The following is a 288,358-nucleotide window of genomic DNA, read 5'->3' on the forward strand; positions in this document are numbered from 1 at the left end:
TAGTATTTAGTTTTCATTCATTTTTAATTAATATTGTAACGCTTGCTTGGCGGCGAAAAATTAGACACGGAAGTCGTGGTATTTTTCTCCCTTTTTACTCTGCTTACCACCAACAACTCCGCCCCCAAAGAAAAAGAGGCAACGATATAGACCCCAATCACCAACGTCACACAATGATCTTAATTGTGGTTGTCAGCCCAAAATCTTCTAAATATATATTAAATGCATCTTACCAGATATAAAAAGACTACAACATAGTCTGTGGTGATCGTTTGGTGCCCAGATTTCTTGTCGAATTACAGCAATCCATCTCGCTCTCATCTTCGGGTCTCTCAGAATACGGTAGAACTTCAAGTCTCTCCGTCTATCTTCTCTGTTACAGCAACCAACCGCCACACACGCCTTCACCATTTTGATTATTATTATTAACGAGCAGAAAAACACGCCGTAATAGGAGGCATGTACGTAGCGGTAATGTGTAAACATGACGAGCTGACACACAATATGGTGGCTCCGGTCAGGGGGGCGGAGTTGTGACGTCATGTGATTGGGGTCTATACACAGGTGGCAATCTTGTCCATCAATTGGATGACGCGCTGGCACACCGGGTGCACCAATAAGAACCTAGCGTTGATGTGTCAATCACGGTGCCGCCGCCAGACCCCGGTGACGCTACAATATTCTGACAGAAGAGCCAACGACGTCATGCATTAAGAGAGACAATAGCTAATTAATATGCTAACTTGCCACCCTGTGGTCTGGGGTGTGAATTGCGACCTGTCAAAATGACGTACGGACTTCAGTTTTTTCCGTCACTGTTTTAAAAAGGGGTCAACGACGGAAAATATCCGGTTAATGCGACCCCTGCGTTAAAATATTTGACGCAGTTGACGCACATGCCCCGCTCAAAAAGATTAAAAGAAAGCACAGTGTCATGTCAACTGGTTACTTGTGTTTTTTGGTGTTTTGTCGCCCTCTGCTGGCGCTTGGGTGCGACTGATTTTATGGGTTTCAGCACAGTGAGCATTGTGTAATTATTGACATCAACAATGGTGAGCTACTAGTTTATTTTTTGATTGAAAATTTTAGGAATTTTATTAAAACGAAAACATGAAGGGTTTTAATATAAAATTTCTATAACTTGTACTAACATTTATCTTTTAAGAACTACAAGTCTTTCTATCCATGGATTGCTTTGACTGAATGTTAATGTTAATGCCATCTTGTTGATTTATTGCTATAATAAACAAATACAGTACTTATGTACAGTATGTTGAATGTAGTATATATATCCGTCTTGTGTCTTATCTTTCCATTCCAACAATAATTTACAGAAAAATATGGCATATTTTATAGATGGTGTGAATTGCGAATTATTACCAATCATTAATTTTTAAGCTGTGATTAACTCGATTAAAAATTTTAATCGTTTGACAGCCCTACTTTTAATATATTTGATTTGGCCAACTTAAAATGAAAAAGACAAAAATCTCGTTCATGTGATGTGTACTATTTTTTTTGTGAGAGTCCTGCTTTAACCATAGGAAGAGTCCTGCTATGGCCTGGTTAAGGTCCAGTTGTAGTAGAGTTGAGTTAACATAATGAACAACCACAATGGGAGTTATATATATCAGTATATCAAACTCACATCGTTAACACTGTTCAGACAATAGGGACACTCAAGATTCCTACGTCTAGAGTCTACGTGCAGCTACACTGCAAAAACACATCTCCAAACAAGCTAAATTCCCTTGTTTTCAGTGTAAATCTACTAGAAATAAGTGAAATTATCTGCCAGTGCTTCAAGTAAATTTCACTCCGATTTCTTGAAATAGGAAAAATAGCTAGCTGAAAATAAGTTTAAACACTTAAAAAAAAGCTTGCTTGTCAGAAATGTTATTAAAGGGTATGTCATTGTTAAAGGGAAATGTTAATATTCCATCATTTATCCATAAACGCATGCCTTTTGTATTCATATCATGCCACTTTGTGTAATTACAAGAAAATGAGAGAAATTCGGATCGATTGTCAAGCTAAAGATGGAAAAAAGTAAGGAAAACTTGAGAGTTTGATACAGAGACAAACTTGTTACCTCGGCGAAGGACAGCTATGTGAGCAAACTTAAGGTTGTGAACAATGTTGACCCTTACGAGCAAGCCGAACACAAATGGAATAAAGATGTCGACAAGCTTCCACCACTACACGAAATGGACATCATGCTGTATTTAGTGTTTGGTGTAAGTTACTAAATTCATCAGCAATTCCGAAACTGCAAATCGATACAAGGTTACGAACAGTTTTGCTGCGGATCGGTGCAGGACCTGCACATTATGACCGTAGCAAACGGCAACACCATCGTTCTTGCAAAGGTAGGCAATGTGTGTTTACGTTTTCATTGTCATGAACATCTGAATGTGTGCTGTGCTGAGCTGTGATAGTTAAGTGACAGCTCAATGCTGTGTTTTAGAAAACAGATTTGTTGCAGACAATGTAGCCTGTGTACAAATTCTTTGCCACTATCTCACGGCAACATGTTACAGCTTTTTCATTTAGAAACGACAGGAATTATGTCTTATGAAGACAATGCACATGTATGCATGCTAGTTGTTTAGCCGTAGCTATAGTTAACAACAGGCTGACTTAGTGCATAAAGTTACCGAAATTTGCGTAGACAAACAAAACTAACTTACCGGAGTGGAAGTGCATACACTGTAAAATATTAAAAGTTGACTTTACTAAAAAAATATATGCAAACTTGCTGCCTTAAAAAAAATAATTTATGTTGACTTAGATGAATTAGATTTGATTAACTTAATTATTGTGAGTTGGCAGTACTCAAATTAACTTAAAAAAATTGGATTATAGTCACTTGTTTATTTTGAGTTGGCAGTACTCAAACTAACTTAAATAACTGGATTACAGTAACTTGTTTATTTTGAGTGTACAGTACTCCCATCATATTCAGGTCAACTTAATTTTCTTGACCTAAAAGAATTCCACAATAGAAATTACATCTGCACATACTAATTTCATTAAAAACACATTATCTAACAGTAATGACCCCCAAAACACAATAAATGGAAAACACTCATTGGATTAATTCAATGGAATTAAAATTTACTTTAAAATGCTCAAAAGTGCATTTAATGGGAGACACTGGCTCCTGGCAGGCTGAACGGTGTTTGGTTAATGCTCAGTATCAATGAACAATCAGTGGATTAATTATAAACCCACTTTTGCAAACATTTTGCACCTCATACAAAGTATAAGTACCTAAAATAACCTTTTGCTACAGAAATTACTGAATAATACCTGAACTGCATCAATGTCCACTCCTATCCTGTAATTTCCAAAGACTAACAGGCGAGATCCTATTATCATAATTTCAGGACATTAACTCAGCATTGAAGACATGGCGTCAAACTAGTTTCCCATTACAACATGAGCTTGAGCTCTGGTAAAGCTAACAGTTCTGATTTCTCCAACAATATTAGTGATCAAAACTGGAACTACAATCAACATTGTGCCATGGTTTAAACTGCGCAGCAGTGATAAAATAAACAAAAATACAGAACTCTTTTTAAAACACACAACTCAGTTCAAATTCAAATTTCACTTTAACACCTGATACAGTAAACAAGATACTTTGTTTTTTTCACATCACTAAAAGAGTAAATGCAAAACGTGTACTGGAGTTATACACCTGAGAAACCTAAAATCTTACCAAGAATATGTGTCTTATTTTTATTCAAATTCTAATTTCATATTAAGCTTTTTCCTCTTAAAAAAAAAAAAAAAAAAAAAGTAATTTCTATTCAAAAATATGTCATTAGTATATATATATATATATATATATATATATATATATATATATATATATATATATATTTTTTTTTTTTTCAATCAAAGAAAAAGTCATGTCAATCAAAAAAAATTGTTTGAATGCAAAAATAAATTTGTAAGTCAAACAATATGTTTGAAAACTATTTTTCTTTGATTGAAAAAAATTTTTTTTTATTTAATTCTTTTTTTTTTTTTTTAATTGAAACAACTTTTTTGATTGATGTAATTCTGCGTTTGGACCACATTTTGGCTAGGACATTTGTGTCTTTATTATTCAATCAAAAAATAAGTTGCTTCAAACAAAAAATGTATATTTTCAAAAGAAAATCACTTCAATAAAAAAAAAAAAAAAAAAAACAATTGTAGAAAAAAGGTTTGAATGTGAGAAAATATTTGAGACTCAGAAATTTACACTTTATTTTTCATTGAAACTGTTTTCTTTGATTGAAGCAATCCTTTTTGTTTTTGAAAAAAAAAAAAAAAAAACATTTGCAAAAATATTTTTTTGAAAAAATATATATATATATTTTTTAATTTTAATTTTTTAATTGACGTGTCACTTTTTTTTTGAAAAGCAAAAAGTTTTAAACTTTTTTTTTTTTTTTTTAAGGTGGAAAAAGTTTTGAAGGCACTTTTTTTTCGGTTGAATCATTTAGACACGAGATCCAACTTCAACGCTACTTCTGACATGTTTGAGTGGCAGGTGATTACGCCAATGGCATAAAAGCAGGAAGCAAAAATAATGGCCACCAGGGCTCCATCCAGCCATCGGACTCTGCTCGAGTCCAAGCCGAAAATAGGGCACCAGTACGGGGGTGTGACATCGGCATCTCACCGGTGTGCCGGCGATGGTACGGTGCCCTGTTGCGGCACACTGGCGGACCCCGATATCACCACCCCGGCGCGGAGGCCGGCTGTTGAGTAGACGGCCCGCGACTGACACGACACTCATTCAAAGCTGAAGCCACGGGGCTCCCGACGGGGCTCCCGGCGCGGGCTACTGGGCAGGCTAGTGTCGGGCCACTCGTCGGCCACTCCCATACCGGCGCGTCGCGACACTGCGGTTGGACCCCGATTGCCAACCGTCACGTCAGGGCAGTGGGTGAAGTTCCCCTCTTGAATCACATTAAGCAGCAGCGCACCATACCATCGCGGGCACTCCGGTGAGATGCCGATGTCACCCCCACGTACCGGTGCCCTATTTTTGTCTTGGACTCGAGCAGAGTCCGATGGCTCGATGGAGCCCTGGTGGCCATTAGTCATTCTTTTATGCCATTGGCGTAGTCACCTGCCACTCAAACATGTAGCGTTGAAGTCGTATCTTTGTGTCAAAATGATTCAATCGAAAAAAAGTGCCTTCAAAACTTTTTCCACTTCAAAAAGAAAAAAAGAAATGCGTTCAAAACTTTTTCCACTTTAAAAAAAAAGTTTTAAACTTTTTCCTTTAAAAAAAAGTGACACGTCAATAAAAAATATATATATTTAAAAATATATATATTTTCAAAAAAATATATTTTTGCAAAAGGTTCTTTTTCTTTGATTAAAAATAAGTTTTTTTTTGATTAAAGCAACTTTTATTAGGATTGAATGATTTAGACACAAATGTCCTACCCACACTATGGCTCAAACACATTTCACATTTCTTTGCTTTTGTGTGCAGTGAAGGTCGAATAAATACTGCTCTGAAAGTTAGTCTTGATATGGGCAAGTAACCATTTGCCTCAGCTTAAGATGTCCTCGCAAATGGGTAAAGAAGTCTACTTCTGAGCAGGGCTCCACAAAGTTGCACAACTGACGGTCGAATGCAGTTTCTCCACTTTTGCCTGCATCTTTTTGAGAGTGCCATGTCGATAGGTGTACTTTGAGTGCATTAAAAGATTTAAATGTGCAGAGGCAGTCCTTATGAAGACATGGGAGTAGGGATGTCCGAGTGTGGTATCCATGTTTTAAGCGGTAATGCTTAAGCAAGTAGGCTCTTTTCAGCAGAAAATGTGCAGTACTTGCAAGTCCACTGCATTAGAGAATACTGCTTTGGTTGACCTGAAAAGACACGATAATTTCAGCATTGAGAACTTGTTAGAAAAAAAAAAGTTACATTTTTTCTTAACACTCACAAATTAAAATGTCCAATTATTTTTAATCACAAATTAAAATCTGCAATAAATTATTTTAATATTCACAAACTAAAATGTTTAATAATGAGTTATTTTTAAATTAACGTAAATGATTATTTTTGAACATTCAAATTGAGATGTACAATTAATTTCTTAATCCATCTGTAAAAACATTAATGCATGTTTGTTATCCCAACCCATGAAACAAATACAAATATTAAATGATTCATTGATCAGTGTATGAAACATACCTGTAATTGCTGAGACTGAGGTATGTGTGGACTTTTGACCATTTGCTTCAGCCTGATTGGGGGATGGTGAAAAAGAACACAAAATTAAGGCAACAATTTCAAAATATAGGCACATAAATGACCAACCTTAAACACACCAGGTTGTTATAGCGTCGAGTGTGATCTCTGCACTCTTTCTATCTGTATTCCTATATTAGGTTAGACCAAAGTTAAAGTGGTGAAATAACAGGGGGAAATGTGATCTAGTCCTCTGATTTTTGCGATTAATGCATTTTAAAACAATTTCAAATTATCAGTGCAGTTTGATCAAACATGGAGGGGGAGCACTGCACATGAAGAAAAGCAAATGGAAGGGCAGATGACAAACACTCTAAAGCAGGGGTCCCCAAACCTTTTCCTGTGAAGGCCACATGACTTTTCCCTTCTCTGATGAGGGGCCGGGTCAGTTTGTAACAGAAAAAGTGTGACGATTGCAGCAGTGCCTAAATGTAAAAAATTATTGTTTTTCAGAAAGCCATAATTAAATAACCCTTTCTGAATTCTTCTTGGAACAAAGTAAAATAAAAATAATTATAACATAATATAATATCATATAATAATGAATAATAATAACACAATTAATTAAATAGTTAATAACCAAATCACCCTGTCTGGGTTCTTCACAGAAAAAAGCCAGGAAATAATAACACTATTGGGGGGGGGGGGGGGGGGGGGTTCAGGGCTGGCCGGACCAATTGTGGAGGCGGGCTGTATCCGGCCGGCCCGCGGGCCGTAGTTTGGGGACCCCTGCTCCAGCGCAAGAACCGATTACGTTGGCGCACATAAAGTCTGACTGTGCATTTAGCTCTTACCTGAGCCGAAATAGACAGGCTGAAGCTGACTTAATTCTAGCACTAACTCTGTAAATAAATCACTTTATAGACATTTCTAACATTTTTACGTAAGAAAGTAGCCGTTTAGATCTACAACGTGCATATTCGGCGCTACTCAAGCTAGCCGTAGTGATTAAGGCACTTCCTGTTAGTTTCACAAAATAAAACACCCGCTAACGATAGAATTAGTGTTTTTATTTTTAAAACAGGAAGCGAACCTCCCCTCGGTCTAGCTAACTTAAAACCGCTGGGTAACTGTTTTAAATCGGTTTTAAAAACCTCTCCCATCGCCTAAAAACGTTACGAGCCCCGTCTGTCAAGAATTTAAAACGGCGGCATAAAATGGGAGTCTACCATAAACTGTAGTCTACATTTGTTTCTGAAAATGATGAGGTTACTGTCACGGTCATATAGCATGCTTGCTGGCAGTGATATTTGATGTAATTGACACTTCTCCTCCCTGGCAGCACACAGGCTACTACACTACAACAAGACAAATCGACGGTTTACAAAAGAGTAAAATATTTACTTACCAAATCAGTGTGCTGAGGACAAGTAAACCCACAATGGCGAAAATAACTGAGAAAGGTGTTGGAAAGAGCGCGAAAGTGGGCAGGGCAGATCTGCGCATGTCTTATAGAACGCCCAAAGGACACTGGGTACAAGAAATTATTTTTTCTAATTTGACTTAACTGGGATATATCAAGTTAAGCAAGTTCTCCAACCCCAAATTACTACTTACTTATTTAAAAGTAGTGTTCACAACAGGTTGATGAAAACTGAGTTTAGTTCACCTATCACATTTAATTAATTTGAATGTTAGCATTTACAGTGTAGAGCAAACTCTGTGTGTAACTGGAGAATCAAACTTTATGCCACGTTATTTCGAGCTTAGCAACTACCCTCCTTTGCTTTGCCTGGGATGGTGAGGTGGTCTCATCAGTGGCAGTCTTCGCCCTCTTTCTTCGTGTCTTGGGACATTTAGGTGGCTGTGCATGTATGGTGGGCACCGCATCTGCTTTGAGCAGCAATCTTTTAGCAAAACCCGATTTCACTTGTCCATAGTTCGAGAAGCTTTCAGGTGGAAAATGCGCACAATGCAAAACCGTGCCGGAGGCTGAGTCTGGAAAATTAGCCCTCTTTGCACGACAAACTTTACCCATTGTCTGCGTAGTCCAGCTTTTTTTTTCGCGTTCGGGAACTCATGGATACTATATTCCGATAAATAGCTATTTGTACACCACATAGCACAGCAGTTTTGAACCATTTTAGTGATGTTTTGGTCAAACAAACCGGAACGCTACTCTCTCGTCGATAAAAAAACAATGGCACCTGGCGCCGCCCCGACTTTCATTCACTTGTAGTGACGTCGCCGCCCCATTCGGCTGTTTCCGGAACACTTTTGGAAATGTTCGTCATTTTCAATCTATTTTTGATAATTGCTCATTAATGTGATTGATTTTTTGTTAACTTTATCAATATTTGCTATCTTGGTACATAACGGTTCTATTGATGTATCACACCCCCTTTGCGTTTTCATACCCTTTAAATCAAGAATAGATATTTTTCAAGACAATATTCGAAAGCACTTTTTTTCTGGATTTAGGTGAAAATTGACTAAAAAAATAGTCATATTTACTTAAAGTAAGTGGAATAATCTGACACATTCATATGTTATGTCTTTAACACTCAAAACAAGATGGAGAAAAGTATTTGACTAGATTTACGAAAAGTTAAGACGTTCTAAATTTGCAGTGGACAGGTTAAAAAAAAATAAAAAGGAGGGGGGGCAGAGTTTAAATCTCACTCAATTTCACCGCTTATCCATATATTTGCTCATACTCCGACAGCCATTCCATCTTAAAAAAACAGCATTTCTTTTTGACTTTGGCATAATGAGTGTAGTATCGTTGCCCGTCCCTTTCGCCATTATAAGGGGTTAGTATTTGCGTCTCCTACCGCCGCTGCACTGTTGTTAGCTAGCTAACTTGCACGATGTGTATGGGCAGGGCACATATGCACAACACTGTTAATGCTATGATTGGCTGCGCAGCGTAAGTGAAGTGAATTGTATGGGATTATTGGCTAGACCTCCGTTGCAAAATGGTACAGAAAACAAATTTGTTGGTCTAATTAACTAGATTATATCAATTCTAAAATTAAGATACCAATTAATACTGTAGCGCTTGCAAAGATTGGCAACAGAATGCTGCTTCAGTTAATTAGCACAGGAGTCAAGCTCACTTTTCACCAACAATGGGAGCATCGCGTTGGCGTATTGAACCACCAATAGGAGCGTCATGTTGCCGTATCAAACGCACCAATAGGAGTGTTGCGCTAACACATCACTACGCCGCTGACAGTGATGCCATAATACGTTTCTGTTGAATTTTATTTTGTGCTCTGCATAGATTTTCTTGTGCGCTGAGTATATGCAAGCAGTGCGTGATTGCGCACACACTCAGCTTAGAGGGCGCATTGCTTACTGTAAATTGTAAAACCAAACTGAATTTTAAAAAATGGTAAGGTAAGACTTACATCAAATCCAAGTACTGTATTTGTGGAGTTTGTATTATCAATTAGGCATAATATTCATGATGTATTGACGGGAAATTGGGCGCAGGGCCGACATAGGGGGCCTAGCTCCGTCAAAGGAGATGAGTGGAAACACACAAAAGAACTTTTTCCTTTGAAAATTCTTGTGAGTAAAGGCCTAAATCCCTGAATTTTTAAAAATAGATATGGACGTAAAACAGTCTCGATTCTTTGTTAAAACAAAAACAACAAAAAAAACGTGCAGGTAGCATTTATTTTACAAAAAATATATACTATGAGGCTAGTCAGTAAGGAAATTAGCGGCCGCCGTATGTAAACAGAGCTTTTTTTGTTGAAGTCTTTTACTAAATGCTTAAATCCCTGAATTCTATATAGATATGGATGTAAAACAGTCACGATTCTTGGTTAAAAGCAAAAAATAAAAACGCGCAGTTAGCAGTTATTTTACGCAAATATTGTGACGTATAATGCCAACGCTGTAGTGGCTAATTTCTCCCACTGATTTTTTTCACAACGTTTCAAAATGCATGCATGGTACGAAAAAATATAATAATGACCTTGAATCCTCAAAATAAATCACTCCTGAGACAATCCTTCCTGTTTGTATGTGGTACAACTTTTGTACTTTTTCAACCTAAATCCGGCTTTGTATCCCTACATGTGTTGACTAACTGCGATCGACTGCGAGTAACTGAAGCGGACTGTAGGACAGCCCCCTACTTGAAGGTGTTGCGCAGTGGCTGAAGGATATGACCCGTCAATACAATTATGAAGTATATGGATTAGGCTTACTCAGTTTTCCCCACATCATTAAAAAATTGATGACTGAAAATAGAAAAAAAAAATATACGGAAGTCCAGCAAAATGATTCCAAAAAAGTACGTCAGCTGGAGTAATGATGATCGTGCCTTGATTTTCCCCAAAAATTACTCACACGGTGTGAAATACTGTCATGTTCAATTGGACACTTCGTAGAAATTTACAACTTTTCCACCTTTTGCCGTGCAATCGCTGTAGGATTTTATAAGTGACAGAAAAGGCTTGTAACTCCGCTTTCAGCTCAAGTAAGGCAGGATAAGCTCCAGCATTTTGGTGACCCTCACCAGGATAAGCAGTATAGAAGATGGATGGATGGGAAACATAAAGCTCTTATTGCCATGGTAACTCCTGATCACCTATTTTAGTGCTCTGCAATAGCCTGAGGATACATCATGCTATGTTACCACAATAGCTGTGCTCTCCAAAGTGTTTTTAAACTAACATCATTAGACATTCATTCAATCAATTACATACTAGTATAATTATTATGGCTTTGGATTCGTAAAGCCTGCACCCTAGCCAATTGCAGAAAATTCATCCAATAAGACTGCAATGAGCACAATTTTCTGTCTGTTCACCAATTTTTGAAAAGCCTAACCTGCCGATCATGATTTTTTAAAAGGGAACCATGGGTAGAAAGACATGTAGTTCTTAAAAGATAAATCTTTGTACGAGTTTTAATAATTTCATATTAAAACCCCTCTTAATATTTTCATTTTAATAAAATTTGTAAAAATATTTTAACTAGTAGGTCGCCATTGTTGTTGACGTCGCAGGGCGGTGACATTACATGGCCACGCTGCCAGAATCCCACGTGTCACCCTTTAATTATGTAAGGTAGTGATTTAAATACTCCACAAGGTGTCAATGGCGAGTTTTAAATTAATTAGGGATCAAGCCAATGAGTGCGTTTTGTCCCTTGACTGACGCCATAGTTTTCCTTTAATCTGCAGTGGGGTGTAAGGCAGAGAAAAAGGAGAGTGGACACAGATTCGTAGCTCGCATTGCGCCGTTTATTGGCATAAGCTTCGGCAACTCCTTCACAACAAACATAAGTATCATATAGTGAAAATATAACAAAAATAATAGTCATATCTATCAAAATAATAATAATAATAAATAATAACAATGCAAAGAGAACTGGCATTCACAAATTCACAATCAAAATAAGATATGCAAAATACACATAAAAATTACTCACACTTTGGTCAAACTCTATTTAAACATTTTAGCAACTCGTTTAGCTCAACAAATACACTGGATGGCAATATTTAGTCACAAAATACAAACTGTGGTGCTGGGAGCCATTATCAGGAGTCGTGTTTGTTGGGAAGACAACACTCAGATGAATGTAAATCACAATGGACCCGCCCTAAACAAAAAGCTATGGCGTCAGTTGAGGGACAAAACCCACTCATTGGCTTGATCTCCTATTAATTTAAAACTCACCATTGACACCTTGTGGTGTATTTAAATCACTACCTAACATAGTTAGAGTGACAATGTAAAGTACGGCAGCGTGGCCATGTGACGTCACCGCCCTGCGACGTCAACAACAATGGCGAGCTACTAGTTTATTTTTTTTATTTAAATTTTTTTTAAAACGAAAACATTAAGAGGGGTTTTCATATCACGTTATTACAACTCCTACTAAAATGAATCTTTTAAGAACTACGTCTTTCTATTCGTGGTACCCTTTAACGAACAAAAGTTAATATTTCAGTTAATCTCGTTTTATTATAAATTATAACTTCATTTACTAAAAAGAATATAATGAGATTTAAAGAAATGGATAAGACGTTTTTCTGGAGAAGAGAAAATTATATGAGGTCGATAAGTCTTTTCACATCCTACTGCCTTTTACAGCTGGAAGAGTTTGAATGTGAGCCAAATGTGTGCATCCGCCATTCACTAGATGTAAAAGTATTATCTGAATGAATAAACTCACAAAGGAAAGACAATAATGAAGCCATTTAGAAATGCGCCTGTCGAAAGGTGTTTTTTTCGACATGCTGCTTAGAGGCGCTTGTTTGGACAAAGTGAAGTCAACCAATCAGGGCATATGGTATTGTAGCGTCTTATGATTGCGAGATTCAGATTTATTTTTTTATTATTTTTTAAAAATAAAATAAAACGTTTCCGAGGCCCATGTAACATTGCATTTCTTCATTAGTGCTCTTTTGAGCTGCAACTGGAAAGTACATTGCATGTAAGCACAACATGCAATATACACTGGCATTGTGGGGCCTTTTAATGCATCCGGGGGCTCTACGCGATGGCTTAATTGGTGTACAGTGGTACCTCGACATACGATCGCTTCGACAAACGATCTTTTCGACATCCGGCGTAAAATTTGACTCGCTGTTTGTTTCTACATCCGACGACATGCTCGAAATACGACGACATGAGAGCGCTGCAGACGGACGCACGGTGGATTTTCTTGTAAAAGAAATCAACACAGGTTTAAAAAAGGTTGGTACAGGTAGTAAAACAAGGAAAAAGGTGGCGCTTACCAGTGAAATGAAGATGCAAATGATAGAAAAATATGAGCGTGGGCTAGGGATGGGAATTGATAGGATTTTTACGATTCCAATTCCATTATCGATATTGCTTAATGATTCAATTCTTTATCGAGTCTCATATCGATTCTAATTTGGGGAAAAAGAAGAACAAACATTTTGATTGGCGTCTAGTTTGTTTAATCAGAAGATGTTAACTGTGGCAACATGTAACTGTGGCAAATACATAATAATGTGTGACATTTTACTGAAACATTTTTCTAATAGAAAAAAAAAAAACTTTTTAAAAGGACATTAGACCTGATAGCACTCAATAATAATAATAATAATAAAAAAAAAAAAAATTTAAAAGATAAATACTGTCCAATACAACAGAACAGTGCAAATGTGCAAAATTAACAATTCTTTTGCAGAAAAATAAGCATGTCTGCTTTTTCAGGTAGGATATGTAATCTTTCTGGACGTATGGTGTCTCCAGCAGTGGAGAACACCCTCTCAGATGGGGTGGAGATAGCCTGCACTCACAGAAAGTGTTCAGCTAGTCCAGACAGCAGGGGCAGAGTATCTCTTTTGTTGTGCCAAATATTAACAAGTTTATAATTAAGTTGGTGTCATTACATAAGGACGGCTGTCTCTCATACAATATAGGAACTTTAGCACAATCCTCCATTAACTTAGATTTGTTAACTTCCTAGACATAGTTTGGGGTACTCTATCTTTTGATACTGAGTAGAATAAAAGAGGTTTGGGACCGTCCTATCTTGAATTACGGGCGAAAATACGCCGATTGGCTGTAGTCCTGAGGTGCATTTCGGGAAGTAATTTGGAACATCCACTTCTGTAAGTCGTAGCAACACAAAAATACCACCATCGGATGCGGAGGTATATACTTTTGTGTGAAATCAGTAGTCAGATTGACCCTATATCCCACCAAATTCAAATTGTTCCAAAAACCAATGATTGGTGGACTACCGACCCAAATGAGTATTAAAACTGCTAATAAAATCGTTTAGAATTGTTTTAGATGCATATACAGTGCCTTGCAAAAGTATTCGGCCCCCTTGAACCTTGCAACCCTTCGCCACATTTCAGGCTTCAAACATAAAGATATAAAATTTGAATTTTTTGTCAAGAATCAACAACAAGTGGGACACAATCGTGAAGTGGAACAAAATTTATTGGATAATTTAAACTTTTTTAACAAATAAAAAACTGAAAAGTTGGGCGTGCAATATTATTCGGCCCCCTTGTGTTAATACTTTGTAGCGCCACCTTTTGCTCCAATTACAGCTGCAAGTCGCTTGGGGTATGTTTCTATCAGTTTTGCACATCGAGAGACTGACATTCTTGCCCATTCTTCCTTGCAAAACAGCTCGAGCTCAGTGAGGTTGGATGGAGAGTGTTTGTGAACAGCAGTCTTCAGCTCTTTCCACAGATTCTCGATTGGATTCAGGTCTGGACTTTGACTTGGCCATTCTAACACCTGGATATGTTTATTTTTGAACCATTCCATTGTAGATTTGGCTTTATGTTTTGGATCATTGTTCTGTTGGAAGATAAATCTCCGTCCCAGTCTCAGGTCTTGTGCAAATACCAACAGGTTTTCTTCCAGAATGTTCCTGTATTTGGCTGCATCCATCTTCCCGTCAATTTTAACCATCTTCCCTGTCCCTGCTGAAGAAAAGCAGGCCCAAACCATGATGCTGCCACCACCATGTTTGACAGTGGGGATGGTGTGTTCAGGGTGATGAGCTGTGTTGCTTTTACGCCAAACATATCGTTTTGCATTGTGGCCAGAAAGTTCTATTTTGGTTTCATCTGACCAGAGCACCTTCTTCCATATCTTTGGTGTGTCTCCCAGGTGGCTTGTGGCAAACTTTAAACGAGACCTTTTATGGATATCTTAGAGAAATGGCTTTCTTCTTGCCACTCTTCCATAAAGGCCAGATTTGTGCAGTGTACGACTGATTGTTGTCCTATGGACAGACTCTCCCACCTCAGCTGTAGATCTCTGCAGTTCATCCAGAGTGATCATGGGCCTCTTGGCTGCATCTCTGATCAGTTTTCTCCTTGTTTGAGAAGAAAGTTTGGAAGGACGGCCGGGTCTTGGTAGATTTGCAGTGGTCTGATGCTCCTTCCATTTCAATATGATGGCTTGCACAGTGCTCTTTGAGATGTTTAAAGCTTGGGAAATCTTTTTGTATCCAAATCCGGCTTTAAACTTCTCCACAACAGTATCTCGGACCTGCCTGGTGTGTTCCTTGGTTTTCATAATGCTCTCTGCACTTTAAACAGAACCCTGAGACTATCACAGAGCAGGTGCATTTATACAGAGACTTGATTACACACAGGTGGATTCTATTTATCATCATTGGTCATTTAGGACAACACTGGATCATTCAGAGATCCTCACTGAACTTCTGGAGTGAGTTTGCTGCACTGAAAGTACAGGGGCCGAATAATATTGCACGCCCCACTTTTCAGTTTTTTATTTGTTAAAAAAGTTTAAATTATCCAATAAATGTTGTTCCACTTCACGATTGTGTCCCACTTGTTGTTGATCCTTGACAAAAAAATTAAATTTCATATCTTTATGTTTGGAGCCTGTAATGTGGCGAAAGGTTGCAAGATTCAAGGGGGCCGAATACTTTTGCAAGGCACTGTATGTTATATTTTTCTTATAGAGTATTTTACGAGGAATACGATAGACCCATTAATAGACTTTTTTTTGGAAAAAACACCATTTCTTTAAGTAGTCTCATGAATAACGACCTGACCTGTGAAAATTAACGCAAACTTACTTGGCGTTGGCTCTCCAGATTATACTTGGAGAGAGGTCATTCTTTGAATAGTCACGTATGCTTGCTTGCTGAGTCGAGCATGTGTAACATACACAAAGTACGTGATGTATTTCGTGCTGGTCAGAATATATAAGAGAATTGTTAGATAAACTGCAAACGATTCCATGGTATTGAAACGCACGGAACCGGTACTCAATAGGAACAGGTTCTCGATTCCCATCCCTAGCGTGGGGTGCGCTTACGTGAACTGGCTGAACAATACAGCCGTAGAATGTCTACAATCTCCACGGTCCTCCTCCGACCTCCGTTCGCCAGTCTTTATAAAGTTAAGGTGTCAATTATTATTGTGTTAACATTGCCACAGAAATCGCTAGCTTTGTCAGGTTTTAATCATTTATTTTAGATGTTGACCAACACAACACGCCTACTGTCTGACGCAGTTGACGGTGTTCTCAACAAAACATTAAAAGTGAAGGTAAACTCTCAACCGCACCGCTCCCTCTGTCTGTCACGTAAGCGACGCTGTGCGTTCAGGTACAGCACGCAAAACACATCCGCCACATTAGAACGCGATTCGTTACACTATTACAGGAATTATTATTTTATTTTTCCGTTTCTGTTTTAATAATTTGTTTTGCTATGTGTAATTGTCATAGTACCAGCAGTTTTTATTAAGGATTTAATGTGGATTTTTGGCTGTGGAACGAATTAATGGAATTATAATGTATTCTTATGGGAAAATCCTGCTCGACGTATGACCATTTCGACTTGCAAACAAGGTCCTGGAACGAATTAACTCCGTATGTAGTTGTGTTTCAGGACTGGATTCGGATAAGATTAGGAGGAACACAGGAGGTCCAAATGAAGAAAGTCATTAGGGTCAACATCATACTTATTTTAAGGCGTGATGTCACAGCACAAACAGGTTTTGCTTTGTATTAATGGAGAAAATGGTGTAAGTGAGTTAACACAAGGAGTCCATTCCCTGTTTTACTGTGTTATCACAGTAATAATGTTGGTTGAAACCTGAGACTCACGTGAGTCCATTAAAGTTGTCAGACAAGGACTTATGTTACCACAAAAGCTACTTGCCTGTCAATAGACGACCGTGAAATATGGATCGTTTTGTGGAAAAATATTGGGTGTCAGTATGAGAATGTACATAACACTCAATTAAAGCCCCTTTCCTACCAGTTTTATTGGATGGCCTTGATTCCACACATGGATTTGCCATCTCATGCTAGAAAGTGACACCTTGCATGGCGCCAGGATGAGGCGGAGAGACAGGAGACCTCAGCACAAGTCGAGTCCTGCTAGCTCGTGTGTGGGCACATGAGTGGCAACAGATCGATCCATGTGATTAATTAACTTCTAATGAGTTCGGCTGAGCGTTGAGAAACTCTAAAAGTTTGTCACATACCATCGTGTCTTCCTCTGAACCCTCCCGTCTATCGATCCGTCCTGAACACGCTTGACAATCATCTTTTGTTTTTCCGCTTCTTCTGTGTTATAATAAAGATAACTTGAAGTATAAAACTCTCAATTCTGTCGTTGTTATTCAATTTGTATAAAACTCTCAATTCTGTCGTCGTTGTTCAATTTAGAAGAAATGGACAATGCATAGTTCACCCTTCCTACTGTTTTACACCCATAACGTGACGGAGTGAAGAGCAGCCGCTATTGATCTGCTGACCTGATTCTTTGAGTCAGAGAGGCGCGAGTCACGATAGAGTCAGTAATGGTTGGCACATGTGTTCCCACGTGTGATTATCCGACTGTCATTACAGCCTTTCGGAGAATGAGACTGAAGGGAAAAAGGAGTAGATTAATGGTCAAACGAATAGAGAAGTGGAGAAGGATCTGAGTGTCGCTCAACTCAGTAGGTTATATTTGTCTGGCTGGGGAAATTAGTAAATCGCACCGCCATCCATCATTGGCTCACATGCCATTGATCAGCAGGGCACGATCTCTTTTCAACTGAATTATACAACAAAAACACTTACAAATGCACGCATGGACTAATTGTGATATAAAGCGCCTGCGGCATCTTATTCACAATATCTAAGGGCAGTTTCACACTAGCAATGTTTGGTCCATTTTAAACGAGTTCTTTCTCTCAGATAGTCCGCTTCGTTTTGTAAAGCTGAACGCACATCCAAACTCTAGGTCGAACCAAGCAAACAAACTGTGGTCCACTCAAAAATTGGTCTCGGTCCACTTTAAGCGCGCCCTGCTTCACTTGTGAATGCAATCAGAGCAGGGTGTGCTTTTGCTACTTTACGTCACAGCATTGAACTGTGATGCTCCAGGCTGTGACGCTCCTTGGAAGTGGATATACAGTGCGCATGCTATTAAAAATCAACAATGGCAAGAGGACAGACAATTAACCATGGCCAAATGTTGTTGTGATGTGCCAAGCAGTTGATTTGATACACAGAATCGGGTTCCAATGTGGCGGTTGTGTTTTGCATGTTGTTCCTGAACACACTATGTATGAGATCCGGAAGAGTAGGGTGGGACACTTTCACTTTATACAGTGGGGCAAATAAGTATTTAGTCACCCACTAATTGTGCAAGTTCTCCCACTTGAAAATATTAGAGAGGCCTGTTGTTGTTGGCGTCGCCTACGGTGGACAGTATCGTTAAAATTATTGCATTGCTTTTCCCCCTTTTTCCGGCAGGGATGTGTGCGGGGGGTAAGTTCGGTTGGGGCAGTGTGAATGCTTGAACCTTTTCAACAAGTCATTGCAAGTGTTGTTGCAAGTCAGCTCTCCAACCAGACCTGGTCCTCTTGTTCTAATGTGAAAGTGCCCTAAATCATTATGAAAATGATGTGGAAAAAGGACGATATGAGTTCTTATTAAAGTAGCCCAACATATACAGTATATATATTATTACATTGTTAAGCCTCTTAAAATGTGATTCGTTTTTTTGCCCGATACATGACATTTTTGGTGTTATGAACGTGGTGTCGTAAATAACTGATAGTGGAAAACACTCAGGTGGCTTAGAGTTCTGCTCTGAGACCCCCAATTTGGCCTGATTTCAAAATTGTCCAATATGCATGTGTAATACATCATTGGGAATTTTAAAATCTCTATTTTCTGGGGGAAGAAAATTTTTGAACAGGAAGGCATTTTTGACACCTTAAAAGTAGGTCAGATCAGGTGAGTTTAAATACAGTAGATATTTTTGAGACCACTGAAAAAGTTTCACATTAGAAAAAGGTTCTGGACTCCCATAATAAACACTTCAAGTAACATTTTGTAAGAAACTTTCTTTGATCTATGTTAAGGCAGGATAGGCGAAGCCAGTGCGGACCAAAACGTGACCCAGAAGAAGATGACGTGTGAAGTGATATTTATTGAACACAGGCAGGGTGTTTGGTGGCTGTCGGGGGTAATGAGTCAGTGAATTGCTGTGGCAGGTGGCTTCGTTCAGACAGGAGGCCTGGCTGGGTGGGTGTCCTGGAGGCAAAGATAGAATTAGTCAAGCGTTCAACAACGAGTCAAAACTACAGGCTTAGTTTGCCGATGTACCAGTGTTGACAGGCAATCATCTGGCACCTGCTTGATGCCCAGGCCGCTCCGTGAAAGCAGAGGTGAATGCGGATGAGCTGCAGGTGTAGTCTCAGGTGTGCCACACCCAATTACAATAATAAAAGTCAATTTAAAGGGAAGTGTGGACAAGGACCACCACAATCTACTCATACAAAATGATTTCCCCACTTCTTGTCACATCGACCTGTATAAAAAAGACAGTAACTGTCCCTTCAGTGCCATTCCATGCTTCTCGAACAGGTACTCAATCATGTCCTTGGCGTTGTGGAGGTTTTTTCCAGAGTGCACAGCTCTTCTGAGGGCCTTGGAGAGGAAGCCATCACTCTCCCCTTTGCCATGCTCAGAGCCATAGAAGCAACTATGAGCCTTGTGGGGCAGCATTATCAAGACATGAAATGTTGATTTATTTTGATGAATGGAAGCAAAAAAATAATGAATAATGACATAAACAAAAAAAGACCCTCCATAACACACTTAAGAAGTCTGATCAACAAAACCAACCTTGTACTGACTCGCAGCAGCATCACTCCACATTGTCAGTCTTTTCACAGTTATTTTTGTGCTCATACTTGACAGGCTCTGTGTATTAAACTCAATGAACGCTCATGTTTGATGTCATCTGTCATAAAGATGGGGGCCTCCCTGGCCACACTGTCGTCCCCACATCGATAATAGCATCCCTCGGCATCTCAAATTTATGCAGGTCATTCTGCCTCATTTCTCTATTTCACTTTGTTGAGCTATGCGGCATGATGACTTCTGAAAAACAATTGAGGCAGAAATGTGAACGTAAATGTAGAATTTCCAATAAAAATATTGAACGATATGTCCATCCATCTATTTTGTTTAGCCTCGAGGCCTAGGACCTAGGCTTTATAATTTAAGCATCTAATGTATCTAATACATCGATATCTTCCCATAATAAGCAATAAAAATGGCAACAAAGGTTGAAAAGATAATGGATAGGATGCTAGTCAGTTAGCCTGCTATGTCCGTACTTCTCGCTCTAACGTTCGACTGCAACATATGTCTTTTTTCTGGCTCGCGCTAATTTTCCGGGAACTGTGGCGCAATCAGATGCAAGCGGAATTAAAGATACTGATTTTAACTAGATATTATCGTGTACTTACCTTGTTTCGATCCAAAAACTCCATGTAGCACGTATCACCAAGTGTAAAGACACAGCGGTTATTTCGCATGTAGCGTAAACCGAAAATTGCGGACAAAAAGAGTGATTTTCTTTTTCAAATATTTTCTTTTTTAAAAGTTTTTTAAATTTTTATTTTAATTGCTTGGATCGATTATTCATCATCTAAAACATCGAGAAAATGCAACAGTAATATATATATATATATATGTATATATATATATATATATATGTATATTAGGGCTGTCAAAATTATCGCGTTAACGCGCGGTAATTAATTTTTAAAATTAATCACGTATAAATATTTGACGCAATTAACGCATATGTCCCGCTCAGACAGTATTCTGCCTTTTGCTAAGTTTTACAGCAAGGCTTTTTTTGCTATCTAACAGCAAACTCTTGTGGTCGCTTTGCGACATGGTTTATTGTGTTCTTGCCAGTTCAATATGGCTGCACGACGTCTCGGGCTGACGCCTACGTTGTAATATTGTGCTTATATGATCCTTGGACAAGATTTGTCCGTAAGTATGGTTGTTGTAAAGAATGTACATATTATGTTAGTAAGCGAAATGTTATATTTTTTGTATGAGACGCTTTTTGTTTATGTTTAGTGAACTTGTATAGCGTGCTAAGCTAACGTTGTTGCTAATGCAATGCTTGTGTACTTTTTTTTGTAGTTTTACAACGGTCTAAAGAGGACAATGGTTTGAGGCCATTTTATTAATAAATCAGATGAAAAAGGAAGAAGTCTGATTATTAAGGCGTCGTTCACTAGCTGTCTAGCTTTGGAAAAAGTAGACGCTTCGGAGTGAGGACAGCACAGACAGATTTAAATGACAGTAGAGTGAAATGCCCACTACAGTCCTTATGTACCGTAGGTTGAATGTATATATCCATCTTGTGTCTTATCTTTCCATTCCAACAATTTATTTTACAGAATATATATATAATTTACAGAAAAATATGGCATATTTTATAGATGGTTTGAATTGCGATTAATTGTGATTAATTATGATTAATTAATTTTTAAGCTGTAATTAACTCGATTAAAAATTTTAATCGTTTGACAGCCCTAATATATATAAATATATATGTAGTTATGCTGTAGATATCTGTGACCTATTTGCGAACGCAATTTTTTCATTGTGATGTAATTTGTTTAAATGTTAAAAAAACACAAGTTAACAACTTTTTAAAGTCGTTTTTCTTTTTCCAACTAAATAATAGACATACACTAATGATTATAAGCCTAAAATGATAGAACATTAAATAATAAATGTTAAAAAACTTCCCTTGTTTTTATGGCTGGGTTGAAACAAAAGGGGGTGTCACGGATAAAACAAATTAAAAATAGTCTGGGGCCATATTACGCTATGAAACTGCTATGACAACATCTATATTGTTATATAAACAACAATTCATTCATTCATTCATTCATTTTTCTTTTGACTAAAAAAATAGAGTAGTTTATTTAAAAGTCAGTTGCATGGACAGAAACTGCTTTTTCAGCCTTGTAAGTGTTATCCGCCTAATTTCATGACAACATGGTATTGATTCCTTGGACAACAATAAGATATTTAATTTGATGATACTGTATGATTCAATCTGATTCCATGGCCTTTGACAGATTAAATACAATATTCTGTAGATTTTCAACACAAACGGTTCCATTTCTTCTAAAGCAATGAAAAATAGTAGGGTTAGTCAAAAAATGGCTCACAATATTTTTCATATCATCCAATCTCAATTCTTTTCATGATTTTTGTTAGATCTAAATTAGGAATGTTAAATATATTTCTTTAAATTTACCTTTAATGTTGTTTTTTTCAAGTAAAAAAATCTTAAATAGTATTATTATGTGACTTAGAATCATATTTTGAGACGATTCAACTATATACAACAATTTGGTAAAGCGCAGATGACGAGAAATTAATCTTTTAATCTGCCGTTTAGCCCTGCCTGTCATTATAGCGCTCTAGCATCCCAAACTGGATGATAACGTCGGCAGGGTATTTCAACGATTTCATCTGATTTAGAATTCAGCCCAGTGAGGGGGAAGATTCAGAACGAGGAAAATGCCAAAGAGAGCAGCAAAATGTCATGATTGTTTCATTCTCTCTATTACAACGTATTGACAGAATATTCTTTTTACCTAAGTATTTTTCCTCAATTGCTAAATAAATTGTATGGTCATGACAAATATCAGTCTTGTGCTAAATGGAGTATGTAAGATAAAAAATGCATTTATTCAGTATGACAGGACAAAATTACTGCATAATGGTCAAAACTGTCGACTTCTTCCTCTCCTGAATGGTATTTTATGCCACTGGAGTTAGTCCGGCTTTTGTCATTTCCCTGCACCGGCTTCGGAGACGGAGGAAAGAACGTAAACAAAACAGGAGGCGTGACAGCTAACCGACATGCTAACCCGAAGTCTTATTCTCGCCTTTCGAAAACGAAAAATTACACAAAACTACCCCGACTAATGTCACACACGGCAGTGGGGTTGATTATCTTCACCGATCGGCCAGTCCCCGGCGGTGAGCAAGTTTCAGCTCTTCGTTCCCCTGCTGTAGGCAGGGATGCTTGTTGCCGGGGAAGCAGCTGGAGAATGACGGCCGAGCGGCTGTTCCAATCTTTTTCGCTTTTCAAAAACGAAAAATCACACAAAACTACCCCGACTCATCTCACACACAACGGCGAGAGTGACAGCCTTCACCGATTGGCCAGCTCCCGGCGGCGAGCAAGTTTTGGCTTGTCGTTCCCCTGCTGCGGGAAGGAGTGCTCGTTGCTGGGGAAGCAGCTGGAGAATGACCGCCGAGCGGCTGTTTCCAATATTTTTCACCTATCGATAACCAAAACTCACACAAAACTACCCCAAATCATGTCACACACGGCGGCAAGAGTGACAGCCTTCATCGATCGGCCAGCCCCCGGCGACGAGCAAGTCTTGGCCTGTCTTTCCCCTGCTCTTGGAAGGAGTGCCCGTTGCCAAGGATGCAGCTGGAAAATGAGCGCCGGACAAACCGGCCGACGTCAGAGGAGTGCGTGGCTGCCCGAACCCAAGCCATGGATAGTGGTCTATTGGCGGGCACATGAAGAGGACCGGACCGTGGGGTGGAAGTGACCATGGTGTGTGACAAGCTGCACATAAAATGCAAACCACCTCCTCATTAAAACGTGTGCCATGATCCCAGTATTTGACATAATACAAAACACGAAGTTTACTCACTTCCTCGTCAGTCCAATGGTCCCACAGTTGTCAGACTTGATTTAACCATTCTCCGTAGTGAACTTTTTGAAACCCAAAAAGGCTCACACGCCCCTCCCTGGTGTAGTTTTTATACAATAACATCTTCCATTGTAAATTAGAAAAAAGCCAACAGGTCCTTGAAAAATTAAATGTATTTCTTGATAGATGGATAGATAGATAGATAGATAGATAGATAGATAGATAGATAGATAGAGAGAGAGAGAGAGAGAGAGAGAGAGAGAGAGAGAGAGAGAGAGAGAGAGAGAGAGAGAGAGAGAGAGAGAGAGAGAGAGAGAGAGAGAGATTTTGTCATTCTGGTATGCACAAGTGAATACAGAACAAAATATAGTTGCATTTGGGGGATTGCATGGGGGATTTCTTCTGACATGGCTTTTTATTTATAGTGTGTAGTGCTGCAATGACTAATCGATTAACTCGAGTATTCAATTAGAAAAAAAATATTCAAATTAAATTTTGCTGCCTCGAGTATTTGTTTAATTAAAGTGGCGTTGTAATGGTTTGTTTTGAAAGTGTTTGCATTTAGTTTTATTGATTTGGGTGGACACACTACCCTCTTGTCTGTCTCATTTCACACGGCTGAATCTTGCTGCTCCCTGTTAAGACCAACATAAGCTAAGTTTTTATTTGAGTTAATGTTTTTAATACATTTGTAATTTAGTTTAAAGGTATAGTTTGCTGTTTTTTTTTTTGTGGGAATATTGTAAAAAATGTTGGCATTTTATAGCATTTAAACTACTTTTACTATGTCAGTTAGTCAATAGATCTTTTGTTGCACATATAGCCTCATTTATTATTTATTTATTTTATACCGTTTGGGGCTAAGGTCAGGTATTTTAATTTTTTTATGTTCCTTATCCGATTACTCGATTATTCGAACTAACTAGTTCATCGATTAATTGACTACTAAAATAATCGATAGCAGCAGGCCTACTGCAGTGACACCTCCGTGACAAATGTTGCACGGGGGTTTCTTGACCTAAATAATATACAAAGACCAACATGCTGATCCAAACATCTGCTTGTAAATGTTTCGGGGGTAAGGAATATGACCTCCCTAGTAGAAAAAAACACAACTACGCTAAATATAAAATTTCTTTTAGCTGCGGCTGATAAAACCCACTGTAAGCTCCAAAGCAACGTTTTGTTCCAACATTTTCCATTACACAGGCAGCCTTTTATAGCTGATGATACCCAGAGGTCACTTTTCTCTGCATATTCATGCATGTCCTCTTTACAGTAGTAGGATAACGAAAGGATTTGCAGCTGTAAGTTAGATGTTGTGCTCAGGGCCATTAAGCCAGTACATGATACAAATACGACCATGATACAGACTATTACAGGCTAGAAAGTGAATGTGGGAGTTTGAGGAGTAAATATGGCCCTGGAAGACAATGTTACTGTGGGTGTTATATTTTTCCAAGAGAACAGTAGCTTTCTTGACGGGAGTAGAAATTGTTGTCATAACTGGAACTTAATCGATTCATGATCGTTGATAATTCTGACTGTTGTTGATTGTATAATGGGTATCATACTATACATAATTCATCTGTCTGGTTGAATTTGGAGACTATGGCTCGCCCAATTGTCAAACTTGGTACGAGGGTGGTGCACCTTGGGCTGAGGAGGAACAAGTTCATTTTTTTGTGTGATTCGGTCAAGAAATACAACACCTCGACAACATGTCGTTTCCTCCGCCACTTTCAAACAGGAGGGCTATTGGAATTTTTTTTTTTTTCGGCCAGCAGCAGCCACTGTAAGTAATGTAAAAAGACATCAATAGACGCGGCCTTCAACGCACAAAAATATGATATGATCCAAATTAGACAAAAGTCATTGTTACCATTGAATGTGAACCAACAGTCCTCATTCATTGAAAGAAAAAGGTCCCCTTTCATTGAAAGAACAACTTCTTATCTTTAATAATTGATGCTATTGGAAATAAGTAAATTAAATTATCCTCCTTGGGCTTCGGTGCGGGTCACTAACCAGGTGTCGGTGGGTTGGCGCGGTGCCGCCCACTCCGGGTGGGGACCCATGTTGACCTCCAGCAAACCTACCTTTCTCGTAAGCGATCAAATACTGGAGGAAAAACAACAGCTATGGTAAGTAGACCACACTATAAACTGCCTTATTTAGTTTTACTATTGACCGTCTGCTTTTTAATGGGCAGCGCATTTTACTGAGTGACGTCTGATTGAAGCAACTCGTGAAGTTGGGGTACTTATTTTCTGACTTGGCAAGTATGGTCTCCCAGTTCGAGTGGCATTCGAATTATATTTTTCCTGGTCGGAGGTTGGAAAACTCCAACTTCCCACTTTCCTTGAATGCAGCATCAGTCTAGTGGAGTCTTGATTGACGAACGACAACATAGTGAAACATGCATTTAGAGGTTGTGGAAACAGACAAAAGAAATGGGCAAATGAGAGTTTCCACAAATTCCCTATTAGGAGCGAGGAACAATAAAAATTGTGGATACTTGCTGCTGGCTACGACATAAACACACCGGTGGAAAAAATATAATTCCGCTCTGCAGCCTGTTACCTACAGAGCTGCTGGATTACAAATGTTGCTGTTCATACTGCAGTTATTGACATGCAATGGTAAGTTTTATTAACTTCACCCTAATACTATTGATTGCATGGGTCATTGGTGATTTTCATGCGTGCGTATGTTGTTTTTTATTGGCACGCTAGGACGGGCCCATTGACTCGCGCTACCTTAGCCACTGCGGAGCCTTGAAACTAATTAATAACTAACTGCATGGAATTTGTTAAAATCAACTCCACCGAGTTATTAAACTCCTGCTAACTCGAAGATTAAAGTGCGTATGGCACCAAAAAGCATGTTTATTTCATACTTCAGGTGGTGTTTTATGCTCCTTAGGGATGGGAATCGAAATCCGATTCCAATTCGGAACCGGTTCCTAGTGTTTCGAGGCCTCGACATCACAATGAAAAAGCCTTAACGATCCCTTTAACGAGTCCTTAAGACACATATTGCGTCGTGACTGTCTTGTTGTCCAAACGCATCAAACTAGCATGACGCCAAGAACCACTCGCTCCAAAGTTTGGCTACACTTCACCAGGAAAGAGGGTGAAAATGAAAGGTTACGATGGTTTAGCACGAAGCACGAGCATTGCAGCCGTAAACATAACAATGCAAAGCACGTAGGTTCAAACGCTCGAAAGTGTGTCTTCACTTCACGAGGAAAAATTACAACAAAATGACTTGCAATCATTGCAAGGTGGAGATAACTGCATCGGGAGGGAATGTGGAGATAACTGCATCGGGAGGGAATAGACTGCACTGTCCTCACCGAGACAGCTATACAGCTAGCTAAACTCCGAAATGACGATACAGAAGCCGTTGGTATAATTTGCTGACTTTATTCAACCATCACTTGAAGAGCGAAACTGAAAATAAAAATGAAACAAATCAATTTCGTGCCCAATAACAAACAGGTTTGCATCAACGTAAATCAGCGATGATTAGCTCCTAATTCAGTCATAACAAAACAGTAAGCATGCGTTCGCTAGCATTAGCACATCGTTCAAACCACTACACAACTGGATTTAAGTGTCCGATCGCGAGTTGAAACACACAACAACAACACAAGAGATGATACATACAGGCGTTGCCTCTGTAGATATTTTACAAGCATTAACAAAGAACGTAGGGTCGTCGCAGTGCTTCCCTCTCTCACTAACTCGCTTGGATGCGGCATTTCTTCTTCGCTTGTAAGCGTGCTCTTCTTCACGTGAGCGCATTTTTCTTCGCGTGAGGAAGCGCAAGGGCGCCCCACTTGAGCGTGAAAGCACCATAAAAACTAAAAGGCATGCATTTCAACATACTGGTAAATAATACGCTTTAACAGGGGTCCCCAAACTACGGCCCGCGGGCCGAATACAGCCCGCCCCGACATTTGGTCCGGCCCCCTGAACAATACCAGAGAGCATCCCCCCCCCAATAGTGTTATTTATTTTCTGGCCTTTTTCTGTGAAGAACTCAGAGAGGGTTATTTGGTTATTATCTATTTGATTAATAGTGTTATTATTATTAATTATTATTATATTATATTATTATTATTATTTTTATTTTATTTACTTTTGTTCCGTGAAATATCCAGAAAGGGTTATTTGATTGTGGCTTTCTGAAAAACAATATTTTTTTACATTTAGGCACTCCTGCAATCGTCACACTTTTTCTGTTACAAACTGACCCCGGCCCCTCATCAGAGAAGGGAAAAGTTATTGGGCCCTCACTGGAAAAAGTTTGGGGACCCCTGCAAGTTTAACACATATTGCTAACGGCAGACCAACGACCTATATGCCAATATATACCAATATTTTTTATTTCTATTAGAAAAATGTTTCAGTAAAATGTTACACATTCTTGTGCATTTGCCACTTATTGCCACAGTTAATATTGAGGCTTTGGGCCTCTTTTGACCTTGTTGTGAGTTTGTAAGGTTGTGACTTCTGATTAAACAAACTCGATGGCAATCAAAACGTTTGTTCTTCTTTTTCCCCAAATTAGAATCGATAAGAGAATCGATAAAGAATTGAATCGATAAGCAATATCGATAATGGAATCGGAATTGTAAAAATCCTATCAATTCCCATCCCTACTCCTGAATGAAATGATCTGGGCTAGTTTTGTGAGATTTTTCGCTTCGAAGACTTTGAAACATTACTCGGTTCGGGTTAGTATGTCGGCTAGCTGTCACGCCTCTTGGTTTGTTTACATTCTCCAAAGCTGGGGCAGGGAAATGACAAAAGCCCGACTAACTACGGCGGCATAAAATATCGTTCGGGAGATGTGAGAGTAAAGGTGAAGTCAACAGTTCTAATTTCCCATGTCGTACTGAATAAATGCATTTTTATTATTTCATATTCCATTTAGCACAAGACCATGCCATGTATTTACCTATTGGGGAAAATACTTAGATAAAAATAATATCCTGTAAAATTATTGGAGTAAACAGACTGAAACAATGACACTTTGCGTCTCTCTTTGTCGCATTTTCCTCGTTCTGAATCATTCTCCCTCAATGGGCTGAATAGTAAAACAGATGAAACCATTCTCCTGCTGATGTCATCCTCCTGTTGGGGACGCTAGAGCCCTATAATAGTAGGACTAATTTCTCGTCATCTGCGCTTTGCCAAATTATTGTATATAGTCAAATCGTCTAAAAAAAATCTCCTCTCGTACGCACTTTAAGCCTAATGTCAACAATTATGAACTCCGCCTTTAACTCATCAATATCAATCCAAGTCGATTTATATGTTACACCTCTAGTTGGTACCTCGGTGAAGTTGGCCCTCATCAGACTTAAATTGATAGAAGATTTATGTCATTCGTTTGTGTTAAGTTTGTGCTCGTTTGTGCTGAAAAATCTAGTTTGTGCTGCGATCGTTCTTGAGATATTAATATAGATATTAATTCTTTTACAGGTCAACATGAGTTCAACCAGCCCCCATTTTGATTAAAAATGCCTGACAATTGTGTCTTAAACGTAAGCCTAAACCGTTTTGGGTCCATTTTGCGGTAAATAAAGGGTTTGAGATATTGATTTCGAGTGTTGATGCACATTCACTGCAAAATTTGTGCTACATTTGCGCGAGTTGTTGGGACACCCCTCTGTTAGGGAGAGAGTTGGTATGCTCTGTCAGACGCTGGAATTAGGAAACAGGAGGGCTGCGAGTGACGCAATAGCTCGGATATAATATCTCAATATCTATAAAAAGATGGCACCTCAAACACATTTTTTTACTGCACGAATGACGACAAACGTCGCATAAACGAATTACACCATTTTTAGCCATATCAATCAAAATGGGGGGGGGGGGGGGGGCTGGTTGGCCTCAGATTGACCCATTAAAGAATTGTTAATATCTCAAAAAAGACAGCAGCACAAACGAACATTTTTACAGCACAAACCAGCAAAAAGTAGCACAAACAATTGACACCATTTTTAGCCATATTAAACAAAATGGGGGGGGGGGGGGGGGCTGGTTGACCTCGGATTGACCTATAAAAGAATTGTTAATATCTCAAAAACGATAGCAGCACAAACAAAAAATTTCAGCACTAACGAGCACAAACGAATTATGTAATTTTTCTATAAATTTGCATCTGATGGGTGGACAACTTCACGGAGGTCTATTTGAAACCAATGAGGACTAATTATTTAAAGGCCTGCTCTTTACTTTCTGTAATAGATACCAGGAAAATGACAATAAAGCAATTTGGATTGTGATTCTTGGTTATATTGAGAATGGCAACCCATGACTGGTGAACACTTTTTTGATGCAACAACTCAGTAGTAATCCTCTGAGCCCTTTGCATAAACTGTGCTATTAACGAGAAAAGTGAGTAATAAGTGTGACAATGAGGTTCATACATTACCACCCCTCAGGAGAGGATGGGCACTGGCTAAAAGCTCTGAAACGCTTCTCCCTTCACTTCCTTCCTGCTCCCACTCTCATCTTCCCATTTACAAATCCGTAATCTAAAAAATGGGACATTTTATTGAGATCCTCCATCATATACTTTAATCACAGTAATCCCATAGACTCCATGTACTTTCAAGCGTGGTGAACATGTTTAACACACAACCCACAAGCCCTGGAAGAGCACTACATTTCATTCAAACCTTGAATTTTTCTGCTTTGAACATAAAGAAGCCAACCCTTTTCCTTCTGTAGTTCGTTCTTTATCCTGATCATAAACCCTCCATTCCTCTTCTGACTTTACATCCCTGTGGATTCCACTTTCACACACAGCGTCACTCATCCTCAATGCTTGCAGTGCGCCCCCGGGCACCCAGCAGGGACCTGCGAGGGCCTTCGGCTTGGCCTCCCATCTATCATAAATAGCCTGCAGCCATGATAATACACACCTCTTCCATCCAGCACGATGTTCTGACTCCCTGCAATGATCCCATCAATGGGCCTTTTAAGTCCACTTTCCAAGGCTTATATGTGGGGGGTAAACTTGATTATGTATTGGGTGAAGTTATGCAATGCAGTTATCAAATATCTTCAAGAAATTGCTGGACGAAATCGGAGTCTGGAATTTATTTTCTTTCAAGATATTTTCTGGTAATTGTCATTCATGATATCAGTATTATATCATCATCTAATCCATTTTAGTAGCAAGGACTGACAGAGAACTATGACATTTCAGCGCCATTTATGAGGATGGACGTCCAATCCAGTTCAAATGGATTAGACGTACATCCTCAATGGCTGCCAACAGTGTTGTTAATAACGGCGTTACAGTATAACGGGGTTTCTAACAGCGTTATTTTTTTTTCAGTAGTAAGTAGGGTTAGGCATTGTTTGAAATTGAATGATTCCGATTCCATGTTTCGATTCCGGTTCCAAATGATTCTCGATTCCGATTCTTTTAAGATCTTTTAAAATGTATTATTATTATTATTTATATTATTATATTTATTTATATATATATATTGCCCCCCGGCTTGGTGCCTGTACGTTGGGGTTTACCCCCGTAGACGAGAGGGTAGCCTCCCTCCGCCTTCGGGTGGGGGGACGGGTTCTGACTGTTGTTTGCGCTTATGCACCGAACAGCAACTCAGAATACCCACCCTTTTTGGAGTCCTTGGAGGGTGTGCTGGAGAGCGCCCCCTCTGGGGACTCCCTCGTTCTACTGGGGGACTTCAACGCTCACGTGGGCAATGACAGTGAGACCTGGAGGGGCGTGATTGGGAGGAACGGCCCCCCCGATCAGAACCCGAGTGGTGTTCTGTTATTGGACTTCTGTGCTCGTCACGGTTTGTCCATAACGAACACCATGTTCAAACATAGGGGTGTCCACATGTGCACTTGGCACCAGGACACCCTGGGCCGCAGTTCAATGATCGACTTTGTAATCGTGTCATCGGACTTGCGGCCCCATGTTTTGGACACTCGGGCGAAGAGAGGGGCGGAGCTGTCAACTGATCACCACCTGGTGGTGTGTTGGCTCCGATGGCGGGGGAAGTTGCTGGTCAGACCTGGCAGGCCCAAACGTGTTGTGAGAGTCTGCTGGGAACGTCTGGCAGAATCCCCTGTCAGAAAGAGTTTCAACACCCACCTCCGGCAGAACTTCTCCCTTGTCCCGGGGGAGGTGAGGGACATTGAGTCCGAGTGGGCCATGTTCCGCACCTCCATTGTTGAGGTGGCCGATCGGGGCTGTGGCCATAAGGTGGTTGGTGCCTGTCGTGGCGGCAATTCCCGAACCCGCTGGTGGACACCAGCGGTAAGGGATGCCGTCAAGCTGAAGAAGGAGGCCTATCAGGCCTTTTTGGCCTGTGGGACTCCGGAGGCAGCTGACAGGTACCGGCTGGCCAAGCGGACTGCGGCTTCAGCCGTCGCCGAGGCAAAAACTCGGACATGGGAGGAGTTCGGCAAGGCCATGGAAAACGACTTCCGGACGGCTTCGAGGAAATTCTGGTCCACCATCCGGCGTCTGAGGAGAGGAAAGCAGTGCACCATTAACACTGTGTATAGTGAAGATGGTGTACTGCTGACCTCGACTCGGGACGTCGTGAGTAGGTGGGGAGAATACTTTGAAGCCCTCCTCAATTCCACCGACACGCCTTCCTTTGAGGGAGCAGAGTCTGGGGACTCTGAGGTGGGCTCTTCGATTTCTGGGGTTGAAGTCACTGAGGCGGTTGGTAAGCTCCTCGGTGGCAAGGGGTAGATGAGATCCGCCCGCAGTTCCTAAAGGCTCTGGATGTTGTAGGGCTGTCATGGCTGACACGCCTCTACAACATTGCGTGGACATCGGGGACAGTGCCTCTGGATTGGCAGACCGGGGTGGTGGTCCCCTTTTTTAAAAAGGGGGACCGGAGGGTGTGTTCCAATTATAGAGGGATCACACTCCTCAGCCTCCCCGGTAAAGTCTATTCAGGGGTGCTGGAGAGGAGGGTCCGTCGGGAAGTCGAATCTCGGATTCAGGAGGAGCAGTGTGGTTTTCGTCCCGGCCGTGGAACAGTGGACCAGTGGACCAGCTCTACACTTTTGGCAGGGTCCTCGAGGGTGCATGGGAGTTGGCCCAACCAGTCCACATGTGTTTTGTGGATTTGGAGAAGGCGTTCGACCGTGTGCCTAGGGGAGTCCTGTGGAGGGTGCTCCGGGAGTACGGGGTACCGAGCCCCTTGGTAAGGACTGTTCGGTCCCTGTACGACCGGTGTCAGAGTCTGGTCCGCATTGCCGGCAGTAAGTCGAATTCGTTCCCAGTGAGGATTGGACTCCGCCAAGGCTGCCCTCTGTCACCAATTCTGTTCATAATTTTTATGGACAGAATTTCTAGGCGCAGCCGAAGCGTTGAGGGTGTCCGGTTTGGTGGCCTCAGCATTGCATCTCTGCTTTTTGCAGATGATGTGGTGCTGTTGGCTTCATCAAGCCGTGACCTCCAACTCTCACTGTGGCGGTTTGCGGCCGAGTGTGAAGCGGTTGGGATGAAGATCAGCACCTCCAAATCCGAGACCATGGTCCTCAGCCGGAAAAGGGTGGAGTGCCCTCTCCAGGTCGGGGATGAGATCCTGCCCCAGGTGGAGGAGTTCAAGTATCTTGGGGTCTTGTTCACGAGTGAGGGTAGGAGGGAGCGGGAGATTGACAGGCGGATCGGTGCAGTGTCTGCAGTGATGCGGACTCTGCACCGGTCCGTTGTGGTGAAGAAGGAGCTGAGCCAAAAGGCGAAGCTCTCGATTTACCGGTCGATCTACGTTCCTACCCTCACCTATGGTCACGAGCTGTGGGTCGTGACCATAGGGCTTGGTGTCGAGCCGCTACTCCTCCGCGTTGAGAGGAGCCAGTTGAGGTTTGCCTGGTACACCAGACTCAACGCTGTTCCAGCTATTGAGTCTGGCCACCATTCCCACGGATACAATTTCCAGCACGGAGCAAGCCACAGCAAACAGACAGCGGAGTGGACCAATCAGCGACGGGCAGACGTGACGTGACGGAAGGACGAGGGACTTGCGCGCAGAAGTAAACATACGAATAGAGCGGAGTTTATTCAACATGGCTAGCGCGAGACAGACTATTGCCAATGACTCGTGTCGCTGTGTTTTTGGTAATTTAAAACAGAATTTACCGCGGATTGGAACATGTTCTCGGTTATCCCGTTGACCATCTGTGTTGTAGAGACGACTTTCGGCGCGCAAGAGTGACGTTGCTCGTGAAGAACACGTCACGCAAATAAACGAATCTGATTTGTCGATTGATTTTGTACCTGCTCGAAAAGGCCGTTAATGGGATGGTTCCCAGACTATTTCTCTCAGTGTTTGAAAAATACAGGGAGAATAGTCTGGCAGAGCCAGGCAAAGTTGAGGTGGCTCGGGCATCTGGTTCGGATGCCTCCTGGACGACTCCCTGGAGAGGTGTTCCGGGCATGTCCCACTGGCGGGAGGCCCCGGGGTCGACCCAGGACACGCTGGAAAGACTATGTCGCTCGGCTGGCCTGGGAATGCCTTGGAATCCCGCCAGAGGGGCTGGCTGAAGTGGCTGGGGAGAGGGAAGTCTGGGCCTCCCTGCTAAAGCTGCTGCCCCCGCGACCCGACCCCGGACCCCGGAAGCGGAAGATAATGGATGGATGGATGGATATTATTTATATGAATTTAAAATGTATTAATATTATTATTATTATTATTTATTAATACAATTAATATAAAATTTATGAATTATATGAACTTCTCACAGGATTATTTTTAACTTGTATAAAAATATCAGTCTTTGAACTTAAATGTGATGAAGTTTCTTTCCACAGGAGTGCACTTTAACAAAGATGTTAATTTTTCAAAAGCTCACGGAGAAAACATTTACTTACAGTATATTATTTTACCATACATGTACCTAAGCTGGGAACTACAACGAAGCATTAGTATACATTCATCAATTTATTATAATTAGATGTAGATGATGCAAAATAATAAGGTTTCCTTATTTGTAAAACCGGTTCTGTTGTGTTTACAGACACATGCAATGTTTATGTTGTGACAATACCAGTCAGGCCTCTGAGTGGCGCTGTAGGAGTGTGTCCGTAAAATGCGGAGAAGAAGAGATGAGAGCATCTGGCTAGGATCTGGCCCTGGTTAGGATGCTTTGTGATGTGATGCTATGTTTTCACTGCTACGAGTTCATTAGAAAAGTAATTGAATCCTTCTTATGGCTGCTTCTTTCTAAATAAGCGGCACAACAGATTCCAAAACAAAAATCCTTTTAATGCTGTTGATTTTAACGGAGGCGTCCACTACTTTAAGATGGCGGCTGTTTACTAACGCCGGTGAGTCTGTCATTTCGCATCTAGTTCTCTTTATATGTTCTAATGCCGCTGAGTCTGTCATTTTGTAACTAGTTCTATATACATGTGATGTCGACCATAGACCAATGTAATAATACGATTTATTCTCATACTATTCCATCCATCCATCCATCCATCCATCCATCCATCCATCCATCCATCCATCCATCCATCCATCCATCCATCCATCCATCCATCCATCCATCCATCCATCCATCCATCCATCCATCCATCCATCCATCCATCCATCCATCCATCCATCCGGTTGTGCATAATTGGTCGTGCAGCCACCTTTGCATGATATAGTTGTGTTGCAAATGTTGCACTGAGCTGAGTGATGTTTTTTTTTGTTTGTTTTTTTTTTGTAAAGTTAAGACAAACTTTTGAGCGCCGCTGCACTGTGTCCATGGTTGCAATCAAGTTGCAATGCACAAACATGCGCTTCTTGTGGCTTCTTCGTGGTTTTCGGCAGTATTTTTTTTACCGCTTGGCAGTCAGTGCATCGAAACCTGGAATCGAAATTTAAAAATTCGAACGCTTCTGGGAGAACCAGAGTGTTAGAAGCGGTGTTCGGCTTTCCTTACTATGCGGCGAAAGGTCCTACACAATGCTAAGCGCGCTTGCGCACATCGGTTAGAAGCAGCGAGTGCTCACTATTTTTGTTTTTATTTAGTTTTCTAGAACCTTTTCATTGCCTCAGAGATACTTTTTGCATTTATTACCCTCTAATACTTTTAACCATTGTGGTTTTTTGTGTTAGCTTTGAAGCAGCTTTGAAAACCGTCCTTATTTGATATAACTACATTTAAGTATTTTTTATTTAAGGCATTTTTTAGTACGTTCTGCCTGTATGCATCTAAACAAAACAAGTTTAGAGCGCACGGTAGTACTTTGGGTGTCAAATTCGACTAATGTAGGACATTTCGCCGATGTAGGAGATTTTGGCAGAACACCGGATCCCATCGATCCTCGATGCCCAACCCTAGTAGTAAGTAATCGAAGTAATTACTTTCCCATCTTCCCATCTTGCAATGCCATTACCGTTAGGGTGACCATATTTTGATTTCCAAAAAAGAGGACACTCGGCCCGGCCTCAACTTACTTGATTTTACTCGAAGTTGACTCAAAGATGCCTATATCAATTTAATACATTTAAAGTGTGCCTCCTCCACCTGGAAAGAAAAATTCAGTTATATAAAAAAAAAAATAATAATAAATAAATAAAAATATTGCCATATAGTACATATTATATACTAAGGGTGTAACGGTACATGTATTTGTATTGAACCGTTTCGGTACGTGGTGCTCGGTTCGGAACGGTGGCGTACCGAACGAGTTTCTAATGTAATGTAACCCTTACTTTTCGAGGCTGTGAGTCGATCGTGTTAGTTTCTTTGTGTAGATTATATTTACTCCGTCTTCTCTACTATAACGAGGACCAACACGGTAGGACAGTATAACCAGGAAACGTCAACGGCGCGACAATGTGGCCGCCGTGAGAACAAAGTGAAACACGGGCGTTAAAGTCAATCAGCCAATGCACACCAGTCGCAGTGCGGCCGCATGTTAGACGCGTCCCAGAAGCGGCTCAACATGACGCACACGAAAAGAACGGCAGAGTTTATTATTTGACGTGAGACGCGACCCTCCTGCGTCAATACTACTACCGGTAGCTGGGATCGGGCAGACCGGAAGTCACTCATGTAAAAATACGGTGGATCCGGTCGATTTTCAAACTAATATGCAATCGTAACCCACTTTTTGACTCCATCAGATCTCTTGAGTGGTAGATCGGGGCACAGTTGACTTGTCTTTGTTGATTTACTGCTGTCATCTCTGCTATAATAATAACCAACACGGCCCAGAGTTCAATACAAAACCCTCCTACCACAACAAAACATATAGGAACTAATATTCACATAGGAACTAAAGTTATGCAACATAAAATTTACAATATAAATGAATACTACATCACATTTGTAAAATATAAACATAATAAAATAAATAATAGCCCATTTAAATAAAATAAATTGAAATGAGCTAAAGCACCTGTAATTAATAAGAATTATACTCAGATCCTGCTTACACAATTAAATTTGTGAATTTCTGTGTGGCGCTTTAACTTGAGAAAATCCACCAATAAAGCTTTTGAAAACCGTTCATAAGAAAAAAAAATGATTTCATTTGTAAAATACATGTTAAAATCTTTGTCATTGGGATTGCTTTTCTCTTTAGCACAGGACTTCTTTTTTCTTCTTTTTTTTCCAGAAAGAAAGCTGACCAATACACGGGGTCTGAAAGGCAAATTGTTGTTGGATTATCTTTAAATACCTGCTACTTTTTGAGCGGAATTCTAGCTTTGTAAAGGCTAATGTTCCTTTGGTTGAAAGCACAAAGGTGTGTAATAAACAACTAGCACATTTATATTTTGCATTTTGTTTTCTTAATGTACCGAAAATGAACCGAACCGTGACCTCAGAACCGAGGTATGTTCCGAACCGAGATTTTTGTGTACCGCTAAACCCCTATTATATACTATATGGAAATTATTTTGTTTTTTTATTCAACAGGTTATTCTTCCTATAAAAAAATGATCAAACAATAAAAACGCCCAAAGAAAAAAAAAAAAAAGATACAAAAATAATATAATGAAGACCCATGGAAATGTAGTCCAGCCAGTACACACACACAGTATGCTATGTGCCAACTAAACATTTTTATAAATTACTATTACCACAGTTGTAGTTGAAAATTTGTTATTCCCACTCAATTTTTATTCTCATTCAATGTTCTAGATTGCATGCAAACAATACCTGAAGTAAACTGAAACTATTCAACCAGCATGTTTACAAACGCAGCAGTTCAAAACTACATTTCCCATAATGCCTAACGAAGCGTAACTCACTGAGAGGCAAAATCAAACTTTGCTATAAAAGTTTACAGTCATCTACAGCGCAACGATGCCACACCAAACAGAATTTTACAGATCACGCCAGCACAAAGACAGAAGTCAACAGTTACCATTATATACGTATTTATCGTAAACAGTGTTGGGAGTAATGCCGTTATAAATAACGCCGTTACGTAACGGCGTTATTTTTTCAGTAACGGGGTAATCTAACTAATTACTTTTCCCGCCGTTACAACGCCGTTACCGTTACTGACGGTCAAAAGCGGTGCGTTACTTACTCTGAATAAATTGAAGAAACTACCAGCCGTGTCGAGTCGAGACTCTGCTCTGTTGATTTGTCATCCAAGACTTGGGGTGCGTTCAGATTCGAGAATAGCGCATGTACTTCTGACTCCAAGCTGTTTGTCCCTGCTCATTCAATTAGACAATGCTTTCCAAAGTTTGGTAACGTTTCTGTGTTTGCTACACCTGATGCTAGCCTCGTTCCCATCTCCCACTGTCAGCCAGCAATAATTCTGCTTCCATCTTGAGGACGGCAGATGCTTTGAAGGTGACGTGAATTGTCGGAAAACGGGCCTACCTGAATGCAGCCCCTCGAGAGATGCGATGGAAGTGATTGTGATTGGCTGAGGGTTAGAGTCATGTGTCTTGGTGAGCCAATCAGAGGTGATTTCACAAGCAACCCGGAACAGCGCGTGCGGCAAACACACATACGCAAAACAGATGCACAGGGTCAGGATGGCAGAGCATTCAGAAGAAAAATTGTCCTTTAAGAGGTGGAGATATAGACACTATTTCAAGTTTGTCGAAATCAAAGGAAAGAACCTGCATGTAATGTGTAATTCATGTCCTGGGGCAAAGCTTTTGTCGACATCTGTGGTAAGCAATTCAAATCTGTTGAAGCACCTAACAAGTTAACTACCTGTCTGTTCTTCTCTATTCCACTGACTCGAATACTGCTCAGAAAATTTCAAATTCTTTGACATACAACAAGATCTTTTTAAAGTAACGGAAATAGTTACTTTCCCTGGTAACTAGTTACTTTTACTATAGAGTAATTCAGTTACTAACTCAGTTACTTTTTGGAAGAAGTAGTGAGTAATGTAACTAATTACCTTTTTAAAGTAACGTGCCCAACACTGAAAAAAAAACAAAAAAATCCTAACAACTGGGTAGGCCGCAGACGCTCATCGGAACCGTCAATTTCAACACATGCTAATTGTATTGTGTAAATATTCCTCGGTGTCAATTTGGAATTTCCTTTTATTAACATAGATGACGGAACCCTGAGACATAAGAAACACAGTTACTTAGAAAAATAATACTAACATTCAACCAGATACACAAACTAATACCATATACTGCATCTCTAGTACACATACTGTATAACCCAATCTACACCAGAAGACACATGATCGACATTAACAGGAGAGAAACTTACAGAAAGGTGTATGGAGCCACGTCTCTTAGAACTACTCCTTATTGTAGTCTGTGACTGCCTGATCGCTCACCAAACCGTCAACCCAGTAGATGGCGGTATTGCTCCATCATACAAGGGGTAAACTGCCAATAAAAAACAAGAAGAAGAACTACTCCTTCTCCCGCCCCTACTATTAGGAGCCATGTCAACGCAGGCAGGCGCTGCCCCCCAGCAGCTGCAGGGATTTCTCTTCAAATTGGTACCGTGAAAAATCATAAAAACTGGACATTTTCATGAATTCATAAAACCCGGCCGGACGGTAAGAATAACATCTAAAACGAGGACTTGTCCGGTCAAAAGAGGACATTTGGTCACCCTAGTTACCGTTACCAAGGATGTGAAGGGGTGCATTGCTACAGTTTGCTTAAATGAAACGCGAGTTATCTGATTTTGTACCAACTTCCTGGGAGAGGTCAGAGAGGGAGGAAGAAAGGGGTGGTGACGCCGCAAACGCAATGATGATTGGCTCGGTGGCTCAGAGTGTTAGCATAGCATTCGTGTTCTCGTTAGCATTAGCATTTAGCGTCGCGAGTGTCATCTTAATCTTTCGGGCAACTTTTTTTTCCCCATTTTTTTTTACATACAATTCATGGGTGGGTACAATTAATTGAGAATGAACCTTTACCTGCTGAGTGTGAATTATCATCAAGTTTTCGTTGTCCTTGTAGACACCACAATATAATATATATATTGTGGCAGTATGAAATGTTAAGAGTCTTGTTTGCCGTGCTCGGCGGCTCATGTGTCTCTCATCACACGCTAGGAACTCTCCACTCAGCCAGAATGCGCGCGGCTCTTAAAGCCGGTAACACACTAGAAACGTCAACGTCGCGTCAACGATCCCGCCGTGATAACGCACCAGTGACGCTCGGCGTCAATCTCCATAGGACGCGTTTCACGAGCAGCGCGTCTGTGGAGCGGCTCGATCGGTTCATGCGAGGATTGCATGATCGCGCGAGAATAGCGGGTATTTAAAGGAGGTAAAACAAAACAACAACACTTTGCCTTTCAGACCCTGCGTATTGGCCAGCTTTCTTTTTGAAAGAAAGAAGACAAAAGAAGTCATGTGCTAAAGCAAAAAGCAATCCCAATGACAAAGATTTTAACATGTTTTTTACAAATTAAATGCCTCAATCATTTTTTTCCCATATGAACATTTTTCTAAGCTTTATTGATGTTTTTTCTCAAGTTAAAGCACCACGCAGAAATTAATAAATTTAATTGTGTAGCAGGATTTGTGTATTATTTGTATTAATTACAGGTGTTTTAGCTCATTTCAATTTATTTTATTTATATAGTAAGTTACGATTGCATATTATTTTGAAAATCGACCGGATCCACCGTATTTTTACACGAGTGACTTCCGGCCTGCCCGATCCTATCTAGTAGTATTGACGCAGGGGGGCCGCGTCTCGCGTCAAAAAACAAACTCTGCTGTTCTTTTCGCGTGCGTCGCGTTTAGCATTTCTTGGACGCGTCCAACACGCGGCCGCACTGCGACTGGTGTGCATTGCCTGATTGACTTGAACAGCCGCGTTTCACTGCGTTATCGCGGCGGGATCGTTGACGCGACGTTCACGTTTCTGGTGTGTTACCGCCTTAAGTGTCTGTGTCACGTGACTGTGACGTAGCCGGTAACGCGCTCGGCCAAATGGACACACAAGTACGGTGAGTGAATTATGTCAAACAACAAAAGGGTCACCACAATATATTTTTTTTCATTACCAAAAATAGCCCTAAACCTTTCTTGAATGAGTTATCCATGAACCTTGTGTTTGTTTTTTGTTTTTTGTTTTTAAATCAAAACGACTAGAGCAAAGACTGGAGAAGCAGGATATTTGGAGCCTCACCTGCATATTGCATATGCAATGTGTAGAACATGAAAAGTAACGCCATTTACTTTGCTAAGTGACTAATTACACTTATAATGAGGTAACCGAGTTAATAACTTAATTACTTTTCGGGAGAAGTAATTTGTAACTGTAACTAGTTACTTTTTTAATGTAAGACTAACAACACTTGCTGCCAATGACTTAACAGTGCTAAAACATGTTCGCGTTTCAGTTTTAATGATAAAGTCCTCATCCATTTTGACCTATTCCACTTTCCGAAAAAGCAGCTTATGAATGGACGGGAGATCTCATTAAGATCTGCATGTGTGATTTGTAAAAGTGTGCTGAGGTCAGCCAGGCTCAAATTAAGGCTGATAAAAGAAGAAGACAGTTTCATATAGGAAACATTAACCTTTATCGGTAAAACAGTATGTAGTCGCCGTGTGACTCCTATCTATTCATTATATTATGATTCACTGGAATCTGTGTCTGTTTGGCTTTATCCGGAGGCTACGAATCGCATGTTTGTTGAACTTAGTAGGAAGGTGCATTTTGGGCATAGCAAGAACGAATTCCTTTCTTTAAATAAATGGTCAAGAAATGGCTTCAGAATTGTTAAAAATGTGATATAAATCAGACACAATTTTTATTGTCTCAACCATTAGATGTCACTGTTGCCATGGAAAACAACCCTTAGCTTTTTTAAGCAATTGGTCATTGCTGTTTTTGTAGCCAAACGAAAACAAAAATATTTTAGCAACGAACAATTTTTCATGATAATGACGTGACAATGACGAGGTGAAAATGTTGCTTGGGAGACGAGAAGAATGCCAATTTTTGTCTGACGAAACAAATTGTGGCATAATTTCTGTCATATGTTAAGAATGCACTTTCATATTGTACGTGCAGTACGTCAGCTTGAATCATAGCAGTGTTTGGGTCGTGTCACTCATGTGAGATGTGCTGCGCCTCTTCCTCATCTCCTCAACGGAGTTTAGGATGTATTTTAAGCTAGGCTGCACTCCATCTTGCTTGTTTGAAAACACAGATTACTTTTGGAAATACAGTACATTGGAAAAAATATGCAATATTGTTTTAGCCTTTAAAGGTCTGTGCTGAGTGATCATCACACACTAAATGTAACTCATCGCGTTTGTATAGCATTCGCTTTAGCATTAGCATTAAATTTAGCGTGGCAAGCATCCTCTTAAAGGATCAGACAACTTTTTTTTTTTTCATACAGTTCATACAGTTTGTGTCATCTGGGTGGGTTTAATTATAAATAGTATATTCTAGAGTTACTGATCAAAGGGGCCAAGTGGCTATGGGTTTGACTGGTCCATGTTTTAAGAGGATGCACGCCATTCTGAAGCTAATTTTAACGTGAACGCGAACGCTAGGATAATGCTAGGAGTTACATTTAGCATCTAATGATCACTTATCACAGACCTTTAAAGGCTAAAGCAGCATTGCACATTCTCTCTTGCAAAGATTTGAAAACAAATCTTACCATGTTTCCAAACAAATAAGCTGGAGCACAGCCTAGCTTGAGACACATCCTAAACTCGGGCGAGGAAGTGAGGGAGAGGCGCAGCACATCTCACATGACTGACATGGCTGACATACTCGAGTTACAATATGAAAATGTCACGCACTGTGAACATATAATAGAAATGATGTCGCATTTTCGTCTCGTCGTTTCGTCAGACGAAAACTGGCATTCGTCTCGTTATGTTTTAGTCTCCCAAGCCATGTTTTTCGAGAATCATCATGACATCGTCATGAAAAAATTGTTGCTCAACGAAACATTTTCATTATCGTTATTGTTGATGAAAACAACACTGATACTGTGTATTCTACAGCAATAAAAATTGATCTGGATCCTCACAAACATTACTGCCTTAAGAGGAATGGTACTGTTTCTTTGTACATCGCAGTGCATTCAACTTTGAATGTGGACAGATAATTTGTTCACAGATAACATTTTCTATAAGAATCTAGCTCAGTGCATTGTGTGTGTTTGAAATTAAAGACACTCCATCGCCCCTCTCCGGGAAGACTATTTGTCAACCATTTAAACATTTACAAACTGACAAAGTGTCAGGGATCTGCTGTCATGTGTCAGAGGAAAGAAAAGTGTCCTGCAGTCGTTAAATTCATCAACACATAAGGACTGCCCATCTGTTTTCAGCCTCCGTATGTGGGTGGGTGCGCGTTTACCTCTTCAAGGCATCCTCCAAGTCGACGCTGGCAAATTACACAGCCACAGAAAGACAGCGACTGAAGGCTGAAACCATTAATTTCCCTGGAGTGAAGTGTGCACTCGGCCTGGAGGGAAAGACTGACCTTTTGCTGAGAAGACAGGAGCGTCTCAAATAGCCGCACTGGACAAATGGCATATTAGAACACAAGGAGTTGATAGATAGACTAATCACTGTATACATGCCTGTTGGTGACTCATCTATATTCGCAGTTATAGTGTGATTTTGGAGCTGCTACTGTTAGACCTGGTTTAATTAGCATGTTACATTTCGTTAAAACTCACTGTCTTATTAACACCTTTTGTTTTGTTCAATATGAAGCGTCAAGGTTGTCTTTACCACTCCTGGGGATGTGACTGAAGCACAGGAATGTGGCAACAGCATATGGAACCCCTAAAGGTCAAAATTAAATAAAAACAACCACAAACATTATAATGATATTGACATGACACTTCCCCGAGACCCTGCCATACCTCTTCTGGTAAGGGGCCGGCCCACTCCACAACAGCCCGGGCCCCTGGTACGGAGAGCAATTCTCAAACACACACTCTGTGTTCTAACGCCGGATTTAGCTTGAAACAGGACAAAACTTAAGCCTACAAGCAGGCACGAGTGTCTCAAGAGTGATTTGGTCAAGGATTCAAGGTAATTATTATTTTATTATTTTGTTATTGTTCGCACCATACATGCATTTTGAAACATGAATACGTGTGAAAACCTAGCTGCTACGGCCGCCAAATTGGATTTCTCACTAGCGATATTATTCTAAATATTTACGTAAAATGAAGGGTAACTGCCTGTTTTTTTTTACCTCTAACCAAGAATCTTGTAGGAAAGCCCATTGTGTGTGTGATTGCTTTAGTTTAATTGTTGCGATGCTGGTAGGGTTGCCACCTGTCCCTTAAAATAAGGAACGCTCCGAAATTGGGAATTAAATGTTGCGTTCCTTATTGAACTAATATGGAATATAAATGAATAGATACATTTCTATGCATTTTAGGAGTTTTGGGGATGTCCCTTTTTTTTCTCTGCCTGTACAGCTTTGGGCGTGAGGGGGGAGTCCCGTTTTTCTTATTTCTGAAAGGTGGCAACCCTAGATGCTGGCCCTTTAAGAAGAGAGAAGCTCGCCCCAATCCTCCCTTCACAGCAGTGTAGACTGTCCCCAAGCTACCGTCATGCTTACTTACTATCCGAAAGTTGTGTGTAAATGAGAGAAATAAGTATAGTGTTGAAGTGCGCCTTAACAATGTATAAACACGTTTGGTTGATGACAGTTCCTCTGTTTATAATCAGTTGCTTTCGCTACTCACGAGCTAACCGCTAGCCGCCCTGTGCTAATTGCTAACGTTAATCGTTAGCCCCTCTCACAGCATTGTTGAGACTAAAGGTTTATGTTTTCAATTCACTTTTCAATCTAGGTTGTTATTCTAATTTCCTGATTAATGTGTTTGCTGATTATTGTCCATGATGAGCACTTATATGCATTATGTAAGCAGTATATTTCATGTTATATGTCATATTTAATGTTGCTCATGTTCATTTAGGTAGATATGTTTATATCAAGGACGTAGGTTTGCATAGGGATGGTAAGGTGATAACACTAATAACTTTTCAGGATGCTTATTGTTCCCACCAACTTTTAAGCAACCTTATTTGCATTATATAATGAGTTTTGTATATATTACATAGGGAATTTAGATTGTCTTCCCATATGTTGTAAGGATAGAATTGACCCTGACATTACTAAGTGAATTATTTTCATTATGTTGATGTTTGCTAATAAAAACCAGACATTAATTCTGGAAGTTTGTAAAATGCTTCTGTAGTAGTTTTTGAAAACAAAGGTTTGAATCGAACAGTGTATCACCTGAACCAATGCACATACAATTTTGTATCAGTCGATACGGATTTATTTTGCATTGATCATGTAGCCTATCAAGTAATTAGGTTCATATTCATGAGAAATGTGGCCCTTTGCCCCTTTGTTCAATCCGTTTAGTCTTATTAATGTCCCGTCCCTAGCAAAATGTGTAGATGCAAGCTTTGCTGTTATATCGTCCCGACCAATGTTGAGACCGAACCTACGCCCTTGGTTTATACAGCATATGCACGTGTGTATTATACAATTATAATATATTATGAAGTCTATGTAATATTTTAAATATTGCTATTGATCCTGAAAATATAAGTGATTATCTCTGCATTTGGTGATTTTTCTTGCTATGGTGTAACACCTGAGAATTTTATAGCCATTTTAAGTTTTGTTATACTTATATATATATAAAAAAAATAATAATAATCGGGATTTTATTAGGGAACGACTTTGAATGTTTTGATGCCTCTGCTCATGGAGATTCATACATGGCTAAGGTAGGTGCCTGTTTTGGTTTTAGGTCAGTAGCAGCTTTGCTTTTGAAAATATTTGAACTTGAAGTTTTTAAAAATAATGCCCCCTACGAATCGGCCCCTTTTCCCGTGTCATGTCAATAGGTTATGAAGTCTATTAAAAACAACGTTTTGAAATCAATAAATTAGATTTTAGAAGATAAACTGCGTTTTTCACAAAAAATTTATTTCCATAATGTCTTTTTCCACAACTGCCTTTTTATTTCATACAGTGATACCTAAGCTCACGAACGCTTAAGCTCACAAAGTTTTCGCCTCAAGAACATTAAATTCGCGAGTATATAGTCTCTGCTGACGAACTAGTTTTCGGCGGACGAACCAAACCACGCGGTCGAACAGCGCCACGAGAAGCTGACGCACGCTCACGGTGTCCCAGTTCGTCCCCTCCCTTTCGTTGAGTGCGGACGTGGTTTGTGTTTGATAGACATTTTGGACCATATTGAGTGTAATTTTGCTATTATGGGACCGAAAAAGACCCCACCACAAGCTAGTGTTAAGCCTAAGAAGACATTAAAGAAAATTACGATCGAGCAGAAGAAGGAGATCATTGAAAAACACGAACGAGGTGTGCGTTTGTTTGACTTGGCGTCCCAGTACCAGTACGCTAAGTCTAACATTGCTACCATCCTTAAGAACAAGGAAGCTATTAAGGGTGCGTGTGTGGCTAAGGGTGTTTCTGTGTTGTCTAAGCAACTGTCTCAGGCAATAGAAGACGTTACGAGTTACCTACAGTCCTTATGGAAGGTGACTCTCCTTCCAAACAGTAACACCCTCCCTCCTCCCACTCCATCCCATCAAGCCATCAACTACCATCACAAAGGTAAATAAAACGACTTTATTATACAGTGCAGTTTATTTCTTTAATTACAATACAATAGCACATTTATTATACATAAAATAAGGTATATTTTTGTGTAGTTTTAAGGCTTATTTTGTAGAAAAGTATGTTTTATGGGATCCTGGGAACGGATTATTCTCATTTTAATGGTTTCTTATGGGAAATAAATGTTCGGAAGACGAACTTTTCGCTTTACACACACTTTCTGGGAACCAATTATGTTCGTGAGCTGAGGTATCACTGTATTGTCGTTTTTCAGCACAAAGTCTTCTGTCAATCAAATACATAAGGCGGAGTCATTTGAGTGGCTGGATTGTCGAGTCTGGGCGTTAGCATTTCTTAGCGTTGATGAACTGTAAACTTCCAGAAAGCATCTAATCAAAAACCCACTCCTGCTGAAATCAAATCAATCCATCAATCAAAATTTATTTATATAGCCCTTTACAAAACCCGAAAGGCCCTCAAAGTGCTTTACAACAAAACATGGCTCAAGATAAATAAAAGGCAGGAAAATATTATACAATGACATTTTAAAAAATAAAATAAAACAAAGAGCGCATCGCAATAACATTCCAGCAAGTAAAACAATAAAACCGATAAAATCGAAAAAACATTAAAAAAGCCCTTAAGCTAATAAAACCAGGCTATCCTAATCTTTGTAAAAGGCGAGTCTAAAAAGGTGTGTTTTTAGCCGAGACTTAAAAAGACCTACATCCGTGGTGGTGCGAATTTCGGGGGGAAGGCTGTTCCACAGCCTGGGGGCAGCAACCGCAAAGGATCGGTCTCCCCACTGTTTAAGTTTTGACCTTGGAACATCTAAAAGAAGCTGGCCGGTCGAGCGAAGAGTCCTGCCAGAGTTACGAAACGTTAAAATTTCCGATAGATAAGATGGAGCCTGGCCATTAATAGAATTAAAAACAAACAGTAAAAGTTTGAAATCAATTCTAAAATGGACTGGAAGCCAGTGGAGTGATGATAGCATGGGGGTAATATGCTCACGTCTAGGTGTACCTGTTAAAAATCGAGCAGCAGCATTTTGAACAAGTTGCAGCCGAGAGATCAAGGACTTGGGTAGGCCAACATAAAGTGCATTGCAGTAGTCCAGCCTTGAACTTATAAAAGCGTGAATTGCTTTTTCAAGGTCATGGCGACTAAGAAAAGGCTTCACTTTGGCTAAGAGACGAAGCTGGAAAAAACTTGCTCTTACAACGGAACTAATCTGTTTTTCAAAGTTAAGCCTGCTATCGAATATCACTCCGAGATTTTTAACGTGTGTCTTAAAAATGTCAGCCGGAGCGCCAGAGTTGGGCTCAAGGGCTTTCATCATGGAAGGTGTGCCAAAAGTAATAAATTCAGTTTTGCTCTCGTTAAGGTGTAAAAAGTTTTGTGCAAGCCACTGCTTCACATCAGATATGCACCCTATCAATTTAGCAAGAACAGTTTTTTTGTTAGGTCTCAGGGGCAGATAAAGCTGCAGGTCATCAGCATAAAAATGAAAAGCGATATTATGTTTTTTTATAATTGATCCTAAAGGTAGGAGATAAAGCGCAAAAAGAACAGGCCCTAAAATAGAGCCTTGCGGTACCCCGCAAGACAGAGAAGTTTGTGAGGAGGAAAATTCCCCAATCATTACAGAGAACGTTCTATGTTGTAAATAGGATTTAAACCATTTTAAAGCGTTACCACGGATACCTATGAAATGTTCTAAACGAGATACAAGGACTGAATGGTCAACTGTATCGAATGCTGCTGTGAGGTCCAGTAAAACAAGGGTAGCCGGGTTTCCATTATCCACAGAAAGAGCAATGTCGTTATGTACTTTTAACAATCCTCGCTCATGCTGAGGTAAAGGCCTTTCATTACTATCCTCTAGCACTAAAAGTGACGCTACCAAATGCTAGCGCAGCTAGCCAGACCCAGTGATCCAGCCAATCCCTTAACTGACTCTGCCTTATGTATTTGATTGACACCACACGCTTCAATGTGCTGGAAAACCACATTATGAAATAAAAAGGCCATTGTAGAAAACGACATTATGAAAAAAATGACATTGAGAAAGACACTTTTTATCTTGTAAAATCTCATTGTGTTGAAAAACGACATTATGAAATAGAAAGGCCGTTGTGGAAAAAGGCATTATAAAATAAAAAAATTACTACGTGAAAAAACGCTTTTTATCTTGTAAAATCTTTTTCATAATAATATTACCTTATTTTACAATTTAAGGGCCATATCACACAATTTGACTGTGATTTATCATAATGATTTAGATATCAATGTGTTGGTTTTATTCATTTAATTTTGTCCCATTTTTGGGTTCGATAATATCCTTGAAAAAAATGATGTCTAAGAATGTTTGTGTTTTTAGTCATCACGTTAATTGTAAAACTTCAGCTTGCATTGGTATATGAGTTTGGACAATACAATACTAATTAAACATTTGTGGACTTTAATTGCTGATTTTGTGTGTGTTATTTTTGCATAGCTTCATTTTAATAAACTAACATAAAATTATGATGTTCAGCAGTTCATCTATGCTAAACACCTGACTGGTAGGTTTAAATAAGACTATTTTAAAGGCCACAATTAGCCTAAAAGTGCGTATGACACCAAAAAGCGTGTTTATCTTGTATTTCACGTGGTGTTTAATGCTCCTGAATGAAATGGACGTGTGGATGTGTGTGGAAGCGATCGTTTTATATATTCAATTTTTGAATCCCACGCCATGAAAATGAGTTGCTTCTGGCTGCAGTATCGTGTTTAGGACGAATGCGAATGTGACGTCACCCAGGTCAGCGTTTCACAATACAGTATTGCATTATAGCATGCAGATGGATTTACTTGAAATCTTTTTGGTTGACTTGAAATTTCAATTTGACCGTGGTCATTTTAACAAATCTAAAAACTGTCTAGAACTCTTTATTACGGGTTTCTGTGACTGTTTTGCTCGTTGCAACAAATAAATGGTCAAAGCATCCCTGACTACATCCATTTAACATACAGCCCTGGTGCTTGACTGGTACTGACTGTATTAAAAAGCCAACTACATTAGGAGAAAAATAAAAACTCCAGACTAAATACAAGCAAAATGAGGCGTATTGTTCATTAGAGGAACATTAGAGCATTTGCGCTGGTCAACGGCAAGCTTTTAGCCAGTCTGCAGCCCTGCTGCATTATTTGTAAGTGTGAGGATCACAGCAATAATCCCACAATATACATCCGCTACCCACACTCACACAGAAATCAACACCAACCCACAACAGTGACTAATGGCTAACACCCACTTATTCGGTCTAAAGCATACACTAGCCACTTCACTTCAGATAATATGTTGTTCTAATGCACATCTCAAATGGCAAAATATGGTAAACTTAGACATTTAGAAGCTTATTGTGCACAATTAATGAGTTGCACAACACAAGCTGAATTAGCTAGACGTGTCCTTGTTGGTTCCACTGCAGCATTAGCTGTGTATTAGACTTGTAACACCAGTTAAAAAAAAAAAAAAAAATCCATGTGAATTGGATTTATAAGCAACGAATAAATACATAAACCTGCATGAATGTTTTTTGTATGAAATACTTCTCCGTAGGTAATGGACTTCTACCTCAGAATGGAATTTAATTGGATGTGAGCATATTGACCACTGTCTGTGATAGTGTGGTCGAATCACTGAAGGTAAGTGGTCAAAGGCAAGAAGTCTGCCTACCAGCGTACATTTTCAGTTTTATATTTCCATTCTCAGGTCATGGGTGAGTCTGTCATTTTCTACAAAGCAGGTCGGTTCACGTTAGATGTGTCTCCTGGAGTTAGACACTCTCCAGCTGGCTGTCTACATTGCAAAAACTCACCTCCTTAAAACTAGTTAAATTCCCTTGTTTTCAGTGTAAATCTACAGAAATAAGTGAATTTTTTTGTCGGTGCTTCACGTAAATTTTACTCATTTAGATTCTTAAAGCGGAAGTTCAGAATTTTTGACATTATGCTTAATCTTCAAGTTAGCAGGGGTTAAATTACGCGGTGGAGTTGATTTGAACAAAATCCGTACAGTTTGTTAGTTATTTATTAATTTCAGGGCTCCGGAGTGGCTAAGCTAGCGCGAGTCATTTGTCCCTTCTGAGCATGCCAATAAAAAAATATATTAACAGATCTAACATAGTCAAATAAATTCCAAATGCAGATCGTTGTTCAAAATACCCATGCGGCCAAAACAATGTCACACCAAACTACCGTAATTTTTTTTTCTATTTCTATCTTTTATAGATGCGTAATTCAACCACATTAGAGAGTAGTGCCTCGGCCACTCATGCTCATGCTGCATTTGAGGAAGGTGGGAAGTCGGACTTATCCCACTCGGATGTTACCAGTTACGACCTCAGAGCATTCGCAGCGTTTTGTATTTTGGCCATCAAAAGACATGTTGACCTCCAGCAAACATGTCTTCTGGTAAACGATCAAATAGTGAAGGAAAAACGACAGCTAAGGTAAAGACCACACTGTAAACTGCCTTCTTTAATTTTACTATTGATAGTCTGCTTTTCGACGGCAGCACATTTTGTCGAGTGACATCTGAAGCAACTCGTAAATTTGGGGTACTTTTTTATGACTTCGCAACTAGGGCCCCCAACTTCGAGTGGTGTTCCAATGATATTTATACTGGTTGGAGGTTGAAAATCCCCCATTTCCCACCTTCCTTGAATGCAGAATCAGTCTATAGAGTCTTTAGTGCAGAACAGCAACATAGTGAAACATGCATTTAGAGTCTGTGGAATCAGACAGAAGCAATGGGCCAATGAGAGTTTCCACAAAATCCCTATGAAGAACCATGCAAACTGTGTATATTGCTGCAGGCTACGACATAAACACACCAGTGGAAAAAAAATATCACTCGGCTCTGCAGCCTGTTACCTCCAGAGCTACTGGATTACAAATGTTGTTGTTCATACTGCAGTTATTGACATGCATTGGTAAGTTGTAATAACTTCATCCTAACAACGTAGCCAACATTATTGGTTGAATGGTTCATCTGTGATTTTCATGCATATGTTTTTTTTAATTTTTATTTTGGTATGCTAGAAGGGGCTTATCGACTTGTGCTAGCTTAGCCATTCCGGAAGCCTGAAACTAATAAATAACTAACAAACTGCGCGGAATTTTGTTGAAGTCAACTCCACCGACTAATTAAACCACCGCTAACTCAAAGATTAAGCCTGATTTTAAAAATTCTGAATTTCCCCTTTAGGATAAGAAAAATAGCTAGACTGAAAATAAGCTTGGCGGACTTATTTCAAGCAATAAATTAATATATTTAATCTTAAAAAGCTTTAAACACTCATTTTAAGTAACATTTTGTGTATAATAAGCAAAAATAACCTATTCTGATTAGCAAATTAAGGGGAAAAAAAAAAAAAGACTAAATCACATATCAAACAACAAATCAAGGATATTCAATCTTAAAAAAAAAAACATTAAACCCTGCATTAAACTCTAAGCGACATGTTGCTTTAAACAAGCACAAAAAATATAAGCAACAAATCAAGGAAATTAAAGTTAACAAAAAAAAAAAAAAAAAAATAAATCCCTTATTCTAAGCAACAGAACAACTCAGTTCAATCGTGAAATAAACATGAAGTGCTTTAGTTCTAAGATTAAAAACACATTTTTTGTTTCTTGTTTTAACATAAATAATCAATCTGTCCGAAAGTTTGAGATGATCTCTGTCAAAAAAGTGATTTGTCCAAGTTATATTTGTTATATTGTTTGTTATTTTAAGGGGATGTGGGGGGGGGGGGGGGGGTAAATGTGTCAGAGTGTGTTCTCAAATACTAATATTCACTAAACAAGATGGAGAAAATTATTAGACTAGATTTAAGACAAAAATCTTACTAAGACGTTAGAAATTTGCAATGAGTTAGACTATGTCACACTATGGAATTAAAAACAAAACAAAAAACTATCAAATGTATATATCCAGGAAGTTTGATTATAGTCTCTTTAGTTGATCACAAATGCACAGAAACAGACGCTCAAACATATGGAGCTGAAAAACATGACTTCCGTAGGCTTCATCTACTGGTGAAGCTGGACATAACATTTTGTGGCCCATACTTGTATACAAAATGTTAATATTCTGGTCTAAATGACCGAAAATATGAAGTCCACATATGTGTACACCAGGTGTTTTAATAGTTCTTTTTTTTTTTTTTTTTTTTTTTTTGCTAAATTATCAAAAACACTGACTTGCCCTATAAAGGGTTAATATTTGTCAGTTTTTGTTTTAAAGTTTTTACTCCCTATTGTTTTGCCATTGCATTATTTTATCTTGAAGCCATTATACAACCACCCTACCTTGCCTTTGTATTCTTATTCCTGTTTCATTTCAGTCTCTTTGAGGTTTGAGTGATGCCAAAACACATTTGTTGACACGTTTAGTCGCATTCAAATTAATATTCACACAATTCTTACATAATAGCTTGCCATTTTAACAAGCATGAGTGTGCAACAGCACACAGGCTGAATGTTGTGTGAATGTTGTGAAGAGCGCACATGCCCTGTACTGATTAACCTACAGGCAAATACAAGTCTACTATTAATTAATCAGTCCTGATTCGGGGGTGGTGGTGGGGGATCGGGCACTGATGATTGATGCATACTGGCCCATGGTGCGTAGCTACAAAGTTTCAAGATGACTTGTTCACGAATAATGGAGGATTAGTTCTTCAAAACTAGGTACCACAAGAAGAACAACAACAACTACAAGAGAGGCTGCCTTTAGTCTGTAAAAATGGGCCTCTGATTGTATTCGTTATGACTACACAGCAGCAAAAAACTGGCCCTCGCGTATCTATCAATCCTTGACACTGGCGTGAACACATAGATGCTAGGTGGTGCTCAAGCACTGGCCCTTGCCCACTTAACCAAGCAAGTGCCCTTATCAGGGTTATTAAGTCATGATCATTATTTTGTTGTAATGAGTGTGCCCCCCAAGCCATTAGCACCGTGAGAGCGCCCTCTGTCCTCCAAACACAAAAACACACCTCCTGTGTGCCTGACTAACTTCTCTGACGGTGGATTGATGAACATCCAGACTTTTAAAGATGATTTTGTATCCTTTCCCAGCTTGATACAAATAAACAATCCTTGATTGCAGATCTTCAGGCAGCTCTTTTGACCGAGCAATGATGCACATCAGACAATGCTTCTCATCAATACACTTCTTACAAGGTGTGTGTTTTATAGTGGGCAGGGCAGCTTTAAACCACTTATCAGTGATTGGGTACACACCTGACTTAGATTTTATGGTAAAAATCGGTTTCAATTGCTCTTTAAGCATCCTTAGGCAGAGGGTTACAATTATGTCATTGTTTGCATGCTATCTCATTAAAATATGAAAACCTATACATGTTTGGGTGGTTTTAGTTAAAGCAGACACTGTTTTTACAGTTGTGTGATTTCGACAAAGGTCAATCACATTTGATGACGATTTCATGCAGAAATGTGAGAAATTCCAAAAGGTTCAGATACTTTTTCATACCACTGTATATATTAATAACTCACCTGGATGAAGTGAAACTGAGTGTGTGTGTGTGCGTAGTAGAAAGTGAATAAGCTCCAAGAAAACTGTAGCTCCCTTGTTTGAGTATGGGCACACAGATACACTGTTATAACAACGATGCAGGTTTAAAGCAGGCTACAAACATAATTTATTTGTCAAATGTAGGTTGCCAAACATAAAATTAACTTTGTTGTGTGTGTGTTCTGTTGTAATGCCACCAAGCAGGCTCATTCATATTGTCGTTGTTGTTGTTGTTTTTTTATTCTATTTTTATTTTTACCACCTGCAGCGGCAATCATGCCTCGAAACGAAAACTAAGAAAATTAAAGTGTTTTGTTGACCCTTTCTAGTTTGGGAATAGGTTGGTATTTATTTAAATATATAAACATTTATGTAATTACTTAATATCTTTGAAATTTTTTTCTTTCTTTTATAAATTCACATTGGCAGCCGGGCTGGCGGTTACACACACTGCATAAGGTGCCCTTTTTTACCCCCTCTGAGAACCTGGCGCCCAAATTGTCTGTGCACGAAATGATGCTCAAACTACATGAACCAGTCACATTCAATGCCAAAAGCAAAAAATCTTTTGGGGCTGCTTTGTGCAAATTCCTACTTAAAGGTATTACAAAGTACAAACCCTGAAAAATGTTGACATCAGATTGAATTTGAAAATAAAACACTCAAAATTCATTAAAATAAACATCAGTACTTTCATTCCCTTGACATGTCATGCCTCTTTTTCTGTATTGCCACTAGGTTTGCTGCGTGATGTTAAAGTAGTCATGTTAATTAAGCTTTTTTTGGTCACACTACAGCCCCAAATAACCTACTTCATCCTCGCGTATTTGAAGTCAACAACATCTCTTGATAAAAGTGTTTTTCTGTTGCGATCGGCGTTGCCTCGTTCTGATCCGGAGGCGCACAACCAATCATGACATCACTGGTGCATCACAACAAATTAAACCAGCCGTTTTTCCATCTAATGATGTTTATCGCCTGATGTGTAGATGCATGGACTTAATCACATTTCCTTTACTCGGTGTGAGGCTAAGTGTTTATCCCGGAGACTCAATAACACATTTTTGCTAAGTGATGCTGGGGAGTGTACCGCGAATGCAAAGTTATCAACAAAGGACGTTCAATTACATCTCTGAGATAAGGAGGCAGGTTTAACACACTCCGTGAAAATGCTACCCTCCTTTCCGCCAATTAAGGGCTTTTGACAAAATCACTCCTTTCATTATTCATCATAGAGAACGTCAGTTTTGTCAAGTAGGTCTGCTCTCACCCTGATACAAGTGCTTTTCAACACAACAGCCGTGTGAATAGTGAAATGTGTCAGAAGCACAGATAGTGCTGGCACCGGCCTTTGCCAAGTATGTGCCCAGTGTAGATAGCTCACCGAGCTGACTGTAATTAAACTCTACTTTCCCTCTGATCTCCTCCATCTCTTATAATGTACTTCTTACCTTCTCCCTCAATCCCATCTCCCTGCTAAGGATGGATCTTGAATAAATAAGATACGGTCCTGAGTAGAGAGGCTTTAATTGGCCTGTTTTTATGAGACCAGGATGTTCTCCCTGACCTTTTGAGGAGATAGCCTGTAGCCTGAGGGCAGACGCCTGCAGAGAGACAAAGTAAGAGCTGCTACTCATGAGACTACAGACGGTTCTGCACTAGTTGGAACAAGTTCCTCGCTGCGTCAAGACAGGACTGACTACCAAACTTCATATTACTGATGTTAACTCTTTATTGGGCAGGTGACTATTATTATTAATAAAAAAATTTTTAAAAATCAGATCATATTTTGGCTCATTTAGTCCGCAATATTAAAGGGCAGATGAAGAGTTCAATTCTTGAGCATTTTACTCAGTTAAATTGTATTGAATGCATCAAAACTAAGAATAGAATAGAATAGAATAGAATAGAATAGAATAGAATAGAATAGAATAGAATAGAATAGAATAGAATAGAATAGAATAGTCATTATACGGTTGTATAATGAAATTGTGGAGCATCTCCCTTTACAGTGCAGGACAAGTAAAAAATCTCGAAAGTGGCTTGCAAGAATAAAAGAATAAAATCTAAACAAAAATATGTATGAGGTAGTCCTATGTTCAGGCAGTGCAAATAAGTGAAGTGAAGTAGCAGAAGTTGACAGTGAAGGCATTGAATATTGCACAAGTAAAAATCTCGAAAGTGGCTTCCAAGGATAAAAGTATAAACTCTAAACAAATATAAAACATTTATGAGGTAGTCTGATGTTCAGGCATTGCAAATAATTGAAGTGAAGTAGCAGCAGTTGACAGTGAAGGCATTGAATATTGCAGATTAATATTGCACGTAAATAAGTATTGCAGATAGAATATGTGTGAGTAGAAGTTAAGTTGATGAACTTACAAAAAAAAATATATATGAATTGAGTGGGTAGTTTTTCAGTCGCTGCCATAGCAACACCTTTAGCAAAGCCCATCGTTGCCGGCCGCTACCTGATGACGTAATTTAAAGTAGACCTCGCCAGCACTCCAACACGAAGTATAGCGCTACGCTATCCTTGCCATATATTGCAAAGATTTTCTGGGTTTTACTCGCGAGATTCATCATGCCATCTCGATGTGTAGCGATGAAGTGCTCACACGAATGCTCAAGACTATCAATGGCCCAAAAAAACTTGTTCTGCAAGGATTTGAACATCTTAGTGAGAGTCAAGCTGAAAAATGTCTCCTCGATCGTGTCTTTGTTTTCAACATTTCAGCGATGACAGCTTAAAAAGCCTAGGACAGGGGTCGGCAACCCAAAATGTTGAAAGAGCCTTATTGGACCAAAAAACAAATGTGTCTGGAACTGCAAAAAATTAAAAGCCTTACATAAGCCTTATAATGAAGGCAACACATGCTGTATGTATCTGTAATAGCTATATTATCCTACTATCAAAATGCCTAAGTTGGCTAAAAATACATAATAAACCTTCATGGTTTAATGTTTATTTTCCTTGCAGTGCATCCAAGGCATCATGTGATGACTCTGTTGAATGATGCCACCTTAAGTTTAACCTCATTACAATATTAATGAATTGTTTCATTGCTTTTATGAAATTGAAGAAAGTCTGCAAATTAGGTGTTCTGAAGTGTTGATGAATGACTCCTTCATGTACTCACGATCTGTGAACGGTTTTGGATGCTTTATTATCTCCTGGGTTGGAACAAAACTTGCAGCAGTAGTGGAGTTTGGCGATGCAATCCACTTCTTAAATCTATTTTTGCGCTCCTCTAATTTCTTCAGAAGTGATGCAATCGCACTTTTTCTCTCGCTCTCAACTGGGTACTTGGGTGCAAATGTAGCATGCCTTCCCTGGAAATGTCTTTCCACATTACTCTTTTTGTTATTTGACAACTCGCCACGGAGCAAACATTCAGCAAATGATTCGGTCCAAGAAATGTGGAATCCTCTGTTCTCCTCAGCTATTTTTCTCTTTTTCCCTTTGGGATCCATGGCCCATCACGCCTTGCTTATAGAAACGTGTGTCGTTGGCTATGACGCAAATCTTTGTTCACAGAAATGTTGAAATTGTTAGGTTTTGTGTTGGGTTTTTCCTAGTGTGACTTGTCTCTGTGATTACCCATTGATTTCACCTGTGTGTGTGTTCTCCCAGCGTATCCTGCAATCTGCATCCACCTGTGTTACCCAGCTGTTCCTCGTCTCGTTACACCTTGTCTGCGTATATAATGACCCAGTTCCTTGTCACTCCTTGTTGCATCATTGTCTATGTCAATGTCAGCGTCTACGTCCATGTCAAAGCCAAGATCTGCCAAGCCCTCGTGTTCCGTGTAAGTTTTGAAAAGCAGTATTTTGTTAGTGATACTTTTGTTTGCCTCAGTGTTAAGACTTTTTGGATTCCCCGGTCGTTTTGTTGATACTTTGTTTTTTGTTGGCATTGATTAAAACGTTTTTGCACCGTCTACCTGCCTCGCCTCACTTTCCCTGCATTTGGGTCCACACACCTCCTGCCTGCCCACACACCACGTGACAGAAATTTAATATATATTCTACACAGTTTTACAGCATTAGAAAACATTAAGAATGTTTGTGTCATTTTTGTCATATTTTGTCATATCAAAACAAAAAATATATTTTACTAACCCCATCTTTTTCCATTTTCAGACATTTCTGAAAATGCTCTATGGAGCCACGAGGGCAGTGCTAAAGAGCTTAATCGGCCCTCCAAGATCAAAATGGATCGTACGTTTAACGCTGTTAATGGCAGCCAATGATTTAAAAGAGTGCTCTATAAAGGGTTAAGGAGATTATATAAAACCAATGAAAAAAGACAAAAATAAGTGATTAAAAAATTTAGTTTCAGCCTAGACAAACTTCAAATGATCTGTGCTGCTAGGTAATTTTCAGATCGTAATCCATCTCTTTTTGAAGCCTGCAGATGGCAGGTTTAAGGGTCACGCATGACTCATGGAGTGTACCTATTTTTGACAGGGGTGTCATAAATCACTGATTGCTCATTTTTGCCCTTCAGTTGCCCATGGGTTAGCTTCAATAAAATGAAAGCTAAACTATCAAGCGGTGAGTGATATTTAATCCATTGGCTGCCATAGACGTTCATTCCATTTTAAGTATGAGGACTGTAAAATGTAAATTTATTTGCAAAGTAAATGTTCAAATTTGCTCAAGAAAATGAAGATGAACACATTCACGGTAGAAAAAATAGCCGAAAGTCGTTATATTTTTTGTGAGGTGTGAAATTTAAGGTCATAAGTCAAGTCAGAATTATATATCTGTAAAATGCATAAATGAGTGGTCGCACACTACTGTAGAGGCAGGAACATACTAATCACTTTGTTTAGTGTTTCTAAGTCATTTTATATCTTTGAATATGTTAAAGTTGATTGAATATTTTTGTGACAAATTCTTTTTTTTTTTTCCCCCAATACTGTTTTTTTTTTTTTTTTTTTCCCCCAACATTTTAATACAACAGATATTCTTTTAAATTGTGCCACAGAGACACATAAAATCCCCTAAATTTTGGTAAATTTAATCAGGTCACTGATATTCCAGTGTTACACTTCAATGCAAGCAGCGTGAGTCCAACTCTGTCATAAAGGTTGCCATAACGTGTCATACGATTGCCATTTTAGGGTGTCATCTCCATTTTATTTCAGTTTCACTACCTTCCAGTGACCCCGAAAAGGGTACACAAATTGATGCTTTTCATTAGCTGGTAAATAAATGTAATGATTGTAAAAAAAATAAATAAATACAGAATAAAAAAACAACACCTATAATTTCATGTTATAGCTGGACACAAATTATATACAGTGGGGCAAGTAAGTATTTAGTCAACCACCAATTGTGCAAGTTCTCCTACTTGAAAAGATTAGAGAGGCCTGTAATTGTCAACGTGGGTAAACCTCAACCATGAGAGACGGAATGTGGAAAAAAAAAAAACATAAAATCACATTGTTTGATTTTTAAAGAATTTATTTCCAAATAGAGTAGAAAATAAGTATTTGGTCACCTACAAACAAGCAAGATTTCTAACTGTCACAGAGTTCTAACTTCTTCTAACGAGGTCTAACGAGCTCCACTCATTACCTGTATTAATGGCACCTGTTTTAACTCATTATCGGTATAAAAGACACCTGTCCACAATCTCAGTCAGTCACACTCCAAGCTCCACTATGGCCAAGACCAAAGAGCTGTCGAAGGACACCAGAGACAAAATTGTCGACCTGCACCAGGCTGGGAAGACTAAATCTGCAATAGGTAAAACGCTTGGTGTAAAGAAATCAACTGTGGGAGCAATTATTAGAAAATGGAAGACATACAAGACCACTAATAATCTCGCTCGATCTGGGGCTCCATGCAAGATCTCACCCCGTGGCTTCAAAATGATAACGAGAATGGTGAGCAAAAATCCCAGAACCACACGGGGGGACCTAGTGAATGACCTACAGAGAGCTGGGACCACAGTAACAAAGGCTACTATCAGTAACACAATGCGCCACCAGGGACTCAAATCTTGCACTGCCAGATGTGTCCCCCTGCTAAAGAAAGTACACGTCCAGGCCCGTCTGCGTTTCGCTAGAGAGCATTTGGATAATCCAGAAGAGGACTGGGAGAATGTGTTATGGTGAGATTAAACCAAAATAGAACTTTTTGGTAGAAACACAAGTTCTCGTGTTTGGAGGAGAAAGAATACTGAATAGCGTCCGAAGAACACCATAACCACTGTGAAGCATGGGGGTGGAAACATCATGCTTTGGGGCTGTTTTTCTGCAAAGGGACCAGGACGACTGATCTGTGTAAAGGAAAGAATGAATGGGGCCATGTATCGAGAGATTTGGAGTGAAAATCTCCTTCCATGAGCAAGGTCATTGTAAATGAGACTTGGCTGGGTCTTTCAGCATGACAGTGATCCCAAACACACAGCCAGGCCAACAAAGGAGTGGCTTTGTACGAAGCATGTCAAGGTCCTGGAGTGGCCTAGCCAGTCTCCAGATCTCAACCCATAGAAAATCTGTGGAGGGAGTTGAAAGTCCGTGTTGCCCAACGACAGCCCCAAAACATCACTGCTCTAGGAGGAATGGGCCAAAATACCAGCAACAGTGTGTGAAAAGCTTGTGAAGAGTTACAGAAAACGTTTGGCTTCTGTTATTGCCAACAAAGGATACATAACAAAGTATTGAGATGAACTTTTGGTATTGACCGAATACTTATTTTCTACCATGGTTTGCAAATAAATTCTTTAAAAATCATCAATCAAATGTGATTTTTTTTTTTTTTTTCCCATGTCTCTCATGGTTGAGGTTTACCCATGTTGACAATTACAGGCCTCTCTAATATTTTCAAGTGGGAGAACTTGCACAATTAGTTGTTGATTAAATACTTATTTGCCCCACTGTTTATAAATATTTTTTTTTACAATGACAACTCATTCACTGCCAGCCCAGGTATACTTTATGTAAGGTAGGGGAGACTGTCAGACATTTCTTTCATTTGCTCTCCAAAAAAGCTAAACCAACAAACCAGTAAAGTGTACATATTTCCCATTAATTTAGGATGTTTCCTAGAAATGGAAATGATCAGCAATTACTCAGGATGAATGGTATCAACAAGATAACTAGTTAACAAAAAGTAGTATTGGGTCTTTCTTCACCCGTCAAGTGAACCAATGAGGGGTAAACTTATTCAGTTACTCTTTCCATCTTGATATCAAAAATCAAAATAGCAAATATTGTGAAAGTAAGAATTCTAACAGGTAGCTTGACAATGGGACAGTTCAGAATGAATGTCAGAATAGTAACAGCATCGCATCATCGAGTTTGGTCGATTAAACACATTTTTTAAACACCTGAATGCAACTCAAGACCTACTACACCATCGTAAAATATCATCATAAATCATAACATAATGTGAGAAAATTACCCATAGCCATATCTACTGTATGTTTCCTGGATCAATTTCATCTGGATTCTTTCATCTTCAGAACTCTCTTCATCGGGGAAGTGGGACAAGGATATCAATCTCCTCAGAGCTGCTAACTACAATTTTTTTTTTGGTTGTTTTTCTTTTTCGGGTTGGTCTTTTCTTTGCAACTTTGCCTTTTCCCAACCAAATTTTGACTGGGACCATGTGGCACATCTAAGTCAGCTGACCAGGCTTATCCAGGTAGACCATGTGCAGTGGATGGATTAGTATCAGTGAATGAATAGCGTACTTCACAAATGCTATTTTTAGACTGCAAGGCTGCATGATGTGACCATCGTAAACCAGAAGGGGGTCAACTTAGAAGCGCGCTCGCATACAACCCATGCTAGTACTGCTTGTTTTCTTTGGCCTTGGTCTTTATGTAGTAAGCCTGTTCATGCCTACAGGTATGCTTTAGACTAAACAGCTTTAGCTTTTCTGTTGTAAAGAAACAACCTTAGTAAGGGGGAAGTGTAAATAAAATAGTGTAAATAAATTAATAGAATTAAGATTTGTTATTAATGAAAAAGTTAAGAGTGTTCCTTGGCTGTCAATGAGTAGCATTTGCAACACAAAGATAGCAGTATAAATTACCCCCAGAATGGTTAAACGTAAGACAACCAGAGGATATAATATATAAGAAAGACAGGGCATATAGTGGTAAAGGATAGCTTGTTCAAACAGGAGAATGTCATCGTCAGTAGCGTAAGGCAATGCACACAAGAAAAAGGTGTGGATAAAAAATCTACCTCTGGATGAGGTCGGCTCTTTTCCCCATCTTTTTCAGCCCTCGACACTCAAGCCATCTCTTTAACTGAACATTTGTAAGTTCATCCACATCTTTACCAGTGAATTTGGCACCAGGGACATCATTTTCGGACAGAATTGTTAGATTTAGCTCAGTAAACATCTGGTTCGTACACTATTTACATGCATTTAGCATGAGGGACAAATGCGAGTTTGACCCCCCTAGCAACGGTAGCTCACGTCATGAATATTAATGATTTAAGGTGACGTGTTAAGTGGGGAACGCTGTTGTCTGAAGTGAGTAGTTCATCTGCAGTTAGATCATCTGCATGTGTGAGCCATCCAGATCTTCCGTAGTGCTAGGCTGCAGCTCAAGGTTTGGCCTGCCTGACACCATGGAACGTGCAAATGCGTCATCAGAGAAAATTCATAGATCTAAATTCAGATGTGATGTTGTTTAGTGTCACTGCTGACATTATGGAGTTAAGTGAGACATCTCACTTTACCTCACATCATTTGCCTCAATTTACCCCATCGCCACAATTTCCCCTGGCAACAAAGGCTAATCGTTTGCCAAGGAAGCAACCGGAGAATGACCGCCGGACAAGCTGGCCGACGTTGGAGGAGCGTGTAGCTGCCACATGCTCAACACGAATATTGCGTAAATTAACGCCTAACTACACGGCGAAGATGTAAACAGTGAGAGAGTGGCGTGAAGTTGTTGTGCAGCTAACATGGCAGGATGTGTCTCAGGAGAACTTTTCTACATGCCCGTCCGTGATCAAACGAAAGTAAATATTCCTTTATTTTTAACACTAAGTTGCAATTTCTGATGGGGTGCTAAATTTGACAGAACACCGTGCACACAAAGAGGGCAATAAACCGAGTATAGCGCTCTCCCGGCGGGCACGCGAAGGACCGAGGGGTTAGGGGGTTGCGACAAGCCGCCGGTCGTCGGCTGAGTGTCATTCTCGGTGGACAAGGAGCATTGTCAGCAACAAAATGCAAGCCACCTCCTTATTAAAACACGTGCCATGATCCCAGTATTTCACATAATACAAAAGAAGATGTTTACTCACTTCCTCGTAAGTCCAATGGTCCCACAGCACACAGGACTTGTTTTGACCATTCTCCAAAGGTTAACGGGAACATTTTTTAAACCCAAAAGGCTCACACGCCTCTTCCTGGTGCAGCAACAAATCCCTGCAGCACATTTAGCTGGCATGATGCGAAAAATAAACGAATTAATCTGCAAAATCAACTGAATCCTCAGTCCATCTGCATTCTACAAAGCAATTGTAAGATGCTGACCCGGGTGACGTCACACTCGCATTCCTCCTCAAAACAGGAAGTTATTAATTTTCATGGCGCGTGATTAAAAAAAAATTATTGAATTAAACGATCGCTTCCACACACATCCAAGTGGTCCATTTCATTCAGCAGCATAAAATACTGCGTGAAATATGAAATGAACATGCTTTTTGGTGTCTTAGACACTTTAAGTGATCATTCGATCGCTGCCAGCCCCCTAATCAAATTGAATTGGATGTCTATCACTGTCAATGGTAGCCAACGGGTTAAAAAAAAAAAATGACGGAAAACACTCAGGTGACTTGAAGTTCCGCTCTGAGCCCCCCAATTTGACCAAATTTCAAAATTGGCCAATATGCATGTGTCATCATTGGAAAGTTTAAAATCTCTATTTTCTGGGGGAAGAACATTTTTGAACAGGAGGGCATTTAAAAAAAAACAAAAGAAATTAAACAGCAAAACCCTAACTGGAGGCGAGAGCACGAGAGAGCAGAATTGAAGACGCCATGATTTTAACGAGATATTATCGCGTACTTACCTTATTTCGAACCAAAAACTCCATGTAGCATGTATCATCGAGTGTCAAGACACAGATGTGAATGGCCACAGCCGGATTTTTGGGGGACTTTATGGGTGAAACATGGTCATATAACAAGGGTCGTGATGCAGAAGTCGTGGACATCAAGGAGTCGTCGAGATGTTCTTTTTCATATACTGTATTTACCCTTTCAAATTTTCTTTGTTTGGATCTATTATTTATCATCTAGCATATCGGGGAAAAATGCAACAGTAACAAAAAAATAAAATAAAATTAAGCCATAGTTATGAAGTAGATATTCGTGACTTATTTACAGACGCCATCTTTTTCATTGTGACGTAATTTGTTTAAAAGTTTAAAATATGCGAGTGAATAATTTTTTTATGTTTTTTTTTTTTTAAAGGAAATATTAGACATCAGTTAACGATTCTAAGCTAAAAATGACAGACATTTTGATTCAATTACTTAGCTTCTTTTTATGGCTGGGTTAAAACAAAAGCGGTTGTGTGACGTGTGTAAACGGGGGTTTCCAGGGTAAAAGGGACCAATTAAAAATAGTTTGGGGGCTTAATGCGCCATGATTCTGCTATGGCAGCAGTATAGACATATTGTTCCAGCAAACACAACAGTTATTTTGGCTTAAAATACCGTAGTTTCTTTTAAAGAGGAGTGCAAAAGCAGAAACTGCTTTTTCAGTCTTGTCTGTGTTTTCCGCCATATACTAATGTTGCTAGACGTCCAAAGCTTTTTTTACTTTGGCAGCCAAAGAGTTAACACAACCCTTCTAGGAAACAAGACAAACACTATTTGAAAGAAGAGGAACAGTTTTCCAAACCGGATGCAGAGATTAACTTTAATCTTCAAGACAAAACATGTTTTTAGTGGGTTCATCATCATGTAATCACTATTGTTTACTGTCTGTTACAGTCCAATCTTGATTTCCATGGAGCACAATCTTTATGTCTTATCCTCTATGGTAAGCTTCTGCAGAAGGAGCGGGGGATCTTGCAGAGATTGATTTGTGTATTTTTACAGAATCTCAGTATCTCCCGGTTAAGATTGTGCGGGGACCACATCTAAATTCAAACAAAACATTGCATCAGTATGCGTATCTCTGTGCAATACATACATGTCACACATGGCTGATGTAACAGCATGATAGTACTCTATGCATATATCTTGGTACTATAGCCAGATTTTCAATGATGAAACTGTAGAGCAGGGTTGTCAGACTCATCTTTGTCACGGACTACATGTTCCAAGTTTCCTTTGGAGAGCCATTATGTCTGCTAACTAAGGTTCCCATGATTAACTGACTAGTTGACAACAAATTCCATTACACTGATCAACAATAACGTTATTGTCCAAGTTTTGTTCCCTGATTTATGAATATTTTAACGTGCTGAAGGCAAAAACTACATTGGTTTTGCTCCACCAGGTCAATTTTCTGAACTACGCTAATGTACTTAACTCTATGGATGTCTATCATTTAGTTCACAAAAAATTTCTTTTGTAATATATAATTAGTATATTTATAGAAAAAGATTTTTCTCCTCCAAAACCTGCTTTGAATAAGAAATATTAATAAAATTAACTGATGATGTCACCAAAATGAGATTAATTCAGTCAAAATATCAAATATATAAAAATCAAATTAGTGTAAAAATCTCAACTGATTGAGAGAAACCGATGTCATTTTTTGATTCAAATTTTCCTTAATTTAGTTTAAAAAAAACAACCAAAAAAAACAGACGACTTTCAAAACAAGTTTTTTGAAGACCAGTGTTATCAAAGGATTTAAAAATGGCGGCACGGTGGCTGAGTGGTTAGCACATCCGCCTCACAGTTCTGAGATCAAGGGTTCATTCCCGGGCTTCGGCCTTCCTGTGTGGAGTTTGCATGTTCTCCCCGTGCCTGCGTGGGTTTCCTCCGGGAACTCCGGTTTCCTCCCACATCCCAAAAACATGCATGGTAGGCTGATTGAACACTCTAAGGGGTATGACTGGTAGGTATGAGTGTCTGCGTGAATGGTTGTATGTCTCCTTGTGCCCTGCGATTGGCTGGCAACCAGTTCAGGGTGTCCCCTGCCTACTGCCTGTAGTCAGCTGGGATAGGCTCCAGCACCTCCGCGACCCTCGTGAGGAAAAAGCAGCATGGAAAATGAATGACTTTTAAAAATTCATTACTGCCCGTTAACGCGATAAATTTGACAGCACTAGTTTATATATTACAAATAAATGTTTCTTCATTTAAACAGGAATTTAAAAAAATAGTCTGATTTCGATGAAAGGACAGAAGAAATTATATTTTACTTTAGCCACAAACATGATGTCTATGTATATGATGTACTTTCATGGACCACACCAAATGTCACAGAGTCATGGCTCTGACCCCCTGGCCTTGAGTTTGATACCTGTGCTGTCAACAGTATAGATAAAGTCCTGATTGATCAAATGATAAGGTGTTCTTAAAGAGTTTTTCACGACATTATATTACAAATCTGTCAACACGATGACTCTGGACAGCAATTGTTGCAGGAACAATAACAATTTTGATTGTACTGGGACATAAGACTGCATCAGTGCAGTCTTGCGAAGCCCTTGCCAACCCTAATACCACCAGAGAACGGGGGGCTAAGCTCGTAATCCAATCTGATTCAGAACTGCAGCGAGATCTGCCTCCACTCAGTGTGTGAACAAAGAGCAACCTGAAATTCACCAAGAAATCATAAACCACCTTAATGCTGTGTAATTCGATTGGTGGAATTGAGTGAGCTGTTTCTCTCAATGACGACTGCTTTTAACAAACCCATTCAGTCTTTTACCGCAGTTTGGACTTGTTTGTAAGGCTTTAAATATTAAATGAAAAGTATTTTCAAGACGGAGGCTTGCTGATTTGTTGTTGGCGGTGGATTTGCTCTCGAAGAAGTGGAGAAATTACTAGTTCTATTTAGAACTGATGTATAATCACCCTAATTTACCACAGAATAGAATTGAACACATTGGTTTCCACTGACGGCGCTCGTTGTCCAATCCGTTTTGACTGGGAGAGGTTGGCAGCGAAGAGTTGCTGCTCATGTCTAGCGCCATCAATAGCACTGAAAGGAGCTTTTAGAGCCAGTCCTTCCAGTTTACATGAATTTAATGTCTGCCGTTGTCAGTGGCAGAAAATGAGTTACTAGGAAATGTTTTATTTATGTATTTATGTATTTAAAAAAAAAAAAAAAAAAAAAAAAACACTTCTGTAAGTAAATTAAAAAAACTTTTAATTAACTGTTTATTTAATCTTTTAAAAGGGGGAATTTTTTAAACATACTCTTACCATTCGAACTGCTTTGATTGAAAAAATGGCTTCAAAAAAAAAAAGAGAAAAAGCATTTAAATATTAATTTATTTAAATTGTTTATTCATTTTTTAAATTAAAATCCATTTCAAAACCTTTATTGTTATTAATGTTATTTTCTTTATTATTGATCAAATTTAGCGTGTTATTGCCGGCCATAACCAGTGTATTTCTCTTTTTATTCATTTTTAATTAAATCGATTAATTCTATTACATTTTTATTAACATTTTATTATTCTTTTTATTCCTGAAAAACATAATTAACAATGACGATTAAAAATATATATATATCAATAAATGGCAAGGTAAAGCAAACTTATTTTTATTGCACAACACAACACAACCCCAATAGCAGGCGACTGCGCGCAGAAGCAGTCACACCCATGATCGGTTACGCAATGTTCCGGGGCGGACCGTGCAGACCGGACGCCCTCAAAATCTGAAATTTAATGGTCGACTTGTGATGTCACTGTCAGCGCGCACCTGAAAGGCAACTAAACATAAGAGCACGCAAGAATCAAGACACATTAGCGGATGCCAAATCTGTATGGGAAGTGCTTTATTCAAAGTCATAATCGCGTTTTGAAGTCACTGCTTGACTGTTAAAAAAGTTATTCAATTTAACGTTAATTAAATGGCCGGTGTATTCAAGTTATCTGCCGTGTCTGCAAGTTAAGTAATTCCAAAATTTGTTGCATAACAACATATGGGGGGAGAAGGCCTTTACTCTACAGTATGTTGATGTAAATGTTTCAATGTTTGAACTCTATTTTTCAAACTAAGCCCCTCCTCCTTGTGTTTGTGTATTTTTGTCACTGCCTTGATTGCACAGATGGGTGGCCTCACATCATCACCAGATCAACAGCTGACCGACGTGACTTTCAGCGAACAAAGAATCTTGTAATCCTGATACTGAACTCACTTTTTGTTTTGTTTTTCCCCCTAGATCCAGTACTGATTGCCTGCCATAGCGCATGCCTTCCCGTTCACCTGTTCTATTACCAAACTGCCCACTGGATTCTTCAGACACTATCTGCCACTCCCTCTTATCATCAAATGAACTCTTTTTACCACTGCCAGTTTGACTCTGACTCGTTAAAATAGGTCATCTTTAATGTGGAGTTGCTTGTTCCAATTAAAATATTTTTTGAAAAAGCAATGTATTGTTATATTGCATTGATATGTTAGCAGAAATAAAACAATGTGTGTTGTTATTACTGCTTTTCATAGAAAAAATTAATTCTCAATATAAACACAATACAGTATGATATATTGAACAAAATGGACCCCACATGTAATACGGAAAATGGTTTTGATACAAATCTGGCCCTGATTGGGTAACATGTGAGCCACATCCGGGCCATACATTAATGTAGTGACTGCTAATTTGGAACAGTTTTGGACCAAAACTGGTTGCTGATCCGGTAAATGACTCCATACTGAGTTTGGGCCATTGTTCAAAAAGACACTGGGGCAGATCCGTTTTACGAAATTGGGATGAAATTTGCTGGACGTATGACCCATGTCCGCTCCAGGTATACTTTGCTATCTGGGAAGGCAATTCAAAATGCTATACATCACATGAAGATCCACAAACAATCTTTTTAACTCATTTTAGTCTGGATTTTGGCCATCCCGATGGTATTTTAAGCCACCGGAGTTAGTCCGGCTTTTGTCATTTCCCTGCCCAGGCTTCGGAGAGCGTAAACAAACCAGGAGGCGTGACAACTAGCCGCAATGCTAACCCGAACCGAGCTGTGTTTCAAAGTCTTATATTAGCTTGTTTGAAGCGAAAAATGACATAAAACTACCCTGGATCATGTAACATGCGGCAGGGTTGTCGATTGTCTTCGCCGACCGAAACATGAAACATAATTTTTTCTGGCATAGGCACTTTAAGGGCTTCTGTCCAAACAAGACATGGAAAAAGAAAAGATAATCCTTTATTGATCCCTTATATAGGAAATTCAGGCACTGCAACAGTATCAATCAGTATACAACAAAATGTATAACATATCGACAAACTGTATTAAACGTAGGTATATAAGGTATATACAAATCACCTACATCTAAACAAAGTACAAGTGGAATCCAAAATGTGCTATGTCAAAAACAAAAAAAAAACAAAATACCTGTCATTGTCGTTATATTTTATGTACATTTAATTGTGAACACAGACCCCTGCTGTTGCAAAGTCTGATAGCAATGGGCACAAAGGAGCGCCTATAGTGCTCAGCTCTGCATCTAGCTGGTATAAAGCGCTGGCTGAAAGAGCTGCCCATCTGCCACAGCTCGTCATGGAGAGGGTGAGAGGGGTTATCTAAGATGGCTTTGAATTTGATCATCATCCTCCTCTCAGCCACTGTCTCCAGACAGCCCAACTGAAGCCCCACCACAGAGCGGGTTTTCCTCACCAGTTTATTAAATCTGCCCCCCTCACCTACCTTGAGGCTGCTCCAACACACTACAGGGAAAAACAAGGCGCTGGCCGCCGCAGACTGGTAAACTTATGCATGCATTCATTTCCAGTATATTGGACTATTGCAATGGTATATTTACAGGTCTTAGTAAAAAAATCAGTCAGGAAGCTGCATCTTGTACTTACAAATACAAGTAAACTGGGCCATATTACACCGGTTACAAAATCGTCACGTTTCATTCTTCTCTATGGTTCTTCATGTGGTGTAAAGCACTTTGAATTGTGTGGAATTGTGCTAAATGTGTGCTAATGTAAAGTGCTTTGGGCACGGTAACCATGCAGATAAATGCACTATATAAGTACTGTCCATTTACCATTTATACAAATAAATTTGCCTTGCCTTGCCAATACAAATGTAAAAAAATATACTTGAAAATTAAAACATAATAAAATGTCGATAAAACCACAATAAAAAACATTAAAATGATTAAAAAATAATATACTCTGGTCAAGGCCCCCAATTGCACTTCATAGTTAAACCTAAAAAATAATATATATATTTTACAGTCATTTTACAGTATTCAACTGAATCTTCCACTGACATCAATAGACATCTAATTCATTTAAAAAGCATACAACAGGAGAAAAAAAGTCTTAAATGGCATTATTATGTGAATTAGAATCATATTTTGAGACGATTCGACTATATACACCAATTTAGCAAAGCGCAGATGACGAGAAATTAGTCTTTTAATCTGCCGGTTAGCCAAGCCTACCATTATAGGGCTTTAGCGTCCCCAACAGGTGGATGACGTCAGCGGTAGACTGGGCTCATCGGTTTTACTATTCAGCCCATTGAGGGGGAATTATACAGAACGAGGAAAACGCGACGAAGAGAGCCGCAAAATGTCATTGTTTCAGTCTCTCTACGCCAATATTTTTACAGGATATTCTTTTAATCCATGTATTTTTCCCCAATACCTATATCAATGGCTTGAGAAGGACCAGTCAGCCCGTCGAGGGGGAACTATTCACCACGAGGAAAAAGCGACGAAAAGAGCTGCAAAATGTCATTGTTTCTGTCCCTTTATTTCAATATTTTTACAGGATATTCTTTTTATACAAATATTTTCCCCAATTGCTAAATAAATGGCATGGTCATGACAAATAACAGTCTTGTGCTAAATGGAATATGAAATAATAAAAATGCATTTATTCAGGACGACATGGCAAAATTACTCCATAATGGTCAAAACTGTCGACTTCACCTTTACTGTCGCACCTCCGGAACGATATTTTATGACACCTAAATCGGACATATGTCATTTCCCTTCCCCAGCTTCGGAGAATGTAAATAAACCAAAAGGCGTGACAGCTAGCCGACGTGCTAACCCGAACCGAGTGATGTTTCAAAGTCTTCGAAGCTGAAAATCACACATAACTAGCCTCAATTATTTGACATGACAACTGGGTTGTCGATTGTCTTCGCGGATCGGCAAACCGCCCAGCGGAGAGCAATTTGCAGTTCATTCCCCGGAGGAGGGTGGCTGCAGTTGTTGTGCAGCTAACGTCCTGCTAATGTGCATGAGGAGGGCTTTTTACATGCCTATCAATGATCAAACGTAAGTAGTCCTTTATTTAGAGAAAGTTTGTAGTGTTTACTTTGTAATAGCTGTATTCGTATTTGACATAATACAAAAAAAGATGTTTACTCACTTCCTCGTAAGTCCAATGGTCCCACAGTAAATATCCATGGTGAATGGGAACCTTTTGAAACTCCAAAAAGGCGCATACGCCTCTCCCTCATACAGAATGATTTTTCTGCTGCCGTTTGACTGGCGTGATGCGAAAAATAAACGTATTAATCCGCAAAATCAGCTGAATCCTTCGTCCTCATACACAACAGTACGCTGTATAGTGAAGAGGACGTCTTCTACCGTACACGTCACAGCGCCCTCCTCCTCAATGCAAGACCGAAGCCGAAAGTCACTCATTTTCATGGCGCGGGATTCAAAAAACTAAATTAAATATAGCGATCGCTTCCACACACATCCAAGCGGTCCATATCATCCAGGAGCATAAAATACCACGTGTATTATGAAATAAACATGCTTTTTTCATGTCACATGCACTTTAAACTGGTTCAACTAGCTGTGAGTGCTTAAGTTTTAGTGCCATTGACGGCGCAAGATGTTCCATTCATTTTTACTGGGAAAGCGGCGGTGGTCATTGGCTGACAGCCTCTCCCATTCTAAATGGATGTGACGTCTCGCGCCTTCAATGGCAGCCAAGGTGTGCCCAAAGGGATAAGAATTTAATTGTAATCAATAATGGTTATGATTTAAGAAAACGCACCATTGTCAACCTTTATTGGAGATTGTCAACATGACCTAAATAGAATTAAAGATGCCACAATGTGATGTCTGTATTTACCAAATGCACAAATTGTTCTGTTACGTGTACCCAACGCCGGAAGACAAATTACGCCTAATAGCATGGTGAATAATGTACTTTTAAAAGCGAGAGCCACACAGTGTTCAATAGGGGCTCATAAATCCTTCTTCTTTATGAATAAATAATATTGAATGTAAGACTTCCAAGAGCCAAAAGAACATCAAAGATATGTGTGAAAGCGGATTGTTAGATGTGCATAAGGCTTTTGTAAGACATTGTTCAAACAGTCAGGGAACTAAGTTCATGTTAATATTTTTTTTCATGACGTTATATAAGAGACTTCCGAATGAAAATGATCTTTAAAAAAAAAAAAAAAAAAAAAAAAAAAAAGAAAAGTAATGGCTACCACTGATGGCGATAAACGTCCAGTCCATTTGAAGTGGGCGGCAATCATTTGCTTGTTGATGATAAATTAATTTTAAAAAAAAATTAAAAGGAAATGAATAAGTACGGTGAATAAATGAATACATTAAAAATGTCAAATATTGTCTTTTATCAATACAGGTAGTCCCCGGGTTACAAAACAGTTCTGTTCATATGTTGGCAACGTAACCCGAATTTCCGCGTAAGATGGTATTAACCCTTGGAGTACCCCTAAATACCCCCCAAATCTAAAAATAACTATCCAAAAACATGTATTATACGTCATTGTACTGTCCTCGTCAAGACGTTGTAGCTAAGTCCTAGATAGACAGCTACGTAGCTAAGCTCTGAAATGTTGATGTCGGACGTTTGCTGACTTTATTCAGCTGCTTACCAAATCAACACTTGCAGAATGAAATTAAAATAACAATGAAATTATGTCATTATATCATTTCATCTTCAGTAACAGCACTTTAAATTTACGTTTAAATTTAGCTGCTGATACCGCAATAACAATCCACACAAGTGATTAGCATGTATCAGTTAACGTCCACACATCATAAAAAATAATCACATCAACTCGGTCCAAGTATTTGACCACAATTGAAAATGCACAATAAACAGTACAAAAGGTGTTATACAGCATATAGGTGTTGCCTCTGTGGATGCTTCACAAGCAACAAATGTGTGCGTAGGCTTGCAGCTGTGATGTATCCCGTCTCTCGCTCACTCAGCTGCGCAACTTCTTCGTGGGATCGAATGTGCTCTTCCTCGAGTGTGCTCAGATACGTTCTTCTTCGTGTGTACATGCGCTCTTACTCGCGGGTACAATACAAGTACTACCTGCTCTCTGCTTCCTGCGCCAAAATAAAAAACAAAAAACAATATAAGGATGAGACTCCGGCGTCGTAAAGTTGAAATCACGTAAGGTGGGTACGTCGCAACCCGGGACTACATGTATTCACTTTTTTCAAGTAGGAAATGACTATAACGTAGCATTCTGTTCTTTATATAATTTTCATTTATTTCCAGCAAAAAACAAAATAATATTAAAACACAGTACATATTCTTTTTTTTATTATCGCATTTTCCGCACTATAAGTCGCATCTAAAAGCCTTCAATTTTCTCAAAAGCAGACAGTGCGCCTTATAATCTGATGCGTCTTACACTGCACAAATCTGGCCTTTATGGAAGAGTGGCAAGAAGAAAGCCATTTCTCAAAGATATCCATAAAAAGTCTCGTTTAAAGTTTGCCACAAGCCACCTGGGAGACACACCAAACATGTGGAAGAAGGTGCTCTGGTCAGATGTAACCAAAATTGAACTTTTTGGCCACAATGCAAAACGATATGTTTGGCGTAAAAGCAACACAGCTCATCACCCTGAACACACCATCCCCACTGTCAAACATAGTGGTGGCAGCATCATGGTTTGGGCCTGCGTTTCTTCAGCAGGGACAGGGAAGATGGTTAAAATTGACGGGAAGATGGATGCAGCCAAATACAGGAACATTCTGGAAGAAAACCTGTTGGTATCTGCACAAGACCTGAGACTGGGATGGAGATTTATCTTCCAACAGGACAATGATCCAAAACATAAAGCCAAATCTACAATGGAATGGTTCAAAAATAAACGTATCCAGGTGTTAGAATGGCCAAGTCAAAGTCCAGACCTGTATCCAATCGAGAATCTGTGGAAAGAGCTGAAGACTGCTGTTCACAAACACTCTCCATCCAACCTCACTGAGCTCGAGCTGTTTTGCAAGGAAGTATGGGCAAGAATGTCAGTCTCTCGATGTGCAAAACTAATAGAAACATACCCCAAGCGACTTGCAGCTGTAATTGGAGCAAAAGGTGGCGCTACAAAGTATTAACGCAAGGGGGCCGAATAATATTGCACGCCCCACTTTTCAGTTTTTTATTTGTTAAAAAAGTTTAAATTATCCAATAAATTTTGTGCCACTTCACGACTGTGTCCCACTTGTTGTTGATTCTTGACAAAAAATTAAAATTTTATATCTTTATGTTTGAAGCCTGAAATGTGGCGAAAGGTTGCAAGGTTCAAGGGGGCCGAATACTTTTGCAAGGCACTGTATATATAGTATAATGTAAAATATGCAACACCAACAAAACAAAACAAAAAAACTTCAATGTTAATGTTTTAATAATGATGAATCAAATCCATTTTGACCAGTTGAAATGGATTGGACTTCTTCTGGCTTCAAAGGCACTGATCCAAATCTGTCCCATTCCCTTCCAAAGAGATTCAATAAACTTTTTCAACCAGACAATTTTGTTTTTATTTTCCATGTCCGAATGCATTCTGATGCGCCAACAACTGAAGAGCAGAAAGGATGAGAAATGACATGAAAACAAACAAATCAGATCTTTCATTTGGCAGCAAAGAGTTTATGATTCATGCCAATTACAGCTGAATAAACAGATATAATCACATTCTTACGTAATATGTTCATTTAGCTGGTGAAGTCTTTCTCTCCTATTACCTGAATTCCAATGTCTCATTGTTATTATTATGTGTATATGTATTTGTATTGCACACACACGTTTTATTAAAAGAAAAAAAAAAAAGTCAACAAAAGTTAAAAAATAAAAAGGATTATAAAGTCAAAATTCGAATGAGTTCATATTTAAAATTACAACACATGCTTATAATAATGACTGCGTGCACACTTGCAAAAGGCAGCAGGAGACAAGTCGTGCTTGACATCCGCTATCGGCGCCCGTATCGCCTTATAGACAAGAACAAATCCAATCCGCTTGAGACAGATGCACAAAGCCACGTTCATCCACGCATCACTCTTTGCCTTTCTATCTTTTCTCCCTCCTTCGCTCTCTCTCTGCTGCTCCGACATGAAGAAGGAAGCGGGAGAATCAAGGTCAGCCTAGCGGGCACGTGACTTTGCAGGAGAATGAATTTCCAAAGACTTTCTTTCGACTCAGTGACAGACTCAAGGAATATGGCCTTGTCGAAGCAGTTGATGTATGACTGTAGAAGCTACATGCCTTGTTTTCATGGGTCTTCCCTGCACCCCCCTCAGTCCCTTGTGGCACTGGCATCTTTAATCATGCAAGTGACTATTAAACTACTAATTAAATGAAATAACTTCATCAAGACGTTGTGTCCACATAGATCATATTTTGGGACATGTACAATAGGCTGGATAAGCGTCATTTGTTGATTTTTTTTCGTCAGACGTATCGTAATTTTCGGATTATAAGATGCTACTTTTGTTCCTCATTTTGAAACCTGCGTTTAATAGTCCAGTGCGGCTTATATGTTTATTTATTTGGGTTCATAGGTATCACCTTATTTGACAGCGGTGTCATAAGACCGTCATAATAATGACATGTCACTATCATGGGTGTTACTGAATGCTTATGATATATGTCATTAAGTGGTACTATTATGTTACTAATTCCATTTATGTCCAACTCGGAACATCTATTATAAGTATTCATTAATGCTGATGACATTGTCATGTCATAATTACGATTGTTTTATGAGAGTCTTATGGCGCCACTATCAAATAAAGTGTTACCAAATACCACAACTAGCAATCAATGAAAGAGTAAAAGTAACTGAAGAAATGCTTAGCACAGAACATGAACATCTGTAGCGCTACAATGCATGCTAGGAGGCATGTTGGACGACAACAGTGTCGACAGCAGGTGGCAGCAAAGGTTGACTGTCTCCCCCAAGGGAGCAGTGATGGCCAAATGAAGCGTTTTGAAGCAATGAAGTTATGCAGCCAATTAGTTCAAAGCGTCATGGTGGTTCATTTGGTCTTATGACATTCTTATGATGCCGCTGTTAAATAAAATGTGACTGGTTAATGTCTTTTGGTGTAAATATCCCATAATACAATGAGGACAGCTTCGGTTTATAGTCCAGCGCGGCTTGTCTATGATCAAATGTCGTTTTCGTGTTTGGTGGGTGGCGGCTTATAGTTAGGTGTGCCTTATATGCGCGTAACCATAATACTGCTGGTGCTGCTGCTGCCGATGAAGCCTTTTTATTTCGAGCGTGCACAGAAGAAAGAGAAATACATTGTACTTTAAAATAATTATTTCCACTTGAAAGAGAGCGGGAAGAAGAAAAACTTATCTAATCCACCCATTTTCTCATTGTCCAGCATCCTTATTTTGTGGGATACAAAATAAGGAGAGAGAGAGAAGGAAAAAAAAAAGAAAACAACCAAAATCAACTAAACCAATAGACATCCAACTGGACTAAACAAATCCGGAGCTCCTTTGTAATAATTCTTATTATATTCATACACCAATTGAAAAGAACAGCAACACACATTGTTAGCAAGTGTTGTTATACTGTGACCAGACTATATTTTATACAACAATTTAAATTTAGGGATATCTTGACAATGCTTAAAGTGATTGTCTAAATTGTTCCAAAGTTTCAAAGTTCCACATACAAACTAGAGGTGTGCATCGGCACTGCCCTCTCGATTCGATTCGATTACGATTTGGAGGGCCACGATTCGATTCGATTCGATTCGATTAAGAGGGTCACGATTCGATTCGGCAATGCATCGCGATGCATTAAAGCCTGGGATGCATTAAAATTCTAAAGCAAAGCATATTTTTCGTGAATCATGAGGCAACACAAGCGGTCAGACATTAAACAACTTTTTATTGGCTCTAGTGTCACTCCTGGTTGCAGTCAAATGAAAATACTTTCAAATATATATATTAAAAAAAAAACAGATCACAGTATTTAATTAGTGCTTTGAATGAGACCAGGGCTTTCTCTTTTTTTTTTTTTACACACAGTAGCAGCCTTTCACACAGTGCAGCATCTGAACTCCTGTGCAAAATCAGTAATAACAGTCGCTGTATTTCAGTCACAACGACCCATCAATAAAAACATTCAGAAAATATTGTAGTGCAGCAGCATCTTAATCGCAATATCAATCCAGGGATCAGTTCAGTTGCAAACAAAACATCAACTAAATTGCAATGTAGAACAAAAGTAAAATGTAGGCCTAGCCCGCTATATATGTGCAATAGAGGTTAGTTTTTTTTTTTTGTTGGAGTGACGCGAGAAAAAAAAACCCGCAGCAGCAGCAATTTATTTTCATTTCTTCGAGTTGGCAGAAAAAAACGCAAGTTTTCTTAATGTTTAAATAGTCTACATATTTTTATGATCATTATAAAAGCATTTACACAACAAAATAACACTGGGAAAGTTTAATATTAAAAAAAAAAAAACCTTGGGTTTTGCAGACACACAGAGGAGAAGATTCAAAAGGATCACATTTGTGTTGCCTTTGTGTGCATTAATAAAAGTGTCCTTCCTAACAAATTCTCAGTTGGCAGAAAAAAACCCGCAAGTTTTCTTAATGTTTAAATAGTCTACATATTTGTATGATCATTATAAAAGCATTTACACAATGAAATAACACTGGGAAAGTTTAATATGAAAAAAAAAAAGAATCACATTTGTGTTGCCTTTGTGTGCATAAATAAAAGTGTCCTTCCTAACAAATTCTCGGCAGAAAAAACGCAAGTTTTCTAAAACATGCGGGCTACGGCGTTCATATGCCTGCAAAAGCAACTGCACAATAGAGAGAGCCTGCTCTCGGTTTTTATCCCATTTTTTAAAAATGTTTATAATTTATTAGTCCGGCGTGGTGGTGGTGGCCCGACCCGACCCGAACGTGAATGCTTAACATTTTGGGCGCGGGCCCAAAATGTTAATCGGGTTCGGGCACAGGATCTAACCTCTAAGAGATAGGATATAACATAACAATGGCTGATGTGGAGAAAGAGGGAGTGAGAAAGATTATTGATGCACCTAAGACATTGAAAGCAGACATCTGGAGACATTTTGGCTTCTACGAGGTTGGTGGGAAACTTGACCAGAGTTATGCGGTGTGTAAAAAATGAAACATGAGGTTAATAATACAAATGGGGAAACCAAATGTGTTGCATCACCGGAATTGTGCAGGGAATATTTTTTAACGTACTTATATTTTTTAAAATGCGCTGAATCGATTCGGCTTGTTGCCCGCATCGAATCGAATCGTTCATGCCTCGCATCGGGATGCATTGCCGCATTGATTATTGTTGACACCACTAATACAAACACACAAAAACATTTGCGAGTTGTTAGAAATCTGCGTAACACAAAATCTCCAGAACCTTGCACACTATGCGTACTCTCCCAAACCTTGAAAAAGGTTTCTATATTACATGGCAGTAATTTATTATATGCTTTAAATAACATTATAGATGTACGATAGTTGACAAGATCTGATTTTTAATAGTTTTGAGAGAGCAAACAGATGATGGGTGTGATGAAGGAATCCAACCTTAAGTATGATCCGTACCGCTCGTTTCTGCAATGTGACTAATGAATAAGCGGTAGATTTCACCACACTTTGATACAATATGTGAAATATGGGACCACCAGGGAACAGTATAAGGTGCGGAGTGCACTACCATCAAGCCATGATTTCACTTTATTAATTAGTGAGAGGATTTTGGAGATTTTGGTTTTGATATGTCTGATGTGGGCTTTCCATGATGATTTACTGTCTATCAACTCCTAAAAAATGTATTTCATTCATATTACCGATTGGGACCCCATCTATCATTTTCTGTAATTGACATGTTTCTTCTTCCTGCCTTCGACGGGGTGGACGTCTTTCCTCCCTGCTGCTGCTTGCTGTTATCTTCGTCAGCCAGTCCGTCTGCTTTTTTTGCATTTACTCTCTGGATCAACTGCGCCGGTCTCTCATACAAAAATGGATCTGATTAGTTGGTCTATCAGCGCAATTGACAAGATTTTTTCAACAAGGCACGGTGCACCAGGATAGCTGTCTTGCCTGGACGGCACCTTTGCCGCTGGTTACGTGATAGATTCATGGGATCACTCGAAACAGCGTGTCTTACTGTCCTGGCCGTTGAAGATATCGAGGATATTTGGCTGTTTGGCGTGACGGCTGGTGGGGTTCCTTTTGCTTGGCTTAGGAGGTGCCCTGCTCTACCGGAAAGTTTCCAAGACGGCAGCTTTCAAGGAAGTCAACAAATGTACCACTGATCAAACGAAGCGATTCAAGGCATTGGAAGATTGCGTCAAGGCACGGACCGAGAACTGGCTCCGTGGATTCACGGTTCGGTCCGATGAAGGCTGGAGAAAAGTGGACAATTTCTTGCACAGGTGACGGAACTGTCAGGGCAGGTGACTGAACTGTCGAGGAAGACCGCGACTCTTGGCAATGACTTAAGGGACCTGAGATCTCGCCTAAGCCATGAGGAGCGCAAATTTGACTGAAGACCAACAGTATTTCGACATATTAAATTACCTTTTCGGCTTAATTTGATTATAGTTTTCCTTTCCCTTCCCGAACTCCCTTATCTTCCCCACCCCTCACTTCTCCTAAGGAGAGCCACGCAGATGTTCCTATCTTTTGCCCTTGATCTCTTCCCAAGGCCGGTTGCAGGGCTCTGCGACTCTTTTGTCTACAGACAAATACAAATACCGATACACTTGCGCACACACACACTCACACACAGCCCGCACCCCTTCAGTCTGCCACTGCCTTTTTCTCACTATCACTGATTTCCTCCCCCCTCCCTCCAGACATGACTGGTAGTTCACCTTTTTTTTCATACAAAAATCCATGCACGTGACCTGTACGTCGTGTCATACCCATGCTATGTTGTATGATATATGTGTGTCTTATTGTAACTTGCTCTGTAATTTCTGAAGAAGAGAAAGAAGTGGCGGCGTGGAGCAAAGTCTCCTGTGGCCCGATGCTCACTCATCAAACGGAATTTCGTTGCATCTGTTGTCATCTTATGAGAGCTGGTGTCAATGACAAACAAATTTCCAAATCTGTGCATGGAGTCATGAAATATAGTGACTATCAAAATGTTTCAGGACGGAAAGTAGGGTGTAGTTTCAGAAAACTGAGTCTGTGTCAGAGGTCATGGGTGTTCCAACAGTACAATGACCCAATAAATACCTCAAATAGCACCAAGAAATGGTTGGAGGCCAGTGCCCAGCGCTAGAAAAATGAATTGCTTTCTGTTATTTCTTCCAAATGATGTGCAACCAAATAGTAGGGTGAGGGTGCCAACAAATTTGTCCAGCCTATTTTTTGAGTTTCGTCAAAAATTGTGTCAATTTAGACTTTTTTCCTCAGCTGTTTTTTTTTTTTTTTTCCAGTGTACATCCAAGAAATAAACACATTCATACTGAAAATATTTGTAATTGCTTTAGTTTCTGTGAGAAATTTAAAAAATTTATAAGAAAATATTTTTCTGCTTTTGGGGTGTTTACCTTTAAACAAATTTTATAAACGAAGAGAATATTTACTATTAATTCATTGGCATGGCATTTTTAATTCATTGCAAGGCATTGACAACAATAGATATCCAATTTAACCTGGGAAGACAGGCTGTGAGAGCTTATTCTTCTTGTTTTTTTTTTTTAGTATATGTGTGTGTGTGTATATATATATATATATTCCCCCCCCCTTTATTTATTTATTTATTTATTTGTTTGTTTGTTATTTTCATGACTGCGACAGGTAACTTAGGTGTTTAATTCATGAGCCAAAAATCCGCCGTCCGTGTTGTTGCCCTCTGAGCAGAGAAGAACCTAATCAAGGCGGCAAATAAAACGAGGAGAGCAGCAGTGAGAGAGCGTGCTTGGACCTGAGTGAATCAGCATAATTACAGCCTTCATGCAAACAAGTCCACATTGTCTTTATTCCAACGAGTTAATGAGGTTGCAGACTTGGGGGTGGCAATTTCAATTCCATCACGGCTGTTGTGCAAAAATGAGCTGTCACCTGATCTTAATGGCAGCCGGGTTCTGACCCCGGTGCGTAATTAATATCTGATTCTAATGAGCAAAAGGCAGGAAAGGAGAGTGAACTTTTTGTTGTGTGCATTTGGTCAGGATAGAATGAAACCGCCATTAGTGAGAGGTAGAGCCAAGAGAGGTTCAGAATAAGCTTTTGTGATTGCCAGCTACCCTAAGGTAGCAAAAACATGGTAATAACTGAATTAATATTTTCTTAATGAGTTTGTATTGAATTTTGCACAGGAAAAATAACTTAATTTGGCATTATTATACATAGTCTATAACAAGGGCATAGCTTTGGTCTCAACATTGGTAGGGACAATATAACAGCATAACCTAGATGTGCACTTTTTGCTCGGGGTGGGACAGATTTGGTGAACGGGGGGTCAGGGCTACATTTCTCACGAATATGACCCTAATTAAATGATATGCTAAATCGGGGTGCTCATTACGTGGATTACGATCGACTAGTCAATCGCAACGCTAGTGTGGGTAACCTGCGGCACCCCAATATTTTTATTTATTTATTTATTTTTTTTAAATGTACATAGTTAATTATTATTATGTTGTGGGCATGTTGTGTTGTGTTAGCATCATATGAGGTTATGCAGCTTCTTGCTCACCTTTTTCTAGATCTATAGCTTCCATCAGAGTTCACTATATTTCTCACAGTTTAAGTAACGTTAATAGTTACAAGGGCTGCTGCTGGCCGAAAAATACTTCCAATGTCCCCTTCTTTGAAGGTGGCGGAGGAGGCGGCATGTTGTTGAGATGGATTTTTGCCATGGATGTGTATGTGTGTGGGGGGTGGATCAAGTCTTCAGCCAATTAAACGGAAATGGACCGGCTCATTCAGCAAGTGAAAAGAGGTAGTAAATGTACGTAAGTTGAAAATAATTCACTTAATAATGGTAGGCCCAATTCTATCCTTACAACATATGTCAAGGCAACATACGCGGAGATTAAGGGGGGGGGGGCAGGGGTGTGCCCCGCCTGGTGGCCAAAAATTGCATTGCATGTAATTGACTTTCCTATGTATGAATTTAAAATCAAGATTTTAATTCCGTAAAATGCTGTCTATAAAAGTAGAAAAGCAATTAAACAACAAAAATGAATGAAATGAACAAAAAAAAAAATTTTATAATGGGCCAAAATTATTTTTCGAACACATCATGTGACTAGCACTTTAGAGACGGCAATTTGCTTTGCTTAGCCAAAACCACCTGAGGACAGATTCTGGCTGTAATATTCAGTCAAAAAGGATGTGGCGTCTACTTCTCCACTAGGTAAGACAGCGCGCTCACACACGCACGCACACACACACATCGCTGGGATGCCAGAATGTACGAGCATGGGCTAAGCTACTATCCGAGCATATATCTTGTCAATTAATTTTATTGCTGACACTGCGTGTTGGGGTCATCAACATGTTTTGCCCCCCGTGCAACAAAAGTCAAACTCCACCTATGGAAGACAATCTAAATGACCTATATAACCGAACCCATCATATAATGCATACAAGGTTGACCATGACCTGAATTTGAGCATTATGAAATTGGTGGTGTTATGTCCCTACCGTCCCTATTCAAACCTACGCCCTTGGTCTATAGCAAGGACGTAGCTTTGGTCTCAACATTAATAGGGACGATATAAAAGCATAACCTACATGTACACTTTTTGCTGGGGACTGGACATTAATAAGATTAGAAGATTAAAAGATTCTCTGAACGGTGGTTTCTCAAAAATATGAACCTAATTAATTGATAGGCTAAATGTTCAATGTAAAATAAATCTGTATTAATTTATACTAACTTTCATGTGTATTGGTTCAGGTGATAAACCATTCGATTCAAACCTTTGTTTTCAAAAACTACTAAAGAAACATTTTGAAAACTTGAATGAACCTGAATAAATGTCTGGATTTAAAATTAGCAAATTTTAAATTGCAATATTTTAACATAACTAAAATTACATTAACATACACAATAAATACACACTTGCTAACGATCCAGGAATGCAAAAAAAATAAACGTTTGTCTTAAGACCACTCAACATTGTCTGTCTAAATCAATATATTAAATATAACTGAAAAAGCTTCTTAGTCAGTGAAGGAACAGTATCTTTTCTCGTATTTACCGTTTGACTGTTTGTATTACTCTAACACACCCAGTATAAAATAAATAGCATTTACTGTATATCATAGTTTAAGGAAAACAGGCAGAATATATTTGACATAGAGCATAAGCGATCCATGATGCCTTCTAACCACGGAAGCCCAACGAGGGCATCATGCAACTGACTGAGCAAGATTGACGCTGACAACCAGGTGATAGGCAAGACATCTACAAGCCCATGTCTGCAACACCAAATCCCTCAATCAGTTCTTCAGGACAGTCCAGAAAAAATTGCTGGACGTCCTGTCCTATAAGCAACACCGAAACGACTGATAAGACTCCAAGCGCCCCTTTGACGCTGAAGCGTGCAAAATCTCCCACTCCGGTTGCCTCAGCAACTGTGACGCATGAACTAAACGGCCCCAAACTGCAATGGAAGATAATCCTAATCATTGCCCAACCACACCCTTCTTCCTGCCCACAGTCCGCCCCGCAAGGGCCTTCAAAAAGACTGAATGTTTAACTAATCTTTGTCAGTTTTCTCGGGACTCTTTTGTTGACCTGTGATATGGTGCCCTTGGAACCAGTCTGCCTCCTTGCCTGGGCCTGTTGCTGTTTTGCCTTGCTTTTTGATCGCTGTCGACCTGAATAAACTGTCAACTTGTATTTTGAAGCCATTTTCCAGCTTTCAAAAGTCAGTACAAGGGGTTAAGACTAAGGTGAATGCGCGGAGTTTGGCCTTTTGGTCGGGTTGTCGGGTTGTCGGACTCTCACCGGCCCGGGTCGTTGGAGCTGCTCCAGCGCAGGTCTGGCGGTTCGGCAGGCGTGATTCCAGCAATCTGGCTAAAAGGTCACATTTCTTCAGTCAGGGAATAACAAAAATAAATATAAATAGAGCCTTCCTTCAGATAAAAACTGCTTTTGTCCACAAGCAAAGCCAAACTCAACAAAAATTGAAAGCTCCTTTTGGCTGCTTTAAGACCACATTAATAAAATAAAAATGAAAATTAGGGAGAAGGGGGTAAACTGCAGTTCAATACATTTATATTTTTTTAAATTAATGTTAACAGTAGAAAACATATACAGGAGGACACTTCTCTCTAAGCAGCTTCATACTTGAGTTTTTGCCGGTTAGCAAGTTCACGGTTTAATGATATGCTAACTAGGATTCAGGTCGGATTTTCAGTACCAAATAATTGGTGTGTTCCCCACCTCCAAAACATTGACCTCTTTTTACATTACTTACAGTGGCTGCTGCTGGCTGAAAAAAATACTTCTAATATCCCTCTTCCAAGGGGGCTGTGGAGGCAGCATTTTGTAAACAAATTGTCTGTGTTGGGGCTGTGTGCGTTTGCGTGTGCGTTTAAGGGGGGGAAATGGACTGGCACATTCAGCAAGTGAAAAGCGGTAAATGTAAGTCTGAAAAGAATGGTAGGGTCAATTCTATTCTTACAACATATCGGAAAACAATCTAAATTATCTATATAACTGAACTCATTAAATAATTCAAATAAGGTTGCTTAAAGGTTGATGGGGACAATTTGTGCATGTCCCTACAGTCCCTATGCAAACCTACCTCCTTAGTCTATAGTCTAAAATGAGAGGTGGTTTTTATGTTTCACACTTGCTGGTCTTTTACTCCATACACTGCCTGACCCCAAGAAACAGCATCTTTATTGAACAGAAAACACCAGAGCATAACGGCAACCACCACTTTCAATCATGGTTGCCACAACTACCCATTAACCATTGCCGGCGTAACACATAATAAATAACAGTCGCTACGGTATGAATATCCAGCCGAAATGAATTCCTTGGTAATATTTTTGGAAATCCAACATCTTGTTGGGGCGTACTCAAAGCCACAATGTATCATCACAGCACATTTGAATTTGTACATGAAACTATAAAGTTTGAAAGCGAACTGCAACATTGCAACTCGCCTTTTGCTGAAATGACGGCAAACACTATCAGGGATATTCAATGCTAATTTTTGGAGTTTCAAATTAATTTTCCACACTAAATGCAGGTCAATAGAGATCAAAGCCATCCAGGAACAAGCCCAGAAACATACAGCACAACTGTATTAAAATGGCGTCAAATTACGCCCAGCCATTTCGGAGTACAAAGGGAACGAACACACTCACAGACACGCACACACTCTGACAAAGTTCCATTTTTATATAAATACAGATATAGATAAAGAGGCTTACAAATTGTATTTGGACAAGGTTAGGTCAACAATGTCTCCAAACGATTCACTGACTATCAAAATAATTGTTGATTCATTGGATGTAGTTCACTTTGTTTGCCTCATTGTTAAACTATGGTAAACTAAAACCTCCCTTGAGTTTGACTCTCTTTGGACAATGATGGGAAGTTGCAAAACCCAACCTTTATATCATTTTTCCAGGGATACATTGCAGCTTTTGTTACGTAAATTTTTCCTTGCATCACTAAAATTGCCACATGGCAATTGTCAACTCTTGAACTTGAAAGTAATTTTACAAAGAAAGAGAGCGGAGAAGAGAGAAGCAGAGTGTACAATCAGGACAAAAAGTTACATTACAGCATCGTCACGCTTGATAAGAGTGTACAGCAGCTTTTTGGGTCTCTCTCTAGGGACTTTATGACCTTAGACTTATAGCGTTGTATCATTTTAAGATTTTTTTGGGGCACATAACCTTTTTTAGTAACTTTCTTTCATTAACTATGATAGACACTCAATCATGTGGTTTTTTTCATCCTTCTGCCGTGAGTGACAAATGTACGCCAATGATGCTGTCATCTTCACTGGTGCAAACAATATTCAAGACGTAGCTTCTACCCTCATATTAGCTATGGTTCCTATAAATTAGTGACTTTACAAATCTTGCGTACTACTAAACGCAACTAAAACTATTTGTATGTTCACGAAGGAAACTTTGGTCATCAAACATTCAGGTGTATTTTTGGAAGGACAGGAACTACAAATTGTCTCCGAATTCAAGTACCTTGGAATACTTCACTCTTGTACAGTAGGCGGCGGTATGCACCCAATAGTTTCTTGCAATCTGCCATTAAGCTCAATTTTAGCTTGATAAGCTTCTGTTTACAGTTCAGTCAATTTTTTTTTTTTTTTTTTCCAATCTGCAAAGTTTTAAAAATTCAAAAATTTTATAGCTCTTTCCTTGAATATTGACTCAGATCTCTCTATGTATGTATGTATGTATGTATGATGTAAATACATTCTGTCAGATAACGCTCAATTTCTCTCAGAAAATGATTGCAATTACAAATGCTTTGGTAGTAATATCTTCATTTATTTTGCTTGCAATGAAAAAAAAACACAAAAAGAGAATGGAAAAAAAAAAATCATCATTTCATACAAAAATCCAAAATTGGGCGATAACGATGATCTGACGATATAGCGATACAACGGTTATCGATACACTGCTCAGGAAATAATTCTAGGATATTCTACAAATAACTAATAAACAGAAAAACAAGCTTCTGCTGTGAATTGGAATTAGTTTATCCCTAGTAGACCTCCAATCCATTTGAACTCCCACTTCAAACGGGTTGAACGTCTATGACCGTCAGTGGCAGCCAACGCCAGGCAATGAGGTAATTTTGGGCCATTTAAGGTCATTTACCTGTTGATTTTCAGTTACTTCCTGTTGAATTTGAGGTATTTTATGGGTCACTTCCTGTTTATTTCGAGTTACCAGGGAATCCCCCAAATGAATAGATAGTGACTCAAACTCAACAGGAAAATGACCCGTAAATGCCCGAAAATGAACAGCAAGTGACCTGTAAATGCCCTAAAAATCGGACAGAATGACTGTGAATGCTCTGGTTTTGAATGAACGAACGTTCCCAGTCTAAATGGATTGGGCGTCGAGCACCGTCAATGCAGCCTTAGAGTTAACTGAGACACTATTATGGTGGAAGATTTTGGTAGCAACTTGTTGGTTCCTTTTTAATTTTTATTTTTTTAGACATTGACATCTTTTTAAAATGATATCTCGATTCTTGGCAGGAGCATATCGATAACCTTTTGGGATACAAAGTATCACGATTTATCACCATTTCGATATTTCGTCACACCCCTATTCCCCAGAGACAAACATGGCGTAGGTTCCCTGATGTTTTGGGGTTGCTTTGCTACCTCTGGCACTGGACTAATTGACTGTGTGCAGAGCATTATGAAGTCTGAAGACTACCAACACATTTTTCAGCATGATGTAGGGCCCAGTGTGAGAAAGCTGGGTCTCCCTCAGAGGTCATGTGTCTTCCAGCAGGACAATGACCCAAAACACACCTCAAAAAGCACTAGAAAATGGTTTGAGAGAAATCACCGTAGACTTCTAAAGTGGCCAGCAATGAGTCCAGTATGTATACATACATACATACTGTACATAAGAAAGTTGGGTCTCCCTCAGAGGTCATGGGTCTTCCAGCAGAACAATTACCCAATACACACTTCAAAAAGCACTAGAAAATGGTTTGAGAGAAATCACTGGAGACTTCTAAAGTGGCCAGCAATGAGTCCAGTATGTATACATACATACATACATACATACATACATACATACATACATACACACACTGTATATTGAAAATATATATATATTTTAAAAGAAACTAAATGGAGAATACTTAATGTTAGTTATTTGTTAAATTGTAAAATTCCAAAACAAATTGAAGAAAGAAGAATAAATGAATAATAGAATATTTGCTGTTTTAAAAAAATGGTTAAAATTATTAAATAAAGCCAATAAATTTACAAAGGAAGTAATTTTAGCCCCTTCCTCATCCATCAGATAGCAAGAAGAAAAAAATTGTGAAGAGTCGAAGCCCTTTTGAGACCCAATAGTTTGATTTATTTGATTTCTGTCATGAATTAAATAACTCCATCTCTGTCGTTCATTTTCATGGCAAACAATCTCACCTTTTTTTTGCAGAACTGGTCTTCTAGCCTGACAACCCCTCATGTCAAGTTACCTTTCTCCTTTTCACTTGCTTGTGTGTATATTTGCCAAGGACATACTGTGTGAGTGGGCAACTTGGTCCTTGAATTGTGTTTTTTTAACGTAAAATACTGTATATGGCTTATCTCATGCTGCAGTGTAGAGATAACCGCCCATGTGTCCACAAATGTTTTCTTCCATATACCATAGCTGTATTACTATATATTATAGCAACAAATGGCTCAGAACCAATTTTTCCACATATGAAAAACACACATAGTATATTCTGCGTGTACTGCTGAAGACATTTGGTTCCAACATAAAGTAACAGCATTATGCAAACAGGCCTACACACATTATTGCCGTCACATATTGTAGACAAGAAACAACAGACAACTCTGTGAATGGTGACGGCTCATCCTCCACTCCCAGCGGGTTAACGGCACCGGCTTTGGACCACACCTCCTCCGGCCATCTGGCGAGCCGAGTGGCTCGCTGACATATTTCTGATGTTGGCGTTTAGCGTAAACTTGGGGGATTATCTTGCTGTGTGCGCCTCCTTCTCGGCTGAATACCACCTGGCTGTCGCTTCCGTTTCTAATCTTACCATCCATACAGTATAGAAAATGCTTCCAATAGTGGGCCAGATTGCATCATTTTATTCATAAAATGCATAGAAGAACCAAACTGTTATTGAATGAGGGATTTAAACATCCAATGCATACAACAACAAGCTACAACATTATGACTACTAATGAGATCCAATTCAGCTGCATTCTGTGTTTAATATTATGTACTCTTTTGATAGTAATAGACTCAGGCCACGTTTACACCATAAAGATCTTGCGCAAAAATGCAAAAGTATTGTTTTTCTTAACTATGCGTTAACACATGGGTGCAGGAAGTCACTCACAGCAAAGGGTGCTGAGGATCTTTTTTAGTTTTTCCCCATCCAAAAACAGCCGTTTCGGTCCAAATTTGTCAAGCTCGTGCGTTTTCTCCATACAAGTCGTGCACACGCTCGCTGGATAGTTAAGGTACTACTACTACTAGGCTACCATAAGCGGATATTCGGGGGGGGGCAGGGGGTGCGACTTATAGCCCAACAAATACGGTACTAAAATTTAACAGTGACTTTTGTTATAATGTTATGTAGCACTTTTGGCAATTTCTATCATGTCTTTTGATGGCTGCACTTCATGGCACTTCAGCTCTTAACTCAGTTTCACTTGAAGGTAGTTCGTTAGTGTGTCCAATTTATAAATTAAAAAGGTCAACTGATAAAATTAACTTCAACTGGCAATCTTTGAGTTAGGGAACATTTGTTTTGCTAATTCTGAGAAGTGATCAGCAATAGTTGCAGGCAAATTGTGTTTGGCAACAAATTGGCAGAATAAAATTTTGGCTTTCGTCAGAGCATAGCTTTTCATTCTGCAGACTGTTGCTAATCTTACATTAAAAAAGTAATTAATTACCGTTACAAATTACTTCTCCGAAAAAGTAATCGATTTAGTAACTCAGTTACCTGAATGTAAGAGTTATTACTTACTTGGCAAAGTATCTGGTGTTGCCTTGCATGTTTTTTTTTCATGAAAAAAAAAGAAAAACATAATAACCTTTGCTATGTTTGGAAGTCATTTAATGTTGTGAACCAACCGTTAAAGTTGTTAAAATTGCTCCCCTTTTTGCATTAGTTTGTCTTTCTACTTTCGAAATGTGAAAGTTTTAAACCTTTAATCATTTAAAGATAGATTCAAGTCAAGATTTTGCCAATTTAGGAGTATTTTAGATTAAAAAAAAAAAAGTTACTTAGGTTTGCTATAAAGGTTCACTACAATAGAGCCTTTCTGAGAAGTCTACTGCTTTAAGATGGCGGCTGCTTACAAACGCCGCCGAGTCTGTCATTTCGCATCTAGTTCTATATGAATGTGATATCTAGCGTAGCATCAAGTGGGCATAGATTGTGGGCTGTCGGCTACAGTCAGGAAATATTGGAGCCACCTAGCCTAGCATCGCATTTGCAACACCGTCACAACACTCTTCCCTCCTTCCCACTGCCGCTCTTCTCTCCGTGTCTCTGACTTTTCTCACATCATTCAACCAACGTAGTAATGCATAGTAACGCACACCTTTTCGGTGCATTGTCTCGTTGCCGAAATGGTGACAAAATCCGAACGGAGAAAAAAAACGTGATGCACGAAAAACGTACAGATTTTGAACATACGGCGTACACATTTAAAAATCAGTGCTCACTTGTACAAATTACGCTGAAACCGTACAACTTGAGAGGTATGGAATTGTGGCACAAATGTAACGCCATCGTGAACTGTTTGGACGGTGATGACAGGCGAGCCCCCCCCAAATGCCGTTTCCTTGGAAACGATAGGGCCCTCTGGAAAAGTTTTTGCATTGTCACCCCTGTTGCCATGAAAACGGCCCCTTACAATGCATTTTGACTCCCATTTAAAATGGATTGGATGTCTATCGGCATCAGTGTCAGCCAGTGAGATAGAGAGACAATTCAAAGGAAATTGATTTTTTGTTTCTTGTAACATTTTATTTTTTTCTTTAAGTGGTGTGCGATGTTTTATTTAAATATTACGTTATAAAAATGCACCGTACTCAAAGTTCTAATACCTCTTAATGATGTGAAATGACCACTTGATCTTCCTAACCAGGGGTGTGATAAGTCACCACACAACATACACATATGGTGCGTGAATTAAACAAACACGCTGTTCATGATCATTCTCAGTACTAAGGCTGCAACAACCAATCGCTCTAATCAATTTAAATCGAATGATAAATTTGTTGCCAACTAATTTGATAATCGTTTTTACAGGGAGATCTGAGCACTCCTGTTTGGGTCCTTGTTTGTGTGTAATGTGAGGTTGCACGCGCACCAGTGATTAGTGCAAGAGAGAGAGAGAGAGAGAGAGAGAGAGAGAGAGAGAGAGAGAGAGAGAGAGAGAGAGAGAGAGAGAGAGAGAGAGAGAGAGAGAGAGAGAGAGAGACTCATGTTGGGTTGCTGAATCAATACAGTAAAATTGCGAAGTTTCAAGAAGATTGTCTTTTGTGTTGTTAGATTCAGTGTGTCTCCATCTGAGGTCAGTAAATGAATTGTTTGTATTCTTTGTTGAGACGTTGCTACTTAGCACGGAGCACTAAGATAGTTTGTGATTATGCTAATAAGTGTCTGAAGTGTCCATTTATAGTGTGTTTTGGAGAAGCATATGAGCACTTGAGTTATTGTTAGATAGTAAAGTTGTCTCATTTTATTTTATAAAGAAACCACACTCATAAAAGCTAATGTTGTTAGTTTGTTTAAAGAAAATAAATGAAACATTGACACAATTTATATCATTGCTTTGCCCACAATATAAAAAATGTCACTTTTTTTATTTTTATTTGAATGAACAGAAATTTTGTCTGATTTGTGTACTGAGAAATTAATGTTTTGCATTCAGAGCCTTTATTAAAAACTTTAACATGTTTTATGCACTTAAAACACTACAGTTGTAGATTACAGTTACATCAGGGAGTTGTAATAAAATATTATTTTTGAAAGAAATAGTCATCCATTTTGTCTTCATTGTTGCTTACAATATGCCCAAAACCACTTTGAGTTAAACTGTGAAGGTAAATGAAAAAAGTGACTTTAATCAGATGAATCGATTAATCCATTATAAAAAATAATCAGTAGTTGCAGCCCGACTCAGTACTAAAGTGCTCTATCATTTGGAATAGATCCTCTAGCTTTCATCTGAGTCCTTTATACTTTGTATTATTCTAAAGTAAAATTGCTCTTAATTGAGTCATATTTTTAGCTGGATGGTAATTGATTATCATTATCTTAAATCAGATATTTTTCTGCAGGTACTCAGTGTTGAAGCATGCAATTCTTCCTTACGTTTACTCAAGTAATTCTTTTGCAATGTTCCTTTATTTTTGAGTCACGATCAAAAGTGAGAACGGTGCTCTTTGTATTAGATTTGATTGAATTATGCAAGTGGTCATCGTGTGTCTCTGTCCCTGGTGTTGAAAAGTGTTTTCCGGCACCGGTAGGGGGAGATGAAGAGCTAAAGATTGGACAATAAATGATAATAGAGCACACCGAACTCACATCAGCAGACCGATGCCAGCCTGTACGTGCATCCATTAATGGTTCTATAATGTTTCTCATAAGGAAAACAATACATAATACGAAAACACACAATACTGATAACATATTTTACAATATAAAGCTCATAAAATAAAAATTGGCCTGCATGGTCATTTTTTTGTGCTCCTTTCACATGCAGGTGCGTGCCTGCCTTGAGTCCGAACCACATTAATTCGCCTCACGTCACCTTCCCATGCAAGCCACCTACCCAACCATCCACCCACCCACCGGCAAACCAGCCAGCCAAACCCACCCACCCTCTGCACATAAAACATTCATCAGAGCGCATGCAGCACTGCGCGGCAAGACATGTCTGTGTGAATAAGCAATTAAGTGTCACATTCACTCTTAAAATGGTCTCTGCATGAAAAACAATGGGTCTGCTTCCTGTTAGGGATTATAGCTCTAAAAATAACTTTAGGGATTGTGTGAATCCAGGCAGAAAACGCAGTTAAGAAGACAACTTTTTGGAGGTTCGTCTGCAGTGAAAATGGTTTGAGATCATCGGATGGACATTTTAGTAGCGTGATACGGACACATTAAACATTTATCTCGGAATTCTCTCCATCTTCCTCTCTCTCTCTCTCTTATCCGCCTCCTACCTCACAGCCCCGCCCTTCCTCCCCTCCAGCATCACCACCGCGCACATTGGCGCGCACCATCCATGTGCATCCACACACTTTACCCCTTATTTTACTTGGGAATGGACAAGCGGATATCTGCTTTTAAAAACATGGATTCAATCTTGCTTTTTCTTCTCTGATTCTACTTTTCCCCCCTGCCCGCGCTCTCCATATTTCGGTGTCGACGGGTGTCTTGAGCGCGCCGTTCCCAAAACTGGATGTTTATTAGTGACTCTCGCCTGCAAAACGTCCTCATGACTGAGCTCGGCTGCGGGCACAGACCGGGCTGCCCACTCGGGAAGACCCGCGGCTAAAGTTTGCAGGGGTTGCAGACTGGCCTGGATTTGAGTGGATATCTGTCTCCAAACTGCTTGGATTTACGCAGCTATAACGTCCTGTCTTAAACCATGAAGACCACTATTGCCGATGGTGAGTTCAGACAGCAAAGTTTGCATATAATGCAGAAATGATTGATTACTGCGCACCAATCGATCCCTGTCCTTTAACCCTTTGTAGGGCAAGTGACTATTTTTGGCTATTAAAAAAATAAAAAAAATAAAAAATAAAATAAAAAACATAACCCCATAAAGACCTGGCTTTCACATACTCGGGTATCTCATTTTGGGTCATGCTGGCCACAAAATTAATACACGTGATCAACAATGTGATCTCCCTGACTGTATGTGGACGCCAGGAATCAATTATTATTATTATTATTTTAATAATAATCTATTTTTTCCATGGATAAATAGATTGAAAAATGAAAAACAAAATGACCCCAATAATAAGTTTTTTTCTTCTTAGTATTCACTCATTTAACTCGTTTCCTACTATTGACAAGGATGGGCGTCCAATTTATTTAAACGTGGAGGACTGGTTGTGAATGACCATATTTCAGTGCCAATGAAAGTCCAATCTATTCTGTCTAGGTGCTGAAAGCGATCATTCTCTGCCAGCCAGTCAAAATAGATTGGACGTCTAACGCCGTCAATGGCAGCCAATGAGTCAAAAGTGCCTTTTTAAGTTTTTATTTTTTTAAAGATGCTACCTGGAATAATTTGCCGTTTTGTTTTAATTAGAGTTGTGCATTTCTCTTCCTTTGTGACCCTCAATGAATCCATTAATTAAATACATGTTTTTTTGGTCGAATCTGGGCGCGCACCTGGACGTTGTTGTTGCCTCGTCTTCCCCATCTTGCTTCCCTGTGATGAAGTTTGCAGACGGTCCACTTGGCGGCTCAGTAGCACCGTGCACTGCATGAGCTTCAACTCTCCTGTTGATAATTGGTGATTTTTGTGGCATCGTCCCACTGTAGAGTGATGGGAAATTGGTTCTTGCGAGCTTTCGCCAGAGATGGGCTTTGAGTAATTCTAATGAGCAAAGGATTGCTCTTACGACAGGCCAATCCCACCGGAAATGGCCGAGGGTCTCATTTCTTGGCAGGCAGACATTAGGGTCAGGATGCACCTGGCATGTTTGCGTTGTTTTCTTCTGCAAAGGCAGAACTAAATTGTCAGTATGACTACGAAATGGAAAAGTGATTTTTGTTCCATCTGGACAACACGTGGGAAAACAGTTGTTGTTCTCGATATGGATGCCCCAACTTGTGGTGTTTGCTTGCAAGCATAATTTTGAGATACTGAACTGACAATAAGAAGCATTTTGATGGATAATTAGGACAATTCTTCGAAAGTTTACTTAACCCTTTACAGGGCAACTGACTACTTTTGGTCATTAAAAATAAAACAAACAAAAAACTTAAGCATCAAATTTTGGGTAACACAATATTTTATAATTAATCATTATTATTATTATTTTTTTAGTATATATTTGTTTCACACATTTTTAATAAATTATCAAATTGATAACTTGTTCCAACATTCTGAAAATGTATAAAATTTAAAAGAAAAAAAAAACATATACAGTGGTACCTCTACATACGAAGTTAAACCGTTCTAGGACCTTGTTTATAAGTCGAAATGGTCGTATGTCGAGCAGGATTTTCCCATAAAAATACATTATAATTCCATTAATTTGTTCCACAGCCTAAAAACCTATACTAAATCCTTAATAAACACTGCTATTACTATTGCAAATAGCAATTACAAAGAACAAAACAAATAAATTATTAATAAAAATCAGAATAACAATGATAAAATAATAGCAAAAATAATAATATTACAGTACTTGTAATAATGTAACGAATCGGGTTGTAATGTGGCGGACTTTTTTTGCTGTACCTGAACGCACCGCGGGGATGACATGACAGTTAGCAAGAAAGCGCTATTTTACTTTCTGTTTCGATCCCGGGGTCAACAGCAGCGGACACTAGGCGAGTTGGAGGAATAAATGATTAAAAACCTGACGAAATTGGCGATTTCTTTAGCGAAGTTACCAAAAATAAGAATTGTCAACTTAACTTATAAAGACTGGCGAACGGAGGAGGATCGACAATCTACGGCCCTATTGTCGCCCCATTTCATGGATGCACACACCATGCTTATAATTTGCTATTATTCACATCTTCATTTCAATGGTAAGCGTCACCTTTTGTTGTCTTTTTCTCCACCTGCACTAACCTTTTTGGATCCAGTGTTGCTTTCTCTCACAAGAAAATCAGCCGTGCGTCCATCTTCCGGCAAAACAAAGAAACTGCGGCGCTGTCAAAAATCGTCGTTTTTCGAGCATGTCGTCAGATTTAGAAACAAATGACAAGTTAAATTTTATGTCGGATGTCGAAAAGATTGTGTTTTGAACCAATTGTATGTCAAGGTACCACTGTACTCTGGTTATGTCCCCGAAAAAGACACTAGTTGGATTTTTTTTTCATAGTATTTAATTCATTTCCTGCCATTGACAATGATTGATGTCCAATACATTTCAACTGGAAGGACTGGCTGTGCTCTAGGCCTGCACAGTATATCGCTTGAACATCGCCATCAGAATGTACGCATGCGCAATAGTTCCATCACAGGACATGCGATTGTTTTTTTGTTTTTATAATGTAAACTTTTTATTTTATGCTTTGTAAAAGCATCAATTGTGCAGAGACATGGCTTCCTGGATCCCTTTTATATAAAACACTCTTCATCATTCATAGATAAACCCCATTAGCCTTGATTAAATGGTATTGTGGGAATACTAGGGATGTCCCGATTGTATATTTTTGCAGCCGACTCCAAGTCACAAGATTTTGAGAATCTGCCAAGTGCCGATCGGATCGCGAAAAAAAAAAGGTTTGTCTTCTTTTTTCTGCTTTGCCGCATAGGCTGCCGAAAACAGCCTCTCACTTACACAGTAAATGAGTTGCCACAGCACATTGTACCAAGTTTAACGTTAACACATTTGTGCCTTTGATTGTAGACCTGCCGAGGCATCGCTGGCCAGATCAAAGCTACAAACCAGTCAATCATCGTTAACTTTAAGTACCAAATGCCAGCTGTACTGCTGACTAAGAAAAACAGTTGGCACTGCTGAGCATTAGGGAGGGTGAGAGGCGATCCTTTTCGCCCGATTCCGATCCTCTGAAAAAAAGTGCGTTCGGCCCGATTTCCGATCATGTGATCACATCGGGACATCTCTAATGAATACAATCGTCGTGAGTCAACCAAAGTCTTCCCAAATAGAGCTATACAGGTGATGTGATGAAAATTCTTCTAGTTTTAATATCGCAATGTCAGTTTTTTCCAATATCATTCAGCCCTACTGTGCTCATGTTTTAGTGCCGTTGACGGCTTTTGACGTCCAATCCATTTTGACTGTAAAGCCAGATGCCAGCATCTCCTGGTCAAAACGGATTGGTTGTTTAGAGCCGTCAATGGCAGCCAATGAGTTAAATGAGTGCCCCATAACAGGTTATCGTTAACACAGACCAGAAAATTCCACAGACAGGCTCATGAGCATGTGTCACACTGATATAAATAACCTTTACAACGGCTAATGCTTGAACACAAATAGCCTTGCAACAAAGATAGAAACATAATGGAACAATACTCACAGGTAGAATGTCTGACTCCTTGATGGAAACATGACTAATATACTGCATGTTATTTATGGATGAATTGTGAAAAACTATACGGTTTATTCACATACTCTACTTTCTCTAACCTATCAAACGGACTAACAAACTTCCTATTCAGTCAAATTTACAATGGTTGTGTATTCCCTCTGTTGCCATCAAGTGGTTTACAGTGGAATGGTACCCAAGATTTGGAAACTTATGTAGCAAGGTTATTGTATTTATAGTATACCACCCCCAAGAGGCCAATATACTCACACCAGAAAGAGCATCACAATGTCCATTGAAATTAAAGCTAGTTCAATTCTTTAAAATCATTATTGTTATTAAGTATGTTGTAACACACACACGCAACACACACATGCGCACACACATAAACACACAGGCAAGGCTTATGTAACCCACTGCCACTCCTCCTCACGCTGCTCATTACGCCGCTAAAACTGCAGGATTACGGGAAGAAAGCCCCAGATTATGGCAGGTCCATCTTTGCATTTCCCATCGAGCTAAATCAAAGCGGCACATCTACTTGTGTATTCTCTTTGATAAGTCACACCGTGGCATACATATGCATGTGCAGACCCCTTCCTTGGCACCGCCTCCAACAGACCCCCTTTTATCATCGGTTTGCAGGTTGAATTGTACAGTAGCACTGCATGGGGGGAGTACGAGGGTCACAAAAACACTCTAGTACACGAGGATACACTTGTAATCATGACTGTGCCAACGTTTGTGTGTGAATTTCCCCATTTTTGTTGGTTTTGTGTGTAGTATATAATGATGCACTCCCAAAAAGATGACGGTTCTGACATTTATCTGGGAATTTAGACATTTACCACAAAATGATTAAATAAATTAGGTACCATACAGTATTGTTATAAATTCCTTCTTCTTTATTAATTAATATATAGCATAAAAAAAAAAATCAATGATAAAAATTCACCATACAGGTAGTCGCTGGGTTACGAACGAGTTCCTTTCCTACACTGGTAACGTAACCCAAATTTCCACGTAAGTCAGAATTAACCCTTTAAGAATCCCTAAAGACCCCTTAAATGTCAAAATAACTATCCAAAAACATGTATTGTACGTGATATTAATAAAACAAAATAAAAAAATAAGATACTGGACTCACCATTAATGCTAATGGAATGTGAAAAAGGTACACAGAGTATATGCTTTTTTGTTTACAAGTGGATACAGAAGAGGTCTTGTTTCAATGAGGTTTATTGTAGTTTTACTTTTAAACCACTGACACAATGTAGAACACTTTGGCCTGCGAGTGAACAAACAGGTAAGTCGATGTGACCTACGAATGTTATTTACAGCAAGATTTCAGCAACTTAGACGAGGTCGAGCTGCTTATGCTACATCGTTGCTTGCTGCATCAGACTGTACTTCCTTAGTAGAAAACAGATAGCGACCTGATTGGGTGTGCGCTCACTGTAATTAATCTTATACATTTTATCATTTTAGTTTAACTCATAAACAAATTATTACTAGCAATATAGTCCCTAGAATTGTACAATGACGGCAGGTAAACAAAAACAATGCACGCAAAAAAAAAGAAAAAAAAAAGTTTTGCTTTATGTAAATTTTCAAATAACCCTGGTGAGACAACAGCTCCTCTTATTGGTGAGACAAATATTTGCAGGGAAACTTAACCGCTATTGCCCTGAGAAAAATACAGAGCTCAATCATGCACTCTACACTGTTACGCACCTAATTAAAAAAAAAAAAAAAGATTGGGGTCAAAATGGCAGACGAGACTCCGGCGTCGTTAAATCGGAATCATGTAAATTGGGTACGTCGTAACCTGGGAACTACGTTTACTCAACTCTATAATCCAATAATGTCTTTTTAACTGATAACCGATATTGTCCAACTCTGAAAAATCTTGATACCAATATCAAACCGATACCGATAAATGTGGTCGTGGATTTAAAGTATTAATTATTTTTCAATCAGTTTTTTTTCATTTAGTTTTTGCATCATGAATGCAAATGGTCTGCTCACATAACAAATCCCAATCATCTTAGTGTGGAGACATCTAATGGTCAATCAGCATAACTGCTGTGCTTAGCTGTGACCAGCCCTTGTACAAAGGCTTCTACATTCACTTTGAAAGCAACATGCATATTGGCCCAAAACCGATAATGAAATGAATGATGTTGATATTATCCGATATCATTTTAAAATATGTCGGTGACCTGATAATAGTGGACAACTCTACTCAACTCTAATGTACCATTACTTATTAATCCATAATGCAGAACAACTACGAGATGCCCCTATCCACGGTTGTGGTAAATTACCACATATCTCAAACATATGGTGCATAAATGTTAATGAACTTTACTTTTACATTGGGAACAAATCAGCCACTTTCATTTTATTTTTCAAAATATTTTTAATCAAATTAAAACGACCATATTTTCCGCACTATAAGGCGCATCGGAGTATAAGGCGCACCTTCAATGAATGGCCTATTTCATAACTGTTTTCATATATAGGGCACATCGCGTTATAAGGCGCACTAGTAGTAGTAGTAGTAGTAGTGGTTGGGGTTGTGTTATACATGCACTAGATGGTGCTGCGCTAAAGGGAATGTCATGCCATGATTAACCAATATTGATCGATATATAAGGCGCATCGGCTTAGGCTTTAGGTGCACCTTATAGTACGGAAAATTCGAATACAAAAATGTGGCATATTATTATAGTGATAAAATTGGTCGATTTGTGAAATATTTCCTCTTTTTTGCCCAGCACAATTTTAAATATTGTGTTACTACCAAACTCAAACTTATTCTCATGGTTCTCCTAATTTAAGCAAATGTCCCACCTCTTGTGACATTTAATGGTGTATTTGTCAAAAATAGTGCATCTCTTGGTCTGTTTATGTCATTAAAAATGTGATCTTTCAAAATCTCATCAAACCCAGAGTGTCAAAGCATTTGCTCTTGGCTACATTTGCTCGCTGGCAAACAAACAATCCACAAAGCCAAATGAATGGCTAAAAGCATTATAATGGAACTGAACACTTCCATTTTCTACTTATAAGCGGCGAGAAAGTCAGTCTTATTGTTTTTTTTTGTTTTTTTTTAAAATGAGTTAAGTGTTTTTTGTTTTGGCAGTGCCAAAAAATACCCTGCCCTATTTTTAGGAAATAGGCCACAGGATGCGGCTTCTGAGGTGGAGAGATAATTGTCTGGGACTTATCACGCCGCAAAGAAAACGAGGACACGCGCAGAAAGAATAACAATGGCTGATTTGCATAACGGTATTAGGTGGGATCAAACATTGTGCCTTAAACTGACAATGAAATGCGACATCTTCTGCAACCCTGAGCTGAAATGTGAAATTGATCCATCTTTGTGTTTGGGTGGGCGTGCGAAGAAAGAGCAGAAAAAGAGCCTTGTTTAGGTGTTTGTTCATTGGGATGCAGGCCTAGAGCGAGGGAGGAGGTTGAAGTGCTTGAAGGTTGCTTTTTCTCTTAAAAGTTCATGTCTTTCATATGCCAGGTAATGCAGGTGTAAAGTGAGAGAACGGAAAACATTTTCTGTTGATATGAATTTTATGAATAAAGAATGGTTGCCTTAGATTGTAATACAGTGATCCCTCATTTTTAACAGTTAATGGGGACCACTGCACCACTTTTTGTGTTCAATGTATCTATTCAGATCTCCAAAGTATAATTAAATTATAATTAACTCTTATGCATAATATATATATATATATATATATATATATACACACATATATATATATATATATATATATATATATATATATATATATATATATATATATATATATATATATATATATATATATATATATATATATACATATATATCACATTTCTGCAGATATTTAAGTATATCTTTTCATGGGACAACACTGACAAAATGACACTTTGACACAATGAAAAGTAGTCTGTGTGCAGCTTATATAATACAGTTAATTTATTTTCCCCCCAAAAAAACTCCAAATATATCCATTAATATCTAAACCCCCTGGCAACAAAAGTGAGTACACCCCTTAGAAACTACGTACCGAACATCCCTAAATGTCCATATTGAGTACTGCTTGTCATTTTCCCTCCAAAATGTCATGTGACTCGTTACAGGAGTGCTGTCAGCATTGCTGCAGAGATTGAAGAGGTAGGTGTCAGCCTGTTCGTGCTCAGACCATACGCCACACTCTACATCAAATTGGTGTGCATGGATGTCACCCCAGGAGGAAGCCTCTTCTGAAGACGGTATATAAGAAAGCCCACAAACAGTTTGCTGAAGACATGTCAACAAAGCACATAGATTACTGGAACCATGTCCTATGGTCTGATGAGACAAGCGGGCTTTCTTGTGTACCGTCTTCAGAAGAGGCTTCCTCCTGGGGTCGCCTGACGTAAACAGCTTTTCTGGCAAAAATCCTTATGAATAAATGTTTAAATCCCTGAATTCTCTATAGATATGGATTGTTGGTTTAAAGCAAAAAAAACATGCGGATAGCATTTTTTTACCGTAAATATTGCCAACTATGAGGCTAGTCAGTTAGGAAAATTAGTCGCTTCCATGTGTAAACAAAAAAGAAAATTCCTGAGAATACATGCTTCAATCACTGAATTCTTTGTAGGTATGGACGTAAAACTGTCTCGATTCTTTGTAAAAAGAGCAAAAAACCGGGCAGTTACGCATATGTCAAGAATGACGCCAATGCCATAGCGGTTCCCATTCTCCCATTGATTTTTTTCACAACATTTAAAAATGCATGCATGGTACGAAAAATATAATAATTAACTTGAGTCCTCGAACAAATCACTCCTGAGGGAATCCTTCCTGTTTGTATGCGGTACAGCTTTCGTAGTTCTTCAAAAATCCAAGCTTGAATCCAGTTTAGACATGAGCGTGTGCTGTCCTCGCCTGACTATAATAAATGAAGCTCGGCCCCCTCTGATAGGGCGTGACGCAAAGATCAAACAATAGGTAATGAAGTCTATGGCTTGGCTTTATTAAATGCTTCATTGAGTGAGTCCATTCAAATCCGCTCAAGCTGCTCACGTACACACAATGAGTTACCACAGCAACTGTTTAAAAAGTTAAAGGATTATTGACATGTGCGGCGCTTGAAGTCCACTTCTCTGGCAAGCTCAAACATTAAACGTCTGTCAATCATTTTTAACTTTAATAAGCAATTCAAGTGCACTCACAGCCTGACCAACAGAGAGCAGGGAGGGAGCGAGAGTGAGACTACGCGATCGGCTCGGGACAGTTCATCTGTATTTTTTTTTTTTTTTTAATTGAAAAAAAATTGTTTGTTTGCAAAGTTTGAAGCACGAAGTAGCGAGGGATCACTGTATTACTCCCTATTCACACTTCTAGTCTTGGAACAAAAATGACAATGAACTGCAATATTGGAGATCTATGGGATTAATTTACGGAATGAAATGACCTTTGGATGAGTATTTTGGGGAAACAAAAAACAGGAAATTGATTGCCTTCTGTTTCACAAATCATAATGAGTAATTGAAAAATAGAAAACAGGCCTGGACAACCGGCTGTGTGGTAAGGGCCCGGCCGATGCGGATAGTGTAGCGATACCATGTTTAAAAAAAAAAAAAAAGTTTGTCTTTTAATACTAAATTAATTAATACTCAAATGTAAAGTAATGAAAATTATTGCTTGGTCATAGACTGCTTAACTCATCTGACTGACAGCGCAAGACGTCCAATCATTTGACGTGGGAGTGTGGCAGCGAATGAATGGTCTACTAGTGATAAACCCGTTTAAACACACAACGTTTAAACGGACGTACTTTTAAAACTGTCAGGGTCACCAGGATGTTCCCACCTAAAAACTATATGTGTCGATTAAAAAATTAAGTGAACAGTATACAAATAGTATTTAAATGCATACATGTGTATTTGCTGGGGTTCAGTACAATAATTTCACGGCACGACCACTTGCTGTTTTTGTCACATTTTTCCCGCAACTTCCACACCCCGTCTGCCAGTCGCCGTTTAATCTGGCCGGGAGCGACGTCGCTCGGCTTGGTCGCCGCTAGAACTCGGCCCACTCGCTTGGCTCTCAATAGATTCCAATTGTTGCACAAGAAAACACCAAGTCTTAAGCTGAAATTTTCTGGTGTGTTTATTGTTAACACAAGGTTTTGAATTGTAGCATTAGCTAATATTGTATTAGCATGAGAGGTTAGCAAGACACCACTGCAGAAGAACTTCGGGAAGACAAATAACGGTCGTATTTTATTTCCTGGTTAAAAAAATACATATAAGAACTTCGGAAAAAGGCTCGTTTTACGTTTTTCGATTGCCAATGATAAATCGTCAAACAGAAGAAAATGATTTAGTCCATATTTTTTGTTCACACACAAAACAAATATGGAAAAATATGTTTTCAGTTTTTCTTTTAATGAAATTTTAAAGGGGAAAAATGGCTGGAAGGTACACAAACCATTATGTCTGTTGCTCGGAAAGGTTTAATGTTTTTAATTTCAAGGATTTTTGGCCTTATTCTGATTTACTCACCTTAAACTGTTGAAGGTAGCACCAGAAAAATCATTTCTAGGTTTCATGACAACGCTGTGTATCGGAATCAAGGCCAATAGCTTATTACCATTCCATCAAGTAACTAGGGTATTGAATTCATAGATTTCTTCCTCATGCCATAGTCTTTTTGTGAGCAGAGAACAGGTGTCCTGTTTATTTGAGTCACAGTCCCAATTTGTATAACAATACACACATTCTTGAAGAAGCAACATTGGATTTCACATTTTTTGACATCTTTTTATATTGGAAATGGTTTAATTCATTTATTGGCACCTCCCAGTCGAAATAGATTAGACGCCTATTGCCATCCATAGCAGAGTTATACGGCATTTTTGTGTGCATATTTAAGGAAGAGAAGAACATTTTTGTTGGTTATATTCTGTTTTTTATTTGATATTTTTTGCTAAAATTGGTTACATTGTTCAGAATGTAACATTTTTGAAAAGTCAGAAATAATAATTTACAAAATTGACCAAGATCCTCATTTAAACACAGGATATGAGTTGATGGGAAGTTTGCAACACCATCACTACATAGAAAAAAGCCACTGCTCTCCCTATTTGGGAAGTTGGCAAATCAGGCCATTCATTTATTTTTGTTCAGCCTTTTTTATATTTCAAGGTCTATATTTTCATTTAAGAGGAACTTTTGATGCTGAAAATCCTTTTAAATATCTTAAAAATACTTTTCTCTGTCTATTAGACTGTCAAATTAACTACAAACATCCCATAAGAAGCTTTTTTTCCCTAACCTGTCAGCAACTTGCCTCAACATTCTCTGTTCTTTTGCAACACCTAACCACCATTTTGGAGTATTTTTAATTTAATGACTACAAGCCAACGTACAAATTACATACTTTTCTTCCCGCAAATCTTAATGTCTCTAGGTGAAGTTGGACTTGACAGCGCTCAAATGAGTTGGCAACATTCTGTACTGTGTGAAGTCAACCACTACCACGCCCCATCGCACTTTGTTAAACTAAATGAAAAATAATGTCTGTATCAACTCCACAATGTGTGCTTTCCCCTTTAAAACACTTCTTCAAGGGCAAAAAAAAAAAAAAAAAAAACCATTATAAATATTGACTACAACACTATGTTGAAATGAAGTCACATGACCTTTTTAAAGGGGAAGTTTTTTAATTTTCGAGTTAAAATAATATTAACAGATCTAAAATAGTCAAATAAATTCATAATACAGATCAATGTTCCCTCTTATTTTTCATGTGTCTGAACAGACACACAAGCTCCCTGAGCAAACTGAGAACCACTGTGAGCAACATCAGATGTGTACGCTGTGGCCACACACCAGTATCACGCCTGTTCAAAACCTTGGATCATAGCAAGTTAAATGGCTTATTAAAAGAATGAAAATACAGCAGTAATTTGCATTAAATTAGTTCAATTTTAATATAATTGATTTGGCACACTCAAAATGAAAAAGCCTCATTGTTCATGAGATGTGTATTATGTTGTATTTGAGAGTCCTGCTATAACAATGAGAAGAGTCCTGCTTTGGCCTGGAATAGGTCCAATTAAAATAGGCGCTGCCCGTCGAAAAGCAGGCCATCAATGGCAAAACATAAATTACACGATTATAAAAAATACCTCCTCTGTATCTATTTATTATATAACTGATTTAGTTAACAAAACTACCCGTACCAATATATGATTTTTACTGACTTTGCATGAGGATATGCTGCTATCTCTTGGCATGAGGTTATCCGATGACTTGTACAAAACATATTCCTTTATTTATAAAAATAAAGCAAATTATACGAATACATTTATCCGTATCTATTTATTATTAAATTAGATACGTTTTTCAACACAACTTGGTTTTTATATTGACTTTCAGCAAGGATGTAACTAAAGAAGGCAATTTACAGTATGTTCTATTGACCTCAGCCGCCATTTGTCCTCCGCGATTTGATCGCTTACGACAAGGCGGGATTGTTAGAGGTCAAAATGTCTTTTAATGGCAAAAAAAAAAAAAAACGTGTCACGATCAGCAATCTTTATTGTTTACAGTCGCTTGGAATGCTTTGAGGTCACAAATGGTACCATCTGAGTGGGATAAGTCAAACTTTCCACCTTCCTCGAATGCAGGATAAGGTCTCCCAGTTAGAGTGGTGTTCCAATGATATTTTTCCAGGTTGGAGGTTGGAAACTCCGACTTCCTACCTTCTACGAATGCAGCTTCAGTCTGCTGAGTTGACTGAAGGACGTCAACATGGAGAAATGTCCATTTAGAGCAGGGCTCATGAACCTTTTTGGCAGAGAGAGCCATTAACACAACATATTTTTAAAGTAATTCAGTGAGAGCCATACAATATGTTTAAAACTAAAAATACAAGTCATGTATGCATTTTATGTCATTTCAACACTTTGAAGTACAATAAGTCTCAGAATTCTTTTTAATAGTATTGTTATGCTGTTGCTAATCAATGATGAGTATTTCTTACCATTAATGTGACTTCTGGTGCTGCATGGTTTTGCTGATGGCTTTGTAGTCTGGTTGATACTTGGTGGGGTTAAGCTTGCAGGCGTTGAGAAACTTAGGTCTCTTTTCATGTTCATGAAGCGCTATGAATCCTGTTTTTCCCCACCACGCAAGGAGCACCATCAGTGCACACCGAAACAAGTTTATCCATCGGTAGATTTTTTTCTTTAGCAAACTCTGTGAAGGACTTGAATAAATCCTCTCCTCTTATTGTCCCTTTCATAGTCAAAACCTTGCAATCACACTGAACTGGGATATATTGCTTACGTCTGTTGACTCATCTAAAGCGAGAGAAAAAAACGGTGCCGCATTTATGTCCTTCGCTTGCGTTGCCTCAATTTGATTTGATCAGGATGGTACGATCGTGAACAGTTCTTGCCGACAGGGGCATATCTTTTATCCATTTAAATATCTTGCCTTTATCCGAAAAGTCAAATTCCTCTGTCCATTCCTGCTGAAAAGTACGATACTCCTAGTCTTTTTTTTCTTTTAGCCATCTCCTCATAAGGGATTCTAAAATTAGCTTACAACGCAGAAAACAAAATCGAAAACAAGGTAAGTTTACTTCCTGATCTCACGCACATGCGCACATCGGCTGCTATTTTCGACGGAAAAATACGGCAACCCCACTTGAACAGTGTTTTGCCTCATCTGCGTTGCCTATGCAATGGATAGATAGATAGATAGATAGATAGATAGATAGATAGATAGATAGATAGATACATAGATAGATAGATAGATAGATAGATAGATAGATAGATAGATAGATAGATAGATAGATAGATAGATAGATAGATAGATAGATAGATAGATAGATAGATAGATAGATAGATAGATAGATAGATAGATAGACACAACGACATGTATGTTTGCCAATTTCCCACTAAAATTACTGCAAACTGGCTTTCTAGTCGCCGGTTGTATTATATGGACTATGTGTCCCATATAATACAACAGCCAATGGCATGGGACTTGAGGGGGATCTAACGTAGCACATCTAGATTGCTATTTGATGATATCTAGTGCGAAGTGCGTGAGTGTTGTCGGAGCATTAAAAAAGTTAACATACGCCGCAATAGTCACATCTGCTCATTACTGCACAACACCAGCATATGAGCGGTGACCGTTGCCATTTGGCGCAATGCGCAAAGGAGTATAACGAACCTTTATTATTAATTTTCTTAAATAATTAAAGATTTGTCTGCGAGCCAGATGCAACTGTCAAAGGAGCCAGATCATGCTCGCGAGCCAAAGGTTCCCGACACCTGATTTAGAGGTTGTGGAAACAGACAGAGGAAATGGGGAGAGAAAAGTTTCCACAAATGCCCTATGAAGAACGGGAAACAAATATAAACTGTGGTTATTTACTGCTGGCTACGACATTAAAAAATCAGCTGTGAAAAAAAACGATGTGATATCACTCCGCCCTGCTCCCTGCAGAGCTACTGGATTACAAATGTTGCTGTTCATACTACAATTATTGACATGTAATGGTAAGTTTTAATAACTTTATCCTGAAAACACAGCCAACGCTATTGATTGCATGGGTGATTTTCATGTGTGCATATGTTGTTTTTTTATTGGAATGCTAGCACGGGCCTATTGACTCACGCTAGTTTAGTCACTAGGACTCGTCACCAGTCAATTAATACATGACAATGACTAATTAAACCCACGCTAACTTGAAGATTAAGCCTAATGTCAAAAATTCTGAACTTCCCTCTTAAATTTTAAATAATCCGTTAACAAATTCAATACACATATCTGAATGGCATTGTAGTCTCAATAAAACGAGACGACTCGGGGATGAAGATGTTTTGTGCAACACGGGCTCGGTACTATTAAAGTCTCAGTCATAGTGATGGACTGCGGCAGGCGGAGGTGGTTCTAAGATGTTCACTGCATCCTGATGAGTGTAGACCATCAGGGAATTCTGTTAATTGGCTGCACCCTTCATGTAGTGCTGGTGCACTACACACGTGTACACGGTGAGCGGAGGTGTCAAAGTCATTTTTATCGTGAGCCACATCAGCATTATGGTCGCTCTCAGCGGGCCAATTGTGGATGTAAAACTGGCTAAATGTCTTCATTTATCTTCATCCTGGCTCTGTATTTGATTATTTATTTTACTAAAAAACTGACAAATGCAGTAACAGTCAAAAACAAATGAAATAATTGCAAATGAATTTGTTCCTTTGGCTAACAAGTGAAGTTGTTTGTTGACAGTTGTGAAAACTAAATTTGCTGCACTACAGGAGTTTAACAAATGTGAGATTGCATTCTTGGACTTCAGGTTGCTTTTCTCAGTGGAAAATGAAATGGTTTATTGATTGCTTCTCAAGGTTTTCCTTGCAATGAAGATAGCTGTTCGTAGACTGTAAAAAATGTTTGCAGAATTTGAAACGTCAAGTCAAATTCCATTTTTGCTTGAATTTTGAAGTTTTGATGGAAAACCAAAAAAAAAAAAAACCAAAAAAAAAAAACAAACAAACAAAAAAAAAACATGTTAATGCCTTTCACTCAAAATTTTAGTTAAAGGGCGGATGAAGAGTATGTCAGATCTCAGAGTAATTTGATTAATTTATACTTTGGAAGAGGTCGTCAGTACGATTATGTCATTTCTAATGCGTAACTGCAAGTGGAATTTGCATTTTTATTTTTATTTATTTTTTTTTTTTTTAGTTTTTTAGCACTCAATACTGCCTTCCTAAACCCAGAAGTGTGACGTCATATACAGAAGGCAACAGAAGAGGTGGTGGACTTTATACATCGCAGCACCACCAATAGTGATATTTTCAGTGAAAGTACCAGTTCAGGACCGCTTTTTCGTAATGTTAGCGATGAAGAGGGCTTCCAGAAAAGATGATCTAGAATGAATCCTTACATGTTTGAAATTGAGGCGTCATATGAGAACGGTTTACTCGGCACAGTAGACGGTGGTGAAAGGAAGAGTGGTAAAGCCTTTGTCTAGCATTGTGATTTCTCTGCGAACCTTTCTTTCCCCAGTCATTCTGTAATATAATTATCAGTAATTGCAAAAAGTAATTATATAGATCTGGTAATAAATGTATCAAATTCAAATGAAAATAACCTGCTGCTGTCCTATCTACTTACAAAGGGCCAGCAATAAAAAAAAAAAAAATCAGATCGCATTTCAACGAGCAGGCAATAGAATTTGCCCTCCTATATCAACAGAATTGCATTAAATATTAAAATTAGAAAAGCCAGTATAAGGGTGTACTTATGTCTTTGAAAAACCAAGGTTGTATTCTCCTGGGCTATCAAAGCTGTTTTCGCAAAAATTTAGAAAACAAATAAGCACTTGAGGAGCAGGGAAGATGTCCAAATGATGTCCAAATCCTTGCAGAAGAAGGTTTTTGGGGCTACTGATAGAGTCTTGAGCCTTCGTGTGAGTGTTCACCGCTACACATCGAAATGACATGATGAATCTTGTGAGTAAAACCCAGAAAATCTTTGCAATATATGAGGAGGATGGCGTAGTGCTATACTTCCGAATTGGAGTGCTGGCGAAGTCTTCTGTAAATTATGTCATCAGGTAGCGGCCGGCAGTGAGGCGCATTATTGGCGTGCTGTTGCTATGGCAGTAACTCAAAACTCCGTGGTCAATAATTTTTAAATTTTATTTTTCTAATATGAGTTTTGACACAGCAATGATGCATTCAGTACAATGTAACCAAGTAGAACGCTCAAGAATTGAACTCTTCATCTACCCTTTAAGCTGGACTTTTTAAAGTTTTTTAAACTGAAAATTCTAAGTAAATTAGACAGCAAAATTCAAACCCGGGCCACCACGAGGACAGTGGAATATAGAGACAACTGAGATAAACATCTAAAGATGACTGGTCTGTTGCCATCGTGCTCTTTTTAAGGTATCGGAGAAGAGGCCAAGGAATAGTTCACAGAAGTCATGTTCAGTTTACTCCGAGATTTGAGCATGGTGCACATTTTAATCAATAAAAAAGGGTTACAAATATTAAAATTATCAAGTTACTGAAGAGAACAGAAAAAATTGTGTCATGTTTACTTAAAATCTTGTTATTTTTCACAGTGGTAGAGTCAAAGTTAGAATTAGAGTTAAAATCCATTCATTCCACTGTAATGTTCTCTTTATTTTTTTGACATTATGAAGTGGTCCCCAAGCCACATTAAATGATTTGTTAAACCCATAGGGGGAGTTTGACTTTTGGGGCAGGAGGGCACAACATGCTGATGACCCCAAAATGCATTGTCAGCAATAAAATTAACTTGCAAGAATATTTATAATAATTTGACGATGAGCGTTTTTTTTGTTTCCCGTCATTCTTGAAGGGAATTCTAAATCAGGCTGCTTATGCAATACTTTTCGCCAAGATTTTCATCCATTGAATATGGTACGCCCGCCAGTGTCATGCCAGTGTAGTTACCCCAGTCAAAAATAGTATCCCCTCGGCAGAGCCATATGGAGGTAGAAGTGTGTCTTTATTAGTCAGTCAAAAAAAGTTGCTTCAGTAAAATATAAAAAGTCGCTTCAATCAAAATATGTATTTTAAATAAAAATACAATGTGAAGGCAAAAATAAATTTGTAATTCAAAAAAATGCATGTGAAAGCTATTTCTCTTTGATTTTTTTTTTTATTGGAGTCAAGTTTTTTTTTTTGATTGAAGCAACTTTTTTGATTAAAGTATTGTTGATTTGTGTTTGAGCCACATTTTGGCTAGGACGTTTTTGTCTTTATTATTCAATAAAAAAAAAAAAATAAGTTGCTTAAAAAATATTTAAATATTTTCAAAATGAAAAATCACCAATCAAAAAACAAAAAAATTCAATCATAGAAGACAATGTGAAAAAATATTTGAGATTGAAGAATTTGCATTTAAACACTTAATTTTTCATTGAAAAAGTTTTCTTTAATTGAAGCAATCGTTTTTGTGTTTGGGCCATATTATGGGTAGGACATTTGTGTCTAAATCATTCAATCCCCCCAAAAAGTTGCTTCAATCAAAAAAAATATTTTCAATCAAAGAAAAAAACCATTTCAAAAATAAAATTGCACTCCGCTATTTTTTTTTTCTAATTATATGCAAAGCAAATGACCGTGTAAGGTGCTAGTCACATAATCTGTTCGAAAAATAATTTTGTACCCATTATAATGTTTTTTTTGTTTTTGTTTATTTCATTAATTTTTTTTTTGCCATTTTATTGCTTTACGACTTTTATATTTATAGGAAAGTCAATTTTATGCAAGGACACTTTTCGGCCACCAGGTGGGCCCCCCCCCCCCAAAAAAAAAATCCGCTTATGGTTAAACCAGTTTTATCTCCTGATACTCAGAGGGTAACTCTGAAAACCACACATATTAATTTATAGTCAATGTTGGCAAGGCATCAATGGCAACTGAGTAGAAAAGCTTTTCTTTCTTTCTTTCTTTCTTTCTTTCTTTCTTTCTTTCTTTCTTTCTTTCTTTCTTTCTTTCTTTCTTTCTTTCTTTCTTTCTTTCTTTCTTTCTTTCTTTCTTTCTTTCTTTCTTTCTTTCTTTCTTTCTTTCTTTCAACATTCTGTATGTCAGTGTTTCGAACATTTATTGCACCTGGGAACCCGTAGAGAAAACGTCTCAGCTCGCTACTGATAAAAAGTGTTTAAAAACTGAAATGATAATTTCATTTCAACTTACAAATGAATATCGAGTCGCTTAAATGGATTGTTCTAGAAGACCAAAGATTGATATGGAATCGATTAACGAAAAAAAACATTGTCGGGAATCACTGTTGTTTGTAAATTACAGGCATGTTGTTCTCAAACATACTTGGAACCACAAGTTCCTAATTTCCCCAGACAAGTGTATGAATGAGTAAATCTGTATTTGTTTTGTTTTAGCGAAAGCAAAGCTAATCCTTCCTGAGTTGATGGAATGTTTGTAGGAACAAGCTGCGGCCTTTCTTCTGGCTCTTGACTTGAATATGGCGCCCTGCGTGATTTAATATGATGCAACTTCACCATGGTGGGGCGGATGCTGTCTCATGGAGGATTTCTTAGCGTCTATTTACAAAAATCCACTGTGACACTGTATCATAATCCTTTTAAAGGTGCTTACGCATGACAGAGCGGGTCAGGCCTCTCAGTGTGCCTGAGCACAGCCTTTCAAAGTACAAGCATGAAAATGTGCAGCCGCGACAGAGATGAGGTACGCATTACTGTATGAGCCAGCGCGTGGCACCAAAGCACGCTCCCTCACCGCGGGAAGAAAAGGCATTCTGTGCGGTTTTTAGCGCACACACAAACAAATCACTGATTCACTTTTCTGTCTGTGTATTCCATTAAAATTGCGCGCATATTAGAGTCCAGCTGCAAATGTGCTGCCTGGCGTTGTTAACATCGATTATGGGGCTGACTGATAGCCTGGTAAATTGTTAATTAGACTGAAACAGTTCTTAACTCTTCAAGTGCCAGCCTCGGAATTAAAGCAGCACCGATCGATCGGTTTGCGGATCGATTTCATAGCTTTTGGGGGATCAGTGATCGGTTGAGCACAAAAATTATGACTGAGCTGGTCTAGCATTTGATTGTCGACATTCATGATCATTAAGAGCAAATCAATGCACCTGTTGGGTATTTTTTATACCTTCCCACCCCAACATAATGTTTATAGTTATATTGTGTAGTCTCTTTGCAACGTTAATTTGTGAAGGAGTGGAATGAATTTGTTAAAGAATACTTTTGTATGACTTGAATTAATTTATTATGCCAGTCAGTGCTGTTTTTGGCAGCCCTTTTATTTCCGTCTGAGTGTTTTGGACTTAATACTTAGTCATATTTTAGTCATTTCAAAACGTGTTCGTCGTAGCCTAGTTCAACGAAGATTCTGACAAATTTCATCTTGTTTTAGTCGACAATTACTCAAAATGTTTTCATCTGTAAAATTGAAAAGTTTTGATACAAAAATAAAACATACAAAAAAAAAATAAAGGTTCACAACAATTTGGAATAAAAATTGACAGAAGAGACCATACAGTAATTGTAGAGTCTACAAGAATATCACCATCTTCGTGATGATGATACACGTTCAGCAGGAAAACAGGAAAACATTATATTCAATTAATTAAACCCACCTGGACGCCATGAACTATTTGTAAAAAAGGTCCAAGAGTTTGAAGTGCGTATGACACCAAAAAGCACGTGGTGTTTTATCCTCCTGAATGAAATGGACCGCTTGGATGTGTGTGGAAGCGATCGTTTAATATCTTCAATTTTTTAATCCCGCGCCATGAAAATGAGTTACTTCCAGCTTCAGTCTCGGGTTTAGGACGAATGCGAATGTGACGTCACCCAAGTCAGCATCTCACAATACAGCATTGCTTTATAGCATGCAGATGGACTGCGGATTCAGCTGATTTTGAGGATTAATTTGTTTATTTTTCGCAACACACCAGCTCATGGGCTCATGGCTCTATCTTTATAATGATGCTAAAAAAGAAATACTTAGAGACCGGTTATAATTTAGTATTTCTCTTTTTATTTAATTATTATTTATTTAATTTATTTAATTATTTTTTTTCAATTTTACTAAACATGTGATTTTGTTTTTGTTACGCTACATTTTCTAATTGATGAGTTTGGAAAGAAAAGTTTTTAACTTTTAAAATAATTTTTACGGGCTGAAGCCCTGTAAAGGCACAGTCAAGTATCAGTTGTTGTCAGTGTTGGGAGTAACGCCGTTATAAATAATGCCGTTACGTAACGGCTTTATTTTTTCAGTAACGGGGTAATCTAACTAATTACTTTTTCCGCCGTTACAACGCCGTTACCGTTACTGACGGTCAAAAGCGGTGCGTTACTTACTCTGAATAAATTGAAGAAACTACCAGCCCTGTCGAGTCGACTCTCTGCTCTGTTGATTTGTCATGCAAGACTTGGGGTGCATTCAGGTTCGAGAATAGCGCACGTGTTTTGTTTTGTGATTTTTCTTAGCAAAGCTATACCACAAAGGACGTGCTGTCACTCTGTTTCTTTAATAGCACATACTGTATAACTTCAACATTAACCCAAACGTACGGTTCTCGGCAGGCCATGTCTCTAACTCACTCCCGCATTATGTGAGCAAAACAATACTGGCGCCGTGTGCACTTTAGGGTGCTTCGGATAATTCTGTATCAGAATATTACAGCACGTACTTCTTATGACTCCAGGCTGTTTGTCCCTGCTCATTCAATTAGACAATGCTTTCCAAAGTCTGGTAACGTTTCTGTGTTTGCTACACCTGATGCTAGCTTCGTTCCCATCTCCCACTGTCAGCCAGCAATAATTCTGCTTCCATTTTGAGGACGGCAGACGCTTTGAAGGTTACGTGAATTGTCGGGAAACCAGCCTACCTGAATGCAGCCCCTCGAGAGATGCGATGGAAGTGATTGTGATTGGCTGAGGGTTAGAGTCATGTGTCGTTGTAAGCCAATCAGAGCCGGTGATTTCACAAGCAAACCGGAACAGCGCGTGCGGCAAACACACACACGCAAAACAGATGCACAGGGTCGGGATGGCAGAGCATTCACAAGAAAAATTGTCCTTTAAGAGGTGGAGATATAGACGCTATTTCAAGTTTGTCGAAATTAAAGGAAAGAATGTGTAATTTATATCCCGGGGCAAAGCTTTTGTCGACATCTGTGGTAAGCAATTCAAATCTGCTGAAGCACCTAACAAGTTAACTACCTGTCTGTTCTTCTCTATTCTATTCCACTGACTCGAATACTGCTCAGAAAATTTCAAATTCTTTGACATACAACAAGTTCTTTTTAAAGTAACGGAAATAGTTACTTTCCCTGGTAACTAGTTACTTTTACTATAGAGTAATTCAGTTACTAGCTCAGTTACTTTTTGGAAGAAGTAGTGAGTAATGTAACTAATTACTTTTTTAAAGTAACGTGCCCAACACTGGTTGTTGTTCTTGTTCTTGTGAACACAAAAAATCGAATGAAATCCTAGTCCTTGGTCATTCGCGAACCGATTGTCTTGAAACGTGGTACCTGTGTAGCATGGGTAGGCATTTACTAATCCTTGAACTACAGGTGTGTGAAATTTCTTAGATTATTCGTGATTCGGCCGCCGAAGATTCGAGAACGATTCACAAACATCCTTATTACGATTATTTAATTATGCTAAGCAAAGCCGAACTAAAACACAGTCAGCGCGATCTTCGAGACACAAGGAACGGACCGAGAGTAAACATCCATTTTTTAATTTCGGACGCCTGGTATGCAAGCGGGGAGAGCGGCATGAAGCCAAAAAAGCGCACCAGAGTGGCCAAAACATTGACTTATTTCAACGGAACGAAGAGGGGTACACTGTTGTGCCCTGTCTCTTTAATGCCAAGCTTGGCTGCACGTCGGCCATGATTAAACACCGAAAGGGCCGTCACCCAGTTGTAATCTTGGAAAACGACAGGAGACAATAACAAGCTGGCAGATTGTAAATCCATCCAACTAACTAACTAACGACATGTTTTATTGAAGTTGCTAAGCCTGTCGCGATATGCAATGAGCCCATTTATCACACGGTAAATAAAAATGAGGGCGGTAATTTTCACAGCTGCGTCTTATCGTCTCATGCGTGCATGCATTTGTGCGTGCGTGTACACGTGCGTGTTAATGGCATATGAGACTCAAGTCCCTTTCACAGATGTTTATTGGTCATCAACATGCCGTAGAATTAAAAGTTCAGACATACAAAATAGGGAAACACAGCTATAATAATCACTGTAAATGTTAGTATTGCTACATTGAGGCTAATGGGGAAAAAAGACAACCTAGCCTGCTATAAAACATTGGCAGTGTTCTCCAAAACGCAAACTTGGTTAAAAGGTTTGCAAACGAAAAAAATGAAAAACACTTGATTACTGACACCACATGCAATGACGAGTTTTTTTTTGCGGAGTGTAAAGCTTACTGTTAGCGGTTTAGCGAATGTACTTCTGGTGAACATTTCAAAATAAAAGCACGGCATGTTTGTCATATAAATAACAATTTCAGGAGTTAATCTCACATACTGCAGAATTCAGATTCTACACTAAGAATAGCTTTAAAATGACACCCTTTATTAAAAATCTGATTTGCAATGATTATAATACTATTATACAGTATATAGTAGTATACTATAATATTAATGCTAGATTTTCTTTTTAAGAATTGTTTTGAATCATGTTGGAAAGGTGAAGTCAGTGTTCTGAATCTGTTTAGGTTCCATTCTTTTGCACAAGTTAATGCTAACAGCATTTGGCTTTATTGTGTTTTAGTGTTGTTATTTACTGTGTTTATTTAATATTTAATAAAGAATTTAAGTGTTCCAAAATGCTTTTGTGAATTAATAAGCGTCATCAAAAAATTTCATTTATAAATTAATTAAAAAAAAACGTGGGGGGGATTATTCGATTAGTCAATTAGAAGCACTTTGAATAACCTTGTGTTGAATTGTGCTATATAAATAAATTTGTCTTGCCTTGCCTTGCCTAGTCCACTAATCGTAAAAATAGTCGGCTGACTAATCGGGAGTAAATTAGTTGTTTGGGATAGCCCTAGTTGTACAGTGTACCGGAACATATTTCCTCCACACCCTTCTCAGCGTTTCAACATTTTCATGGCTGTTGTTAGATAACTACTGCATGTGCAGTTAAAAAAAAAAAGTCTTACTTAATCTTCAATATTTTACAATAAAACAAAATTGGTTGGAATAATAAAGGTCCATGTTGTTGTTTACGGTAGGTCAGGCTTTTCAAAATATAGGCGATAGATGACAAAAAGACAGATGGTTATAGAGTAGATGTTCATTGTAACACATGAATTGCAAATGGTATTCTTCTTGCCTTTATTCAAGGTGGTATTCTTAAGGGCCATTTCTTTGCTTTGCTCATCATGGAGTGCTGTTAATATGAAGGGCAAACATTGCATACTTGACGCCAGGGGCTGCATATTTTGATGTAATTCTATAGTGCAGTGGAGGTGGAAAGACATTTGAGTAAGAGAAGTATGTTGAGTCATGGGTTGGACAAAATTGGAAAGATTTGAAAAGAACAGTTAATTTTGGCTTTCAATTGTTAAATCTACACAATGATAACATTTTATTGATGTCTCTGGTATGGAAGTAGCTCGTACTTACTTGCCAACTTGATCATCCTTGAAAGCAAGTAAAAATGATTTGCCATTAAAATTTTGTGAAGTAATGTCACCAAAGCTACTGGTAATTACATTCATAAAATTTCAATGGCTATGGCTAATTAGCTTGTGCAGGTTGGACGCACATTTTTTCTTAAGCAGCCATCTCTACATCAAGGCATTAAAGTCTTTAGTGGGCAAAGAATCCTAAAACTAATCAGGATTGAGGTTTAATCGCCCCTTTAAAGGTTGCCAAGGCTGTTATTGCGCACGGTTGGGATTCAGTTCCACATACAGGTATATATATATATTTATATATATACCAAGGCAAGATTTCCTGTTATGTCCATTTTTTTTCAGTACAGCCTGTGGTAGTTCATCACTTCTGTCTGGTGTGAAATGAGAAACTGAGTTGTCTTGACACAGGAGATCATCATTCTTTGCTGAACCAACTTCTATTTCCCCACACCATTTTTTTCTCTTCTCTCTGCAACGGAGGCAATGGAAGCCATGGTAAAATAAAATCTGTCTGAATGAAATAATTAGAAATTGAAGCCTAAGCTAAGAAAAATATTATTTCATCTCCTTGCAGTGGTGTGGGAGTAATTGGTCACTTGGATCCCTGGAGAGCGCTTAAAAACAAGTAGGGATTCATTCACGATAACTAGGTTGTCACTTCTTGGCCGAGGGGAAATGGATCTGCTGATTTTAAAATTCATTGGCTATCACCCTAAATTAGTTAATTTATTAAATAACAGTAAAGGCGTTACAACGGTCAAAAGGTTGTAGATCTCTTTCTTTAGTTTTAGTGTTAAAAGTTGTAATAATAAGGTGCAAAAAGTTACTTTATGGTCACTGTACGTCATCAAGATCAATTGCAGCAAACAAGGTAACCCTGTAGATGGCAAGTGACTTTATTTATTTGTTTATATCTAATTATTACTACTGGTGGAATGTAATATAGTGTATAGTATAGTGTGATATAGTGTAATATAGTTTTTCGTCTTCGCCTTCCGTCTTCGCCGACACCATATGCACGCAAGGCGAGTCCGCAACTCAGTCATTGCGTCTTTGTGTCGCAGAGTCGCCATGTAAACTGCCCCCTAATATGCAATCGTAACCCACTTTTTGAGTCCATCAAATCTCTTGAGTGGTAGATCGGGGCACAGTTGACTTATCTTTGTTGAGCTACTGCTGTCTTCTCCGCTATAATATTAACCAAAACGGCCCCGTGTTCAATACCTCCTACCACAACAAAACAAGTAGGAACTTTCACATAGGAACTTAAGTTATACAACATAAAATAGACAATATTAAAGAATACTACATCACATTTGTAAAATATAAACACATAATAAAATAAATGATAGCCTATTTAAATAAAATAAATTGAAATGAGCTAAAACACCTGTAATTTAATAATAAGAATAACACACAAATCCTGCTTACACAATTAAATTGAATAATTTCTGTGTGGCGCTTTAACTTGAGAAAATCCACCAATAAAGCTTTGAAAACTGTTCATTAGAAAAAAAAAAAGATTCATTGAGGCATTTCATTTGTAAAATACATGTTAAAATCTTTGCCATTGGGATTGTTTTTCTCTGTAGCACAGGACTTCTTTTTTCTTCTTTCTTTCAGAAAGAAAGCTGACCAATACGCGGGGTCTGAAATTGTTGTTGGATTATCTTTAAATACCCGCTACTTTTTGAGCAGAATTCTGGGTTTTTATAGGCTAATGTTCCTATTGTTGAAAGCACAAAGGTGTGTAATAAACAACTAGCACATTTATATTTTGCATTTTGTTTTCTTACTGTACCGAAAATGACCCGAACCGTGACCTCAAAACCGAGGTACGTACCGAACCGAGATTTTTGTGTACAGTTACACCCCTAGTATCTGTACTTTTCTTGAGTACAAATATGAAGTGGTACTTTTTACTTTTACTTGAATACATTTTACAACAGGTATCTGTAGTTTTTACTCCACTTCTTTTCAAACTGTCACCTGCATTACACGTTACTTTTGTTTGCTTTCTTTTTTTTTTTTTTTCATTGTAAATTGATAGCTTCATTTTCATGCCTCCGGCGCAAGCAATAAGCCTCGTGTAACTACACCGTAACTGAGCACTAGAGGTAGCAACACGAGTACAAGCATGATTAGGCAGGTGAACAAGATATTAACCAATAAACATCACCATATTCTTGTACAGTAGGTGGTGGAATGCACCTGATATTTGCTTGCAATCTGCCATTAGCCTAAGTTTTGGAGTTGTTGAGCTTCTGTTTACAGTGCAGTCAATCTAATGCTTGTTTTTTCCATTCTGCGCAGTTTTATATAAAACAAAGCAGTTAATTTCTTTTTCTTTGAATACTGTCTGAGATCTCTGTATTTATGTATGTACTGTATGTACATATGTGTATGTATTGTATATACATTACAGGCCAAACGTTTGGGCACACCTTCTCATTCAATGCGTTTTCTTTATTGTCATGACTATTTATGTTGCAGATTCTCATTGAAGGCATCTAAACTACGAATGAACACATGTGGAGTTATGTACTTCACAAAAATAGATAAAATAACCGAAAACATATTCTATATATAATCTATATATATTTATATTCTAGTTTCTTCAAAATAGCCACCCTTTGCTGTAATTACTGCTTATAAACTCATTCTACATGCTTTAAAAAAGTACAGTATATCATCCTAAAATATCCGCTTTGGATATTGAACGGATTTTTTTTTTTTTAGATATCTGTATCGGCATTTGAAAATCCCATGTCGGTCAACCTGTACATATAGTTGTCGGCCACATTAACATTTGCTTTACAAGTCATCTCCATATATGTGCACGGTAGACCTCAGTAATATAACTACAGCAGTATGAAAAAGTATCTGAACCTTTTGGAATTTCTCACATTTCTGCATAAAATCACCATCATATATGACTTGATCTTTGTCAAAATCACACAGATGAAAATACAGTGTCTGCTTTAACTAAAACTTTTATAGGTTTTCATATTTTAATGAAGATAGCATGCAAACAATGACAGAAGGGGGAAAAATAAGCAAGTGACCCCTCTGCCTAAGGAGACTTAAAGAGCAATTGAAACCAATTTTAACCAAATATTTTATGTCAGGTGTGTGCCCAAACACTGATGAGTGGTTTAAAGCTGCCTTGTCCACTATAAAACACAGACCTGGCAAGAAATGTCTTGATGAGAAACATTGTCTGATGTGCATCATGGCTCGGCCAAAAGAGCTGTCTTAACACCTGCGATCAAGGATTGTTGATCTGTATAAAGCTGGGAAAGGATACAAAACCATCTCTAAGTGTCTCGAAGTTTATCGATCGACAGTCAGAGAAGTTGTCTACAAATGGAGGGAGTTTGGCACTGTTGTTTCTCTCCCAAGGAGTGGCCGTCCACCAAAGATGATGCCAAGTGGTCAGCGCAGAATTCTCAGAGAGGTATAAAAGAACCATAGCGTGTCTGCTAAAGACTTACAGCAATCACTGGCACAGTCCGTGTCTGCTAAAGACATACAGCAATCACTGGCACAGTCCAATATCTCTGTGCACACACCAACTATATGTAAAACTATGACCAAGAATGGTGTCCATGGGAGGACTCCACGGAGGAAGCCACTGCTGTCTAAAAATAACATTGTTGGTCTTTTAATGTTCGCAAAAAGGCACTTGGACACTCCAAAGAAGTTTTGGCAAACATTTTGTGGACTGATGAAACCAAAGTTGAATTGTTTGGGAGTAATGTCATGTGTGATGGAAAAATGGAACAGCTCACCAACGTCAACACCTCATTCCCACAGTGAAGCATGGTGGAGGGTTTGGGGCTGTTTTACTGCATCAGGGCCTGGACAACTTACAATCATTATTGGAAGAATGAATTCAAAGGTTTATCAGGATGTTTTGCAGGAAAACCTGAGGTCTGTCAGACAGTTGAAGCTAATAAGAGGATGGATGCTGCAACAAGATGATCCAAAACACAGAGGTAAATAAACTTGAGAATGGTTTCAGAAGAACAAAATACACGTTCTGGAATGGCCAGGTCAAAGTCCAGACCTGAACCCAATTGAGGTGCTGTGGCATGACCTGAAGATCGCGATTGATGCCAGACATCCCAGGAATCTGACTGTACTACAGCAGTATTTTAGAGAATGGGCCAAGATTAGTCCTGATCGATATGCAGGACTAATCTGCAGGTTGAAGTTATTGCTGCCAAAGGTGGGGCCACAAAATATTAAATGTGGTGGTTCACTTACTTATTTTCCCACCTTTTGTCATTGCTTGCCTGCTATCCTCATTAAAATATGAAAACCTAAAAATGTTTGGGTGGTTTTTGTTAAAGCGGACACAGTTTTTTTCATCTGTATGATTTTGACATAGATCAGATCACATTTGATGGTGATTTCATGCAGAAATGTGAGAAATTCCAAAAGGTTCAGATACTTTTCAATACCACTGACTGTATATAATGTTATATTATTTATCATTACATCGACAGTATGTATTTAAAATAATAAAATCATGCATTCATTCAATTTCCATGCCGCTTTTCCTCATGAGGGTCACGGAGATGCTGGAGCCAATCCCAGCTAACTACAGGCAGTAGGCGGTTTACACCCTGAACTGGTTGCCAGCCATACGCAGGGCACATAATAAAATTATTGATAAAATGTTATTAAAACTAAATTCAATATGTGCAATAATGAAATAAAACATGAAATGAAATTAAAAAAAAAAAAAATTACAGTCAAGTTATGCCCCCCCCAATACCACTCTTAAGATCTTTTAGTTTTTTAATTGTATGTAATTTATTTCCTGCCATGGACAAGGACTGATCCAATTCGTTTAAACTGGGAGAAGTGACTGTGAATGCTCATCTTGCAGTGCCACTGACGGTGCAAGACGTCCAATTAATTTGTCATAATGCTTAATAATGTTCATTTGTCCCTCCCGGTCACAATGAATTGAATGTCTAGCACCATCAACGCCAGCCAACGAGTTCAATGAGTGCCCTATAAATGGTAAATGCTTCACTGCTGTTCTGTTGCGACAGAATTGGCCCGCATCGCTCAACAGCATGATGAGATCTGCCATGAATCTAGTTTTGCTCTCAGTAATCTCAGTAGGTTATTTTTATTAAAATGTAAATCCGACACGTGAGCTCCACTCTTCTCACACATGCGGATTGTCTGACAGATACATTCCTCATGATTTTTCACAGTCGGTGCTTCCTGCTCTCACCTCAGAGATCCCATTCTCCATTCTAAATCTGTTGTTACCTCCGTGACGTAAAGCCCTGTCGCTCATCTTCTTGTCTACACAAGCAGGAGTGAGTGCTGCTTCCCCTAGGTAAAGAACAGACCTTTGCAAATTAAACGTGACCGCACCTTGCCTACCATGACGTCCGTTTAATGATATATTCATTCTGCTGGACTTGAGGGATGAAAATGGAAGAGGTTAGAGGGAGGTTTTAAGTATGGGAAGTGGTGGCTGGCAGTAGGACTTTCCTTCCATGAATTGCTGCTGAAGCTCATGAATATTAGATTTTTGTTTTATTTTGACAATTTGGTCGATAGCTGTTATAGAACTGTTAACCTAACCGAGGCAAAGTTTTAGTTTTTGACACATTTATCCACAAATAGTCTTGTTTTGGAGACAGGAATTGTTATGCAATATTTATCGCTTTGTTTTGCTCTCATATTGTTTTGTATCCACTAATTTAGTTTTTGTACATTTGAAATGTTGCCCTACTTTAATTGTCCGACACAGACCCAACAAATTTGTCTTTTTTTTGGAGCTAGGAGGAAATTGCATGAACTTCCTTTTCAAAAGTGATTCTCCAATCTAAAGCAAAAGGCGACAGCTTGTATAAATTACCTTGCACAAAGTACTATTCAAGTTTGTAAAACGTGTATTTCTTGGAACTCTGATCACAAAGAAAAATAATGTTTAAAAACAGAAAATGACAGCTTGCGACAGGGGCGTTGGAAGTCACTCACACCCAGGTTGGCTGATGATCTTTTTTGTTTTTTCCCATCCAAAAACAGCCGTTTCGGTCCAAATTTGTCATGCTTGCGAATTTTTTCCTTATAAAGTATGCACAATGGCAGTATACACACATGCTGGATAGTTTACGTACTACAACTAGGCTACTTTAAAGACAGCGTTGTATTTCACCTACAGTGTGTGTCGGCGTTTTTGTTTTGGACAAAAAGGTGCCCGTGTATTATAATGCAGATCCCCGCAGCTAGACGGCACAATGACACACAAACATTTGAAAACTTAAAGGTTGAACAAGCCTCGGTTTAACACCCCCTTTTTACAACACCAAAATAAAATTGCACACTAATACCGAATGGCGCTCTGATTACGCTCATCTCAACAGCAGCAACATATGCCTACAATGCAAGCATGTCTTACCTGTTTGAACTTCAAATTTTGAAGACACCAAAAATACATTTCCTTTCTGGACTAAATCTCCAGCAAACTTTCCCTGGCTGGACAGAACTATCATCATATTACTCTTCATTTTCAACCTTAAATTGAATTATAAAAAATTTGCTGTTTTTGTAGAGAAAATATCGCTAATTCGATTTTGCGCCACGTCAACAGTTAACTTTTCCGTTCCAATAGAGCCTTACTCACCACGACCTGGTAGCAAGCAAGGTGTCAGGTGGTGTTATTAACAACAACAAAACAAAACGCTATCGTTTCAATATGTTCTATTTATTTTTTAAGAAAAAAAAAAAAATCTACCAAAACACTCCCTCCCTCCAACACCAGGGGGTGCTGCAGCACTCCATTCCCCCTGCCACTAGCTTTCAAGCGCAGCAACTATGTGACAATTATAGTTCTTAATTACTCACACTATTTCTAGTTTCTGTACCTGTGAAATCTGTCTTTCTCCTTTCTCCGTCTGAGACTCAGACAAAGCCAGCTCCACTCCCTGAGTGTATTTAAGCTTGCTTCTCCCACAACCACGCATACTACAGTGGGTATTGAAGAGTAGGCGGGACAGTCCGAGATACGTACTTGCATTTGATTGGTTAAAATAATACTGGCATTTAAAAATGTCTGCCGGCAGCTATTTTGCATACTTCCAAGCTATAATTGCTTTTATCTACATTTTTTCCGTAATTACACATCAGAAAAATTTAAAATCTGTGTCTTTTCACTTTTTTGAACTTAGGAATGTCCCAAACGGATATTTTTGCACCTGAGTCGGAGTTACCTGATTTTTACAATCTGCCGATACAGAGTCCTGATCCGATACCGAAAAAAAAAAAATCAAATATTTTTTTTTTCTAATTTTAACTGAAGTTCTAAACATGTTACAGTACTGTACTGTTTCCAGTCCTTCCCTACCACTTTTTCCAGGAGTGTTGCAGAGAATAAAATGTGTAAATATTTGCAATGTAATTGTATTTCTGGATTATTTGGTTACTTTTTAGCCCTTATCATTATACACACACACACACACACACACACACACACACACACACACACACACACACACACACACACACACACACACATATATATATATATATATATATATATATATATATATATATATATATATATATATATATATACCCAATCCTTGTCACCAGATTCCAATCCTCTAAAAAAATTTCGCATACACACACACACATATATATATATATATATATATATATATATATATACCCAATCCTTGTCACCAGATTCCAATCCTCTAAAAAAATTTCGCAATCAGCCCCATTTTCGATCATGCGATCAGATTGGGGACATCCCTAATTGAACTAGATTATTATCACTGGTATGCACATGATCTTGGGCTAGTCTATCCCTTTAAGTAACAATTTATATATTTTTTTCATTTCAAAACAGTACTGAACAGGAAATGGTCTAAGTAAATTGTTTTTCTTTTTTTTTTTTTTTTTTAATTTATAGATCATTTCAAAAAGGAAAAATCACAAAAAATACATTTTTATTAAAAAAAAAAAACAATAAAATAGTAAATATTTTATTATTCAATTTAAAAAAAAGTATTTTTGAAAAAGGAAAAGAAAAGTAAAACATTCATTTTTGAGTCCTTGATCTTTTACTGATGTAAAAAACAACAACATGCTGGCCAAGCATATTAATCACTTTTGCGAGACATAAAAAATGACGTGATATGCCAGATCTGGCCCCTGTGCCTTGTATTTGACACCAGTGGTCTAGGATATCTCCCAGAGACCCCAATCCAAATTAACACACATCTTACTTTTCGGCATTTTCAACTCAGGATGAATCCATTTAAATGTATGGATAAGTCATAAAGGGGCACTTTGATCATTTTGAAATTCCAACTGCTTTTGGTGTTCAGTATCAGCACACTTGAAGAAATAATTGAGCTGATGTGGAAGAAGGACGAAAGGAAAAAAGAATGTGTCAGAGATACACAGCAATTTCTTCTCCCAAAATTGTCGTTTTCTCATGCTTGTTAGTGTTGCCGGGTAAAAACTCCCTAATCATTACAGCAATTATTCCAGTGAGGGAGTTACGAGGAGCTGACACTCCATCTCTTAGCTGTAAACAAAATTATGATGAATGTTCCTTTGCGATGCCTGCGTGAGAAAACCAGTTCTTGATGGTCTCAGTGTGGCGTCCTGGGACTTCTGCCAGAAATTGAGTTGTTGACAGACATTAGAGCTTTGACAGATCAGCATTTTTCCTTCCATCAGAGGTGCTGAGGTTTAGTGACATGGTTTTTTAATGAGTCAAACAACCGGTAGAGCGTTTCGATTTTTTTGCATTTTTCTACTCATTTGTCTGCTGCAAATTTCCTGTGGTTCTCCATAAATCTTTTAACGGTTTAGCCGCGAGAAAATGACAGGTTATGTTTTCTCTTCCCCCATTGCTCCCTAGGAAGACATTAGCATATTGAGTTTCCGGCCTGACCGTGAGGCGCGTCCCACCATGCCGTTAAAGAATAGATTGTACATTATTTGGAAGAAAGAGAGCGCATCATCCACTTTCATCTCGACAAACCTTTAGGAGTATGACACGTGCGCTCGTATACCCTGCTGTAACCCCCTGTTGCGTGCCGATTCACATGTGGTTTGGGAGGCATACTGGGGAGAAGCTTCACAGCACCAAAAGTTAAATTTGGAGAAGGTGCCTGGAGATTAGTGCCACCTCCCTTCTCATTTGAAGAAACTTGCTACACTAGAATGATAGATGAAATGTACTACATGTGTTTGCACTTTACGGTAATATCACAGACACAAATTAATAAAATAGAACAAACACCTGAGTAATTCAGGTTTCACACTAAGCTTAGTTCATATACCACTGTTGTTTCTTTCACATATCTTTCACATAAACGATGTTTATATTAAATGATTGTATTGATCAGATTTTTTCATTCAAGAAAAATAGAAAAACAAAAACAAACGTAGGTCATATTTTTGACTTTTTTTTTAAAATTTCAGTGAATTTAAAAAAAAAACATTTTTTTAACATTATCTCAACATTAAAATCCAATAATCTTGCAATAACCATTTGGCTATTTTTAGTCCTCGGAACGTTAGGGCTAAATACCTTCGGAACGTAAGGCTCGGAATCTTTTTGTTACCTGACCCTCCTCCTCAGGAAAAAAATAATACTTTAAAATACTCATCTGAAATTACAACCAGTGACATCAGCAAACGAGCAAATGCTACGCTAGGACGCAACGATTCGGGTATAAGACACGCAACTTCAAACGTTACGTTCATAGGCTTAAACCAGAATTACATTAAGTTGAGCTTAAGTTAAACTTGCCAATTTGGCTGCACTGCTTAGCATGAGGGACGGTGAGAGGCTGTGGTACTCTACAAGCATGAAGCAGACAAACATAAATATATATATTTTTAATTAAAAACCCAATCCTTTTTACACGATCCTCTGAAAAATGGCGCGATTCGACCGATTTCAGATCACGTGATCGGATTTGGACATCCCTAGTTAATTCCAGACACAGAGGGAAGCTTCAATGGCTACTTACATTCCTAAAGGCAATATTAGGGTAATTATTGGCGCCCAGTCTCTTAATGTTCAAATGGATTAGATCTTTCACCGCCAATGGCAGCCAATGACTTAATTTAAAGTGCACCAGAAGTCTAAAAACACTCCTGAATGACTGTGCTTTTTAAAAGACTTCCTATCTGTGAGCCCAGCATAAAGCTCTCTTTGTGTGCCAATCAATGACACCAATCACCTGCCATTAAAACATTAAACTGTCTAGAAAGCTTGCCTGAGTTATGAGCCCAGATAACCACATTCCATAGCGGCGGTAGTCTTCCATTAAAAGCCAGCGGCTATGTCGGTCAAGATGTATGCATTTGGAAATTCTAGGAGGTCACTTGCGGTCCGGCGTTTCCCGTCAATGGAGTCCATCTGCTCACAAGCTCGTAATAGAAACCTTTTATTTCAAAAGCATAGTGCATTAGGAGGAACCGTTGGCCATCCAGTCTGAGAGCAGTACAAATCACAAGTGAACGTCAAGCATTACTCAGCAAAGAGACAACGGTGAACGTAATTGAGGCTGAGCTGATGACATCTTTTACTGGCATGAGATAGAGATAGTGGTGGAGGAATCATTGAGCAGTGATTGTCAACATCCGCAGAGGCCGGGAGCCAATCCACTGGGGTTCTTCTTCCTGACCTGAAGGCCACGGAAACCATTACTTGGTTCACACATGGTTAACTCCTGCAAAGTGGTCCCATGATCTTCCCTTTATTTTGAACAGTTTGTGCTCTTTTGTCAGTAAAAAAAAGGATGGAACATAGTTGTTCCACCGGTTTTCTTCTAATACATATTTACTGTAAATTTCCCTCATTTTGATTCCTGCGGTTTATAGTCCAATACAGCTTATTTGTTGAATTATTTGGGTGAATAGGTAACACTTTATTCGACAGCAGCATCATAAGCCTGCCATAAGACCGCTATAATTATGACATGACACTGTCATGGGCATTAATGAATGCTCATGACAGATTTCATTAAGTCTCACCTGGAAAATTTCGTCACTAACTCCATTTATGTCCAGTTCAAATCTTTTACATCTATTCAAAAGTGAGATAATTTTCCGGATGACACAAAATGACATCTTTTATAAACAGTCATTAATGCTCATGACGGTATCATGTCATCATTTTGATTGTCTTGTGGCGCCACTGTCAAATAAAGTGTTACCATTTACCATAACTAGCAGTTAATGAAACAACTGGAACAGCAGTTGAAGAAATAATTAGCACAAAACATGAATTTTGATTGTTATTTATATCTGTAGCACTGCAATGCATGCTAGGAGGCATGTTGGAGGACAGCAGTGATGGCCAAATGAAATTTTTTGAAGCGTTGCAGCCAACTGGTTCAAAGCCTTATGGTGGTTAATTTGGCCTTATGACAGTCTTACAATGCCGCTGTCAAAGTGTTACCGGTTAATATCTTTAGGTGAAAATATCCCATTATACAGTCAGGACAGCTGCGGCTTCTAGTCAAGTGTGGCTTATCCATGAACAAATGCCGTTGTCGTGTCCGAATTTGGTTGGTGGCGCCTTATAGTCCGAAAATTACAGTTAATACATTTCTATTAGTAATTGTACCTGCAGTATTTTTTAAGGATTTAGTGCAGGTTTTTGGGCTGTGTTACAAATATTCATTCATCCTCACGAGGTTCACGGAGTTGCTGGAACCTATCCCAGCTAACTACAGGCAGTAAGTGGGGGACACCCTAATTGGTTGCCAGCCAATCGCAGAGCACAATGACATACAACCCTTCACACACAACTCCAACTCATACCTATGGACAATTTGGAGTGTTTAATCAGCCTACAACGCATGTTTTTGGGATGTGGGAAGAAACCGGAGTTCCCGGAGAAAACCCAGGAAAACATGTAAACTCGGAGCCCGGGATTGAACCCTTGATCTCAAAACTGTGACGCGAACGTGCTAACCACTCGGCCACCTTGTAAAAAATAGTTAAAATAAAGTATAATGTATTTCTATGGGAAAATCCACTCAACATATGACCATTTTGACTTAGCAACCACATACCGGAGCCAATTAAATTAATTTGTAGAGGTACCACTGTATTGTGTTTTGGAGAGGCACATTAGCACTTGAGTTATTGTTAGATAGTAAAGTTGTCTTATTTCTTTTTATAAAGGAAGCGCACACATAGATCCATTCATATAACAGCTTAGAGCAGGGGTCCCCAAACTTTTTCCTGTGAGGGCCACATAACTTTTTCCTTCTCTGATGGGGAGCCGGGGTCAGTTTGTAACAGAAAAAGTGGTACGATTGCAGGAGTGCCTAAATGTAAACATTTATTGTTTTTCAGAAAGCCACAATCAAATGACCCTTTCTGGATTCTTTACAGAACAAAAGTAAAAAAAAATATATATATGTATATGTATATATATATATATATATATATATATATATATATATATATATATATATATATATATATATATATATATATATATATATATATATATATATATATATATATATATATATATATATATATATATATATATATACTGGACTGTCTCAGGAAATTAGAATACACAATATTCTAATTTTCTGAGACAGTCCTGTATATTGTTCTATGTAAAGGACGTCAGCCAAGGTCGGCCCCCCACATTTTTACCACGCCAAATCTGGTCCCCTTTGCAAAAAGTTTGGACACCCCTGCTTTAAATGGTGGATTAATGTACAGGACTGTCTCAGAAAATTAGAATATTGTGTATTCTAATTTTCTGAGACAGTCCAGTATATATATATATATATATATATATATATATATATATATATATATATATATGTGTGTGTGTGTGTGTGTGTGTGTGTATATATATATATATATATATATATATATATATATATATATATATATAAATATAATATACCGTTCTTACCGTTAATTTCCCGAATACAAGGCGCACCCGTGTATAATGCGCACCCCAAATTTATTTGTATAATCTAGGGAAAATTATTGTACCCGTTTATAACGCGCACCCTAATTTTAGCACCAATAAATAGAAGAATACATGAAAACAGAACTCGTGTACAGATACAGAAATGTCATTTCACGACAGCACAAGCATAGCACATTGTTAGTTCAAAACATTACCATAAACTGACAATATTTACGGTAATAATATGATTTGACAACTTCTCCAACTTACCAGAATCTAGGAGAAAACAAAACAGATGTGACTTTTCTTTTAAAGGCTGCTGTATAACTTGCTCGTTTCATCATGATGAATAAATGTTTCTTCCATGGATTGATACAGTAAAATGAAAGTGAGAACGTAAGTCGGAAAGCCTCATCGCTGTCAACACGACAGTAACAATAGAAACTATTGTTATTTGGGTTTGAGTTTCCCGAGGGACAGATATAGTTGACGGACACATGAAGTCTGTGTGCTTACGTTTGTTATGGTCCGAGTTACAGAGCTGCAATAAACGATGACTCAAATGAGTTCATGGAACTAAATTCTGTGCTTTATGAAGAGTGAAAAAAGCAGAATTTAACATAGACGAAATCATTCGGCCGATTAGAGTGAAGTATTACCGAAACAAAATGGTGACGTCACGTACCGTAATGGTTGGCAACGGGTCGCGGCATACGTTTCTTCAACACAACGTGGCCGTGTCAATAAAAAAAATTGGTTTATATATATGTAATATATATATATATATATATATATATTAGGGCTGTCAAAATTATCGCGTTAACGCGTGGTAATTAATTTTTTTAGTTAATCACGTTAAAATATTTGACGCAATTAACGCACATGTCCCGCTCAGACAGTATTCTGCCTTTTGGTAAGTTTTACAGCAAGGTTTTTTGTGCTGTCTAACAGTGAACTCTTGTGGTTGCTTTGCGACATGGTTTATTGCTTTCTTGCCAGTTCAATATGGCTGCACGACATCTCGGACTGACACCTACATTGTAATGTTGTGCTTATATGATCCTTGGACAAGATTTGTCCGTACGTATGGTTGTTGTAAAGAATATACATATTATGTAAGTAAGCGAAATGTTACATTTTTTGTATGAGACGCTTTTTGTTTATCTTTAGTGAACCTGTATAGCATGCTAAGCTAACGTTGTTGCTAATGCAATGCCTGTGTACTTTTTTTTGTAGTTTCACTACGGTCTAAAGAGGACAGTGGTTTGAGGCCATTTTATTAATAAATCAGATGAAAAAGGAAGAAGTCTGATTAGTAAGGCGTCGTTCACTAGCTGTCTAGCTTTGGAAAAAGTAGACGCTTCGGAGTGAGGACAGCATAGACAGATTTAAAGGACAGTAGAGTTAAATGCCCACTACAGTCCTTATGTACCGTATGTTGAATGTATATATCCATTTTGTGTCTTATCTTTCCATTCCAACAAATTATTTTACAGAATATATATATATATATATATATATATATATATATAATTTACAGAAAAATATGGCATATTTTATAGATGGTTTGAATTGCGATTAATTGCGATTAATTACGATTAATTAATTTTTAAGCTGTAATTAACTCGATTAAATATTTTAATTGTTTGACAGCCCTAATATATATAACAAGAAAAACATGTCAATCAGCAGCACTTTTTTAAATATGAATGAACAGGACTTTTGTCTGATTTGTCTACTTAGAAATTATATTTATGATTAATACTCAAAACCTTCATTAAAAACTTTAACAAGTTTTATGTAGTTAAAACAGTACAGTTTTAAACTAGGATTAAGCCAGGAAGCTGTAATAAAATATTATTTTTGAAGGAAATAGTCATCCATTTTGTCTTCAATGTTATTTACAACATGTCTAAAACAACCTCAAGTTAAATTGTGAAGGTAATTGAAAAAAGTGACATTTGTCCGATTACTTGTTTCAATACTCGTTAGCTATAGCCCTACATTACTGTATTCTATGATTTCTACTTTGAGAATGTCACAGATTCTCTGTCTATCTCCTTGAACTCACTTACTCCAATTTTTTTCAATGAGAGGTGGTGACTCAAAGTGGTTCTTTGTCTTTCCACTTACCCTTCTACAGAGAACTATTGTTAGCACTGCTCGCCGATATTTTTTCACTCTGACTGGACCATCATTTCTTTTTTTTCAGCTCCTTTCTTTGCACAATTGACTTCCCGCAAAAGAGATTGTCTGTCAATAGTGCAGTAACGTAATTATGCTCTCCATATATCAGAGAAGTGAAAGAATCCTCCTTGATACACGATACCCTGTTCATTACTGAATAGGCTTATCAAGCCCCTCGCGTGTCCGCCGGCTCATAAACCTTCTCCCTGTTGCACCACCTTCCAAACTAGATGGACGTGCATATATTAGGCCTGTGTTATGGTATTGACTCTTAAAGCACTTAGCAGGAAAATCAGCTCAATTTACAGCTAATTAATGTCATTAAAGGGGGCACATGCTAATGCCTTTACGTGCAGATAACAAAGACGAGGCAGTGGCAGCAGGGCTCATTTTACCAGCAGGGCAAGATGAGAGTAATTAACTGGGTGTTAACGCTGCAATGTTATATGTTTTCCAGTTCATCACAGATGAGATTCAGGTGCTGGCCACTTAGCCTATATGGCATTTTTTTTACTCATTGGCTGCAATTGATGGCGCTAGCTGTTCAATCCATTTTGACAGGGAGGGATTGGCAGGGAATAATCTATTATAGATTGGATGTCTATCGCTGTCAGTAGCAGCCAATGAGTTAAACATAGGAAAAGTAGTGTTTTAAATCTTTTTTAAATACAGTGGTGCCGCTACATACGAATCTAAATCAGTCCGGGACCTGGTTTGTAAGTCGAAATGGCGGTAGTGATGGCCAATGAAGCTTCTTTTGAAGTTCCGAACCACTTGGCCAAATTGATTCGAAAATAGGTTCCTTTAATTAAACTTCATAAGCAGTTATATCTCCTGGCAAAAGCTGGAACTGCACGGGCTGACAACCTGTCTTTCCCCCTCAAGTGTGATGCACACAGGAAAGCTGATTTTGATGTGCTATTTTGTCATCCTCTTACAATAATTGCCCAATTCACTTTTTTTTATTTAATTGTAGAAAACATGAAATACTGAACCAAATTCTCATTACACTGTTTTAATGATTAATTCCATTTCAGGGGCAGAATTGAGTAATCCATTTGACTAAGGATGTTGCCAATTTTGGCAGAGGTGGCCACCATCCTGAGGAAATGTTCAAGGGGGGAAAAAAGTAAATATTTGTTCAAATATGGCACAGGTGAATATTTTAAGAGAGTGACTATTTACAAATAAAGAGTTATGAATGTGTTTTGTGTCCCTGATGTGAGCGATGTGGGGGGAAATATTGCAGTGTGCTTGTGTAACTATGGTCATTATGTGGGATGGGCAACATTCAAACATTTTTATTGAGGTACATTGTTATCAGCATAGTTTTTGGATTGAGTGAATTTCTTTTTTGCTAACAACTTCTCCACATTTAGAAAATACTTGCTCACAAGAAACAGATGATGCTGGTGTGCGTAAAAAATGTTTTGCTAAATGGAATAAATGTGGGTTCTGCCAGTAAATGACTGGGTTTTCGGTTCTTCCCAGTGGTGGATCAGTAAAGTATTGCTGCACCTCCTTCGTTGCATCTGCTGAGGCATTCCTTGATACCTTCTTGGTATCAGACACATCTCTGGCCAGAGTATCGATACTAAATTTTAATTTTGTTAGCAATGTAACTTTTTAAAATGACATTACTTATGTTACGTTGTTTTTAGACAGCGCAGGTACCTTATCAGGAGCGATCAGATCATAGTCATCCCACATTTCACAACGACCTCTCTTCCTAGCTTGCTCGTTAATGATCAAACGAAATAGATTTCTCAGCAAGTCAATTGCAAAAACGCACACGAACCATGATGACATCAACCCGCAAATTTAACGTTTGTTAGCGCCGTTATGAAATAATGACAGACTATAATTCAAATCACCTCAGCCAGTCATTTGTCAGAATCAAGACAGCCAGTGTCTGTGACCCATCTGATTGGATTATGAATGGATAGGGGTGTTTCATTCAAGAACTGAAAGTTTCTGTTTCATACGTCATATGTCACATGGTTTGTAGCAAGCTCCAGAGCAGTGGTCCAATATACATCATCGGTTCGGAGCACGTTTCGAAGTTTCAGTTTCAAGCTGCCATCATTTTTCCCATAAGAATACATTGTAGTTCTATGAATCCTTCATAATAATGATAACTAGAAACTTTAATTTCTGGAGGAATTACGATGGGGCTTTGCTGTGATAGATACTCTTCCTGTTGATATCAGGTCATTTCCTGTTGATTTGGGGACATTATGGGGACGCGTCCTGTTGATATCAGGTCACTTACTGTTGATTTGGGGACATTTTGGGGACTCATCCTGTTTCACGCCTGTCAATGGCATTGAATGACTTGGGCGCCAGATGAATGACAGTGGGCTGTAATGGTAAGTTTTCGGTCAAAAATCAGAACCACACAGGTTCTTCTGCCATTGAAAATGAATTGGAAATTTGGACGTACATGGCCGTCAATGGCATCGACTGACTTGGGCGCCAGTTGAATGACATTGGGCTGTAATGGTTAGTTTTCGGTCAAAAATCAGAACCACACAGGTTCTTCTGCCATTGAAAATGAATGGGAAATTTGCTTTGTCATAATAAACGAGGTATGTGAATGATCACAATGTCAGACTCGCAATCTGAAACATTAAAGCTGTTCAGACCATCTGGGCACCTAGACTTCCATTCTCTGTGTCAAACAGCTGAACAGGACAGGTTTATTTAAAAAAAAAAAAAGAAAAAAAATAGAATGGGAAATTTGGACGTACATGGACGTCAATGGCGTGGACATGCATGGCTGTCAATGGAATCAACTTACTTGGATGCCAGTTGAATGCCAATGGGCTGTCATGGTAAATCACAAGGACCTATGTTTTTGTGCTATTGAAAATGAATGGGAAATTTGGACGTACATGGTTGTCAATGGCATCCCATTAGGAATGAATGGGACAGTTTTTGGAGAATTTTGGGGGAACCATAGGTTTTTGGCAAATTCTGAGTACGACTTTTATGTCCCTTACTGTTCTCGAATTTTTGATGTGTAAATTATGCGATTTGGTCACAAATTGTAGGACTAGACACATTTGGAATTTTTTAAATAAAAAAAAAAAAAAAACGTATATACAGAAAAATGAAAAATTTTGGGGGTCATTCAAAAAATTCCATGCGTCGTGCGAAAATTCCGGTCATTTTGATATTTGAACTGTGACGGTCGGTCAAACGGTTTGGGCTATGCAGCGTGCCGAAGGAAAAAAAAGGAATTTTACTACCTGGGCCTTTGCCTTGCAAAACCCCATCTAACCATAATGTAACAAATCAGGTTCTAAAGTGGCAGTCGTGTTCTGGATGCTGTTCCTGAACCTGTGACTGATGAGAGAGTGAGAAAGAAGGGAAGGAGAGGGAAGTTTTTACTTTCTCTTTTCATTGTCGGCGTCAGCTAGGGCGGACAGAAGCCATGCTATGTTGCACAAGTTCTGAAATAAATGATTAAAAACCCGAAAAAGCTGCCGAGTTCCTTATATAATCATTCTTATTGTGTATAATGACACATGTGACAAGTCAAATTTTAAGACGGATATCGAATGGATCGTATATCGATGCGTTCGTTTGCCGAGGTACCACTACACTATCACATGCACTTTATAGGAAACTAAAAACAAGCATAAGAAAAACACTGCAAGTAGAAACCTCATTTGAGTTCTTCCTCCCACTTAAGATATAAACAGACGACATGCTCACATTGCTCCCTCCCATTGTGATTTTCACCAATTAATGCTCACTGAAATCAAGATGCAGTACGACTAAAATAAACCTAAACCTAAAAAGATGAAGTATATGTCTGTAAATCACATTAGTGCATATGATAAACACCTTCATCGCCACATCCTAAAATAATATCTGCAGATGATTACATTATGCACGAAGAGCAATCTTTCCACTTCACAATCAAATCACAAAACTGTCTACAACATTAAAACTAAGCTTGGTAAGCCTTGAGCATATTTGCATGTGTTTAAGAAAATAATACACTTGAGGAAAAGTTATGTGATTGCATCAGGCAGTAAAACCAAACGTGACCCAATAATTTTCTGTTTTATTGAGATGATCTGGTTTGTGCTATTACCGAGATTCCCAGGTGTTCAAAATGTTTCTTGAGCATGCCAAATAATGCTCCAAACGAGCACTTCAAATAACTGCCTTCATGATGTTTTTCCGCACACGCAACAAACTCCACTTCCGCAGCTGTTCCTTTCTTCATTTGTTGAAAATTAGCTTCTGGTGAGGTAACACGGGATCCCAAATGTGGGGGCAAATTTAAAAAAATAATTGCACCATATGCAACTCGCTCTCAATTCTATCACTGAATTGTATTAATCTCCATATGGACCAGCCATCAAAGTCTGTTCTCATCAGTAGGGAAATAGGTATAGCTCAGACAAAACACCCTGTCACACTCTGTCACCCCGATCCAATCTATATTTCATCAGCCTCGCATTTCTTTGAAAATTTCTCCGTCTACTCAGTTTGCATTCCAACTTAGTCGATTGCAATCGTGTCCCCTTTTCTTGGAGTAAACATATCCCTGCTCTGTGAATACTGTCTTGTTTGAGATCGGGTGTCAAAACTTCTCCGAAGACTGCTCTTTCCCCACGCAACACTGCTGTCACCCGCACAGAAGATAAAAGCACGCATGGAAAAAAAAAAACTTAGGTGATGATGTTGGGGACTGGTACAGATAGCTACACTCAAGTGTGGGTTGGAAGAAAATCTTCATGAGCAAATGACGTCGCGGCGTACCGGGTGGTACAGCTATTTTAAACTAGAAAATGCAGAGATGCTTTTTTTTCCACATATGTAACTTTCTGTAGATTTTCAGTCGTTTTCTTTTAAGGGGAATTTTTAGTACACTTCCTTATTAACTGACTGGCTGCCATTGATAGATGTTACTTAAAGATGAGTTTTAATGAATTGGATGTCTACCGTTGTCAACGGAAGACATCAAGTTAATTTTGGATCACTTCCTTGTTAATTTCAGTGTACTTACTTGTAATTTCCAGTAAATTTTGGGTCACTTCCTGCTAGTGCCGGGCTGTTTACCGAAAAGTTATCGTTACCGGGATGGTTCTCGATGACGACGTAATTTTGACCATGTGGGTAATTTAGTTTTTTTACTGAAACGAAAAAAAAATTAAGTCTTTTCAGCCTGCTTTGACTACAGTGGTATGAAAAAGTATCCAAACCTTTTGGAATTTCTCACATTTTTGCATAAAATCACCATCGAATGTGATTTGATCTTTGTCAAAATCACACAGATGTAAAAACAGTGTCCGCTTTAACTAAAACCACCCAAACATTTATCACAGATGTAAAAACAGTGTCCGCTTTAACTAAAACCACCCAAACATTTATAGGTTTTCATATTTTAATGAGGATAGCATGCAAGCAATGACAAAAGGGTGGAAAATAAGTAAGTGAACCCTCTGCCCAAGGAAACTTAAAGAGCAATTGAAATCATTTTTTTACCAGACAATTTAAGTCAGCTGTGTTCCCAATCACCGATGAGTGGTTTAAAGCGGCCCTGCCCACTATAAAACACATACTTGGTAAGAATTGTCTTGATGAGAAGCATTGCATGATGTGCATCATAACTCGGTCAAAAGAGTTGTCTGAAGACCTGCGATTAAGGATTGTCGATTTGTATAAAGCTGGGAAAGGATACAAAACCATCTCTAAAAATCTGTTTATCAATCGAGAGTAAGAGAAGTTGTCTACAAATGGAGAGCGTTTGGCACTGTTGCTTCCCAAGGAGTGGCCGTCCACCAAAGGTGATGCCAAGTGGTCAGCGCAGAATACTCAGAGAGGTAAAAAAGAACTCTTGAGTGTCTGTCAAAGACTTACAGAAATCACTGGCACTGTCCAATATCTCACATTAACTATATGTAAAACTATGGCCAAGAATGGTGTTCAATGGAGGACTCCACGGAGGAAGCCTCTGCTGTCCAAAAAAAAAAAAAAACATTGTTACTGGTTTAATGTTCGCAAAAAGGCACTTGGACACTCCCCAGAAGTTTAGGCAAAATATTTTGTGGACTGATGAAACCAAAGTTGAATTTTTTGGGAGTTACAACCAATGTCACGTGTGGAGGAAAAATGGACCAGCTCACCAACATCATCAGTTCATCCTCACCGTGAAGCATGGTGGAGGGAGCATCATGATTCGGGGCTGTTTTGCTTTCTCAGGGCCTGGGCAACTTGCAATCACTCATGGAAGAATGAATTCAAAAGTTTATCAGCATGTTTTGCAGGAAAACCCGAGGCTGTCTGTCAGGCATTTGAAGCTAAAAAGAGGATGGATGCTGCAACAACATCCCAAACACAGAAGTAAATCAACTTCAGAATGGTTTCAGAAGAACAAAATACACCTTCTGGAGTGGCCAAAGTCTAGACTTGAACCCCATTGAGATGCAGTGGCATGACCTAAAGGCAGTGATGCATGCCAGACATCCCAGGAATCTGACTTAACTACAGCAGTGTTGTAGAGAAGAATGGGCCATGATTAGTCCTGATCGATGTGCCAGACTGATCTGCAGCTACAAGAAGCGTCTGGTTGAAGTTATTGCTGCTGGAGGGTGGGCCACAAAATTTTGAATATGATTGTTCACTTACTTATTTTTCCTGCTTCTGTCATTGTTTGCATACTATCTTCATTAATATGAAAACATATACATGTTTGGGTGGTTTTAGTTAAAGCAGACACTGTTTTTTCATCTTTTTGACGAAGATCAGATCACAGTTGATGGTTATTTTAAGCAGAAATGTGAGAAATTCCTAAAGGTTCAGATAATTTTTCATTCCACTGTATGTGTTGTTTAGCTATGCTCTATCCCCTTTAAGAAAGTACAGCCAATGTGCTTACGTGTGAAGTCACACTATCAGAAAATCAAACAAACAGAAGCATGTTGCTATCAACCAGTACACTAATGCTAATGCTAGAAGTGAAGGTATTTCGAGTATAGCATTAGTCGACACTCATAATGTGGTGTTGGTGCCAAGAAAGAACTCTACGTCGGTTATATTTTGGATTCGAGAAGGACTACGAACCGTAGAGCCCTACATCAGTGCGACGGTCCACTTCATAGATAGTGGGAGATGCGCACCCTGGGTGCTGGATGCAGCCAATTTCTCAGGTCTGGAAACATATGCTCTCTGCATGTGATGTGAAGTCGGCATCACTACATGCAGCAGCTCTAACGTTGTCGAAGCGGCTGAACTCAATTCGTGAGCTAACTTTGGGCACGGACTGCACCTAGTAATCAGTATGTTGCGTTATTTTGTTTCTGTGTGTGTGTGTAACTTCTTTGATAGCTGTTATGATGGTACAATTTATAATGGATCATTTTAGCATTCATCATAAAGTATAATCCAAGAGTGCAGCCTATAAAATTACCATTTAATGGCCATGGCCATTTTTCTGTATGTGCTTGCTTTATTCTGTATCATTACTGCCATTATAAAATCTTAAATAATTCATTGGCAAGAGTTAGAGCAGCATAGCCTAATGTGGCGGTGTGTGTGCGTGTTTCATTTCATTTTAGAAAATCCTCTGGAAAAGAAAAAAACAAACAAACCGGAAATAGTTAACATGCTAGTTTTTCGCAGTAGGAACTTGAAGGAAACACTTGTGTTGAGTGATCATGTGACAGTAGCTGTTAACAATAACTTTTCTGATACTCGGTCATCTGTTTGAAGTGCACTGTTCAAGCTCCTCTTGCTGTAAGACATTTTTGTTACAATTACATTGTTGCATAGTGGCTATAGCAATATTTTCACTGTTGCACATTGCTGAAGTCATACAAGCCGTTTTAAATGTTTATACTTGAATGCTTATTGTTTACAATATATTTTTTTATACTGAACGTTTACACTTAATGTGTAATTGTTAAATATGTTAAACCGGTTAATGGTTAATTTGTATTTCATGCATTAATTCAGATTTTCCAATTATATAACAGTCCGCTTGGGCAAATTTATCGTCATTTATCGTTATCAAGGTAAATCTGCTGAATTTATTGTGATAAGTGCTAAAGGCCATATCGCCCAGTCCTACTTCCTATACATTTTGGGGCATTCTTGGGATCATTTTCTGTTGATTTTCGGACATATCTGGGTAAGTTCCTGTAGATTTTGGGTCTTTTTTGAGTCATTTTTTTCCAATGGAAATGACCCAATGCTTTTTTTTTTAACATTAGATCAGATTTTTCAATATATGATCCGACTCAATTTAATGTCGATTCATACCCAAACACAGCGGTTTGCTTGACAGCAGCTCATAAGTGTGATGTGACTGAAAACACAGATGAATACTGCATCGGATCTGATCTTGTGACCAAATCTGAAATTGTCCGATACTCCAAAAATAAGTATTGGATCGGGACATCACTAATTGGAAATAAATGGGGCTATTGGAAATACATATGGGTGTTTTTGTCAAATCTTGGGTTAACCATTGGTTTCTGGCTAAAACTGTATACAACTTTTGCGCACCGTGATTTCATTGTTTTTACTTGTAAAATGTGAATCAGATAAAACATGTAGGACGGGATACATTTTGAAATTTTAACAGTTTTTTCTATAGGAAATGAAAAGAACTGAAAAAAAAGGGTGAATCGGTCAAAGCGCTGGCATGCTGAAAAAGTGGACGGGAAAAAAAATGCAAATTTTATGTATGTGGAGCTTTGCTTTACAAAATATTCCCACAATTAGTGGATGACTGTCATCAATTACTTTTGCTGCGACTCAAAATTTTATTTGCATTTGAACGGCGTTAAAATAAACTCCCTCTTGTATACAGCTAGCAAGTTGTTATTACCATAATATGTGATAATTAAACATTTTTCATCACTGATGATGTATTCCTTGCCCGCCTGCTATTGAGAGGAATATTTTCAATAGAGATGCAAAATGTAAGGAATCTTCAACGTGTAAGCAAATTTCCCATGAAGTTGAAAAAAATCTTCAGTCAGTTCGGTTTGATACCGTGTGTGTTTAGGCTAAAACAAGCTCAATGCTCGACTAGTGAAGGAGACTCAAGGAGCCCTTGAGGTTCACGCCTAAGGGGTAACAAATATTTGACTCTCCTTGGCCGTGACATCCACACCACTGCTTTAGCGGAAGAGAGGCAGACGAGAATCCGCATACAAATGTTGCCCTCAGCGTTCTTGTGTCTCTCTTCTACTTTGCATGAGGGGCTCTATTTAAACTTTTTCAACTTTTCCAATTCACTGTCTTTCTGGAATAATGCCTCCTACACAACATCCCTCTTTGCCTATAACTTTTTTGGGCCTGAAGCATCTATGAATCATCAAGCTGGAGATATTGTGCCATCAATCTGTCATCCGAATTGCTGTTCAACTACCAGCATATTGGTGTCACACAGAAGCAGTCTATGCCACATAGAAGTAATTTATCGGTGGTATTATGTCGGTAATAACAGAGACGCCATATTGACTTGGCTAATTGGCATAGAAATGATGTTACTAAGATGATAAATGGTGGTGTGACTGCGTAATATGTGTCATTAGCTACGCAGAGGTGTTATTGGTTAGTGATGAAAGCGCATAGAAGTGATTCATGCTGTTGTCCTAACAGGTTAGAGGCAGAGATACAAGGTGTGTGCAAATGATTTTTGTCTGATCCAAGAGCTTTATTTTGTCATAGCGCTGGTAGCTCAATGTTCACTGAAATGCATCAATTACGGTAGACTAGTATCTGCACAAACTGTTACATTCAATTCAATAATTTAGGATGTCAGAACTGACAAAACAAAATAAGAGAAATGGCTCTTGAGTTTAATCATTTCCAATACAAAACCCATTGAAATGTTTTGGTCTCAGTTTAATGGTGATTCTTATTAATACTTGAAACTTTAATACAACAGAAATATCTATTAGCTTTGCTACACTTTGTTAATAAAGTGGTACCTCAACATTCGATCGCATCCACACACGATCCTTTCGACATCCGACGTAAAACTTGACTCGTCATTTGTTTCGAAATACAAAACATGCTCGCCAGTGTTGTTAGTCGTACTTTAAAAAAAAGTAAATACTTACAGTTACAAATTACTTCTCCCAAATAGTAATTGAGTTAGTAACTCAATTATCTCAAAATAAGAGTAATTAGTTACTCGGCAAAGTAGCTAAGGTTACTTTTCATGTTCTGCATATTATTGCATGATCCATTCTACAACGTCTTTCACATCAAATATGTTTATAGTAACTGATTGAACTGAACCGTCTTTTTAATTACTAAAAAAACATAGGTCACCCTTTTTAAATTTTTTAAAATTTCAACAATATACTGTAAGAGTGTAATGGTATACAAACTTTAACTTTCAAATGCTGTGAGAAAAAGCCATTTTCCTGTTGGACTGAACCGTGACTTTTGTGTACCGTCTAGCCTCCTAAGACCCGAACTCTTGCAAGGCATATATTTTTATTTTCTCTTTGATATTTAGGCTAATTGGGACCTGATGAGTGTAAAAACAAAGAATTATCTTTTTACATGATGTAGTTTCTGAGAAAAATGATGTCCACATATGAGGACATTCGTTTTAAATTTGAGCGAACACAATAACATCACAATTAAGTAATGATGTGCAAAACTTTATTTGTTGCCTCAAACAAGCAGCATTTTACCGAGTGCTAAAACAAAACTCAAAGCAACAACTTGTGCCCCTTTACACAAGTCATATGAAGTGCTGCTAACAGTTGCAGGAGGACAGATATAAAACATAAAATATTTTTCATTGCTACTGTTGAACTGTTCATTTCAATTTCTGAACATAGCGTGAAACGAGAAACTTGCACACCAAAAGTGCTCCAACAGTTTTTCCCCTTGGGAAAATATTTTATGCCTATGTATGAAAGGCAGCGTAATAGTTGCGATCTGCCTGTAAGCAGAGGAACACCTTGCACGTAACACACTGCACTCGAGTTTTCCCTGAGCATCCTGCTGCTCTGCATCGTGATGCGTTCTTTGAGTGTACCCTTTCTGGCAGATGTGCATTAGCCTTCCTGCGGAATGAGATGTGGGGCACTGCCTGCACTGGACGCTGTTTCCCTTGGACTGAAACTTCTGTGTCATCTTCTTGCTCTGAAAATTCAGAGTTGTCATTGTCTCTCTGAGCCAAGAAGGTCATGGCCACTTCTATGCAGAATTGAAGGAACTGCATGACGTTCTTCTTTGGTGTGCCATTCAGAGTGAAGACTTTGCGGTACAGTAGACAGCTGTTGGCTAAAGCCAGATCGGTAAAGTTCATCAGCATCCGCAGTGTCGATTTTTTTGTACGGACACTCATAGTAGCTCATCATTCTATTCACAAGGTCAACTCCACCCATCTTGGAGTTGTACTCACGGATAACACATGGTCGAGAGATGGTCACATACAGTTTCAGTTTCTTGTCCCATCTCTGGCACGTGTCTTCTGGCTCTTGAGCATGTAAAGTAGACATCATCAACACTGGTTTATTCTTAAACCACTTAGTGACACAAATGTCTCCATCCAGATTGGTAACTTGTGCTGAGGTTCTTCTTCCATTTTTTTTCACGGTCTTGTCACTTGGCAATTTCTGCACTGCAGCAGCAACTCAATTCCTCATAACTGTACCGGTTATATACACCTGCTTCTTCATCATGTGTTCCACTGCCTGGATTGATGTGAAGAATCGATCTCACACATTTGTATTAGGATGCAGAGTCTGAGACGGACAATCGATCACCAAGCCTCCAAACCCAGATTCCCTGGTTCTTAAAGTTGCTCACGGAGTCCATCTGCACCTTGATAAATCTCAAAGTCCAGTACTATACCATTTGATGTTTCACAAACAAAGTTTTTTATGCCAACTGGGTTTGGTTTCATCAACAGATATTGTCGACATGGACAAGCTCTGTGAATGGAATCATCTGTTCATCAATGGAAACGCACTGTGGCCGAGCCTGAGATTTGCAGCCTTTCAGAATGCGGTTGAGAAAAGGCCTCACTTGTCACACTCTTTCAGATCTTCTGAAACATCCTCATCAATGAGCACTTTGAGTGACCTCCTTAGTCGGAAGAATCTGTCTCGTGTGAACTTTTCAGTGATGGCAGGGAATCTCAAGGATTTAGACCAGTACATCTTGATTGCAGGATATGGTACACAAGACATCAAAATACAGGCACAAAAAAAAGACACATTTCATCAGCTGTTGTGTTGAGTGGATCTCCACTTCTAGACAGTGATGTAGCATTTGAGCAATCTGCAATGATTTTTATCAAATCTTTGTCAATATACTGTTGTATGTAATCCAGTTGGGTCCAGCCTTCTCTGTCATGAACAGTTTCCTCCTCGTGGTCAAACGGAGCTTGATGTGGGGTAAGCGAAGAAGCCTTCCATCGCATTCCACGCCCTTTGTTGGACTGTTCTTCATGGCTGAGGCCTGGTGTTGTATCTTCAGAGACATTGCCTGAGACATCAGCCTCTTCCTGCAGTGTCCGAGAGCAACGCCTGGGGGTGCGTGATGTGGCAATAACACGATCTGACCGTTATCCCTCATATTTCTCACGCATAGGCTGACAGGGCTGTGGCACGGGGTCCTCACACCAACTAAAAAAAATCATCCCAAGATACAAATTCTAAACCAACTCTCTCTGTCTACATTTGTGGACATGTTCAACAAAACCAACAAAACTAAGTCCCTCTGTCCACATATGTGTACATCAAGTTTAGCAGCATGGTAAATCATCAAATTTTCTTACTTTTGCAAAATTCATCTTCCACAACACACACTAAAGACTTCTAAACATATCTGAGCAAGAATCAGCCATGAAATTTGTTTGAATTTTTTACCTGGTCGACTTTTGGATTGGGAGGAGCCATCTGAATGTTTGGGTGGGTTGTCGGCCATCTTGAATTTTACATGTGCTTTATTACACTCTTCTTCCACCACTAGGTGATAGTTTAACGTCCTCATAAGTGGACGCCAGGCCCTTGTCGTCCAAATTTTAACACTGTAGTCTTGACAACCAAAAATGTGATGTCCACACATGTGGACGCCAGGTCGTAGGAGGCTAGAGATGTCCCTATCGATCGGGTCCGATCACGTCATTTTCAAAGTATCGGAATCGGCAAAAAAATATCGGCCATGCCTTTTTTAAATATATATATATATATATTTATATATATATATATATATATATATATATATGTGTATATATGTATATATATATGTATATACAGTGCCTTGCAAAAGTATTCGGCCCCCTTGAACCTTGCAACCTTTCGCCACATTTCAGGCTTCAAACATAAAGATATAAAATTTTAATTTTTTGACAAGAATCAACAACAAGTGGGACACAATCGTGAAGTGGAACAAAATTTATTGGATAATTTAAACTTTTTTAACAAATAAAAAACTGAAAAGTGGGGCGTGCAATATTATTCGGCCCCCTTGCGTTAATACTTTGTAGCGCCACCTTTTGCTCCAATTACAGCTGCAAGTCACTTGGGGTATGTTTCCATCAGTTTTGCACATCGAGAGACTGACATTCTTGCGCATTCTTCCTTGCAAAACAGCTCGAGCTCAGTGAGGTTGGATGGAGAGTGTTTGTGAACAGCAGTCTTCAGCTCTTTCCACAGATTCTCGATTGGATTCAGGTCTGGACTTTGACTTGGCCATTCTAACACCTGGATACGTTTATTTTTGAACCATTCCATTGTAGATTTGGCTTTATGTTTTGGATCATTGTCCTGTTGGAAGATAAATCTCCATCCCAGTCTCAGGTCTTGTGAAGATACCAACAGGTTTTCTTCCAGAATGTTCCTGTATTTGGCTGCATCCATCTTCCCGTCAATTTTAACCATCTTCCCTGTCCCTGCTGAAGAAAAGCAGGCCCAAACCATGATGCTGCCACCACCATGTTTGACAGTGGGGATGGTGTGTTCAGGGTGATGAGCTGTGTTGCTTTTACCCCAAACATATCGTTTTGCATTGTGGCCAAAAAGTTCAATTTTGGTTTCATCTGACCAGAGCACCTTCATCCACATGTTTGGTGTGTCTCCCAGGTGGCTTGTGGCAAACTTCAAACGAGACTTTTTATGGATATCTTTGAGAAATGGCTTTCTTCTTGCTACTCTTCCATAAAGGCCAGATTTGTGCAGTGTACGACTGATTGTTGTCCTATGGACAGACTCTCCCACCTCAGCTGTAGATCTCTGCAGTTCATCCAGAGTGATCATGGGCCTCTTGGCTGCATCTCTGATCAGTTTTCTCCTTGTTTGAGAAGAAAGTTTGGAAGGACGGCCGGGTCTTGGTAGATTTGCAGTGGTCTGATTCTCCTTCCATTTCAATATGATGGCTTGCACAGTGCTCCTTGAGATGTTTAAAGCTTGGGAAATCTTTTTGAATCCAAATCCGGCTTTAGACTTCTCCACAACAGTATCTCGGACCTGCCTGGTGTGTTCCTTGGTTTTCATAATGCTCTCTGCACTTTAAACAGAACCCTGAGACTATCACAGAGCAGGTGCATTTATACGGAGACTTGATTACACACAGGTGGAGTCTATTTATCATCATCGGTCATTTAGGACAACATTGGATCATTCAGAGATCCTCACTGAACTTCTGGAGTGAGTTTGCTGCACTGAAAGTAAAGGGGCCGAATAATATTGCACGCCCCACTTTTCAGTTTTTTATTTGTTAAAAAACTTTAAATTATCCAATAAATGTTGTTCCACTTCACGATTGTGTCCCACTTGTTGTTGATTCTTGACAAAAAAATTAAATTTCATATCTTTATGTTTGAAGCCTGAAATGTGGCGAAAGGTTGCAAGATTCAAGGGGGCCGAATACTTTTGCAAGGCACTAAAAAAAAAAAAAAAAAAAAAAAAATATATATATATATATATATCTTTTTATTAAATTGTTTTCTAATTGTATTTAACGTTACAGACATAATACATTACACTCACCCAGAGTCTTTAGTTTAGGCTTAAGGTAGGGTTATCAAATTTATCCCAATAACGGCAGTAATTAAATTTTTTAAAAAATGTATCACGTTAAAATATTTAATGCAATTAATGCATGCGCTGCATGACGCACTCCCGCGTTGTCGCGCTCAATCTGTAATGATGCCGTTTTACTTATATAGAGAGATAAAAGGCAGCGTAAAATGAGTAGAGTGAAATTTGGCACCCTTTGGAGCCTTTTTTTAATTGGCTAAAGCCTTACAATCCCTCTCCCTATGATTAGAAATATCATGGGAAGCAATGTGGGGAAGCAAGGTAGCACTTGATCTTTTTCCTAACACCTTATGTTATTTACCAACGCAGAGAAGATATATGAATTGGTAGCACTACGCACAGTCATGGTTCCACTTCCCATCATGCATTTGGCCATCGCTACAGTATCTTTTACTGAAAGCTCAACAAATACACTAGATGGCAATATTTAGTCACAATATACAAGGTCACAAGTCTTTCTATCCGTGAATCCCTCTCACAGAAAGAATGTTAATAATGTAAATGCCATCTTGAGGATTTATTGTCATAATAAACAAATACAATACTTATGTACTGTATGTTGAATGTATATATTCGTTTTATTCATTTTTTTCTTAATGCATTGCCAAAATGTATATGATCGGGAAAAATTATCGGGAATGATTGGAATTGAATCGGGAGCAAAAAAAAGCAATCGGATCGGGAAATATCAGGATCGGCAGATACTCAAACTAAAACGATCGGGCTCGGATCGAGAGCAAAAAAAAACATGATCGGAACAACCCTAGTACCGTCACACCCCGAAGACATATAGATATATTTTTTCAATATGCAGGTGAGCCTTGAATCTCTTCCCTTTTCTAATTAAGGGGATAGTTACCTTTCTCGCAGACACCACATAACTGTTTACATTAGTCAAACACATTAATTATAGTAAAGCATTAAGGAGACGTTACTCCATGCCATTTGACACAGTGAAGTTCACCGGCTTATCAGCCCTCGCCTGATAAGCGAAGGAAAGGACGTCAGCATCTCTTCGGTGGGGTCAGAACTCCCTCGCCCTACCAAGAAAACAAGTCGATAGCTCGGCGCCTTAGACGTCAAGACATGCCTCAGTTGCCGTGGCAACCACGTTTCAGCCACGAAAGATGACACACAAACTTTACCGCCCAAACCTGCCACAGAAGGATGATCCCATGACAACACCCAGGCACGACTTCTGCCCGGCACACTCCACCGCAGCTTTCAAAAGACTGAACATTTAGATAACAACTGTCGCTTCTCTGGAACATTCCGATGCATCCGTTGTTTTGCTGACCCTGGATCCAGCATTGCCTCTCCGTCGTCTGTTTTTGCCTTGCTTTTTGATCACTGTCGATGAATAAATTGTCAACCTGTTCTCGGTGAGCTTTCTTTAAACCATTCAAAATGGTCAGTACAAAGGTTAGCGTTGGAATGAACGCGCAGAGTTTGGCCTTTCCGGCCGACTTGCTGGGGCTGCGCCAGCGGGACGCCTACTGGTTCGGCTGTCGCGGTTCCGGCGTCTTGGCCGGGGGGCTGAATTCCTTCACTACCTCTGCTCCAGTTGTTTTGATTATAAAAAAAAAAAAAGAAAATGACACACGGTTTATGGATACGTCATTCAAGAAAAGTGGAGGGCAAGTGACTATTTTTGGTAATTTAAAAAACAAAAACAAATTATTATTATTACATTGTAGCATCTACAAAGACAGCGTGCACTTGGCGATGATAATGCATACTGAACAGGAAAACTGTCCATTACTTTCAATTAGTTGCACAATAGACTTCATAATATATTGACAGGAAACAGGGCGCGGGGCCGATTGTTAGGGGCCCTATCTCCGTCAGAGCTGACTGAGTGGAAACACAGACAAAGATCTTATTATGTTGAAAATTCTTGTGAACAAATGCTTAAATCCCTGAATCCATTATAGATGTGGACGTAAAACAGTCTTGATTCTTGGTTAAAAGCAAAAAAAAACAAAAAACAAAAAAAAACGGGCAGTTAGCATTTATTTTTCGTAAATATGTTGAATGTGCTGCTAGTCTTAAGCCACTGTGGCGCCGCCTTGTCACCACAAAGAGCTTTTTACGTTGAAAATTCTTGTGAACAAATGTTTAACTCCTTCAATTCTTTAAAGATATGAACATAAAACAGTCTCCATTCTTTGTCAAAAGAGCAAAGAACCAGGCAGATAGCATTTATTTTACGTAAATATTGCGCCTTTTCAACCTAAATCTGGCGTTAGATCGCTACATGTGAGTGTGGGACAGCCCCTTCTTGAAGGCATGGCGCAGTGTCTGGGGAATGTGTGAACGTCAATATCATTATGAAGTCTATGGTTGTACCCACCTTAACGCCAAGAACTGTGTTTAAAAAATTTCCTGACCGTTTAACATGACGCTCGTCACGCTAAATGCTAATGCTAGCGAGAACACGAATGCTACGCTAACTCTCCGAGCCTCCTAGCATCGCGTTTGCAACGGCATCACAACCCCTTTCCTTTCCTCCCCTCTCCTGCTCTGCTCTCTCCGTGTCTCTCAGACAATTCTCCTGACATTCAACCAAAGTAGTAATGCATACCTTTACATCCTCAGTAACTGTAACGCCGTTGCAAATATTGGAAAAGTAATTAATTAGATTATTCACTACTGACAAAAATAACGCTGTTGGTAATGCAGTTATACTCTAACGCCGTTATGAACAAGACTGATGCTCACAATTTTATTGTTTTCCCGCGATGCTTACCAGTGAAATTAAAATGGAAACGATAGAAAAATATGAGCGTAGTGTGCATGTCAGTGACCCAGTGACCCTTGAAAAAAAAAAATTATTATATTTTGCTCCTCATTTTCATATAAATGAAAATGCACCTGTAAATGCTGCTATTAATTTGAAAACCAAAAGACTACTTTTCCGAGATGACTTTTTCCTAAAAGCCCCAACCCCAAAGAAAATGTACCATAAACCTTGTCTTGACAGTGACAATCACTATACTAATGTACAGTATATCAAGCTGCTAAACTGAGTATGGCAGGGTTAGAAAAAATGTTTAGTGCTCAAAAAAAGAAAAATACATTCAGTACTTTTATTCACCCTGTGACATTAATTGAAAGCTGTGCCGATGTCACGTTGACTTTGAAAGGGGCGATAAAAGATCTAAGCTGACATGCGTTAGGCAGCAAAGCGAAATGTTTAACTGCGGGGTTCGTTGTTGGACAGAAAATGTCCAAATAATAGTGAGGGAAAGGTCAAAAGAATTACGCTGTGTCAAGTTGTTCCCACTTAGAACAGAAGCCCACAAAGCAAGTCAAGGATTCCCAGCGATATGAAGGTGGCACCATAAAAAACATGTTGGTGCTTAACGTGAACTGCATCACAACATCTGCTGCTCTGAAATCACCATGGGGAGCGTGATGCCTGAGCTGGTTTGAGATCGTCCTATTTGCATGCCTGCTTTATTTGCCATGGCAGGAATGAGACGTGACTAAATTAGAAAACTAGAATTAACAGATGGTTGTCTTTGAACATCTTTTAATCCAGGTACATATATTGTACTTCACATCCGAAAATTTCTATGGATGACTGCCGAGGAGATGTAGGTTTTCATTTGTTTTTGAAAAATCTATAAAACAATCATTGGAATGTTTGCCAGAGGTGGGCTTTGGGCCAAGAAGAATACAATTTGATGCTGAGAATTCAGGGTTCTCTATTTCTCTGATGATTACACAGGTCAACAGTCAAATTTTTGAAGCTAAGTTGAGGTCACTGAATTCAATAAAACTGTCAGAATATAGGAATTAGCTCTAGTTTGCCAGGTACGTCGAAGTTTTATTCTTTTGCAAATTAAAGCATGCCCAGTTAACGATGCAGCAATAACAATCATCCGTGTGGCTTTTATACTCAAACCACACCACTGGAATTCCGAATTGCAGTGATTTCATGTGACCATTGGTCCATTTCCTTAAACTCTGAGTCTTGGCACACGAAACACAACATTGGTGCGGAGCCCAAGGCTTATCTTGATTCCTATTTTTATGCCAAAATAAGCTTTGTATTATCTTTTAATGAAACTAGTAATACCTCGACACTGTCCTTTCAGCATATATGCACCGCAACTGTAGCAAAATACATTTGGATCATTTTTACACATGCATCTTCGTCCTGCTATTATCATAATCCTATGAAAGCAGCGAATAACTTTAAAGACCTGAAAAAATACTGCCAATTCGGAAAAACCAATACAGGTAGTCCCCGGGTTATGAATGAGTTCCGTTCCTATGCTGGCGATGTAACCCAAATTTCCGCAAATCGGAATTAACCTTTTAAGCACCCATAAATACCCCCTAAATCTCAAAATATCGAAAAACATGTTTTATATATCATATTACTAAGATAAAGTAAAAAATAACATACTGTGAGGTACGTTGTGTTAAATGCCGTTATATTCCATGACTATTTGGTCTTACTTGTGAGTGAGTTGCCTTACTGAGAGAAAAAGGCACTGTGGAAAGAGTAGGGAGGCAACAGAGAGGGAATACAGTATCATGGCCGCTCAATCACAACAACAACAAAAAAAACGGATTGGGACTCGCAAGACGGAGGATAAGCAGCAGCCTGAGAGCAAGGAAGTGGGATCTGATGCCGTCACGAACTGCAGGATGGCGGTGACACTAAGAGGGGAGGAGGGGACATTAAGAACGGCAATGGGTACTAGGTACTGTGTATGTGGCTAAAAAAAACAAAAAAAAAACGACTGGAGACAGAATGGCAGACAAGACTCCAGCATTGTTAAAAATGACGTTAGTCGGGTAACCTGGGGACTACCTGTACCACATTTGAAGTCAGCTGGTTCTAAGTATCTAGAAATGACTAAAACCCCTCATGCACTAACAGTAAGTTTTTTGTAGAACTCTGTTACTAAATGAGGCTTTGCGTTGCAAAGGCCCAGATCATAAAATTGTTCAACTTTTTTTTTTTTTTCCGACATCTTATTCTCCACGTTTTTTCAGCACGCCGCACAGCTCAAACCATTTGACCGATCGGCACCGTTCAAATATTGGAACAACCGGAACTTTCCCGTAACGCAGGGAGTTTTTTGAACGGCCCCGAAAAATGTTCCATTCGCTCGTCAATGCAGATTTAAAAAAAAAAAAAAAAAAAAAAATTCAAAACGCTTCTTGTCCTCTCCACTTTTGACCAAATCACATAATTTGGACATCAAAAATTCCTGGACAATAAGGGACATAAAACAAAACAAAATTCAGAATACTTGGGTTATGAAATGCAAAGTAGATATCAAACTTAATGGCCCACCTGAAAATGCTAAAGTGCTGGTTATTAGAAATATTGAGGAAAACTTTAGCGATCATAGAGCATAGAATAGGACACCAGCATACTTAGACTCACAAGGGATTCACACAAATACTGGGTTCGAGACCACATGGCTGATTTGTGTACACTCCACCCCTTCCAATCACGTATCTTTCTGACCCCCCCCCCCCCCTTTATTTCTTGGTCATCAGGCCCCCCCATTGGTGTCAACTGGAAATACAACTGGCTAACGTTAGCACCAACATATTTATAGTGTAGGCGTTCAATGTATTTCTTGTTGTTGTTTGTACTTCTTCTGTCTCTCTCCTTCTTTTCTTCTGTCCCCTCTTAACTCCTTCCTGTTTGCTGCTTTCTACTAGTAAACGAGGCATGTTAAATAATCACAACGGTAGTATGTCATACTCCCATGTGAAACATTGAAAATGTTCAGACCAGACACTCAGATTTCCATTCACCGTGTCAGGCAGCTGAACAGGACAGGTTAAATAAAAAAAGAAATATTGAAGAAAAAACATTATCGTCTACCTAATCATTTTGGACAACTCTAGTTTTGACTGAATGTGTGATGCATGAACCGAATGAATCCGATCAATGTTTTTAGTGTCCTTGAAAACAGTCATAATCAACCGTCATAATTTTAATTTAATTCAGTCCATGTAAACATAGCAACTAAATTGCTCACATAAACTAAAGAAACAAAGTGTTCCTTTAATTTATGTGAGCAGTATATTAATTTTTCCAATTAGAAATAGATTGTTCTTCCATTTAATGGTTGTATCGTAGAATATTCCAGATTGATTTCCTGACCCACGTTTGGATAATTGTTGTATAGCCATATTTTGAGATAATCGTTATCGTGAACCTTGTATCGTAAATCAAACTGGGAGGTACCTAGAAGTTCCCACCCCTATTCATGACTATGATCTGATTGGTGAGAAAGATTAATTGCTTGCCAATCACATCTGTTCAGAATTTTTAGTATTTACATTTAGTATCGCACCATGGTTCTAACTGGAATCTGTTCTAATATAGTACATGCATTCTTGTTGCTTTATTTAGCAATCTCAGAGGGGCAAACACAACTCTGATAACGATGCAGTGCAGTTCTACATCATTGCTAAGTGTCCTCACCATAATAGCTACATTTTAAATTAAAACCCATTTTACAGTATCTATAAAAAGTGAACATTATTGAAGTTGTAAAGGTTTCTCTTGTATTGGATTTTATTAGATTGCACTGATGTGTTGTGTGTGGCCCAAGTACATTTTTAGTGGTAGCGAAGAAGTCCGGCAAGCCGAAGCAAGTGGTGACATGAATGAAAGTAATAAAATATTTAGGAATATAATGGCCTTTTGACCTTGCTGCATAATACATACGCTTGTGAGGGTCTTCGGTTCGGAGCCATCGCGCCCTCAATGTTTTATCAGCTAGTCGGGTTTATGTGATTGATGCGGTTTCATCTTACTGACTGTCACGCCGTCCTGATGAGCAGATACTTTATCGACCTCCGACAGGAGGAGTGGATCTTGTCTCACTACTGGCGAGGAACTATAAGCTCTTTAAGTGAATAGAGTCCAAATGGCGCATCAAGCTAGGATCTTGTCGATTTCAGTCTAAGGTCCCATCAGATAAGTTCCCATAGTGCAGTACAGTGATCCCTCGCTACTTCCAGCTTCAAACTTCGCGCCCTCAGTCCATCGTAGATTTTTTTTTTCAATTAAAAAAAAAAAAATACATATGAGCTGTCCCGAGCCAATCACGTAGCCTCGCTCTCTCTACCTCCCTCCCTCTCCCTGCTCTATGTTCGTCAGGGAGTGAATTAGAGTTGGTTATTAGAGTAAACGATGATTGACTGACTGTTAAGCTTTGATCTTGCCAGAGACTCGACTTTCAAAGCGCCTCATGCGTCAATCATCGTTTAACTTGTTAAGCAGTTGCTGTGGCAACTCATTGTGTGTAAGTGAGCAGCTGGAGTGGATTTGAGTGGACACTCAATGTTACATTTAATAAAGACAAGCATTTTTTTTTTTAGTTCTTTTTTTAAATGGATTGGGCATCTACTTTTTTTCTTGTTTTCTTGTTTCTTGTTCGATCTTTTTTTTCCTGGGACATTAACATGTTTAAAACTTAGAATTATTGCATTTAAAGTGCTTAAAAAACATGCATTAAAAACTATATACAGTATACTGTATATACATAAATGTTTTTTAAATTATACTTTGGGGAAAAAGGTAAAAAAAAAAAACGTCTTATATGTATCTCTTTCCAATGATAGGTCTGAATAAATACATTAATTAAATTTTTTTTTTTTAATCGGTGGGGGGCGCTATTTCGCGGTTTATCACTTATCGCGGCGGGCTCTGGTCCCCATTAACCGCAAAAACGATAGATCACTGTACTTCTCAAATAGTTGGGCGCACCCACCTGCAGAGCGATGCCAGGGGTGGTGCATGTGACCTCGGCGAACATACTTTTTTGAATAGTAACGCTAACACTAGAATAAAGTGTAATTGCATATCCACTCAGTGGGTGGCAGTGGCGCTTTCATTTTCAGTGTGTGCACAGTATCTTTGAAACAAACAAGCACACACAAGAAAGAGCATTCGAGATATGAAGAGTAAAGACAAGGAAATATGATAAAGCGTTTGCCTTTTGACTTTGACTTATAATACAGTGGGAGACGAGAAAAGACCAGTCTGTATACTGTGTCTAAAAAGTTTGCAGCGGACAACAGGAAGCAAAACCAATTAAGACATCACTTAAAGACATTATACCCCAATCACATTGATAAGCCGCTTAATTTTTTTCAGCGAAAACATGCTGATTATGCCAACAATCGTCCCACTTTGTCAGTGTTACATCAGTAAACCAGCGAGCACTGTAAGCATCACATAAGGTGGCATAGCATGTTGCTCATTGCAAAACAACCCAACACCATAGCAAAGGAGTGGATAATGCTTGCAGCAAAAAGAAAAACTGTCCCTCTTTCGAATTACATTGTTGTTTTTGTTCTATTACTTGTACTTGTACTTCTACTACTTGTTTTTTTCGGTCAAATTGTTTCGTATATTGTCCTCATTTAATAATAAATTCATATTGATTAGTAACATTATTTATTGATTTTATTTTTCAGTATTAAATGGTCAAAAATGTACCTTGATTGTATTTTTACAGTTTGAATGTGACTTTTTTATTTCTTTATTTTTTTTCATGTATTAACTAATTGGCTGCCATTGATGGCGATAGACGTCCAATCTATTTTAACTGGAAAAGGCTGTCAGTGAATGATCTCTGCCATCCCTTCAATTCAAAATGGATTGGACGCCTATCATCTTCAATGGCACTAAAGCATAATTATTCAATATCAGCCATCCCAATTCAAATTGATTTGACGTCTATCATTGTCAATGGCGATGAATGAGTTTTGAAAAAAAATCCCCAAGACTTTCTTTATCCGTTAAGAATTAGGAGCAGAGTTCTGTTGATTGCTTATCCAGGCTGTGTGCTGTGATATTAGGATGAAGGGGAAATACATTAAAAATTGTAATCCACAAAGTCTTCCCCTCCTGCCGATAAGAAGATGACTTTGCATTTTCACTCCTAAGCTCTGCAGGCGAGATCAGAAAGTAGACTGTGGTGTACACCCCGGCGTAATGGACTGCTTTGCTTCTACAGCAAAAGGCCAGCTACTTATCTTGTCAATGCAGGATTTTTTGTCTGACTGATTTGATGCTGAAACCTCAGACCAAGAGCCCATGTCTACTGGCTGAACACAAATGACACATGTACTGCAGACAAATCCTCTGAATGCAAGACTTTTGCCTTTTCCTGACCCCTTTTTTCCTGTATCATGCACTTTGGAAGGAAATCTTGCTTAAGACAACCAATTTGTTCTACCAAGGGAGGCAGATATGCCAAAATAATGGGTGGCAGGATATCAGGATAGGTTTTCCCTGCTCTATTTCACCTTAATCAAAAGACAAGCAAACTAAAGCTTAAAATAACAAGCTGGCTGATTAGAAGTCATTGCTTGTGGCCGTTGTTGTCATGGACCAAAGGCGGATTGCTTTATTTGAATTTTGAATGTCAGATGGCATTTTTTTTAAACTAAAAAATGAGGCATGCCTGTTTGAAACACTTTATACTTACGTTACACTGGGGAACAGAAAGTTGAGAAAATTAGATTTTTATGCTGATTAAACTTAAAATCATAATGCAGATTCCAAATTATAGTGTTTTTTTTTCCCTAGCATGTGAAGTTTCTTTTTTTATTTATTTCTCCACAGCTTGCCTACACTGACTATGTTGTTACTACTTACACACAATTATTATTACAGTATCATATTGATAACAACATAGTATCGATCAATAAAACTCATAGTCATGCTTGTTTCTTCAATGTTTCATTATAAGTCAATCTTTTAACATTTTATAGAACGAGCAAATCTGTTAAGAACAGAATTTTTCTTATTTTATAAGACAGCGGGTACCCCATAGTTAAAAAACTTGATATGATGGAGAGAAAGTTGTCTAACCTTGCTCTAAATAAAAAAAAAAAAAAAAAAAAAAAAGTGATCCTATCGGAGTCTATGTGGCCAAGCTCACATGGCCTGAGTAGTTACATACAGGTTATCAGTTGTTTGTTCCAAGAAAGTGTGATAAAGTCATACGGACGTGTGATTACTCAATCAGGTCGTCTTGGCCAAAGCAGCTAGTGTAAACATTTCCTGTGATCAGTACCAAGTAAAGCCAAGTGTTCAGGTGGTCTACGTCATAATTTCTGAGTAAATCAGAGCTAATCCTTTAAGTACCCCTAAATACCCCCTTAATCTCAAAATAACAATCCAAAAACATGTATTATACGTCACTGTACTGTCTTTGCCAAGATGTTGGAGCTAAGTCTAGGCTAGACAGTGAGCTTAGCTCTGAAATGACGATGTCAGACGTCCGTGTGGTTTGTTGACTTTATGCAGCTGCTCATGACATCAACACATGCAGAATGAACATCATTCACTTGCAGAATTAAACTAACATAAAAATTCAATTAAATCAGTTTAATCTTCAAAAACAGCTATTCAAATAGGTGTTTATGACTAACTGTTGATGCATCAATAACAATCCATACAAACAATTTGCATGTATCAGTTAGCGTCCGCACATCATCAAAAACACTCACATAAACTTGCCCCAAGTATTTGACCATAATTGAAAATGCACAATAAACAGTAAAAAAAAAAAAAAACTGCGACTTCTTCATGTGAGCAAATGCGCTCTTCATCGTGTGTGCGCATGAGCTCTTCTTTGTGTGCTCAAATACGTTCTTCGTGTATACATGCGCTCTTACTCGCGTGTGAAAGTACTACCTGCTCTATGCTTCCCAATGCGGCAGAAAAAAGGAAGCATCAAGAAACAAAAGTCAACATTTTTTTAAAAAAACAAAAAAAAAAAACAAACAGAAACAACTGGAGACAAAATGGTGTTTGAGACTCTGACGGCGTAATGTCGAAATCACGTAAGTCGGGTTCATCGTAACCCAGGCACTACCTGTATTCCTGACCCGATTAAAGCTCGGCCTTTCCGATCCATTTGCAAATGTGTCAGTGTACTCCACGACATGTTATTGTATGTTATTGTATTATTTCATGACCTTTATATTATTGTTGGACGTAAAACAAGGAGGGGTCGAGCGCTTTACTGAGCTACTTAAATTTTATTGATAAATTTGTTAGGCTGCTGATGGCTGAGATGCTGCTGCATCTAACTAGACTGTGACTGGACTTTCGCAATATTGACGGGGCGCAGGGCCCATTAATAGGGTGGAAACACAGACAAAGAGCTTTTAACGTTGAAAATTCTTGTAAATAAATGCTTAAATACCTGAATTATATATAGATATGGATGTAAAACAGTCTAGATTCTTGCTTAAAAGCAAAAAAAAATGAGGCAGTTAGCATTTATTTTACGTAAATATGCCGAATATGCTGCTAGTCTTTAAGCCAATGTGGTGCCGCCTTATCACCACAAAGAGCTTTTTACGTTAAAAATTCTTGTGAATAAATGCTTAAATCCTTGAATTCTTAATAGATATGGACGTAAACAGTCTTGATTCTTTGTTAAAAGAGCAAAGAACCGGGCAGTTAGCATTTATTTTACATAAATATTGCGAATTATGACGCCAATGCCGTAGCGGTTAATTTCTCCCATTGATTTTTTTCACAACATTTCAAAATTCATGCATAATACGAAAAATTTAATAATTACCTTGAATCCTTAAACAAATCACTCCTGAGACAATCCTTCTTGTTTGTATGCGGTATAGCTTTCGTACTTTTTCAACCTAAATCCAGCGTTGGATCGCTGCATTTGTTTGAGAATAACTGCGACCGACTTCGAATGACTGAAGCAGAGTGTAGGACAGTCCCCTACGTGAAGGTGTGGTGCAGTGTCTGGTGAATGTTTCCCATCAATATCATTATGAAGTCTATGATGCGACGCAAAATTTGACTCGCCATTTGTTTCTCTATCCGACGACATGCTCGAAATACAACAATTATGACAGGGCGGCAGTTGCTTTGTTTTGCCGCAATACGGACGCACAAAGAATTTTCTTGTGAGAGAAATCAACACGGGTTCCAAGAAGGTTAGTGAAGGTGGTGAAAAAAAAAGGAAAAAAGTGACACTGACCATTGAAATGAAGATGCAAAAATATCAGTGTAGTATGCGAATCCGTCAATTGGCTCGACAATACTCCTTCTCCGACCTCCGTTCGCCAGTCTTTACACTCTTTAGAGAAAGTAAAATCTCAGCTGCACCTTTCTTACTTTGTGTCGTCAGGCGGTGCCTTCAGGTACAGCACGCAAAACACGTCCGCCACATAGGAACCAGATTCATTACATTATTACAGGAATTATTATTCTTATTATTATATTCCGATTTTATTTATCATTTATTTGTTTTGCCATGTGTAATTGCCATTTGTAATAGTACCATCAGTATTTATTAAGGATTTACTGTAGGTTTTCGGGCAGTAGAACGAATTAATGGAATTATAATGTATTCTTATGGGAAAATCCTGCTTGACATACGACCATTTCGACTTACAAACAAGGTCCCGGAATGAATTAACTTTGTATGTAGCGGTACCACTGTACATGTATTTAATTTTCTCAGTGAAAGCAAATAAGCTCTGTGTTTCATGGTTCAGCTTGTCTGGTGCTGGTATTTGACAGTGCTGCAACATTGCACATTATTTAATCATGAATGCTGCCGGCAAATACAAAACGGAGAAGCAGATGACTGATGTCGTTAATGGGTTGAAGTTTTTCTTCTTTCAAATAAAGAATCCTTCTATTAAAGTAGTGCTGCATTTGATCCATCAATCAATACTGATAGATTTAAAAGCTTTCCTCTGATTTCGTCAAGTTGTTTTAAATCTCTCCAACAAGATCTAAGGATAATGCACAGTCAAATTTGGCTTTCATGACTTAAAAAAAGATAATTAACCAGGAAAAAAAAATAGATGAATAATATGAAACCATTTGAGCAAAAGGAATTTCAGTCAAAACTTGATGTGCAAAGACTTTTGAGGAGAAGATGAATAAAATTCATCAAATCTATACATAAATAATTACAGAGAATCAAATTTAAGTGTCAAAGAAAAAAAGGGCTTGTAGGATTGGAAAAAAAAATGCTGCACCTTGATTTATATCTTTGCCCATGTCTGATAGAAGGCTAAAACGTTACAATGAATTATGTTTCAATGCCATTGACTACAATAGACGTCCAATCCATTTGAACTAGGAGAGAATGAAACCTGCAGTTCAAATGAATTTTATGTCTATCGCCGTCAATGGCAGCTAATGAATTAAGAGAATTACACGCCGAGATGATGGTAGCAATTTAATCGCTACTGTATAGAGTATACAACTTTTTAATTTTAATGCAAGAAAATGAGACAATGTGATGTGGAATTTGAAGCAAACACATTTTTGTGGTTTTAAAATTTATGGTTGTCAATTTCAATTTACTACCATCATTTCCAGGTCACTAGTACTCACTACATTTACAAAGAAGAAAAAATACAACCCACTTTACCTTGTTTTCTAAGCTTGCAGTCGACGAAGTCCTTTTAAAAATTCACATAGTATTTGATCAACTCAGGTCTAACAGCTATCAGTGCACTAACCCTAGCATAGCAGCTCTGTTGTAGATATTTCGGCCCAAGTTTCTTTTTTCATCAGAAACCATCATGTCATACATCACTTTAAAGAGCTTTTCAAACAATTCACAGAACTGAAACCCTTTTTTAAAAATTCCCAGACATAACAACTCTACAGCTGATTAAAGGTAGCTACCTCAAGTAGTTAATGTTATGGACTTCATCGCTGAACTTATTTTGGTATGGTAAGTTCTGAAAGGTTAAAACAATTATAAATGTTAGTAGAACTGAATTGGAAGTGTTAAAATAAATCTGGAAAAGAAAAACATCAAAGAAACAGAATAAAAAAGTGGAAAACCTCCTTCTTGAGTCAATAAACTAAACAAATATGCTTAAAATGTTTAAAATTATCATATAACAAATGGAAACTAAATGGAATTGCATCATTTGCCTTCAAAAACAGCTATTTCAGAAACAGCAGCATCAGCAACATCAGCGGCAAATTTGGTGTCCAACAATGTTCAAAGCAAAAGCACGTGTCATTGTTTACATTCCTAAATATAACTTGTTGTAAAATCCCCTGGCGTGCCAAAGCGCTACCCCCACGGCGGGCAACCTCACCATCAGTTAAGAAGAAGACCTCTAGAAAGCATTTTGGCGTGTAGAATGCAGTAGCAGTTCAAAAATAATGACGGTATCGAGTTTTATAAGGTATTTTTTATATTCAGTGACGTCACACATCACTAGAGAATTTCTTTTTTCTACCCAAAGCGTCCATACATATTCATAAAACACATATCACATTAGAACGCTAGAACCGGCGACGTTTTAGACAAGCAGAAATGTTCGTGACATCACCCTTTTTCAATCGGTAAATATTAGGCAACAACGTCGGTTACTTAAAATGGTTAGAATAGATAAAATGATATCTTTTTCAATAGTTTTTGATATAATTTTGCACTGTAATGTGTTTTGATGCTACTTTGAAAGCAAGAATATTTAGCAGTTTTTGCATAGCTCCAGTATAGAATCCAAGATGGCTGCCATCGGTCCGAAATCCCGATCTGTTGAAGCATACTGTTGCTATTTCTCCTCTTCAAATCTGTCCCTCTGTAATGGCATCAATCATTGAACGGCGTCTTCTTTGGCAAAAAAAAAAAAAAGTCTGAGCGCTGGTTGAAAAGAGCTATTCGGCGCTAGCATAGCGTCCTCTCATCGTAGCAAACATCGTAATCATCCATATTTTGAAAAAATATATATAAAAAAAAATAATTAAAGAAAAATCATTCAACTGTAGAGTTACATAGCATCAGATGGAACCCTAGCCTTAAATGTTTAATCTCGTAACAAGACAGCCACGGCATATAATGAAATCAAATGACAATGTAAATTTTATATTCTTAATGAGAAAACCATGAAGCTCCTTTGTGCCCCCACTGAAAATCAGTGTTGTGAATCTTGCTTTAAAAAAGTAATTAATTACAGTTACAAATGACTTCTCCCAAAAAGTAATTGAGTTAGTAACTCAAGGAGTAATTAGTTACTTGGCAAAGTAACTGGTGTAACTTTGTGAAAGGGTTTTTGGAGCAATTGGCCCTAGCCTAATTCTTTACCCTAAACTAGACACAGGGGTATTTCGGATATTGCGATAACTAGGTAGTAACCTTTGCTATGTTTGGAAGTAATTTAATGTTGTGAATCAACCGTTAAAGTTGTTAAAATTGCTCCCGTTATTGCATTACTTCCCATCTGTCTACTTTCGACATGTGAAAGTTTTGAAACTGTTTCATCATTTAAGAACTAACTTTAACTTGTTAAATAGTTGCTGTGCAAAGAAGCGTGCGCTGGAATGAATGCGTGTGTGTCAAGACGTTCAAGGCAGACATGTTATCTCATGGCAATAAACGCTAGAAGTGATCTTGAGGAGTTTGTAATTTCTACACGTCAGTCCAGGGGTCACAGCCAAGGTAGGTAAACAGAAGCATTTAGTAAAGCCAAGCATTTTTCTGCTACAGTACTTTATTCTTGTTTAAAAGTGCTTAAAAAACATTTATTAATAAAAAAAAAAATATATATATATATATATATATATATATATATATATATATAATATACATACACATTTTTTAAAAATCACACTTTGGGGAAAAAAGTGAAAAAAACATTTCTTATATGTATGTCTTTCCAAAGCTAAATCTGAATAAATACATTGAACACACACCAAAAAAAAAAAAATAAAAAAATCTTTTTTGCGCTACTTTTCAGTTTTCCCTTATTCTGGTCCCCACTAACTGCGAAAATCTAGGGATCACTGTACACTGTGGTTGGTGAGTCATCCAAAGTCTTTCCAAACACCTATTCAAGTCATCAAGTGAAAATTTCTTTTAAAAAATATATTTTTTAATATCGCAATATAATATCGCAATATATCGCAAACTGCAAAAAAATCGCAACGATAGTTTTTTTCCCAATATCTTTCAGGCCTAATGTATAGTAATGCACGCCTTTACATCCTCTGTAAAGGTTACGGCGTTGCAAAGGTGACAAAAGTAATTAATTTGATTACTCACCACTGAAATAAGTAACGCTGTTAGTAACGCCGTTATACTCTAACACCGTTATTAACAACACTTCTGAAAATACATAAATGTGCTTCGTTATTGAAACACCAGAGTTCAATTTGGAGAGAAAAAAACTTACAGTGCCAAGTGCCAACATTACAGAAATTAGAAGGCAAATTTGGAAGTGACCGGCAACCAGTCCAGGGTGTACTCTGTTCTCCTCAAACGCTCATCAGGATAAGTAGGAGTCAAATGGATGGATATCACTCGCACATTTAGGGCAATTTATATTCTTTCATGTGATTTTAGCTTTGTTGTGTGTGTTGACTTCATGGTGGAATTTGCCAGTGACAGACTGTGAGCTAACATTTGCTGTTTGTCTAACCCACACACGTAATATTTATCCCAAAATAACATTCAAATGGGCCTCTTTGCATTCTGATTAAGACGTTTGCAGACAATGTGCTGAAAAAAATGGCTCGCATCCTGAAATCCCCTCCTTTGCAGGCTCTCTTAAAATACACTCAGCTCGCTTTTTCCTACATTCTGGAATCTGTCATTTGGCTTTCTCCTGCTGCTTCACTTTGTGAGAGCTCATTGCGCCGTCTTCCTAGATTTGCATCATTCCTCGGTATGCAATGTCAGCTCAGGCCCTGCTGATCAAATCCTAACAAGCTGATGGCGGCTCTCATCCCCACATTTAGCCGCCGTACTTCCATGTCGCTGCCTCCATGTTTCCCACAATTCATAGCAGGTGCGGGAATAGTGCCCGGGCCTGGAGTCTGCCGGTCTTTCTGTTGTTTGTTGCCTGGGATCAGTGAACAGATGGCATGTTACGTTTTTCCCCGCAGAGGATGAGTACAGCATCATGCGAGTTGTGGTTTATTGCGCACGACTTCTTCAGTCGATCTCTATGTGAATACTGCTGCAATTTTTCTATACCTGTGTAATTTTACTTGGCTTTTCACAATTTTTAAAGAAAGACTATATACATGCCAACCCAATGAAAATAATGCAGTTTGTTCAAAGAAATTGTGCGCGAAACTGTCTTTGGCAATAATGGTATCGTTAATGACAACAGAATGTTCAATTAATCCAAGTCAAACGAGTTAAAGGGGCTGCTGTAGAAATCCAAGCTGAAAATAAACAGAGAGAGTGCAAGGTGTCATGTAGATCTTTGTAAACACACACAAAAAAAGCAATTTTAAGTATTCCAATACAGTATAATGTACCTGTCTACCTGTGCAAAGTAAATAGAGGTTTCCAAAACTGACAAGGTTGGCGTGTCATGTCTGCTTCCCTCTGGCATTTTTTAAATGTGTATTTTCAGCTGCTGAACTGACTGTCACAAAACTGCTTTTACAAGTTGACATGATCCTAGTTCTTTAGAAGAACTCCAAGTGTAGATATTTTGTATTGTTTAATCGAGGCAGTCACTTGCCACGTTTCCATTGAGCCAAATATTCCAATTACAATCGGAATATTTGTTCAAACCGAATAAATGTGTTCCATATAAACACCTCATTCGGAATGAACAGGCCCAAACCGAATGGAATTTCATTCCGATTCACAGGGGTGGAATATTCCTTTTCCCGAACCGATTAGAAGTAAAATTATATCATGTAAACAGGGAAGCGGAATGGTGTCTGGTTGCGTTCTTTCTGCACATGCTCCGTACTGACGTGGTGACGTCACTTGGTGACGTAAGTAACGTCACTTGCAACATGGCTTCCAAGCACACGCACAGCGCACCCACACAACTTTTTAAATGAACGGCGTATCATTCTGAAGTTTTGTTTCCACTCGAAAAGTTAAAACAGCAGCTGATCTGACGATCGATCTCCATGTTTTGCAACGTGACGCTTTGTTGCAGTTGTCAAACGTCCTTTCGGAATAAAGGCAGACACATGTAAACGCTGGATCGGAATAGATGAAGTGACATGTAAACAGCTGATCTGAAATTTCCATTCGGAATGATTTGAATCGATATGAATAAAAGTCAGCATGTAAACGTGGCTAATGAAACGGTGAATGTGGAAAGTCTAGATCACTTTGTGAAAAGCTTTAGATATGTGAATAAACACCACCATAATAGATTAGAAATGAATTGCAAAAGTTTATATTAGGGCTGTCAAAATTATCGCGTTAACGGGCGGTAATTAATTTTAATTAATTACGTTAAAATATTTGACGCATTTAACGCACATGCTCTGCTCAAACAGATTAAAATGACAGCACAGTGTAATGTCCGCTTGTTACTTGTGGTTTTTTTTTTGTGTGTGTTTTGTCGCCCTCTGCTGGCGCTTGGGTCCGACTGATTTTATGGGTTTCAGCACCATGAGTGAGCATTGTGTAATTATTGACATCAACAATGGCGAGCAAATAGTTTATTTTTTGATTCAAAATTTTACAAATTTTATTAAAACGAAAACATTAAGAGGGGTTTTAATATAAAATTTCTATAACTTGTACTAACATTTATTTTTTAAGACCTACAAGTCTTTCTATCCATGGATCGCTTTAAGAGAATGTTAATAATGTTAATGCCATCTTGTTGATTTATTGTTATAATAAACAAATACAGTAGTTATGTATTGTATGTTGAATTTATATATCCGTCTTGTGTCTTATCTTTCCATTCCAACAATAATTTACAGAAAAATATGGCATATTCTATAGATGGTTTGAATTGTGATTAAGTACGATTAATTAATTTTTCAGCTGAAATTGGCTTGATTAAAAATTTTAATCGTTTGACAGCCCTAGTTTATATGTAACATTACTGTGGTAAACGGTTTATAGTACAACATTTTTCGGACTATAAGTCGCACCAGCCCAAAAATGCGCAATGAAGAGGGAAAATAAAACATATGTCGCACCAGAATATGTCGCATTTTTGAAGGAAATTTCTTTGATAAAATCCAACACAAAGAACAGATATGTCATCTTGAAAGGTAATTTAGAATAAAAATACAATAGAGAACAACATGCTGAATAAGTGTACAGTATGATAATGTTACATGATGCATGAACAACGAAATGCGAACGTGGCCGGTATGTTAACGTAACATAGTTATTAGGGGTTATTCAGATAACTATTGAATAAAGAACATGCTAACAAGTTTACCAAAGCATCAGTGTCACTCCAAAACACCAAAATAACTTGTGAAATGATATAATAATGTGTTAATAATTTCACATATAAGTCGCTCCAGAGTATAAGTCACACCCCCAGTCAAACTATGAAAAAAACTGCGATTCATAGTACGAAAAATACGGTATTTATTATAATACATTTTTTCATCACAAAACCCTCACATTTGAACAGGGGTGTGTATTCCTTTCCCCATCCACTTAGACTTATTTGCGCCACTGCAATGCACTGAATAGCAGTGATTAAAGCTCGATTGCTCTTGCTAATGACAATAAAAGCCACGGGATTAGTCTTGGAAGACTGAGTCGGGGTCCTTTGCCCTACACTGCTAATTAAGCTCTTATCTTTGCCCAGTCCGAAGTACCATTGAACATAAATGCCATGTCATGTTCATGCAAGCTCTTTAAGCTTCCAGTGACTTATGTGGAATGCCATTGCTTTAGTGTCCTTCTGTGCCAAAGACTGATTGCACGCGGAAGCATGGTAACATTTTTCAGAAGTATGGGTCTGCATTTTCATATTTATTTTACGTACATAACAAAAAAATAAGGATGTACTGAAAGCAAAATTCTTCCGAAACCGAATATTGGAAAACTGAAAGGCCTAATAATACATATGTACAGTATACAATTAGTTTTTTATTTCATTTTTCTAAAAAATTATTTTATCGCATTATTTCCCAAATGAATTCCCATTGTCTTTTTTTTTAACTATCAGTGCCTTCTCACAAGTACGCAAACCTCTTCCAAAATGCTCTGCGACAATGTTCCCTCTAATTTTTCATGTGTCAGAGCAGACACACAAGCTCCCTGAGAAAACTGAGGACCACTGTGAGCAACATCATATGTATACACTGTGGTCACACACCAGTACCACACTTGTTAAAAAACTTGGATCATAGCAAGCTACATGTTTTATTAAAAAAATGAAAATACAGCAGCAATTTGCATTAGTTTACTTATAATATAATTGATTTGGCCTACTTAAAATGAAAAAGACAAAAGTCTCATTGTTCATGAGATGTGTACTATGTTATATGTGAGAGTTATGCTATAACCATGGGAGACAGGAGTCCTGCTTTGGCCTGGAAAAGGTCCAGTTAGGTGAGTTAATAAATAAAAAATAATGAACAACCACAATGGTAGTATATCAAACTCCCACATTAAAACTGTTCAGACAATAAGGACAATCAAGATTCCTATTCTCCTTGTCTATGAAGCTAAACAGGACAGATTAAAAAAAATATATATATCAGTTCTAAAATTAGATATTAATGAATACTGTAGCGCTTGCAAAAATTGGTAGTGGAATGTTGCTTCCGTAAATCAGCACAGGAGTCTAGCTCACTCTTCACTCTTTATTTTTCTCCACACCCTCCCAGGTCATCCACCTCACAACTGTATACAATCGTGGTGTAGTAACCCACCAATGGGAGCGTCGCGTTGCCGTATCGAACGCACTAATAAGGAGCGTCGCGTTGGTGTGTGGAACGCACCAATGGGAGCATTGCGCTACCATATCGAACGCACCATTAGGATTGTCGTGCTGCGGCGCCGACAGTAGTCCTAGTGACACTACACTACGTTTCTGTTGAATTTTATTTTGTGCGCTGCATCGATTTTCTTCTGCGCCGAGTTTGTGCAAACAGTGCGTGATTGCGCATGCGCGCAGCCCTAGACTGAACATTGTTCTGCGACCCCTAAGGCTAGGGAAATTTTGTTTGAAAGGTGCAGATTCTGAAACCCCTTGGGAGGGTGCGTTCCCGGCAGCAGTGAGCATTTTGTAGCAAAGTCTGAACGTGTCCTATAGCAAAGGTGCCAGCAGTGTCGTAACATCCAATGAAACCTTGACAAATGCCCTTTCTTGAAAGTTTTGGGACACTCATGATGTGGGTCTCACGCCTCCAGTTGCTAAGCTAAATGGGATCTTGATGTATATTTGTGTGGAACTGTAGTTCACAAAAACAACAAGAACTATTCCGTTCTCGCCAAAACTAGTAAAGCTCTTTACAAGGATATTATAATATTTCATACTCCTTAAAATAAGATTTCCTGTTTTCTTGTGCAACAAGTGGAATCGGTGGAGAGTAGACATGTGCCGATTACCGGTTTCAAAGTATACCGTGGTATGAAAACATCACGGTTTCAAAAGAGCGAACATTTTCCCTAAGTAGTAGCTATTTCTTTTATCCCAAAAATGCAGGGAGAAATCCCTCACTTGCAGATGCAAGGCTCAACCCTCCCCCACCAGTTGTTGCTCAGTGTCAATGAGTCAGCTACACAATGGCTGGAGAAGGTGAAACTCCTGAAAAATCCCCCCCTCCCCCCTTTAAAGAAAACAAAATTGCTAGTATGGGAATACTTAGGCTACAGAAAAGTTATAGACGGGCGCAGCTTAGAGGAGGAAGGCCAACCGACATGTAAAACATGTTTGTGGAGGATTGCTGCCGAGGAAGCAATACCTCTAATATGATTTTGCATTTATACAAAATTAAAGGTTATCAAACACTGTCATGAACGTTTCACACCAGCTACAAGAGTTAACTCCAGCGCGTTCAGTGTGTTTAGCGGTGGTAAAACCTGTTTTTTTTTCTCTCTGGTAACTGTCTGTGTGAGAAACAGTGCGTTTATAATGTAAACATGATACGAGTCATACACACGTTTTTTATGGTAAATAATACAATTATTTTTGTTCTGATGGTAATAGTGTTGAGCTGTGGCTGAGGGTTTACGGCTACCTAAAGGACTGCATTTATTTTCATTTTATTTAGAATATTTGTTATTTGTTTTTTTTTTATTTATTTTAAACATTATACTTATGTTCCAATTTGTTAATTTGTTTTGAAAAATAAAAATCCTGTTCAATGTAAAAAAGTTTTGGTTTTTTTTACCCAGATACCCATAGGTAACACATTTTAGAGCTGTAATTGCAATACCGTGATACCATCAAACTGTGATATTTTTGCTTAAGGTTATCATACCGACAGAATCTCATCCCAGCATTTTCCTAATCGAGAACCAGGCGAGTGGGCCGAGTCCGAGCAATGACGAAGTTGAGCGAAGTCGGTTCCGGCTGGATTAAATGGTGACGGGCAGATGTGTGTGGAAGTCACAGATAGAATATGACAAAAAGAGGAAGTGGTCGTGCCATAAAATTATTGTACTAAATCACAGCAAATGCATGTGTATGCATTTAAATACAGTACTACTTTATTTGTATACTGCTCGCTTGATTAAACTCCAAAATAATCACACACGGCCTTACATGCACAATACTCGATATGACATGGGACATCAATGGAAAGCAACTTCAGAACGTGCGTGTGGAAGCAATGAAGCAACTTTATTTTCCTTAATTTAATTATTTATAGTGTATTTCTCTGATACCTCAAAATACTGCCAAACTGCGGACATGTTGGCTGTGAGCCAGTAGTGCCGCTTCTCACCGTGTTTTGATTACCTCACAAGAGGACTACGGTTCTCCACACTATTGGCCTTTTAAACGAAAATGAAATTTTAATCATTTTCAGCCGAAAGTTTTCTTTGCCGAATTTTCGGTCACATCTCTAATGTAAACATAATCTATCTGCATATGTGCTGTTTTTAGTCACCCTCTGGAAATGTTCTGACACTTGCGAAAATTTTGCCTTGAAGCTATTTTCATCCTCAGCACCTCTGTCTCTCTCTTTTTTAAGATAAGCTATTCACCCTTTGTCTTCCTTTTGTCTCATCCATAATTAAAAGGATGGGCTCGCCATGAGAATGGTTGGAAATACAAGTGCATATGTGACTGTGCTAGTAAATTAGAGAGACACTAGCGAGCAGCTGTGGCGAAAATTAGACAGCTGCATTTTTTTTTTTTTTTTTTTTTTTTTTCTTTTTGAAGAATGTTACAAAGTCAGCGGAATGATTGAAATCCCTGCTGCCAGGTGATATGGGAACACAAGTGTCTCTCTAAGCAGAATGAACACTTTGGTGGGTTTGATATACAGAGTAGAGAGGAGTGTATATTAACTTGATGCCATTGACAGTACTAGACGATCAATTTATTTGAAATGGAAGGGCTGGCAGTTCCCAGTTCAAATGTATTGGACATGTACTAGTGATAAACTGGAGAACTCATATTAATTCGCAGCAGGAGGATGAAAAGAGCCACATCATTGTCAATGACATTGAAAGAGTAAATATGTTAAGTCATTGGTGGATGAAGTGCTCACTTTTAAATTACTTAAGTAAAAGTACAAAAGTACTTGCTTTAAAATGTACTTTGCAATTAAAAAGTAAAAGTATTTTCTCCCGATGCAAAGATGTGATATATACAGTAAACATATACAGTGAGGAGCAGAAGTATTTGCACACCTTGTGATTTTGCAAGTCCACCCACTAAGAAAGAGGTCTGAAATTTCAATCGTTGACACATTTCCATTAATAAAGACATAATCTAAAAAATATCCAGAAATAACATTGTATGTATTTTTCTAAGATAATTTGCTTTTAATTTACTGGGGTTCATAAGTATTTGTACCCTTGAGAATCAGCAATAATTATGACAGTCAGACTTGTCAGTGTACCTTAAAAAAAAATCCACCTTCCCCCATGAGTAACCACCCACCCACCACCCATTTCAGCTCATTATTGTCACCTGTGCTCCCCACAGTCAGTCCAACTGCTACCATGGGCAAGGCCAAAGAGCTGTCTAAAGACAGCAGAGACAGAATTGTAGACAAGGCGAGAGAGGGTTACGGGGCAATTTCCAAGCAGCTAGGTGATATACAGTAAAATCTACTGTTGAAGAAATTATTAGAAAACGGAAGAAGCTTAACATGACTGTCAATCTCTCTCGGACTGGGACTCCATGCAAGATCTATCTTGTAGGATCTCAATGATCCTAAGAATGGTGAGGAATCAGTCAAGAACTAAACAGGACGAGCTGGTCAATGACCTGAAAGGAACTGGGACCATCATTTCCAAGAATACTCTTGGAAATACACTACAACGTCATGGTTTAAAATCATGCATGGCACGGAAGGTTCCCCTGTTGAAGCCAGTACATGTGAAGGCCAGTTTAAAGTTTGCCAGTGACCATTTGGATCACAGGTGTCAAACCGATTCCAGAAAGGGCCAAGTGGGTGCTTGATTTTGTTCCAACCGATACACCGCAGAGAGTTTAACCAATGAACTTCCTGCTGAAACAAGCAGCACCTGACAAAGTTTAACTGATTACACATGTAAAAGATCTAATAGGTGAAAAGGTGTCCTCTTCATCGGTTGGAAAGCAAACCTGCACCCACTTGGCCCTTTCTGGAATCGGTTTGACACTTGTGATTTGGATGGTCCAGAGGAGTCATGGGAGAAAGTCATGTGGTCATATGAGATCAAAATTGAACATTTTGGTCTTAATTCCACTCATAGTGTTTGGAGGAAGAGGAATCATTAGTACCATCACAAGAACACAGTCCCTACTGTGAAGCATAGTGGTGGTAGCATCGTGCTTTGGGGGTGTTTGTCTGCATATGGGACTAGACGACTGCACTGTATTAAGGAAATGATGACCATGTATTGTGAGATTTTGGGGAATAACTTCCTTCCCTCAGTTGGAGCATGGACAATGGGTCGTGACTGGGTCTTTCAACTTGACCATAGCCCGAAGCAGACAGCCAGAATAACTGAGGATTGGCTTCGTAAAAAGCATATCAAGGTTCTGAAGTGGCCTAACCAGTCTCCAGACCCTCAATCCAATAGAAAATATTTGGATGGAGCTGAAACTTTTTCAACGAAAGCCCCGAAACATGACAGATTTAGAGAAGATTTGTGTGGAGGAATGGGGCAAAATACCTGTTTCCATATGTGAAAACCTGGTGAAGAACTACAGATAGCGTCTGACCTTGTAATTGCAAACAAAGGCTCTGCACTAAATATTAGCACTGATTTTCTCAACGGTACAAATGGACACATGAACACCAGTAAATTACAAACAAAGTATTAAAAAAAAAAAAAAAAAAAAAAAAATATATATATATATATATATATATATATATATATATATATATATATATATATTAGGGCTGTCAAAATTATCGCGTTAACGCACAGTAATTAATTTTTTAAATTAATCACGTTAAAATATTTGACGCAATTAACGCACATGTCCCGCTCAGACAGTATTCTGCCTTTTGGTAAGTTTTACAGCAAGGCTTTTTGTGCTGTCTAACAGCGAACTCTTGTGGTCGCTTTGCGACATGGTTTATTGTCATCTAAAATACTGTACTGTATAAGTTCCCAAGTTCAGTCTCTATAGAGAGTCTCTATAAGTGGAAATGCATCTATAATTGAAATTTCAGACCTCTACCTATTTTCTAAGTGCATGAACTTGTGAATTTATACAGTATACAGTATGTATGTATAACACACACACAGATCTGAGCCAATATTTAAAGAACCATAAAATTCATTGATCGCTCAATTTTATTTAAAACTGTGCAGAAATAAACAGTAATATTGACTTGCTTAACAATTAGTTGATTTTTTCTTTTATCATTGTTTTACCTGACATGTTTCAGCTCATACTTCCACCTTCATCAGAGAGTCACTGGTGTTGGTGTGACGCGTCTATATCAGCTCATCAGCTTTATGAGCTGAAACATGTCAAGTAATTAAAACAACCTATAACTATTGTCTGGGATAAAAGTAAAATCCAACTAATCTATATGTGTAGATTAAGTGAACTCAATACAACTACAAGCTTAACAAGCTCAGAAAAACTCCAAAATTTAGCTTAATGGCGGATTGCAAGCAACTATCATGTGCATACCGCCAGCTGCTGTGCAAGAGTGTGCAGCACCCATCTGAAGGCGCGCTCCTCTCACTATTGGTTTTTATTGGTCAATGTCTTGTTCACCTGCCTTATCTTGCTTGTACTCGGGTTGCTGCCTCTAGTCCTCAATTACGGTAGAGTTGCACGGGACTTATCAATTGCGCTGGAAGCTTGAGAACGGAACTCCTAATTCACATTGAGAAAAACGAACCAAACAAACATGCAAAAGTACTGTAGTAACTCATGCAAAGGAAGTACTTTTACTTTGTTACATTCCACCGCTGAGTAAAGTCATGTACTTTGCAAAACACATAAAATGTCTGGAGGTTGGACGTCTATCGCCATCAGTGGCCACCTGCATCGTCTGATGGATAACTTTCATCAATTTCTTCTTATCTTTTCGTTTCTTTTCATTTTTGTTGTAACTGGTATTTTTTATACAAATGTGTCTATTGTTGTATATTAGCATTAAGCTAGCAGGAGAATGAAAGTATCTTGTATTTTTGACTGTTTTGAGGGACTGCTCTAAATCAACCAAATTAGTTTGGATATGCATATTGTCAAATATGAAATGGGTGATCACTGAGACCGATCTTAAAATCCTAGTCAATAGGATATAAAATCGTTGTAGTGTTCCAATATGTCAGCCCTAATTAAATTGCATGCAGTATGGTGCTTCCAAGATGGAGCATCAGGGAGAAAAGAACAGCTGAAGGGTGTGGTTTAAAAATACCAGGTTGCTTTCCTTTGGGGCTGTAATGACTCATTATTACCCAGGCAGTAGAGCAGGAAAAGCTGTCAGATGGGTCATCCCACACTCCAACTCTGCAATCCATTTGAAACACTACAGATGTTTTAAAGATGCGACAAAGACACTTCCTTTTTTAGTTTTGTTGTAAACAATGGACTAGACAAAAATCCTTGAATCTTAATCCTTTACATAGCAAGTGCCTTTTTTATTTTATTTTATTTTATTACCTGTCCTTTTCAGCTGTTTAGACACAGAGAATAGGAATCATTGTCCTTATGCTCTTAACAGTTTTAATGTATCACATGGGAATTTTACATACTCCCATTGTGGTTGTTCATTGTTTTGTTTATTAGGAGAAAGCAACGAACAGGAAGGGAATATGCGGGGACAGAAAGGAAGAAGGACTGAAGAGGAGAAGAACAAACAACAACAAGAAATACATATTTTTGTTAATTTAAAAAACTACAGACGTGGACATCACATTTTGGGTCATATATAAAGGCACTGCATTAACATTTGGTAGAGTACAAGTAGGACCATTGTACGAACAATTAAAATCATAAATAATATGTTAATTAAAAAATTTTAAAAGAATATAAATAGAAATATACTTTCGTTGTGGCCCCCAGTAACACTCTAAAGATGATGAATAATAGCATCTATAACAAATATATATATTTTTTATTTAATGAATAATGAAATGAATAAACATTTCAAATAAAATAAAGAGAATAATTTCAGTTTTCTTTTTTTATTTGAAAGGCAAAAAGATATTTAAGAAAAAAATATCATTATTTAAAGTAAGGTTTAAAAAATAACAAATTAAGACAATACTTACTATTAACTCACTGCCTGCCACTGACAACATTAGACGTCCAATTCATTTAAAATGAGAGGATTGGCTGTGAATGTCTGTTTCAGTGTCATTGACGGCGCGAGGCATCCAATCAATTTTTTCTGGTAGGGTTGGCAGCGATATTTTGAGTTAAATGAGTGCTCTACAAAGGGTTAAATTATCCCATGAACCCTTTCAAACGCTTACACAAAAAGGCTGGCTGCTGGTTTCATTTCCTATGGGTCTAGCAGATATATTTTCCCAATACATTCGTCCACATGGTGAAAGATTAAATCCTGCAAAGTCACTATTTTCCACCCTTGCCGTCTCTATACGTCCGTGCGTGTCCTCAGAGGAGCAATAAAAGTAGATAACCTGACCAATACTTTGCTTAGATACTGCCGCAGCAAGGTGACTTGGCCACTATTGGATCTTTACTCTTGGTTTATCTGATGCCTTCCATGCTGTGAATCGTGAAATGGGAAACGCAAACCTCCTATCTTGTTGGATGCGACCCAAGTAGGCGTGCTGAGAGATGAAAGGGCGAGCGAGGGGGTGTGCGGCTACTCAGCTTTGGATCATCCCTCACCTGAGAATTAAGGAGGAATGATGACTTCTTGCACGAGCTGAGCTTTGGGCCTGTGTACGACCTTTGGAGTAGTAAAGGTGACTGATTTGTGGACACTTTTGATGTAAAGAGCCCACCTTATCAGGCTGACAAGGAGGACGAAGGGGCGATAGCACAAAGGAAGGGAGCTAACCGATTCCCTAGCTAGGTGGAGACGTTTGAAATCTCTCCACGTCTTGGTCCCCACTCTTCCCCTCTGCCTTTATTCCTCTTATAAGACATCCTCTGCAGAAAAAAAATCTATTTCCCTGCAGCAGAATGCTTTGTCTGCGCAGGGTGCGGCTGGTAAATAATGCACAGGGTTTTTTTCCCCCCTTCTTTCATTCTTGCAAAGGAGGGAACACTCACTGTTTGGAAATCTGTGAAGTGGGCTTATTAAACCAACAAGGCCACAGCTGTTTTTATTCCTTTTTCTGCAAGGTGAAAGAAAGCATGAACATGCCTAAAAACATTCACTGAAGCAGCATATTATTTTCCTCTGCCAACCCTTAGCCCATCAAAGTGAAGTAAACAATTCTACGAGATGCAAAGAGTGCAATTATGCATTTGTTGGTTTTTCAATAGTGACAAAGTTGTCAAACTCTTTGTCACAGGCTACATTGTAGTTATGGTTTCCTCTGGTGGGTATTTATGTCTGCCACAATCAATCGACTAATCGAGAATTGCTCGAATATCAAATGAGTTGACAACTGTTTTGATAGTCGATTAATAATTTAGAGAGGTCGTTGACACAATAGTTGTCAGAATCCTCTTTTTTTTAGTCTCTTAGCTTATTCACTGCCAACCTGGTTTTTTTCTAGTATTCATGGTGTACAGTCATATGAAAAAAAAAGGACACCCCATTAAATATGCAGTTCTTTATTAAGAAATGCTCACAAATCAATGCCTGGTCTTGTTTTTCTTTATCTCTGAAAAAGAAAGTTTTTTAGTAGCAGGTAAACAACAAAAATTAACATTGTTTTACTCATTAGACCAAATATATCAACAAAATGCATATTCTAACTGAGGAAAAAGTTAGAACACCCTGCCACCTAATAGTTAGTGTTACCCCCTATAGCTGAAATAACTTCAGTGAGTCGCTTTTTGTTTGCCTGGCACGGCCAGACTGTTCTCCCTGTATTTTTCAAACACTGAGAGAAAATTCTGGGAACCAACCCATTAACGGCCTCTCGAGCAGGTACAAAATCAATCGACAAATCAGATTCGTTTATTTGCGTGACATGTTCTTAACGAGCAATGTCACTCTTGCGCGTCGGAAGTCGTCTCCACAACAACACAGATAGTGAACAGGAGAGCCAAGAATATGTTCCAATCCACGGTAAAATCAGTTTTAAATTACCAAAACAACATCGACACGAGTCATTGACAACAGTCTGTCTCGCGCTAGCCATGTTGAATAAACTCGGCTCTCCTCGTATGTTTACTTCCGCGCGCAAGTCCCCCGTCCTGCCCTCGTCGTTTTACTCACGTCACGTCTGCCCGTCGCTGATTGGTCCACTCCGCTGTCTGTTTGCTGTGGTTTGCTCCGCCCTGGAAATTGTATCCGCTGAATGGTGGCCAGACTCAATAGCTGGAACAGCGGTGAGTCTGGTGTACCAGGCAAGCTTTTTGTAGCTATTTACCAGTCTTGACATCGGTCTGAAGAAAGTTTGCCCCACTCCTCAACGCAGAATACTTTGAGCTGTGAGATGGGTTTCTTGCATGTACAGCCTGTTTCAAGTCACCCCACAGCATCTCAATGGGATTAGGATCTGGGCTTTGACTCGGCCATTCCAGGACTCTCCATTTCTTCCTTTTCAGCCAGTCCTTGATGGATTTACTGGTATGTTTTGGGTCATTGTCATGTTGCAGGGTCCAGTTTTGCTTCAGCTTTAATATTTTCACAGATGATCTCACATGTTCCTCAAGCACCCTCTGATACACGATATAATTCATGGTGGATTCTATGATGGTGAGCTGGCCAGGTCCTGCTGCAGCAAAGCATCCCTAAACCTTGATTCCATCTCCATGCTTCACAGTTGGTATGAGGTTCTTTTCCTGGAATGCTGTATTGGGTTTACATGTTGTCTGTTCTGCTGTCCAAATAATTCAATTTTAGATTCAGCTGTCCAAAAGTACATTATTTCAGAAGTCCTGGCCTTCATGTTCTTGTTGGAGAGCAAAACTTTTCCCCTTACACACCTCCCATTTAGGTTAAAGTTGTGAAGTCTCTTTGTGATTGCAAAGGCATGCACTTTCACATCAACAGTAGCAAGAGCCTGCTGTAGGTCCTGTGATGACATTTTAGAGTTGTTGGAGACTTCTTTTAGCATCTTGCGGTCTGCTCTCGGGGTGAACTTGCTTGTATGGCCAGACCTGGGCATGTTGGCAGTTGTTTTGAATGTCCTCCACTTGTAGACTATTTTCGGGACAGTGGAATGGCTGATATTATATTCTTTTGAGATCTTTTGAAATCCCTTACTAGACTCATAAGTGTCTACGATCTTCTTTCTCAAGGCCTCAGACAGCTCCTTTGATCTCACTGTGGTGTTTTCTCTCACTTCAGCAGTCAGGGGCAAACTAAATTTGAGTTTTAAATAAGGCAAGTCTCCTTCAAAACACTGGGTAAGGATGTGTTAATCATGTGCACCTGATGTGATACTCCGGCGTGTGATTTTAGCCATTCAAGTGGGATTGAACGTGGGGGTGTCCTAATTTATTCCTCAACAGAAATTGCATTTATTTAAAATTACATTCTACATTAAGTTATTAAAAAAATCTTTTTTTTTCAGTTTTCATTGTTTAGTTCTATTACTTGAATCTGTCAAGATTGTTAAAATTGATATTAAATATCCATGTGATATTAGAAAACAACAGCTTCCCTAGGGTGTTCTAACGTTTTCACATGACTTGTATGTGCGGTGGTAGTTGGGAAAATGAAAGAAAAAAATGGCGTTTATTTTAAAAATGATGACTGACGTCAATAAATGTCCAATCCGTTTTGAATTGGATCAGAAATGTCAGCCAAAGAGTTAATAGCAAGTATTGTTTTTAAATATATTTTTCTTGAGAATTTTTTAATGTATTTCTATTTATAATAAAGAGGTCAAAAACAGTAAAGGTTATTTTTGTTGTATTTTTTAAATGTTATTTTCAACTAGAAAAAACATTGTTAAATGTTATCTTTGTATATTTTGTATATTCATTTTTAATTTGGAGTGTTTTGCACATTTTTTCATTATAACCCCCCCAATAAACAGCAAATATTAATTTTATTTATGAATCTATTCAATTGTTCTCATTTTAAATAAAAACCAACATGTAAATATTCTCTTCATTTTTAAAAATGAATTAAAAAAACTTAAAAGGGAAAAAACAACAGCAGTAAATATTTTCAGATTTCCTCGTGCATCTTTCATTGAAGAGTACAGACATTTTACTTTAACAAGAAACATTAAATCCATGCAAATCATTTACTTTCGCAGGTCAAACAATATGACGTGGCTGGCCAGAGCTGGCCCTTGAGTTTGACACTTATGTTGAACTCAAATTGTGACTAATTTCCTTTAAATAGATAAGATTACACTGTCTGTCAAATTTAGGTAAATGAGGAAACGTTTTAAATCCACCGACAACTACATAAGAACACTGAAAGTCTGCCTATTCAACCCCATTATTATTATTTTTTTTATTCCTAAGGCATCCTCATCTATGTATCGCCCATCGATTATTTCTCTATCCTTTCCTCTATCCATGTCGTCTTTGAATGATTCATCCCGCCATTCATGAGATGGATGTTATGAACGTACCATCAATCAACCCGTAATTGATTGCGATGTAACATAACATGACAGCTATCCGATCATCAATGTATCATTCATCTGACAAACACATTCAAATTATCATCAATCTAGACCTAACCTATTGATCCATTCATTCTTTTGACTATTTGCTGAGTCTTTAGTTTCCTCTTCTATGTAAATGTAACCAGTGAATAAAACGGTGGAGATGCCACTAAAAAAGACAAACCGCAATTGTCACACTTTTTACCGTCAGAATATATCCAACCTCGATGTGTCCTCTCAAGTTGGGCAATATTCCACTCTGCTGGGCTCACCCGCTGACTTTGCTGAATAATGAGTCTCATAGAGTCACTTTAGACCGATTCAACATTACAGACATGGATGTGATTTATAACTGGGCACGTGAATGCAGCCATGTGTAGAAAACAGAAGCAGTTTTCATGCTAATAGAAAATGTTAAATCAGTCAGAAAATAATATACTGGATGACATGTGGTTTCATTGGCAGAGACTAAAAGCTCTTTCGTGCCATGGCTGTGTCAAAAGCACCAATATTGAACTGAATGCTTATGCTCTTCCTAGAGAGTGGGGCAGCTTAATATTGTCTGAGTGGATTTTGATCGAGGACAGAGGTGTCAAACTTATTTTAGCAGAAGGCAAAATTGTAGTCATGGTTTCTTTCTGTTGGTCATTATGTTGTCCAACCCATATAAATATTTAAATCATTTTGTCTGCCATTGACAGTGTGAGACCTCCAATTCATTTAGACTAGGAAAGGCGAATGGACATTCATTTGTTTGCCCCTCCGAGTTAAAATAAATTGGGACGTTTCGTGCCGAGTTGAGTTGATACCAACAAATTCCATGCAGTTTGTTAGTTATTTGTTAGTTTCAGGGCTCCGGAGTGGCTAAGCTAGCGCGAGTCAATGTCGAGCAATGAGCTGCATTTTGAATTTATTTGACAATGTTAGATCTGTTAATATCATTTTTTTATTGGCATGCTAAGCAGGCACCATTGACTTGCGCTAGCTAAGCACTCCGGAGCCCTAGAACAACCTAATAACTGACAAACTGCACAAAATTTGTTGAAATAATCTCCACCGACTAATTAAACCCCCACTAACTCGAAGATTAAGCCTAATGTCCAAAATTCTGAACTTCTCCTTTAATGTAAAAAAAGGAAAAATGGAAATATTATGTTTTTATTCGCTTTTGTTCATCTTAAACTTCTTCTTTTTTTTTTTTTTTTTTACTTTTGGATTTAAGTAAAAAAAACTGAGTAAACAGTAAATAATCTGTTTTATCATTGTTGTCATTTTTAATTCTGCTAAAAACGGGGGGAATAAAACTGTAACTATTCTCCATTTTCACGATTACAGAAATTCTAAGTGAATATGATTTTAACAAAAAACATGATTTACTTTCGAGGGCCACACAAACTGATGCAGCTGGCAGTATCTAGCCCCCAGGCCACCAATTTGACACCTATTAGGAAGTCACAAATGATGTGGCGGAAGGATTTCAAAACATAAGTGCATGTATCAGCTACAAATTGAAATGTGCAACTCCTTGAGGCAGTTACTTCATTGTCATAATACAGAGTACAACAATATTTAAAGGCTTTCTATTCCATTACTTACCCTTTCTCTCTTTGGTTACATGGCTCATCGGGCATGTAATGGTCGCAATGCAGTCACATAAATTCCATGCAAAGGCTAATACTATTGTTTGTCCCAAAATGAAATCAATGCATACTGTAAGCACAGTGATCCCCGTCACTGTGTAAAAGTTGACTTTTTCTGTCCATTATTTGAATCTATTTCAGAGGTACAGCCTTGGCGACCTGGTGACCTGAAAACCACTAAGCTCTCCTTTTCTTTCATCTCCTTCAAATCAATGTATTCATGCTGATAAGAAGAGGCCTACTTCTGCTGCTTCACGCTTGAAAAGCCGACGCGATATTAGCACAGTGTGGCATCTGCTGCATTTAAAATGCCATAGTCTTTCTAATAAGTTGTCACCTTGAAATATGTTGAGGAGTTCAAGCTGAATAAATCCAGTATTTGTGCTTGTCTAAGTAGATGAAATGGCGTTTTGGCGAGTGAGGCGTGTGTTTATCATAAGCCACAATAAATTTAAAGTTTGGAAAACTTGAAAAGTATTTAAAAATGTAATATTTGGATTGTGGCAAAATACCAGACAATTAGACTCGAGTCGCAAATTTGATGACTCGATAGAGCTGGGAGAGTCTGAGACTTGACTCGTGAGGCAATAACTCAAGACTCGACTTGACTTGTGAGGCAATGACTCGAGACTCGACTCGACTGGTGACGCTATGACTCGGGACTTGACTGGTAAGGCAATGACTCTAGACTCGATTTGACTGATGAGGCAATAAAGCCAGACTCGACCCGTGAGGCAATAACATAAGACTCGACTTGACGACTCATGAGGCAATAACGTGAGCCTCTACTCGACTCGTGAGGCAATAATTCGAGACTTGACTCGACTCGTGGGGCAATAACTCGAGACTCGACTGGTGAGGCAATGACTCGAGACTCGACTTGACTGGTGAGGCAATGACTCAAGACTCGACTCGACTAGTAAAGCAATGACTCTAGACTCGACTGGTCAGGCAATTAATCAAGACTCAACTCGACTTGTGAGGCAATAACGCAAGACTCGACTTGACTCGTGAGGCAATAACTTGAGACTCGACAAGCTGACTCAAAAAACTGTAGATCAGTTCCCTCCTGCCAGTGATCGGCTTGGAAGACCTTACTTACTGTTTTATTATTCCCTGCAGACTATACTGCATAGTTTTTTGTTGTTTTTTTTGCATTGACTTACATTGACGGTAAGGTTTCCCTCAAAGATGATCAATGATGATGGCCTTGACTAACCTTTGACCTCGTGACGCGGCTTGACTCGACCAAATGGCTCGACTCGACCTCATGACTCAGCTCGACATGACATTGTAACTCGGCTCGACTTGATCTTTTGACTCGGCTCGACATGACATTGTGACTCGACTCAACTTGCCCACAACGGGTAAGACTCGGGACTTGCGACTCGGATTATAGTGACTCGTGCAATTGTCTGCAAAATACAGTACTGCTAGTGCCTTTATTGTTAAACTCATTAGCTGCCATTGACGGCGATAGACATCCAATCCATTTGGACTGGAAGGATTGGCAGTGATCATTCGTGAACTAGTTAAAATGTATGCCACTTTATGTCACATGTATTTTCATGAACATTAATGCAGCAAAACTCATGAGGTGACTGGAACAGAAAGGGAACCGTGGAAAACATTGTAAAAGAGAAGGAAAAAAAGGATCTCATAAAAGTCTCAGGCTTTAAAATAAGGTGTTGGCAACTGCAACTGAGAAACTAAAGGTCACTGAAAGAAGGGTTTAAATTTCAAAAAATGTTATCTTTTCAAGCAAAACAGGGAAAGACTGAACGATTAAGGAAGTCGTTTATCAGAAAGAAAGAACGATGCTGCCAACAGCCAAATTGAATAGCCGTATGCAAAAAAAAAAAAAAATAATAATAAATTAAAAAAAAAAAAAAAAAAAACACAGAGGTTTAGAAAAACAACACTTCTCCAATTTGAAAGTCAGGGATGTTTTTCAAATTTCACTGTAGCAAAACAAAGTAACAAGAAAATATTGGTCTGATTGAATTTGAACATCAATAGTTCAAGGAGGGTGACCTGTGATGAAGTTTCTCCCAACATAACTGACTTTAAAATTTTTCATGTTTATTCGAGACATAACTTGAAATACAGTAAATTTCAAATCAAGATAACATTGATATGAGCATTTTCTTCTTGGACTCTTCACCGTTACACATGTGGAAATCTTAACAAAATAGTAAAATGCAACACAAATAAGCTACATTTAGCATTTAATCAAGGCTTTCAAATATATTTAAAAAATGGATTGGACTTTGTCAGGTAACTAGGTTGAGTTCTTTGCTACAACACCGCCAAATAGACAGATTTTTTTTATTATCTTTTCAATTCATAGCTTGTTCCTCTTGGCTAAAATCAAACGAGCATTTGCCAAAATTGTGGATTTGTCTGACTGACCCTGCCAAAACATGTTGTGACCTCCACCTTCTTCTGCACCCCCTGGGGTTTATAGCTTAGAGTGCAGCTTTTGCCTTCAGCAAAGACATACTATGATGAAATTCGCAATTTTTTCAACACTTATAGAATTTGTTGCCCCTATGGTCGGACCACCACCACTTATATTATCATCACTTCCGTTGTAATTAAAGGTCTTAGTTTCATTTACGGAGTTGTTAGCATCATCAGAAGTGTTTTTGTCCTTTTAAAAAATAATTCATCCATGTTGGTTTGGGTTCATTTGTTAACCGGGATTGCTTACAGTCCTCAGTGAAAATAAATACAGCACAAATTATGTGACTCAAAGACTAGCATTATTCTTTCTCTATTCAACTCCATCAAACTGTCTGCCAATCATCTGATTGTGGGGGTTTGTTACAGTGTGAAGCACATGGACAATTAAATTTGTGAAAATATTTGTCCTTGAAGCCTGCCCTCCATTTATGCAGTTAATTATTTTTTGAAAAACTTCTACAGATAAATATCATGATGTGTTTTTTTTTTTTTTTTTTTTTTTTTTTTTAAAGGACAAGCCTGAGAATATTTCATTATGATTCCATAATCTTTTCACTCTTGAGTGTAACATCTATTTGAAGAAAATATCTTACAATTAATTAAAATTCAATTACAATCCATGCAAAGGCTAATAAAACACAACAACTGGGGACATGCAGTAAGTAGCCGAATTAATTTTTTTAGTATCCATGTAGATTGAATAAAAGCCCCTCCCACCTCAAATGGATTGAACAACTAGCACAGTTAATGGTAGTGAGTGAGTTAATAGTCCCATATTTTTTCAAATAGTAACTCAAGGGGTGTGACAATATATCGATATAGTGATTTATTGCCATACTTTGTATCCCAACAGGTTATCGATATGTTCCTGCCAATAATGTATTCATTGTTTTTAAAAAATGTAACTGTTAATTAAATGAACCAACAGGTTGTTACCAAAATTCGTTCACTCGCCCCCTCTCATTAAAAATTAATTGGACGCCTAGCGCCATCAACGGCACTCAAACATGAGCATTCAAAGTCAGTCCTCCCAGTTTAAATACATTGAATGTCTATTATTGTCAATGGCAGGCAATGATGTAAGACTAAAATTGTTGCCAATAACATCGGCCAGTAAAATTATTTCAAAAGGATACCAGATAATATTGACATCGGTTTTTTCATAATCAATTTTGGGCCAATATGCATGTTGCCTTCAAAGTGAATGTAGAAATCTTCTGCCTTTGTACAAGGGCTGGTCACAGCTTAGCAAAGCAGTTATGCTTATTGATATAGCGGTGCATTATAGACAGGTTTTCCCATTAACTTTAGTTGTTTTCACAGAATGTTAATTTGGAAAACCTTAAGGTTGTTACATTTATTATTATTAAAGATCCAGTGGGGCATCACAATACAATTAGCCATAATATTTATATTGTTAGTAAAATATTCAATATTTTTTTAATAATAATATTGTTATATTGGGATGTGACTGTATTCTCATAATTTTTTTTAAGAGTGCTATGGGGTGGGACCCAAAAAAACCCGGCTTTTTCCCACTTCTTTTCGAGCAACATATGTATGTATTTGTTATTAATTTTATTATAATCATCATTAATGTTATTATCATTGTTGTTTTTTTGTTTCCACTCTTGTTGTATTTCTTTATTATGGCTCGAAATCAACCAATTAATCATTCAATGATTAATTGATCAATCAATCAATTTTAAGTCTACGACCGTTTATATACATACACACGTACATATCCAGTGCCTCTACATACAAAGTTAATTCGTTGCAGGGCCTTGTTTGTAAGTCGAAATGGTCGTATGGAATAAAAAAACAGAATAATAATATTATAGTAATAATAATAATTACTGTAATAATGTAACAAATCGGGTTCTAATGTGACCAATGAGTTTTGCGTACTGTACCTGAACGCAGGGCTTGGCTGATGTCACAGTGAGATAGCTGCGTTCGGTAAAGATGTTAGTTTCACTTTTAATTTTTTTTCATTTTATTTTATTTTTTTATTTGAGGTTGTAGACAGGTGTCTTTTATACAGAGAATGAGTTCAAACACGTGCCATTAATACAGGTAACATGTGGAGAGGACAGAGGAGCCTCTTAAAGAGAACCACGGATAGAAGGACATGTTGTTCTTAAAAGATAAATCTTAGTACGATATATAATATTTTGATGTTAAAACCCATCTTAATGTTTTCGTTTCGATAACATTTATAAAATTATTTTAACTAGTAAGTCGCCATTGTTGTTGACATCGCAGGGCGGTGATGTCACATGGCCACGCTGCCGGAATTCCACGTGTCACTATTTAAAAAACGTGTCACTTTATGTATGGTAGATATTTACTGTCTATATGCCACAAGGTGTCAATGGCGAGGCAAGGCAAGGCAGGCAAGGCAAATTTATTTATATAGCACAATTCAACACAAGGCAATTCAAAGTGCTTTACATCACACGAAGACCATAAAAATCACATTTAAATCAACACAACGTAAAAACCAAGACAAAAGATCGCATTTAATCACAGAATAAAAATAAATAAATAAAAATAAAACAAAAACTACTACTAATATTAATAATTGAAATCAGCAATGGAGATAAGCACAGGAGGAATAGAAAGCAGATAGATTGAATTATATAGACAGTTATGGATATGCAGTGCTAAACAAAAGCGTTTTTAGCCCTGATTTAAAGGAGCTAACAGTTACAGGCGAGTTTTAAATTAATTAGGGATCAAGCCAATGAATGCATTTAGTCCCTTGACGGACGCCGTAGTTTTCCTTTAATCCGCAGTGGGTTGTAAGGCAGAGAGAAAAGAGAGTGGATACAGTTCAGATTCATAGCTCGGACCATTTATTGGCATAAGCTTCGGCAACTCCTTCACAGCAAAGTATCGTATAGTGACAATACATACATTACAGTACAGACAGTACATACAACAAGAATAATATTCATATCTCTCAAAAAATAATGTTCACAAAAAGAAAAGTGCTTCAATCTGTATTAATGAGGACCTATTCTCACAGAGTTAAACAACAATGCAGAGAGAACTGGCATTCACAAATTCACAATCAAAATAGATATGCAAAATATACGTAAAACTTACTCAGACTTTGGTCAAACTCTATTTAAACATTGTAGCAACTCGTTTAGCTCAACAAATACATTGGATAGCAATATTTAGTCACAATATACAAACTGTGATGCAGGGAGCCATGACTGGGAGTCTTGTGTGTTGTGAAGACAACACTCAAATGAACGTAAATCACAATGGACCCGCACTAAACAGGAAACTATGGCATCCGTCGAGGGACAAAACGCACTCATTGGCTTGATCTCTTATTAATTTAAAACTCGCCATTGACAACTTGTGGTGCATTTAAATCACTACCTTTCATAGTTAAAGAGTGACACTGTGAAGTACGGCAGCGTGGCCATGTGACGTCACCGCCCTGCGACGTCAACAACAACGGTGACCAAATACTTATTTTCCACCATAATTTGCAAATAAATTCTTTAAAAATCGGACAAGGTGATTGTCTGGATTTGTTTTTCTCATAATGTCTCTCATAGTTGAGGTATACCTATAGTATGATGACATTTAATCTCTCATTTTTTTAAAGTGGGAGAACTTGCACAATTGGTGGCTGACTAAATACTTTTTTTTTTCTACCTCACTGTATATCGGGATCTGATTTTTGGAGTTGGCTAATATCAGGATAACGGTTATCTGTTAAAAAGCCATTATCTGACGACTTTAGTTAAGAGGTTTGTTTACAAGAATGTTGCAATAATATAGTGTTGCTGTATTTATGTACAGAAATGTTGCACTGAAATATTCCTATAGCCTGTGAGGATTTTGTTGTTGTTGACAGATTGGCTGCAACAGTGCAACAAATAAAAATTGTTCTTTTTCATTTCGAAATAGCTTGTTTTTCTTTTTGTTTTATTGATCAAACGATTTATCAGAGAATATCATTGTTTTCCTGACCCATTTATTGTTATGTTGTTCGCCATACCGTGGGAGAATCTTTTCGGCACGTACGTGCCCATCCATCTCAAATATTCCAGAATGATTGAAGCCATAAATACTGTAGATGTTTCTGTTTATTTTCCCTTAGGAAAGTAGAAGAGCAACATTAATTACCTCAATTCATAGCGCTATCGTTCACCCGCTGATATTAACATTAAATTTAACTGCTGAACCCTTTTAAACTCTTTCTAAGCAGCAACCACCAAAGTGCATTAACAGTCTTTTAGATGAAAGTGTGGAGGTCTTACAGGTTGCCAATCAAATGTCGTAAACAAGTTCGTAATATGTCTCTAAAGTTGGACTTTAGGTGTAGATGTGTTCCAATTACAAGAAAATATATGAGAAATTCCAAAACCTTTTAGTATGCTGGCAGCATCATGCTGCAATATTGCGCCGTTATAGCTAATGAATGGAATAGAAGCAGTATCTTTAAAGTTGGGTTGGAGCATTGAGTGATAACAGAATTGGCTAACTTGGGAGGTCAGCAAATCACTCAGGAACCTGATGATAATTTGATGGTATTTGCTGAAAAGGGAGAACTCTTCACTTTCACTTTCCTATTCAATTTTTCACCAGTCAAGAGGGGATTCGAGCCGACAGCCCTCTGATTGTGAGCTCATTCTCTCGCTGTCAGGACATTGCTAGCCCACTAACTCTTCCTAACTGAATTCATTTCAACCGTGTGGCAAGATCTGCCTGCCAGTATTATCCTAAAGCACTACTGGGCTTTTCTGTTTTTCATCATTTCAGGGCAACATTCCCATACATATGAGTGGAGTTGGCCGATATGGAAAAAAAAAATCTATTGTGCAATATGCCACGATATAAATGTTTAATTATTTGTCGAAACATTCTACAATGATTATGATTAGGCCTGTCGCAATAACAAATTTTAGTGGACGATAAATTATCTCATAAATTATTGTGTTATTTTTGCCCTGCACCCCCCAATTTTTTTTGCCAATTTAAAATAACACAGTAAGAATAAAGTATATATTAATAGATAAATTGCACCCATATAAATACAATAAATATTTACTTTTAAATTCAAGGATACTTTTTAAGAAATCACAACCAAAAACAATAGGCCCATGCCTATTATAAGTAAATGACAACTATATTAATACCACACAGAAACAAAGAATACATTAAAATGTGTCTTTTTAAAGAAAAAAATAAAACTGCACTTCAATAACTTAAGCATTTAGGCACAGAGGTATAAAGTTGTAGGTTGTAGTAACACGAACGATAGTGTACCGCACGCAACACATCACTTTTGCTCATTAATCTTCATGATGTTAGCAACTGTTGCTAGGGGGGTCAAGCTCGCGTTTGTCCCTCATGCTAAATGCATGTAAATAGTGTACAAACGAGATGTTTACAGAGCTAAACCTGCCAATTCTGACCGAAAAGGATGTCCCTGGTGCCAAATTCACTGGTAAAGATGTGGATAACCAGACAGATGTTCAGTTAAAGAGATGGCTTGAGTGTCGAGGGCTGAAAAGAGCCGACCTGATCCAGAGGTAGCTTTTTGGGCGGAGTTCTGGATATATTGTCGTTTATTGACGAGTTTGGCTGGAGAACCAAAAAGAATGCTTGCCCTGTCTGTCTTGTATATTATATCGTCTGGTTGTCTAACATCTCTGACCGTTCTTGGGGGTAATTTACATTGCTATTTTTGTGTAGCGATCGCAAATGCAACTCAGTGACAGCCAACGAACACTTTTATTTTTTCATTAGTAACTAATCTGAATTCTATAATCTATTTACACTTCCCAGTTACTAAAGTTATTTTTTACAACAGAAAGGGTGTAGCAGCCCCTCGGAATGACGACGTGAGATCGACTGATGTGCAAGGTTTCTTTATTTTCCAAACAGTCCTTACGATACCGTGAAACTAAAATTCAATACAAAACAATTAACATTTCACAGTGATCAGTTATCAAACAATTCCAAACAAATAAAATACCTCGCTGCACTCTCCGAGGCGTGCAAATCAACCCGAACACGGAAGTGCCTCTCCAAGACAAATTGAGCTGACATCAGTTGGTTAAATCAAATAACAGTTTGAATTTGTTAGATGGTAAAAAAGGCAAAGCGTAGATATCGTAACTCAACAAGGAAGCGAGCTTACCGGCTCCTGCGTTGACAAGACGCGGCTGTCTGCTGATTGACAACCGGATGTTACGTCGTTTAAATATGCGCAGCATTGGTCCAAACAATTTATTAACAATTTACAAAATAGCAAAGATCGTTCACGAATATAATAAAAATGCACTTAATATTGGCCTCTTACAAAGGGTAACAACAACTAAGGACCATGGCACCCAACAAAATGTTTGCTGCATATAAAGGCTTCACCTTGCTGGCGTTAAACTGGTCTATTGGACGTCCGGGGAGGTTGATCCATTGTTCACATTTTGTCCTTTGAGTTTTCATCCTTCATATGTCGTAATGTCTACAGTCGTTTCTACTAGTTCCATAGCAGCAGTGTTTACTCGGCATGTTCTTTTTTGAAAGATTACCGGTAGAAAACAAGCAGTATTAACATGGGTTGTATGCGAGGGTGCTTCTATGTTGACCCTCTTCCGGTTTATGATGGTGACTTCAGGGTGTAAAAATAGCATTCGGGCGGTACGCTATTGCACTTCAACAACAACAGAGAAAAATAGAGTAATTAAGTAGCAGTAACAAAAAAATGGCTCAAAGCTCTCATTTCTTCAGCAATGTAGCAGACTACACTTTCCGTGAGGGAACGCCACTTTGCGCGGTCACGTTTGTATTTCACACATCAAGCAAACACCTATGTAATTGTCGATTAACATGACGAGGAAGGCTCCGCTTGTTGTGATCAGTTTGTTTGCCAAGCAGTTAAAACTAAAGAGGGTGATGGTGTTTCAAATGAGCATGTAGATTTGTTATATTGGTGCTCTTTGAAAAAAACTCCAAACAAATTTTGCAGAATGGTTCATCCTTTTTGGTTGCCTCGTCATTTTCATTTGGTTTAAAAATCAAAATATTCCCACACCGGGGCTGTAGTGTTTGGCTTGGAAATCAGGATTTTCCGTCCATTTTCGTCTTCCCCACTCTGCTCGCTCATTGCTGTGCTCCGACTGTGCACTTGGCCCCGCCTCCATCCACTGAATGATGGTCACTGAAACTCAAATGTATAAAACGAACATACCCCGAAGTAAATAAAACAGAGTCCTCGTCACAGCATATTGCGTAGCTGGTAACAAGGAAGCCAAACTTTTAATGGCACACACGGGGCGATAAATCACAGCGGCGAAAATTACCGCCTTCATTTTCATTTACCGTGCGATAAATGGATTTATTGCTTATCGTCAAAGGCTTAATTATGATAGCTGTTCCCTCCTTACTATATTTTGAATTGACATTAAACAAACCTGTCACAAAGGTGAAATGTTGTTGTTGTACTGCAACTTCCAATGTGTGTGTGTGAAACTATCTGCAGTTGGGCATAAGTATTTAATTTGTTTAAAGTGGCATTAAAAGTTAAATTTTTATAAGCTACCGCCATTGTTTAAACACATGCCGTAAGAGTCCTCTTGCGGCTATTTGTTCAAACATCATTTGAAATGATTTAACAATGTGTTCATAATTTCACACATAAGTCGCTCCAAAGTATAAGTCACACCCCTGGCCAAACTACGAAAAAAACTGCGATTTATATTCCAATAAATACAGTAACCCAAAAGTGTGACTTTAACTCCAGTGCAATTTATTGAGAGATTTATTTCTCTTTATTGTGCATTTTTGGCTGGTGCTTATAGTCAAGTGTGGCCTATCGTCCGAAAAATACGGTAGTCAGTGTTTGTGTTCGCCGACCTCGTACTTTATTTGTCATGAAGGGCGCTTTCACACTAGCAGTGTTTGATTCTTTTCATCTTTTTCTCAGATAGTCCGCTTTGTTTTGTTAAATGTGAATGGTTATCCGAACTCTAGTTCGGACCAACTAAAACGAACTCTGGTCCGCTCAAAAAATGTGAGGCTTGTCCGCTTTAAGTGCACCCTGCTTCGCTTGTGAATGCAACCGGAGCATGGTGCGCTTTTGCTAGCAGCATCTGATGCTCCAGGCTGTGAAGCTACATGCACGGTATCCTTGGAAGCGGAAGTACAGTGCGCATGCTTTTCAAAATCAACCATAGACTTCATAACATCTTGACACGACACGGGAAAAGGGGACGATTCGTAGGGGGCCAATTTTCAAAAACTTCAAATTCAAATATTTTCAAAAACAAAGCTGCTACTGACCTAAAACCGAAACAGGCACCTACCTTAGCCATATATGAGTCTCCATGAGCCGCGGCATAAAAAAATTCAAAGTCGTTCCCTTATAAAATCCCGATTAATTATTATAAGTATAACACAAATTAAAATGGCTATAAAAATCTCAGATTTTACACTAGATGCACAAACATCACAAAATGCAGAGATAATCACCTATATTTTCAGAATCAATAGCAATATTTAACATATCATATAAGTTTTTGACCAAACTCGCAACACTTTTTTTTTTTTTTTTATCTACTGCAAGTTTTCAACAGCTAATAACTCACTCAATTTAACATCAGAAACTTAATACTTGAGGAAAACATGCAAATTCAATTATAAATCATATGGAAATAGATTATTAATAAATTCTATATACAATCACAACTTATTATAGAATAGAATAGCCCTTTATTATCAGTGTACACTATATAGGCTACTGATAGCGAATGAGGCTAGCGTCCGCCTGACGTAAACAGAGCTTTTCTGGCGAAAATCCCCGAATTCTTCATAGGTATGGATGAAAAAAAGTCCGCTGGCCGAGCGGCGAATTAATTCATGCTACATTACTTGCAGCCTTTCGTCCATGTGATGCTACTCGGAAAGTTCAGTTGGCACAGTGTGAATGCTGAACCTTTCCAACAAGTGATTTGTTGTGAGGTAGCTCTCCAACTGGACCTTGGTCCTCTTGGTCTAATGTGCAAGCACCCTAACTGAGAGATGCATCAGCCCCTCAGTATGGTGTTCAATTAGCACACATGGTCTATTTACATACATGGGCTATACATTATAATTCACCATGGATGGGAATTATGCAAAGATTATGTTCACTATTGGTTTGGTGATATGCAGTATATCCCCATATTGTACATCGCACGAGTCTGTATCTATGTCCCCCTTCTGTTGACACACACACCATGCATGGTCCTGCCAACCAGCGTTTCTCTCAGTTATTCATGAGCCATCTGCTTGGGCCAGTGCTGTGTCACATGTACGTCAAACAGAACCTCATCTGTGCCCTCCACTCATCTCCAAACCAGCCATCTAATTGTGTCCTCATCTACATTCCAACAGTGCCACTGACGGCCCAGCAATACGCGGTCGTGCCCCTCTGCTTCATCATGTCCTAAATAAACTGTTTGATCTAATGTGTGCATTTTCATTTAAGATCAGAGCATCTGCGTCATCAATGTCGTAAGGACAAGCAAAGTTTGTTAACATGTATTTGCGTGTGTGCGAGATTAAGATGAATCATATTCCACTGAGATATAAAAGCACCCACGGCGTCTTCACAAAAATTAAACATAACATCAAAGTACATTTTTCACAATGATTAGTTTAATGCTGTAACCAAATGGAAATACATTGTGGAAAATAATTGATCAAATTACTTTGTTACATGCTATATAAAATCAGAAGAAGTACAACATGTGCTTCTGATCACATCCTCCTCTGTAGCAATATGACCTTCCTAACAAACCTTGCACTTTCTGGAATAGTCAATTTATTCCTTTTATGTGACATTTTCCCTGGTTTATGGGCAAAATAGAGTTCAAAGCAAAAGCTCCTTCCAGTTATTCCATGCTTAATCCTTAACCAAGTGTCAAAAATATTGAGTTTTGGAGATGTATTTTCTGTAGCCATGCTTTCATCTTTGACAGAATTGCTCAAGCTTTTGCAGTGCTAAAGTTAAGGCTAAATGAATTCCGATCAGGGGTAGTCAATAAGGGAAATTAGCCACTGACCCACGGGCCCAGGTCAATATGCCAGTTATTGATCCCAATCATCAATAATTTGCTTGAATAACATGACTAACATTTTCGTTATGTAGATTTAAAGAAAATTACAGCAAACAGTGCAAAAACATGAATCTAATGCAAATAATCTTATTACAATTTCATAATCCCATCCATAATCACTCCAGTATAGCCAGTTCTTCCTTCATCTCCTCCCCAATTGGCTGATTATTGCGCCCTGATGGTAATGTATTCAAGGCGTCTGCTTCTAAACCTAGATCGCAACCATCTGAAAAGATCCCTCTCAGCATAGATGTTTTCAAGATTTGGCCCCGCGATGGTCTGGTACATAAAACAGTTAAAGTGGCTGTGACAGCATAAAAAAAATCTTAATTAGCATTATTATGTGAATGACAACCATATTTTGAGACAATTCGACTATATACAACAATTTGGCAAAGCGCAGATGACCAGAAATTAGTCTTTTAATCTGCCGTTTAGCCCCGCCAGTCATTATAGCGCTCTAGCATCCCCAGCTGGAGGATAACGTCGGCAGGGTCACAATTTCATCTTGTTTAGATTTCAGCCCATTGATAGGGAAGATTCAGAAATGCGACAGAGAGCAGCAAAATGTATGTATGAATGTTTTCCCCAATGGCTAAATAAATGGTATGGTCATGACAAATAACAGTCTTGTGCGAGATGGAATATGAAATATTAAGAAGGCATTAATTCAGTACGACAGGGCAAAATTACTGCATAATGGTCAAAACTGCCAACATCTTCCTCTCCTGAACGGTATCGTATGCCACCAGAGTTCGTCCGGTTTTTGTCAATTCCCAGCCCCGGCTTCGGAGACAGAGGAAAGAGCGTAAACAACGGCGAGCTGGCAGAGCTCGTCGCTGGGAACGAACGCCGAAAATAGCCCATTCTCGGTGGACAAACCGGCCGACGTCGGAGCGGAGAAAAGAAAAAATATGAAATAGTTAGCGTGACATCAATCAAAATACGTAACTGCTGGGAATTATTGTTAAATACAATTTTTTTTAATCCACACATTATTTTTACTGGCCCCACTGGGTCAGTGGTTGGAGAATTCTGGCGGCCCTGACGGTTTTAAAATTATGTCCGGGCCAGCGGGCCACTTATATTGTCGACCCCCACCTATGTGCAATTGAAGACTGACCTGTCAGTAACATTTAACTCATTCGCTGCTATTGGCAACAAGTGGAAAGTGTGTGGGTTTGTTCGCTATGAACACCAGAAATCAGGGAACCCCTCTTGATACACCAAAAGAAAACAAATGTGCAGAGACAAAGTAGTTCATGTTAAGCAATAAGTAATGACGAGAAAGGTCGTGGAGTCCTAGTAATATTCTTGTCTAATTAAGGTATGAATTCGCAACTTTAAATGCCGGAATAACCCTTACAACTGTAGGTCAAAACGTCGTTTAGTAGAGTAGTCTCTGATAATTTAATCAAAAATTAGGACTCACATTGCTTTAATCTGGAATGGTTTCACAAAGTTATGCAAATGATGGAAACAATTTATGCATGCTTGAATGGATTCCTGCAGAGACGTAACCTTAGAGGAAGGGATCACAACTATATTAAATGCTGGGCTGCCTCCAAGCAACACAATAATGTATGATACCAAAAGGAGGGCAAGGGGTCCCGGTGGAGAAGAATGTGTTTCATCTGACAGATACGTCGCTTCCACTCGGGTGTGAGGGTGATGAGACTGTCATGTTAGCCGCCCTTGTCCAATTCCCGACGTGTCTAGGCAAACCCAGTATGATGGATTGGCGTCCCTATATACCATCCTAACATGACCTTTGTCTACTTTTGGGGTTTCTAAGAAAAGCTTGTTGTGTTTTTTGCACTGGGACAAATTAGTGGTTGTGCAAGGCTCCAAACTTACCATGGATACAAAAGTGACATGCGTTGGCTTACTACACCAGCACGAAAGCCGCCATTCCTGTGGGCGATTGTGCTTTAGGCTACGTCTACACATGCATGGTTACTTTTATAGACTATTATTTTTCACTCCAGGCAAAGACAAAAGTATTTGCTCAATCTCTCATTAAAAAAAAAAACTTTTGCAGCGTCCCTAGGCAACAGGTTGTGCTGTAAATTGGATCCTGAAGAAATTGCAGGCAATTTGAAGCGTTCACAGAATTGAAGATAATGGCAAATCTAGGAAAACGTGATTTTATATAATGAAGTTACCCCTGCACATAACACAAGTAAAAATTATTTTGCCCAGACATACATATTCTTTTACTGTTATTTTGTTACAGTACCATTTAGGTTAGCTGCTATTGGTGCTGGCTGATTCCTTAATACCAGCGTTTCTTTCAACCCGCATCAAAACAACATTCAAGGTAATTTCTGTCATCTGACACCTCAGGAAACAGCATATAGCAGGGGAATTAATTTATAATTTTAAAGTAGGGCTAAACATGATAGCTCTGCATAACATATACATCAATTTATAACTATCAATGTGTGTTATCTATTGTGCTGAATAATATTGGAAAAAACTGACATTGACTTTTGGGGGGTTTGCGAAATTTTGCGTTTTAAAACTAGAGAATTTTCACCAGATGACTTGAATAACCCTATTTGGGAGGATTTTGGTTGGCTCACCATATTCATATAATACCATTTAATCCAATCTCATGGGAGGACCAAATGGAACAGAATGAAATGCAGTGGTATCTCTACTTTTGAAATTAATTAGTTCTGGAAGTAGCTTCTTTCACTGATAATTCCGGAAACAGAGACGCGTTGAAAAAACAGTGTCTGCTTTAACTAAAACCAACCAAACATTTACAAGTTTTCATATTTTAATGAGGATAGCAGGCAAACAACAACAGAACGGGGAAAAGTAAGAAAGTGAACCCTCTGCCTAAGGAGACTTAAAGAGCAATTGAAACCAATTTTTGCCAAACATCTTAAGTCAGGTGTGTGCCCAATCACCGAGTGGTTTAAAGCTGCCCTGCCTACTATAAAACACACACCTGGTAAGAAATGTCTTGATGAGAAGCATTGTCTGATGTGCATCATGGCTCGGTTAAAAAAGCTGTCTGAAGAGCTGCCATCATGGATTGTTGATTTGTATAAAGCTGGGAAAGGATACAAAACCGTCTCTAAAAGTCTGGATGTTCATCTATCGACAGTCAGAGAAGTTGCCTACAAATGGAGAGAGTTTGGCACTATTGCTTCTCTCCCAAGGAGGGGCCGTCCACCAAAGATGACGCCAAGAGTTCAGCGCAGAATACTCAGAGAGGTAAAAAAGAACTTAGATTGTCTGCTAAAGCCTTACAAAAATCACTGGCACAGTCCAATATATCTGTTCACACATCAACTATATGTAAAACTATGGCCAAGAATGGTGGTCATGGGAGGATTCCAAGGAGGAAGCCACTGCTATCTAAAAAAAAAAAACATTGTTGCTCGTTTAATGTTTGTAAAAAGGCACTTGGACACTCCACAGAAGTTTTGGCAAAATATTTTGTGGACTGATGAAACCAAAGTTGAATTGTTTGGGAGTAACACACAACGAGATGTGTGGAGGATTAATGGAAAAGCTCACCAACATGAACACCTAATCACTACCGTGAAGCATGATGGAGGGAGATTTATGATTTGGGGCTGTTTTGCTACCTCGGGGCCTGGAAAACAATCATTAATGGAAAAATGAATTCAAAAGTTTATCAGGATGTTTTGCAGGAAAACTTAAGGCTGTCTGCCAGACAATTGAAGCTAAAAAGAGGATGGATGCTGCAACAAGACAATGATCCGAAACACAGAAGTAAATCAACTTCAGGATGGTTTCAGAAGAACAAAATGCACGTCCTGGAGTCCAGACCCCATTAAGATGCTGTGGCATGATCTAAAGACAGCGATTCATGCCAGACATCTCAGGAATCTGAACTACAGCAGTTTTGTAGAGAATAATAGGCCAGGAATAGTCCTGATCTATGTGCCAGACTGATCTGCAGCTACAGGAGGCATCTGGTTGAAGTTATTGCTACCAACGGGGGGAGGGGCGAAAAGATTAACTGTGATGGTTCACTTACTTATTTTTCCCCCTTCTGTCATTGTTTGCATACTACTCTCATTAAAAAATGAAAACCTATAAATGTTTGGGTGGTTTTAGTTGAAGCAGACACTGTTTTTTCATCTGTGTGATTTTGACAAACATCAGATCAGATCTGATGGTGATTTTATGCAGAAATGTGAGACATTCCAAAAAGGTTTAGATACTTTTTCATACCACTTTATAAGTTTGTTACATTCAGTAAACGCTGGAAGCTGCGAGTAGCAGCCCATACTGTATTTTTGTCTCTCATATCCTTAAATTTCCTTCGTAACAAGAGGCAATATTTGAGCACAGTAATGCCATGGTCAGTAAACCATTTACCAGTGGTTTTGGCACCGTTAGCTTGTCCCAGGTCGTGCTGAAAAAGGAAATCTTCATCTCCATAAAGCTTTTCAGCAGATTGAAGCATGAAGCGCTCCAAAATCTCTTGATAGCTAGCTGCATTGACCCTGCCCTTGATAAAACACAGTAGACCAACACCAGCAGCTGACATGGCACCCCAGACCATCACTGACTGTGGGCACTTGACACTGGACTTCAGGCATTTTGGCATTTCCTTCTCCCCAGTCTTCCTCCAAACTCTGTCACCTTGATTTCCAAATGACATGCAAAATTTGCTTTCATCTGAAAAAGTACTTTGGACCACTGAGCAACAGTCCAGTGCTGCTTCTCTATAGTCCAGGTCAGGCGCGTCTGTCATTTCCAGCACACGCCTGTGCACGGGGGCTCTGGATGTTTCTACTCCAGACTCAGTGCACTGTTCCTGCAGGTCCCCCAATGTCTGGAATCGGCCCTTCTCCACAATCTTTCTCAGGGTGCGGTCCCCTCTTCTGATTGTGTAGCGTTTCCTGCCACACTTTTACCTTCCCACAGACTTCCCACTGAGATGCCTTGATACAGCACTCTGGGAACAGCCTATTTGCTCAGAAATTTCTCTCTGTGTCTTAGCCTCTTGCTGAAGGGTGTCAATGATGGCCCTCTGGACGGCAGTCAGGTCGGCAGTCTTGCCCATGATTGCGGTTTTGAGTAATGAACCAGGCTGGGAGTTTTTAAAAGCCTCAGGAATCTTTTGCAGGGGTTTTGAGTTAATTCGTTGAATTAGATAATTAGGTTAGTAGCTTCTTTAGAGTACCTTTCCATGATATGCCAATTTTTTGAGATAGGGATTTTTATTTTTTCTTGACTTTTTTGCCAAAATCATCAATATTTAAACAATAAAAGGCTTGGACTACTTCAGTTGTGTGTAATGAATCTAAAATATATGAACATCTAATGTTTATCAGTACATTAGAGAAAATAATGAACTTTATCACAATATACTAATTTTTTGAGAAGGACTAGTATATATTAATATATGTTTATGTTTTTCTACTTCATGCTCGTACAGCCTCTCACCTTCCTTCCTGCTAAGCATTGCGACCAAACTGTTTTTCTTGGTCACCAGTACGTTTGGTACTTAAAGTTAACGATGATTGACAGGTTTGTAGCTTTGATCTGGCCAGAGACGCCTAAGTAGCTCTACGATCAATGGCACATATGTCTGAATCATTATTAAGCTTGCTGCACAGTCTGAAGTGTGCCGTGGCAACGTATTTGTTGTAAAAGTGACAGGCTGTTCTCAGCAGCGTGAGCGTCAAAGCAAAAAAAAAAAAAAAAAAATTGATTCTCAAATCGGCAGATTCTCAAAATCAGGCGACTCGGACTCGGGTGCAAACATATGCGATCCGGACATGCCTAGTATTCATACAATACCTTTTAATCCACGCTAAGGGGGTTCAATTGTGAATGATGAAGATTGGTGTACGTAAAAGGGATCCAGGAAGCCATTTCTTTGCACAATTGCTGCTTGTTATCATGCAAAACAAAAGTTTACATAAAAAAAAAAAAAAAAAATCGCACGTTCTGCGATGGGACTATTGCACATGCACACATTGCGATGGCAATGTTCAAATAATATTTTGTGCAGGCCTAGTTTCTGGTCAATGAACACTGAAGTATTCGCCGTCCTCGCAATAACTTACGTCACACCCAATGAAGAAGCAGAAATTGCAATCATCATTATAACTCCAGTCCTTTGTTGCAATTGAGGCAAATATTCATGATTTTACACCAGACCTAACAACTACAGAAATTATTTATCATTAACATCAGAATTGGTGATTGGCATGTATGTATGGCATTTCTGTGTGATGATCTTTGTCAGTTAGATATGGCATCAAAGTCTTTTAGAATGATGATTTGTGGCATAGTTATGCCTTAATCTATTAATACTAACAACTACACTTTTAAAGGAAGTGTCAATCATTGGAGGTACTCGCTATTCAAGATTGAGCTCAGTACAGGGTTGCTTCTACTGTATCTTAAAAGAAGTTTCCCAAGCTGTCACACTTTGAGACGAGCATACTAAAATCTTATCCATATCTTCATGACACTGCACTCTCTCTCATGCTTCAGGGCTAGTGTCAGCGGGAGTTTAAGTGCATTTCCGTGCATACAGTAACAGCAGCCCTGGAGCAAATATTATGTTGTTTATGCAGTACTTGAAGAGAAAGATTCCCAATTCGCATGTAAAATTTCGGACACAATTTTGATTTGGTGAATTCATAACACTTGTGGAACCAGTGTTGCTTTTGGCAGTTAAGTCTTTTGGACGAAAATACTTATTAGTCTTAGCCCTATTTTAGTCATTTCAAAATGTGTTTGTCTTCATCTAATTTTAGTCAACGAAAACTCAGACAAATTGTGTCTAGTTTTAGTCGACAATTCTCAAAATATTTTCATCTATACATGTCAAGTTTTACTCCATGAATAAATAAATAAATAAATAAACAAACAAACAAATAAATAAATGAAAGGTTTCCAACGATTTCGAGTGAACATGACAGACGAGCACATAACTGTTGCGTCTACAAGGATATCACAATTTTCATGATAATACACATTCAGCATCTGCCTCATTTCTCTACTTCACTGTGTAGATCTATGTGGCATGATGACTTCTGAAAAGTAGCAATTTGAACGTTAATGGAGACGAAAATAGTGGACATAACGAGTATTCTCATAGTATTTTCTTATTTTGTTTTAAAAGTTTTTTTTAAATCGTTAGTCATGAACACTGTTGTTAATTTTAGCGTTAAAGTACTACGGCGTTTCTAACGCCACAGTAGTGAGTAATCGAATTAATTACTTTTACCATCTTTGCAACGCCATTACATTTACTGAGAATGTGAAGGGGCACATTACTACAATTTGGAGGAATGAATAGCGATTTATCTTATTTTTTCACAGCTGACTGAAGGAGGGGGGAGAATGGGAGGAGGTAGTGACGCCGTTGCAGAAGCGATGATGATTGGCAAGGTGGCTCATAGCGTCAGCATGGCATTCGCATTCTCGTTAGCATTAGCATTTAGCGTGGCAAGCGTCATCTTTCATTTATGAATCTCAGCTAAACATGACAGAAAATTTGAATAATTAATGAATTTACTCACATTGTTTTAATAGCTGGGTTGAAACAAAAGCAGTTGCGATGTGTCCGTAAACAGGGGTCTTAGGGGTAAAACGGACAAATTTAAAATAGTCCGTGGGCATGTTGGGCGATGAAACTGCCGTGACAGCAGCTAGACATATTGTTCTTTCAAACACAACAAATATTTTATTATTAAAATTCAATAAGCAATCAATACATATATATTACATATTTGTTACATACACATTACATATATAAACAATAAATAAAAGACAGTGGTTTATTTAAAAGTAATTTGCACCAGCAGAAACGGCTTTTTCAGCCTTGTGTGTGTTTTCCACCATATTGATGAAGTATATACTAACGCTTTACATTTACGTCCTCAACTGACAGAATCCAATTGTAAATAGTATTAAGGTTGCAGAGCTTTGTACTTTACGCTAAAGGGACCAATGTGTCAGTCAAGAGAAAACAAAATTGCCGTCTCTGTTCCCGCTGAGTGATGATTGCTCTTGTACAAAACCATAGCTCTCTGAAGATATGCCACTGGCAGGATCTTGAAATGGGGAGCCAATGTTTAGAAGCATGTTTTGACAAAGCAGATAGGGCAAGATTAAGTGTTGGAAACAAAACTGGCAGGAAACGATAAGGAATACATTTTATTTACCGCCCTCCGCAAACTTGGTATCGTATTTTTAGATGGAGCATCAACATCAACAGTGAGAACAACAGACAGACGCCAGGTAAAAAAAGAAATCTGTGTCCTCACTGTCTTAATGTAGACTGACAGCAAAGGTAAAAAAGTGAAATGTTTTGTTGTAGAAACACAACTCTGATAAAAATGTGTGTGCCGACTTCACACTTGAACACTAAAGTCTAATGTGGCTTGTTTTTCTAAGTCTTAGAAGGCGCTATGGAATTAAGCTCGAGTCCTTATTGTTAGCAGTAAAATACCAAACCCCATTGGTACTAAAAAAAAAAAAAAAAAAAAAAAAAAAAAATATTCATTAGTACATTGTGAGTCAAAATGTAGCTCTGAATACCCTTAGAACTAAATACATTCAGGAAAAATTTACTTTCTTGTTAGACATTTGTTCACGGCAACTTCCCAATCAACGTTTTTTATGGCAACCCTTTTAAATTTCGTCTTAATCTTTTGGACGATAATACTTATTAGTTTTAGCCATATTTTATTCATCATAAAATGTGTGTCTTCGTCCAGTTTTTGTTGAAGAAAACCCAAGACTAATTAATTTTGTCTTATTTTAGTCGACGTTGACTAAAAATGTTATGTCTTTAATTTTTTTTTTCTACTCCAAAATGAAATAAATATATAAAGGTTTCCAACTACGTCAAATGAACATTGAGAGACGAGCACATATTGTAGCGTCTACAAGGACAATGCCAACTTGGTGAGAATATACACTCACCAGGAAAACAGTAGATTATTTTTAATTAATTATACCCACCTGGACACCACGAACTGTACGTAAAAAAAAGTTGTCCAAGAGTTTAAGAGGACGCTGCTAATGCAAAGTTGAATACTATGCTAACGTTACGACTTACATTTAGTGTGTGATGATCACTGAGCACATACCTTTACAGGCTTAAGCAACATTGCATATTCTCTCTGGGTAAGGTAAGAAAACAAACCTTACCATGTGTGCAAGCCTTGAGAGGAGAGGACACTGTGGGTGCAGCACGTCACATGAGTGACACAACCAGACACTGGTACAGGCTAACTACACATAAAAAGTCACACATTGTTAACATGTGACAGATATGATTGAGTATTTTGGTCTCGTTCTCGTCTCGTCGGAAGAAAATTGGCACATATCTCGTTATGCTTTAGTCCCCCAAATTGGGTGACCACCTGTCCGGTTTTAGGACGGACACCCAGCCTTTTCAGTGGCCCATTAGCCGGATGTTATTTTTCCGGCTTTTAAAGAAAATGGGCAGCGGTTCAGTTTATGTGGTGCAACTGAGCCCCACGGTTGTCACAACTGGTCTATGATTGGCCAAGAGTGGCTTCCATTAAAAACGTCCTAAATCATTGGTTCAATAAAAAGTAAAAAAAAGCTTCACGTGTGATAATCTGACGACATCATTTCCTCACCGAGATTTTATAACATTGCTAGCAAACATGCCAAAACGGCGGACATCTTTTAACACTCAATGGACGAAGGAGCCCGATTTCCTCTTTCCTTAGAAGGACATGTAGTTTGTAAATCTTAGTACGAGTTATGATAATTTGCTATTAAAACCCCTCCTAATTTTTTTGTTTCAATAAAATTTGTAAAATTATTTTAATAGGTCTTTAAAAAAAAAAAAAAAACGTGTCACTCTTTAATAATGTAAGGTGGTGATTTAAATATGCCACAAGGTGTCAATGGTGAGTTTTAAATTAATTACATATCAAGCCAATAAGTGTGTTTTGTCCCTTGACTGATGCCGTAGTCTTCCTTTAATCCACAGCGGCGTTTAAGGCAGAGAGAAAGGAAAGTGGACACTGGCGTTCAGATTCGAAGCTCGTGCCGCTTATCGGCATACGCTTCGGCAACTCCTTCACAACAAACAGAAGTATCATATAGTGAAAATACAAAAAAAAATATATTCATATCTTAAAAAAATGTTCACAAAACAAAAGTGCTTCAATCTGTATTAATGAGGTCCTATTCTCACAAAGTTAAACAACAATGAAAAGAACCGGCATTCACAAATTCACAATCAAAATAGATATGCAAAATACACATAAAACTAACTCAGACTTTGGTCAAACTCTAAACATTTCGCAACTCGTTTAGCTCAACAAATACACTGGATGGCAATATTAAGTCACAATATACAAACTATGATGCTGGAAGCCATTATCATGAGTCTTGTTTGTTGTGAAGACAACACTCAAATGAACTTAAATCACAATGGACCCGCACTAAACAGGAAACTATGACATCAGTCGAGGGACAAAACACACTCATTGGCTTGATATCTTATTAATCTAAAACTCGCCTTTGACACCTTGTGGTGTATTTCAATAACTGCCTTACATAGCTAAAGTGTGACACTGTGAAGTATGGCAGCGTGGCCACGTGACGTCACTGCCCTGCAACATCAACAAAATTGGCGAGCTACTAGTTTATTTTTTTATCTAAAATTGTACAAATTTTATTAAAACGGAAACATAGAAGGAGTTTTAATTTCAAATTATTATAACGCGTACTAACATTTATCTTATCTTTTAAGAACTACATGTATTTCTATCTGTGGTACCCTGTAAGAATTTTGTTTGTTACAAATGCGCCTTGTTAACACCATTGTTCTGCCAAAATATGCTACGCCAGCGAAACGTCGTACCAATAGTGAGTTTGACACACTATGTACTACTGTGTGCTTTCAGCCTGTTTAGTTGCGTACATGAAGAATGTGCTAAGAATGCCTTAAGAAAATACTTAAACGTACCGGTAATAATATCAAATAAGGGTGGTTTAAATACACTACGGTACCAATGTGGTTGACAGATCAACACTCTGCTTTAAAGCTAACACAAGATCCCACAATGCATAAAAGCTATTAGAGGAAAACACACGCCAAAAGTATTTTGAGGAAATGGAAAGGTAAAAAAAGACTCAATAAAAACAAAAATAATATAATAATTTAACTGAAGTGCGCATGCATGAGCAAGCGCACTGGGCATTGGTACACGTTTCACTGTTTAGCATATTCTTGCAGAACGTTTCAAAATAAGATTTGTTCTTGGGGACGTTGCAATTTGAAAACAGGGTACTGTAAACTAAATAATTTGTCAAAAATAGTTTGACCTTTAACTGGTATTTGTTTTTGTTTTTTTTGTTTTTTTTTACAGTTTAGTTACAAATATATATAAACCGTGCAAGACTTTATTGTTGATGAAAATACATGTTTGATGTTTTTTTTTGTTTTGTTTTTTTCTAAATATGTCCACCATTTTGACCTTATGGAAGTGGTCCCCCTTCTCCTAAAACACGTTTTTAGCTCATTATCGTCTCGCCATCATCATGATAAAAAGTGTTCATTCATGAAATATTTTCGTTATTGTCATCGTTGACAAAAACAACACTGTTCACAATCCAAACACACCATACAAAACTACAGTAAATTAGACCATTTTGTTTGTCAGGGACACAATACGTAAAGTTGTAAGGGCAACCAACAACAACACCCGTAAATATTGTTTGTAGGATCTTGTAACTATCTGTTGTGCAGAGGTGAGGATGTCGTTACCATGCCGGATTTAACTGTGATGGAATTCATGACATGGCGGGCCTAACGCTGTCATTCAAACAGATGCTAACAAAGACAGGACATAATACGCCGAGAGCAGAGGAAATATGACTTTGACATGCGACGCGTGGGTGGAAATAGCCTGTTAATGAATAGACAGCGAAAAGGGATTGGAGAAAAAGGAGACGGCACTGGAGCTACACAGATCGTGCTGTGCGGTAAAATATTGCTATTGTTAGGCACCGCTGGGAGAAAAAGTGCTGCGATGCAGAAAGAATGGAAAGTCTTGACAGCTTTCCGGTGGCAGTCTGACGGCTGAGAAGGAAAGTGCAGCAGAGGCCCTCTGTCGGGCTACACCAGGTCCCGCTTAACAAGTTCACAAATGAGCTTCGCCCGCAATGCGTTGCAAGGAAATGAGAAGAGATGGACGGAAGGCTGAGTAAGGCGGGTACAGTTTTTCTTGGGGTCTCAGCACCTGTCATGGCTGCAAGCTTCTGATTCAAAACTTGCATGAGAGCGGAGAAGAAATCATCTCTGCACTTGGACAGGAGCTGGAGGGTATTTGGAGATTTGGATGCTGCTTCTGCAGTCATGTGCTCCTACTGAGACAAACATATGCCAGACTTGGACTGAATGACAACTGAACGATATGATTCCATTCGAATTGTAGTGGAACTTAAATTATTATCAGTTCTCTTGTGACAGACATGCATTCATTGTGTATGATATTAATCAGCTGAAGAATATGGTGACCTTATTTAGCACCTTGATGCTTATTGTCGCGAATTATTGACATCCCAGTCTAAAGCAGTTTCAATGCTTTTCTTTTTCATACCATAGATATCCGTTGTATTTTTTTTATTATCGTTATCTCCGTTTTTAATTTATTGTTTTATTTTATTATGGATTCTTAAATTACTTTCTCAACTTGATTTAGTATTTCCAGGGACGTCCAAATCGCATATTTTTGCACCCGGGTCCGAATGACCTGATTTTGAGAATCTGCCGATCATTGTTGTTAATCTTAGTTGAAAAAAGTAATTAATTACAGTTACAAATTACTTCTACCACAAAAATAACTGAGTTAGTAACTCAGTTACCTCAAAGTATTACATGATCCATTCTATAACGTTTTTCACATCAAATATGTTTATATTAACTGATTGAATTGAAGACACAGGGGTATTGCGGATATTGCGATAACTACATTGTAACCTTTGCTATGTTAAAAAGTCCTTTAATGTTTTGAATCAACAATTAAAGTTGTTAAAATTGCTCCCGTTTATTGCATTAGTTCCCTTCTGTCTACTTTGGACATGTGAAAGTTTTAAAACAGTTTACTCATTTAAAGATAGATTCAAGTCAAGATTTTGCCGATTTAGGAAGATTTTAGATAAAAAGTTACTTAGGTTTGATAGGAAGGTTCGCTACAGCAGAGCTTTCCTTGGAAGCCAACTGCTTTAAGATGGTGGCTGTTTACCAACACCGGCAAGTCCATCATTTCGCATTTAGTTCTCTATACGTGTAATATCTACCGTAGCATCAGGCATAGTATGTAGGCTGTCGGCTGCGGTCACGTATTATTGGAGCCACCAAGCATCTCGTATGCAACGGCGTCACAACTCCCTTTCCTCCTCCCCACTCTCCTCTCTCTGTGTCTCTCAGACATTTCTCGGGTCATTCAACCAACACAGTAATGCATAGTAATGCATGCCTTTACATCATCAGTAACGGCAACGGCGTTGCAAGGATGAGAAAAGTAATTAATTAGATTACTAACTACTGAAAAAATAACGTTAGTAACGCCATTATACTCTAACGCCATTATGAATAACACTGCTGCTGATACAGAGTTTCGATCCGATAATGAGAAATGTTTTTTTTTTTTTTTTTAAGTTTTGAACATGTTCCTGTCTCACCTTCATAATGTGAATTATTTTTAAACAACAATAAAGTAGAAAAATGCTTGTCTTTATTAAATGCTTTCTTGAGTGAATCCACTTAAATCCGCTCACGGTGCTGAGAACAGCCTCTCACTTACTCCGGTAATACACTAAATCGCTGACGCTCCCCCCCAATTTCTACAGGATGCATTTTATGGGCGGAGCATCTGTGGAGCTGCTCGATCGGTTCATGCGAATATTGCAAGATCGCGCGAGATTCCGAGAGTAGGGGGTATTAAAAACAACAACCAGTCCATTTGACTTTCAGACCCTGAATGTTGGTCAACTTTTACTCTGAAAGAGAAGAAAAAAGAAGTCCTGTGCTAAAGAGAAAATCAATTGCAATGATTGAGAAATTATTTTATAGCTAAATATACTGTAAAAAAAAAAAGTAATTTTGGAACATTTTTGGTTTGTGGTGTGCCGCTAGATTTTTTACAATGTAAAAATGTGCCGTGACTCAGAAAAGGTTGAAAAACACTGCTTTACACAATGAGTTGCCACAGCACCCTACCGCTAGTGTGGAACAAGCTAAATGTCATTGACACATCTGGACCTTTGATCGATGAGCTACCAAGCTTCTCTGGCAAGATCAAAGCTACACACCTGTCAATTAATGTTAACTTTAACTAGCAAACTCCAGTGCACTCCAAGAAAAGCAGCAGGAGGGATATATATATATATATATATATATATATATATATATATATATATATATATATATATATATATATATATATATATATATATATATATATATATATATATATATATATATATATAGATACACACACACACACACACACACACACACACACTACCGTTCAAAAGTTTGGGGTCTAAGCGACTCCAAACATTTGAACCATAGTGTATCTTATGGGATTTTTTTATATGTACACTACGGTTCAAACGTTTAGAGTCACTTAGACCCCAAACTTTAGAAGGATAGAGTATATATACATACAGTGGGGTAAATAAGTATTTAGTCAACCACTAACTAATTGTGCATGTTCTCCCACTTGAAAATATTAGAGAGGCCTGTAATTGTCAACATGGGTAAACCTCAACCATGAGAGACAGAATGTGGAAAAAAAACAGAAAATCACATTGTTTGATTTTTAAAGAATTTATTTGCAAACCATGGTAGAAAATAAGTATTTGGTCAATACCAAAAGTTCATCTCAATACTTTGTTATGTACCTTTTGTTGGCAATAACGAAGGCCAAACGTTTTCTGTAACTCTTCACAAGCTTTTCACACACTGCTGCTGTTTTTTTGGCCAGTTCCTCCATGCAGATCTCCTGTAGAGCAGTGATGTTTTGGGGCTGTCGTTGGGCAACACGGACTTTCAACTCCCTCCACAGATTTTCTATGAGGTTGAGATCTGGAGACTGGCTAGGCCACTCCAGGACCTTGAAATGCTTCTTACGAAGCCACGCCTTTGTTGCCCTGGCTGTGTGTTTGGGATCATTATCATGCTGAAAGACCCAGCCACGTCTCATCTTCAATGCCCTTGCTGATAGAAGGAGAATTTCACTCGAAATCTCTCGATACATGGCTCTATTCATTCTTTCCTTTACACAGATCAGTTGTCCTGGGTCCCTTTGCAGAAAAGCAGCCCCAAAGCATGATGATTTCACCCCCATGCTTCACAGTGGGTATGGTGTTCTTCGGATGCAATTCAGTATTCTTTCTCCTCCAAACACAAGAACCTGTGTTTCTAACAAAAAGTTCTGTTTTGGTTTCATCTGACCATAACACATTCTCTTAGTCCTCTTCTGGATCATCCAAATGCTTTCTAGCGAACCGCAGACGAGCCTGGACGTGTACTGGCTTCAGCAGGGGGACACGTCTGGCAGTGCAGGATTTGAGTCCCTGGCGGCGCATTGCGTTACTGATAGTAGCCTTTGTTACTGTGGTCCCAGCTCTCTGTAGGTCATTCACTAGGTCCCCCCGTGTGGTTCTGGGATTTTTGCTCACCGTTCTTGTTATCATTTTGACACCACGGGGTGAGATCTTGCATGAAGCCCCAGCTCGAGGGAGATTATCAGTGGGCTTGTATGTCTTCCATTTTCTAACAATTGCTCCCACAGTTGATTTCTTTACACCAAGCGTTTTACCTATTGCAGCTTCAGTCTTCCCAGCGTCGTGCAGGTCTACAATTTTGTGTCTGGTGTCCTTCGACAGCTCTTTGGTCTTGGCCGTAGTGGGGTTTGGAGTGTGACTGACTGAGATTGTGGACAATTGTCTTTTATACCGATAATGAGTTAAAACAGGTGCCATTAATACAGGTAACGAGTGGACCCTTGTTAGACCTCGTTAGAAGAAGTTAGACCTCTTTGACAGCCAGAAATCTTGCTTGTTTATAGGTGACCAAATGCTTATTTGCCACTCTAATTTGGAAATAAATTCTTTAAAAATCAAACAATGTGATTTTCAGTTTGTTTTTTTCCACATTCTGTCTCTCATGGTTGAGGTTTACCCATGTTGACAATTACAGGCCTCTCTAATCTTTTCAAGTAGGAGAACTTGCACAACTGGTGGTTGACTAAATACTTATTTGCCCCACTGTATATATGTATATAATATATATTTAATTAAAAACCCAATCCTTTTCACCCAATTCTAATCCTCTGAAAAATGGCACAATCGGCTCAATTTCCGATCACGTGATCGGATAGGGATAGCCTCCTCAAAAGCAAAAACACAAGTGGAAGATGTTTAAACCTTAACTCATTCACTGCCATTAACAGTGATTGACATGAAATCCATTCAAACTGGGATGGCTCGCACTGAGTGATCATGTTTCATTGCCAATGACGTCCAATCCAATTCGAATGGCAGCTGGCAGCGATAAATGTTGGTGTGAAGGGGTTAAGACACTGTCATTTGAACTGTATTCAGTTAAACTTAAATTAAACAATATTTCCTAATACGTTTGCTTTGTTTTGTTTTGTCTTTTCAGGGGGGCGGCTCCTGGTTCTGATCATGTGGCTGAACTTTGCACCTCAAAGCGACGGCTGCCCTGCGAAGTGTGTGTGCTACATTGAACCACTGCCAACGGTGGCATGCCAACAACAAGGACTCTTCTCCATTCCTACTGAGATACCTGTGCGGAGCCAACGAATCTTCCTTCAAAGCAACAAGCTCACAGTTGTAAGATCCACAAGTTTCAGCTCGTGCCAAAATCTTACCGTCCTGTGGCTCTACTCTAACAACCTTAGCCACATAGAGGCTGGTGCTTTCTATGGTTTGGAGAAACTGGAAGAACTGGACATTGGGGACAATAGTAATCTTCGCACAATCAGTCCCACAGCCTTCCGAGGGTTAACTAAACTGCACACGCTTCACCTGCACAGGTGCGGTCTTTCAGAGCTGCCCGTCGGGGTTTTCCGAGGAATGTTTTCCCTACAGTACCTTTATTTGCAGGATAACAACATTCTGACCTTGCATGATGACACTTTTCTGGACCTTGCCAACCTTACCTATCTCTACCTGCACAATAACAAGATCAAGATAGTGACTGACAACATGTTCCATGGTTTAATCGGTCTCGACCGTCTGCTGCTTCACCAGAACCGTGTCGTATTTGTTCAACCAAGGGCTTTCAGTGATCTGGCCAAGCTGAAATCCCTGTTTTTATTTTTCAACAATCTGACAGTCTTGTCGGGGGAAACGATGGATCCGCTCACCAGTCTCCAGTACTTGCGCTTAAATGGGAACCAGTGGATTTGCGACTGCCGGGCCAAAACCTTGTGGGAGTGGTTCAAACGTTTCAAGGGTTCCAGCTCTGAGTTGGAGTGCGATGTTCCAGAATTCTTGGCAGGAAAAGACCTGAAACGACTGAAAAGCGAAGACTTGGAGGGATGTGTAGAAACACCGCAAATCCAGACCAATCTCTTCACCTCCAAGGCCCAGTCCGGAAAGTTCCCTTCCACTGAAAATCCTCTCGGTGATACGATGCCACGGTGTTGTCTGGGAGATAACGACAAGTCTTCTATTCTGTCTGGCAAGAGTCGCCAAATTATCAACAACCCCCTGAAGGAAAAGGAAAATATGTCCAAGACGAAATTTAAAGATCCTGAAAGAACGAAAAATGACACCCAGAACAAGCAGAACGACGGCCCTCTCGGAACCTTATCCAACACCCTGGACAAGACTTTAGAAAATATGAACCCTAACCTAATAGACACTCTAGAATCATCTACAACCTCAAACAAAAAGAAAAAGAAGTGCTCCAAAAAGCCCAGATCAGACACCCACTGCATTAAAGCCCGGGGCGCTACGTTGCAAGTGCTGCGCTTTCTCCTCATTCCTACGATCTGGATCTCTCTCTAGCCATGTCTTAGAACTCCTGATATCATTCTAAATGCAGAACTGAAGATTGTGGATGCTCATGACAATGATAAGAGATGACACAGTGGCATCTACAACAGATAGTGACTGAAAAGCGAGTTGCTACGAGGACAAGCCGAGATGATGATAGAGTACATTTAACAAAATGGATGCCTTTACAGAACATTACAGAATTGATGTATATAATGAATCGGTGCCCAAAATTGTTTGTTCTATATGTACTGAACTGTTCTGTGTCTAAGCTACGTTTTGGAGATTTCCTTCCTCATTTCCCCTTAAACGCTTCTAGAGACCACCAAGAAACAGAGTTTTAAAGATATAAAAGAAATCCCACACGGTAAGCACACGACGAATGTTGGGTCCATTTAAAAAGGAACCCCTGCCCCCGATTATTTATTGAAAGTGATGCATCTGTTGGGTAATGTTGTTTTTTGTTTAAAACAAATGTTGTTTTATCTTCCTCCAGTTTGTTTTATTTTCATGAAAGAAAGGATATATGGGTAGCATTTGCCAAACGGATGCTGTCAATTTGTTTATTGCAATGGAACCATAGATATGCATTTTATTTTAATTGTGTACAAGTATGAATATATGAATAAAAGTTATTTCGTAGATATTTTTTTTAAGTTTGGTCTTTTTTTTAGGTAGGTTAATTCCGCAAGGATACAGTTTCTTTGAATGTTGCCAAATAAATGTTTTACTCTTAAATCATTCACTGTTATTGATGACAATAGACGTCTAATCCATTTTGCTGGCTGTGCAAGGGCGTACGTTTGCTCTCAGCCTTGGTAGGGACGATATAACAGCATAAACTGCATGTACACTTTTTGCTGGGGACATTAATAAGGCAAGCCGAGGCAAATTTATTTGTATAGCACAATTCAACACAATGCAATTCAAAGAGTTTTTACATCAAATGAAGGTCATAAAAATCACATTAAATCAAAGGAAGGTTAAAGCAAAGGCAATCGAAACAGGAAATAAAATTATACATGAAAATCACATTAAATTGAAATCAGAAATGGAAATAAAGCAGATAAGGAATAAAAAGCAAATAGCTTGAAGTTTGAAATATATAGACAGTTATGGATATGCTATGATAAACAAAAGCGGTTTTAGCCCTGATTTAAAGGACCCAACAGTTTTAGCACACTTCAGAGCTTCAGGTAATTTGTTCCAGAGGTGAGGAGCAAAATAACTAAATGATGTCTCACCCTGTTTGGTTCTTGTTCTTGGAACATACAGGAGACCGGTTTCAGAGGGGTCTAGAATGTTTCACAGGGATCCAAAAAAATCAAGCATGTATTTTGGTCCAAGGCCATTAAGTGTTTTGTAGACGAGCAGTAGTATTTTATAGTCTATCCTTTGACTCACAGGAAGCCAGTGCAACGATTTCAAAACCGGTGTAATGTGGTCCAGTTTCCTTGTACAGTATGTATCAGGACTCTGGCAGCACAATTCTGTGCTAGCTGCAGCTTCCTGACTGATTTTTTTTTCAAGACCTTTAAATATACCGTTTTTCTATGTCTTGTTGAGTCAGAAGCCCCTTAATTCTGGCTATATTTTTTAGGTTGTAATAAGCAGATTTAGTGACAGACTTAAGATGGCTATCAAATTTTAGGTCTGAGACAATAATTATGCGAAGATTTCTGACTTGATTTGTAGCTGTAAGTGACATTTTGCTAAGGTGCATGCTTATCTTCGACCTTTCCTTTTTTGGCCCAAAAATGATCCCTTCTGTCTTCTCCAAATTTAGCTGGAGAAAATGCTGGCACGTCCATTCATTCATTTGATGAATGCATTTACTCAGGGAGACTAAGGGACTATAGTCATGTGGGGACACAGAAACGTAGAGTTGTGTGTCATCTTCATGATAACAGATAAAACCAAACAGATTACTGAACAAGAGTCAGGGCTACATTTTCCACAAATATGTACCTAATTAATTGATAGGCTAAATGGTCAATGCAAAAAAAAAAAAAAAAAAAAAAAAAAAAAACTATTGACCTAAACTAACTTTCATGCGCATTAATTCAGATGATACACCGTTCAAGTCTTTGTTTTCAAAAACTACAACAGAAACATTTTCAAAACTTCCAGAATAAAGGTCTGAATTTAATATTTGAACATAAATTATATTAAAATACACAATAAATACACATTTTAATAACCTCTTATCTATCCAGGAATTCAAAGAAATAAACATTTATCTTAAGACCACTCAACATTGTTTGTCTAAATAAATTAATATCACTGAAAAAAAAATCTTATTCAGAGTATCACAAAAAATAAAAATGAGCCTTCCTTCAGGTAAAACACTACTACTTTTACATAAGCACAGCTAAGTGCAACAAAAAAATCTAAACTTTTCATCTCGACTATGATTAACGTTGATTATCTGAATGAATATCTGCATAGGCTGCAAATAAAAAAATATTTTGAAATAAATAATGTTGAAAATAAATGAATACATTTTAAATAAATGCAAGTCATCAGCCAACCGAAAGTGCGTTTGAGGGGGAAAAAATGGTCTCACATTCAGAGAGTGAAAAGGGGTAAATGTAAGTCTGAACATAAAAATAATTCACTTAATAATGTTAGGGTCTATTCTATCCTTACAACATACGGGAAGACAATCTAAATTACCTACAGTATATAACTGAACTCAGTATGTAATGGAAATATGGTTGCTTAAAAGTTGGTGGGGACACTTTGATCATCCTGAAAAGTTGGTAGTGTTTTGTCCCTACTGTCGCTATGCAAAACGTCCAATCCATTTTGTCTGGACGAGGCTGTCAGCAAATGATCGCTATAGTATCAATACCGTTCTTATACCTCAATGTAATGTCTCCCATTTAATGTCAACCTAAAACCATAGAGTAGTCGTCTTGTTAATTTTGTATCTCTTCAAACTGTTTTGCTCACTTCTCATCAGAGTTGGGTAGAATAGCCAAAAATTTCACTCAAGGAGTAGTGTTACTTCAAAATAATATTACTCAAGTAAAAGTAGTCATCCAAAACTTGTACTTGTCAGAATGCGGGGTCAAGGTGGACCCAAAAGCAGGGAAACAGAGAGGCGAGGAAAGGTGGAGATGAACTCAAAAAGAGTTTAATGATAATTAACAAAAAGACAAAGTACAAACAAAAGGCTGGGGATCCAGCAAAAAGCAACAAATCTTACTCAAACAGGGGACCTGAACATAAGGGCTTGGGCATACGAAAAGACATCGGATGGACAATGACACAGCACAAACAGACAGCACATGGGGAACTTAAATTCAGACATAAGGTCACGAGACAATGAGACACAGGTGGTTGATACAAGAGGCAGTGGATCGGTCAAGACACAAGGAGCAGGCCACAACAGGTCAAATCCATAGGTAATCACATGACAAGACACACAAGGGCACAACCGAACAGAATTTAAGGCATTACAGTACTCAAGTACAAGTAAAAAAGTATTTGGTGAAAAGAATAATCAGGTCATGAGTAACATTGTGAGTAACTGCTCAAGATGTTTTTTTTTTTTTTTTTTTTTAAACAATGGTATTATTTTCAGCACAAACTTACTTGTATGAACTGGTATTATGTTGTACTATAACCTATTGCATAACCACATTAAGCCTAAGGGAAAAAACATTGAACTTAAATAAGCATAATTTGTCCAAAGAGCATGAGTGCCCTCTAGTGGAGAAAAAAAAATCCTATTATGTAACCAAAAGGATCATATTTCCGGTTTTGTGGTCAATCGGTGCTAAATAAAAACTGGGAGAGAGTTTAAAATCCACACTTTCAAGGCATGTTGATGGCAGTGCTCTATGTCAGATACTTTACAAATAGTTTTTTATAGGGCGTTAAAGACGCCACTTGATTGAACAGACCGGCATGATCATGGAATAGCAAGCTTGAGTCTGATTAGTGAAATGGAGTCATATGATTATTGTTGCGACGCCTCATTGGTGAAACTGACAGTCATTGTCCGCATCAACTCTGGCAAAAGACAAAAAAAATAAAAATAAAATCTAATGTGAAGAATAAAGGAAAATGAAAACGAATAGTGTAGCCCAAAGTAGCGAAGTAAGAGTAGTGTTTGTTCTTCACGAATCTTCTCAAGTAAAAGAAAAAAGTACGGCTCAGTAAAACTACTCTTAGAAGTACATTTTTCTCAAAAAATTAGTGAAACATTGAAATACAAGGTCCAAATATACATAATTCATATTTTTTAATATACAGGTAGTCACTGGGTTACAAACCAGTTACGTTTCTATGCTGGCGACGTAACCTGAATTTCCACGTAAATTGGAATTTACTCTTTAAGTACCCCTAAATGACAAAATAACTGTCCAATAAAATGCATTATACATCATTGTACTGTCCTCTCCAAGATGTTGGAGCGAAGTCCAAGCTAGACATCGGGCTAAGCTCCGAAATGACGATATCAGACGTCTGTGTGGTTTGCTGACTATGCCGCTGAAAAGAGCTGTCTTAAGACCTGTGATCGTGGATTGTTGATTTGTATAAAGCTGGGAAAAGGATACAAAACCATCTCTAAAAGTCTGGAAGTTCATCAATCGACAGTCGGAGAAGTTGTCTACCAATGGACAATGGAGAGAGACTGTTGCTTCTCTCCTAAGGAGTGGCCGTCCACCAAAGATGACGCCAAGAGTTCAGCGCAAAATACTCAGAGAGGTAAAAAATAACCCCAGCATGTCTGCTAAACACATATAGAAATCACTGGCAGAGTTTAATATCTCTGTGCACACATCAACTATATGTAAAACTATGGCCAAGAATGGTTTCCATGGGAAGGCTCCAGGGAGGAAGCCACTGCTGTCTAAAAAAATTTTTTTGCTCATTTAATCTTCGCAAAAAGGCACAAAATATTAGATTTGATGATTCACTTACTTTTTTTCCCACTTCTGTCATTGTTTGCATACTATCCTCATTATAATATGAAAACTTATAAATGTTTGGGTGGTTTTAGCTAAAGCCGACAGTTTTTTTTCATCTGTGTGATTTTGAAAAAGATCAGATCACATTTGATGGTGTTTTTATGCAGAAATATGAGAAATTCCAAATGGTTCAGATACTTATTCATACCACTGTAAACTTGCCCCAAGTATTCCACCGCAATTGAAAACGCATAATAAACAGTAGAAAAGTTTTTATAGACAGGTGTTGTGTCTGTGGATGGTTCGCAAGCAACAAATGTACGCGGCTTTCGTTGCACTCTTTCTCTCTCTCACTGGGCTGCACGTCTTCTTCGTGTGCTCAAATACATTCTTCTTTTTGTGTACATGCAATCTTACTCCCATGCCATTAGTATTACCCGCTCTACTATGCTTCCTGTGCCAAGATAAAAGCACGTATCACAAAACAAAAGTAAAAAAAAAAAAAAAAAAAATTAAGAGACTCCGGCATCGTAAAGTCATAAGTTGGGTATGCTGTAACCCCGGGACTACCTGTACTCCTAAAACAATTGACACTTTTCAAATCCCCATGCTTTTGACCAAATGGTCTCTTTTTGACCAAAAAGTGACCATCAGCATAACACAAATCCAATGCAATTTCCTTAGAAATTATTTTTCTAGTTTCATATCTGTGCTCCTTATATTCTCCACACTGCTGTAGTCATGACCTTGTATTTTGAATAATGTGAGAATGATTTATTTCAGTGATTGGTCCTCTGGCTATCTGAAACAAATTATTGATTGTGCTATAATCTGTACTTTTAAACAAGGTCAACATCTAACCACGCAGAATATTTAGAAGCTGTTTGTGGTTGCCGCCTCGGGCGGCATCGTAGCATTTAGCATCTCATTAGAACTAGTTATTCATACAGTAAACACTGCTGCATTCCTGATCATTTGGGCCAAATTATTCAAGCTTTAATGTGACAGTATTGTACCGTAATTTTCGGTACAATATATACATATATATATATATATATCCGCATAGTGTCAAGGCCATGCAACAAACCTGGATGGAAAAGTGCTCACAGTTCATGAATGAGACATGGTGAAAGTTAAGTAGGGTAATTAGTCCTGCTTGAAATTTCACTAAATTATTGATAAGAACTAATAATTAAAGGAGACACACATATAAGCTGCTTACGTGGAGCACACCACACCTCTACCATTAGAACACGGAATTATATATAGCCTGTGTACAAAAAACACCTCTTTTCCAAAAGACAAGTAAATGCATTCTGAAGTTTGATAAATAAATGATGGCCACAGCACTATTGTGACTCGTTGCTGATGTAATATAATGTACAGCCTCAAGTCGAGAAAAGTAAGGTGATTCGATGGGGGTCTCCATAAGTCCTTAGAGCTTTCCACCGGCCTTGATTAACATGGGGGAGAAGGTGGCCTAAAGGAAACCTGAGAGAATATTATTGATTAGAAAGGAGACTCAAGTGGAAAATCAACAAGGTCCCTCCAATAGAGTGTAACTATCTTCCACTGATGGATACTTACCGGCTGTATGCAGTTACAGCCTGCGTGGATCCAACTAAAGGTAATTAGGTGTCATCTGCAAGAGTCAAATAATTCCACTGCTTGTTAATACAGTAAAGCTGACCGTGTTATATACCCACATAAACTTTACTGTATGACCTGACATTCTACATAAAATGCAATTATGGAATTTGTCAGGCTTGCCAACACAGCACTTCTTTGTAGCTGACCCACTTGCATAACCCACAATAATATACTATCGTTGTGAAGAAAACAGTAAGTAAAGCATATGTGCAATCGCAAGGTCTGTGAATTTGAGAAAAAGTATTTCTCTGTGGGACAAATATGAATAATATTTGATCATCTAGGATTGTGCCTCACATCTTTTACTATCTACAGTGACATGAAAAAGTATCCGAAACTTTTGGAATTTCTCACATTTCTGCATAAAATCGCCATCAAATGTGAGCTGATCCTTGTCAAAATCACACAGATGAAAAACAATGTCTGCTTTAACTAAAACCACCCAAACATTAATAGGTTTTCATATTTTAATGAGGATAGCATGCAAATAATGACAGAAGGGGGAAAAATAAGTAAGTAACCGGATCACATTTAACCCCCCCCCCGGCATCATTAACTTCAACTTGACGCTTCCTGTAGCTGCAGATTAGTCTGGCACATCTGTGATCAGGACTAATCTTGGCCCATTCTTCTCAACGAAACTGCTGTAGTTCAGGATGATTCCTGGGATGTCTGGCATAAATCCCTTTCTTTAGATCATGCCACAGCATCTCAATGGGGTTAAAGTCTGGACTTTAACTTGGCCACTCCAGAACGTGTATTTTGTTCTTCTGAAACCATTATGAAGTTGATTACTTCTGTTTTGGATCATTGTCTTGTTGCAGCATCCATCCTCTTTTTAGCTTCAACTGTCTGACAGACGGCCTCAGGTTTTCCTGCAAAACATCCTGATTAACTATTGAATTCATTCTTCCATTAATGATAGCAAGTTGTTCAGGCCCTGAGGCAGCAAAATAGCTCAAAATAGCAGCAAATAATCATGATGCTCCCTACACCATGCTTCACTGTGGGGACGAAGTGTTGATGTTGGCGAGCTGTTCCATTTTTCTTCCACACATGACATTATGTGTTACTCCCAAACAATTCAACTTTGCTTTCATCAGTCCACAAAATATTTAGCCAAAACTTCTGAGGGGTGTCCAAGAGCCTTTTTACAACAATGTATTTTTTTTTGGACAGCAGTGGCTTCCTCCGTGTAGTCCTCCCGTGAACACCATTCTTGGCCATAGTTTTAAAAATAGTTGATGTGTGCACAGAGATATGTGACTGTGCCAGTGATTTCTGTAAGTCCTTAGCAGACACTCTAGGGTTCTTTTTTACCTCTCTGAATATTATGCGCTGAACTCTTGGCGTTATCTTTGTTGGACGGCCACTCCTTGGGAGAGAAGCAACAATGCCAAACTCCATTCCTAGACAACATCTCTGACTGTCGATTAATGAACATTGGTGTCATCTTTGGTCGATGGCCACTCCTTGGGAGATGTACATATACCTATCAACAATCCTTGATCGGAGGTCTTCAGACAGTTCTTTTGACAAAGCCATGATGCACATCAGACAATGCTTCTCATCAAGACTTTTTTTTTTTTTTTTTAATGGAATTTTATTGTCATCATCATCGGTATCATTGAACCGAAGAAGACGACAAAGGCATTATTTTCATTCTCTTGGTCCTCTAAAGCTTAGTTTTATATTTGGTAGTGGCTTGATTTAACCCAATTTCTTTAGAAATGAGTGTTGGAGTGTTTCCCTTGTATTTCCAGCTAAGCACCTGAAAGCTGCCAAGGACAACCGCAGTTTGATCAGCTTGCCAATGTGAAGCACCACTGGAACACTTGAGTTTAACGTTCTTCCTCAAGTGAGGCTGATAGTTCATTATTGGGTAACGTACCAGGTTAAAAGTTCACAAGAAAAGGTACACAACTCATATTTAGAGTTAATGTTTATGTGTGAAAATAATCTTCGGGGTGAAAAAAAAGCTTATAAGTAAACAAACAACAATTCCACGCCTGCTTCTACATGTCTACCTTGTCACTAAAATGACCGGCCTTTAACGCCTAATGCAAATTCTAGCAGACGTTCCGTGTCTCCTCCGAAAAAACACCAACCTTTGATCATAAGTAATAAAGCGTTTCCCGTTAAGCTTCAGTGGATGTGACTAAAATATTTCAGCTCGTTCCTTGAGGCGAAGGCTTATGAGAAAGTTTCACCACAGACTAAAGCCAGACTTTTACATTTTCCTTTATTTCTGCCGACTACAGCTCCTCTCTTTAATTCCTTACCTAACTTTGCAGACAAAACCTTCATACTTTGCCAAAATCTAAGATGTGATTGGAAACATTGGGTGGGAATCACAATCCAAATAGTGGTTAATATACATTAGGTTTTTGTTTTAAAAAGAGGTTTGAACCCTTTATAGCAGTGGTCCCCAAACTTTTTTGCACCACCGACCGGTGAATGTGTGCCTTTTTTTCATGGACCGGCAATGTGTGGCAGAAAAATACAGTAAATAGAAAAAGACACCATGGGGCTGAAAATGAACGTTAAGTGCAGGGAAAAAGTAACTCTCCAGACAATGAATCAACCTTATTTAACAGCGACCACTCTTAAAACTTGACAGCACATATCTCTCTCTTTATTTTTAACCTGTTCAGCTGCTTCGACATGGAGAATGGTAATCTGAGTGTCCCTATGGTCTTAAAAGTTTTAATGTATCACATGAGAGTATGATTATTCATTGTTTTTTGTTTGTTAGGAGAAAGCAGTGAGCAGGAAGGTGTTATGGGGGGACAGAATGAAAAATAGAAGAGGAGAGACAGGAGGAGAAGAACAAATAACAACCAGAAGTACATTGAACGCCTACACTACCTCTGAATTTAGAGGCGCTATCGTTAGCTAATTGTATTTCCCGTGGACACCATGTGGAGGGCCGAGGAGAAAGAGGAGAGGGGTGAGTCAAAAAGAATCAGCAATGTGAGGTGTAGAACCCAGTAATATGTGAATCACTGAATAATTCCATCCAGTCATGCGTGAATCCCGTCAGACGTGTGACAGTCCTGCAGACCAGCATTGCTTTCATAAACGATTGCGATAAGGAAAATATTTTGTCCACGAACAATTTTCTCATGACGATGACGTCACAATAATGAGCTATAAACTTGTCTTCGGGGACTATAACATAACGAAATGGATCCCAGTTGTCGTCTGATGACACTAAAACGAGACGAAAATTTGCCATGGTTTCCCTCATAAGTTCACAATGTGTGATATTTTCTTATCGTATGTGTAGTTCGCATGCATTTTAGCAGTGCTTGGTCGTGTCAGTTATGTGACTCCCCCGCCGCACACACAGGCTCACGCGTGTGCCCATTCCAGGCTTCTTTTGTGAAACACATGCATCAGGTAATGGTTGGTAAGTTCTGTTCTCTTATATTGGCTATGCCATGTTGCTTTAGCCTGTAAAGGTCTGTGCTGAGTGATCATCACACACTAAACTAACTTATAGCGTTACACTAAACCAGTGCTTCTCAATTATTTTCTGTCACGCCCCCCCAAGGAAGACGTAAATGTTTCGCGCCCCCCCCAAACTCTCTGCCGCCACTGTAAATAGTATAATTTGTCTATAAAATTACTATTATAAATACGCATCTGCCTAACATTGTGTCCCTTTTTTCTAATAAAGAAAAAAAGTAACATAGATCAACTTATAATAAAGTATAACTTTATTATAAACATTGTTTTGTTTGTAACAGAGAAGACTTGATGTGCATCAATTTGCCTCAATTAAAAAAAAAATTCACATCCAAACTAAAAAATACACTCAAGGTACATTTTTGACCATTTGATACAGAAAAATAAAATGTAATAAAATCAGTAAATAATACCAAATTAAAATTGATTAGAAACATTCACTCATGAGGACAATGTGCCAAACAATTTGACCGAAAAAACAAATCTGAATAAAAGGGGGGGGAAAAGTGTCCTTGGACAGGACAGTTTTTATTTTTGCTGCTCACAGTATTTACCTCCTTTGCAATGATGTGGAGTTATTTTTCAATTAACATGCTAACAATGCTCACTGGCTTACTGATATAACACTGACAAAGCAGGACGATTGTTGGCAATATTCGGCACGTTTTCACTGAAAAAATCAAGCGGCTTAACAATGAGATTGGGCTCTAATGTCTTTAAGTGGCGTCTTAATTGATTTGGCTTCTTGCTGTCTGCTATAATTATTTTTAGACACAGTAAACAGTGGTCTTTCATCATCACCCACTGTATTAAAAGTCAAAGCTAAAAGGCAAACGGCACGAAAAAAGCGCATTCACGGCGGCCGAGGTAGAACCGTAGGTGAGGGCAGTCGTCGTGACGATCCCAAGCCGAAAATGGCACTTCTCGGGCGGCGACGTGAGAACCGGACAAGACAGTGGGTCGCTGCGTGAGTGACTCAGGTCGGAAAACGGCTTTCGAAAACGGCGGTGGCACACTGCTCTTCATATCTGTTGTCTGTGTGTGCTGAGTGCTCTTCCTTAGTTCAAAAATACTGCGCGCACTCTGAAAATGAGAGTGCCACTGCCACCTACTGAGTGGATGTGCAAGTACACTTTATTCCAGTACGGAAAAAAAAAAAAAAAAAAAAAAAACACATAAAACATGTTCCCCGAGGTCACATGCGCCCCCCCTGGCATTGCTCTGCGCCCCCTGGGGGGGGGCGCGCCCCACTATTTGAGAAGTACTGCACTAAACTAACTTGTAGCATTAGCATAGTGTTCGCGTTAGCATTAGCATTTAGCGTGGTGACTCTGTGAGTGTCTTCTTAAAATCTTGGAAAACTTTTTACATACAGTTCGTGCGTCCAGGTAAGTTTAACTAATTGCTAACAATGTACTGTTTTCCTGCTGAGTGTGTATTTTTTTAACCTGTCCTGTTCAGCTGTTTGACACATAGAATGGAAGTCTAAGTGTCCAGATGGTCTGAACAGTTCTAATGTTTCACATTGAGAGTATGACATACTCCCATTGTGATCATTCAACATACCTCGTTTATGATGAGAAAGCAGCGAACAAGAAGGGGTTATGGGGGAACAGACAAAAAGAAAAGAAACACAAGAAAAGAAAGAAAAGACATACAAACAACAAGAAGAAATACATTGAACGCATACACTAACTATGAATATGTTGGTGCTATCGTCAGCTAGCTGTATTTCCGGTTGACACCACGTGGGGGGGCCTGTTGACCAGGGAAAGAAGGGGAGGGTGGTGGGGGAGTCTATAATCTAAGTGATTGGGAGGGGTGGAGTGTACAGAAATCAACTCTGTGATCTAAAAACCAGTAATCGTGTGAATCCCTTTCCCATGTAAGTATAAGCCCGTCGGCAACCGACCCTATGCCGCCCTGAAAATCGCTGCCAAAAACAACACTGCTGCAGACAAGTGGAAATGTTGCACGGGGGCCACCCCAGGTCCATGGACCCCCACCAAGCCAATCGGGGAGGGTGAGCCAGCATAGTCCATCTCTCCTGCCGCAGCTCCAGCAAGGGGGCCGCCGCCATCCCCTTGGGACCCAGGGCGGTCCCCCGGACAATCTGCGCCCCCATTAACTGGCCTTCAGGGAAGGGATGAGGGGGATGCCCCACCATCAAACCGCCGACCTGCCGCAACCGACAAGCCGCACAGCGGGATCCCCACGGCCCACTAGGGGCAGGACAGGATCCCCACCCGGAGTGGGCGACAACCCGCTGACCCACACACACTGATAAACTCAAACACAGGTACACTGGACAATGGATATTACTGATGTCATAAGGAGGGATGGGCATTATATGCTACTTGCATTTGATTGTCTAAAATAGTGCCAACATTGAGTAAAAAGGCCGCTTTCATGTCAGATGGTCACTTTCTTCTTTTATTTTAAATGATGAAATTATTGTCTGTCTTTTTAAATTTAACATAGAACAATACTTTCTGATTGACTCATTTACTATTAGATCATGATTTCTTGGTTGGGTGGGTCTTGTAAATCACACAATTTTACTACCTTGCAGGGAGCTTTCGGGAAAGGCTCAATTTCCCAAATCTAACACAAATCCTGTCATACTTATTTCAGTTTTTTTTTTTTTTTTTATTCCACTGCACCATAGGTACTCAGCTCGACACTCATAATTCTCATTCAAAAAACGTGTTACTTTTTATATGCTAGGGTCAGCAAGAGAAGCATAATTTAAAAGTGTGATACTTCATGGTTAAGGACAGAAGTGAGGTGTGGGGAGTAATACAGACGAGGATTAACTCGTGGACCATTTGTGAGGCCTGAGCCACTCATTATTTTCAAACCCTGCAGGATTTGTTAATAAATAGTGGCAATTTGTTCCTAATCCTGATTTCACCAAATTAATTCAATACATATGTTCACAGTGATGCCTCTACTCGGGGACAGAGTCCCCACGAAAACTGGAAGGCAGAGAGCTTTTAGAGCAGATTAGGCTGATAGCCAGAAGGATTTGGTCTTGTCCACCTCATGAAAGCATTGTGCAAAATGGATTCGTGTAATGATCCAATTTGATATGATTAAAAAGAACAAAGCTAGCCGTATACAAATGCTCTCTGAGGTTTTCACAAGCCCGCAGCTTTAATAAACCGGGCCCACCACATTACCGCAGTTACGTGTTCTCTCATGCAATGATCAGCGCTGATGTTTGATTATCCTCAATAGACCAACAACGCTCGTAATCTTCTCCAAACCAAATACCTACTATGAGACAGCATGACTCATACAGATTTACCGACTACTAGCTTTAACACATTTTCTAAACAGAGAAATAATAGTCCGAGTGGATAATCCTCTGACGCAACACACGAACACTTGTTATTCTTAAAATTCATTTCACCATAGCTTAAATGCTCCATGTCTATAATAGCTTCGTCTTTCATAAAATATAAAATAAAACCCCTCTTAAAGTTCAAACAAGCCACATACTGTACTCATCAATTTTGAGCGTATGAAAGATCTGTTAGGGAATTCCTGCCATTTCCTGTTTATCTTATGCCTCCTGTGAGCTTTCATTCTGTCAAAATATTTCTCATCTACAATTCTGCCATCGTTTCATCAAAGCAATTATCATACTGCCTACGCTCTGTGGGTCTATCAGTCTCTGCTCCATTAAATGTCATGCCATCTCTTCTCATCTTCACTGTCAGACAGTGTGATGTGTCAACCCACCTGCTCCCTATCATGGCCCTACTCAGCCTAGTTTGGAATTCTTATTACGGGGATCAACAATATCCCACCCAAAACCCCCAGGGATTCCAAAAGTTCCTTGGAAAGTTGAATTTCTGTCAAGATTATTTTTTTTGTCCTTTGTTGAAGAGAGGTGATGGACTTAAGTGTCTATCATTATGCTAAAACTGATTCTACAAAAGAGCGGTTTGTAAATACAGTGCCTTGCAAAAGTATTTGGCCCCCTTGAACCTTGCAACCTTTCGCCACATTTCAGGCTTCAAACATAAAGATATAAAATGTTAATTTTTTGTCAAGAATCAACAACAAGTGGGACACAATCGTGAAGTGGAACAAAATTTATTGGATAATTTAAACTTTTTCAACAAATAAAAAACTGAAAAGCGGGGCGTGCAATATTATTCGGCCCCCTTGCGTTAATACTTTGTAGCGTCACCTTATGCTCCAATTACAGCTGCAAGTCGCTTGGGGTATGTTTCTATCAGTTTTCCACATCGAGAGACTGACATTCTTGCCCATTCTTCCTTGCAAAACAGCTCGAGCTCAGTGAGGTTGGATGGAAAGTCTTTGTGAACAGCAGTCTTCAGCTCTTTCCACAGATTCTCGATTGGATTCAGGTCTGGACTTTGACTTGGCCATTCTAACACCTGGATACGTTTATTTTTGAACCATTCCATTGTAGATTTGGCTTTATGTTTTGGATCATTGTCCTGTTGGAAGATAAATCTCCGTCCCAGTCTCAGGTCTTGTGCAGATACCAACAGGTTTTCTTCCAGAATGTTCCTGTATTTGGCTGCATCCATCTTCCCGTCAATTTTAACCATCTTCCCTGTCCCTGCTGAAGAAAAGCAGGCCCAAACCATGATGCTGCCACCACCATGTTTGACAGTGGGGATGGTGTGTTCAGGGTGATGAGCTGTGTTGCTTTTACGCCAAACATATCGTTTTGCATTGTGGCCAAAAAGTTCAATTTTGGTTTCATCTGACCAGAGCACCCTCTTCCACATGTTTGGTGTGTCTCCCAGGTGGCTTGTGGCAAACTTTAAACGAGACTTTTTATGGATATCTTTGAGAAATGGCTTTCTTCTTGCCACTCTTCCATAAAGGCCAGATTTGTGCAGTGTACGACTGATTGTTGTCCTATGGACAGACTCTCCCACCTCAGCTGTAGATCTCTGCAGTTCATCCAGAGTGATCATGGGCCTCTTGGCTGCATCTCTGATCAGTTTTCTCCTTGTTTGAGAAGAAAGTTTGGAAGGACGGCCGGGTCTTGGTAGATTTGCAGTGGTCTGATGCTCCTTCCATTTCAATATGATGGCTTGCACAGTGCTCCTTGAGATGTTTAAAGCTTGGGAAATCTTTTTGTATCTAAATCCGGCTTTAAACTTCTCCACAACAGTATCTCGGACCTGCCTGGTGTGTTCCTTGGTTTTCATAATGCTCTCTGCACTTTAAACAGAACCCTGAGACTATCACAGAGCAGGTGCATTTATACGGAGACTTGATTACACACAGGTGGATTCTATTTATCATCATCGGTCATTTAGGACAACATTGGATCATTCAGAGATCCTCACTGAACTTCTGGAGTGAGTTTGCTGCACTGAAAGTAAAGGGGCTGAATAATATTGCACGCCCCACTTTTCAGTTTTTTATTTGTTAAAAAAGTTTAAATTATCCAATAAATGTTGTTCCACTTCACGATTGTGTCCCACTTGTTGTTGATTCTTGACAAAAAAATTAAATTTTATATCTTTATGTTTGAAGCCTGAAATGTGGCGAAAGGTTGCAAGATTCAAGGGGGCCGAATACTTTTGCAAGGCACTGTAAATGTCATTAAAGTTCTGAATATATTGGAGGTCAATTTAACATATAATAAAAATTGGTGTACAATATTTACCCCTTCAGGGACAGTAGTCACTACAGTGGACAGCTATTCAAAATTTGATACCAAGGAAATTTAACCCTTTGTAGGGTAAATGAATATTTTTGGTAATTTGAAAAACCTACAGCGGTATGAAAATGTATCTGAAACTTTTGGAATTTCTCACATTTCTGCATAAAATCACCATCAAATGTGATCTGATCTTTGTCAAAATCACACAGATAAAAAACTTTGTCTGTTTTAACTAAAACCACCCAAACATTTATAGGTTTTCATATTTTAATGAGATTAGCATGCAAACAATGACATAAGGGGGGAAAATAAGTAAGTGAATATTGCACTTTGGTCAGGACTAATCTTGGCCCATTCTTCTCTACAAAACTGCTGTAGTTCAGTAAGATTCCTGGGATAATTGGCATGAATTCCTCTCTTTAGGTCATGCCACAGCATCTCAATGGGGTTCAAGTCTGAACTTTGACTTGGCCACTCCAGAATGTCTATTTTGTTCTGCTGAAACCATTCTGAAGTTGATTTACTTCTGTGTTTTGGATCATTGTCTTGTTGCAGCATCCATCCTCTTTTTAGCTCACACTGTTTGACATACAGCCTCAGGTTTTCCTGCAAAACATCCAGATAAACCTTTGAATTCCTTCTTCCATTAATGAGTGCAAGTTGTCCTGGTCCTGAGGTAGCAAAACAGCCCCAAATCATGATGCTCCCTCCACCATGCTTCACGGTGGCGATGAGGTGTTGATGTTGGTGAGCTGTTCCAAAATATTTTGCAAAAACTTCTGTGGAGTTTCTTAAAGCCTTTTTGCGAACATTAAACGAAAAACAATTCTTTTTTTTTTAGACAGCAAAGGCTTCCTCCATGGAGTCCTCCAATGAACATCAATCTTAGCCATATCTTACATATAGTTGACGTGAGCATAGAGATATTGGACTGTGCTAATGATTTTTGTAAGTCTTTAGCAGACACTTTAGGGTTCTTATTTTTTTTACCTCTGTGAGTATTCTGTGCTGAACTCTTGCCGTTATCTTTGTTGGACGGCCACTCCTTGGGAGAGAAGCAACAATTCCAAACTCCATTTCTAGACAACTTCTCTGACTGTCGATTAATGAACATTTAGACTTTTAGAGATGGTTTTGTATCCTTTCCCAGCTTTATACAAATCAACAATCCTGGATCACAGGTCTTCAGACAGCTCTTTTGAATGAGCCATGATGCACATCAGACAATGCTTCTCATCAAGACAATTCTTACCAGGTGTGTGCGTTATAGTGGGGAAAGCAGCTTTAAACCACTTCTTAGTGATTGGGCACACACCTGACTTAAAATGTTTGGTAAAAATTGGTTTCAATTGCTCTTTGAGTCTGTTTAGGCAGAGGGTTCACTTACTTATTTTCCCCCTTCTGTTATTGTTTGCATGCAATCCTCATTAAAATATAAAAACCTATAAATATTTGGGTGGTTTCAGTTAAAGAAGACACTGTATTTTCATCTGTGTGATTTTGACAAAGATCAGATACGTTTGATGGTGAATTTATACAGAAATTCCTATGGTTCTGATACTTTTTCATACCACTGTATAGGGTAGTCCCCGAGTTACAATGTACCCGACTTATGTGAATTCGACTTTACGACGCCGGAGTCTCGTCCGCCATTTTGTTTATAGCTGTTTTTCCTTTTTTTTTTTTTTTTTTTTTTTAAGTAAGGATGACTTTTGTTTTGTGATGCATGCTTTTATTTTGGCGCGGAAAGCATATACAAGGTAGTACTTCCCAAGTTATGACCTCAAGTAACACTGTTTTTTCTCCATAGTATTTAAGTCATTGCATGCAATTGACAGAAAAATATGTCCAATTTATTTAAACTTGGAAGACTGACTGTGAATGCACAGCTTTTAGGGCCATTGCAACCGATGAGTTAAGTGAGTGCCATCAAAGGTAAACAAAAAAAAAAGTCATAGTTCATGCATGAGCGTGTCAATGACTAGTCTCAATTTCACACAGACAACCAAGTAAGAATGCTAAAAACACTTTTCAACATACACAATCTTCTTTTGTGTTAGTTTTGAACAATGCATTTCAAAAGTTGTTTTTGTCATTTATTTTCAAAAACGAATCAAAAAGGACACCCTTGAGCAAAGCAACACCAATACCACAGCAGTTTGGGAAACTAAAACATGATGCAAAATACAGTTGGTTAACTTGGTTAGATGCTACAAATCAATTAGAGGAGTAACATATGCCTTGAATGCATTCCCTACAGTACTTCTCTCATCTTGAAAAGTACAACATGCTTTTAACCGTTAGCGCTTGGCAAGACAACATTTGGATGCACAGTATCTCTGAGTCTTAAGGGGACTCAATTCTTCACACTTCCATGGTTTCAATTTTTACTCTCTAATGGAGAACATGTTTCAGTGCTAAGTGGAGAAACATAAAACTTGCATCCAGAATAACACTTCAATCACATTTAGCAGTTAAGACATAGATTGAAAGATACAGTAGATGAATTCTATGAATTAAAATTGATCTTGTTGGACCAAATGTTTGTTTTTTTTGTTAAGATTTTAGGAAAGCTGGACCTAAATGCTGAGAAATAGAGTGAAATCTAACCCAAATAAGAAGCAGGCAAGTTGTAAGAACGCAATGAGCCAAAAACATTAAATGAAAATAGAGAATTATCAACCAACGAAGTGACGAGACAATGAGGAACACCCAGAAGGGCACGAGTGGCCTGATTGGGTAAAACACAACGGGCTGTCAAGCACTGGTGGGAAAGAATACCCAAATCAGCAGAAGACAACAACCAACCAACATTACAAGACACATTAAACACACAAATCAGGGTTCGTCATTAGACCAATTACAATGCTGAGGCACAGTTAGGCACTGGCGAGCGAGCAATTTTTTTTTTTTTTTTTCCACACACTCATCTATAATAAAAAGTAAAAGTAGTGCTTTAAACTATATATAATCAAACCAAAATACAAGTTTATGTAAAAACTGTTTTTCAGTCATCAGTATTCAAAATCAAAAATTGGGACATGCCTTGTTGATAGTAAATTCACCTCTGCTCATGCTCATCAACTTCCATCTCTCCTTCACCTCTTCCTACACTCTGCTGCTCTACTTTGTATGGATAGAAATGGGGACATATCACTGCAACTGTTATACAATTAATCAGTGTTTCTCAACTGGTAGATTTATGATGCCTTGATGGGTTACTTTGCTTACCTCTCTCATTCCTCCTTGCTTATCTATCCTTGCTGCTAGCAAATAACTTTCTAGTTGTTAGAATTTTTGTTGGGGTCATCGAAAGAATGATTCTCTATTACATGGTGTCTATAAAAAGTGCAGAGCAGTCACTTAACTTGTGATTTATCATTGCAGCATTAAAATAGGCTGCTCTTCTTTGTAGCAACCATGTTTTTATCTCACATTACGACTTTACAACACCAGAACAATTTTCCAATGTGGGAACTCAGATCTCCCGATACACATAAACTCCGCATATCTCCCGAAAGCGCTTCACGAAGCTATCAGTTCATATGCCTATCACAGCCAAAATTACGTGCATAAATTACCATATTAAGGAGCCATGGTCAGATTGTATACAGTATATGGAGTAAGTAGAGTAATATGGCCATATTAAATAGGTGCATTCTGTAGACGCTATGCTATGATATGTAGACTTTTTTCGTTTTGTTTTTATCCAGTGAAATTTATACTGGGGCACTGCAGATCAATACTGGGGCACATGCCCCAGTGAAATATATCTGGCGACGCCCATAACACAAATCATAATCTGATTTTTTTTTTTTTTTTTTTTTAACTTCTGCCATTAGGAGTTTTCTATTAATCTACTCCCCCAATACTAATAACCTGATGCCATTGTTTTAATTGATTGATTGATGCAATTTTTCTTTCCTCAAAATCCGACTGATTTCAAATTTGGTTTTAATCCCAACTGTGTTGTCATTTTTCATTCAAAAGTTTCTTTGAAATACCTCAATAGTGAGTTTTGTACGTTGGCCGAGAGGTGTCAGGTGAAATGCAGAGTCCAAACACTTTGCAAATAGAAAAAAGCACGATTGCAAACTGCCAAAACACGATCCCCAATTCCTAAAGCGCGATTGCAAATTGGCAAAAGTACGAACACCAGTTGCCAAAACACGACAGCAAATGGCTTGCAGCACGAATGCAAAAGGCTCGCAAGACGAATGCAAAGACCCGCAGCACAACAGCAAAAACCCGCAGCGCAACAGCAAAATCTCTAATATCTCAAGGCCCCCAGTTTACTGCAAAATGGACCCAAATTTGTTTTTGTTATGATCATGCTAGTTGTTAGGACACCCCTCTGCTATTGAGAGAGTTGGTACACCCCATTAGCCGCGGGAACTAAGCTGCAAGTGACGTCACCACTCGAAATTAATATCTCAGTAAAAGCATAATGTTGCATCTACAAAACTGTTGCAGCACAAACCAGCACTAATGATTGACATCATTTTTAGATAAATTTGCGTCTGATGGGGGGGGGGGTCAACTTCAAGGAGGTCCGTAGAGATGGTCACAAAGCACATATATATTTTTATATACAGTGTTTTTCTTTTTTTTTTATATATACTTCAGGGTCATCCTCTTGCCATCCTGCTGTGGGATTTCGCTATTGAGCTGCGGGTCTTTGCATTCGTCTTGCGAGCCTTTTGCATTCGTGCTACGAGCCATTTGCTGTCGTGTTGTGGCAATTGGGGTCTGTGCTTTTGCCAATTTGCAATCGCGCTTTAGGAATTGGGGATCGTGTTGTGGCAGTTTGTATTCGTGCTTTTTTCTTTTGCAAAGCGTTTGCAATTGGGGTTCATGTTTTTTTTCTATTTGTAAAGTGTTCGGACTTTGCATTTTGCCTGACACCTCTCGGCCACCGTAGTTTTGACATTGAAGCCAAAAGAACAATGAACTGGAATGTGAGCTAATGTTTTTGCTGGACAAATACAGTGACCTAATTTATTTCATCAATCTGTTCATGATTAAAGCAAATCCCAAACTGCCCACACATGCATACTAGTCCACTCCCAATAGGCTGAAACAAAGCAGTGTGTTTATTTTCAACCAATTTAATCATACTAACATAATCATGAGTAATTTGTTTGTAAGACCAACACAAAACAAGGGCGGGCAGTCCTTCACCAGGGCATAATTACTTGTTCACTGTAAAATCAAATACTGTGTACACATTGATGAAAACTTTTTTAAGATGATAATTTAATTACAACACAGTAAACTGCATGTATAAGGAACTTCTAAATGATATAAGCGTCTGAATATTTTTTTTCATGTTATAACTGATACTAGAAACTAGAGGATTTTGGATGGTATAAATTTAAAAATCACCATCATAAGAAGTTACATTAACAAATAAGCAACAAAGATTTTTCATTTGCAGATGAGGTTCACTTTAAATGTCAATGCCATCTATATACATAAAAGATACGTTTCACTCATTGGTATGAACTACTGTTTTCGACATCTTTTGCTGTCACTAAAAAAGGCCTGTTTGGCTACATTCACACTGGAGGTTTGGGCTGTTTGATTTTGCCTAACAAGAAAATCCAGATTATTTTCTCTCAAACCCGATTTTCAGATATCGATTAAGATTTTTCGGCAATTAAAAAGAATGACGAATACATTCGGAATGTCTTTAAACACGATTTAAACACGTTTTTTCTTTATTAGAACTGAAAGCGCCAGTGAATTTAACTATGTTAAAGCAACACTAGGTGACCTTTCAACCTTTATAAAATATTTTCAACACATTTGTGATCATATGTCGACTGAGAACTAGTTGAATGACACCTTTCTTTAAGGGGTCTGTATCACTTTCACTGGCACTAATTAACTTTGAGGAGGGTGGCAGGAACCCTGCCACACAAAAGAAATACAACAATGCTGACTGCTTTACGGCATAGGTCACTTTTCCCATTTTTAATAAAGACAGAAGTTGATGCGAACCCTTTCTCTTGAAATCTGCAAAGACGGCAGAGCAACAAAAGAGACAAAAAGTTTTGTCCGAGGAGGCAAAAAATATACGATAAATCGGAGGGCAAATACGGTACAAAATCAATTCAGGAAGAGACATGATTATCTTTTTGTTGATTGAATACAGGGAAATCCTGACCGCTATGTATTGTTTTTATAAACTGTATTTGAGACCCCTGATTTAGAACATTAATGGGCCTAGCTGCTTGAAGCTTCTGCACATTGTGTTTCTTTTTGTTTAACCAGAAGGCTTTGGTACCATTGACATTTGATCTGTGTTTCTTTTTTATTTTTTGTTGTTGCAACCATTAGTTGTACGGTTCACATTGCACTTAATTTTATTTATCATTACTGTTATTATTTGAATGTCCTCGCTCTGAACAGGTCTTAAAGTGTGGCTCCCTTTTATTTCCAGAAAACCCAACGATGATGCAACACTCCAGCAACTAAAAAAACATCGCAAATTAAGGCTGATCAAGTGTCACAGGCAATATGTGACTCGTGAACAATGTAGAAAAGCCTCAGGATTCCCGATTCAACCCAAGTAAGTAATTGTGAAACATGCAGAAAGTGAAATTGATAGATATTGACCTTCAAATCAATGCAACTGGCCAGAGTTTAGTGCTTAAGTAACATTGAGCAGCACTGAGGGTAAAAGAGGACAATTGCCATCTATTGGCGATTATTGTGGGATCCAGGGAAACAGTTAGCATTTATAATCCTCTCCTATGTTCCCTTTATCTGAGTCACAAGCTTCTCGGTGTGAGATTACAAACATCTGGCAGGTCATCTACTCTCAAGCTGTTATGGTAAACTAGGCAGCAGGGGGAGGGACAATTCACTGATGGAATATCCCACGCAATGCAAGCCCAAAAGCAGTGCTTGCACACTGTAATGTGAGCCACCTCTTAATGGCCCACTAGTGTGCAGATGTGATTAAAAAAACTCTCATCTGAGAGGTTCGCATGGGCTGATGCTCATTGTATCATTTCACAGCCACTCGTGCTACAATTAGTTGCTACTGTCTTGTGGTAGATGTTACAGCTTGATGGCTCTTTTATTCTCTTTTTCCTAAACCCACACTTTTAATTGAAGCCATTTTGACTGGGATTGGACATTTAGCACCATCAATGGCACTGAAAAATGAGCATTTGAAGCAAGTCCTCCCGAATTAAATATATTGGGCACAGTAGTGGAATGCAACAAAAGAATTTCGTTACTGTACTTATAAGTACATTTTTGTGTCTGTGTACTTTACTTGAGTACAAAGTGGTACTTTTTATCTTTAATTCACTACATTTTACAGAAGGTATCTGTACTTTTTACTCCACTACGTTTCAAATTGTTGCCTGCGTTACACGTTACTTTTTTTGTTTTCTTTTTTTCTCATTGTTAATTGATAGTTTCATTTTCATTCCTCCGGCTCAATTGATAAGCCCCATACAACTATACGTAACTGAGCACTAGAGGCAGCAACACGAGCACAGGCAAGATTGGGAGGTGAACAAGATTTTAACCAATAAAGACCACCGCACTCTTGTACAGTTGGTGGCAGTATGCACCTGATAGTTGATTGCAATCCGCCATTAAAGTTTTGGAGTTTTTGATCTTGTTAACCCTTAGATGCATAAGTGGGTCAAAAATGACCCAGTGAGGTTGTTTTCTTGAAATATCTTCGGAATGAAAAATTGTTATCAATTCATATTCCAGGTATTCCTCAAAAAACATGTTTTTGATATAATGCCATTTTTGCCAAATTTTTGATGAACTCTTCCACAAGTGGGTCAAAAATGACCCACATGCATTTCTATGGAATCCCATGGGAATCTTTCATTCTTATCAACTTTGGCTGTCAGGAATAAAATTACCGTGGACCACACAGACTAGGTATGTAAAAAGTGACATCCCTTAAGAATATTATTTTAAATTGAAAGAGCTGATACGTGTACAGTAAGTATTATGTCCATATAGTATTTTGCGTGTGTCTTTCATGACTGTTAATTATTATTTATCAACAAATTAACCCACTTCATAACTAGCTAGCTAACAAAGGCTAGGTTCATACCGCAGGTCGTAATGCACATTTCCGATTTTTTGTCATATCTGTTTTTTTGGCGTACCCGTTCAGACTGCCTTTGTCCATTGAGCCTGTTCAAGAATCACACATGCGCTCTAATTCGCAGTCCGAGATGCGCTGAGGAAACTGGCCCGCATTCGCAAGAGCATTGGAGTTGAGAGAAAACCGAGCATTGTCAGGCTTATTCCCAACCCATTTTATTTTTTTATGACTGTTGTCAAGCCTGCTCCTTCCCCAAAAGCCGCGTTCAAGCTAGGCACTAATGCTAATGCACTGCTGCACCGCTACTGTGGCACTCCGTCTCGCTCGCTATTTGCTGATGTTAATTGCTGCATGAATTCCAATTTGGGGGATTTGACAGTTTGGACCGGAGCCACATTCTGGAAAAATGTGGCCCGAATTGGATTTTAAACACATATGAAAGTGACCTGGATCAAATTTGAAAATGGTCCTCTTTTAAGCGACTTTTCCCGTTCAGTCAAGTCGGAAAAACATGAAAAAATATTATTTGTGCTAAATTTACAACTGAACTGGTCCTACAGATGTTGGATGATGGAGAGGCAGTGACAGGGTTGGACTCAAGTGTCCGAAATTTCTGATGATGAGGACCCAGACTATTTTCCAGGTGGCAGTGGCAGTTGTCCACCTGGAAATCCAACTGAACAGGATCAATCTGACTCATAAGATTCCACTTATGTGTCCTCTGAATAAAAAAAGTGTCCAAATCATGGCCAACAGAATGAGCTGGTAGGGCTCTTACTAGAAAGAATTACCTCCCACCCAGGAAAGAAAACAGAGCCACAATATCCTCAGAAATCGGTCAGTGCCTCCACAAGGGCTTAGCACCGCTGTCTCACCAAAAAGATGCATGGGAGCTCTTCATCAATTGCCACGTTTACATGGAGCCAAATATTCCAATTACAATCGGAATATTTGTTCAAACCGAATAAATGGGTTCCATATAAACACCTCATTCGGAATGAACAGGCCCAAACCGAATGGAATTTCATTCCGATTCACTGGGGTGGAATATTCCTTTTCCCAAACCGATTAGAAGTAAAATTATATCATGTAAACAGGGAAGCGGAATGGTGTCTGGTTGAGTTCTTTCTGCACATGCTCCATACTGACGTGGTGACGTCACTTTGTGACGTAAGTAATGTCACTTGCAACATGGCTTCCAAGCACAGCGCACCTAATTGGAGTTCGGCGGAAAGATTGTATTTAATTCAAACTTTAAAAGAATTGAATATAATCGCTCGCTTAGACGAGCGTAAAACGAGGAACAGTGAACTATTTAAAAAAGTTCACGAGAGATTACACGAAGCCGGAATAGACCGGATCGTTGACCAGATCAGAAACCGGTGGAAAACCGGCTACTACAAGGCAAAAGAGCAAAACAGCAGAAGCGGATACGACCCCACAAACACAACAAGTGGGTTAAAGTTAAAACAGCAGCACTCTGACGATCGATCTCCATGTTTTGCAACGTGACGCTTTGTTTTGATGAATCTGCGCATGTCAGACGGCAGTTGTCAAACGTCCTTTCGGAATAAAGGCAGTCACATGTAAACGCTGGATCGGAATAGATGAAGTGACATGTAAACAGCTGATCTGAAATTTCCATTCGGAATGATTTGAATCGGTATGAATAAAAGTCAGCATGTAAACGTGGCTATTGATGATAAAATACAAGGAAGGATAAAGTCTATTGCTGTTGTTTTTTTTTTTTTTTTTTTCCAAAAAATTGAATCGTAAAGATATTTCAAGCATGAACTAATTCTTGTGTGGCCCTAAATATCATACTAATTAGTATACAAGTGATTATTCTTCACCAAAATGGCATAAAAACACATTGGTTCTAATATGGGTCATTTTTGACCCACTTATGGAAGAGTGTAGGGTCCAGTAACTTGTGCATCTAAGGGTTAAGCTTCCGTTTACAGAGTAGTGTAGACAGAGTATTTCAGACTATTTCTGTTTTTAATCATTTAAATAATTAGATTTATTTCATTTTGTTAACTTTTGGATTCATTTATAATTGTATTTATTCTAGGATCAGGCATAATTATTAATTAATTCATTAATTCCCTGAATGCTTTATAGATATGGACATAAAACAGTCTCGATTCTTGGTTAAAAACAAAACAAAAACAAAAAAAAACAGGCAGTTAGCATTTATTTTACGTAAATATGGTATATATGTCTATATGGTGCCGCCTTATCACCAAAAAGAGTTTTTTTCGTTAAAAATTATTGTGAATAAATGCTTAAATCTCTGAACTCTTTATGGATATCAACGTCAAACAGTCTCGATTCTTGGTTAAAACAAAAAAAAAAAAACGGGCAGTTAGCATTAATTTTACGTAAATATTGCAAATTATGACACCAATGCCGTAGTGGTTAATTTCTCCCATTGATTTTTTTCACGTTTCAAAATGCATGCATGGCACGAAAAATATAATAATGACTTTAAATCCTCGAGCAAATCTCTCCTGAGATAATCCTTCCTGTTTGTATGCGGTACAGCTTTCGTATTTTTTCAACCTAAGTCCGGCGTTGGATCGCTGTATGTGTTTTTCTGAGAATAACTGCGACCGACTTCGACCGACTGAAGCGAAGTGTGGGACGCCCCCCTACTTGAAGGCATGCCGCAATGTCTGGGGAATGTGTCCCGTCAAAGTCTATCCATCCATCCATCCATCCATCCATCCATCCATCCATCCATCCATCCATCCATCCATCCATCCATCCATCCATCCATCCATCCATCCATCCATCCATCCATCCATCCATCCATCCATCCATCCATCCATCCATCCATCCATCCATCCATCCAACCAAATGACGAAAAAAACAAAAAAAACAAACGTGTAACGCAGGTAACAATTTGAAAAGCAATGGTGTAAAAGTACAGATACATGCTGTAAAATGCAGTGAAGTAAAAGTAAAAAGTACCACTTAATATTTGTACCAAGTACAGATACTCAAAATTGTACTTAAGTACTTTTACTTCATTACATTCCACCACTGGTATTTTCAAAAGCAAATTTATTCTTCCTGTGAACGTTTTAGTATAAAAACGGTCATTATTATGCTTGGCTCAAATGGTCTTTTGAATTCCTTCCAAGACACCTGACAGACGCGTTTTGGCTAACACTCAGTCCGAGCGACAATAATACGTAGAACTGAGAACTTTTTTTTTTTTTTTTTTTAAAGGATTGCACTTTCAGAGAAAGTGTAGTGTTAAATGATATTAAATAGTCAATATTTTATAGATATCAGTTGAACTATTTCCTTGTTTTGATATTATCGCATCCATATTTTATCACCATACAGTTACTTCACGCTCCCCCACACTAATCTACATCTTTAATAGCATTTATCATTTTAATGAGCGACAATAACTGTAATTAGATATTAAGACATCAAGTGAAGCTTGGGGGAATTAATCACATTGTGAGTGTGAAATCTGACTGTTTTAATTGAATTCCCCATCTAGAGCCGTCGGGAATTGAAAAGGACAGATGCTCGAAAACTAAAGTGAGCTCAGCTTCATTAGCCAAGTGAGAAGGAATATTAGAGTTTGTAGTCATTTCTCCAACACCAAATATAACTCCTGAGAGTTGCAACCTTTTAAATAATTGCACCAAGAAAGACACCATGCAAATTTTAGTGTTCGCTCGCACTTTGCTGGTACTGCATTGCAGACGCAAGCAGAACTTCCTGAGAAGACGAAGAGGAGGGAGGAAGGGATTAATAAACACACAGTGAATCACCCTTCCTGGCATCTATTATGCACTCATTTCTTCCCGATAATCTTGCCCAAATCTAACATCTGGTGGTGCACAGAGAAAGGCAGCTTGTTCTGATGTTAGTGCAGAGCCCAGGCAGTTTATTGGTCAGGGATTTAGTGTATCTGAATTCTTTGCAGCAACCATCTGATCCAGGGGGTTTCCAGAGCCGGGGGAAAAACATGATTGATTGTTTGGGAGACATGCTTGTATCGGACCTATTTGACGCTGAGCCGACAGCAAATGAACGGTGCAGTACACTGATCATGAAACAACAACATAGGTCATTGGGTTTCTTGTGCAGTGTAGCCATAGACATCTCTATCAAAATCCCTCAGACCAGCATGATAACATATGAACATTGTGTTGTAACTTTCTGTTTTGTTTAAAAGTCATCATATTGCTTGATTACAGTTTTTCTCAATTGCTTTGGTACGTCATGGACTTCATAATGATATTGACGGGTCAGATTCCACCTTCACTGCGGCACGCCTCGAAGCAGGGGGCCATCGAACAATCCGCATTAGTTATTCACAGTCGGTCGCAGCGACACATGCAGCAATCCAACGCCGGATTTAGGTTGAAAACATATGAAAGCTTTACCGCATACAAACAGTAAGGATTGTCTCAGGAGTGATTTGTTCGAGGATTCAATTATAATAATTATTTATTAGGTAATTATTATAGTTTTTGTTTTTTCACAACAATTTTCAACGTGAAAAGCTCTTTGTTGTAAGGCTGTCGCTACATTGTAACAGACTAGCATCATTTTAGACATATTTAGGTAAAATAAATGCTAACTGCCCGGTTTTTGGCTCTTTTAACAAAGAATCGAGACTGTGTTACGTCCATACCTATAAAGAATTCAGGGATTTAAGCATTTATTCACAAGAAATTTCACCGGAAAAGCTCTGTTTACATAAGGCGGCCACCGCATTGACTGACAGACTACCATCGTTCTTCAACATATTTACGTAAAATAAATGCGAACTGCACGATTTTTTTTTTTCTTTTAACCAAGAATTGAGACTGTTTTACATCCATATTTTTTCATATCCAATTCAGGGATTTAAGCATTTATTCGCAAGAATTTTCACCGGAACAGCTCTGTTTAAATAATGCAGCCGCCACATTGACTAACAGACTAGCATCGTACTTTGACATATTTACATAAAAAAATGCTAACAGGACATTTTTTGTTGTTGCTTTTAACCAAGAATCGAGACTGTTTTACATCCATATCTATAAAGAATTAAGGGATTTAAGCATTTATTCACAAGAATTTTCAACGAAAAAAGTTTTTTGTGATTCCACTTGGTCAGCTTTGACTGCCACGCCAACAAAGCATGCCCCCTATTAATCGGCCCCATGCCCTGTATCCCATCAACATTATTATGAGATCAGTGGGTACGTTTTGTAAAGACTTATGCAATGAAGTAATGACTAACTGTTGTGGGTGTTGGGACTATTCAGTAGAGACCCATGATCAACCATTTTGACCATCATGACAGATGCAACTGATAATGTAGGAAACAGCAGAGAATTGTACAAAATCATTTGCATGGATGCACAAAAACATCTGCAATTTTCTAAAAAGAAATGAGAAACTGCTTTTTTGATGTGCACTTGTGATAGCCTGGAACTCCAGACTCACTGCTGTTCCAGCGATTGAGTCTGGCGACCGTCCGGCGGATCAAATTCCCAGGGCGGCGCAAGCCACGGCAAACAAACAGCGGAATGGACCAATCAGCGACGGGTGGACGTGACGTTGGTAAAGCGACAAGAAACTAGCGCGAGCGGAAAATAGAGAAGTTCATTCAACATGGCTCGCGCGAGACAGACTGTTGTCTATGACTTGTGTCGATGTGTTTTTGGTCATTTAAAACTGATTTTACCGCAGATTGGAACATATTCTCGGCTCTCCCCTTCGCCATCTGTGTCGTTGTGGAGACGACTTCCGACGCGCAAGAGTGACGTTGCTCGTTAAGAACACGTCATGCAAATAATCGAATCTGATTGGACGGCTTATTTCGTTCGCCTGGTGAGGCCATTAAGGAGTTGGGTCCCAGACCATTCTCACAGTGTTTGAAAAATACAGAGAGAACAGTCTGGCCGTGCCAGGCAACACTTGTAATACAATACTGTGAGGATTAAACAGTTAGTTTTGAGAATTTCAAGTCTGATCTGATAAATTTATTGAATAGTCCCACCACCCACAACATTTAGTCATTACTTCATTGAATAAGACTTGACATGCAAAATGGATGTAACATGTTGTCAGAATATGTCAACATGTGTGTGCGTATGTCTAAGCATTTTCATCACATATTTTATGTAAACTTATTTTAATCTGCCAAAATTTGTGATAGTTTGGGACAATGTGGGTTTCTACCACTCAAATATATTTAGGAAATGGTTTGCAACCCACAGCAGAATGGTAATGGAGTTCCTCCAACCATACTCCCCATTCCTCAATCCTATAGAATAATTTTTCTCCACATGGAGATGGCAAGTGTATGATCTCCAGCCTCACACTCAGATGACTCTTCTGGATGCCATGAATGCAGCATGCAATGTCATCACAGCACATGGCAGCAGAGGCTGGATAAAGTTTTCAAGAAGATTCCTTCCACGCTGTATAGCAAGAAAGGATATCCATTGTGACGTGGATGTAAATTTGTCGCCCAATAGGGAGGAATGTCAAGATGTGTCGAAACTCGAAAGAAAGGGGAAAAAATGCTGATATGTGTCACTCAAAGTTTATTTGTGTTGTTTTATGTTCACATTTCCAATTTTGCTTTTGTTTTTTTTTCTTTATGATACTCCATGCTGTATTTTGCTTTCTGTATCGCAGTGACATGGGCGGTCAAGAAACTGTAAAAACAGCAAAATCGTAAACTGAATCTTGTCCAGTCTCTTGTAATCAATCTCCCACACACAAAGGTGTAACTTACAATTTTCATCAAAATGTACGTACACCTTCTTCAGCATCAGAGCCTTCCACCAGAGTAACTGTTCAATTGAGAGCATGACTAAGCAATTTGACTGTCTTGTTTGTACACAATGAAACAAGGGCTTGTCATTCTGACAGCACTGACATGTTCATTGACACAGAGTGTCAGTCTTTTGTCTGTCAGTATTTTGCACAAAAAAAAAAGGCTTTTGCAGGTAATCCAGGTTGATTTGCTACTTGTGCGACATGTTGTGAGGATTGAACAAGTAGTTTTGAGAAATTCAATTATGATCTGAAAAACATACCAAAGCAATTGAGAACAACTGTAATTGCATTCATTTGGGAAGAGCACAGTAGAGACCAATTCATCACTTCCCGACATTGAGTAAAGTGACATCACTGTGGATAAAAACACAATTACTGTAATTTTCGCACTATAGACCCCAATAACCAACCTCACACAATCACGTGATCGCTGTATTGTGCTGCCATATTGTCTGTCATTGTGTGTCCGTATTGTCATTGATCGTAGTTTCTAAAGGTGGATTCACTTGCAAAATATGGAAGCCCTGGTGCTTTCAGACGCTGTAAACTCATTGGATGAGTTGCATAAAAGCCGTTTTTTGGAAAAGCTTTGGTTGATCCAGTCGCCAGATCCATATTCGATGCCCAAACCGATGTTTCCTCCCATCCGGTCCCGTCCCGTGCGTAAGAGCTCGTCCTGAGACCACAAAATTTCCAATCATACTCCAGTTTATGTCATGACGAGGACTCGGCTACCCAAATTCGGCACCGGCCCGGTTTGGTCAGCTGAGCGTCACCGTTGTCAAGATTGTAAAATGAAACTTGATCGACAACGGGCCAGTGTGTGCCGAAAAATAGCTGCCCTGTGTGAAATGTCCCCCCTGACTGGAGCGCTTATTTATTACGCTTTATTGACGTGAAAACACCAAATGTTTTCATGGACGCATTACAGTAATGGATTCACGACCGTAAGATCAGTTTTAAATAATTAAATTACACAAAATAATAGTTCTGTATTTTAGTAACAAATCGTGGACTGGGCCACATAACCATCTTTGAACAGAAATGTATTCGTCTACAGGTTTTCACGACTATATCCCAATGACAATCACACAGGTATGCCATTTATTAGTTCAAGCAGAGTAAAATAATACATATTAACGGTACAAGAAAGTCGTTTCCTTGTGGGCGCTCCCGTCAGGGGGGACATTTCACGTAGGGCGGCTATTTTTCGGCACAACACCTGTTGTTGCGCTCACCTTCTTGCTGCGCGACCGTGGCGATGAGCTTCGTAGTCTCCGTCTGATGATGTCTGCGATCGTGTTGGCATCATATTGATTTTTTCGCCGCTGTCTAACGGCTATCGACACAAACGCATCATGGACCAAGATAAAACAAACCGTGCTGCTTTCGAGATTTGCCCTTTTAACAATGGGCACACAGCAACTACTAAAATGACCGTTTATCTTCTCTGTTACTGCAACCAACCGCCACACACGCCTTCATCATTTTGATTAATCAATGTTAACGATTGTTAGGAATGTTTTTGGGTTCGTTTACTAGGCGGTGATTCCTTAGACAAGCAGAAAAACGCAGTAATAGGAGGAATGTACGTAGCGGTAATATGTAAACACAATGAGCTGACGGACAATATGGCGGCACCAGTCAGGGGAGCGGAGTTGTGACGTCACGTGATTGGGGTCTATAAGGCACACCTGATTACTTAAGCCGTCACACACCAAATTTGACACGAAACAATATTTGTTCAAAGATAAACTGTACTGAATTATAAGCAGCAGCTGTCCTCACTTTATTATAAGTGTCTGTCATAAGACCCAACGAACCACCATGAAGCTTTGAACCAATTGGCTGCAAAATGTCATTGCTTCTAGATGCTTTTTTTGGCCATAACTGCTTCCTTAGGGGAGACATTCAACCTCTGCTGCCACCTGCTGTCAATACTGTTGTTGTCCAAAATGCCTCCTAGCATGCATTGCAGTGCTACAGATGTAAATAACAATCAAAATTCATGTTTTGTGCTAATTATTTCTTCAGTTACTGTTCCAGTTGTTTCATTAGTTGCTAGTTATGGCATTTGGTAACACTTTATTTGACAGTGGCGCCAAAAGGCTGTCATTAGAAGATCGTAATTATGACATGACACTGTCATGAGCATTGATGAATGCTTATAACAGATGTCAATTTAGTGTTATCCGGCAAATTATCTCACTTTTGAATGAATGTAAACGATCCAAGATGGACATCAATGCAGTTAGTGACATAATCTGCAAGATGACACTTAATGACATCTGTCATAAGCAATCAGTAATGACCATGATTGTGTCATGTCGTAATTATGACGGTCTTATGACAGTCTTATGACATCGCTGTACAATAAAGTGTTACCTATTAATCCAAATAAATCAACAAATAAGCCGTACTGGACAATAAAGCGCAGGATTCAAAATGAAGGAAAAAAGTAGCGGCTTATAGTCCAAAAATTACGGTAATGGCGGTAGGCTCATTTCTATTGTGGTCCTTAAAACGTAAAACACCGCACTGACATGATACAAGACATATAAATTCGAAATTGAAGGTACACTACATTCATTTTGATCTTTTTTTTTTCTAAATACAGTAATACCTCTACTTATGAATACCTCTACAAATGTAATTTTCAGGTTGCGACATGCCTAAGCGGGAACCTATTGCCTCTTATTAAGAAAGAAACTTCAGGTTATGAGGGCAAAAATACGAAACAATACTTTAAAAAATACATATGTAGTTCCTGCCTTCAGCTTTCAAATGCCGTGCCTTACAATTCTGCTGCATTTTTGGTAATAATCATTCCATTCATGGTTTAGTATTAGGATTCTGCTCTCCCATTGGCCTATTGTTGATGACGTTTCGATGCGTTCGAATGGAGACAGAACCACGACAGAACCATGTAAATGCAACCATGAAATTTGTCATATTCTTGGAGCATCACCATTTAAACAGCCCCTTAAAGTGATCAATCAGTCTGTCATGCATGTGAGAGGAAGCTGGAGCCCAGAATTGAACCCTTGATCTCCGAAATGTGATGCAGTCTTGCTAAGCTCTCAAAGTTTGAACGAATGTTCATCCGCCCCTTCCTGTCCAAATGGATTGGACTTTTAGCGCCGTTAATGGCATCCAATGAGTTGACAAGGAAGTGACCCGAAAATGCCCCAAAATGAATAGGAAGTGGGTGAAAGTCTACCGGAAGAGCAAAGCATCTTCACGCTATTTCTCCAGCAAATTGCATTTTCTGGGTTTGCCTTAATATTTGGACTGCTTAATGTATTTATTTTCGAAAAAATACTGTGTTGAACTGAAAATAAAATTGTCAGATTTTCATTTGAGCACTATCATTGGATTTCTTATTATTTAATTTGTTATATACAGTATAAACAATATGGTCTCTTGTTTGATTAAAAGAAGAATTAATAAATGAAGTTTATGTATGTAAACAAAGTATATTTAATTCATGCTTAAGTAATTCTCAAATTGTACACATTACAGTGGACTTAAATTATTATCCAATTAACACTCACAAATGCTTTAATGTAATCTTGCAAATCTATCATGTATTTCACATAAGATCCCAGTTTAAAAATTACATTTGCATTAATCATCTCTCATAAAGTCAATAAAATGTCATCTCTTTGAGTTATTTAATTAGCCAGCAACTGGAAACGCTCCAACAAGCAGAGCCTCCTTTGAGTGGTGATTAGTGCACTCGTGTCCATTTGGACCAAATGATGGTAATATGTTGGGTGCAATGTCATTAATGGTGCACTTGATCGATCCCGTGACCTAGCAACTGGGCCTATGAGCCAGAGGCTTAGATTTCCGGTCATTAGCGAATATCTAAAACAAGAATTAAACCAGTGGGCTGTCAGTATTCGCACATGCACACACAATTACACACCCGCACAGCTCACAGTAAGTTGTAGTCATAAAAACTTTTGTACGCTTCCTGATTGTTTGAAGACATAATTGCATCACACTAATTCTACTGAATGTGAACTACTGTATGTTAAACGGGCACTCAACCACGAGCAAAAAAAATATATATATATAATATATAGAAATGACAATCCTAATTTCGATCAGCATTTGTAACCCATGACCAGAATTTTCTCAGTCATGATTCACTAAAAATTAAAACTGTAGTCTTAAGTAGAGGCCGACTGATATGGGATTTAAGAATGCCGAAACCCATACCGATATTAAAAAAAAAAATTCAGGCGATTGACGATTTCTTAAACCGATTTCATAAGCCAATATTTGAGGCCGAGATTTTTTTTCTTATTTTTTTTATAATTTTTTTGTTTTTTTTAATAAAAAAATCACGTAGATTATGAAGAGCAATTAAAAAAACATTGCTTCAATAGCTTCAAATTCACAATGATGACCTGAGACTTAAAGGATTAATTGAGTCTTGTGCTACCAAAACAATAAACGCAGCACTTCTTTTTATGATTATACACACTCAGCAAGAACAGTACATTATTTTCAAATAATCAAACCCACCAGGACGTCACGATGAGATGTAAACAAGTGAAAGTGAAAGTTTAAGGGGATGTTCAATATGCTAAAGCTAATGCTAACGCATTAGAGTGTAAGGATTGCTCAGTAAACACCGTAAAAGGCTAAAGCAACACATATGCAGTGGCCGAAAAGTGCCATTGCATGTAATTGACTATCCTATATACAATTTTTAAATCCGGTAAAATATTGTCTATAAAAGTTGTAAAGCAATAAAACAAACAACCAAAACGAATGAAATGAACAAAACAAAAAATATATATATAATTGGTCAAAATTATTTTTCGAACAGATCATGTGACTAGCACCGTAGAGGGTCAATTTGCTTTGATTAGCCAAAACCACCTGATGACCGAAGAGGCAAGATGGATATACGTAATTTATTTCAAACCTAAACTTTCAAAAGTAGCAACAACTACTGAGCAAGAACCAAGGATTGAAAATGTGGACCATGAAACGCCAGAGAGCTCCGCCAAAATGGTGAACGGAGTTTCAATTTGCCCCACTAAAGACGCTAATTGTACAACAGAGCCCCCACCGGCGGGCATACCATATTCAATGGAAGACGATCTTGGCGAAAATTAAAGCAGTCCTAAGCAGCCTGATTTAGAATCCCCCTCAAAAATGATGGGAAACAAAAAACCCCTGCTAATTTTCAACTTATTATCATAAATATTCTTGTAAGTTAATTTTATTGCTGACACTGCATTTCGGGGTCATCTACATGTTGTGTCCCCCCAAAATCAAAGTCCCCCTATGTAGCAACATTGCATATTCTTTCATGCAAGATTAAATATTTATGAAACAGGCAAGCCTGAAGCAACCTGTAGCAGCCTGCCTTCAAGCTGTTGTAGGGTCCTTCCGGGTTCCTACAGTCAGTCAGCGGCGGCCATAGTTGCCCACACAGATGATTGATGAAAATCCTTTTTTATCGGCTTGTTCTTTTTGTTAATCGGCTGATGGACAATTTGGGAAAAAAGCCCATATACAGTGGGGAGAACAAGTATTTGATACACTGCCAATGGGTTTTCCATTGTCAATGGATCGATACACTGTCAATGGGAAAACCCATTGGCAGTGTATCAAATACTTGTTCTCCCCACTGTATTTGCCCGCTATGTCGGCTGGCCTATATATCGGTCGACCTCTAGTCTCAAGGTTATCTCAATTACTTGAATTGTGGTTTGCAACAACAGAAGAGCCATCACGGTGATATGAAGTAAACATTCTCAGTCCCTTGTATGTGATTCTACAGTATGTTCATTTAAATTCTTGGGAAACAATGAGTTCGTTCACAGCAATATTTTTGTCCATCTGATCATTTTTCACAGTTGTATCCCCTCTTTTGCAAATGTATAAATTAAATGATTTCTTTTCTTTACTTTTCAGTTTTGGTTGATATTAGCGACACCAGTGGACAAAACCGGTACTGTTTTACCTTTGTTATGAAACGTCGAGCCATTAAGCATGGATCCAAACACAGAGATGGAAGTTTGCTGTATTTATTACAAAACGAGAACTTAGAAAGCACGCCAGAACAGGCAAGACAAAATACAAAACAAAAATGGCACGAACCTAGTCGGCGAGAAAACTAAGGAGAAGGCACAAGGGCCGGAAAAAGTCTAAAACAAATGATGGCAAAGTCCAACAATAAAATACTAGCACAGCAATGTGATAACAAAGAATACAACCGTAAATGGCAAGTAGAACTCGAGATGATGCACACAGCGGAAAGCAAGCAGGTTGTCATGTAATAATCCGACACTTGCAGATGGTGACAGGCTTCCTTAAAGGGCAACTGATGAGCTTTCCGGATTTTGGTGTGATTTTACGAATATAAACTTTGGACGAGTTCGTCAAAACAACCATGACATTATCAACACGTAATTGCAAGGATAATTTGCGTTTTTTTTTTTTTTTTTTTTAGTTTTTTTTCACTCTGTTAAATGTCCCTTCCCAAACCCGGAAGTGTGACGTAAATTCCCCGACGCAACAGAAGACTAGTATCCACAGCTAGCATAGCAGCAACGACTATATCAGTGATATTTCCACCAAAGGTAACCATTCAGGATCGCTCTTTCGTGACGCTACCGATGGCAAAGGCTCCCGGGAAAGATGATCTACAATTAATCCCTACATGTTTGAACCTGAGGCGTCAGATGACAACGATTTACTTGACACAGCAGATGTCGTCATGACGCCAATTGACAGCTTGACACTTCACGAACGGGAGAGTGAGTGGTAAGCCTAAGTCCAGCATCGTGACTTTTCTATTTGAGAGAATGCGATTACATAGTTGTATATATTTTCTATGCTCTCCACATAGCTAAAACTGGATATTAGGTAATGGGACAGCTCCTACCGATCTAAATATGGTAAAGCTAGCCCAAATGTGGCTAAATAAATAATATACGTTATTGATTTTTCAAAATAAATGACAAACAATTTTATTTTCCAGGTGTTGCTGTAAACGTTCAAGTAATTACCCTTCCAAGAGTATGCCTGTGTCGTCAGGAGATCCCAGACGTGAGAGCCAAACTTGAGGAGGCTGAAGCACTGACAGGGGCACGAATTACATTAAAAAATATAACTATAAATTGTTAACAACACTGACATATTTTGTTGACTGTTTAATGTATTCTATTGGTATATAATATATTGAAATTATATTAATTCTGAAACAATATTCAATAGGCCACAATAATAAATGATACCAGATTTATGTTGAATCAGCATCAGCTTTCGCTGTCAGATTGTGACACAACATAGAAAGCTAAGTTATACCAAGCAAACAATGGCACACATCAAAGAACATAAATTTAGTAAGCAACACAAAGTTAGGATAGCAACGGACTAGCGCAACATTGAAAAATGATATTGGCAGTGGGAAATATGTGTTTACTCCTTTCAGTAGCATTAAGTGTTCTCTATACAAAGATAAATCATTATTATTAAAATATGAAGGTAACTAGATTTTTCTTTTAAAAATGTGTGCTGCATATATGACTAGTTTATGATTTCATGTCATCAAAATTTGCTACATTTATTTCTCCTAAGTCATCTTCATCTGATGTCGCAGACGGAAGAAATTCAGCATCTGGCAGGCCTCATACGATCTCTTCAGTCGTCATCGCTGGACACCGCATCACTTGGGTCATCATATGACTCAACGCACTCTCTCTTGATTTTGGGAAACTGAGTGGCAACTAACTGACTTGCAACGCTTTTTTCATCGTGTTGAGGGTTTCTGCCGCTTAATTTTTAATGTTTGGCTTTCTGGAAAAAAAAAAAAAAAATCACAGCAGCATGAAAATATTGGATGAATCTTAATTTTAATTTAATAATTTTTAATAATAATTTCCTGGTGATCAAATAATAATGCCCCAGTCAAAGCAGCATCTATTTGATGCTATTATTCCCTCTTCAAATAGGCAGACCTTGATGTTGATGCTGTAGTACAATAGTCATTGTTTTATTGAGATGTATTTTATACATTACGGCCTGACAGGCGGATTGTTTTATATATAGGCTTTATATTTACCCTGTGACAGGCCAAATAACAACGAGCCAAAGACCTATTTGGTGCTGGAGACATTTGAATTTACATAATACCTATTGATATAGTAATAAAATCACATGAGTAGACGATCTGTCAGCAAACTTATCTACTTATGATAGGGCAACAGCAACAAAAAAAATGTTGCGTTTCAACAAACAGGCAGTAGGAGTCCCCCTCGTTTATCAACAGAAGTGCATCAAATTTTAGAATCAGAAAAGCCAGTAAGGGTCTCTACTTACGTCTTTGTAAAACCAAGGTTGCATTGTTGTAGGTTTTCAAAGCTGTTGTCGCTGAAATGATGAAAACAATGAGCCGATTGGGGACCTGTATGCATGCTCACAAAAACGGTCCAAACCTTTGCAGGAGAAGTTTTTTTGGACCACTCATAGTCTCGAGTCTTCCCGTGAGCAATTCATCGCTACACATCAAGATGGCATGACGAATCTCGCGAGTAAAACCCAGAAAATGTTTGCAAACTATGGCGAGGATAGCGTGGTGCTATATTTCCGTGTTCAGAGTGGTGGCGAGGTTCCCTGGAAGTTACGTCATCAGGTAGCGGTCAGCAGGACGGCGCATCCCTCGTTGTATGGTGTTGCTATGGCTATAACTCAAAAACTACGTGGTCATTTTTTTTTTTTTTATGTGACTTTTTGAGACAGCGAATGATGCATTTAATACAATTCAACTGAGTAAAACACTCAAGAGCGAAATCCGAAAAGCTCTTCAGTTGCCCTTTAAATGTTGAGCCTTCCTAATGCAGCACAGGTGTGTCACTTTACCCTGCCCATCTGGCTCAATCAGGTGCTGAATACAGGAAAATGAACTGAGAACACAAACAATCATGACAGCCTTAAAGAAGACTGCGTTTTCAATGAGGACCAGCGCACACCAGCACAGTGTTGTAAAATCACGATCTCCCGGTCGCCTGCAGATGGAATAAACGGCATTTCTTTTTCCAGCGACTGTGTGATGGATGAATAGTTATAAGGTGATGAATCTAGTTGTGGCTAAACAATAACATATGATGGTTTGTAACCGTGTGGCTTAGTGTGGCTAAACCCCAACCCCACTCGACTCGGTTGGGGGGGGGGGCTCATGCTAGTGAGTGAAAGCCGGGCCAATGTTTATTCTTGAGTATCCTTTTATCCCTGGCAGCCTCCAATTTTCTTTTTTTTTGTCTCCCCGAATGTCTCTTTTGTTGCCCTGCAATCTTTGCAGAATTCGCGCGAAAGCGTTCGCATCGACTTCTGTCTTTATAACAAATGGTGAAACGGGGAAGTGACGTGTTTTTTGTTTTTTTTTATGTGTGGCAGGGTTTCTGCCACCCTCCTCAAATTGTATTTGTGCAGGTGAAAGCAATACAGACCACACAAAGATATAAAAGAGTCATTCAACTAGTTGTCAGTCGACATATCATCACAAATGTTATGAAAATATTTTATAAAGTTTGAAAACTTACCTAGTGTTACTCTAAGTATAGTTACTAAATATAGTGACTCGTTAGCTGCCATTAGAGGCTTTAGACATCTAATCCATTTCAGTCAAAATTAATTGGATGTCTTGCACAGTAAGTGGGACTGAAATAGTCCCATAGTTTATAGTCAGTCCACCCAGTATATATGAATTTGACATAAGGTACTGTGTACGCAACAAAAAAAAATGATAATAAAACGACTGGAGACAAAAAAGCGGACGAGACTCCGACGTCGTAAAGTCGAAATCACGTAAGTCGAGTGCGTCATAACCCGGGGACTACATGTATAACTGAACTCTTTCTATAATGCAAATAAGGTTGCTTAAAAGTTGGTGGGGACAATTTGAGCATCATGAAAAGTTCGTAGTCTTATGTCCCTACGCCCTTGAGTTAAACATAGCTGAAATTCTCACAGATCATTAAATGTGATTAGGTTGATCAATAACTGTATTTCTAGAAGAAACACTGTCTTCAATCAAGATTTGTTTTCATCACTTCCCATCATACAAAGTAGCAATTGCGCAATCTTCCATAGAAACAATAATTGCACCACGCACTCTCATAAAATCAAAGACAAAGTAGCTGTTTTTGTAGACGACAGCTTAAGTTGCATCAGTCCCAACATGAATTTCACAATGACTGCTGCGAGCTATGTTGCAATTCCATAGAGGATTTTTGTAGAAGAATTTAGCAGCGAAGGAAGGTCGTCGGAGAGACATTCACCCTACAAGCCCTTCTTGGAATAGAACACATTAAAAAGGAATGAGCCTGCACTCAGAGATGAGTTTTGCTCATTTTGTCAGTACTTTCTTGTTATTTGTCAATTGCCTGACGTGACAAAATTCATGTTGAGGTGGTATACTATTGTGAAAGGATTGCTATTATTTTTCAGTTTATTGTTATTAATATTATCAATGGTGGGGGGGGGGGGGGGGGGGGGTCTTCCATCAGCTGAGCTGATTGTGTGCAGGAGCACTGTATGAACTCCATGCACACGTAATATTGTTTTTATTATTAGCGACATGCAATCTTGCTGACTCTCCTCACTGCCGTTCATATAGAGTGTATAGCATATATTTATTCACGTGCAGTTTGCCCTTCACATGTGCATATATAGGATTCATTATTCATGTACACTTGACAAATAAGGCTGCGCAACGTACATGTTTTTCATATGCTAGTGTACTAAATTTAGTTTAGACAGTTTCATTCGCATCCCATATTGAATAAAATAAATTCTTTTATGATATATATAGATGTATAAATTGTACTTTGCATCAAAATGTAATAGGCTCCCTCTGTGGTAGGCGTTTGTGCTCAGTGTAGTCAAGTATTATGGGAGCGAGTGATGTTTATGTGGAATCCTGCTCACTGATGAATTAATACACAACCCACCTAAAAGGAGTGGAAGTAACATCTCCCACCTTTGCACTTGCACCCTTGCAGATACAGAAATGGTGAGTTCTTCCCCCACAAAAAGCAGTGAAAATGGTTTTGATGCGCTGCATCTACAAAATATTGCTAGTTTGGTTGGGAGGGTTAGGGTTGATGCTCAGAGTAACCTTGAATTACTGTTAATACTTTTAAGAGGACTCCTAGTAGATTTTTGTGGGAATGAAATCGTCAAAGGACAAGAAAAAAAACATTTTCTTTAAATGTTTTCAGATAAACAGCAACGCCAAAATTTTCCAGTAGTTAAATGAGCTTTGAATCTCTATGTATAAATCTGCCTTTTTTTCAAATGGAGAATTATAGATTTACTTCGCTGCTTTAAAGGAATCAAATGTAACCACATCTCTTTTGTTCCTGAATGTCTTTGCCCAAGATTTCTAAAGAACACAATTATATCAATTATATGTTATCCACATTTGATTTAATTTTCTCCAACTCTGCAATTTATAGTATTGTGAAGTTATTCAGGAAGGTAGAATGGCAAGTAGAATCTGCTAAAACCTCTTTCACAGAAACAAAAGACTATTTTGTGGCACACTGGTTAATAAAGGTAAAAGCTGTGAGTAGTTCATATAGTCACAGTCAAATACAAAACAGACTCTTAGAGGGAACAATTATATTTAATGGAAATGGGGAAATTCATTTGAAACAAACAATCAAAGTTTGGTTTGCTTGCTTGCTTTCTTATATGTGTCCATGTTCACATGAGGTTTTCCATTTCCCACAACACCAAAATGGTTGCCTGGTACACCAGACTCACCGCTGTTCCAGCTATTGAGTCTGGCCACCATTCAGCGGATACAATTTCCAGGGCGGAGCAAGCCACAGTAAACAGACAGTGGAGTGGACCAATCAGCGACGGACAGACGTGACGTTAGTAAAACGATGAGGGCAGGACGAGAGACTTGCGCGCGGAAGTAAACATACAAGGAGAGCAGAGTTTATTCAACATGGCTAGCGTGAGACAGACTGTTGTCAATGACTCGTGTCGATGTGTTTTTGGTCATTTAAAACTGATTTTACCATGGATTGGAACATATTCTCGGCTCTCCTGTTCACCATCTGTGTTGTTGTGGTGACGACTTTCGACGCGCAAGAGTGACATTGCTTGTTAAGAACACGTCACGCAAATAAACAAATCTGATTTGTCTATTGATTTTGTACCTGCTCGAGAGGCCGTTAATGGGCTGGTTCCTAGACTTTTCTCTCAGTGTTTGAAAAATACAGGGAGAACAGTCTGGCCGTGCCAGGCAACCAAAATGGAGGACACTTTGTGCCATTTAGTTAGAAAGGAAAAAACTCACTATTGAACTAAAGCATACTCCCCACAAAGTGCAATTGTCTGCATGATAACATTGCGGGGGTGCTTTAGCATATCCCAGCTGACATGGGGCTAAAGGTGGACTACACCCTGAACTGGTTGCCAGACAGTCACATGCATAACTGTGATTCTGGGCAGTTTACATGGCGACTCTACTACACGAAGACGCAATGTTGCGGAATAGCCTCATGTGCATATGGTGTCGGCGAACACGGAATGCAAAGACGCAAATTTCCGAATCCTGCCTCCAAGGTGGAACGATTCGATTCGGGGGGTCGCAGTGCATTCATATGAATGGAAATCCTCTTCGCTTCGATGACGTAAGTACTCGCACACGTCACATGGGCGTGCGCAGCGGTGCTATTAAACATTAAAAACAGAAAATGGCGGAACGTCAGCTTTAATTTACTGTTTTAATAATATTTCTAAATTTAAATATGTTGAATGTTTCCATTTTTTGCGGCCTTTTGGAGAAAAAGAAAAATGCCATTACTTGGAGTGGGCGGGCATGTTTTCTTCTGGGCTGAGGAGCTTGGTGGGGTCAAAGTGCATAATTTGCTGTTGCCTTGTACATCTGCACTGCCCCCTAGGGCCTGGAATGAATACTACATCGTTTCCATGCGGAATTGCGACATTGTTTGAATGGAGACGAAACCATATAAATGCATATTTGATAATTTTCGTATTTTCGGAGAGTCCCCATGTAAACGGCCCCCTAAGACACTTTGTCCATCACAAGGCAATTGTATGATAATCCACACAGCTAAGCAAAATAAGAAGTGGAAAATTCCATTTCATTTAAAAAATATATATATAATAAAATACCGTGAAATTCCCTACACACGATACCTATCTTACAAGATGATTTGCAACTGAACACATTGACATGTAAACATAGCCAGTCGGACATAAACGTGTTTAATTCCGTCGTAAATCAGATTTACGGCTCAGAACGGAAGCACCCCCACACAATTCAGATTTATGACAGAAGTAAGCATACACACATCTGACTGGCTAACGTTAGCCACTAACGTCATACAGCATTCTCTACTGAATGATAACGTTACCAGCTAACATCATACAACGATCTCCACTGGATAACTATTTCTGAAAAGGCCAGGCAGTGACGTACTAAAGGATATCTACATGTGAAGTATACATCCATTGTCTGTCTGCTTCAGCTCTGGTCATTTTGCGTTCATGTTGTAGCTGTTCTTTCATGATCCAGGGTAAAAAAAACATTTTACACTACATAGCCTACTGTGAAAGCTAGAAAACTAACCATTACAGAAAGAAACAAAAATGTGTGATTAGTTTTCCTGCTATGGTTGTCTGACTTCCTGTTTTCTAAACAAGGCGCCATACAAATAGAATGACTTACTGTATAACAGACCTCTGAGTTAAACTAGCACAACAAACCAGAACATCCCAATAGTTTCATAAATAAATAAAAAATACATTCCGCAAGGGAACATGGTATGAAAATGTCAAAGTATCAGCAGACGGCTTTCAATCTGTCTCCATCACACAGTAGTGAGTCACAGGGACCTGCATCATTCATGTCAAAAGAGACTCCGTCAAGCTGGAGTCGAGCCTCTCCACCTTGAGTGCCGATGAGAGTTTAAACAGTGCCGCTGTCAGCTCATTACTGGAGCCTCAGCTGTTTGCACCACGGCCAGCGGTTGCCGTGCAGTCGGGGTAAATAGCTTGGCCTTCCGCTCGCCTACCGCAATTCATTATGCTGCGCGCCAACGCACAGGGGAAGCCGTCAGGAGCAAGCACCCCCATTACCCACTAAATCCTCTGACAAGGGCTTTAACTTGTAGAAAGACAACACTACTGATTTTAAGCTGGGCATGTTGACAAAATTTTGTTGCATTCTGCTTTTATTTGAGAATGACTGAATAAATGATACATGGAACTAATAATTCTGCCTTCTTTTTTTTCACTATTTATATAGAGTGTTGGCCTAAAGTTTTGTCACCCCAGCAATTCTGTCAGATAATTCTCAATTTCTCCCAGAAAATGATTGCAATTACAAATCCTTTGGTAGTAATATCTTCATTTATTTTGCTACCAATGAAAAAACACAAAAGAGAATGAAAAAATATATATATAAATCATTATCCTTTTACACAATACTCCAAAAATGGGCTGGACAAAAATATTGTTCTTTGGCCAACTGCTCCAGGTCTCTGAGATTTGAAGGGTGCCTTCTCCAAACTGTCATTTTCAGATCCCTCCGAAGGTGTTCTATGGATTTCAGGTCTTGGACTTATTGCTGGCCACTTTAGAAGTCTCCAGTACTTTCTCTCAAACCATTTTCTAGTACTTTTTTAAGTGTGTTTTGGGTCATTGTCCTGATGGAAGACCCTTGACCACTGAGAGAGACCCAGTTTTCTCACACTGGGCCCTACATTATGTTGCAAAATTTGTTGGTAGTCTTCAGACTTCATAATGCCAACAAGCAGTCCAGTGCCAGAGGAAGCAAAGCAACCCCAAAACATCAGGGAACCGCCGCCATGTTTGACTGTGTCATGTAAACTCTATGTTGATGCTTTTTCTCATTAAGCTCTACTTTTGTCACATCTGACCAGACAACATTTTTCCAAAATATTTTTTGGCTTTCTCAGGTAAATTTTGGCAAACACCAGCCTGTTTTTTTTTTTTTTTTTATGTCCCTGGGTCAGAAGTGGGGTCTTCCTGGGTATCCTACCATAGAGTCCCTTTTCATTCAGACACCGACGGATAGTATGAGTTGACACTGTTGTACCACCGGACTGCAGCACAGCTTGAACTATTTTGGATGTTAGTTGAGGTTCTTTATACACCATCCGCACAATCTTTTGTTGAAATCTCTCGTCAGTTTTTCTTTTCCGTCCACATCTAGTGAGGTTAGCCGCAGTGCCATGGGCTTTACACTTATTGATGACACTCACACGGCAGACACAGGAAAATTCAGGTCTTTGGAGATGGACTAGTAGCTTTGAGATTGCCCATGCTTCCTCACAATTTTGCTTCTCAAGTCCTCCGACAGTTCTTTGGTCTTCTTTCTTTTCTCCATGCTCAATGTGGTACACACAAGGACACAGGAAAGAGGTTGAATCAACTTTAATCCATTTTAACTGGCTGCAAGTGTGATTTAGTTCTTGCCACTACCTGTTATGTGCCACTGGTAAGTAACAGGTGCTCTTAATTACACAAATTAGACAAGCATCACATGCTCTTTCAAAGGGTGCCAATACTTTTGTCCAGCCCATTTTTGGAGTTTTGTGTAAAATAATAATGATTTTTTTCCCATTCTCTTTTGTTTTTTTTCATTGCAAGCAAAATAAGTGAAGATATTACTACTAAAACATTTTTAATTGCAATCATTTTCTGGGAGAAATTGAACATTATCTGACAGAATTTCAGGGGTGCCAATGCTCTTGGCCAGCACAGTATTTTCCCTAAGACTTGAAAAACAAAACAAAACAAACAACAACAAAAACAGCTTAATTCATTCACTGCCAAACATTTCACAAGACACCCCTTCTTTCAAGTGCCACAGAATATTGTGTTCTATGGCTTCATGAACACATAATTTACAAAAAGAAAGGTTAGATTCTAATCCTTAACCATGAAAAAAAGTTTGTTTCTAATCTTTTTGGTCTTTAGTTATGAGCAGTTGAACATCATAAACAACAAAGTTTATACATCTTAGGTAGTGAACGAGTTAATTACCGTACTCATAATCAATCGTGGATTGAATACTCACTTCTTTTTTTTTTTTTTTTTTTTTACTTAAGTAACAATACAAATACAGGTGCAAAAAATTACGGTAAGTAAAAGTACAAGTATCTCAGAAAAATATTCCTCAAATAAAAAAGTACGTACTTGCTTGAAAATTTACTTTACAAGTAAAAAGTAAAATATGCTCTCCCGATGCAAAAATGTAATATACGTGTGTGTATATACAAACAGATAGACAGAGATCCGAGTCAATATTCAAAGAAAGAACCACAAAACTCATTGACTGCTCAGTTTTTTCAAAGTGTACAGAATCGAAAAACAAGCAGTTAAATTGACTGCACTGTAAACAGAAGCTTAAAAACCTCGGACTTAAAGAGTTGCAGGCTCTAATAAGCCACAATTGTTCTCTTTCACTTAAATATGTTATTAGAAACACATAAAATATTGCCAATGATTTAAAAACCTATAATATTTAGTACGTTTTGACCTACGGAGGGCGCCATATTTTATGTGCGCAATGGACGCCTGGGGTGATGACGTAGTTTGTCTCTGTCACTAGACGAACACTACTGGTGTTCTGCAACTCCTTCTATGCGGCGAGGCGTCCAACACACGCGCACATTGTTTAAAAGCAGCGAGTACTTACTATTTGTGTTTATATTGAGTCTTTTATTGCCTTAAAATACTTTTTGCATATGTTTCCCTCTCATACTTTTGAGCATTGTATTTTCTTGTGGTAGCTTTAAAGCAGATTGTTGATCTGTTGACCACATTAGTCACATAGCGTTTTTAAACCACCCTTATTAGATATTATTACGTTTAAGTATTTTCTTAAGGCATCTTTAGTATGTTCTGTCTGTATGCATCTAAACAAAACAAGCTCAAAGTGCAGGTGTCAAATTCTCTCATCCAGTCTTTCCTGTTCATTTTGTTTTTGCTGCTGGTTTTGTGACATATCAACAGTGCTGTCATGCTAATTTATGTCCCTCTTGGGTTCAAATTGAAAGGGTTGAACAGATGACATATTTATGTTTTTATGCTAGAGTCATCCTCTGGAAGCCCAACAAGCGTAACCCAGTGACGTCACTGCCCTGTGAGGTCAACAACAATAGCGACCTACTAGTTAAACTAATTCTACAAATTGTATAAAAACAAAAACATCAAGAGGTTTTCAATATCAAGATATTTTGACTCATAATAACGTTTATCTTTAAAGAACTACAAGTCTTTCTATCCGTGGATCCCTTTAACAAGCGCAAAAACTCGAAAATGTAGCTTAATGATGGATTGCAAGCAATTTTCAGGTGCATATCGCCACCTACTGTACACAAGTGTGGTGGTTTTTATTGCTCACCTGCCTAATCTTGCTTGTACTTGTGTTGCTGCCTGTAGTTACTGCTCATTTTCGGTATAGTTGCACAGGGCTTATAGATTGTGCCGGAGACATGAAAATGAAAGTATCTAATTTAATTTAATTTAATTCACAATAAGAAAAAAACAGCAAACAAACAAAAGTAACATGTAACGCAGGCGACAATTTGAAAAGTAATGGAGTAACAGTACAGATACCTGCTGTAAAATGTAGTGAAGTAAAAGTAAAAAGTACCACTTCATATTTGTACTCAGGTAAGTATAGATACACAAAAATGTATTTAAGTACAGTAACAAAGTACTTTAACTTCGTTACATTCCACCACTGCTCATAAAATGTTTGCATTGTTCAAACCAGGGGTGTCAAGCATTTTTTGTCAAATGTGTAGTTTTACGAATTGTGGTTACAGTTTCTTTTGGAGGCCTATTATTTCTGACACAATTACACCACTAATCGATAAAATTTAGTAATCAAATGAATCGACATCTATTTAAATAGTCATTGCTGACCTAAAAACGGTCCAAAGTGTGTTTTTTGAGCCGTTAAATCGCAAATATGCTCTTACGTACAGCATTTGAATTTTTAATTCCATTTTAATTCCAGTAAAAAAAAAAACTAAAAAAAAAACATGAGGTCGATGTGGAAACCAGACTTTCTTAAGCCACACAAAAGGCGTAGCAGGACGGATCTTGGCCACGAGTTTGACACCTGTGGCTTAGACCAGGGATCCCCAACCATTGGCCGGGGACCGGTACTGGTCTGTAGTGCATTTGCTACCGGGCCGCAGAGAAATAATAATTTGTTAACGATCACAATCTGGCCTGTGCCTTAATATGATTAATCCGAGTAGAGATTTGTGTACGTCGCCCTCTAGGGTTGTCCGCCATTATTGGGGTGTTTGCACACATATAGCAGCCCAGCGTCAGTAGAAGTCAACGTAAACAGTAACGTTAGCTTCTGTTGGCTGTGTGCTGCGGGTGGCACACTTCAGCAATGGCGGACAGGGTACTGTCATTTTTGCTCGGATTAGCTAGCTATGTGCGCCTGTCCTTTATTCTAACATAGGCGCATCAGATTTGTTCCCAGAAATGATAAGCCCATACGTTCGCAAAGATGACTGAAAAACAGATGCCTTTGGACAGCTTTTTTACAGGGAAAAGGCCACCTGCTGAGCCAGAAGAAGAGCCTATGAGCAACTCCTGAAGTCCATTCTGCATAGTACTGTATGTGGCTAAAAGCTAGCAAACGAGGCAGCAAAAGTGAATGCACTGAGATCATCATATCTCGTTGCGAACCACTGCTAAAGCCAAGAAACCTTTCAGGATTGGAGAAGAATTCATTATGCCTGCGACCAAGGATATTTGCCGTCAAGTTTTAGGAGAGGCTGCTGTTAAAAAAGATTGATGGTGAGTTACATTTTCCCTGCACTAAATGTTCATTTTTAGCCTCGTCGTGTTGTCTTATATTTACTGTCATTTTCTGCCACACATTTCTGGCCCGTGAAAAAAAGGCCCACATCGCACCAGTCCATGGTGCAAAATGGGTTGGGGAACAATGGCTTGGATGAAGGTTAACCTTTTAATGAGATTTCACACAAATTCTTCACACCATTTTTCTTCATCACAGTGTTATTTGTTTTTGTCACGATTAACATTTTCACAAACTATAAATAGAAGTATCCCAGTCAATCGTGACAATGTAATACCCTCAGAGCCATGGGTTATGAATCTAAAAAATAATAAAAATCTGCTTTCTTGTAAGTCATAAAGGATAACACTGAGAGTATGTTGTTCTGTTGCATTTAGACAAATCTCAAAAGCCAAGGACGTTATACAGCATACATGTGAAAATGATTGAACCTTTATTCTGTTCATTTTTTGCATGCCATTAAATCTTTATGTTAATGACCAGTGTTGGGAGTAACGGCGTTATTTTTTCAGTAACGGGGTAATCTAATTACTTTTTCCGCCGTTACATTGCCGTTACCGTTACTGACGGTCAAAAGCGGTGCGTTACTTACTCTGAATAAATTGAAGAAACTACCAGCCGTGTGGAGTGGACTTTCTGCTCTCTTGATTTGTCATCCAAGACTTGGGGTGAGTTCAGGTTCAAGAATAGCGCATGTACTTCTGACTCCAAGCTGTTTGTCCCTGCTCATTCATTTAGACAATGCTTTCCAAAGTTTGGTAACATTTCTGTGTTTGCTATACCTGATGCTAGCCTCGTTCCCGTCTCCCACTGTCAGCCAGCAATAATTCTGCTTCCATCTTGAGGACGGCAGACGCTTTGAAGGTGACGTGAATTGTCGGGAAATGAGCCTACCTGAATGCAGCTCCTCGAGAGATGCGATGGAAATGATTGTGATTGGCTGAGGGTTAGAGTCATGTGTCGTGGTAAGCCAATCAGAGCCGGTGATTTCACAAGCAAACCGGAACAGTGCGAGCGGCAAACACACACACGCAAAACAGATGCTCAGGGTCGGGATGGCAGAGCATTCAGAAGAAAAATTGTCCTCTTAGAGGTGGAGATATAGACACTATTTCAAGTTTGTCGAAATTAAAGGAAAGAACCTGCATGTAATGTGTAATTTATGTCCCGGGGCAAAGCTTTTGTCGACATCTGTGGTAAGCAATTCAAATCTGCTGAAGCACTTAACAAGTTGACTACCTGTCTGTTCTTCTCTATTCCACTGACTAGAATACTGCTCAGAAAATTTCAAATTCTTTGACGTTACTTCTTTTTAAAGTAATGGAAATAGTTACTTTCCCTGGTAACTAGTTACTTTTACTATAGAGTAATTCAGTTACTAACTCAGTTACATTTTGGAAGAAGTAGTGAGTAATGTAACTAATTACTTTTTTAAAGTAACGTGCCCAACACTGTTAATGACTACTGAAATTACACATGATTTTGTTCCACAGTTTTTCAATTTTTCAATCAGGAGGACAGCTGTGAATACAGTGTGTTGTTCCACCTCGAGGTATGTCTTTATATCACTGAAAATCCATTTCCTTTTCAAAGTGTGACCCCGTGGGAGTGAGGACAACCGTTGTGGGCTTGTGATTCATGATACACCAACGTCTTCCTTGGAAACGCAGCATACAAATTGTGAAAAATTGGAAAGTATATTATCCTTCCCCCCACAGTTAATTAAGCCTTTTACGCCATGTTCTTGCAGCACACAGGATGCTTGATGCGATTGTACATTTGTGGGTTTCAAAAAGCTGGCTAGACACTCAATTGGTTACGCAAGGTACATTCGTTACACGTCTGGCTCAAAGTTCGAAGCTCTGTGAGAACGTAAATTTCTGAAACAGCTTGAATGATAAGATTGAGGTGTATCAGTAGTTTTCAAACTCCAATCAGGAGATAAATGGCTCACAAGTGTGAATAGGGGTGTCACAATATAGGTCAGGGGTCCTCAAATACAAATCTTGAAGGTCCACAATGATTTTTTTTCATATATGCATGGGTCCATTTATTAATGTCGGTCAAATACAAGGCAGGTCGAAGGTGGTCAAGGTAGTTTTTTTTTTTTTTACCAAATACAGTGTACATTCTGATTAAATAAAAATAAATAACAAAACATTTTTTTGACTTTAAATAGAAATACAAAAAAAAAATTAAAAAATGCAACTTCAATGTTTACACATGTACACTAAATAGTTGACAAGATCTGTCATTAAGGTGCAAACAATAACTATTGACAGCACATTTTGTAACAGTAAAACTATGGAGGTAGATTTGTGTCTTTATTATTCAATCAAAAACAGTTGCTTCAATCAAAAAAAAAAAAAGATGCTTCAATCAAAATATTTTCAGTGAAAGAAAAAGTCACTTCAATCAAAATAAAATGTGTTTGAATGCAAAAATAAATTTAAAACTCAAAAAAATGTATTTGGAACCTATTTTTCTTTGAATGAATTTTTTTTTTTTTTGATTGAAACAACTTTTTTGATTGACGTAATGTAGTTTTGCGTTTGGACCACATTTTGGCTAGGACATTTGTGTCTTTATTATTCAATCAAAAAAATAAGTTTCTTCGAACAAAAAAATATATATTTTCAAAAGAAAAATCACTTCAATCAAAAATAAAAAAACGACATCAGGATCTCACCGGAGTGCCCACGACGGTATGGTGCCCTGTCGCGGCACACGACATCAACCCGACATCAACCCCCAGGCGCGGAGGCTGGCTGTTGAGTGGACAGCCTGCGAGTGACACGACACTCATTCAAAGCTGACACGACGGGGCTCCCGGCGCGGACGCTGGCTACTCGCCGGCAGTCCACTCGCTTACTGGGCAGGCTAGTGTCGTGCCACTCGCCGGCCACTCCCATACCGGCGCGTTGCGTTGGACCCCGATTGCCAACCGTCATGTCAGGGCAACGGGTGAAGTTCCCTGTGTTGAATCACATTAAGCAGCAGGGCACCGAACCGTCGCGGGGACTCCGGTGAGATCCCGATGTCACGATGCCGTACCGGTGCCCTATTTTCGGCTTGGACTCGAGCAGAGTCCGGTGGCTGGATGGAGCCCTGGTGGCCATTATTCTTGCTTCATGCTTTTATGCCATTGGCGTAGTCACCTGCCAGTCAAACATGTCGGAAGTAGCGTTGAAGTTGGATCTTTGTGTCAAAATGATTCAATCGAAAAAAAGTGCCTTCAAAACTTTTTCCACTTTAAAAAAAAAAAGGACGTCCAAAACTTTTCCAACTTTAAAAAAAATAAATAAATAAGACACATCAATAAAAAAATAAATATTTGAAATAAAAAATATTTTCAAAAGAAAAATAATTTTTGCAAATGATTTTTTTCTTTGATTAAAAATAGTTTTTTTGATTGAAGCAACTTTTATTGGGATTGAATGATTTAGACACAAATGTCCTACCCATAATATGGCTCAAACACAAAAAATATTGCTTCAATCAAAGAAAACAGTTTCAATGAAAAATTAAGTGTTCAAATGTGAATTTCTGAGTCTCAAATAATTTTTCACATTCAAAAACGTTTTTTCTACGATTGATTTTTTTTTTTTTTTTAATTGATTGAAGGGATTTTTCTTTTGAAAATATATATTTTTTTATTTGAAGCAACTTATTTTTGATGAATAATAAAGACACAAATGTCCTAGCCAAAATGTGGTCCAAACGCAAAACTACATTACGTCAATCCAAAAGGTTATTTCAATCAAAACTTGACTTAAATCATTAAAAAAAAAAAAAAAAACAATCAAAGAAAAATAGGTTCCAAATACATTTTTTTGAGTTTCAAATATATTTTTGAATTCACTTTTTTTTTTTTTTTTTTTTTTTAATTTGATTGAAGTGACTTTTTCTTTGATTGAAAATAAATATTTTGATTGAAGCAACTTTTATTTTATTGAAGCAACTTTTTGAAATCAAATCTACCTCATATAAAACACTGCTGGACGAAAAAGAAAACGTGCAAGTAGTAAAATACATGTTCACTTGGTCAGAACATACAGTAAATGACAAGCTGTGTCATTAAGTTGCAAACATAACAATTATTGACAGTAACTATAACTGTATAACACTGCTCAATGAGAGAAATAGTATTTGGGGGTCACATCATCAGCCAGTACTTCAGTGAGTCTTGTGGTTGATAAATCTGAGAGGTATATTTGATTTTTGTTGTCATTCCTCCTTTTCTTTCCATTTGAACATTGCTGTCATCACTTCAGTCATACTCTTTTATTATTTCTCTATCAGAGAACGGCTTCTTATGTTTGGCTAACACCCACCACACTCTGAGTGAGCACGCCGTTGCAATTTTTTGTTGTGTTATAGATTTAACAATAACGTTGACTCTTGATATGGATGGGTTAACCTGTTCATTTCTTGCCCTCTCAATTCTGATTTAGGAGGAAACTTCTCTTCAAAAGAGCTGTGCTCTTGAACATAATGGCGCTTCACATTTTCACTTTTTATAAGAGCAACTGTCTTTATGCACATAGGTTTGGTACTTACAGTTGGTAAAATTGACGCCTGTCATTCCATTCCTCATTGAAACAGTGAATTTCGTTGTCCACTTTTCTTCTCTTGGTCAACTTTTAGCATGCCATTTTGTTAGATTCGGTCTTCTACTGGTGGCATGTGTGGTGTTAGTGAGCGTGATATCGAACGTTTCCCGCATGCACCGAGATAACACGGGGAAAGAAATAAAATCACGTTTGGTTAAAGTATGACTCACGTTCTTGAATGAAAAATAAAGTACACGACAGCATGTACAAACAGATTGCAAACTGTCGGGTGCGACTCGTGTTTGAGGTTGCTGACACTGCTGCGTTCCGTCCAGCTAGTGAGTAGCATGCAGGCTCTCTCAGCCAATCAGCGCATCCATGCACGCTCTCTCAGCCAATCAGCGCATCCACGCAGGCTCTCTCAGCCAATCAGTGCATCGTTGTCATAGAAAGGACAACAGAAGTGTGAACATGGAAGATATTTGACTAAAAATTAAACACAATTAAGCGATAGAATAGTAGTGCATAGCAATAGATCGGCGAGTCATACAAATGATACAAATGTTGTAAAAAGGTTATTTTTTCTCGTTTTTTTCATTCGTCCGTGGGTCCGCAGAGAAGTGTGCCATGGTCCGGTCGTGGACCGCGGTCCGGCAATTGAGGACCCCGTAGATAGGCTATTGATATGCTTCTTCCAAGAATCAATATATTGTTTTAAATAGATGTCATTGTTTAATAGACGAACTAATAGGTTGCCACCAAAATTTCCACTTGACAAAATATGCTACGTTCATGTGTATCGGGAGATCTGAGTTCCCAAGTTGGAAAATCGTTGTAATGTTATTTTGGAGCAGGAAGGCAAAGGTAGCCTGCCCACGCTACCAAATGTGGCAATGCTTTGAATTTGGCTGCTAAGGCAGAAATCTGTCCCATCAGAGTGCTTCTCCAGCTGGAATTTTGTGAGAACAGTCTTAACACAGCTATGACACTCTACAGAGTTTGAAGATACCAGTTCTTAAAAAACATAGACTTCATAATTTACTTGACATGTCACTTCCCCCTGACTCTGCGCAACGCCTGACGGTAGAGGTTTGGCCCATCTCACACCAGCCCGGGCCCCTGGCAAGGAGAGCAATTCTCAAACATACTCTGCGTTCGGATTTAGGTTGAAACAGGACGAAACTTAAGCCTACGAGCAGGCACGGAAGTCTCAAGAGTGATTTGGTCGAGGATTCAAGATAATAATTATATTTTTCGCGCCATACATGCATTTTGAAACGTGAATACAATAGGAAAAACTAGCTGTTACAGCCGCCATATTGGATTTCTCAAGCGTTATACTTTGAAATATTTACGTAACATGAATGGTAACTGCCTGTTGTTTTTTTTTTTTTTTTTTTTTTTACCTCTAACCAGGAATCTTGTGGGAAAGCCCATTGTATGTGTGTGTGTGTGTGCTTTAGTTTAATTTTTGCGATGCTTGCCCTTTAAGAAAAGCGAAGCTCGCCCTAATCTCACCTCCCTTCACAGCAGTGTAGATTGTCCCCAAGCTACCGTCATGTTTACTTACCATTCGAAAGTTGTGTGTAAATGGGAGAAGTAAGTATCGTGTTGAAGTGTGCCTTAACAATGTATAAACACTTTTGGTTGATGACAGTTCCTCAGTTTATAATCTATCGGTCTTTGTCAGGGGACGTAACGCTTGCAAAAGCTGCAGTGCATTGTGGGTCGAATCACCATTTTGGGTGGTCACTTATTGTAAACAACTGAACAGTGACAATCGTCTTTGCTTTTATCTTTGATAAAATGGGACACTCTAGTTGTGTGAAAGGCTGCCATACTAAATCACACGACAAAAATGGCAGCAAAGTTGACCAAGACGTAAGATTTTTTTCGTTTCCCACTTGGAAAAGTGGTCATGGACAGCAGGTTGAGGAACTAACGAAGTGGCGTCGGATGGGAAAGGCATCACTTTCGACACTATATCTCCCTTCATGCGTGTTTGCTCTCGGCATTTTCATAAGGGCAAGTCAGAGCTTTTTTTTGTTTAGTTTAACCATTGATACTGAATATGCTGTTTTTTTGCTTTCTATAGTCGTTATTTTCTCATTAGCTAACCTTAGCTAGCTAGCTTCACTTGTGAACTACAGGCAAAGAGGGAGGGCAGTGGAAATGGGTTAATCTGTTCGTGATAAATCAATCTTTAATTTATTCAGTCATCGTTTATAAAAACATCACAGAGTGAATGATTTGAAAGATCAGCAAAAATGTACAGAAATATTTATCAATGCGTGAGATTTCCTCTTGTGATCTGAGAGATCTGACGGGATGGTAGCATGTCTGATTTAGTGGTTACGATTGTGAAATGCCATGGAAACATCCAATCTTACCTAGCTTTCTAAATAAAACCTAACGTGATTGCAGGTGAACCAGCTTATGAAATGATGGAGACGGACCCAGACTGGGCACCATCCCTACATCTGGGACCCACATCTGTTACACCAACAAACACTGCACGCTCTGCAAGACGAAGTAGGCATGAGCAGCTACGGAAAGAGACACTGCAAGCACCAGAGATGGGGGTCCAGCAGGATGCAAACATTGAAGAGGTGACCATCAAATCTGAAAGCACATGCCCAAATGTTTTCCAGCTACAAGCACCACCACACTATGAAGTACTTAATAGGTATTACACCCAAGGGAACCATTTGTTTCTTATCAAAAGGCTGGGGAGGTCGTACAAGTGAAAACCTTATAACCCTGAACAGTGGTTTTCTTGATCATTTGTTACCTGGGGACATTGTCTTGGCTGACAGAGGTTTTGACATACAGGAATGTGTGGGCATGTTGTGTGCAGAGGTCAAACTTCCAGCATTTACAAAAGGCCGCTGTCAGTTAGTAGCTAGAGATATGGATTAAACTAGGAAAATAGCACGCTTGAGAATCCATGTTGAAAGGGTCAACAGAAAAGTTTGTCAGAAGTATAAGATTTTGACAGGAACCATACCCATGAACATGATTCTTCCATGTGAAGGTGAAGAAGCCACAATGTTGGATAAGGTTTTCACTGTGTGCTGTGCCCTGACAACCCATTGCCCAACAATAGTTTAATACAATTAGTTTTCTTTTCATAGTATTTGTGCAAGCAAAGTTTTTTTGTTTTTAGATGACTTAAACCTGTTTAAGAAAGTATGTCAATGACAATTTTGAAGTCTTCTTCACTATTTGCCTCTCTAAAGTACATAAAGAACTAGTGTTGGTTTTGATAATGAAAAGTACTTTTCTTTACCAATTACATTCAAACAATTTTGTGGAGATAAACACTGAATAGGAAATACGATGTTTGCTAACAAAACGAGAAGATTGACAGTTTAACTTTTTTAAATATACAATTTTTACTAAAGTTGTCAAAACAGCAGCAGTACAATCGTAAACAGAAAATAGCAATACAAGGAAATATAAAATATGTGCATCCGAAATAAAACACGTAAATAACACTAGCTGTAGAATAACGTGTTCAAGTAAATTTGTCCCACTTTGAGAGAATTGAGCATTGAGAGAAGTGCACATCTTTGCATGGCAACACTGAAACAATATATTTGTGCAATATACATGAATTTGCATGTCATTATGACAGTTCCTTCACCTGTTTTAGTCATGTGATGTTTAAGATATTCAAGGTACAATTCAAGTTCAACAGTGTTCAAGTAAGAGCTGTATCATGTTTCTGAGAGGAGCAACGAGAGCAGATCCAAATGTCTTCTTTAGCGTTCTGTGTTGTTGCAGTCCTGCGGTCGAAATTGTGAAGAGATCCTGCACCCAGCCATTCGTGAAATGTCCGTGAGCTTCGAGAGATTTATAGTTTTTAAACTGTTCATTTGTGTATGCGCTGATACCGTAACCGAGGTAGCTTGTTATATCCAGCGATGAAGTTGGAGGCAGTAATGTGTGTCGTCGGAGCTACTTGTTCTGGTTTGTTTACATCCGCGGTACACCCAAAATGGTGCCCGGGGGCGTGTCCGCTAGTTTGGGCTTCTGACTGACAAAGACCGATTGCCTTCGCTAGCTGCCGCGAGCTAATCGCTAGCTGCCCAGTGCTAATTGCTAACGCTAATTTGACTACATTGTTGAGGCTTACAGTTTGTTATGTTTCCAATTCACTTGTCAATATACTGTAGGTTGTTATTCTAATTTCCTGCCTAATGTGTTTGCTGATTATTGTCCATGATGAGCATTTATATGCATTATGTGAGCGGTATATTTCATTTATATTTAATGATGATCATGTTAATTTATGTAGATATGTTCATACCAATGGCGTAGGTTTGCATAGGGACGGTAGGGACATAACACTAGGAATTTTTCAGGACGCTAAAATTTTCCCCACTAACTTTTAAGCAACCTTATTTGCATCATATAATGAGTTCAGTTATGTAGGAAATTTAGATTGTCTTCCCATATGTTGTAAGGATAAAATTGACCCTAATGTTCTTCAGTGAATTATTTGCATTGTTTATGTTTGCTAATAAAAACACATTTATTCTGGAAGTTTTCAAAATGTTTCTTTAATCGTTTTTGAAAACAAAGGTTTGAAGCGAACAGTCGTATCACCTTTTTTTTTTGTTTTTTTTTTTGCTTTTGGTCAGCAATAGACCGGCCCAGCGCCTGCACTTGCTACAGCTCGTCGGGTTCTTCCCCGGGAACGTGCAGGCCGACCTGGACTGCGCCAAGTTAGAAGAGAAAGAGGATGAGGAGGAGATCTTGGCCGAGCTTGCTAGGGAGCTAGCTGGACCCGCCGACGAACGACGGCTACCTGGCCAGGAAGATCCAGGCCAAGCAGGAGCTTGCACTGCAGGAGAATATGGAGATCGCCGTGGAGCTGGGACCCGCCCTCTGTGATGTTCAACCTCCTGGTCGAGCTGGAGGACAAGGGAGAACTGGGTTGTCCTCAAGTGCCTCAATCTCTCCCCATGACCCATAGTGACATCGGAATTCAATAAATTATAAGTTGTGATTGTATATAGAATTTATTAATAATCTATTTACATATTACTAATAATTGATTCTGCATGTTTTCCTCAAGTATTAAGTTTCTGATGTTAAATTGAGTGGTTTATTAGCTGTTGAAAACTTGCAGTAAATTAAAAGAAATTAAGTTGCTATTTTGGTCAAAATCTTAAATATTGCTATTGTTCCTGAAAATATAGGTGATTATCTCTGCATTTGGTGATTTTTGTGCATCTAGTGTAAAATATGAGAATTTTAAAGCCATTTTAAGTTTTGTTATACTTATGTAAAAAATAATCGGGATTTTATAAGGGAACGTCTTTGAATTTTTTGATGCCGCTGCTCATGGAGACTCATATATGGCTGAAGTAGGTGACTGTTTTGGTTTTGGGTCGGTAGCAGCTTTGGTTTTGAAAATATTTGAAGTTTTTGAAAACATACCCCCTACAGATCTGCCCCGTTTCCCGTGTCCTGTCAAGTATTATGAAGTCTATGTATAAAAATACCTGAACATTTTACAGCTGCTTATCATTAAGTCAGCAACAAGAATGTCGGACGAAAGTCGATACTTTTTTCGTGTAGATGTTTGATCCTTGACATCTCCGCCATTTCTATCTAGCGTGTCGGCCTTTAGCTCAATATTTTGATTAGGAGATGAAAAAATCTATAGCAGAAGTGGCTCATATGTCACGAATCATTAGCTTACACTGCCTGTGGGCATAACCGTACCGCTACGTGCCTTTACATCCATCGTTCTGGATGTCCCTGTCACCACCTCTTAGGTCGGAGAAGATCCTCTTTGCTCCTTTGAGGGCGGGTGCACAATTAGCGCGGCGATGCATGAGAGGTCATCTGATGTTTGTGTGTGTCTCAAACCCACATAGTTTGTTGGTGTTACACATGAGGGATGTGTGTCACTGCTACATCTACAATCTCTTAAAACATTCAAAGCTTTGCCCGAAGATGGAATATTTTAAATCCATTGATGCAAGCGGGGTAATACATTTTCTGTCACACACACTGAAAAAGAGGTTTTCGTTTTGTTTGGATTATTCTGGTAAAACACAGTTTCAGCTATAGCCTACTAGCTGACCATTGAGCCCTCAGCGTTGATTTTTTAGCTCAACCAGCAGCAGCCACAAGTTGCTGCACTGATGTAGCGTCAAATTGTAATCACTAATCATGCCTTTGGGATGGGAAAAGTGTCCCAGATTCCGAGGGCCTCTGGCTGACGGATCAATGTGACATTATATTAGTGTGAGCTGGAGCTGCAGTCACATCTAATGGGCTACATGGGGAATCAAGAGGCTCAACTGCCCGGTGAAAAATAATTGTTAGTTTAAACAAGATAGGCACTTGCGTTGTGAGTGCACGGAAGAATAATTTATGAAAATGAGGTATGAAGTTAAAATTGCTGCAGAGTTGCAAGATGAAGAAGACATGGGGAATAAAAGAATTTCTCAGTGATGACCTTATACAGTACCCAAACTTACTTAGGCATTACAAAATATTTGAATTCTTACTGTAACCCTTTCAAATCTGCCGTGTCGGTAGTGACACTTTTATGCATCCATCGACACGTTGCTTTGAAGCCTCATCACGTTGTAATTACGTCCCCCACATGCCGCTGGTTGGTCTCGTTTGAAAGTGCGGAAGTTGAGGTCCACGCCCGTTTCACTCGACCACATAAAATGGGAGATTATTTAGTTTAAATTTATTTTATAGTTTTATTGCCCTCATTAATAAACATTAAAATGCTCCGTTGACCGTGTGTTGACCATGTGTTTATGGCCATTTTTCCATCATATCTTGTCCTTTTTCAAATCGGAAAGCACCATGAAAAACTTCATACCCCAGAAGCCATTGTGAGGTCACGAAGAAAGGACGTCATCCGAAAACTTTCAATATATTGCTGAGCGAGGTGCCATCTAATGTGAGGTAGGCGAGGTAGCGAGCGACGGCCGGTTGGATTGAGCAAGCGACTTTGCGAAATGTGTGGAATGAAACGAAAACTAAATTTAACGCAAACAATTGCGTTATTTCATCAGCTCGAGGAAGAGGATAGCCCAGATTTGTTGTCGTTTTCTTCGGCGGAGTCGGCGAGTGAGTAGAGTGACAGAGGAGGACACCCCCTGGAAGTGTAGGCTGTGTGACGTAGCCCTGTGTCTTGTTCCAGAACGAAATTAAGGCTAGGTTCATAGTCTCAATGCACAAATCCGATTTTTTCATGTTTTTCCTTGACGGTCTGAACGTGACAAGTCGCATAGAAGTGGACCATTTCAAATCCGATCTGGGTCACTTTTGTACGTGGTTTAAATCCGATCTGGACCACATTTTTCCAGAATGGGCGGACTGTCAAGTCTGCCAAATTGGAATTCATGCAGCAGTCATGTCAGCAAAGAGCAACAGATGCTGGCAGGAAGGCAGCGAGAGCTGTGCATTAGCGATAGCACTGTAGCACTTAGCTTGAACTCCGCTTCTACGCAGGAGGCAGGCTTGACCACAGTCATAAAAAATAAATAAATAAAATGAAGTTAGGATAAGCCTGATTATGCTCAGTGTTCTCAATGTGCGCCAAATAAGCAATATTTCAGTATTTCTTACTTGGCCGAGTCGAGGCAAACTGACGCACACACATAAGGCTTATGTGCATCATGCACGGACGTGCATGCGTTCTCTCAATCCACATAAACTTTGAATATAAGACTAAATGCATGTTTATCCTACATAGTTGAATAAATATTAGTTATAATATTATAGAATGATACAGTACAATAATACAGTAGCCTACATATAAATAATTAATATTTTTATTGCATGTTTGGTTGTCATTGGGACATCAATATTATAAATACTTTTTTGTGTGTGTGTGTGTGTGTGTGTGTGTGTTTTTGGGTCCAAAATGTTGATTGTAATTGGTCAGTGAAGAAAACAACAGTTTAGACTTGAAGGTTATTGTGTCCCGAAAAAAAGGACCCGGCCATGCCATTGTGAACAATTTTTCAAAATCAAATGCATGCAAAATTGGACAAAATAGGCCCGGACCTTAAAGCGGAAATGTGAAGTAAGGTTGGCCAACCATGTTTTTGAATAATATCAATGGCTAAACAGTTGTTAGCATATTTTCGTTATTTTTTTTAACGCAACCCTTCCAGATTCTTTGTTTAACCCATAGCAACGCCCTTGACAACGAAAATGCTTTTCTTCAGCAATCTTCGGAAATTACGTCACACAGGGTAGTGCGAGGGAAGTCCGCCATAGAACAGTATTGTTTGTTGCATTGCTTCTTGGTAAGATGTCACGGCGGTGTGTGGCGATGTTTTTTTCTCACTCAAACGAAAAGTTGTATGAGTGGCCAAATGATAGCAGGGCACGTACATGGACATCTTTCGTTCGCACGTCGTGAATGAATTTCGCGCCATCATTGAGTAGTGTTCTCTGCTGCAAACACTTCGAAGATGCCTGCTTCCTTAACCGGTCCGCTTATGATCAAGGATTTGCCAAAAAGTAAGTGTGATTTTTGGATAGATGACTGATGACTTTGTCAAAGCAGAGCTGCCAACTTTTGTGGAATGAACAGTATAAGCTAGCGACGTTAGCCGAAAGTTAACTCGTGGCAATCCCCGATCATAGTTGTTGTTGCGTTCGCTAGGTTAAGCGTGTTTAAATTGTGCGTCATCTACGATCTTGTCCGAAAGGGTTAATCCACTGTCAATCGGGAATGGGGTGTGGATGTGGATATAAGCGGGTCGGCGTCGCGGTAATTCACGGTCAAGTTGCCGTAAGAGACACACACCGCCGGTGAGTTTGTGCACATTTATTTGCATTTGTATTTTGTATTTCCACCTTCATACTTCAAGCATTGCATTGCATTTGTACGGTTCGGCGTTTCTTTCACGGTGATCGCTTGATAGCCTTCTAGTTTGTGTTTTACGTACGAGAGCTGACAAGTGACAACAACAAGCGTGTTGCTTTTAATGTCTGGCAGCGAATCAGCGAGCGCGCAGGTCACGCAGTGAATCATGGGAAATGTAGTCTCGGGACAACACTGAAGTGGTGCTTTGTAATCTGTTCGCTTGTGTGAAAAAACTACAGTTTGTACTGTTAGCTCCATGTGTTACTAAAGAAACAACACACCGTGTGTTCGATACATTTGTAAACAAAAAGCTCATAACAAGACACTATGCACGATCCATTTAAGAGATGCTGGAGTAGTAGGAGGCGAGGAGGAGATCAGCGAGAAGCAAAACTTCGCGGTCGAATGTGGCGGCAGTCCGCTATTGTTTTGTTTTCTTATTGTTGCCACAATAAAGTGGAGAAAGCCATCAACGACTCATCTCCTTCTTTCCCCCCAAACGTTTTTATATTATTATTTTATATGCACGAGAGCTGCCGGATCTGCCAAAATGAACATGAAGTCTGATTATTATTTTTTTTTAACAATGTCATCAGATAGACAAAAACATAAAATTATGTGCAAATGCCTGCATCTTCAGATCATGAAAATAATAACAGCCTATATCTTACCAATCTTATAATCTCGATGGGTCTTGTATCCATTCCATGTCAGGTAGTCTAGGCACATTGTTTGCATGTTGATTAGCGTCTGGCTAATACATGTTAGGTTTAACATAAAATTCCAAGCTCCTCTTCTTCCTCCAACTCTTCAAAAACTTGGATCTCCTCCCTTGCGCTCAATCTATCGCTTATATCGCTGTTTGAATCATTGTTTGAAGGGCTTTGTATGGCGGCCGTATATATGGAGCTGCCATCGCTGTTCCCGGTGTGACGTATCACTTCCGGGTTTGTCCCCTTTCAGGCTCGAACTTCGGAAACGCGATTATTTTGTCAAATATACAACATATACATTTTTTTTTCATGCTTTATTTGTTGGACAATGTTTAATTACTTTAATTGTTACCCTATTTGGCATGTTATGAAATTACTTCACATTTCTGCTTTAAAAGGTTAAGATAGAACAATTACATTTGAAGTTTTAGTTCAAAATGGTGATTGCTGCGATCACAAAACATTTGAAAGGAGAAAACTGGGTAATTTAATTTATCAAAGAATGAATGAATAATGAGGTAAAAGAGGTTGATAAAACAACAAATACAGAACACATATAGCATACAGGAAATATTTGCAACTTGAAAAGTGACGCTGCTATAATTTTCTCAGACCCTTGGGCCATTTTTCCCAACTTATTAAGGGAGAATGGGGTTTATCGTCATTGTTTGAGTTAAGTTCTGTCAAGTTTGTGATCTAGTATGTCTTGCCCTTATCATTATCCATTGATTTCGCCAGTTCTGCCTGCTCTTTGTGCGTGACCAATCCTCTGCCTCTTGTGTCACCCACAAGTAGGGATGGGAATCGAAATCTGATTCCAATTCGGAACCGGTTCCGAGTGTTTCGAGGCCTCAACATCACAATGAAAAAGCCTTAACGATCCCTTTAGCGATTCCTAAAGACGCGTATTGCGTCGTGGCATGTGTTGTTGTCCAGACGCATCAAACTAGCATGGCGCCAAGAACCACTCGCTCCAAAGTTTGACTACACTTCACCAGGAAAGAGTGTGAAAATGAAAGGTTACGACGGGTAAGCACGAGCATTGCAGCCATAAACATAACAATGACAGCACGTAGATTCAAACGCTCGAAAGTGTGTCTTCACTTCACGAGGAAAAATTACAACAAAGCGACTTGCAGTCATTGCAAGGTGGAGATAACTGCATCGGGAGGGAATACGACTGCGCTGTCCTCACAGAGAGGCTAAGGCTCAGTCCTGGCTATACAGCTAGCTAAACTCCCAAATGACGATGCAGAAGACGTTGGTATAATTTGCTGACTTTATTCAACCATCACTTGAAGAGTGAAACTAAGAATAGAAATGAAACAACTCAATTTCGTCCCCAATAACAAACATGTTTGCATCAACGTAAATCAGCGATGATTAGCTGCTAATAACAGTATGGTTATCATTCGTTCGCTAGCATTAGCACATCGTTCAAACCACTAAACAACTGGATTTAAGTGTCCTATCGCGAGTGGAAACACAACAACAACAACACAAAAGATGATACATACAGGCATTGCCTCTGTAGATGTTAACATTAACAAAGAACGTAGGCTCGTAGAAGTGTTTCCCTCTCTCACTAACTCGCTCACTCACTTGGATGCGGCATTTCTTCTTTGGGTGTAAGCGCGCTCTTCTTCACGTGAGCGCGTTCTTCTTCGCGTGAGGAAGCGCAAGGGCGCCCCCACTTGAGCGTGTAAGCGCCACAAAAACTAAAAGGCATGCAATTCAATGTAATGGTAAAATAATACACGTTAACCCAGTAGTCCCCAAACTGCGGCCCGCGGCCCAAATACGGCCCGCCTCCACATTTGGTCCGGCCATTTTGAATTTTTTTTTTTTTTCTCAATCGTGTTATTTATTTTCTGGCCTTTTCCTTGAAGAATTCAGAGAGGGTTATTTGGTTATTATCTATTTAATTAATAGTGTTTTTATTATTAATTATTATTATTATAAAGAATCAAGAAAGGGTTATTTGATTGTGGCTTTCTGAAAAACAAACATTTTTCACACTTATGAACTTCTGCAATCGTCACACTTTTTCTGTTACAAACTGACCCCGGCCCCTCATCAGAGAAGGGAAAAGTTATGTGGCCCTCACAGGAAAAAGTTTGGGGACCCCTGCTTTAACATATATTACCAAAGGCAGAACAAAAACCTATCTGCCAATATATACCAATATTTTTTTATTTCTATTAGATAAATGTTTCAGTAAAATGTTACACATTCTTGTGTATTTGCCACTTATTGCCACAGTTAACATTGAGGCTTTGGGCCTCTTTTGATCTCGTTGAGTTTGTAAGGTTGTGACTTCTGATTAAACAAACTCGATGCCAATCAAAACGTTTGTTCTTCTTTTTCCCCAAATCAGAATCGATAAGAGAATCGATAAAGAATCGAATCGTTAAGCAATATCGATAATGGAATCGGAATCGTAAAAATCCTATCGATTCCCATCCCTACCCACAAGTGCCTCATTGTCTCACTGCCCTTTGACTTTACCTTCATGTTCAGTTCGTCTGGATCAGTTGGTCTCCTCGCCGCCCGCCCGAGCGACCTGTTCAGTTGTCCCCAGTCTGGCGCCCGGTACGCCTGCCTGAGCGACTTGTTCAGTCATCCCCAGTCTGGTGCCCTGGATGCCTGCCTGACAGACCCTGATCAGCTGTCACAATGCTCTGTAAAGTGATAGCATAAACATTTGAATCCATTGTACTATTGGTGTGAAGATCCTTCACATACAAATGTGTTTTTTGGCTAAAAGCATACGAGGAGTTTAAGGGGGGCCGAGGGGGCCAGGCCCCCTCCTGGTGGCCGAAAAGTGTCATTGCATGTCATTGACTTTCCTATATATGATTTTAAAATTAAGAGCTTTACGGCAAAATATCATCTATAAAAATGGAAAAACAATAAAACAACCAAAAAGAATGAAATGAACAAAAAAAAAAAATTATAATGGGTCAAAATTATTAAATTAATTAATTATTATCGTATGACTAGCACCTTAGATGGTCATTTGCTTTGCTTAGCCAAAACCACCTGAGGACCAAAGGGGCAAGATGGATATACATAATTTTTTCAAACCTAAGCTTTCAAAAGCGACAACAATTACTGAGCAAGAACCAAGGATTGAAAATGTGGACCATGAAACGCCAGAGAGCACCGCAAAAATGGTGAGCGGAGTATCAATTTGCCCGACTAAAGACGCTAACTGTACAACAGAGCCACCACCGATGTCTTGTCAATGTAGTTACCCCCATCAAAAATTGCTTCCACTGGCTCGGGAGTGCACACACACATTAGTTATGAGTTATGTCGACTTAAACAATTAATTGAAGCCAGAAATGAACCACAGTTATACCTTTTGGACATCGACGTTTATTAAACTGGAGAAACTCCATACAGGACATGAATAACAGTAATAACAGTTATAGGTCACCCTGCGAGTAAAACAGTAAAACATTGCTTTTTTTACGTTCAGTACATACAGTATGTTACATTATACGACAGAAGAAAAACAATGTTTTTTTTTTTTTTTGATGGATGGGCCATGTTTTAAAACCTCGTAGATAACTACAGTACATCACCATAATATGGAAATCAAGCAAATCAGTGCAGAGCAGATGCTCAGCCCAGGGGATAGTTTTTGACGGGGGTAACTACATTGGCACGACACCGGCGGAAGTACCATATTCAATGGATGTCGATCTTGGCGAAAAGTATAGCTGTCCTAAGCACCCTGATTTAGAATTCCCCTCCAGAATGATTGGAAACAAAAAACGCTCATTTTCAACTTATTATTATAAATATTCTTGCAAGTTAATTTTACTGCTGACACTGCGTTTCGGGGTCATCAACATGTTGTGCCCCCCCTGCTCCAAGAGTCAAACTCCGCCTATGGCTAAAAGCTAAACTAACAGCTAGCAAGAAACTGACTCTGTATAGAATGTGATTCAAAACTTTAGCTTGTGCTCACTTTTTAACGGTTACGCTTACATAACTAGAAACCTATTTTGTAAAAGTCCATAAAAACAATAGTGGTGATCATAAAATTTTGAAATTAACTTTTGTAAAAAGTAATTGCCTCTTACTTAACAGTGATGTCGCGCTCTAAAGTAAAGACAAACTAGATCATTTCAAGACTGACATTGATCAAACCGACCTCAGATGATCGAGTCCTGGCAAGTGTGACAACTCGTGTGACACCCAACCTTGTTCTCCTCAACAATACAGGATTTAAACGGTAAAAGGATTTTTTCTTTGACACATTCCATTAACCTTTCAACAACTACATAAAAGAGGATAAAGAATAATGAACATAGATTTTATTTTCACTCTAACCAAGTGTGCTTCAAAGCACAATCGTCTCCATCTTTTATTTCAAATTTCAAAGGAAAAGGTTGGACCTGATCAAAAGTGGAGGGGCAGTTATCTGCTTCAGTCAGCATTTAAGCTTGAAAGGATATTTTGGAACGCTGTATCTAATTCAGTAGACATTTATTCCTATTTATTATTTAGTAAATCTGCTATAAAGCAGCCACTTTGGACCAGGAGGGAAACAACTATTGGTGATGAGAATTTAAATTCCCTCTACAGATTGGATCGTCTAAATTTGGTCCATTTACATTTTAACTCATTGGCTGCCATTGATGGCGATATTCGTCCGATCATTTTTTTTCATAAACATAGACGATAACAAAAATATTTTGTCGAAGAACAATTTTTTCATGACGATGACGTCATGATGGCGAGCTAAAAACGTGGCTTGCGAGTACAGAACATAACGAAACGAATGCCATTTTTCGTCTGACGAGACGACAACGTGACAAAAATGTGTCATAGTTTCTGTCATATATTCACAATGCGTGACATTTTCATCTTGTACGTGGTACGTCAGCTTGCATCGTAGCAGTGTTTGGATTGTGTCACTCATGTGAGATGTGTTGCGCCTCTCCCACTCTCCTCACCTGAGTTTAGGATGTGTTCCAAGTGGCGCTCTATCTTCCTTGTTTGGAAACACATGATAAGATTTGTTTTCTTACCTTGGCAAACGAGAATATGCAATGTTGCTTTAGCCTTTAAAGCTCTGTGCTGAGTGATCATCACACACTAAATGTAACTTATCGCATTTGCATAGCACTTGCATTAGCACTAGCATCAATTGTAGCGTAGTGAGTAGGGCGACCACTTCCATGAGGTCAAAATGGAGGACATATTTAGAAAAAAAGAAAAGAAAAAAACAGACTGGCGGTGTATTTTCATCAACAATAATCATACCTGTCAAGTTGTACGGTTTCGGCGTAATTTGTACAAGTGAGCACAATTAAATGTGTACGCTGTACGTTCAAGATTTGTACGTTTTTTGTGCATTACGTTTTTTTTCCTCAGTTCGGATTTTGTCACTCTTTCGGCAACAAGACAATGCACTGAAGAGGTGTGCATTACAATGCGTTAATACGTTCGTTGGATGACGCGAGAAAAGTCAGAGACACAGAGAGAGAAGAGCGGGAGTGGGAAGGAGGAAAGAGTGTTGTGACGCTGTTGCAAACGAGATGCTAGACTAGGTGGCTCCAATATCTCCTGACTGTAGCCGACAACCTACAATCTACGCCCACTTGATGCTACGATAGATATCACATGCATATACAACTACATGCGAAATGACAGACTCGGTGGTGTTAGTAAGCAGCCGCCATCTTAAAGCAGTAGACTTCTCGGAAAAGCTCTGTTGTGGTGAACCTTCCTAGCGAACCTAAGTAACTTTTTTATCTAAAATACTTCTAAATCGGCAAAATCTTGACTTGAATCTATCTTTAAATGATGAAATAGTTTTAAAACTTTCACATGTCGAAAGTAGACAGAAGGGAACTAATGCAAAAACGGGAGCAATTTTAACAACTTCAATGGTTGATTCACAACATTAAATGACTTCCAAACATAGCAAAGGTTACTATGTTTTTTTGTTTTGTTTTGTTTTTTTTTGAATGAAAAAAAAACATGAAAGGTAACACCAGTAACTTTGCCAAGTAACTAATTACTCTTACATTCAGGTAATTGAATTACTAATTCAATTACTTTTTGGGAGAAGTTAATTTGTAACTGTAATTAATTACTTTTTTAAAGTAAGATTAAAAACAGTCTGCAGAATGAAAAGCTATGCTGTGACAAAAGCCGAGATTTTATTCTGCCAATTTGTTGCCGAACATAATTTGCCAATTGCTGATCACTTCTCAGAATTAGCAAAAGAAATGCTCCCTGACGCAAAGATTGCAGATTGCAGTTAATTTTATCAATTGACCTTTCTAATTTACAGTATAATTGGACACACTAACGAACTAGGTTCTAGTCAAACTGAATTGCGAGCTGAAGTGCCATGAAGTGCAGCCATCAAAAGACGTGAAATTGCCAAAAGTGCTACATACATTTATAACAAAAGTCACTGTTAAATTTTAGTAATCATGATGTAGCTGAAGATATTGATTGGTCTTTGATTCCACCAGGTTATATGTGACAATATTACCAATAAATTAATATTATTCAAAAAATTGAGTTTTATTTTTGTTTTATATTGCACGCTATATAAAACGTAAGATTAGTCACCAATTTGAAAGGGCATACCTCACTATTTGCAAGCTAGCCAACAGCCTCGGGTGGACAGGTATGAATAATATTTTGCATGGCTTATAAATCATATTTGTCAGGACCGTTTCTGACCAATTTGGTACCCGAGGCAACAAATTTGTTGGTGCCCCCCCCCCCCCCCCAGCTATTTTCACCACACATAATAAATAAATTACAATTGTTATTACAATATGATTAACACCCACCCGCACAAACCTAAGACACACAAAACACTTTAAAATGCAACTTTTTTTTTTTTTACCTAGACCTATAACGTTACTCCCTGTGTCTTCACTGATGCAAAAGCATCTATTGCCCTGTCATATGACAGCTGTTTTGGAAGGTGCACTTCTTTCTCAACTGCCAGTTTGTGTGGGAAGGTACTGGACTTGGTGGGCTTGGACTTGGTGCTGATGTGGATAGGTTTGCTGTATAAGATGGCCCGGGATGTACAGAGGAGGAAAGAAAATATTTCAGAAGAGCATCTACAAAGAGAAGAAAGTGAAATGTTAAATTATATTAGTCAAATAGCTGTTGATTGTGAAACCAGCATGACATAACCATAATAGCACCTAAATTCTTGCAGTCTACCGTACCTGTCTACTGGATCTGGCCACTGTCTTTGACGGGCATAGTTCAAAGAAAATAAATTCTTGAAGCACTGCAACTACACAGGACTATCCAATAATAATTAATTAAATAATAAATGATAGCCCAAAAATATATATATATATTTCTTATATGAACGGCATTGCCATTTTAATTAATTAATGACACATTTAATAAAAAATGTTATTTAAATCCATGGCACCTTTAGTCCCCCATACTACAGAAATGTGAAATTATTAATTGCATATTTAATGGTGTATATATTTAATTAACCTTGGCATTTTTAAGCAAGGCAATTTTATTTGAAAGCACAATTTAACACAAGGTAAAAGTGGTTCACATCACATGAAAATCAGCACGACAATTTTAATCCCCCATACACTTTGTCCAACTTTCTCTAAAATGGGAGGGGGAGTAAATTTGACTAATCCACAGCTGGCTGAATACTGAAAATACTTCTAAAACAATAGTTTGGCTAATGATACAGTATAATTTAGCTTTAGCATTATGTCATATAAACTATGTAAATAACCGCTAGCTTGCAGTTGCGCTACGTATATGTGTTTATCCCTTTAAAATCATCACATCAAACTTCTGTCTTTTTTCACGTTTATGCTCCTCTTCTTCCTTTTTCCTCTTTCTAAAATGCGACCCGGTGTTTTGTTGGCTTTTGTCTTTTCATGAGGTCGACTCGTCACCGTAACATCGCTCAATTAAGGAGGCTAAAATAGCACCTTCAGGTAGCTCGCTGGTCTGCGGGAGGGAGAGGGGGGCGGAGACTAGAGTGTGTGGTGAAATTATCGCATCACAGGAAACAGTGAAATGGGCAGAGGGCACACTAGAAAATTGATTTCATTGTTATTTAAAGACTTATTACGATATGTTTTATTTGTTCTTTTGTTTTATTGTCTAGTATAATTTTTTTAATACTGCTGTCATCAAATTTTATTTGAACATTTTTCTTGACTCCCTTTTGGACGCTGCGGTGCCTTTAGGCATTCGCCTAGCTCGCCTTATGGACGGCACGAGTCTGATATTTGTGTAACTAAATAGTAAAAAATACCAATTCTAGGTCAAACTTTTTTTTGTTATTTAGTTTACAGTACCGTCTTTTCAAATTGCAACGTGTCCAAGAATATAGCTTACTATCTGGGTCTTTCCCTTTGGGAAAGCCAGATAGTGTTGTTCTGCAACTTTATTGTACTTATTATTATTATTTATTTATTATTCATCTTATTATTCATTGTTTTCAGCGCGCCGTGCAGCCCGAACTGTTACACCAATCGGCACCATTCAAGTATCTAAACGACAGGGATTTTTTCGCGATGATGGAAGCTTTTCAAACTGCCCCGAAAAATTTTCCTTTTGCCCGTAAACGGCAATTCTCTGAAAAAAAAAAAGTTTCAAAATGTATCTAGTTTTAAAATGGTATTCTGGCAAAATATGCTACGCGACAAAATCCAGTATGCTTTTGCACACATGTGGACATCAGTTAAAAGCAGTGAGTACTTATTATTTTTGTTTTTAATTTAATAATAATAATATTTATTTAAAATTGTATTTTTAGTCTATTTCCTGTATGCAACTAAACAAAACAAGCCGAAAGCGCATGGTAGTACTTGGGGTGTCAAATACGCCATTGGTAAGACGTATGGCTGTTGCATATTTTGGCAGAACAATGGTATTAACAAGAAACATTTGAAACAAACTAAATTCTTAAGAACATTTTTTTTTGTTTAAAAACACTGTGAGCATTGAACTTCTCAAAAGAAGTAAACCCTTTATAAGAGAAACAACTTTACAAAGTTCAGCTTCAGTTATTTTTTTATCCAGAGGCGATGAGGGTTCTCGAAAAAATTTTTTCAAAATTGACACATCTGCTGCTCGCCTCATTCTTTTATGTTTCATGCTCTCCGCGTGACATTCTACGGCTCCTTTGCCTCCGTGTCTCACGTCTACGTCACACCGGCAAAGCGTGCTGAAACCGTGGAGCGAGTCTCGACTGCTTTTGGCGAGGAAATTGTGCTCTTTCGTCCATTTAATGTTAAAAGATGTATGCTGTTCTGGCATGTTTGCTAGCATTGTTGTAACATGATTTCGTGAGATAGTTACACGTGAATCTTTGTTTACATTTTATTGAAACAATAATATAGGACATTTTTAACTGAAGCCAATCACAGACCAGTTGTCACAACCGTGGGGCTGTGTTGCTTCACATAAACTGAACCGCAGCCCATTTTCTTTAAATGCCGGACAAATAGCATCCGGCTAGTGGGTTGTGCTGGACGCCAGACACATCACTGAAAAGGCTGAAAGTCCGTCCTAAAACCGGACAGGTGGTCACCCTTGTGGCGAGTATCCTCTTAAAACAGGCGTGTCAAACCGATTCCACAAAGGGCAGCAGTGGATCCTGGTCTTTGTTCCAACAGATCCAGCACAGAAAGTTCAACCAATGAGGTTGCTGTTAACACAAGCAGCACCTGACTGCAATCAATTGTAAGACACCAGATTTGTGAAAGTCTGTTCTCCTGATGGGTTTCAACAAAAACCCGCACCTCCTGCGGCCCTTTACGGACTGGTTTGGCAGATGTGTCTTAAACGCTCTGACAACTTATTTTTTACATACAGTTTGTGGCTTCAAGGTGGGTTTAATTAAAAATAATGTACTGCTTTTCCTGCTGAGTGTTTATCATCTCCATGAAGTTGGCGTTGTCCTTGTAGACGCTACAATATGTGCTCGTCAGTCTGTGTTCATTTGAAATTGTTGGAAACCTTATTTATTTTTTTATTCATTTAATACTTTATTTACAGACGAAAACATTTTGGGTATCTGCCGACTAACACTAGACGAGGACAAACACATTTTGAAATGGCTAAAGTATGAATAAGAATAATAAGTATTTTTTAGTCCAAAAGACTAACACAAAGACAAAAATTAAAGGGGCTGCCAAAAACAACAATGCTGATTCCATTTGAAGTGGGAGGGCTGGCACAGATTCATTCATTCACTGCCACTTCATAATGATTGGATGTCTACTGCTGATAAACATATTTAAAATTCAAACCAGAAGGAATTTGAATGGAAGGGTTGGCAGCAGTCATTCGAGCAATTGAAATTTAAGATCGTTGAATTCACACATGTCTGGATTTGAACAAAAGATGAGGAAACCAGGGTGTAAAAATAGAAATAAATAGCATCATGTTGTTGGGCAGTAAATGCTCAGAGACTCCAGAGAGCTCGGATGCAGAAAAACAACGCGATTTGGTAATTTAGTAAGCTAACGCGCTATTGTGTGTGGTAGGGGTGCAACGGTTCAGTTAGCCCACGGTTCGATTTGAACCTCGGTTTTGGGATCACGGTTTCGGTTCGGTTTCGGTTTGCATTTTGCTTTTTTTTTTTTTAAAACTACCTTTATTTTGCTGTTAAAAAAATGAAATAAACACTTACAATGTAAACATTTTCAACTATTAAAATGCCTCTTAGCTCTTTGGCTAGTGTAGTGACTGACTACTGAAATACACACACGGTAGTAAAAAAAGTTACTTGGCAAAGTAACTGGTGATACCTTTCATGTTTGTTTTTTTTTTCATTAAAAAAACAACAAACAAACCCAAAAACATAGTAACCTTTGCTATGTTTGGAGGTCATTTAATGTTGTGAATCAACCGTTAAAGTTGATAAAATTGCTCCCGTTTTTGCATTAGTTCCCTTCTGTCTACTTTCGGCGTGTGAAAATTTTAAAACTGTTTCATCCTTTAAAGATAGACTCAAGTCAAGATTTTGCCAATTTAGGAGTATTTTAGATAAAAAGTTGCTTAGGTTTGCTCGTAAGGTATACTACAACAGAGCCTTTCTGAGAAGTTTACTGCTCTAAAATGGCGGCTGTTTACTAACGCTACCGAGTCTGTCATTTCGCATGTAGTTCTATATGCATGAGATATCTAGGCGTAGATTGTATGTTGTCGGTTAAGTGAGCTAATATTGGAGCCACCTAGCCTAGCATCGCGTTTGCTATAGCGTCTCAACAAACACTCTTCCCTCTCCGAGTCTCTGACATTTCCCGCGTCATTCAACCAACGCATTGTCTCTTTGCAGAGACGCTGACCAAATCCGAACGGATGAAAAAAAAAAAACGTAATGCACGAAAAACGTGCAGATTTTGAACGTAACGTACGGCGTACACATTTAAAAATGAGTGCTCACTTGTACAAATTACGACGAGACCGTACAATTTGACAGGTATGAATTATAGTGGACGTCACAGTTAGGTAGTAGCACTGTGTAGCACGGGACGTCCAACTTCCAACTATCAGTGGTCAGGGCGAAACTATGTGCTTTAGTGAAATCATCTTCGAGGGCTTTGCGTGCCATTTATCATAAATGTCGGGGATTACGTTGTTGTTGTTGGAGAAATATGTCCGCGAGGGAACAATGTAACATGGGTCAAGCATTGCAAATAAATTAACGAAGCCTTCTTCGGAGTTGTCCTACCCTGAGAAAGTGATATCTCTGGGTGATGCCGGCTGAGGTTCCGGAGTCATGTTATAAAAGTGTTGCCATTAGCATGAGGAACAAGCGCTGAGCAATGCTTGCAATTTTTTTTTTTCTTCAATATTTTCTCTCCCTCCGCATTGTAGTCCACGGGGAAACCGAAATGTTGCCACACCGCAGATTTGAAAGAAGCCGGTGCTTCCTCATAATTCGGTCTCTCCACTCTTCCGCTCGCCAAGCTATTTGTTTTCTTTCTTGTTTCACTTTCACTTCGCTCGTAAGAGAGAGGGGGTGTTACTCGGCTTCTATTACACAGGTGCCTGACAGCGATCGGACATTTACTTGCGGGGCGGGAATTTCTCCACAGCGGTGCTTCATGTCAGACACAGGCACACAGAGCTCGATCAATTCATTCCACAAGCGTTCGGAATACATTAATTGCAAAACCGAAAAGGCGCGGTTCATAAAGGCATATTGAACCGTATAGGGCGAACCGTAAGGTTTGGCTTTGAACCGCAAACCGTTGCACCGCTAGTGTGTGG

General features: G+C 38.6%; 1 protein-coding gene and 1 long non-coding RNA gene across 2 annotated transcripts; one reads left to right on the forward strand and one right to left on the reverse strand.

The window, feature by feature from the left end:
- Positions 1-5,434: 5,434 nt before the first annotated feature.
- LOC130913599 (uncharacterized) lies at positions 5,435-7,669 on the reverse strand. Its single transcript, XR_009062788.1, has 3 exons — positions 7,614-7,669; positions 6,209-6,690; positions 5,435-5,883 (listed from the first exon to the last, which is right to left on the reverse strand). It is a non-coding gene; the product is annotated as an uncharacterized LOC130913599 (long non-coding RNA).
- An 86,036-nt stretch (positions 7,670-93,705) lies between these two features.
- rtn4r (reticulon 4 receptor) lies at positions 93,706-213,268 on the forward strand. Its single transcript, XM_057832463.1, has 2 exons — positions 93,706-94,142; positions 211,109-213,268. The coding sequence occupies exons 1-2, from the start codon at positions 94,121-94,123 to the stop codon at positions 212,479-212,481; spliced, it is 1,395 nt and encodes a 464-aa protein (XP_057688446.1). The 5' UTR covers positions 93,706-94,120; the 3' UTR covers positions 212,482-213,268.
- The last annotated feature ends 75,090 nt before the right edge of the window (positions 213,269-288,358 follow it).

This window comes from Corythoichthys intestinalis, chromosome 3, assembly GCF_030265065.1.
Source record: "Corythoichthys intestinalis isolate RoL2023-P3 chromosome 3, ASM3026506v1, whole genome shotgun sequence".
Classification (NCBI taxonomy): Eukaryota; Metazoa; Chordata; class Actinopteri; order Syngnathiformes; family Syngnathidae; genus Corythoichthys; species Corythoichthys intestinalis.

Bases quoted from the DNA above. Each gene is read 5' to 3' on its own strand.
- rtn4r (XM_057832463.1), top strand. From the start codon at position 94,121: ATGAAGACCACTATTGCCGATG. The intron at 94,143-211,108 runs GTGAGTTCAGAC...TTGTCTTTTCAG, and splicing joins GAAGACCACTATTGCCGATG to GGGGGCGGCTCCTGGTTCTG.